Genomic DNA, 273,993 nt, shown 5'->3' with positions numbered 1-273,993 from the left:
ATCTTCGTTTTCTGAATGTTGAGCTTTAAGCCAACTTTTTCACTCTCCTCTTTCACTTTCATCAAGAGGCTTTTTAGTTCCTCTTCATTTTCTACATAAGGGTGGTGTCATCTGCATATCGAAGGTTATTGATATTTCTACCAGCAATCTTGATTCCAGCTTGTGTTTCTTCCAGTCCAGCGTTTCTCATGATGTACTCTGCATAGAAGTTAAATAAGCAGGGTGACAATATACAGCCTCGACGTACTCCTTTTCCTATTTGGAACCAGTCTGTTGTTCCATGTCCAGTTCTAACTGTTGCTTCCTGACCTGCATACAGATTTCTCAAGAGGCAGGTCAGGTGGTCTGGTATTCCCGTCTCTTTCAGAATTTTCCACAGTTTATTGTGATCCACACAGTCAAAGGCTTTGGCATAGTCAATAAAGCAGAAGTAGATGTTTTTCTGGAACTCTCTTGCTTTTTCCATGATCCAGCGGATGTTGGCAATTTGATCTCTGGTTCCTCTGCCTTTTCTAAAACCAGCTTGAACATCAGGAATTTCATGGTTCATGTATTGCTGAAGCCTGGCTTGGAGAATTTTGAGCATGACTTTACTAGCGTGTGAGATGAGTGCAATTGTGTGGTAGTTTGAGCATTCTTTGGCATTGCCTTTCTTTGGGATTGGAATGAAAACTGACCTTTTCCAGTCCTGTGGCCACTGCTGAGTTTTCCAAATGTGCTGGCATATTGAGTGCAGCACTTTCACAGCATCATCGTTCAGGATTTGAAATAGCTCAACTGGAATTCCATCACCTCCACTAGCTTTGTTCGTAGTGATGCTTTCTAAGGCCCACTTGACTTCACATTCCAGGATGTCTGCCTCTAGATGAGTGATCACACCATCGTGATTATCTGGGTCATGAAGATCTTTTTTGTACAGTTCTTCTGTGTATTCTTGCCACCTCTTCTTAATATCTTCTGCTTCTGTTAGGTCCATACTATTTCTGTCCTTTATCGAGCCCATCTTTGCATGAAATGTTCCCTTGCTGCTGCCGCTGCTAAGTCGTTTCAGTCGTGTCCGACTCTGTGCGACCCCATAGATGGCAGCCCACCAGGCTCCCCTGTCCCTGGGATTCTCCAGACAAGAACACTGGAGTGGGTTGCCATTTCCTTCTCCAATGCATGAAAGTGAAAAGTGAAAGTGAAGTTGCTCAGTCGTGTCCGACTCTTAGCGATCCCATGGACTGCAGCCTACCAGGCTCCTCCATCCATGGGATTTTCCAGGCAAGTACTCTTTCCAGGCAAGAGTACTGGAGTGGGGTGCCATTGCCTTCCCTTGGTATCTCTAATTTTCTTGAAGAGATCTCTAGTCTTTCCCATTTTGTTCTTTTCCTCTATTTCTTTGCATTGATCGCTGAAGAAGGCTTTCTTATCTCTTCTTGCTATTCTTTGGAACTCTGCATTCAGATGCTTATATCTTTCCTTTTCTCCTTGGTTTTTCGCCTCTCTTCTTTTCACAGCTATTTGTAAGGCCTCCCCAGACAGCCATTTTGCTTTTTTGCATTTCTTTTCCATGGGGATGGTCTTGATCTCTGTGTTCTGTACAATGTCACGAACCTCATTCCATAGTTCATCAAGCCCAGATCTCTGCACCCCGGACAGACCCCTTTCTCTAGTCACTGGGGCCAGGCCTGGCCTCTGTACAATTTTCCCAGTTTGGTTAAGGAAGAGGGGCTCTCTACCCTCCCTAGCTCTCCTGTGTGTACTGAGGTGGAAGGGAAAGTGAAAGGAAAATCTCCCCCCTCCCACTTCTGGGCTCCTCCTCGCAGAGCACTCTCTGTTCCTCCCCTCTCTCAGCTGACTTGGACCTGGCATGGTTGCTGGGCTGAGTCACCCCAGCTATGGAGGAGAGAGGGCAGCAGCTCCCGAGGGCAGCATTCCTGAGGCCAGCTCTATCTCTCCAGAGCTTGGGACCCAGTAGCACAGAAACTCTTCCCATCAGACTCAAGACTTCTGGGATGCCAGTCCAGGTTCTAGACCAGTGGCACTGAACTGCCAGAGGGTAAAAGCCAGTCACACCCACCCTGCCCTGCCTTGCCCTGTGGAGGGCTGTGGGCAGGACCATAGGGCACTCACCTAAGAGAAGCACGGATCTGGGAGACGTGGTGGCCACCGGCTCTACCTCCCAGGCAGTCAGTTCTAACAACCCTCTGTAAGCCTTAGGGGAGCAGGGATGAACTGGGTGTGGATAGGTTTCCCGTTATTTGGTCACCAGCCTGATGAGTCAAGAGGCTGGGCAGGCCGAGCCGGGGCAGCCTGTCCCATGGATGGGTGGACACTTGATCTGGACACAGCTAAGGCCCAGGGGACTGACGCACCCTTAGCGGTGCACATCTCGCCCGAGGCATGCCATACGTGTCCACTGGTTTGTCAAGTGACCTTGGCCGCAGGTGCAGGCATTGCCTTCCTCTCCCCGGGACTGCCTGGCTCCCTCTCCCCGGGTTACTAGGGAGTCAGACTCTCACCCTGGTCCCCGCCCCTGACGGGGAGGAGTCACGGTCCAGGGAAAGGAACCCTGCATCTCTGACGCCCCCCAGCGTCCAAGGGGCGCAAACACAGAGAAGGCGTCGGAGTCCGACCCCTCTTCCGACGTCAGTCAGCGGCGGGGCGCATGCGCCACAGTCATTGGCCGGAAGCGCCGGGAAGAGGCTTGCTTCCTTTACCGTCTGAGCCAGGGCGCGGGAGCCTATAGGAGCTTTAGGAGGCGGGGCCACAGGCATTTACCCTATGGGAGCTTGGGGGCGAGGCAGAACCTATCCAAGGACCCAATAGAGCTGTGGGAGGCGGGACCTATAGGGCGGTGGGAGCCTATCACAGCGGGGAGTCTCGTGGGACTGCCAGGGTTTAGCCGCCACGTGAGTTCTCCCGTGCTGCTGCAACACGCACCATGGACAGCATGTTGGCGACAGGGGCGGCTCGTAAGAGGGGAAAGCCGGCCTCAGGGGCCGGGGCTGGTGCGGGGGCCGGCAAGCGGCGGCGAAAGGTGAGCATGGCGCTTTGGCAGGCGGGGGTCTATCCCTCCTATTGGGACCACTCTAATCCCATCCGGGGGTCTCGCCCCCGGGACCCGGGTTGGAGTCAGCTTCGTCCCTTTCTCCGTGCGTCAAATCCTGAAAAGCCTTTCACTTGAGCCAGGGGCCACTGCCTTTCCCAGTGGCTCTCGAGGGACCCTAAGCGACTCTTGGTCAGAGCCCGAGTGGTCGGGACCCCTGACCAAAAACGTATTATGTAATTCCCAGGGCGACTCCTCTGGGGACAAGGTCAAGTCCAAGGGTGGCGGCAAGATGAATGAGGAGATCTCGAGCGACTCGGAGAGTGAGAGGTGAGCTCTTTTTTTCCACCTAGTGGAAAGGAACCCTGGAACCCATGGTGTATGGAAGGAATCCTCAGTTCAAGGGGTGCTAGAACTGGGCCAGAACCCAGGATCTCAGGTCTTGACTCTTTCCTCCACTTTCTGACCCTGAGAACTATCATTTCCTTCTCTGCAGGGTCTCTGTGTGGGGAGGACCCCCAGTCCCAATGGGAGACCTGCTGAACCTTCCTGGCTCGTGACAGGGAGCTGAACTCCAGGCAAGGGGAGGATACAAGAAATGCTCGTTAGTTCTTCACAATTTCAGTTACTGAGAGTGCCAGGCACTAGTTTGTTTTGAGAACAGAGATAAGCCGGCAGGTGAAGACAGAGTGTGTTGTGATGGGAGGTGTATCTTAGAGCTGTGTGTTGTGGGAACAGAGAAGGGGAGTTTAAATAGGGCTTGGAGAGATCAGGAGGGCTTCCTTATGGAGGGGTAGGGAAGGCATTCAGGGATCAGAGAAAAGTCTAGGGGTTAAACGGGCCAGATGGAAGACGGAGAGGGTGGAAGGGCAGGTGGTGCGTGCATCCAGAAGTGAAGGGCTTTGTGTACCTCCCTCATTCCTCAGGTGATGGGGGTGGAACATACTGCGGAGTTCAAAGGGGGCTAGCAAGGTGTCAAGCCTGACCTTGCGGAGTGGAAGCTCTCACACCAGGAAATCCTGGTGCCTTCCTTCACAGTTGGCTTTAGAGGACTTTTCTGGTGGTCCAGTGGCTAAGAATCCATCTGCCAATATGGGGTCAATCCCTGGTCTGGGAAGATGACACATGCCACAGGGCAACCATGCACCACAGCTAGAGAATAGTGCCCGCTTGCCACAAGTAGAAAAAGCCCGGGCACAGCAACAAAGACCTAGCGCAGCCAACAAATAAATAAATACAAATGTTAAATTGTTATTTTTTTAAAGTTGGCTTTAGAAATTCTGCCTCTAAATATTGAGTACGTGTTGGTCTTAACCTGCTTGCAGAAGGACTTTATGTACTTTTTGTAGTCCTGAGGGGACTGTGTGCCAGGCCCTGTGTGAAACACTTTTTTAAATATTTTTAAAATGTGTTGTGGAATGTATTAGCTGCAGAAGAGTTAATGAAATGTAATTGTACCGTAGACAGTAATGATGAAATGATGGACCTCTGTGCACCCACCAGAACTAGACATGTGCAGAAACGTGGAAGACCCAGCTGCCATTCCTGAATTAATAATTTCTTTGGTTTCCTTCCTTCCTTTTTATCTTTCTCTTTTTTTTTTTTTCCTTTTCTGATTCAGGTGTAATTTACATACAGTGATATTTGTTTCTTAGTGTACCTTTCTGTGAGTTGTAACAGACTCATAAACTGCCACCACTATGAAGATATAGAAGGGTTTTACCACCCTCCAAAATTCCCCCTGGCTCCTTTGTAGTCAGTTACTCTCTCTCTCTCCCCTGGTAACTGCTATCCCTAGAATTTTGCCTTTTCCAGAATGTTATATGGATGGAATTATGATGGTGTATGCTTCTCTTGATTTTCTTTACAGTTCTGTCCCCTATGTGTGAACACTAAACAGATTTATTCGTTTGGGTAAACTGAGTAGAAGTGTAGTCCTTGGTTATATGAGGGAAGGGCAGCAAGTCTGTCGGCTGAAGATTTGCTTGGTGCTGGGTACTAACTGGTCTCAAGAGCATGAGGCCTTGGCTTCCTTGAGAATTTCCAATGTCCCTTCTGGGGAAGCTGTGGGTAAGGTCATGGATGAGTCTTGGAAACAGTTGGGGTACCTGACAGGGACTAGATATCTGCAGGCACGTGATCAGAGGGAACGGGCGGCCCTGGGCTTTCTGCTTCTGAGTTCCCATGACCTACCTCCAGCTCCCAGGAGCAAGTCAGCATAGGACTCATCTTCAGTGAGGGGTGTGGAGGGGAAATCAAGATCTTCACAAGGTCCAGCCAGACCCAGTTAAGCTTCACCTGGAATCCCATCCTCAGGGTAGAGGATGAGGCTTCGGCAGTGAGGATGGGGCGGTGACAGTCCCAATACGTCTGCCTCTTGATTCCTCACGTCAGATCTGGGTTGGCGGCTCCCTTGTGTCTGGGGGTGGTTGTTGTTTTGAGATCTATCTTTTCCACTTTCCATGTTGGATCTTCTGTTTCCTGTCTCCCATGCCTGGCTCAGGAAGTAAAGAATCAGCCTGTAATGCAGGAGACCCAGGTTCTATCCCTGGGTCAGAAAGCTCCCCTGGAGAAGGGAATGGCAACCCACTCTCAATATTCACGGAGAATGCTGTGAACAGAGGAGCCTGGTGGGCTACAGTCCGTGAGGTTGCAAAGAGTCGAACATGACTGAGCAACTAACACTTCCACACCTTCCCCATTCTTAGGTCAGTCTTCTTGTTCGGGAAGCACACCCTCCATCCTTAAAAGGAGGAGAAGGGGCCAGTTCTGTGGCACCTTGTACCCCTGAAAATATCTTCACTCATCATGGATGGTTCAACTTGGCGCCATCCCAGTGCTTAGCATTTTACTCTGAATTTTGTGTGTGCAGTTCCTTTGTGTCCTGCTCCGAGGGACGTCTGGAGTCATTTTGATTCTTGACCCTTTGGACATGATCTGATTTTTCTTGGGCCTATAGAACCTTCTCTTTCCCTCCAGAGTTGAGAGACCTCACAGTTGTGTCTTTGGGTTTGGGGTCTATTTTCACCCTTATGTTGGTCCCTGGATGGGCCCTTTCAGTTTGGTAAGTCACCTCTTTTTTTTCAGTTTTCTGTGTGTGTGGCTATGAGGGCTGGCAGGGACGGAGGTGGTCAAGTGGCAGGGAACGCAGTGAGGGGCAGAGTCCTAATGGCCAGAGGAGTGGGCCGAACCTCCTCAAACCCAGGCCGCTCCTGCCCACAGTCTAGCGCCCAGGAGGACTGAGGAGGAGGAGGAGGAGGAGGAGCTGGAGGAGACCGCACAGGAGAAGAAGCTGCGCTTGGCCAAGGTCTACCTGGAGCAGCTCAGGCAGCAAGGTGAGCCCGTGGGCTGGGCAGGTGAGGGACACGGCCTGTACCCCCTGGTGGGTGACTGATGCAGGTACCTGGTGGGCAGCTGGGGCTGCAGGTGCTGGCTGCCCTAGGGGAGGGTGGCGTGAGCTCTGATGGACCTCCCTGGGCGGGCCAGGCTTCATGGGGCTTTAGACTGATCTGATAAGGAAAGCTAGAGGGTGGGCAGGAGGAGATCATCCAGCCCTCCCTGCCCGCCCCCCCCCCGCTGCCTTTGCCCAAGGTGGCCTGAACTTCCATGGGACACAGCCCAAGTGTTCAGGGCCTAGGACTGAGGCGGCAGGTTGGGACAGGAAGGGAGAAGTGGGGTCTTGGCCTGGGTTTACTTGGGCTCTTCTGTCCTCCACAGAGGAGGAGAAGGCTGAGGCCCGCGAATTTGAGGAGGACCAGGTGGCAGGGAGGCTGAAGGAGGATGTGGTGAGTGTGGAGGGAGAGGGGTGGCAGGGAAGGGATGGGATTGGTCTGCTTCTGGGATCTCATTCCTTTGCTCTCCACACAGCTCGAGCAGAGGGGCAGGCTGCAGAAGTCAGTGGCAAAGGAGGTGAGTGGGCAAGGCACTTTGGTGTCAGATTGGAGGGAATCACCTGGGGCAGTGGGCAAATGGCCCAACTGGGGACTCAGGCTGTGGGGTCTTCGCTGTGAAACATAGTGGGCACCTGGCCAGACAGGATCAGTCCTTGCAACCTTGGGTTTGTTGGCTTTCCTTCTTGGCAGCGTGGTGGGAAAGGGTGGCGTGTGTGTGTGTGTGTGTGTGTGTGTGTGTGTGTGTGTGTGTGTGTGTGTGTGTGTGTGTGTGTGTGTGTGTGTGTGTGTGTGTGTGTGTGTGTGTGTGTGTGTGTGTGTGTGGAGGGGGGCCTTCCTGCCCCCAGTCGCAGTGACCCAGCCCCTGTTTGTTGGCTTTCCTTCTTGGCAGCGTGGTGGGAAAGGGTGGCGTGTGTGTGTGTGTGTGTGTGTGTGTGTGTGTGTGTGTGTGTGTGGAGGGGGGCCTTCCTGCCCCCAGTCGCAGTGACCCAGCCCCTGCCTGCCTAGATCCAGGCCCCAGTTGGCTTTCCTTCTTGGCAGCGTGGTGGGAAAGGGTGGCGTGTGTGTGTGTGTGTGTGTGTGTGTGTGTGTGTGTGTGTGTGTCTGTGTGTGTGTGTGTGTGTGTGTGTGTGTGTGTCTGTGTGTGTGTGTGTGTGTGTGTCTGTGTGTGTGTCTGTGTGTGTGTGTGTGTGTGTGTGTGTCTGTGTGTGTGTGTGTGTGTGTGTGTGTGTGTGTGTGTGTGTGTGGAGGGGGGCCTTCCTGCCCCCAGTCGCAGTGACCCAGCCCCTGCCTGCCTAGATCCAGGCCCCAGACCCGGCTGACATTCGAATCTTACGGGGCCACCAGCTGTCTATCACGTGTCTGGTTGTCACCCCTGACGACCTGGCCATCTTTTCTGCTGCCAAAGACTGCACCATTATTAAGTGTGAGTGAGTGCCTGGGTGGGGGCGCAGCCCCGAGGGATCGTCTGGGAGGGCTGGTCTGGGGAGGAGGGAATAAGCAGGGAAGACGGAGGCCTGATGGGGAAAGCTTCTGGAGGCAGGTTTGCTCCCTGAGAGGTGTTTTCTGGGTGACGGTGGAAGTGTCTGCCCAGGAGTGGGGCTTTGTGAGCTCCCTGTCACTGTCATCAGAGATGACGGAGGAGAGGCGGGCTGGTGATTTAACAGGACTGATGCTGCAGGTGGGCAGGTGGACCAGAGGATGCTTGAGGCTCTGCACAGCCCTGGGATTGAGTTCCTGGTCCTCCTGGGTTCCCAGCCTTTGACTGCTGAGGGCTGGCCTCCTCCACCCAAGTAGTAGCAGGAAGAGCTTGCACCATCAGCCCCAAGCACTTTACTGTCCCTTCTCTTCCGGGCTTCCTGGCTGCCCTTGGGGATTACTGGGACCACTTGACAGATGGGGAAACTGAGGTGACTTGTCCAGGGGCTCCCAGTGGATGAGCCAGGTCTTCTGACCTGAGGCCAGGACTTTCCACGGTCCCATGGGGCCCTTGAGGGGGCTACCAGATGCCTACCCCAGTCCTAGCAGCATCTGTCTTCCCCTTGGTGCCAGGGAGTGTGGAGAGTGGACGGAAACTTCATGTGATCCGTCGAGCCAAGAAGGGCGCCGAGGGGCAACCCCCCGGCCACAGCACCCATGTCCTCTGCATGGCCATCTCCTCCGATGGCAAGTACTTGGTAAGGCTGCGTTGGCCCCGGGGGGGGGATGAGAGGTGTGGGCACACAGTGGGTGCCTCTGGCCATGGTCCTTGTCCCCATAGGCTTCAGGCGACCGCAGCAAGCTCATTCTCATTTGGGAGGCCCAGAGCTGCCAGCACCTGTACACCTTCACAGGTCACCGGGACGCTGTGTCGGTAAGGAGCTGGGCCTCCTTTAGTGGACATTTCTCAAGCACCTGAGTGGGCCAGGCTTGGTGCTGGGCTCCAGGGAATGGCGTGAATGAGGCAGAAGGTGCTCATCATAGAACCTGCACATTGGTGTATAGGACAGAAACAGGGGAAGCGATGAGGAAGAGCTGGGGGAGATTGAGGCGAGCTTGCCTAGGGAGGAGGAGGCCTCCGAGGAGTCTGTACCTGCTTGACAAGGGCAAGAGAGTGTGCCTCTGGCTCCACGTAGAGCCCCACAGAGCGCTCTTGAGGGGGGCTCCCTGTGCCAATGTGACGTGCTTTTCAGGACGTCCTCCCTGGGCCGACCTCTGTCCTGGCTGCTGCAGCTCAGGTCCCCTTCTTCCCTCTTTCCATGAACCCCCAGGGGCTGGCGTTCCGCAGAGGCACCCACCAGCTCTACAGCACGTCCCACGACCGTTCTGTGAAGGTGTGGAATGTGGCAGAGAACTCCTACGTGGAGACGCTGTGAGTGTGCCCGGGGGGAGGGCATACACACGTGTGTGTCCAGGTTCACGGGTGACCTCGTCCTCCGTCTGTCCCCCGCTCCAGCTTCGGGCACCAGGACGCCGTGGCCGCGCTGGATGCTCTGAGCAGGGAGTGCTGCGTGACCGCCGGGGGCCGGGACGGGACCGTGCGCGTGTGGAAGATCCCCGAGGAAACCCAGCTTGTCTTCTGCGGCCACCAGTAAGGCGGCCTGCTGTGCCCAGCGTGGGGGGCAGCGTGGGCTGGTGGGGAGGCTGGGCCATGCCCCTCACGGCTCCTTTCTCAGGGGCTCCATCGACAGCGTCCAGCTCATCAACGAGGAGCACATGGTGTCGGGCGCAGACGACGGGTAAGAGCTGCCTCCCGCCCCTGCCCCGGCTTGCTGCAGAGAAAATCCCCTTCCGGAGCTGGAGCAGCCGCTTTCCATAGGTGGGGACATTGAGGCAGAGCGCGCAGGTCGCTCTGTCTGCCTCGCGTGGCTGGTGTGCACTTGGTCCCTTCCTGCCATGTGGCCTCTGCCCTGCCCCTGACCTCTCACCCTGCTCCCTGTCCACAGCTCTGTGGCCCTGTGGGGCCTCTCCAAGAAGCGGCCACTTGCCCTGCAGCGTGAGGCCCACGGGCTGCGGGGGGAGCCGGGCTTGGAGCAGCCCTTCTGGGTGTCATCAGTGGCAGCCCTGCTCAACACAGACCTTGTGGCCACAGGTGGGCTCCCTGTGTGGCAGGGAGGGGGCATCCCCTCCTGGGACAGGGTGGGCATCCCCTCCTGGGATGGGGGGTATCCCCTCCTGGGATGGGGGCACATCCCCTCCTGGGACAGGGTGGGCATCCCCTCCTGGGATTAGGGGGGCATCCTCTCCTGGGATAGGGGGGGCATCCCCTCCTGGGATAGGGGGGGCATCCCCTCCTGGGATAGGGGGGGCATCCCCTCCTGGGATAGGGGGGGCATCCCCTCCTGGGATAGGGGGGGCATCCCCTCCTGGGATGGGGGGGCATCCCCTCCTGGGATAGGGGGGCATCCCCTCCTGGGATGGGGGGGCATCCCCTCCTGGGATAGGGGGGTATCCCCTCCTGGGATTAGGGGGACATCCCCTCCTGGGATAGGGGGGGCATCCCCTCCTGGGATAGGGGGGCATCCCCTCCTGGGATAGGGGGGTATCCCCTCCTGGGATGGGGGCACATCCCCTCCTGGGACAGGGTGGGCATCCCCTCCTGGGATAGGGGGGCATCCCCTCCTGGGTAGGGTGGGTATCCCCTCCTGGGATAGGGGGGCATCCCCTCCTGGGTAGGGTGGGCATCCCTTCCTGGGATAGGGGGGGTATCCCCTCCTGGGATTAGGGGGGCATCCTCTCCTGGGATAGGGGGGCATTCCCTCCTGGGATAGGGGGGGTATCCCCTCCTGGGTAGGGTGGGTATCCCCTCCTGGGATAGGGGGGCATCCCCGCCTGGGATGGGGGTGTATCCCCTCCAGGGATGGGGAGGCATCCTCTCCTGGAATAGGGGGGGCATCCCCTCCAGGGATAGGGGGCATCCCCTCCTGGGATAGGGGGCGCATCCCAGGGTAGGGTGCCGAGGGGCTTGCTCACTGTCTCCCTGTCTCCCAGGCTCCCACAACAATTCTGTGCGGCTCTGGCAATGTGGAGAGGGCTTCCGGCATCTTGACCTTCTCTATGACATCCCCCTGGTGAGTGGAGCTTGAATACCAGCCTGTCTTTACCACTCTCCCAAAGCCCCTTACCAGTCTTTTCCTGCCAGAAGGGTGGTTCCTCAGGGCAGGGCCAGCTGTGACTTCCCTTTGTAGCCCCAGCTCCTACAGGGCCTGCAGAAACTCTCCCTTCTTCCTCTCCCTTCTCCGCCTCCACTCCCCTCCCAAAGGAGTCCCAGGCCCTGTCCTGGGTACTGGGGTAGTGTGCGCAGAGCACAGACGGCCTGGCCCTGTGATGGGCTCTGCATGACTGGTGCCGGGCTGAATGCCAGGCTAGCGTGTAGACTTGGGGCAGCCTAGGGCAGAGTGGCAGTTCAGGGCTTGGTCATGGAGTCTCCTGAGCCAGGATCCAGGCCGTGCTTGGTGCACAGTATCTCCCTAATCCCCACGAACTCTCTGCAAGGCCTGCGATCTGCTTTCCCCATCTCACAGATGTGGAGGCTTAGGCCCAGGCGGCAGAGGGCAGAGCAGGGTGGACCTTTAACTGTGATGCTGGGGCTGTGGTGGAGGGTCTCTTCTCATATCTCACTATGTTGTCCTTCCCTCTTCTCAGGTGGGCTTTGTCAATAGCCTCAAGTTCTCCAGTGCTGGGGACTTCCTGGTGGCTGGGGTGGGGCAGGAGCACAGGTATGAGGCATGCCTCGGGGGGTGAGGGAGGGACAGGTGGCACTGTCTGGGTGGGAAGAGAGGTGGACACTGCGGGGGGCTGGGCCTGGCCTCAGTGGCACCTCTCCCTCCCGCAGGCTTGGCCGGTGGTGGCGGATCAAAGAGGCCCGGAACTCTGTCTGCATCATCCCTCTCCGCAGGGCCCCCAGGCCCCCGGCTGCTGGCTCCTGACACTCACATCCCCTTTATTTAAGTTCTCCCCAGGTCATCCCCTGCTTTCTTTGTATTAAAAGTCTCCCCTTTTAGGCCTTGTCTCCTCCAGCTTCTTGGGTGGGGAGGGCAGAGATGGCTTAGTAAAGGCCTAAGGGCTTTAGCCTTTTCAGGGAATTTGGGGATGGGGCCCTCAGCTGGCTTCTGGCTCCTGGACCCTGAGTATCCTCTGTGACCTCATTAGGCCAGCTTCCTACCCTCTGCTCTGGACTGATTGGGGTCGGAAGCTGCTGACCCCTCAGCTAAGAAGCTGTGGCTGTCCAGTGTGTGTAAAGGCCTGGCTGTGGGGTCTGAGGACTGAAAGGAAGATAGTCAGGGGGCTTCCCTGGTGGTTCAGTGGTAAAGAATCCGCCTGCCAATTGCAAGAGACGGGTTCAGTCCCCAGTCCGGGAAGATCCCACGTGCTGCAGAGCAGCTGAGCCTGCGCGTGTGTGCGTGCTTAGTTGTTGCAGTCGTGTCCGACTCTCTGCGATCGTGTGGACCATGGCCTGCCAGGCCCCTCTGTCCATGGGATTCTCCAGGCAAGAATCCTGGAGTGGGTTGCCATTTCCTTCTCCAGCCTGTGCACCTCGGCTGTTGAGCCTGTGGTCTGGAGTCTGGGAACCGCAACTGCTGAAGCCTGCTCACCCGAGAGCCCGTGCTCCACAAGAGAAGCCAGTGCAGGGACGGGCCTGAGCACCGCAGCTCGAGAGCAGCCCCTGCTTGGCGCAGCCAGAGAAAAGCCCACACAGTAACGAAGACCCAGCACGGCCGAAAGTAAATGGAAATTAAAGTGTTGCCCAACAGACCGTCATGGACGTGTTCCTACAACTCAGGCTGATCGGCCCCACCCAGGAAGCTTTAGGAGCCAGACTGCCCTTGGGGTGGAGGTCGGGCTGGAGGTGGGACCCTGCATTGCTCACTGCTTGGGGACAAGGGTCACAGGTGGGAATAGCTCTGTCCTTGGTCCAGGTGACAGCCAGGCTGCGTGAATCCTGTGAGCACTGCCCCTGCCAGGTAAACATGTCAAAGGAATGTTCATTCTCCTGGTTTCTCTGGATAATTCAGCTCCTGCCGTGGGGTGGAGCAAAGAGGCGGAGAGCCCTGACTGGAGAGCTAGCAGGGCGGTGAAGCCGCCTCTCCTCTGGAAACTCAGTGGAAAATAGGAATGTTAAGGATTCTGCCATACCTTTCCTCTAATGCCTTGAGTCCAACAGCTGAGCCTGTGGTTCTCAAGCAGCAGTGGCTTCCCCCTGGTCCCCCCAGGTCTCCCCCTTGGACAGAGCTGCTCCTTTCATTCTCTTGGGGCCTGAAGGGTCAGGTTCAGACCAAATCCCTGAAAATCTTGTTAGGATCAGAGGATGTTACTAGAATTCACTCCCTATGTCCCCGCCTTAAATGGAGCTTAACGATGGGATACACATACCTTCTGAACAATATTGCAAGTAATATGGAGATGCCCCTTAACCCACAAACCCCTTTTCCATTAGCACATTCCCAGGGAGAATGAAAATAAATGCCCTTGGAATTGAAACTGAAAATAATCCCTCCTATGGCTTCTATTCTTGGCCTTGGTCAGCTGAGACTCTGTAGTTGGGCTCTCCGTCTCCTTCTCCCTCACTCCCTTCCTTCCAGGCAATGGGAAGCCATGAGAGGGTTGAAAGCAAAAACATAAAATGAGCTGGTTCACAGTAAACAGAAAATACAACTCGCTGCTGTGTGGGGAATTAATTAGTAGAGCTTTGGGGGAAAGAAGGGTGGCCACTTAGGAAGCTATATTAATGGCAGATAAGAGGTGATGGAGGTGTGAGAGGGCCCAGCGGCAGGAACGGGGAGACAGGGCTGTGTTTGGGATGTGTTCGGAGAAGTCAACAGACCTTGTTGATGTGTTGATTGTGCAATGAGATCAAGGTGGCACCATAGCAGTCAGTGGTGACATTTACAAAGATGAGGAAGACCCAGGGGAAAGCAGGATCGAGGAGGATCGAGACTTCAGTCTGCAGTGTCCGGTAGATGCAGGGAAGCTGAGCAGGCAGTGAGCTCACGGCTCTGTTTTATAACAAATACGAAGCCGTGTGACTCGGGTGCTGCACTATGCCTCCCACCGCCCACTCCAATGGGCTCAAGAGAGGTGAGCCACTGTAGAGACTCTTAGCTCTGTTTGTAGCTCTGAACCAGGCAAAAGACACCAGGTGGGGCCCTTCCTGGCTCTGCCTCTTTCTGTCCTCTGCAGACCCACCAGGTCATCATGAGGCCCTGGGACTTCCTCAGATCACAGCCCCAGGGTCACTGAAGTGTGCGTTTCTCATTCCTAAAACACAGGTAAGCAGCTTGACCGAAGGGTGGGGAGGGGCTGAAAGAACAGCAGGTAGGGGTTGCTGCTGCTGCTAAGTCGCTTTAGTCGTGTCTGACTCTGTGCAACCCCGTGGACTGCAGCCTACCAGACTCCTCCATCCATGGGATTTTCCAGGGAAGAGTACTGGAGTGGGGTGCCATTGCCTTCTCCACAGGTAGGGCTTAAAACTTATCAAACGGATGCAGATCCCACTAACCACTTCACAGGTTCCATCAGGAAGCCTGCCCATGTCACTGAGGATGCCTCACCTCCGGATCCCCCAAATGGCCTACAGGCACCCCCAGTCTACCCAAAAAAATACAGGAATAAGGAAATTGTGCATGTATCTGTGAATATACTAAAAAAAACATCCAATACAGACTTCCCTGGTGATCCAGTGGTTAAGAATCCGCCTTTCAGTCTTTTCTCCATCCTGTCTTATGTTCGGTTGAATTTGCTCCCTGCAGTCTTCTCACAAGACTTGCAGGATCAAGTGATTCCTGGCCAGGAAACAAAAACGGAATCATCCTATTCCCTAGTGGATTCGAATGAAAACTGGTAATAAAATCAGGCAAAGCTCCAAGAGAGGACGCTGGAGAAGATCCAAGCTGGGGATACAAGGAGTCTCACATATGAAGTGGCAAACATTTATGCTGTGTCAAGATCACGTGCATCTTAAGGGAATCACGGCAATGAGAACATCACCACTGTCTGAACATGTCACGAGCATTTTATGGGAGCAATGGAATGTTTGGCTAGGGGTGTTTCCTCACTAGGGATCCGTTTGCTCAGTAATAAGTATGTGAAACATTAAAAAAAAAAAGAAAAGAAAAGAATCTACCTTTCAATGCAGGGGATGTGGGTCTGATCCCTGGTCAGGGAACAAAGATCCCGCATGTGGTGGGGCAATAAGCCCACAACACAGCTACTGAGCTGGTGAGCCACAACTGGAGAGAAGCTCCATGCCACAACTAAGTTCCCGTGTGCCACAAAGACTCGACGCAGACAAACCATTAAAAAGATAAAAACCCACCAAACCAAGTACTTTAAGGGGGTGAACTGTAGAGCATCTGCATTATTATACATTCTAACAAAGCTGTTAACAAATAAAAATTAAAAGCACACCTGAAATGGAAAGATTCAAGGGTTATAGTATACAGAGATCAACTGTGTGAGCAGTTGTGAAATTCCTGATACCGAATTGCAAAGTTGAAGGAGATACATTTATCTAATTTCAAGACTTATTGTCTTGAAAAACTATAACGTTACAGTAATCAGGACAGGTAAGAATGTAAGAAGAGATAGACAGATCAATGATACAGAATAGAGAAGCCAGAAATAGACTCACATTTACACAGTCTATTGATTTTTTTATGTACCAAGCTAAATCTATGCAGAAAGGAAATGTGTTCAATGGAACAGAAAACTTGACCCCTATCTAACACAGCCAAAAATAAATTAATTCAAGATGGATCATAGACCTAAACAAAAACTAAAGCAAAGCTGATCCAAAGCTTCTAGAAGAAAACCCATGAGAAATATTTTGTGACCCTGGAGTTGACAAAGATTTCTCAGGGCAGAGAAATCACTCAGTATAAAATACTGATAGAAGTGGACTTCATCCAGATTAAAACCATCTGTTCAGGAAGAGACAGCACTTAAAAAGTCACACACGGGGAAAAAGAACATCTAAAATACAGGTATCTGACAAAGGGCTCACATCCAGGGTATAAGAACTATGACTCAGTGATGAAGACAAACAGCCCAATACAAGTGGAGTAAATGCTTGAACCAATACTTCATAAAAGAAGATAAACGAATGGCCACTAAACACGTGCTCCTCGTAGCTGGACCCGTGAGCATCTGAGGAGCGAGGGGAGAAATTAAAGTCCCTGCACTCCAGGGGCACAGGCAGGATTGCACAGATGGAGCCCCGGTAACGAGGGGGCTGAGTCCCAGGGTGGAGGGAGACTCGAGCAGGAGAGGCCAGGGCGCGGGCTGTTGGTGAATGGGGTGACCCTAGGGGCAGGGAGGATACTGGTGCTTTGAATGCCACCAGGACTGACTCACTCAATCCAGTGGGCAGGGAGTCGCTGCCCCAGGGGCCAAGGAGTGGAGGGGGACACTGTTCAAGCAAGGGGCCTGGGGTGAGCATGAGGGGGGTGAGCTTCCTTCTCCAGCCCCCATCTTCTCTATCATTCTTCTCCATTAGCTTTGCGCAGTGGCAATATCGTAGCCGATGAGGTTTATCCGAGGCGCGATTATTGCTAATTGAAAACTTTTCATTCTTCTCCACCTCTACCAGAAGTCCTAAGGAGACCTCTTCAGGGGAGAGCGGAAAAAAGAGAAGAAAGGAGGGGGTCTGTGAGGGTGTCAGTGGGATCAACCCCCTGAATATGCTCCCAGCCCCAGAGCCTGAGGGGGAAGGAAAGAAGGTCTGCTGGTCCTGAGGGGCCTCACAGAGTTCTGCTGTATTGTATGAATGGGTCAGCAATTCAACTCTTCTCTCCTAAGGTAATCACTGCTAGCTGTTTGTGTGCATACCTTTCTCTCTCTTTATCTGCCTTCATAGCTGCTGCTGCTAAGTCACTTCAGTCATGTCCGACTCTGTGTGACCCCGTAGACGGCAGCCCACCAGGCTCTGCCGTCCCTGGGATTTTCCAGGCAAGAACACTGGAGTGGGTTGCCATTTCCTTCGCCTTTATAGCATATATGTATAAATATACATCTTGGTTTTCTTACCGTCCCATCCAGTGATAGTTTTATTTCTCATCTAATGGGATCATAATGATATTCAGCTTTTTTCACTTACAAATACATCTTGGATACACTTTCTCATCAGTACATATAGATAAAATTATTTCTCAACAGTTATGTTATAGGCTATAGTATAAACGGACTATCAACCATTAGATCAATGCCCAATTTTACCAGCTGGGGATGTCACCAATGACTGTCTTTATACGCCTTTATATTGGTGGGCCACTCTTTCCAGTGTCTTGCTTTTGGCCATTTCCAGCAGAAGAGAACGGACGCCACTGTTGCCTCTTCCTTGGACGGGGCTCAACTGTTGGGAGCCATGAGGGTCCTTGTGTCATAACTGCCCTTATGACATCACAGGTCTGCCCCCTGACTCTTTTCTCCCATGCCATGACTAGAGGAACACAGACCTGAGGGGATTTGAACCATCTACACCCAATCCATGTGGAACCAATGGTGAGTACGACAGAGGCTGACACACTAGGCATTTTGGGGATGTCCCCATAAATCTCAGGGTGAGAGAACTCCCCCTAACTTCTGAGTACTCTGGGAAGCCCTGTACACTAGGGCTGTGTGGCTTGGTTATTGGAGAGAGAGGGAGAGCAGCCTCACTCTTGCCTTTCCTCTCTCTGCTGATTGCAGGAGACAGACCAGCCTAAGACAGTTGATGAAAACGCTGAAAATAAGCCTCAGGAGAATAAGGGGCTGATGGAGAAAAGTTTACCCTCAGAACCATCGCTGACATTAAAGAAGACAGAGGTAAGAGGAGCCCTGACTTGGATGTCTCCGGGCTTCATGTCCTCATGCTGTGGCTAGTGTCTTTGGTATGTTCCAGAGCCAAGGACAGGAATAAACTCTTTCTTATCTGCCGCCTTTTCCCACTTTTTTAAAAAAAGGCTAAACAAGAGGATGAAGCAGCAACAAAGGGAGTGGATGATGCTGATAAGAGATCAGGAGGCGTGTGATCCCCTCACCCCGATGACAGGGGCTGGAGTGCGGATGTGGGAGTTGCGTTTGTGGAATGGAATGGCCAATATTCTGTTTAGAAGCTGGGTTTAATCAATGGTGTGCATGCGTGTGTGTGTGTGTGTGTGAGTGCATGTGCACGTGTGTGCATGTGTGTGCATGCACACGTGTGCATATGTGCATGTGTGTGCGTACGTGCATGTGTGAGCATGTGTGTATGTACATGCATGTGTGTACGTACGTGCACGTGTGCACGTGCACACATGTGTGCATGTGTGTGTGCATGTGTGTGCGTGTGTGTGTCTGAGCATGTGCGTATCTATGTTTGCTTGCTAATTAAGGTTTAAAGTTTGAAAGTCAAGAGAAGTGAAGATGAGGAAGAGATGAGAGGCAGCATTTTATGGGATGGGGGAAACTTTAAACACTGTGATATTGCAGAGGAAGAGAGCAGGTTGTGAATTGGAGCTGCAACCAAGCATGGAAGGGCAGGGTAGCAGAGGAAGCCATTTCTCCAGTAGGTGTGTGGGGTCTGAAGGGAAGAGTCATGGATCCTGGTTGGGTGGGCAGTCTCAGGTGGACTTTGATAACACGCTGATTATGGAATTCTGGCCTGAGGTTGGCCAACTTGACCCATGTAATACTGGGTAGGCAGAACAAACACATGAAAAGATGCTCAACATCACTCATTTTCAGAGAAATGCAAATCAAAACCACAATGAGGTCCCATTTCACAACGGTCAGAATGGCAGCGATCCAAAAGTCTACAAGCAATAAATGCTGGAGAGGGTGTGGAGAAAAGGGAAACTTCTTACACTGTTGGTGGGAATGCAAACTAACACGGCCACTATGGAGAACAGTGTGGAGACTCCTTAAAAAGCTGGAAATAGAACTGCTATACGACCCAGCAATCCCACTGCTGGCCGTACACACCGAGGAAACCATGATTGAAAGAGACATGGGTACCCCAATGTTCATCGCAGCACTGTTTATAATAGCCAGGACATGGAAGCAACCTAGATGTCCATCAGCAGATGAATGGATAAGAAAGCTGTGGTACATATACATGATGGAATATTACTCAGCCATTAAAAAGAATGCCTTTGAGTCAGTTCTAATGAGGTGGATGAAACTGGAGACTATTATACAGCAAGTCAGAAGCCTATTATGAAGCAAGTCAGAAAGAAAAACAATAATACAGTATACTAATGCATATGTATGGAATTTAGAAAGATGGTAACGATGACCCTATATGCGAGACAGCAAAAGAGACACAGATGTAAAGAACAGTCTTTTGGACTCTGTGAGAGAAGGCAAGGCTGGGATGATCTGAGAGAATAGCACTGAAACATGTATATTACCATATGTGAAACAGATCGCAAGTCCAGGTTTGATGCATGGGACAGGGTGCTCAGGGCTGGTGCGCTGGGATGACCCTGAGGGATGGGATGGGAAGGGAGGTGGGAGGGGGGTTCAGGATGGGGAACACATGCACACCCGTGGCAAAAAACACTGCAAAAATTAGTTAATTAATTTAAAAAATAACAGGTAACCAGGACACATATACTCCCATTTTACAGATGGGTGCTCTGAGATTCAGAGGTCAGTGTGATGTATCCATGCCCAGTAACCAGAGGGGAACAGAGAAAGGACACCTACTTGGCCTGCGGGTCCAGCCAGCATCCTGCACAGTGCTCCTGGGGATTAGAGGAGGAGTGGTTGCTCATAGGGCATCAGGGACCCTTCGTGGCACAGCCTGGGGCTGAAGTGGGTGGGGAATATCCTCTCAATGTATCGTTTCTTTTTCTCATTAGGTCACAAAACCCCAAAAGAAGCCTCCCGTGAGTGATCCAGAAGCAGTAAAGATCCAGGCCTGGTGGCGGGGCACCCTGGTGCGCAGGACGCTGCTGCACGCGGCGCTCCGAGTGTGGATCATTCAGGCCTGGTGGAGGGTCAAGCTGACGCAGCTGCAAGAGAGCAGGCGGCGGGCAGCTCTGGAGACCCTTACACGGAAGGAGTGGGCCGCAGTCAGGCTGCAGGCCTGGGTCCGCATGTGGCGCATCCGTCGGCGCTACTGCCGTCTGCTCAGTGCCGCCCGCATCATCCAGGCCTACTGGAGGTGCCGCCCCTGCACTTCCCGGGGTTTCATCAAGGGCTACTACAGAGTCACAGCCAACCAGCTACATCTCGAACTCGAGATCTTGCTGGGCTCAGGGCCTTGCATTGTGACGGAGTGTATTCCCCTTCCAATAAAGCAGTGAAGTGGTCTTTACCCAGCCTCTCTCTGCTTGATAAATGCCAGGACGTTGGGGCCAAGGGTGGCAAATGGTTAGCATCTCACATGCTAGCTCTGAGGAGTTGGCACGGGTTGTCTGAGGAGCTGAGCTTTTCTGAGGAAGAGGATTCTGAGCCCTAGTTCAGACTGAGCAATTCAGTTCAGTCGCTCAGTCGTGTCCGACTATTTGCGACCCCATGAATTGCAGCATGCCAGGCCTCCCTGTCCAGCACCAACTCCCGGAGTTCACTCAGACTCACGTCCATCGAGTCAGTGATGCCATCCAGCCATCTCATCCTCTGTTGTCCCCTTCTCCTCCTGCCCCCAATCCCTCCCAGCATCACAGTCTTTTCCAATGAGTCAACTCTTCTCATGAGGCGGCCAAAGTACTGGAGTTTCAGCTTTAGCATCATTCCTTCTAAAGAACACCCAGGGCTGATCTCCTTTAGAATGGACTGGTTGCATCTCCTTGCAGTCCAGGGGATTCTAGATTGTGATTGATTAGGAATGTCTGACATAGGCAGGGATGTTGGGAGTACAGATCTGCCATGTCGCCAACTCAGAGAGCACCACTCACGTTTGGTCAATGGAAATGGTGCCTCTCCCCAAGGCTGGGTATAATGGAAGCCTGGGGAAGGGATGGGTGGTCCCACACAGCAGCACATTTGCCAGGAATTCATTCACCCCAGTCTATTTGCTCCGGGCATGACCTCCCATCCTCATGACTGAGGGGAGCCCACCTACCCCAAGGTCTTGATCCTGGTTCCTGTTGTTTCATAAACTGTGCCCCCCACCCGACCCCGTATAAATGGAGGATGAGAAAAGATGGAAGAGGCAGACCACCTCAGATCAGTAGGTGGCAGGTTTAGTAAGCAAGGGAACTTATTTACAAGGCTCGTCTTGGGCAGCTGCAGACTAGATCTCTGTTCTGCACTTGCGTGCCAGCATTTTGAAAGTTTATATACAGGCCTTAATGGGGTTCAGCCACATATACCATCCAGATATTCTCAACAACACATGACTCTCAAGGCTGCATCCTTGAAAATGCCTCTCACTGTGGGAATGGTGGGTAGATCATACACTTCAAGGATAAGGGAGGCAGCATTCAGTTCAGCTCACTCAGTTGTGTCCGACTCTTGGCGACCCCATGGACGCGTGTCAGGCTTCCCTGTCCGTCACCAACTCCCGGAGCTTGCTCAAACGCATGTCCATCGAGTCAGTGATGCCATCCAACCATCTCATTCTCTGTCGTCCGCTTCTTCTCCTGCCTTCAATCTTTCCCAGCATTAGGGTCTTTTCCAATGAGTCAGTTTTTTTTGCATCAGGTGGCCAAAGTACTGGAATTTCAGCTTCAGTATCAGTCCTTTCAATGAATATTCAGGACTGATTTCCTGGAGGATTATTGACTGGTTTAATCTCCTTGCAGTCCAAGGGACTCTCAAGAGTCTTCTCCAGCACCACGGTTCAAAAGCATCAATTCTTCAGCACTCAGCTTTCTTTATAGTCCAACTCTCACATCCATACATGACCACTGGAAAAACCATAGCTTTGACTAGACAAACCTTTGTTGGCAAAGTAACGTCTCTACTTTTTACTGTGCTGTCTGGGTTGGTCACAGCTTTTCTTCCAAGGACAGGGAGGGGGTGACGGGCATCCAATTGCCCAGGTCTCTTTTGTGTGTCAGCGGCAGCATGTCTTTTCAACGACCCCTTCCAATAACTTGCTGCTCACTTTAGGGGCTGTAACTTCACACTTGGCCTCCGAGTTAGAATCTGAACCCCAAAGTGAAAATGGTTAGAGTGCATGGCTCCTGTCCTCATTCCTGCCTCAAACTCTGTCCCTCACTCATTGACCCTGAATGGAGGCTTAGACTCATTCTCTTCCAGACCTTACTGATGTGGGAGGTTCCATAGGCTTGGGGTTGGGGGTGGGGAAAGAAGGCATTCCACTTCTAGCTGAACCTTCTGGTGAGTGTCAGCCTCTAGGTGATCACAGACCCAGAGCTGAGAAGGCAGAAGCTGGGTCTTCCTCACCCTCTCCCCAGTTTCTGCAAGAAGTGGTCCTCTGACAGTCCCTTCTTGTGACAAGGTGCCACCTGGGGTTAGACTGGGGCCTAAGTGATGATAAAGGGCCGATTAAGAGGTCAAGCCTAGGCTGTCCTTCTGCCCATCCAGGCACTGCTGTTTCATGGTTCTCTGCAGAGAGAGGTGGTCTGAGGTCTTGCATTATTCCCCATCCAAGCTGCAAGCCCAGAAGCCCTACCTGACCCGGCTCCATCTCCTCTGCCCTGGCAAGGGGGTCCCTCCGCTCACATTTCCCAGAGGCCTCCTGCTCCAGCTCTCTGTCTTGCACTGGGGCTTGAGCTGCGTCTCTCCTATTTTTTGTCCCTCTGTGTCCTGGCCCTGTGTCTCGCTCAGGTTCTGGCCTTTCTCTCTTGCGCTGAAGGATTTCTGTCCCCTCTCCCCTCATTTCCCTCTCTTGCGTTCAGTGACTCAGAGCTAAGAGCAAGAACTTTGGAACCAAACTGAGCTAAGTCACACCAACGTGGCTTTCCCACTCACTGCTGCGTGGCCATGGATATGTCATTTTTCCTATCTGAGCCCGTTTCCTGAGCTGTGAAGTGGGGCTAATAATCCTCATCGTTCAATGTGACTGTCAAGCAGCATAAAAATTCAGCCTTAGCAAAAGAATGAGGAAAGAAGGTTACATTTACACACCTTAAAAACTGGCAGTCAGAGTGGGAGGGGACTCATGTTTAGTCCAATTAAGAACACCAAAGTCTCCCTACCATCAAAATCAACTGCAAATACTTGGGGGCTTCCCTGGTAGCTCAGTGGTAAAGAAGCTGCTTGCCAGTGCAGAAGACATGGGTTCCATCTGTGGTCTGGGAAGATCCCACACGCCATGGAGCAACTAGGCCCGCGCACCACACCTACTGTGACGGTGCCCTAGAGCCCAGGAGCTGCAACTACAGAGCCCTGACGTCACAGCTACTGAAGCCCGAGTGCCCCAGAGCCCGTGCTCTGCAATGAGAGAAGCCGCCGCAACTAAAGAGAAACCCACACAGCAACGAAGACCCAGCGCAACCGTAAATAAATACATGACATTACAACATTTTTTAAAAAGGAAAAAAGGTATATACATGAAACTACTACCAATAATTACATTAGGAGTGCGAGGGTGCGTGCTGAGTCACTTCAGTCGTGTCTGGCTCTTTGCAGCCCTATGGACTGTAGCCCTCCAGGCTCCCCTGCTCATGGGATTCTGGAGGCAAGAATACTGGGGTGGGTTGCCATGCTCTTCTCCAGGGGATCTTCCTGACCCAGGGATCAAACCCACGTCTCTTACGTCTTCTGTGAGAAGAGTTGAATTGCTGATCCGCTTATATAATACCAGGGACCTCTGTGAGGCCCCTAGGACCAGCAAACCTGCTTTCCTTCCCCTTCAGGCTTGGAGCTGGGAATATATTCAAGGGGCTGATCCCATTGACACTCACTGACTCCTCCTTATTTCTTTCTGCCCCTCCCAGAAGGGATCTACTGAGAACCTCTAGGAGGAAACTCTGGTAGAGGTGGCAGAGAATGGTGGGGATAGGGTAGGAGAATGGGGAGAGACCCCAGAATGCTGGCCTTTCTGTGGGTTGCCCGCAGTGGTCCTGAGGGCTGCCTGTGTTTGGTTTCCTGTGCTGTGCCCCTTACCCCGGCCCCAGGAGATGTGCCCTCATCATGATCAAGCCAGCACACCTGCGAAAGCTCCCCTGGGATGATGTTGGCCCTATGCTCCTCCGCCCCTGAGGAGGCCCCTCCCTGCCCACTGGCTTGAGTCTGAGCAGGTCCTGGTGGCATTCAAAACCCCAACACCCTCCTTGCTTCTAGGCTCACCACATCCACGAACACCCCAGTCCCTGGCCTCTTCCCTAATCAGGTGTAAGGTCTCCGCACCTCAGTTTCTTGTGAAGTGGGGTGAACGTCATCAGCGTCAGCGGTGACTAGGGACTAGACTATGGCGGCAGGCTAATGGGGGCGTTAAACTGATGTGGGTCTCCCAGGGGTCTGGCCAACACCTCTATCTTCAGACGGATGCTTCCTGTACCTTCTCTGTCCCGTGCATTGTACTCCACTATTTCCCCATTCTCCAGTAATCTTGTTCTTTCTACTCTCCCACTCATTAACTTCACACTGACACTCCCTTTCAGCCTTCATCCTCCTCTTCTCTTCAACTGCTCTCCCCCGAGCCCCACACTGACTTTCTCCACACTCCCTCTTCACAACACAGTGCAGTTCTCAGTGACCCCCGGGGCTGTGACCCTGAGGGGACCAGGGCCTCACTGTAGCCAAGTGGGTCTTCAGAGGCCAAGAACAGACAGAGGTGGGGCCCTGCTTGTGCGGTGTCTGACTGACCCCCCGTCTCCTCACTGCGGTCCTCAGGGAAAGAAGAAGAAGATAAAAAACTGTTTGAGGCCACTTGAGCCTGAGATGTGGGTCCTGGCTGGTCCTGAGGTCTTAGGGGTTTTCTGGCCTGTGTGGTTCTTGCTTTTCCAGGGACCTAATAACCAGGAGACTTACAGATAGGTAAGTTTAGCCACAGGAAAGGAGTTTACTTTGTTCCCCTAACTCTGATATCCTCATCAGAGATGATCATTGTTAATTTTTGTGGATATCTTCCTAATTTCTACCACCTTTTAAAATAATACCTTTACAAGATATGTATATAAATCTATGCTTTTATTTAGTTCATTTTGATTTGATGAACTTGCTAATCCTGCTAAATCTTGTACACGCTTCTATATCAGTACATAGAGGGCACACTCATTGCTTCTAACTGTTATTTGGTATACCATTGTTCAAATGAATTGAAATCAGGACTGCCCTGGTGGTCCACTGGCTAAGGCTCCGCACTCCCAACGCAAGGGGCCCGGTTCCACCCCTGGTCGGAGAACCAGCACCCACATGCCACAGTTAAAAGATCCCAAATGCTGCAATGAAGGTCAAAGATCCTAAGGGCGACACCTCACCCGGCGCAGCCAAATGAACAAACAAATAAAAATACCCATGAAAATAAATGAATTGAATTTTATCATACTCAGTGAAGTAAGTCAGAAAGAGAAAGACAAATACCATATGATACTCATATGTAGGATCTAAAATATGACACAGATGAACTTATCTATGGAACAGAAACAGACTCACATAGATAACAAACTTGTGGTTGCCAAAGAGGAGGAAGAGTGGGGGAGAGATGGACTGGGAGTTTGGGATTAGCAGACACAAACTATTATGTATAACATGGATAAACAACAAGGTCCTACTGTGTAGTGCAAGGAACTATATCATATCTGCTATGATAATCCATAATGGAAAAGAATATGAAAAAGAATGTGTATATATTATATATAACTGAACCACTTTGCTGTATAGCAGACATTAACACAGCATTATAAATCAATTACTTCAATAAAATAAATAAAAAAATAAATGAACCGAAACCCTCTTAACGAATACCAGGCAGGCTTTAATGAGCAGCGTTATATACCTTTGCATCAGTGGGTCAGTATTTGTAGGTGTTCTTCTTTGTAACCAGAACTGTGTTCGTTTAGGTAGGAAAGAAAGGACAGGTTCTTAAGTTTTCCTTAGAAGAGGCTCAGCCGTTGGGAGTCATTCTGGTGCCTGAGTCATAGGTGCCCTTATGACATCACGCTCTCTCCTTCCTCCCCTCCATCTCTTCCGGCCAGAGCACTGGCTGGACAGCAGACCTGAAAGCGATGGGAACATCTAGCCCCTAACCATGGGTAATTTCGTAGAGTTAAGACCTAAGGCGGTTTGACTATCCAACCCAAACAATGGGCATTTAATGTCTTATGAGGTAGATCTACCCAGGCTTCCTGGAGCTGGGTACATCTCCCATAGCTACCTCAGGGTGGGACCCCTTCTCATGTCTGAGATCCTAGGAAAGTCCAGGAAGCCTCGTGTGTGGCTGACTTGGCACCTAGTGGTGGGGAGAGCATCCTTACCTTCATGTTTTTCTCTCTAACCTCTGATAAGGACAGCAAACCTTCCAAATTATAATCACAGGTTATGATGAAGTCTCATTGATAGAACAGAGCTTGAAGGAGCAAAGGAGAGGAGAGCAAGGGATTCCACTTCCAACACCCTACACACCAGTGCCACTGCCCTCCCACCCCTCCCTGGGTAGAGGGATCTGGGATATTGTGTTGGGGAGAGCCTTGACTTGTTTAATCTCTGGCCCTTGTGGCCCAGTGGGGTGACTCAAAGGTCTGTGACCATGTAATTTATTTTCCAAAGACAGATGCTTCAGGGAGTGAAAAGGCCACTTATCAACATCACACCAGGACGACAGGCATAGACCCAGAATATGCTAGGCAAACTGGGACGAATGGCCACCACACACAGAGTAGGAAATGGAGAGGGGTTGACTCCTCCTTGGCTGTCTTTTCCCCCTATTTCTTCCTTAGGTGGAGAGTCCAGCCAAGGTGTGTGCTGAGGAGGAGGGCAGAGAGGGTGAATCCAGGCCTCACAGGGTTGAGAGTCTCAGAGTGGGGATTGTGTTTGGGCAAGGCAAAGGGCAAGGTACAGGAAGACTGGGGTGTGTGTGCGTGCACATATGCGCATGCATTTTGTAGTGAGGTATGTGTTGACTGGTGTTAAGAGCCTAAAGTGTGTGAGGTGCAGGAATCTTTTAACGTTTTGGTGAGGCAGAGGGAGGCAGCAGGCAGGTTTAACCTGAAGTCAGAGGTGAGACGGCAGGGAGAGCCAAAATGCCACTCTTCCCGCAGACGAGAGGTGGCTGAAGGCAAGAGTCCTGGTTCTCAGGTAGGTGGTCAGGTCCAGGCGAGATGTCTGTCTCTTTCACTTCTTGATCAGGGTGTTCCTGCTGTAGACGGTCAACCAGGTCTGTGCAAAACTGGGCAAGGTTGCAAGTGTGGGTGCACCTCTATTTTACAGACGGGGACCCCGAGACCCTGAGGACAAGATGAGGTTCCCATGTCCATTAACCGGAAGTGGCAGAAGCAGGACACTTAGTTGATATCGAGGTGCAGCTGCTGCTCACAACAGAGCTCCCGAACGTCAGGGAAACGGGCCCCTTTCTGCCACAACTTAGGGCCAAAATGTATGCATTTCTTAAGTGTCCCTGTTTTCTCTTTTAAGGCCCCAAAGTAAGAATCGTGATAAATGAAGAACACAAGGCGGTTGTTGCCATTCAGGCCTGGTGGCGGGGCACTCTGGTGCGCAGGACGCTGCTGCATGCGGCTCTCAAAGCGTGGATCATTCAATGCTGGTGGAAACAGAAGCTGGTGCAGCTGATGGAGAGCAGGCGACGGGTGGCCCTAGACGCCTTCGCAAGGCAAGAGTGGGCAGTGGTCAAGCTACAATCCTGGGTCCGCATGTGGTGCGTCCGCCTCCGTTATTTACGTTTGCTCCATGCAGTCCGCATCATCCAGGTCTATTGGCGCTGGCATAGTTGTCACACCCGTGGTTTTATTCAGGGCCATTACAACCTCAAAGAAAACCAACTGAATCTTCAACTTGAAATCTCTTTGGGTTCACAAGCTTGTAGAGTACAACAATGCATACCACTTCCAATAAAGGAATGACCAGGTCTGCTATGTCTGTGTCCCCAGCTCTTTTGTCAGACATACCTCAAGAAGGTCATTAGGGTAAGGATGGCAAATACTTGGCATCTCGTAAATCAGCTCTGAGGAAGTGACAGCGGTTGCCTGGTGTTCGGTGTGGAGGATTTTGAGAGTCTGGTGCTGGATGAGTGGGGTCTGTGGTTGATTAGCAATGTCTGCTGCCATGGCTAGGACAGTTGAGGTCGCAGGGCTGCCAAGTCGGCCAATTCCAGGGAGGCTCCTTCAGTGTGTGGTCTGTGTAAACGGTGCGTCAATGTAATCGTGCAACACGGAGGCCTGTGTCATCTTTTGCTCTTTTCCCCAAAGTCTTTAAAAACTACTATTTAAAAATGGTGCTAAATACATACATCATAAAGTTTCCCATTTTAACCATTTTTGAGTAAAGAGCTCAGTAACATTAAGCATATTCACATTGTTGCACAGCTATCACAACTGTCTCCAGAACTTTACCTGCAAAATTGAAACTCTGTACCCACAACCTCCGGCAACCACTGTTATACTTTTTTGTCTCTATGAATTAGATTACTCTAAATGCCTTGTATGAGTGGAATCATACAATATTTGTCCTTTTGTGATTATTTCACTTAGCATAAGGTCTTAAAGGCTCAGTTGTTTAGAGTATTTTTATATTAATGCTACCCTCTTGCCTTTCTCAGGGACTGTTTCTGTTGATTTACTTTTTTCCTTTGAATAGGCCATAATTTTCCCTTTCTCTGTATGCCTTGTAGTTTTTTTTTTTTTTTTTTTTGCTGTTGTTGTTCTTGTTGAAGATTGGACAATTGAGGGAGCTTCCCTGATGGCCTTGTGGCTACGACTCCATGCTCCCAAAGCAGGGAGCCTGGGCTCAGTCCCTGGTTAGGAAACTAGATCCCACATGCCACAGCTAAGAGTTTGCATGCCACAGTTAAGCCCCAGTGCACCCAATAAATACATGAAATGAATGTTAAAAAAAAGGCTGGACATTTAATCTCACAGTGTGGTTCTTCTAGAGGTCAGATTTTCACTCTTCCCCTGATTTTGCTGTTTTTGTTGGTTTGTTGTAGGGAGTCTCTGTGATGAGGATCAAAGGGAAAGTGAAGTCGCTCAGTCGTGTCCAACTCTTTGCGACCCCGTGGACTGTAGCCCACCAGGCTCCCCCGTCCATGGGATTCTCCAGGCAAGAGTACTGGAGTGGGTTGCCATTTCTGTGTAAACTTAAGGTCATCTTTGGGTTTTTCTGGGCCTGCACATTTCCCTGGGCATACATGGTAACTTTTAAAATTCTCCTTTATATGTGGTTGCTTTTAAGTGTCCTAGTCCTTGATTGTCTAGCTTCCAAAAAGGGAAAAAAAGAAAGGAGGAGGAGGAAGAAAAGGTTCTCTTTAAATCCCCTGGAAGTCACTTCAGGTGGAGGGTTACGGCGTTGCAACAATTGTCTGTGGGACTTGAAACCGTGGCCCCTGCCTCTGTTTCTGTACCTCTGTGATAACAAGCAGCCATCAGCAATCTGAGCACAGATCCCCAATATTGAAGCACAGACTCTTTATTGCTCACCTTGGATTCTGCAAGCTTCGTACACATTTCTCTAGAACTCATTTACGGCTGCCTGCCGTAGTCTTGGGGGTCAGGGGGTCCGGGATGGATAGCCTGTACCATGATAAGGGCTGAAATTAACCAAAATTAGCCACACTTTACTGTCTAAGTTTCTGGAATTATGCCTTCAACTAGACCCTAAAGACTCTACTAGTAAACTGAACTAATAAATTCAGTAAAGTTGCAGGATACAAAAATCAATGTACAAAAGTCAGTTGCATTTCTATATACTAAAAATAACCTATCAGAAAAAGAAATTAAGTCTCATTTACAACTGTATCAAAGACAATAAAATACCTAGGAATACATTTAACCAAGGAGGTAAAAGATCTATATATTGAAAACTGACGGAATGGAAGAAGATATAAATAAACAGAAAGATATCCCATCTTCAGGGCTCAGAAGAGTTGATATTGTTAAAATATCCTTACCACACAAAGCAATCCACAGACTCAGAGCAGTCCCCATCATAATTACAACAGCATTTTTCACATAAATAGAAAAAAAGATCCTACAATTTGCATATAACCATAAAAGATCTTGAGCCAAAGTATTGTTGAGAAAAGAGAACAAATCTGGAGGCATCACATTTCCTGATTACAAATTATATTATAAAACCATAATAATCAGAGCAGAATGGTATTGGAGAAAAAAAACCAGACTCATAGACCAATGGGACAGGATTGAGAGTCCAATAATGAACACATACATATATGTACAGTAAAGTAATATTTGACAAGGGTGCCAAGAAAATACTATTGATAAAGAATTGTCTTTTTCAGTAAATGGTGGGAAAACTGGATATCTACATGCAAAAGAATGAAATAGAACCACGCTTTTACATCACATGCAACCAACTCAAAGTGGATCAAAGACTTAAGTGTATGACCTAAAACCACGAAACCTCTAGAAGAAAAGAGGGGAAAAACTGCTTGACATTGGTCTTGGCAATTATTTTTTTTATATGTGACATCAAAAGCACAGGCAATGAAAGCAAAAATAAACCCAAGTGAGACACAGCAAATTAAAAAGCTTCTGCACAGCAAAGGAAACAATCAGTAATATGAAAAAGCACCTTACGGAACAAGAGAAAATATTTGTAAAACATGTGTCTGATAAGGGGTTAATAGCTAATATATACAAGGAACTCAAGTAACCCAATAGTGAAGAAAAGCAAAAAACAAACAACAACAAAAGTAAACCTGATTTAAAAACGGCCAGTGACCTGATTAGACGTTTTCCAAAGAAGACATACAAATGGCTAACAGATGAAAAAATACTCAACACCGCTAATAATGGACATGCAAATCAAAGCCATGCGAAACATAACCTCATACTTCTTAGAATGGCTATTATCAAAAACATAAATGGTACGTGTTGACGAGGGTGTGGAGATGGGGAAATCCTTGTACATTGCTAGTGGGACTTAGAAGTAAAAATCCACAACAAAACGTTAGTGGATCAAACCCAAAAATGTACAAAAGAAATTATGCACCAGGACCAAGTGGAAATTTATATCAGGTGAGCAAAGCTTCTTCACTTTTATTTATTATTTTTGGAGAGTGAAGGAGGGTTTTTAAACAATTAATTAATCAGGCTGCATTAGGTCTCAGCTGTGGCACGTGGGATCTTTCAGTGCAGCACGTTGTGTTCTTTATTGTGGCGCAAGGGCGTCTCTCCAGTTGTGGCCTGTTGGCTTTTCTCTGTAGTTATGATGTGGGCTCCGGAGTGCACGGGCTCAGTAGTTGTGGTTCAGGCTTAGTGGCTGCGGTGTGGCAGGCTTAGATGTCCCCTAGCATGTAGGATCTTGATTCCCTGACCAGGGATAGAATCTGTGTCCCCCGCACTGGAAGGCAGATTATTAACCATTGGACCACCAGGGAAGTCCCAAGACTACTTTAAACATTCAAAAAGTAATTGATCCACCATATCAACGGGCCAGAGAAATCATATGACTATTTAATATAGACAGAAAAACCATTTGACAAAATCCAACGCCTATTCATGATAAAAACGAAATTCTTAGTGAGTTAGGAATACAGGGAACTACCTTAACTTGATAAAAAGAAATCTTTATCTAACATCACACTTTTACTGTTTCTTGGTATGGTGAGTGATTTTCTACTGTATGATGGACATTTTGGATATTAGGAGGCTCTTGATGCTATTTAAATCTTCTGTTCTAGAAGGCAGCATCCTGTTTAGGTTTAGCATGTAGATGCTGGCCTACTTTTGTGGACCCTATTTCCAATGAGAACATTCTTTTCTGGGTTCCTTCAATGCAGTTCTGGTCTGCTTTATTCTTTTGGTTCCACTGGATCCCTTCTGGTGCCCCCTGCAAGGTTGAAGGCATTTTTCTAGGTTCCTTCTTGTCATTAGATGGAGGGTTTAGGATGTTGGACTTCTGAAGTAGAGAGCAATACTCTGGCCTGTTCTCTGACCAGCTGATGCCAAACGGGTTTCCTACCCTGTCTCTCTTGGTGCTGCTGGATGAGAGAAGGGCCTACTTGGACTGCACTTTGCTGTTGGGTAGAGGGCCAGGAGGCTCCTGTTCTGGATCTTCTGTGGCTGGACAGACAGCCAGGGGCTGCTGGCTCTGGATTGCCTTCTGCCACTTAGTGGAAAGTGAGGAGATTCTAGGCCTTTTGGAGCTGGGGTACAGGAGGACCCCACTCCCTCTTCCCATCTAGTTTGTGGTGGGAGATGCATTGGCCTACTCAGGTTCTGCTGTTACTGTTGTGGGCAGATCAAGCCTGCTTCTGTTAGTAGATGAGAAATGCAGTGGGTTAGCCCATGTAGGTTGTGCTGTTACTGCTGCTGAGGACAGACTACGTCATCCCTGCTAGCAGATACAGGGTGTGGTGTGGGTGGATAAGCCTGGGTTCCACTGTGGCTGTGAGCAGATTATGCCTACTGCTACCAGTGAGTGTGGGGCATGGGATGGGCTGGCTTATATGGGTACTGGACTCACTTCCGTAGGCAGTTCATTCTGCTGCTGCCACTGGACATGGATCTCCCTGCTGAGTCTCTGCTGGGCTTCTCTTCTTTTGACCAGAGGGAGCATGCTTCTCACTTTGTTTTGTTTTGCTTTCCCTATGCCTGTTGTTGGTACTAGGTTGCAGACATATCTGACGTCCAGTCTGAGATGTATGGCAGAGAAGACAAAACCCAGGGAATTCATCGAGGTGCACCTTTAAAAATCTTGAGATTCCTAGATAATCTGCCATCTTTCCACATTTCAGAGTCCTTTTATGATTGTCTGTTGAGTTATTTCCAGAGTGTTTAGTTTGTATTCAGAGGAGAGGAAAGGGGGAAAAATGAGTTACACCATCTTGTAGAAATGGAAGCTCTCACTCCTAGGTTTTTAGCCAAATAGAGTGCAAAACTTGTTTACACACACACACAAAACCAAATATGTATAGCAGATTAATTTGTAACCACTCAAACTGGAAGAAACTCCAAATCTTTCAACTGGTAAAAACCTGATAACATTCTTAAAATGGAATACCACTCAGCAATTAAAACAAATGAGTACACACAATAGGAGAGAGAAGTCTCAGACACACTATGCTAAATGAAAGGAAGCCAGACTCAAAAGGCTACAAAATATTCCTTTTATGATGTCCTGGAAAAGGGAAAACAATAGGTACAGATCAGTGGTTACTAGAGTCTGGTGGAGAGTAGTGGGCGAGTACAAAGGGGTACAGAAGAGCCTTACTTTATGTATCTAGAAGCTCAGTTATCGGGTACATATATATTCTATCAAGGAATCGTTGTGACTGTTGAAAGATATAATACTGATGTTATATTTTTTTACAAAGTTCTCCTATTAAGGACATATATTAAAGCACTTATGGATTGAGTGGTATGATTTTTATTGTTTGCCTTTAGAAATTATTTTAACAAGAATGAAGTAGCTAACTCTGTAGCCTGATGTAGAGAGAATGCATAAGGGCAGAGAAATGACCACTGGATTTGGTCAGCTCGAATGCTGGTGATGTCCATCAGTGCAGTCTCAGTGAAGTGAGCTGGGCACAAGCCTGATTGGAATGGGTTGAAGAGAAAATAGTGGGAACAGAAATGGAAACAGTGATGGCATGTTTTGCTGTTAGGAGAAACAGAGAACTGGAAAGAAATTAAGATGGCATTTTTAAAAGATGGAAGAGGTAGACATTGATACTTTGGACAATAGGGTTATGAATGTAGGATAAACACCTCGAGATGGCAGCAGGATAGTGGAGGGGTTAGCCTTTGATGGGATCAAAGACTCTTCATTTATTTCAACTGGAGGGAAGGCAGCATGTGTGGTCCATATGGAGCTGGGCTGGAGAATAAGGTGATAAGAAGATGGGGGTCCAGTCTGTTCCCATTTCATCAGTTAAGTATGCTGCTGCTGCTGCTAAGATGCTTCAGTCGTGTCCGACTCTGTGCGGCCCCATAGATGGCAGCCCACCAGGCTCCCCCGTCCCTGGGATTCTCCAGGCAAGAACACTGGGGTGGGTTGCCATTTCCTTCTCCAATGCATGAAAGTGAAAAGTGAAAGTGAAGTCACTCAGTCGTGTCCGACTCTTAGCAACCCCATGGACTGCAAGCCTACCAGGCTCCTCCGTCCATGGGATTTTCCAGGCAAGAGTACTGGAGTGGGGTGCCATTGCCTTCTATGTCAGTTAAGTATGTGGTAACATATATCATCATTTTGGAGTTCAAGGGGAGAAGTAGAATTGGGCATTCAGAGAGGAGGTACTATGAATTATTCAATTCAGAAAAAACGAAATGCAAACACACCAGAGAAATTTATTGGGAAATCTGTCCAGTGGAGGCCTGCAGTCATGAGTATGAACTGGGACCATGCGTCATGGTTGAGTGTGAGCTGCGTGTCATTCTACTCTTCTGCAGGCACAAAGCAGGTAGATGATTAAGTTCATTCCACACACCTTTGCAGAGATTACAATAATTAAATATAGAATCTGAACTGGATAAAGTAGACACAAGGGCTTGTCAGGGATGATGGCTATAAAAAAATGGTAGAGTAAATGGATTGGAAGATCTTATCACATCTGAAGAAACATTCTATTAGTGATATTTGAAAAGTGAAGAAGAGAATAAAAAAAAAGAATGAAATTAAAAAGCAATTTGGACAACAGTACAATTATTGGTAATGGTAAGGTCTAGAGCCACACTATTCAATGGAATAGCCACTAGCCATGTGTGGTTATTTAAGCTTAAATTAATTTAAATAAAATTTTAAACTCAATTCTTTAATTGCACCAGGCACATTTCAAGTCCTTCATAACCATGTGTGGCTCGTGGCTACTACACTGAACAGTACTGATACAGAACATTTCCATCATCACAGAAATTTCTATTGAGTAGGACTGGATTAGTAGAACAGGAGTGAGAATGGAGACAAGAGTAGGCATGGGGGTAAAATCAGTGGGAACCCTGTTTGTTGTACAGCCCTCAGGGAGAGGAGTTCTGGTAAGGGAATTGTGAAGATGGAGTTGAAGTGTCATGAACTCCTGTTTTCTGCCAGTCCCCAGGGTCATCACCGGCTCATCAGCATGCCCAGCCTCATCGACACTAAGGCTGGCCTCCTGTCCTTCACCTGGGGCTGCACTACACTCCTCCCAGAAGAGTCAGCCACATGTTGGCCTTTCCACTAGGTGATTGCCAAAGACACCTTTGTCTAAGGCATCTGAGGCCACCCCCGCCAACCTCAGGAGGACAGAGAAAAGCCTCAGTGTCCGTTCTCACGTGCAAAGGTACCCAGAGTCTTCAGGAAGATGCAGCTTACCTGAGTCTCAGATTCCCAGTGAGAAGAAAGGAATGGGGTTGGGAATTGGGAGCTGGGACTTCTGACCCCGTTATATATACAGGTAGACTAGGACCTCAGTTTCTGTTTTGACAACTAAGTACGTGGCATATGGAACTGTCAGTCCAGAACAGGGTTTGTGGACACAAAGGGAGAAGCTCACTGAAGTTCTTTCCCAGGGAGAAGAGGAGGCAGCATAGCTTAAGTCCTAAAATTTCCATTAGCAGAGGGGAAACCATGAGACATACTTTATGTCCGGTTAGACCTTTACTCTGGGACGGGGGACACAGTGCCCCCTCTTGCCATCCCTTAGGGGTTAATGATCTCAATGTGAAACTGCAGGTGAGTGGCTGTGACTACACAGTGGCCCCGGAGGAGGGCACAGGTCTGGCAGTTGTGGCACTGCCAGTGGTGCTGGATGACATAGATGGCACTGAGCACCTGGCAGTATCGCCAGTGGATGCGCCACATACGAACCAAAGACTGGAGCTTGACCACCGCCCTCTCTCTGTGTGCATAGGCGATCAGGGCTGCCCTCCGCTTCTTCTGCAGCAGCCTGTCCATCGTCAGCCTCCACCAGCTCTGAATGATCCAAGTGCTCAGGGCTGCATGCAACAGTGTCCGGCGCACCAGGGTGCCACGCCACCAGGCCTGGATCTTCTTGGCTGCTCTTTCTCTTCTTCCATTTTTAGTGTTCTAGGCAGAGATAAGAGCGACCACTCAGAGAACTGCCTGCCACCAACTTGTAGGATATTTCTGGAAAGGGCCTGGTTCTCTTCATTTCCCTACTTTGGAGAGTTCAGGACAGTAGCAGGACACTGATCAAGAGGCCCTAGGTGCTGAGTTCTCCTCTGCCAATAAGGACACATCTCCTTGCCCTCAGAGTCACAGCAGCCTCCTCCTGACTACCTCTTAGGTGCATGGATCAAGGCAAAAACCATTAGTAACTAGAAGCAAGCATTAGGGGTATGAGGGACTTTGTTAGTCATATTCTACCCCATCAGTGCTTATTGGGTTTTGGAGGTTTGGCTTCATAGTGCTTTTGCCTGGTATTCTCTGCTAATTCTAGTCCTACTGATTGATTGCTTTCTGCCACAACAGTGTATTTCAATATGGTTGTTGGCTTTTAACACCCTCATCATGTATTCTACTCCCAGCTTCTACATGTTGAGAACATTCTTTCTAATTCAGGGTCTTCACATTCTCATCTCCCAGCTAGTGTGTTTCTTGATGGCTTTCCTTTTCTCCATTCACTCATCATGTCACAGTCAAACCCAGACCCAGAGTTCTTGCTGAGAACGGAGTGGAGGGAAAAGGAACCAATGTTGAGTTGACTCCTGACTATCTTAAACTCAAAGATAACTGTGGCCTAAGAGGCACAATTCCACATCCTCGTGACACTGACATAAATGTCCTGGATATCTGTACATTATACAGAGATTTTACCTACCTCTCTTTTCTTCTGCTGCTCTTTCTTCGTCATCATAGTTATTTCTTCATAGTCCTCAATGACAATTTGAATTAAATGGCCCTCTTTCTGTTATCAGAAATAAATGGGAAATGAATGGAAGAGTGAAAGCTACTGTTTCTCTCTATGGCTCTGCACAAAAGCTACCTACTGCCTCACATCCCCCCCCTTTTCCCAAACCCATAAAGTCTTGGGTGAGTCCTACCCACCCTCAAGCCTGCTTGAAGTATCTGAACACATCTCTTACACAAAACCGAACCCCCATGGCTTCTCTCTTGATGGTTCCTTCGTTCGTCTACTTCCCAAGGTCTGGCACAAGTCATATGAGGGGGAAAGCCCTGAGTTAACAATGGCTTTATGACATGAGGATTAGGATATCTGCACATAGGCTGAGTCTTCCTCAGAAGCAAGATCCATGGGAACTTGTATTACCTGTCCACTTCCCTTCTGTCAGAAACGTATCAGAGCTCAGAGTAGAAAGATAGGGCATTCGTATACTATTCCTCCAGTGAGGCCCATCCACATCCTCTCTTAAAACTAGTCACACAGGAGGGCAAGACGGACCATGGCAGTATAGCTCCATTCAGCTCTCTTGTGTCTCCTCAGACTTAGCACTTCTTGTCTTCCCTGGATTCAGGTTTTAGTAACTCAGTGCACCATCAGTCAGCTCAGTTCAGTTCAGTTCAGTCGCTCAGTCGTGTCCGACTCTTTGCGACCCCATGAGTCGCAGCACGCCAGGCCTCCCTGTCCATCACCATCTCCCAGAGTTCACTCAGACTCACGCCCATCAAGTCCGTGATGCCATCCAGCCATCTCATCCTCTGTTGTCCCCTTCTCCTCCTGCCCCCAATCCCTCCCAGCATCACAGTCTTTTCCAATGAGTCAACTCTTCACATGAGGTGGCCAAAGTACTGGAGTTTCAGCTTTAGCATCATTCCTTCCAAAGAAATCCCAGGGCTGATCTCCTTCAGAATGGACTGGTTGGATCTCCTTGCAGTCCAAGGGACTCTCAAGAGTCTTCTCCAACACCACAGTTCAAAAGCATCAATTCTTCAGCGCTCAGCTTTCTTCACAGTCCAACTCTCACATCCATACATGACCAATGGAAAAACCATAGCCTTGACTAGACGGACCTTAGTCGGCAAAGTAATGTCTCTGCTTTTGAATATACTATCTAGGTTGGTCATAACTTTTCTTCCAAGGATTAAGTGTCTTTTAATTTGATGGCTGCAATCACAATCTGCAGTGATTTTGGAGCCCCCCAAAATGAAGTCTGACAATGTTTCCACTGTTTCCCCATCTATTTCCCATGAAGTGATGGGACCGGATGCCATGATCTTCGTTTTCTGAATGTTGAGCTTTAAGCCAATTTTTTCACTTTCCTCTTTCACTTTCATCAAGAGGCTTTTTAGTTCCTCTTCACTTTCTGCCATAAGGGTGGTGTCATCTGCATATCGAAGGTTATTGATATTTCTACCGGCAATCTTGATTCCAGCTTGTGTTTCTTCCAGTCCAGCGTTTCTCATGATGTAGTCTGCATATAAGTTAAATAAGCAGGGTGACAATATACAGCCTCGACGTACTCCTTTTCCTATTTGGAACCAGTCTGTTGTTCCATGTCCAGTTCTAACTGTTGCTTCCTGACCTGCATACAGATTTCTCAAGAGGCAGGTCAGGTGATCTGGTATTCCCGTCTCTTTCAGAATTTTCCAGAGTTTATTGTGATCCACACAGTCAAAGGCTTTGGCATAGTCAATAAAGCAGAAATAGATGTTTTTCTGGAACTCTCTTTCTTTTTCCATGATCCAGCGGATGTTGGCAATTTGATCTCTGGTTCCTCTGTCTTTTCTAAAACCAGCTTGAATATCAGGAATTTCACGGTTCACGTATTGCTGAAGCCTGGCTTGAAGAATTTTGAGCATTACTTCACTAGCATTGTGAACCATAGGAAACTAGAAAGAGAGACCAGCTGGATCTAGAAAGCAGTAGAATAAAAGCAACAATATAAAACTAATTAAATAGAAAACAATAATGAGTAGTGCGAGGTAGATTTTGAAGGTGATATCTTTCAAATTGGAGCTTCCCTGGTGACTCAGTGGTAAAGAATCTGCCTGCCAATGCAGGAGACTTAAGAGAGGCAGGTTCGACCCCTGGGTTGGGAAGATCCCCTGGAGGAGGGCACAGCAACCCACTCTAGTTTTCTTGCCTGCAAAATCCCCTGGACAGAGGAGCCTGGTGGACTACAGTCCACGGGGTCGCAAAGAGCCAGACACGACTGAAGGGACTGAGCCCACCCACACAGAGCATATATGTCAGTGCCAAACTCTCACTTTATCCTCCCCCTCATGGCCTCATAACCATAAGTTTGTTTTCTGCATCCATGACTCTACGTCTATTTTGTAAAAAGTTAATTTGTTTAGTTAGGTCCCATTTGTTTATTTTTGCTTTTATTTCCAATATTCTGGGAGGTGGGTCATAGAGGATCCTGCTGTGATGTATGTCGGAGAGTGTTTTGCTTATGTTCTCTTCTAGTTTTATAGTTTCTGATCTTACATTTAGATCTTTAATCCATTTTGAGTTTATTTTTGTGTATGGTGTTAGAAAGTGTTCTAGTTTCATTCTTTTACAAGTAGTTGACCAATTTTCCCAGAACCACTTGTTAAAGAGGTTGTTTTTAATCCAGTGTATATTCTTGCCTCCTTTGTCAAAGATAAGGTGCCCATAGGTGTGTGGATTTATCTCTGGGCTTTCTATTTTGTTCCACTGATCTATATTTCTGTCTTTGTGCCAGTACCATACTGTCTTGATGACTGTGGCTTTGTAGTAGAGCCTGAAGTCAGGCAGATTGATTCCTCCAGTTCCATTCTTCTTTCTCAAGATTGCCTTGGCTATTCAAAGTTTTTTGTATTTCCATACAAATCTTGAAATTATTTGTTCTAGCTCTGTGAAAAATACTGTAGGTAGCTTGATAGGAATTGCATTGAATCTATAAATTGCTTTGGGTAGTATACTCATTTTCACTATACTGATTCTTCCAATCCATGAACATGGTATATTTCTCCATCTATTAGTGTCCTCTTTGATTTCTTTCACCAGTGTTTTATAGTTTTCTATATATAGGTCTTTAGTTTCTTTAGGTAGATATATTCCTAAGTATTTTATTCTTTTCGTTGCAATGGTGAATGGAATTGTTCCCTTAATTTCTCTTCTATTTTCTCATTATTAGTGTATAGGAATGCAGGGGATTTCTGTGTGTTGACTTTATATTCTGCAGCTTTACTATATTCATTGATTAGCTCTAGTAATTAAACTTAAAAGCTTCTGCACAACAAAGGAAACTATAAGCAAGGTGAAAAGACAGCCTTCAGAATGGGAGAAAATAATAGCAAATGAAACAACTGACAAACAACTAATCTCAAAAATATACAAGCAACTCCTGCAGCTCAATTCCAGAAAAATAAACGACTCAATCAAAAAGTGGGCCAAAGAACTAAATAGACATTTCTCCAAAGAAGACATACAGGTGGCTAACAAACACATGAAAAGATGCTCAACATCACTCATTATCAGAGAAATGCAAATCAAAGCCACAATGAGGTACCATTTCACGCCAGTCAGAATGGCTGCAATCCGAAAGTCTACAAGCAATAAATGCTGGAGACGGTGTGGAGAAAACGGAACCCTCTTACACTGTTGGTGGGAATGCAAACTAGTACAGCCACTATGGAGAACAGTGTCGTGATTCCTTTAAAAACTGGAAATAGAACTGCCTTATGACCCAGCAATCCCACTGCTGGGCATACACACTGGGGAAACCAGAATTGAAAGAGACACGTGTACCCCAATGTTCATCGCAGCACTGTTTATAATAGCCAGGACATGGAAACAACCTAGATGTTCATCAGCAGACGAATGGATAAGAAAGCTGTGGTACATATACACAATGGAGTATTACTCAGCCATTAAAAAGAATACATTTGAATCAGTTCTAATGAGATGGATGAAACTGGAGCCAATTATACAGAGTGAAGTAAGCCAGAAAGAAAAACACCAATACAGTATACTAACACATATATATGGAATTTAGAAAGATGGTAACGATAACCCTGTATGTGAGACAGCAAAAGAGACACAGATGTATAGAACAGTCTTTTGGACTCTGTGGGAGAGGGAGAGGGTGGGATGATTTGGGGGAATGGCATTGAAATATGTATAATATCATATATGAAATGAGTCACCAGCCCAGGTTCAATGCATGATGCTGGATGCTTGGGGCTGGTGCACTGGGATGACCCAGAGAGAAGGTACGGGGAGGGAGGAGGGAAGGGGGTTCAGGATGGGGAACACGTGTATACCTGTGGTGGATACATGTTGATGTATGGCAAAACCAATACAATATTGTAAAGTAATTAACCTCCAATTAAAATAAATAAATTTATATTTAAAAATATGAAAAAAAAAAAAAAGGAACTACCAGTCCTTGGCCTGGAGGTTGGGAACCTCTGCTGTAGCAGATCCAAAAAGAAAAAGAAAAAAAGTTAATTTGTACCTTTAAAAAAAAAGATTTCACATGTAACCGCTATCATATGATATTTGTCTTTCTGTGTCTGACTTACTTCACTTAATATGACAATCTGCAGGTCTATCCATATTGCTGCAAATGGCATTATTTTATTCTTTTTATGGCTGAGTAATAGTCCATTGTATAAATGTATGATACCTCCTTTACCCATTCCTCTGTTGATGGACACTTAGGTTGCTCCATCTCCTGGCTACTGTAAACAGTGCTTCAGGGAACATTGCGGTGTATGTATATTTTTGAATTAAAGTTTTCTCCAAGTATATGCCTAGGAGTGGGATTGCTGGGTCATATGGTAGTTCTATTTTCAGTGTTTTAAGGAACCTCCATACTGTTCTCCACAGTGGCTGTATCAAATTACATTCCCAACAACAGTGCAAGAGGGTTCCCTTTTCTTCACACCCTTGCCAGCATTTATTGTTTGTAGATTTCTTGATGAAGGCCATTCTGAAGGTATCAAGTGATACTTCATTGTAGTTTTGATTTGCATTTCTTTAATAATTAGTGATACTGAGCATTTTTTTCATGTGCTTTTTGGCCATCTGTATGTCTTCTTTGGAGAAATGTCTTTTGTAAATTTTCTGCTCAGTTTTTGATAGGGTTGTTTGTTTTTTGACATTAAGCTTCATGAGCTCTTTATATATTTTGGAAAGTAATCCATTGTCAGCTGCTTTGCTTGCAAACATTTTCTCACATTCTTAAGTTTGTCTTTTTGTTTTGTTTATGGTTTCCTTGAACTCCGGGAGTTGGTGATGGACAGGGAGGCTTGGCGTGCTGCGATTCGTGGGGTTGCAAAGAGTCAGACACAACTGAGTGACTGAACTGAACTGAACTTGCTGTACAAAAGATTTTAAGTTTAATTAGACCTCATTTATTTTTGTTTTTATTTTCATCACTATAGGAAATGAATTTAAAAAAATCTTGCTGGAAATCATGTCAAGGAGCATTCTATGTTTTCCTCTAAGAATTTTGTTGTGTCCAGCCTTACATTTAGGTCTTTGATCTATTTTGAGTTTATTTCTGTGTATGGTGTTAGGGAGTGTTGTAGTTTCATTCTTTTACATACAGTTGTCCAGTTTTCCCAGCACCATTTATTGAAGGGACTCTTTTTCTTCATTGAATATTCTTGCCTCCTTTGTCATAGATTATGTGACCACGGGAGTGACAGTTTATCTCCAGACTTTCTGTCTTGTTCCATTGATCTATATTTCTGTTTTTGTGCCAGTACTGTGCTATTTTGATTACTGTAGCTTTGTAGTATGTCTGAAGTCAGGAAGCCTGATTCCTCCAGCTTCACTTTTCTTTCTCAGGATTGCTTTGCTGGGATTTCCCTGGTATCCAGTGGTTAAGAATTCACCTGCCAATGCAGGGGACATGGATTTGATTCCTGGTCCAGGAAGATTCCACATGCCACAGGGCAAGAAAGCCCATGTGCCACAACCACTGAGTCTGCCCTCTAGAGCCTGAAAGCTGCAACTGCTGAGCCTGAGTGCCCTAGAACCCATGCTTGTGCCTGAGAGTGTGTGCTCCACAACAAGAGAAGCCATGGCAATAAGAAGCCCGTGCACCACAACTAGAGTAGCCATTGCTCGCCACAAGTAGAGAAAGCCTGCCAGCAGTGATGAAGACCCAGCACAGCCAAAAATAAATAAACAAATATTTTAAAAATTAGCTGCTCAAAAATAAATGTATTAATTATAATAAATAGAGATGGCATGCTGACTCTAGAGTGGGCAGGCTTCAGTAGTTATAACGTGTGGACTCAGTATTTGCAGTTTGCAGGCTCCATAGTGTGTGAACTTCAGTATGGTTCATAGGCTTTAGAGCATAGGCTCAGTAGTTGTGGTGCATAGGCTTAGCTGCCCCATGGCATGTGGAATCTTCCCAGACCAGGGATCGAACCCACGTCCCGTGCATTGGCAGGCGGGCGGATTCCTAACCACTGAACCACTGGGGAGTTCACCCATGAGCTTCTTACAGACACCAGAAAATGTTTCAACTTTGTGTTCCACATTGTTCTGCTGTGTTTTATCCAAATGAACCTTTATGAGCCAGCTGCCATTCAGTTTCTTGCAGATTCTCTTGCCTGTAATCTCACTTGGGGAAACCAAATCTTCCAGGATCACATCATGCACGGTTGTCGGACTGCAGCTCCTGGGATGCTTTTGCTTATTTTTTTGTATGGCTTTTTTGAGTTGGCTTAGGCAGAATTCTCCTCTGAGCAACAGATGACGTGTTTCCTGCTGGACTTCTCCAAGTCATGCAATAGTCAGACCTGGAATTTTTGGAAATATTTCATTTGAGGAATAAGAAAAAAGATTAAAAGAGCTTTTTGACCAACACTAACTTCAGTGGCCTTGGCAGATGTGATGTTCAACTCCCGCAGCTGGGTTTTCAGGTCTGAGTTCATCTCCAACTCCAGGAGGGTGTAGAAGATTTCAGACTGGAACTTGTCCAGCTTCTCACCATTGGGCTTCATGATCTTTGCCCTGGAAATGAACATGGCTTTGATCTTGCCAATGTGGCTGACACTGTTTTCCCCCAACACTTGGAGGCCTAGGCCTCAAGAGAGATTGTTAAATCCAGGAGGCAGAGGGGAAGAGGCAGGAATAGCGTGAGTGGAGAAACAAGAACCACAGAGAAATGGTAGAAGCCTAGAGTCCTAGGAAGCACTCTCATAATTTCTTAAGTGATAAGAGCACGAAGAGTGTCTTTTGTTCTAATATTTGGTCTTTGAACTGGATTTTGATAGAGTTCCTGAAATTCTTATGATTTCCTGGGTGTTAGAAGTATCCTTTGTTCCAATGTGGTGACTCTGGGAGAGCTCCTGGATGGACTAATGATGAGGCTGGTCATCAAAAAGATCAAAACAGGATTAAAACACGGAATTTTTAGTTTAAACCCTTTTTCTTGAGAAGGGAAAGGCCAGAAATAAGGTTTTCCACAAGTGTCAAATATTAAGTATTTTTTGTGAGCAGTAAAGGAGACACATAGGAGAAGACTCACAGGAGGCAGAAAGTGACCTTTCCCATTCAGAAGGGTAAGAATCATAGATTTTTCTACTGTAGTGGTGTTCCCTAGATAAGTTGCCACAGCATCACTTGGAAATATGTTAGAAATACTCATTCTTGGGAACATGATATACTGAGCCAGAAATGATGGGTGGGGTTCACAGTCTGCTTTAATTAAACCTTCCATGTCATTGGGACCATTGATGAAATTTGAAAAATATTGCCTTGACAATTTCCCTGTAGACCCATGATAGGATCTTTTCATGGTGAGACTACCCACTTTCTTTAGAAGGTAGAGTGCAGAGGTTATTCTTCTTTTTTAAATATAAATTTATTTATTTTAATTGGAGGTTAATTACTTTACACTATTGTATTGGTTTTGCCATACATCAACATGAATCCACCACACGTATACACGTGTTCCCCATCCTGAACCCCCCTCCCTCAGAGGTTATTCTTGAGTGAAGGCTGACAGACACATGCTTTGCCTGAGTAGAGTAGAGGGCAAGAGAAGAACCTGACCAGTTCATCTATTCCTCATGCAGCTGTTTCATAAACAGCTGATGATTGCCCATGGCTTCCTCCTGCTGACTCGTTGAACTAGGCAAGTCATAACACTCCACTTCTGGCTCTCAGGTGACCAATCCATGCTTAGATTCACTCTCAGATCATTCAAATTCTAGATGAGGCAACAAGAGAAACACACTGAGATGGGGGCATACTGGGTTTATTTGGTATTAGCAGAGCCACCAGGAAGGGCACTGAGAGAGTGAGGTAGGAAAGGCCATGCTGTGCAGGCTTATGTAGCCCAAGGCAGGTAGGGGGACTTTTGGAATTCAGTTCAGTTCAGTTCAGCCACTCAGTTGTGTCCAACTCTTTGTGAGCCCATGGACTGCAGCATGCCAGGCCTCCCTGTCCATCACCAACTCCTGGAGTTTACTCAAACTCATGTCTATTGAGTCGGTGATGCCATCCAACCATCTCATCCTCTGTCGTCCCCTTCTCCTTCTGCCTTCAATCTTTCCAAGCATCAGGGTCTTTTCAAATGAGTCAGCTCTTTGCATCAGGTGGCCAAAGTATTGGAGTTTCAGCATCAGTCCTTCCAAGGAATATTCAGGAATGACTTCTTTTAGGACTGACTGGTTGGATCCCTTTGCAGTCCAAGGGACTCTCAAGATTCTTCTCCAATACCACAGTTCAAAAGCATCAATTCTTCAGCGTTCAGCAGGCAGATTCCTAAGCAAATACATAGTTTCGTTAAGATAGCTTAAGAAAAACATTTCCATGAGAAAAACACATTGGTTAACTCAAGGCAGAACCGGGTGTCTCTTTTAATTTTTTTGTAGAGAAGGAAAAAATGTATGCCACTTGCAGTTAATTTCCTCCTACTGCTTAGGGACTTCTTGCCTTCCTACCTATTAACCTCTCATAACCATTGATTTACATGGGGTTGTCCAACTTTCCCAACACCACTTGCTGAATAGATGTCTTTTCCCCATTATATATTCTTGTCTCCTTTGTAGAAGATTTTTTTAAAGATTTATTTTATTTTATTTTTAGCTGTACTGGGTCTTTGTTATGCAAGGGCCTTCTCTAGTTGTAGCAAACTCCCTGGTTGTGGTGTGCAGACTCCTCATTGTGGTGGTCTCTCTTATTGTGGAGCTCGGGTCTAGGCACACAGGCTGCAGTATTGTGGATCCTGGGCTGTAAAGCACACTCAGTAGTTGTGGTACACAGGCTTGGTTGCTCCACAACATGTGGAGACCAGGGCTCAATCCACTGTCCCCTGAATTTCAGGGTGGATTCTTAACCACTGGACTACTGGGGAAGCCCCTGCTGAAGATTAACTGACCATTGGTGTATGGGTTTATTTCTGGGTTCTCTATTCTGTCCCATTGATCTATAGGTCATTTTTGTGCCATGTTGTTTTGACTACTGTAGCTTTGTAGTATTGTCTGAAATCTGGAAGGGTCATGTCTCCTGCTTTGTTCTTTTTCCTCAGGATTGCTTTGCCAATTCTGGGTCTTTCTGGGTTCCATATAAATTTTAGGATTTTTTTGTTTCAGTTTTGTGATAAATGTCATGAATAATTTGATAGGGATTGTGTTAAATCTGCAGATTGCTTTGGATAACATGATCATTTTAACTTAATTCTTCTAACCCAAGAGCATTCCCATTTAATTTAGGCCAATTCCAAAAGCTGGAATCAAGATTGCTGGGAGAAATATCAATAATCTCAGATATGCAGATGACACCACCCTTATGGCAGAAAGTGAAGAACTAAAGACCCTCTTGATGAAAGTGAAAGAGGAGAGTGAAAAAGTTGGCTTCAAACTCAATATCCAGAAAACTAAGATCATGGCATCTGGTCCCATTACTTCACGGCAAATAGATGGGGAAACAGTGGAAACAGTGACAGACTTTATTTTGGGGGTTTCCAAAATCACTGCAGATGGTGACTGCAGCCATGAAATTAAAAGATGCTTGGTCCTGGGAAGGAAAGTTATGATCAACATAGACAGCATATTAAAAAGCAGAGACATTACTTTACCAACAAAGGTCGTCTAGTCAAAGCTATGGTTTTTCCAGTAGTCATGTATGGATGTGAGTTGGACTATAAAGAAAGCTGAGTGCCAAAGAATTGATGCTTTTGAACTGTGGTTTTGGAGAAGACTTTTGAGAGTCCCTTGGACTGCAAGGAGATCCAACCAGTCCATCCTAAAGGAAATCAGTCCTGAATATTCATTGGAAGGATTGATGCTGAAGCTGAAACTCCAATACTTTGGCCACCTGATGTGAAGAGCTGACTCATTTGAAAAGACCCTGATGTTGGGAAAGATTGAGGGCAGGAGAAGGGGATGACAGAGGATGAGATGGTTGGATGGCATCACTGACTCAGTGGACATGAGTTTGAGTAAACTCCAGGAGTTGGAGATGGACAGGGAGGCCTGGTGTGCTGCAGTCCATGGGGTCGCAAAGACTGAGCAACTGAACTGAACGGAACTGAAGCTTGTCTGACAGAGACCTTGTGACAGTGTTGGAGCCGACCAGATCAGTTCTTTATTGGGAAGGGGATGCAGTCCGTAATCCGACAGATGTGTGATTCCAGACAGATCTCAAGCTCAAGTCCCAGCTGGCTTGCTGTGAGTTCATAGCTGCCCCTAAAAATGCCACGGGTATGGCAATTATGCCAGCGCCAGTAGACTTGGATGATGCGGACAGCGTGGAGCAAACGGCAGTAACGAACCCGGATGCACCACATGCGAACCCAGGACTGTAGCTTGATCACTGCCCATTTTTCCCGAGCATAATACTCTAGCACAGACAATCGCTTCTTCTCCAGTAGCCCTTCCAGCCTCTGTCTCCACCAGTACTGAATGATACACGCTCTGAGTGCTGCATGCAGCAGTGTCCTGCGCACCAGGGTGCCCCGCCACCAGGCCTGAATCTTTATAGTTTTCTGTTCTTCACCTTCCTTTTTAGGGAGGGCCTGCAAGGAAAAAGAAGGGACACTCAGCTCTGGCATGAGCCAGGAAGGGGTCCTGATACTTCGTCAACAATGGCCAATTGCTCAGTAGTTCCTGAGCACTGGGCAGGCCACTGGCTGGAGCCAGAAGACCAGACAAGTTCTCCATCTCTGCCACTCTTAATTAACAGACATATCACAGCTGAACTTGGAGTCTCACAGTCCTCATATGTTGCTTGGGGGCACACCTGCCCTAGCTGTCACCTGGTTCCTTGGGCTTGTTTGGCCAGTCTAGAACAAGAACACCACGGTCTATGAGTCAAAGGGTTATTCTGTTGCACCTCGGGCCTGATACCTACCTGGGAAGCATATCACTTCCCTTCAGACCGCACCCACAGGCTGGAGAAGGGGCATCCTTCGCTCTCCTTTCACGCCTGACACCAGCTCCGATGCACAAGCTGCTGGCTTCTCTGTCAAATCACGGGATTAGATGCTTGCCTGTCCTGCACACTTTGAAGCCCTGCTCATTTATTCCTCACTTTCACTTCTTTTGGTTCTCACATCTTGAACTTCAGTTAACACATATATATACACTCATGTAAACACACAGGCACTCCCACACAATTCTAGACTTGGGTTTCCCTATAGTTGACTATGTATCCCCCAAACACAGCCCTCACCAACCCACTCCCCAACTTGGCATAGCCTGGGGTTCCCACTTTGCAGGGTTTCTTCTCCCTGTAATCCATGTCTACATGTCTGTCACCCACCTTTTCAGACCTAGAAGAAACTAGGACAAAAGAACAACTGAGGATGAGTCCATTTTTATTCATTCCAACTCTGGACAGGACAACCACTCATCTTGGTTGGACTGGGACACTCTCAGTTTATGACTGTTGTCCCTGAACAATAATCCCTAGCACTATCTTTCACTCACAAATAGAGTTTGCTTTGGGTGACAAATTCCCTGCTCATCCCATGCTATTGGTCACAGAGAAGACAACTGTCACTCCTGGGTGACTTTAGACACATTGCAGGTTGGGGTCCCCCTCAACTTTGAGGGGCTGTGTTGACTTACTTTTGGTTTAGAGGGTGAAGTTTTTGGTTTGGAGGGTGGAGGTTTTTCTGTCTTTTCCTTTTCTACTTTCATGTTCATCAGTGCATTTTCCTGTAATCAGAGTTAAAAGGGGAAAGATAAGGGTAGGTTGTTCTCTGTAAATTCTATGCTGAGTCCACCACATGCTCCACCTCCTGCCTTGCCCAGAGACCCCAGATATAGGACTTGAATCCTTAACAACTGTGGAAATTCACCTTCCCCTGCCTGCAACTTTGGGTAGGCTTGACTCTCTCTCTTATGCAACATCGAATGCCCATGACTTGGGAGTATTGGTTCAAACCCCTCAGGCCTGCGATCCCTTAGATTTCCCCATAGCTGGAAGGCAGATGGTTCTATCAGTGTCAGGTCCGTACTTTTCCTTGAGGTCCATGCAAGTTGTGTGTAGCAGCTGTTCATTTCTATTGCTGTGTAGTATACCATTCTATGAATGTACTATGATTTATTTAGTCGCTCACTCATTCTGGTTGTTTCTGAGTTTTTAGCTGTTATCTAACTACGAAATTTTGAAGCTTTTGTTTGAACATATGTTTTCAGTTCTCTTGGGTATGTATCTAGGTGCTGGGTTATTCATAATTCCATAATTAACTTTCTGAGAGACTACCAAACTGTTTTCCACAGCAGTTACTCCATTTTATATTTCCATGAGCAATGTGTGATAGATCTAGTTTTTCTAATCTTCATTCATCTCTTATATTGCAGATACTGTTGTTATTGCAGAGATGGAGCCAACAGCATTTCATGATGGACTGATGTGGAGGGAATGAATGGAGGAAACTAAAAGTGAATATTCAGAGAGGATTCCTCTGAATCAAGCAGACTGGGTGAACGGTCAAGGGAGGTATCCTTTTTTTTTGGCAGCACCGTGTGGTATGTGGGTTCTTAGTTCCCTAACCAGGGATTGAACTTGTGCCCCCCTGCGGTGGAAGTGCAGATTCTTAGCAACTGGACCACCAGGGAAGTCCCTAATTTTGGTCATTTTTGCTAACAGTCTCTCTCATTGAGTACTTTTGATGAGTATCATTTCTATGGAGTTGGGGGTAAGGAAAGCCCAATTGGAGTGAGTTTAGGAGAGAATGGGAACAATAGAAGGGGAGGCAGTGACAACATATTTTGCTTTGAGGGATGTAAAACCTGGAATATGAGATAGTCAAGCATGGACTTTTTAATTATGGGGGATAGTTTGTAGGCTGATGGGAATGACTTGGTGAAAAGGTGGAAACTGATTCAGAGAAATGAAATTACAGGATGACATCATTGCAAAGGTAAGAGGTGTCAGTGAACAAAAGATAAAAAAGAGTACAAGAAGAACAAAGTGGAGGGGGTAGCCTCAGATAGGGCGAAGACAGTTCATTTCAACTCAGGGAAGGCAAAAAGTGTGGTGCAAATGACGCTGAGATAGAGGATGAGATGATAGATAGCACGATGGGTTCCCGTCTGCTGCTGTTTCCTCTGTTAAGTGTGGTAATATCATCATTTAAGGTTAAGAAGAAAAGAGGGAGAACCGACCATTTGAAGAGACAGGAAATAATGTAAAATCTTCAGGTCAGGAAGCAAGATTATAACCTATTTACAAAACCAAAATAGTCACAGATGTAGAAAACAAACATGTGGTTACCAAAGGGTAATTGGGGGAAGGGATAAATTAGATCAGGATTGACATATACACATTAGTATATATAAAAAAGACGAACCTTTTGTATAGCACTGAGAACTCTGTTCAATATTCTATAATGACCTATATGTCAAAAGAATCTAAAAAGAGTGGATATATGTATATGTATAACTGATCCACCTCGCTGTACAGCAGAAACTATTACATTGTAAATGTATGATCCATCAGAGGGCAGACAGAATGAAAACCATAATCACAGAAAACCAACCAAACTGATCACATGGATTACAGCTTTTTCTACTCAATGAAACTACGGGCCATGCCATGCAGGGTCAAAGCTAGTGGAGGTGATGGAATTCCAGATGAGCTATTTCAAATCCTCAAAGATAATGCTGTGAAAGTGCTGCACTCAATATGCCAGCAAATTTGGAAAACTCAGCAGTGGCCATAGGACTGGAAAAGGTCCAGTTTTCATTCCAATCCCAAAGAAGGGCAATGCCAAAGAATGTTCAGACTACCTCACAATTGCACTCATTTCACATGCTAGCAAGGTCATGCTCAAAATCCTCCAAGCTACGCTTCAACAGTACATGAACCGTGAACTTCCAGGTGTACAAGCTGGTTTTAGAAAAGGCAGAGAAACCAGAGATCAAATTGCCCACATCCGTTGGATTATCAAAAAAGCAAGAGAATTCTAAAAGAACACCTACTTCTGCTTCACTGACCATGCTAAAGCCTTCAACTGTGTGGATCACAACAAACTGGAAAATTCTGAGAGAGATGGGAATACCAGACCACCTGACCTCCCTCTTGAGAAACCTGTATGCAGGTCAAGAAGCAACAGTTAGAACTGGACATGGAACATCAGACTGGTTTCAAATAGGAAAAGGAGTACGTCAAGGCTGTGTATTGTTACCCTGCTTATTTAACTTATATGCAGAGTACATCATGAGAAACACAGGGCTGGAAGAAGCACAAGCTGGAATCAAGATTGCTGGGAGAAATATCAATAACCTCAGATATGCAGATGACACCACCCTTACAGCAGAAAGTGAAGAACTAAAGAGCCTCTTGATGAAAGAGGAGAGTGAAAAAGTTGGCTTAAAGCTCAACATTCAGAAAACGAAGATCATGGCATCTGGTCCCATCACTTCATGGGAAATAGATGGAGAAATAGTGGAAACAGTGACAGACTTTATATTTTTGGGCTCCAAAATCACTGCAGATGGTGACTGCAGCCATGAAATTAAAAGACGCTTACTTCTTGGAAGAAAAGTTATGACCAACCAAGACAGCATATTGAAAAGCAGAGACATTACTTTGCCAACAAAGGTCCATCTAGTCAAGGCTATGGTTTTTCCAGTAGTCATGTACGGATGTGAGTTGGACTATAAAGAAAACTGAGCACCAAAGAATTGATGCTTTTGAACTGTGGTGTTGGAGAAGACTCTTGAGAGTCCCTTGGACTGCAAGGAGATCCAACCAGTCCATCCTAAAGGAGATCAGTCCTGGGTGTTCATTGGAAGGACTGATGTTGAAGCTGAAACTCCAATATTTTGGCCACCTGATGCGAAGAGCTGACTCATTTGAAAAGACCCTGATGTTGGGAAAGATTGAGGGCAGGAGAAGGGGATGACAGAGGATGAGATGGTTGGATGGCATCACCGACTCAATGGACATGGGTTTGGGTGAACTCCGGGAGTTGGTGATGGACAGGGAGGCGTGGTGTGCTGGGGTTCATGGGGTTGCAAAGAGTTGGACACGACTGAACTGAACTGAACTGAAAGCAATTTGAAATAGTAATTTTATGTATGTTCTAATAATTTAAAACAAGCCTTGTATTCTATATGCTTTTCCATTTATTTTCATCAAAATTTGATTGTTTTACAAAATAATTGGCCTATGATGGATTGAACATTTTAAAAAATGGTCCTTCCCCATAGACAGCCTCAGAAACAATGGTCTTTAGTGCAATCACAGGAGTGAATGACTAAGCTAGGGTGGAAGTCAAAATCACAGGGGGTGAGAGGCAAGAAGCATGGGGGCATCATCCAGTCAATGTGGACGTCACTAAGAATGGTGTCATACTTAGAGTGGAGGTGTCTGATATCAGTGGGAGCCTTATTTGTGTTTAGCACCCTTGAGAAGCTTGCAATGATGGGGGAGGGTAGAGGCAGTACTGAGGTTCCTTAAGATCATGGTATCTGCTATTTCCCGAAGAAAATAGCATCCAGATACAACAAAGACCCCATAATGTGCTGCAACTAAGACCCAACACAGCCAAATAAATTAATTTTAAAAAAGAAAATTGAATCTAAATTAGCATAAAGCTTGCAAAACCTGTGTCAGTCATCACTCAGGCCAGCCTCCTGTGGTTTCTTTGGGCCGCTCTGTTCCCAGGAGAGCCAGCCAAGTGGCTGACTTCTGTCTGGGGCTTGCTAAACACAAAGCCAATGGGTGCAATCCTCGCTGGGTCCTAGTGGCAGGCTGAGCGTGTGTAGCATGTCTTCACTCTCATATGAGCAGGTACCCAGAGTCTTCAGAAATACGAAGCCTAATGCCTCCCACTTGAGAGTTTAGGAGACAAGGCTGATGATGGAGATGTGGAATGGGACAGCTGGCTCTGCATATATGAGGTCACCCTCAGGCAGCAGTTGCTGATTTGGATAGAGCGGCACATGGCTACTGTGGGTCCAAACAGGGGCCACAGGCACTGAGGGGCGGGAGTGGGGGTAGGAGGGAGAGATACCTATATTGAAGTATTCTCTGAGTAGAAGAGGGGCAGGGCCTGAATCTTTGGGGTCCCCATCCTGAGAGAGTCACTGAAACACACAAAACCTGGTCAGACCTTTATTGGGGTGGTGGAGCCAGTTCTCCACCCTATAGTATTCTCTTAGATTGATAGGATTTCAATATGGAACTCTGGCTGGTTGAAAGCACCCCCGTATTGTGCCTGTGAAACATCACTGGTCTGAAAGGTGAAACAGCTCTTTGGAGCTTGTAGTATGCATACAGCGTTGCACACTTGGCAGTAACGTTGATGGCACTGCCACATGCGAACCCAGGACTGGAGCTTGACTGCTGCCTGCTCCTGGATTATATAGATCTTCAGTGAGTTCTGCCGTCGCTTATACAACTTCCTCCACAGGACTGTTCTCCACCAGCACTGAATCATCCAGGCCCTGAGGGCGGCTGCCAGCAGGGTCCTACGTACCAGGGTTCCACGCCACCAGGCCTGTATCTTCCCAGCCGCCTTCATCCTTGCTATCTGACGTTGTTTTGCAAGAAGCAACTAACCAAGCAAAGCAGAAGACTCCCAGTGAATTTTTCACCATCAACCACAGCTGCGGTGTCTGCCACAAAGGACCTCTGATTGTCTCTCTGAACAATCAGCCTTTTTCCTGGTGGTTCTCAGGGCCCAGGAACCTTGGGTGGGGTTCTGGCTCTACATCTGTCTTGTCTATGCCCACAAACACATCTGCTTACCCTCTGAGTCAGTGTCTTTGTCTGTATAAAATGAGGATATACTTGCCCTGTGGTCTTCACAGGTTCATGGAATCAGTGGAAACACTTTCTGATCCAGAAGACCAGACATGGATGTGAGGAACCAAAGGGTCCTCATGAGGATTAAACTCCTGAGTTTGTAGCTTGTATCTTAGCCCAGATTCCAGCCTGTAACGCTACCTCCATCACAGCCCCGCGTAGCTTCCTCCACTTCATTTCTTTTGACTTCCACTACTCTTTCCTGGGGGCTCAGATGGCAACGAATCTGCCTGAAATGCGGGAGACTGGCTTGGATCCCTGTGTCGGGAAGATCCCCTGGAGAATGGAATGGCAACCCACTCCAGTATTCTTACCTGGAGAATCCTGTAGACGGAGGAAACTGGAGGGCTACAGTCCATGGGGTTGCAAAGAGTCGAATATGACTGAGCAACTAACACTTTCACTATCTCTCAATCACTCTCATATCCTTCTAGGCCCAGGATGCCCTTTCTCCAGCTCTCCAGTTTTCACTGTGCTGTGTCTCACCTTCCATATGGCCTGTGAGTATCCTGATTGCTTGCTTCTCTAATGTCTCCCTCCCTCCCTCACCCAGAATATGGAAGGAATATACCAGGACAGGAAGGCACCACTGAGCTGATTCCTGTGAGACTAGAGATGAAGCCTTTACTTCCAGGGACCCTGGGGTCAGAAGGCCAATGGTCTGAGGTTCCCACATGCTCCTGGGCCCCACCTACCTTCCTTTTCCTCTCTTTCTCTAGATCGTCATTATCAGGTTCAGGCTTCTGCAATCAGAACGTAGGGAGAAAACATGAGTGAGGACCAGTCTCTGTGCAAAGTTCCCAAAGCCCCAGCTCCCTGTTCTTTTCCAGGGTCCTTGAAGTCATCTAGTGCTTCTCTCAGCCATGGGGCAACTCCCCACCCTTGGGGAAGGGAGTGTCTAAGTCTTACAGAGCATTTACTGCCCATGGTTTTGGGGCAGTGTTTCAGGTGTTCATATCCCTCTCTGGTCGCTGCTCCATTGGTCTTGGCAGAGGCAGGGAGGATGGTAGATGAGGAGATAGCCATGATGTCACAAGGGCAACTATGACCCAAGGACTATGTTGCCTTCTCCAGGCTCAAACTTGTTGGATAAAGTGGAAACACTTGCATTTCCATCCTACTAGGGATGCACCAGGGTCTTTGGTAGAACCACATCCCCTGAGAGTGTGTCTTGTCCCAAGAATGATCTCTGGTTTGGTCCACCCACAAGATCATCCTGTCCTCAGCTACGAACAGAGCAGCTCCCATAATGCAGAGGGAGGTGCACAGGCTCAGGCTGCTCTCCACACCCTCCCATTTGCTCTGCAATGGTGCCCTTCTTCAGCAGGTGAGAAAGTCCCTCCTCTAATGGGGAAGAGAGTGGGTATGGATGGTGAGCAGAAGGGGCCAAGGAAGGCTTGGGATGGATGCACCTCAGTCAATTTCTGCTCCCCCTCTCCAGCTGCTGTCCTTCTATAGCTGTTGAGCTGCACTTAGCAGGCCAATGTTACATTCCTTATAACAAAAGAAGCCCTTTCATCCTGTCTGAAATATAGTGGGCAGGAGGAATTTCCCAAATGATCATTACCTAGGAGACAGGTAATATCTCAGACTCCTCCTGTAGTGGCAGTGGTCATTTAAGGTTAATTAGGTATTCAGGCTTGCTTCAAAAGCCATCAGTCTTCTGACTGTCTCCACAGTCACTTCCCAGCCATGTTCACACTCTTTCTCCCCAGATCTCAGTTAACAGGCTGACATGGCCTCTTCATTTCAAAGCATTATCTATCAACTTTCCACCAAAGATGATTTAGTTTTTCTGCCCCATTCCAAACAACCCCACATTTTCCTCCCCTCATTTTCCCTATGAGGTTATTTGCAACTTAGGTCTAATCATGACTTAGTGTTTACATTATCATGACAAGAGAGTGCTATTGACAGCCATACCATGAAGTACACTCTTGATTCCCTTTCCCTTCCCACACAGCTTCACAGAAACTCTTATTATGAAAATGTTTATATATATATATATATATGATTTGATAACAGTGTCTCTATATGTACTCATGACCCAGAATAATCTGTTTTTATCCTCTGAATTAATTTCCAAGTGACCTCCAAGGATTCTCTACAACAGACAATGCTCCAAGGAGCATCTTCCTATCGCTCAGCAGCTGCGGGAGGCATTCTCCAGGGTTACACACAGGGTGACTTGCTGAGTCATAGAACAGGTGGCTCCTCCACACCACAAAATCCCGACAAACTGCTCTCCACAGTGGCAGATCCGACCTAACTTCTGTTAATCACTAATTTTTCTTAAACTGAAAGATGCAAAGTGGTGTCGCCTTGCTGTTTCACTTTGCATTTCTCTGACTAGAGACTTGTGTGAGACAGTCTGTGAGACTTCTGTGAGACACAGTGTGACTCAAGGGTAAGTATCTAGGTTCCAGTCTTGATATAGATTCTTTCTGGCTGTGTGAACTTGAGGCAGGAGATAGGTGGGCTCCAGGCTGAGCAGCTGAAGTTTGTCCCCTGTGGACAGATACTCCCAGGATGAAGATAATAGCAGGAATAAGAGAGGAGCTGAGCCCTGCCTAGACAAAAGATAAAGAGACCACATATTTCTCATTCTCGAGGTCAAAGAGATCTTTCTGACTACACATGAGCAGAAAGGCCAGAAAGGGAGGAGGCACCACCCCATAGTAGATGATGTCAACCTATCCTTGGCCTCTTCACTAGACTCCATCTTGGCTAAGAGATGCACGCACACACATAGGAGGACCCTGAGTTAAACCAAATACAGACTCAGAGCCAGGAAAGGGCAAGATGACTGGCTAGAAGAAACCTGTAAGAAATGCCCCATATAAGTGATTCCAACTACCATGAGCATAGGACTCTTTCTGAGCCTGCCTATGTGATTCATTTGTACTTTTTCCTTCTAATAAACATTTCACTTGCTTCAATACTTTCTGTGGAAATTTCTTCACGGAAATTCACCTTCTGCAAAGCTGACAGGCCAGGGCCTTGTCACTGGCCACTAGCTTTTAGTACTTACACAAATCTTATTAGTCAGATCATAGAGCAATCCTCTAATTTTTCAATATTTTCTACATTATCTTCCAACTCTCTCTTTCCTGTGTTACTTTTGAGAAGACTTTTTCCATTTTTTTAAGAGTCAACTTTCAGGTGCTCTTTCCTGTTCTCTGAATATTCTTTAAATGGCATACCATTCTTTTTTTAAAATTAATTAATTTTAATTGGAGGCTAATTACTTTGCAATATTGTGGTGGTTTTTTTCCATACATCGACATGAATCAGCCATGGGTATACATGTGTCCCACCATCCTGAACCCCCTGCCACCTCCCTCTCCACCCCATCCCTCTGGGTTGTCCCAGAGCACCAGCTTTGTGCTCTGCTTCATGCAGCTAACTTGCACTGGTCATCTGTTTTACATACAATAATATACATGTTTCAATGCTTTTCTCTCATATCGTCCCACTCTTACCTTCTCCCATATGGTCCAAAAGTCTATTCTTTACATTTGTGTCTCTTTTGCTGTCTTGCATATAGGGTCGTTGTTCCCATCTTTCTAAATTCCATATATATGCATTAATATACTGTATTGGTGTTTCTCTCTCTGGCTTGCTTCACTCTGTATAACAGGCTCCAGTTTCATCCACCCCATTAGAACTGACTCAAATGCATTCTTTTTTATAGCTGAGTAATATTCCATTGTGTTTATGTACCACAACTTCCTTACCCATTCGTCTGCCAATGGACATCTAGGTTGCTTCCATGTCCTAGCTATTGTAAACAGTGCTGCGATGAACACTGGGGTACATGTCTCTTTCAATTATGGTTTCCTTGGTGTTATGCCCAGCAGTGGAATTGCTGGGTTGTATGGCAGTTCTATTTCCAATTTTTTAAGGAATCTCCACACTGTTCTCCATAGTGGCTGTGCTAGTTTGCATTCCCACCAACAGTGTAAGAAGGTTTCCTTTTCTCCACACCCTCTCCAGCATTTATTGTTTGTAGACTTTTTGATGGAAGCCATTCTGACCGGTGTGAGATGGTACCTCATTGTGGTTTTGATTTGAATTTCTCTGATAATGAGTGATGAGGATCTTTCCATGTGTTTGTTAGTCATCTGTATGTCTTCTTTGGAGAAATGTCTGTTTAGTTCTTTGGCCCATTTTTTGATTGGGTCGTTTATTTTTATGGTATTGAGCTGCATGAGCTGCTTGTATATTTTAGAGATTAATTCTTTGTCAGTTGCTTTATTTGCTATTATTTTCTCGCATTCTGAAGGCTGGCACATCATTCTTATTTCACGGATTTATCATCTCTTATCAGTCTATAAAACTATGGTTGCTAGCTTGAGTTTTTTTTTAACCTTTTTCTTCTGTTCCTAGTACTGGCTCTATTTCTTTTAAGCCCTTTTTCCTGTTTGTGTTTTTGTCTTAGTCTTTCATGTGAGCAGCCTTATGAAAATATCAACGATTTATGTTAAGTTGCCTATTTATGTATCACAAGAGAATGCTACTGAGTGTCCATGGTGGGGCTTAGGATGCCATTCAGTAAGGGCTAATAAGGCAGAGTTGGGTTTCATTTCAAACATCAGTAATCATTTGTTTTATTCTTTGGAGCCTGTGGTAGATTGCATTAGAGGCCTTATATTCACACCTTTTGCTATGGGACTTTGAAATTTCTTTGCATAAGGGAATGGAATCTGTCCTCCTGTGTGTTGGGTCTGGCTATGTGACTTGCTTTGGCCAGTAGAATAAAGGCAGCATGACATGAAAGTTTGACTTTGGCTTTGAAAGGTTTTGTCCATTAATGTTTGCTATTTCACATTTTTGCCATTGCCAAGACAAGGAAATGCCTAGGTAGCTTGCTGGTATGAGGAGAAGGATGAGAAATGTAGAGCAGAGCTTCCCCAGTCAAACCACCCCAGCTGAACGCAGCCTAGCTTTACTGCTGCATGCAACCGAGGCTTGTGGCAGTTTGCTATTCAAGCAACAATAATGGACTGATTCCCCAGAGAAGAATCCCAAACTTTGAGTCAGAGAGTAGGAAATGAAAGTTGACCACAGGCCTTTAGGTAGCTGAGTTGGCACAGACGGCTTGAGGCTTCACTATTCAGCCTACACACTTCCAATCAGTCCCTCCATGTTAGTAATGGCACTTCACCTCTGCCTTCAGCAATGTGTGAAATCCTTGAGTCCGGATGTTCTTTGCTTTAAATTATCCAGAAAATAAAACTCTCTCTTGCTAGGGGAGAAGAGGGGCTATCACCCAATGATACACATGAAGGAGGGGAATGGCATGAAGGGGAAATTCTACAAATCCTTGAATAAATGTTTAATCCTCACCTTAGACTCTTAACAGCTGGTGCCTCAACTTCACAGTATGTTATTATTACAAGTTTATAATGTATTTTATGTGACTGATCATTTTCCCAGTCTCTTTTTCTGTGGATACTTATTTATTCTTCAAAATGATACTTTTTCCTCAGTTTGGTAATTTCCCCAAAACTTCTAATGAGATTTTTACTGGAACTGAGGTTAATTTACAGATTAACTTAGAGATAACTGACAACTTTACAACTTTAAGTCACCTTATCAATGACTGTTACTTTTCCTATTTTAGATCTTCTTTTATATCCTTCTGAGCTGTGCACAACAGCAGCATATGTAAATTCAAGGATATGCCCTTAAAGAGAAGTAGCATGCCTTTCTCCTTCTCTTTCATCTCTATTGGCTAGATTGCAGCTCTAATTATTGATCTTGAAGCTCCCATTTTGGATCATGACGTGACCTGGGGATGAGAGGCCATATATAGCATAGTAACAGATTGTAAGGGGAAAAGATTTCTTACCCTGTGGGTACTGTACCAGGCTTGGAATACCTGTTTGTAAACTTAAACCTCTTTTTGTTTAAACTGTTACTTTAGTTCTGCTTTCATCTACAGCCACAACATAGTTAAACTCTACCCCAGTGATATGGATAATGGAGTTTCCTAAAAGAGTAGTCACAGCATCACCTGAAAACTTGTTAGAAACACTCATTCCTGGGAACATGATATGATGAATCAGAAATGACAGGTTGGGCCCAACAATCTGCTTTAATGAGACCCTCCATGTCATTGGGACCATTGGTAAAGTTTGGAAAACACTGCCCTATTTCCTGTAGATCCAGCATACATAATAGGATCTCTTCATGGTAAGACTGCCCACTTTCTTTAGGAGGCAGAGCTCAGAGGTTATTCTTGAGTGAAGGCTGACATACACATGCTTTGCCTAACTGGAGTAGAGGGCAAGAGAAGGACCTGACCAGTTCATCTATTCCTCATGCAGTTGTTTCAGGAACGGATGATGACCGCCTATGGCTTTGTTCTGCTGACCAGCTGAACTAGGCAAAGGATAAAATTCCACATCTGGCTCTCAGGCGACCAATCCATGATTAGATTCTCACTCAGACCATTCAAATTCTAGATGAGGCAACAAGAGCAAAGCACCGAGATGGGAGGGTGCTGGGTTTATTTGATAGTAACAGAGCCACCAGGGAAGGTACTGAGAGAGTGAGAAGGCCAAGGCCAGGCTGTGTGGGCTTCTGTTGTCCCCAGGTGGGTGGTGGGGGGTAGTTTGGGAATTGGTCTAAATTGAAGGGAAATGCTCTTTGATTGACAGAAATAACACTGTTAAAATGGCCATGCTACCCAAAGAAAACCACAGATTTAATGGATTCTTTATGGAACTGAGCCACCAGGGAAGCCCAGATTTAACTTACCCACGTAATTTTTCACAGAACTGGAATATATAATCCTAAAATTTATATGGAACCATAAAAGACTGAGAATAAATCCTGAGGAAAAAGAACAAAGCAGGAAGCATAACCCTGCCAGACCTCAGATAATACTATGAAACTATAGTAATCCAAACAACATGGTACTGAGACAAAAACAGACTTATGGGAAAAAAAAAACAACAGACTTATGGATCAAGAGAACCAAACAGATAGCCCATGATCAATTAATCACCTATGGTCAATTAATCTTCAACAAAGGAGGTGAGAATACATAATGGGGAAAAGACAGTCTCTTCAGCAAGTGCTGTGGGGAAGTTGTACAGCCCCATGTAAATTAATGAAGTTAGAATACACCCTCTCACCTACACACACACAAAAACCTACAAATGGCTTAAAGACGTAAATACAAGACAAGATACCATAAAACTCCTAGAATGGAATATAGGCAAAATATTCTCCAACATAAATCATATCAATGTTTTCTTCAGTCAGTCTCCTAAGGCAACAGAAGTAAAAGCAAAAATAAACAAAAGGGACCTAATCATCTACAAGCTTTTGCACAGCAAAGGAAACCATTAACAAAATGAAAACAGAAAACTATAGACCACACTATGAAGGAGTTTCCCTGGAGTTGGCTGACTTGGCAGCCCTGCAACCCCATCTCTCCTACTCATGGCAGCCACTGCTAATTAATCACAGACCCCACCCATCCAGTCCTCGGCTCTTAGAATCCTCCTTCATATGGGACCCCAGATAACCTCAGAGCTGACCTGTGAGATACCCAGTACCTGCCATCATTTACTTTGACCCTTCACTGAGACAGGACTTCCGGAAGCTTGTCTGACAGAGACCTTGCAAGTGTTGGAGCCGACCTGATCAGTTCTTTATTGGGAAGGGGATGCAGTCCGTAATCCGACAGATGTGTGATCCCAGAAAGATCTCAAGCTCAAGTCCCAGCTGGCTTGCTGTGAGTTCATAGCTGCCCCTAAAAATGCCACGGGTATGGCAATTATGCCAGCGCCAGTAGACTTGGATGATGCGGACAGCGTGGAGCAAACGGCAGTAACGAACCCGGACGCGCCACATGCGAACCCAGGACTGTAGCCTGACCACTGCCCATTTTTCCCGAGCATAATACTGCAGCATAGCCCGTCGTTTCTTCTCCAGCAGCTCTGCCAGCTTCTGTTTCCACCAGTACTGAATAACACATGCTCTGAGAGCCGCATGCAGTAGCGTCCTGCGTACCAGGGTGCCCCGCCACCAGGCCTGGATTTTTATTGCTTGCAGCTCATTGCTTATAACCACCTTTTCGGGTGGTTTTGGCTTTTTTGTCCGGGGTGGAGGCTACAAGAAAAAAGAAAGGACACTCAGAAAATGTTCCCAACCCACATCAGCCCTGGCATGAGCTAGGAAGGGGTCTTGATATTTTGTCAACAATGGTCAATTCCCCAGCAGTTCCTGAGCACTGAGCAGGCCACTGGCTGGAGCCAGACGACCAGACAGGTACCCTGTCTCCACCACTCTTGATTAACAGACACATCACAGCTGAACATGGAGTCTCACAGTCCTCATTTGTTGCTTGGGGGCACACCTGCCCTAGCTGTCACCTGGTTCCTTGGGCTTGTTTGGCCAGTCTAGAACAAGAACACCACCATCTATGGGTCAATGGGTTATTCTGTTGCACCCCAGGCCTGATACCTACCTGGGAAGCATATCACTTCCCTTCAGACCACACCCACAGGCTGGGGAAGGGGCATCCTTCGCTCTCCTTTCATGCCTGACACCAGCTCCGATGCACAAGCTGCTGGCTTCTCTGTTAAATCACAGGATTAGATGTTTGCCTGTCCCACACACTTTGGAGCCCTGCTCATTTATTCCTCACTTTCACTTCTTTTGGTTCTCACATCTTGAACTTCAGTTAACACATATATATGCACTCATGTAAACATACACGCACTCCCACACAATTCTAGACTTGGGTTTCTAACACCCAGTTGTGGATGTGACTGGTGATGGAAGAAAAGTCTGATGCTGTAAAGAACAATATTGCATAGGAACCTGGTGTTAGGTCCATGAATCAAGGAAAATTGGAAGTGGTCAAACAGGAGATGGCAAGGGTGAACATTGATCGACATTATAGGAATCAGTGAACTAAATGGACTGGAATGTGTGAATTTAATTCAGATGACCATTATATCTACTGTGGGCAAGAATCCCTTAGAAGAAATGGAGCAGACCTCATAGTCAACAAGAGTCCAAAATGCAGTACTTAGGTGCAATCTCAAAAATGATCGAATGATCTCTGTTTGTTTCCAAGGCAAACCATTCAATATCACAGTAATCCAAGTCTATGCCTCAACCACTAATGCCGATGAAGCTGAAGTTCAACGGTTCTATGATGACCTACAAGACCTTCTAGAACTAACACCCAAAAAAGATGTCCTTTTCATCATAGGGGACTGGAATGCATAAGTAGGAAGTCAAGAGATACCTGGAGTAAAAGGCAAGTTTGACTTTGGAGCACAAAATGAAGCAGGGCAAAGGCTAACAGAATTTTGCCAAGAAAAAGCACTGGTCATAGCAAACACCCTCTTCCAACAGCACATGAGAAGACTCTACACATGAATATCACCGGATGGTCAATACAGAAATCAGACTGAGAAGTGAGGCAAAGGAGAAAAAGAAAGAGATATCCGTATGAATTCAGAGTTCCAAAGAACAGCAAGGAGAGATAAGAAAGCCTTCCTCAGGGATCAATGCAAATAAATAGAGGAAAACAATAGAATGTGAAAGACTAGAGAGCTCTTCAAGAAAATTAGAGATACCAAGGGAACATTTCATGCAAAGATGGGCTCAATAAAGGACGGAAATGGTAGGGACCTAACAGAAGCAAAAAATATTAAGAGGTGACAAGAATACACAGAAGACCTATACAAAAAAGATCTTCACGACCCAGATAACCAAGATGGTGTGATCACTCACTTACAGCCAGACATCCTGGAATCCAAAGTCAGGTGGGCCTTAAGAAGCATCACTAGGAACAAAGCTAGTGGAGGTGATGGAATACCAGCTGAGCTATTTTAAGTCCTAAAAGATGATGCTATGAAAGTGCTGCATTCAATATGTCAGCAAATTTGGAAAACTCAGCAGTGGCCATAGGACTGGAAATGGTCAGTTTTCATTCTAATCCCAAAGAAAGGCAATGCCAAAGAATGCTCAACTACCCCACAATTGCACTCATCTCACACGCTAGCAAAGTAATGCTCAAAGTTCTCCAAGCCAGGTTTCAACAGTACATGAACCAAGAACTTTCAGATGTTCAAGCTGGATTTAGGAAAGGCAGAGGAACCAGACATCAAATTGCCAATTTCTGTTTGATCATAGAGAAAGCAAGAGAATCCCAGAAAAAACAATTACTTCTGCTTTATTGACTATGCCAAAGCCTTTGACTGTGTGGATCATAACAAACTGTGGAACATTCTTAAAGAGATGGGAATACCAGACCACGTTGCTTGCCTCCTGAGAAATTTTTATGCAGGTCAAGAAGCAACCGCTAGAACCAGACACAAACAACAGACTGGTTCCAAATTGGGAAATGAGTACATGAAGGCTATATATTGTCACCCTGCTATTTAACTTCCATGCAGAGTATATCATGTGAAATGCTGGGCTGGATAAAGCATAAGCTGGAATCAAGATTGCCAGGAAAATATCAATAACCTCAGATATGCAGATGACACCACCCTTATGACAGAATGCAAAGAGGAACTGAAGAGCCTCTGATGAAAGTGAAAGGGGAAAGTGAAAAAGCTGACTTAAAACTCAACCTTCAGAAAACTAAGATCATGGCATCTAGTCCCATCACTTCATGGGAAATAGATGGGGAAACAGTGGAAACAGAGACAGACTTAATTTTCTTGGGCTCCAAAATCACTGCAGATGGTGACTGCAGCCATAAAATTAGAAGACGCTTGCTCCAAAGAATAGCTATGACCGATCTAGACAGCATATTCAAAAGCAGACATTACTTTGCTGACAAAGGTCCTTCTAGTCAAAGCTATGCTTTTTCCAGTAGTCATGTATGGACGTAAGAATGAAAGTGAAAGTTGCTCAGTCATGTCCGACTCTTTATGACCCCATGGATTATCCATGGAATTCTCCAGGCCAGAATACTGGAATGGGTAGCCTTTCCCTTCTCCAGGGGATCTTCCCAACCCAGGGATCAAATCCAGGTTTCCCACATCACAGGCAGATTCTTTACCAGCTGTGCTACAAGGGTGACAAATTCCCTGATCATCCCATGCTATGGGCCACAGAGAAAGACCCCTGGGTGACTTTAGTTAGATGCAGTGCAGGTTTGGTTCCCCTTCAACTTTGAGAACCTCTATTGGCCTACCTGTTCTGGAGGTGATTCAGGTTTTTCGTTCTCCTCTTCCTGCCTCGCTTCATGTAGTAATACGGTTTCATCAACGTTTTCTATTACAATTTGACAAACGTGGCCATCCTTCTGTAATCAGAGTTTAGAGGGGAAAGATAAGAGTAGGTTGCTCTCTGTAAATTCGGTTCTGAGTCTACCACATGCTCAACCTCTTGCCTTGCCCAGAAACCCTACATGTAGGACTTGTATCCTTAACAACTGTGAAATCCACCTTTCCCTGACTGAAACTTCGGGTAGACTGGCACTCTCTCTTACACAAAATCGAATGCCCATGACTTGGAAATAGATGGTTCAAATCCCTCAAGTCTGCAATCCCTTAAGTTTCCCATAGTTAGGAGTTAGATGGTTCCATTGCTCTCAGGTCTGTACTCTTCCAGCCACATCTCAGGCTGGAAGAAGGGAAGACAGGAATGATGTCATAAGGGCACCTATGACTCAGGCATCAAAATGGTTCCCAACCATTGAGCCCTTTTTGTGAAAACATGTAAGTTCTGTCCATTCTTAATGCTATAAATGGCCAAAATGGCAGAATACTGAAAATATTGGCCCACTGGCGCACAAAGCTGTACGAAGTTCATCATTTCATGCCCGTTGATAAAAACATACATTTGAGACAATTTAAATATTCATCAACAGGGAATTCAACTGCATGGGTTTCAGTTCAATCAAACAATGGAAGCAAATAATATACAGAAAGAATGAGTTTGGAGCAAAATCTCAAGTGTTTTACAAAAGCTGTACTATGACTAAGAAGCACATGAAATGATGCCCAGTATCATTATTGATGATGGAAATAAATTTAGAACCACAATGAGATATTTTTTAGACACTCTAGAGAATGGCTAAAGTAAAAGACTGCTGCTGCTGCTGCTGCTAAGTCGCTTCAGTTGTGTCCGACTCTGTGCAACCCAATAGACGGCAGCCCACCAGGCTCCCCCGGTCCCTGGGACTCTCCAGACAAGAACACTGGAGTGAGTTGCCATTTCCTTCTCCAATGCATGAAAGTGAAAAGTGAAAGTGAAGTCGCTCAGTCGTGTCTGAAAGTGAAAGACAGTGACAATCAAATATTGATGAGAATGTACAGTAGTTGAATCTCTTATATACTGTTGGTGGTTATGTATAAAACAGTATAAATACTATGGAAAATGGTTTGGCAGTTTCTAATATATTTAAACATATCTCCACTCTATAACTCAGCAATTCCACCCCCAGATATTTACACAAGAAAAATGCAAACATGTTTTCTACAAAGGATTTGTGCAAGAATGTTCATAGCAAGTTTATTCAAATAGGTCAAAATTGGAAACTATTGAAATGTTTACCAAAACTGACTAGAGAAAGCAACTTTAGTATATTTATATAATGAAGTACACAGTGTTAAAAGTGAACAAATCACTGAAACACACAATAACATAGGTGAATCTCAAAAACATGCTAAATGAAAGAAGCCAGACAAACTATTTACAGGATGATTCATTTATTCAAAATTTTAAAATAACCAAACTTAAACTATAGGTGAAATGATTCCAGATAAAGATTATACCTAGAGTAGAGTTATAAGATGTATTGCTTGCAAACAACACACACACACACACACACACAAAACAAACAAAGAAAAATGTGCTCTGTCTTATTCTCGGTGGTGCTTACTGGGGAATACAGAACTGTGAAAACTTACCCAAATCATCTATTAAGAAGTGCTTAAGAGGAAAGATCAAGATGGTGGAAGAGTAGAATGTGGAGTTCACCTTCTCCCCACAGATACATCAAAAATATATATACATGTGGAACAACTCTTTCGGAACATCTACTAAACACTGACAGAAGACCTCAGGCCTCCGAAAGGGCAAGATAATCTCAACATAACTGCACTGGACAAAAGAAAAAAGAAGAAAAGAGAAAGGAATCTAGACAGGATCTGTACCCTTGGGAGGGGGTTGTGAAAGCGGAAAGATTTTCAAACACTGGTAAGTCCCCCTCACTAGCAGGGGGATCAGCCATGACAGAGAAGCTTTGGAGCTTCAGGGGAGAGGGTGGCAACAGGTTTGCAGAGAGAAACTCACACAGACCATCAGTGCTGACAGGGGGTGTGCAGGTACATAGCCCACATGCATGCTTCCAGGAAGGAGGGGCAGTGGTTGGCTCCTGGTCTCAGGTCACTTGGCAGAGGTGGCTGACCACTCCTACCACAGGGGATAATGGCCAGCACACACTGAGGACAGACAATAAGCATCCAAACCAAAACTAGCCCTCTGCCAAAAAAAAAAAAATTAAATTCAAACAAGCTATGCAGGGACACTCTTGCATATAAACAGCCCTCCAAGAGTACAGGAGAGGTTTTTGAGGTTTGATATAGTAATATATATATGTACAAGATTGTTTTAAATTGCTGGTCTCTTCCTTGCCTGGAGGAGTTCCTTTAGCATTTGTTGAAAAGCTGCTTTGGTAGTACTGAATTCTCTTAGCTTTTCCTTGTCTATAAAGCTTTTGATTTCTCTGTCAAATCTGAATGGAGCTTTGCTTGGTAGAGTATTCTTGGTAGAGTTCTTCCCTTTCATTACTCTAAATATATTATGCCACTCTCTTCTGGCTTGCAGAGTTTCTGCTGAGAAGTCAGCAGATAACTGTACAGAAGTTCCTTTGCATGCTATTTGTTGTTTTTCCCCATGTTCCTTCAAAAATTTTTTCCATTGTCTTTTAATTCCCACGTTAGGGAAGTTTTCAGCTATTATCTCTTCAAATATTTTCTCAGGTCCTTTCTCTCTCTCTCTTTTCTCCTTCTAGGACCCCTATAATGCAAATGTTGGTGTGTTTAATGTTTTCCCTGAGGTCTCTTAGGCTGACTTCATTGATTTTTAAAAATAATTTATTTATTTGGCTGTGCTGAGTTTTTATTGCTTTGGAGGGATGCTTTTCTCTGGTTGTGGAGAGTGGGGACTACCCTCTAGTTGCAGTGTGAGGGCTTCGCAGTGTGGTGGCTTCTCTTGTTGCAGAGCATGGGCTCGAGGGCACGTGGGCTCGTAGTTGTGGCCTCCTGGTTTTAGAGCACAGGCTCAATAGTTGTAGCACATGGGCTTAGCTGCTCTGTAGCATGTGGGATGTTCCACCAGGGATCAGACCCATGTCTCCTGCAATGGCAAGCAGATTCTTTACCACTGAGCCACCAGGGAAGTCCCTAGAGGTCTCTTAAAGTATCCTCACTTTTAAAAATTCTTTTTCCATATTTGGACAACCTCTAGTGTATTTTGTCATTTAGTCATTTAGTCATCAGCTCCGTTTGGTTCTTCTTTATATTTTCTCTTTGTTGAAATTCTAACTGTGGCTATCTAAATGGTCTGAGGAGGCTGGGTCCCTGGTGTTAACAGGCTAGAGAAAGGATTCCAAAATGGTGCTTACCATTGCAAATTATTATCATAGTTGAAAGAGCTTCCCAAAATGGCTGGTGTCATAACCTCTATCCACAGGAAGATCCCCAGTTGCATTCTGCCTCTCCAGAAGGGTTTCCAAGATGAGCAAGTGGGTCTGACCCAAGCTCTTTTCAAGCTACTGCTTCTGTACCTGGACTTGGAATCTTTTGAGATTTTGCATTCACCCTTTCAGAGTCAAGTTTGTTTCCCATAGCCCTCTGGCTCTTCTCAAAATAAGCCCCTCTGGTTTTAGAAGTCAGATGTTCTGAAGGCTCACCTTCCCAGTGCAGGATCCCTGGGCTGCAGAGTCTCAGACCCCTCAAGCCTTGGGGAGGACTTCTGCGGTTGTGCTCATTCCTTCCATATGTGGGTCACCCTCCCAAAGGTTTGTCCTGACTATATTGCATTTCTGGCCCCCTGCTCATTTTGTTGTGGTTTCCCTTTATGTCTTTAGTTGTGGAAAATACTTTCTACTACTCTTCAGGTCATTATCATAGACGGTTTCTCTGTAACTACTTGTAATTCTGGTGTGCCTGTAGTAGGAGGTGAATTCAAGGTCTTCTGATTCTGCTCTCTTGGCCACTACCCATCTCTCAGGTTGTAATTTTGATAGCTATGCTGTTCCTCTCCAAGATCCATAAGTGGCTCTTTCAAATAATGTGTTATTCCTTTTTTAAGGCTAAGTGGTCTTCTCCTGTCAAAAATATGAACATTGAACTTTCCTGGTGGTCTAATGGTTGACTCTGTGCTTCCACTGCAGCAGGGGGCTCGGGTTCAATCCCTGGCTGGGGAACTTAAGATCCCATATTCCATGTGGTGTGGCAAAAAAAGTGTAATTATATATATTTTTTATACTAATGTATACATTAACTTAATTCCTTTAAACTATCTTAAATCTTCCCTTTAGTTACTGTGTTTCTGCTTGATGGGCTTAGGGAGGTTTTTTCATGCTGTTCGTCTCCCCTAAAGCTTGATGATTCCTGGTTGGGTGTTCATCCTTGAGATTTCCTTTAACTTACTGATGAGTGCTTAGTCCCAGATTCCACAGATTACATGGGAGATGTGGTTTAAATTGTTTAGGTGAGATGTAAGTGGGAAGACCCCCAGGAAGGAGTCTTCTTGTACAAGAATGTTAGATGGTACCAGGCTCTGCCTCTTCTTCCCAGGCCAGTCAGTGCCTCCCTGAAGACAGGTCCTATCTTGCCAACTGCATGTCACAGCAGCAAAGCTGGCTGCTCCTACTACAGATATATTCCAACTATATTCCTATGATAATGCACAGCTTCTGCTGCCCCCTGCACAAGCTGCCTCCTACCTTGCAGAAACTGGATGGCCATTCTCCACTTATATATGAAATCTTTTTTAGATCTTTGGTTCATTTTCTTTAAGTCTTTTCATATTTGCCTCTGTTCTTTAAAGTGTCCATATAATTTCTGTTCAAAGACGCTTACTCCTTGGAAGAAAAGTTATGACCAACCTAGATAGCATATTCAAAAGCAGAGACATTACTTTGCCGACTAAGGTCCATCTAGTCAAGGCTATGGTTTTTCCAGTAGTCATGTATGGATGTGAGAGTTGGACTGTGAAGAAGGCTGAGCGCTGAAGAACTGATGCTTTTGAACTGTGGTGTTGGAGAAGACTCTTGAGAGTCCCTTGGACTGCAAGGAGATCCAACCAGTCCACTCTGAAAGAGATCAACCCTGAGATTTCTTTGGAAGGAATGATGCTAAAGCTGAAACTCCAGTACTTTGGCCACCTCATGCAAAGAGTTGACTCATTGGAAAAGACTCTGATGCTGGGAGGGATTGGGGGCAGGAGGAGAAGGGGATGACCGAGGATGAGGTGGCTGGATGGCATCACTGACTCAATGGACGTGAGTCTGAGTGAGCTCCAGGAGTTGGTGATGGACAGGGAGGCCTGGCGTGCTGCGATTCATGGGGTTGCAAAGAGTCGGACATGACTGAGTGACTGAACTGAACTGAACTGAACTGAAGATCTCTATTTCTTTAAGGTACTATGGTTTAATTGCTAAATTGTGTCCAACGCTTGCCACCCCATGGACTGTAGCCCACCAGGCTCCTCTGGCCATGGGATTTTCCAGGCAAGAATACCAGAGTGGGTTGCCATATTTTTCTCCAGGGGATCTTCCCAAACCAGGGATTGAACCCGGGTCTCCTGAACTGCAGGCAGATTCTTTACCGATTGAGCTACCAGGGAATTTCCAAGGTACTATTAGAGGTTTTTTAAAAAGGTATGCCTTAAAAAAAGGTATAGCTTTTCCGTTATTCCCAGGAATTTGCAGTGGGAGAGGAAGGTCTGAACCTGTGCTCAAATATTTTAATCTATTTTCTCATGGACATTTTCTGAGTTTGCTTTGTGGTCATGTTTCCTTAACGTTTGGGGTAAAAATACTGAAGCAGATTTTAGCCAGTGACTAAGAATTTCCTTATGATTATACAGTGGAAGTGAGAAATAGATTTAAGGGACTAGATCTGATAGACAGAGTGCCTGATGAACTATGGATGGAGGTTTGTGACATTGTACAGGAAACAGGGATCAAGACCATCCTCAAGAAAAGGAAATGCAAACAAGCAAAATGGCTGTCTGAGGAGTCATTACAAATAGCTGTGAAAAGAAGAGAAGTGAAAAGCAAAGGAGAAAAGGAAAGATAATACCCATTTGAATGCAGAGTTCCAAAGAATAGCGAGGAGAGATAAGAAAGACTTCCTCAGTGATCAATGCAAAGAAATAGAGGAAAACAATAGAATAAGAAAGACTAGAGATCTCTTCAGGAAAATTAGAGATACCAAGGGAACATTTCATGCAAAGATGGGCTCAATAAAGCACAGAAATGGTATGGATCTAACAGAAGCAGAAGATATTAAGAAGAGGTGGCAAGAATACACAGAAGAACTATACGAAAAAGATCTTCATGACCCAGATAATCACGATGGTGTGATCACTCACCTAGAGCAAGACATCCTGGAATGCGAAGTCAAGTGGGCCTTAGGAAGCATCATGAACAAAGGTAGTGGAGATGATGGAATTCCAGTTGAACTATTTCAAATCCTAAAAGATGATGCTGTGAAAGTGCTACACTTAATATGTCAGCAAATTTGGAAAACTCAGCAGTAGCCACAGGACTGGAAAAGGTCAGTTTTCATTTCAATCCCTAAGAAAGGCAATGCCAAAGAATGCTCAAACTACCACACAATTGCACTCATCTCACTAGCTAGTAAAGTGATGCTCAAAATCCTCCAAGCCAGGCATTAGCAATATGTGAACTGTGAACTTCCAGGTGTACAAGCTCATTTTAGAAAAGGCAGAGCAACCAGGCATCAAATTGCCAACATCTGCTGGATCATCAAAAAAGCAACAGAGTTACAGAAAAACATCTATTTCTGCTTTATTGACTATGCCAAAGCTTTTGACTGTGCGGATCACAATAAACTGTGGAAAATTCGGAAAGAGATGGGAATACCAGACCACCTGACCTGCCTCTTGAGAAACCTATATGCAGGTCAGAAAGCAACAGTTAGAACTGGACATGGAACAACAGACTGGTTCCAAATAGGAAAAGGAGTATGTCAGGCTATTATCACCCTGCTTATTTAACTTATATGCAGAGTACATCATGAGAAACACAGGGCTGGAAGAAGCATAAGCTGGAATCAAGATTGCCGGGAGAAATATCAATAACCTCAGATATGCAGATGACACCACCCTTATGGCAGAAAGTGAAGAGTAACGAAAGAGCCTCTTGATGAAAGTGAAAGAGTGAAAAAGTTGGCTTAAAGCTCAATATTCAGAAAACGAAGATCATGGCATCTGGTCCCATTACTTCATGGCAAATAGATGAGGAAACAGTGGAAACAGTGTCAGACTTTATTTTGGGGGGCTCCAAAATCACTGCAGATGGTGACTGCAGTCATGAAATTAAAAGACGCTTACTCCTTGGAAGGAAAGTTATGACCAACCTAGACAGCATATTAAAAAGCAGAGACATTACTTTGTTAACAAAGGTCCATCAAGTCAAGGCTATGGTTTTTCCAGTGGTCATGTATGGATGTGAGAGTTGGACTTTATAAGAAAGCTGAGTGGCAAAGAATTGATGCTTTTGAACTGTGGTGTTGGAGAAGACTCTTGAGAGTCCCTTGGACTGCAAGGAGATCCAACCAGACCATCCTAAAGGAGATCAGTCCTGAATATTCATTGAAAGGACTGATGTTGAAGCTGAAACTCCAATACTTTGGCCACCTGATGCGAAGAGCTGACTCATTTGAAAAGATCCTGATGCTGGGAAAGATTGAGAGCAGGAGCAGAAGGGGATGACAGAGGATAAGATGGTTGGATGGCATCACCAACTCAATGGACATGGGTTTGGGTGGATTTCGGGAGTTGGTGATGGACAGGGAGGCCTGGCATGCTGCGGTTCATGGTGTCGCAAAGAGTTGGACATGACTGAGCAACTGAACTGAACTGTGCTTCAATGTATGTATTTTTTCTTGATTTTTCTGTTCATTAATTCTCTCTTCATCTTCGTGTAATCTTGTTAAACTCACCCATTGAATTTTCTAGTTGGTTGTTGTGCTTTTCTGTTCTAAAATTCTCCACTTGACACTTTAAAAGTAAGTCTCAGTTTTCTGCTGAATTCTCCTTTTGTCTTCTGTTTTCATTAACACATTAAGAATATTTATTTAAAAATTTTATATCTGTGCTACTGCTGCTGCTGCTGCTGCTAAGTCACTTCAGTCGTGTCCGACTCTGTGTGACCCCACAGACGGCAGCCCACCAGGCTCCACCGTCCCTGGGATTCTCCAGGCAAGAACACTGGAGTGGGTGGCCATTTCCTTCTCCAATGCATGAAGGTGAAAAGTGAAAGTGAAGTCGCTCAGTCGTGTCCGACCCTCAGCGACCCCATGGACTGCAGTCTTCCAGGCTCCTCTGTCCTTGGGATTTTCCACGCAAGAGTACTGGAGTGGGGTGCCATTGCACCTTCATTATTTGTCTACACTTGTGAGTCTAATTCTCCTGTCAGTTATTTCTCTTATTTTCAAGCTTTTTTTTTTTTTTTTTTTTTGGTCTTGAGTTTGGTTATTTTTTATTGAGTGATGGATGCTGTATAAGAAAAATTTTCAAAAATAAAATCTCTTTCTTCAGAGATGATTAACATTTGCTCTGGTAGGTGACTGGAGCATTAAAAATCCTGGGGTTGCCTTAAACCAGTTTCTGAGATGATGTGAAACTGACTTTTCATCATTGGAAATGTTAGTCTATTTCGAATTCACTTTTCTCCTGGTATGTAAGTCCTCTTGGCTTCCAACACGAAACACTGGGGATTTACCAGGATGCCCGCATTCATGGCAGTCCTGGTCTACAAATTCTGTGCCTCCTCACAAAGAAACTGTCAAAAATTCTGCTCAAAAATTCAACTTGTTGGGACTTCCCTGATGGTCCACTGATTAAGAATCTGTGCTTCCACTTCAGGAGGCACAGCTTTGATTCCTGGTCAGGGAACTAGGATACCACATGCCATGGAATTCAGCAAAAGAAAAAAAAATCATCTTGTTGAGTTTTCAACAAGTCACCATACTTCCCACCATGTCTACCACTAACCAGAAAAGTAAATAAGATGCCAATGTTGAGTTCACCTTTTTATTTTTTGAATTGTGCCCAGAACATTGAACACTTGTGACATCAACAATCTAGATTTCTCTTATTTATATGGAACACCCATCTATTTTCTGCTTCCCTAAAAGTGCTTCAACTTTTTCAGCTTTAATTCTAGTTACCATTTACTTTTTTATTGTCATAGGATACACGTAATACAAAATTTACCATCTTAACCATTTTAAGTGTACAGTTCAGTGGTATTATATATGTTTATCCTTGGAGAGCAAGGAGGTCAAACCTGTCAATCCTAAAGGAAATCAACCCTGAATATTCATTGGAAGGTCTGATGCTGAAGCTGAACCTCCAATACTTTGGCCACCTGATATGACTCACTGGAAAAGACTTTGATGCTGGGGAAGACAGAGGGGAAGAGGAGAAGAGGGTAACAGAGGATGAGATGGTTGGATGGCATCACCGACTCAATGGACATGAGTTTGAGCAGACTCCGGGAGATAGTGAAGTACAGGGAAGCCTGGCGTGCTGCAGTCCATGGGGTGGCAAAGAGTCAGGCACAACTTAGCGACTGAATAACAATGCTGTACACTGTCACCACCATTCCTCCTCATAACTCTTTTCTTCTTGTCAAATTGAAACTCGATACCCATTCAACAATAACCACCCATTCCTCCACCTCCAGCCCCAGGTAACCACAATTCTATTATGTAGAATTTGTATTTCTTTACGACTTTTAACTACTACAAGTATCTCTATGATTTTAACTGCTCCAAACACCTTCTATAAAGTGAAGTCATTCAGTATTTGCTGTTTTGTGACTGACTTACTTCACTTAGCATAATGTCCTCAAGTTTCATCTATATTGTGGCATAAGTCAGAATTACCTTCTGTTTTAAGGCTAAATAATATTCCATTGTATGTATATACCACATTTTGCTTATTCATTTATCCACTGATGGACACATGGGTGCTTTGATATTTTAGCTGTTGGGAAAAATGCTGCTATGAACATATGTAAACAAATATTCTTCAAGACTCTGGGATGGAACTGCCACATCATAATTTCATCTTTAATTTTTTTTTATACAGCAGCTATATCACCTTACATTCCCACCAACAGGGTACAACAGTTCCAGTTTCTCCACATTCTCATCTCCGTTTGTTATTTTACATTAAAAAAAATAGTATCCATCCAAATAGACATAAGGTGGTTATCTCACTGTAATTTTGACTTGCAACTCCTTAATAATCAGAAATGTTGAACATTTTTACCTGTATTTATCGGTCATTTACATATCTCCTTTGGACAAATGTCTATTCAAGTCCTTTGTTCATTTTAAATTGGGTTTTGTTGTTGAGATTTAAAAGCTTCTATGTGTTCTGGATATTAATTTCTTACCAAATATATGATTTCAAATATCTTTTCCCATTCCATGGATTGCCTTTATACTCTGTCAACAGTGTCTTTTGACACATAAAAATTTTAAATTTTCATGCAGTCCAATTTGTTTTTTTCTTTGTTGCCTGTGCCTTCAGTGTCATATCCAAGAAATCATTGTCAAATCCAATGTTGTACAATTTTTTACCTCTTTTCCTCTAAGAGTTTTAGAACTCTGATCCACTTTATTTTTTATATGGTGTTGGATATGGGTACAATTTCACACATATGCATGTAGATATCTGGTTTTCTCCATACCAGTTGTAGAAAGCACTGTCCTTTCCCCCAGTGAGTGGTCTTGGCATTCTAGAAAAAAATAATTTGAATACATATGTAAGGGTTTATTTCTGAGCTCTCTTTTCTATTCCATCGGTCTTAATGCCAGTACCATACTATTTTGATTACTGTAATGTTGTAGTAAGTTCTGAAACTACAAAGTGTAGGCCCTTCGGCTTTATTTTTCTTTTTCAAGATTTTTTTTTGGATATTCAGGGTTTCTGAGATTCCATATGTTTTTAGGTTAGGTATTTCTATTTCTGCAAAAAAAATGTCATCAGGATTTTGATAGGGATTGCACTGAATCTATAGATTATTTTGGATAGTACTGATATCTTGCTAAGTCTTTTGATATATTAACAAAGTATATTTCTACTTGTTTATATTTTCTTTAGTTATTTTCGGCAATGCTCTGTAGTTTTCATTGTATGAGTCTCTCACTTTCTTAGTTAAATTTGTTCCTAAGTATTTTATTCTTTGTGATGCTATTGTAAATGGATTTTCAGGGATAATTTTCTTTTAGGATTGTTCATTGTTAGCAACTGATTTTTGTCTTCAATTTTGTAGCCTGCTACCTTGCTGAATTAATTTAACACTGTTATAACAGTATTTGGGGGACTTCCCACATGGCACTAATGGTAAAGAACTCCTGCCAGTGAAGGAGAATAAGAGACTAGGGTTTGATCCCTGGGTTGGGAAGATCCCCTGGAGGCGGGCATGGCAACCCACTCCAGTATTCTTGCCTGGAGAATTACATGGACAGAGGAGCTTGGTGGGCTACAGTCCATAGGGTCACAAAAAGTCAGATACAACTGAGGCGACTTAGCATGCATACATGCATAACAGTATATTGTTGCTTGTTCAGTCACTCAGTCGTGTCTGACTTTTTGTGACCCCGTGGACTGCAGCATGCCAGGCTTCCCTGTATTTCACCATCTCCCAGAGCTTGCTCAAACTCATATCCCTTGAGTTGGTGATGCCATCCAACCATCTCATCCTCTGGCATCTCCTTTTCCTCCTGGCCTTCAATTTTCCCAGCATCAGGGTCTTTTCTAATGAGTCAGCTCTTCACATCAGGTGGCCAAAGTATTGGAGCTCCAGCTTCAGCATCAGTCCTTCCAATGAATATTCAGGATTGATTTTCTTTAGGATTGACTGGTTGGATCTCCTTGCAGTTCAAGGGACTCTCAAGAGGCTTCTCCAACACCACAGTTCAAAAGCATCAATTCTTCAGCGTTCAGCTTTCTTTATGGTCCAACTCTCACATCCATACATGACCACTGGAAAAACCATAGCCTTGACTAGACGGACCTTTGTTGACTAGTAATGTCTCTGCTTTTTAAGACACTGTCTAGGTTTGTCATGAGTGAGTGAGTGAAGTCGCTCAGTCGTGTCTGATTCTGTGACCCCATGGACTGTAGCCCGCCAGGCTCCTCTGTCCATGGGATTCTCCAGGCAAGAATACTGGAGTGGGCTGTCATTTCCTTATCCAGGGGATGTTTCCGACCCGGGGATCAAACCCAGGTCTCCCGCATTGCAGGCAGATGCTTTACCCTCTGAGCCACCAGGGAATCCCTGCTGCTGCTAAATCGCTTCAGTCGTGTCCGACTCTGTGTGACCCCATAGACAGCAGCCCACCAGGCTCCGCCGCCCCTGGCATTCTCCAGGCAAGAACACTGGAGTGGGTGGCCATTTCCTTCTCCAATGCATGAAAGTGAAACGTGAAAGTGAAGTAGCTCAGTTGTGTCTGACTCTTCACGACCCCATGGACGGCAGCCCACCAGGCTCCTCCGTCCATGGGATTTGCCAGGCAAGAGTATTGGAGTGGGGTGCCTGGTTTGTCATAACAGTGCGTTAATGGAACCAAAAGAAACTCTGGTGCTGATATTTTTCCTGCCTCCAGAGGGAGCTCATCAGCCAAAATAAAATGCTATGGAAAATACTTTTAGAAGGCATGCTTTGAAAGGTTTTTCTTCATGTGATTTGGTTGTGAAAAGGAAAGGGGTTCCCTCATAAAAATTCTTAGAGCTTAACACTTAAAATTTTGGAAATAAAATTTCCTCACCTACTTTTCACTTACTTATCCTCTCCTTCCCCTGCCAAAACTGTATTGGTTTGGGATCTATTTATTAAAACATTAAAATGCAATACCTGATTTGTTTGTAGGATAATTGACTGTCATTAGGAAATATAGTCTTTTTAGGCCAATAAAATCTTTGTATAAGTAGTGGATACAGCCGAAAAGTGTATTGAGTTAGGAGGCAGAAACTACAATGCCAAATTCCCAAGTGAGGGTCTTTTCCAGTTTCAGCACCCATTAAAATCAACATCAGAGGGAACTAAGCTTCCAGACCAGAAGATCACTGCAGGACAAAAGGGTACACCAGAATTTTGCTCAAGTAAGAAAAACCAATAGTTCATAGAAAAAGAAACAGCAGGAGGGAAACGATTCTGAACATATGCAAAGATGCTCAATTCACACATTAAAAAAAAGAAAAAGGTTAACTGGTAATGACAGGTCCTCCAAGTTGGTAAGAGTGAAGAGAAACAGGCAGTATTATATGTTGTTGGTCACAATATAAATTGGCAAAACCTCTTTGAGTAACAATTTGATAAAATCCATCAAAATGAAAAATGCACAAACCCCTTGATCCAGCAACTCTACTCTGGGAATGTTTTCTTCAGAAATATTCCCAGAAATCAGCATCTATTTGACATTAAAATCAGGTTAGGTAAGCATAGGAAGATTATAGGCCAATCTGGCTTGTGAACCTACATGCAAATATTAACAAGTTGAATCCAGTGATCATTTCAAATAATACTTAAATGAGTAAAATTTACCTTATGAATGCAAGTGTATTTCTCATTTTCTTAACTATAGACAATATAAGCTGAGTCATATTTATTTAAGCAGAAAATAAAAGTACTGAAACAATATTTATTTGCTCACCAGATTTTCAAGAAGCATGAAGAGTAGTCTCACAAACAAACAGCAGGTAATTCCCTGGCCGTCCAGTGGTTAGGACTCCATGCTCTCATTGCTGAGAGCTGGGGTTTGATTCTGGTTGGAGAAATAAAATCCCACTGTGTGGCCAAAAAAAAGAAAAAGAGAGAGAGAGAAACAAATAGACCAAAGAAAAGCTACATATCCAGTACCAGAGAAACCCCACAGCCTAGAACTAGCCTGATGAAGATTCCACCATAGGCACAAAGGATGCTCTCTTCGTTCTCCACATCCCAAGCTGCAAGTTGAAAAATCCTAGTGGGTTTGACTGGCCAAACCTGTCGTATGTTTGCCCAGCAGCCAGGGAAGCTGGAAAAGCAAGAAATTGGCATTTACATCTCTATAATTAGAGGCAAGCTGTCTTCCACCAAGACAGATAACACAGGTAGTCTCCAAACACAGGGCTGAGATGCCAGGTAGTCTTAAATATGGCCAAGGCCCACCACTATGAGGAAATTGCTAGAGTGGAAAAAAAAAAATCTATTGATGTAATTCACAATGTTAACAGATATAAGAGGGAAATCATTTAATTCTCTCTATAGTTGTAAAAAGAAAAACATTTAATAAAATTCTTCATTAAAAAAATTAGCAAACAACCTAGCTTAAAAATGGGCCAAAAACCTTACCAGACACCTCACCAAAGAAGATATACAAACAACAAATAAGCACATGAAAACATGCATCACACCATACATCATCAGAAACATGCAAATTAAAAAATAATGAGAAACCACTACATACATACCAGAATCGCCAAAATCCAGAACATTGGTAACACCAAATGTTAGTGGGAATATGGAGCAACAGGAACTCTCATTCATTGCTAGTGACTGGGAATACAAACTGTTACAGCCAACTTGAAAGACAGTTCAGTAGCCTCTTACAAAAATAAGCACACTCTTCCCATATGATCCAGCAAACTCGTTCCTTGATATATACCCAAAGGAGCTGGAAATTTATGTTCCCACAAAAATCTGCACACAGATGATTACAGCATATTTATTCATGATTGCCACAACTTGGAAGCAATCAAGATGTCTTTCAGTAGGTGAATAAATAGATAAACTGTGACTCACCTAGATAATGGAATATTAACCAATGTTAAAAAAAAAAAGACAGCTATCAAGCCATGAAAAGACACAGTGGCTCAATAAATGCACATTACCATGTGAAAGATGCCGATCAGAAAAGGCCACACACTATGATTCCAACTATATGACATTCTAGAAAGGCCAAAACTATGGAAATGGTGAAAAGATCAGTCATTGCCTGGGGTTGGAGGAGAGAGGGATAAATATGTGAAGCACAGAGGACTTTTAGGGCAGTAAAAATACTCTGTATGATACTATAATGGTGGATACATGTCATTCATTACACATTTACCTATATCCCTGGAATGGACAAGAAGAAAAGTGAAAATTGCTCAGTTGTGTCCAGCTCTTTGCGACCCCATGGACTATGCAGTCCATGGAATTCTCTAGGCCAGAATACTGGAGTAAGTAGCCATTCCTTTCTCCAGGGGAATCATCCCAACCCAGGAATCAAACCCAGGTCTCCCACATTGCAGGCAGATTCTTTACCAGCTGAGCCACCAGGGAAGCCCACAAGAAGAAGAGTGAACTCTAATGTAAATTATAACTTTTGGGTGTCAGTGTAGGTTCAACAGGTGTAATAAATGCACCGCTTTGGTGAACAATGTTGACAGTGGAGGAGGTTACACATGTGTAGGTCCAGGAAGTAAATGGGAATTCCCTGTACCTTCTGCTCAATTTTGCTGTGAACCTAAAACTGCTCTAGAAAATAAAATATTTTCAGAGAAAGACAAATCCTGTATGATCTCACTTATAAGTGGAATCCTTACAAAAAAAAAAAACAACAACAACAACCAAAAAACTCATTGAAAAAGAGATCAGACTTGTGGTTACCAGAGGCAGAGAGAGGGGAGGAGGAATTGGAGGAAGGTAATCAGAAGGTACAAACTTCACTTATAAGATGATTAAGTACTAGAGATGTGGTATACAACATGATGACTATAGCTATCACTGTATGATATATAGTAAAGTTGTTAAGAGAATAAATCCTAAGAGTTCTCATCACAAGGAGAAAAATTCTTTTTATTTTATCTATATGAGAGGATGGATGTTAGCTGTGGTAATCATTTCACAATATACATAAATCAAACCATCATGCAGTATGCCTTAAACTTTTACAATGATGTATAAATTCTCAATAAAACTGGAAATAATAAAGTATAATCTTAAAAAATAAAGCCTAAAACCATGAGTATATTAGAATAGGAAGAAACATAATTAATTTGAAAAGTTTAGCTAAGAGAAACCTCCCACCAATACTCTTATTAGTGGTAAAGCACAAAAAGTATTAAAGTCAGAGAGAAAAGTGGTATCGCTCCCCTCAAATCCTTTTCAACACTGTATTGGAGTTCTTGAGTAACAACAACAATAAACTCAAATTATTAAAACCAAGAGCAAGTAGGAACCTTATAAAATAAAAAAGAATCAGAAGGGAATACTATGAATAATTGTATGCCAACAAATAAAATAACCTAAGGCAATGGCAACCCAGTCCAGTACTTGTGCCTGGAAAATCCCATGGACAGAGGAGCCTGGTGGGCTGCAGTCCATGGGGTCATGAAGAATCGGACACAACTGAGAGACTTCACTTTCACTTTTCACTTTCATGCATTGGAGAAGGAAATGGCAACCCACTCCAGTGGTCTTGCCTGGAGAATCCCAGGGACGGCGGAGCCTGGTGGGCTGCCATTTATGGGGTTGCAGAGAGTCGGACACGACTGAAGCGAGTTAGCAGCAGCAGCAGCAGAACACATGCCTAGAAATACAAACTACCCAAAGTGACTGAAGAAGGTCTGAACAGACCTATAACAAGCAAAGAAATGAGTAAGTAATCCAAAACTTCCAATAAAGAAAGTCCAGGGCTGGTTGACTTCATCGGTGAATTTTATAAAACATGAAAGAACTGACACAAATTCTTCTAACATTCTTTCCACAAAAAGAAGAAAAGGAAACTCTTCCTAACTCATTCTTTGAGGTCAGCATTACCATGACACCAAAGCCAGACAAAGACAGTATAATAAAACAAAAGACAAATACCAGTTATGAGTACAGATGTAAAAGTCTTCAGCAAAATACTTGGAAATCAAAGCTAAAAGCATACTGATAGGGTTATACATCATGACCTAACAGGATTAACACCAAGAATTCAAGGCAGGTTCAATATACCAAGACCAATGTAGTAATATACCATATTAATAAAATAAAGGGGGAAAAGTCATAGGATTATCTCAACTGATACAGAAAAAGAATTTTACAAAATCTAACATCTTTTTGTGATTAAAAAGAAAACCATTCAATAAACTAGGAATAGAAGGGAACTTCTCAAACTAATCAAGGGCAGCTATGAAAAAACTACAGTTAATATTATCATATTTAATGGTGAAAGGCTGAAAGTTTTTTCTCTAAGATGAAGAATAAAACCAAGATACCTTCTCTCACCACTGCTACTCAACACTGTACTGAAAGTTTTCAGCTCAGTTCAGTCGCTCAGTCGTGTCCGACTCTTTGCGACCCCATGAACCGCAGCACACCAGGCCTCCCTGTCCATCACCAACTCCTGGAATCTACCCAAACCCATGTCCACTGAGTCAGTGATGCCATCCAACCATCTCATCTTCTGTCATCCCCTTTTCCTCCTGCCCTCAATCTTTCCCAGCATCAGGGTCTTTTCAAATAAGTCAGCTCTTCACATCAGGTGGCCAAAGTATTGGAGTTTCAGTTTCAACATCAGTGCTTCCAATGAACACCTAGGACTGATCTCCTTTAGGATGGACTGGTTGGATCTCCTTGCAGTCCAAGGGACTCTCAAGAGTCTTCTCCAACACCACAGCTCAAAAGCATCAATTCTTCGCCACTCAGCTTTCTTTAGAGTCCAACTCTCACATCCATACATGACCACTGGAAAAACCATAGCCTTGACTAGATGGATCTTTGTTAACAAAGTAATATCTCTGCTTTTTAATATGCTGTCTAGGTTAGTTATAACGTTCCTTCCAAGGAGTAAGCGTCTTTTAATTTCATGGCTGCAGTCACCATCTGCAGTGATTTTGGAGCTCACCAAAATAAAGTCAGCCACTGTTTCCACTGTTTCCCCATCTATTTCCCATGAAGTGATGGGACCGGATGCCATGATCTTCGTTTTCTGAATGTTGAGCTTTAAAGTTTTAGTCACGGCAATTAAGCAAGAAAGGCAACTAAAATTCATCCAGAGTGGAAAGGAACAAGTTAAACTATCTCTGTTTGCAGATTACATGATTTTACATAGAGAAAATCCTAAAAAATCCACCCAATGCTCATAATAGTACTATTCACAATCACCAAAGAGTGAAAACAATCCAAATCCCTGTTAACTTAGGAATATATAAACAAAATGTATCTATACAATGGGATATTATTTACCATAAAAAAGAATGAAGTACTGATACATTCTACATGGAACCCTGAAAACATGCTCAGTGAAAGAACCCCAGACGCAAAAGGCCATATAGTATATGATTTTATTTATATGAAATGTCCACAGTAGGCAAATCCATAGAGAGCATAAGCAGATTACTGGTTGCTAGAGTGTGGGGTGAAGGAAAGATAATGGCAAGTAACTACTTAATGGGTACAGGGTTTCTTTTGGGGATGATGAAATTAGAATTAAAATGATGAAATTAGAAACTGGACTTAGATAGTAGTGATGGTTGCATAGGGGCTTCCCTGGTAGCTCAGTTGGTGAAGAATCCGCCTGTAAGGTAGGAGACCCTGGTTCAATTCCTGGGTTGGGAAGATCCACTGGAGAAGGGATAGGCTACCCAATGCAGTATTCTTGGGTTGTATATAACACTGCGAATGCACTAAAAGCAACTGAATCATAAACTTTAAAATGGTTAAAATGGTCAATTTATGTTATATGATTTTTACCTCAATTACTTTAAAAAGATACACAGAAACACATAAAGCAGTTTTCTATTTCTTAAGGTACATGGATGTTCTGTGTCCATAAATGCATAGCTAATTGTCTAAGATACTCTCCAAACTAGGAGCACTAATAATATAAGGCAGAAATTTATTTTTAAATGTATGAATTAAAAATAAATTACTTAAACTATCATGGAAAAGAATCTGAGAGTCCATATATATGTATGGATAAAACTCAATTTGCTATATACCAAAAACTAACAGAGCACTGTGCATCAACTATACTTCAATAAAAAATTAATTATTCTTAATATCAAATTTTAACTCTGTGCATGGCATAAGGTCTGAAACACTATCGCTGGGAGTAAATTTAAAGGAAATTCACTTTCTGCCTTATATGTCTGCATTTTTCTGTATTTTAGAAACAGACATACTGTGTTTATAATTCAAGGGAGAAGAGAAGGCAGAATCTGGAGAAGGGAGCAGTGAGGAAATAGAGACCAAGGAATGTGGTCTGTGAACACTTTGTAGGATAGGATCCTTTCAGGGGGTGCATCTTCCTGGCTTTGGCCTCATACCCTGCCACTTTGTGAATAACTACAAAAGCGTGAACGCAAAAGGGGCTGACAGGTTTTTCCAGAGACTTCTAAAGAGATAAAGCCAGGACATTCCGGCAATAAACAACCAGGCCAGAGTTGGGTAGGGGAGAGAGCCACAAGGAACAGTGAGATCTAGTGTTCTGACCATGGCAATCTGACCTGCATAGACTGAGCCTGAGTGCTGGCCACAACCACAGCCCCTTTATAAGTGACCCCTTCAGAATCCAGCATATTGGACTGGAAGTAGATGCCTGACACCAGGACCGATGGTTCATTGCAGTGATGCAGGCCTTTGAATGGCCGATACCAGCGTTCCACTCACTCAGATTGACAGACATTAATGGAGGCAACAGGGTCCACTCTTGAGGACTTTTCAGTTCAGTTCAGTTGTCGCTCAGTCGTGTCTGACTCTGCAAGCCCATGAATCGCAGCACGCCAGGCCTACCTGTTCATCACCAATTCCCGGAGTTTACTCAAACTCACGTCCATCGAGTCAGGGATGCCATCCAACCATCTCATCTTCTGTCGTCCCCTTCTCCTCCTGACCCCAATCCCTCCCAGCATCAGAGTCTTTTCCAATGAGTCAACTCTTTGCATGAGGTGGCCAAAGTATTGGAGTTTCAGCTTTAGCATCATTCCTTCCAAAGAACACCCAGGACTGATCTCCTTTAGAATGGACTAGTTGGATCTCCTTGCAGTCCAAGGGCCTCTCAAGAGTCTTCTCTAACACCACAGTTCAAAAGCATCCATTCTTTGGCACTCCGCTATCTTCACAGTCCAACTCTCACATCCATACATGACCACTGGAAAAACCACAGCCTTGACTAGACGGATCTTTGTTGACAAAGTAATGTCTCTGCTTTTGAATATGCTGTCTAGGTTGGTCATAACTTTCCTTCCAAGGACTAAGTGTCTTTTAATTTCATGGCTGCAATCACCATCTGCAGTGATTTTGGAGCCCCCCAAAATAAAGTCAGCCACTGTTTCCACTGTTTCCCCATCTATTTCCCATGAAGTGATGGGACCAGATGCCATGATCTTCATTTTCTGAATATTGAGCTTTAAGCCAACTTTTTCACTCTCCACTTTCACTTTCATCAAGAGGCTTTTTAGTTCCTCTTCACTTTCTGCCATAAGGGTGGTGTCATCTGCATATCTGAGGTTATTGATATTTCTCCCAGCAATCTTGATTTCAACTTGTGCTTCTTCCAGCCCAGAATTTCTCATGATGTACTCTGCATATAAGTTAAATAAGCAGGGTGACAATATACAGCCTTGACGTACTCCTTTTCCTATTTGGAACCAGTCTGTTGCTCCATGTTCAGTTCTAACTGTTGCTTCCTGACCTGCATATAGGTTTCTCAAGAGGCAGGTCAGGTGGTCTGGGATTCCCATCTCTCTCAGAATTTTCCACAGTTTATTGTGATCCACACAGTCAAAGGCTTTGGCATAGTCAATAAAGCAGAAATAGATGTTTTTCTGGAACTCTCTTGCTTTTTCCATGATCCAGCAGATGTTGGCAATTTGATCTCTGGTTCCTCTGCCTTTTCTAAAACCAGCTTGAACATCTGGAATTTCACGGTTCACGTATTGCTGAAGCCTGGCTTGGAGAATTTTGAGCATTACTTTACTAGCTAATATGACCTAAAGAAGTTGGTTGCTTGAAAATAGGACTGGAATCTGTAAGACACCCTGATGGACAGTGCCATGGCAATTAGTACAAGTGATGGTACGAGGCCTCAAATACACATAAACAGAAGCCACAGTATGTGGCTTATGCAGAAAAATGAGGAATATCATGCATGTTAAAACTAGAGCCAGAATGGCCTTTCAAATCCCAAAGGACGCACAGCAGCTCTGCGTCATCTGCTTCTGCAGTTTCAGTCCTAACTCTGAATTCTAGAAACTCATGTGAGCTCCCATGAGCCCTGGCCACACAGTTGTATTCTTAAAGCACAGCAGGGCAGACCCAGGTTTTGTGGGAACTAAAGTTTATATACATTGGAAGGCCTACTTTAAGAAAAAGAATACAAAATTATAGACTTAAAATCAGGCCAGTGAATAGGACAAGTCAAGACAACAAATGACACATATAAAAGAGGTGGCAGAGATCACAAATGTAACAACGTATATATTAGTTACCTGTCCTACCTCTGTGGTATTTCCCCTACATTTTTTGCTACATAATCTTTTATTACTTCTTTATATGATGATTTTTCATATGATTTGCTATAGAAACATTATTGACTTTCCAGATGCATAAAACAGGATTTCTCATGCCCGCATGTACACCATTCATAGAGTTCTGGTTGGTTCCCTGTAATCACTGTTCAGTTCAGTCCCTCAGTCGTGTCTGACTCTTTGAGACCCATGGACTGCAGCACACCAGGCCTCCCTGTCCATCACCAACTCCCAGAATTTACTCAAACCCACGTCCATTGAGACGGTGATGCCACCCAACCATCTCATCCTCTGTCATCCCCTTCTTCTCCTGCCTTCAATCTTTCCCTGCATCAGGGTCTTTTCAAATGAATCAGTTCTTTGTATCAGGTGGCCAAAGTATTGGAGTTTCAGCTTCAGCAACAGTCCTTTCAGTGAATATTCAGGACTGACTTCCTTCAGGATGGACTGGTTGGATCTCTGTGCTGTCCAAGGGACTCTCAAGAGTCTTCTCCAACATCACAGTTCAAAAGCATCGATTCTGGAATTCTGATAAACTCTATTTTACAAAATTTATACCAAAACAGAAAAAAAAAGCTTGGAATATTTATAACCATCTCACTGCATTGTCAAATATTATATTTCAAGACAGAACTTCAATTTTAATCAGGCATCAATGAAAACAGAATCTACTACTTAGGATTTTACATGTCTAGAAACAGTAAGAATTTTCTAGGGACCAGTTTTTGTCTTTGAACTTTTCAAACCTTGCTTTTCCTCCATTGTACCTACACTTCTGGTGCCAGGCACTGCAGGGAGTGTCCCCATCGCCATAGCTGCACTTCTGTCCCCATATCAAAACCATGACACAGGTGAATGGATGTTGTAACTGGTAGGAAAACTCCTGGAAGTCATTGCTAGCAGAATGTCTAACAAGAATATACCTATTCCCAGGGGTGACTGTGAACCACATAAATCTATCACATTAACCCATACTAAGTATATCCCAACTCAGCTTCCCCTTAGTCACATTCCAAAAGAAATTGCAGCCATTCCATGGCACCTGACAAGAAAGGCTGACAAAGGGGGTCAGAGAAGGGGAGACAGAAGCCCTCTCCAACTGCAGATAAAATATCTTGCTTCCACAAATTTAACAAAACACATACTAGCCCATGAACACACTACGCATGTCCCTCCCAAAGACCCTGACACTTAGGCTTCCAGAAACCCACACTGGTGATGCGTGTGTGTGTAATCCCTTACTTGAAGGAAAGCTGAATGAATCTTTCTCTCCACTGACACCAGCAGGACCAGAAATAAGTGGCTGGAAGGTGTAGAAAAAGCAAGGCTTAAGACACCAGCTGAGTCTGAGAAATAAACTGGAAGCAAGAAATGATGACAGCCCCCCCCAAAGTTACGGGTATCAGTAAATAAGGTGGCTAGTCAATCCATTAGAAGATACAAACAAAAGAAGAGGAGAAAGAGATGTGGGTGAAATGTGGGTGAACAGGACCTAATGAGGGGAGACTTGTGTGCAGGTGGGTGGAGTCTAGTGATGGCATGTCTAACAGTTGAGGGCGGGGCTACAGACTAGGGTGGCCTAACTGATAGATGAGTGGACTCTAAAGACCAGGGCCATGGACACACAAAATGTGAGTGAGGCTCATACAGAGGGGATCTGTCCAGAAGATAATGAGCAGTGTCTAAAGGTGAGTAGGGTTTGGAAATAAGATAGATGGGGCCCAGAAATAAGAGGCCAGGGCTACCTGGGCCATGCCCCCTTTCCTCCCAGCACCAGAGGTGGGGTTAGGAATGGGAGGGTACCCCACTGAGCATCTCCATGTTCTTCCTTCCCCCAATCAGTTAGAGAAGGCAGCCATAAAGATTCAGTCATGGTGGCGTGGCAACATGGTACGCCGGACGTTACTGCATGCAGCACTCAGGGCCTGGGTCATCCAGTGCTGGTGGAGGTCGATGCAGGCCAAGATGCTGGAGCAAAGACGGCGCCTGGCACTAAGACTCTACACCTGCCAGGAATGGGCAGTGGTGAAGGTGCAGGCACAGGTCCGCATGTGGCAGGCCCGCAGACGGTTTCTCCAGGCACGCCAAGCGGCCTGCGTCATCCAGTCTCACTGGCGCTGGCATGCCAGCCAGACCCGAGGCCTGATCCGGGGCCGCTATGAGGTCAGGGCCAGCCGGCTAGAGCTCGACATCGAAATCCTCATGACCTAGGGTGCTGGCAGAGCCAAGGAGACTGGATCTCTCTTCCAATAAAGACATTTACTGACCATGGTCTTGCCCTTTGGAAATTAGACCCACAGAAGAGGGATCGGCCCCTTATCTTCCTGCCTTCCACCCTCCAAAAAAATGATTTCCTGGCATAGTCTAAAGCCTGTCCCAGAACAACTCACACTAGGCCCTTGCTCCTAAAGTAAACCTGACCAATCTTGTACCCAAAAGAAAGCTCAGGGCTCAGGGCTGGCTCTGACACTTGAGCCAGCCTGATCCCAGCTCCCACCACAATTTGGGCAGACACTGGGCTTTACTCTTCTGCAGCCCCTGCCAAGCCGTTTCCGTTCAGATTAGGACTGGCTGCAGTCAGAACCAGCTGGGAAGGGCAGGATTCCACAGGCTTCTGATTGGCAGGGCCCTCAGGGCCGGCACAGAGCTTGGCAGTGAGCCAGGAGGACATGGTACCCCCAGCTGAGCAGCAGCAGGACAGGCGCTGTGCCTCAATGGGGGACAGCCAGCTAAAGCCAGCCCCTGGGGAAGACCAGGGCAGAAGCAGAGAGGCTGCAGCTGTGCCTGCTGCCTCCCTCCCCAGAGGCTAAGAGACATGGCTCCCTACACCCCAACCCCACCCTGTGCTGGCCACTTCCTGGGAGAACCAAGCATGGAGTTGGTATGGCGGGGAGAGAGACTGAGGATTGGAGTGGATAAACAAGCAGAGGAAGAATAGGGGTGAGCAGGCAGGAGGGCTATCCCTCTGCCATCAGAGGTCATTAGCTTGGGGATACAGCTTCTAAACCTTATCACATCCTCAGAAGCAGCTGAGCTGGCCTTCGCTCAAGATTCCCTCTTTCCCCAACCCTCTCACAAACTACCACACCCTCTGCTGAGCCTGCCTTGAGTGGGTGCTGATGTGTCTATGCTTTGCTGAGGCTCTTATTCTCTCTTGGAATTTATGTCTCAGTCGTCTCTGAATATGTTCTCTCAGCCTCTGCTTTGTCAAACATGCCCAAGTCCATCACTCTCACCCTATGTCAGGTGTGACACTTGTTTGAACCTGCATCCCAGGAGTCTGAGGTCCATGACCCTCCCCAGGATTTTGCAGAGGGTGGCCTTGCATAAGGGATGGGAGGACCAGCTGGGGAGGTGTACAGAAGCCAGAGGTTTCCTTGGGCCTCGCAGCTGGGTAAGGTTCTCCCTCACCCCAGGGCTCAGTGCGTGTGTGTGTGTGTTTGGGATTCAGGGCAGGGTGTCCCTAGAATAGGTGTGACAGATGTGAGGATTCAGGGTTCAGTTCGACATCCATCACCTCCAGTAGCAGCAAGTGTCAATGATGCAGCTAGGTTCCTCACTCTTCCAAGGGGCCCTTTTTGGGAGCTTCAACACAGCTTTCTCCTCCCTTACTGGCAGTGGTGAGTGGCAGGAAACTGGTTAGGTCTACAGACTGAACACGGCAGGAATTCTGCATGACTTAGCCTGTGAGGCATTCACCCCTGCAGTGAGAGGTGTTTCCAGTCTATGCTAGCAAGAGTTTAACTCTGATTTACAGCCTACAATAGGCACTGGAATCCCCTAAGATACTGGAATGCCCTGATGCCTAGGCTCACCCAGATATTCTGCTTAATCTGGGCTGGGGAGTGGCCTGGGCACTGAAATTCAGTATGCATCCACAAGGTGAAAACTGATGAATTAAGTCCTTCCCAGCCCAGGTTACAGTCCCCTACTCGGCTCGTGTGGTCCCATCTGCAGATGGTCATGTAGAATTCCCAGCTTTACACTCAGTGGGCTCAAGGAAATCAAGGTTTTCTGCTCTCTGATGAGCTAAGCATGCAAAGTAAAACAGGGATCTAGAGGCAGAGCTACCCTGGGTTCAAAACCTGTGGAAGCAGGAAGGTCCAGCACCTCCAGACAGCTGGGGTCTGAGACGGGGAAAGTAAGCTAGGCCTCTAGTCCCAGGTGGACAGTATCCCAGGAAGGTGGCACCACACAGGTGTCAGTAATGGAGACTGTGGGGCAGTCCAAGAAGGCCAAGTGTCATCCAAAGTCTTCACCACCACTGCAAGAGTCCCTTCAAAGATCAGGGGTCTTGAGAAGCCAGGGATGGTCTAACCCTGTAGGTGCTGGGCATCAGAGGGCCCCACGCAGAGGAATGAAGCACAGAACAGGGGTCAGGAGAGAAGCTCTTTTGGCAGCAAGGTCTGTGGCTAGCTGCCTGGATTAGCGGGACCATCCTTCCCTCCTTGGCAAGGATGAGACCACAGTGGGCCTTCTTTCAGGCAGACCTCTCAGAACCTCATAGACCCTCTCTTCTCTTCTCCACCATCACTGAGGACGGAGCTGCATAGGAACTCTTCCTGAGAATACACTGAAACAGCAGAAGCGGGAATGGCAGGAGCGAGACGGCGGCTAAGAGGCAGGTGTGGGCCGAAGAGCATTCTGGGGGACTTGGTGTCCCCACACACGCTCCTTCCTCAGGTGACATGATGGCCCCAAGAGATATGTGACCCAGGCCTGATCAACAAAGAAATCTTCTGACCCTCAGACTGGTCTAGCCTCCTGGGCCTCTAAGAAGGTAGTTCAGTAAGTGAAAGCCCATCCCCTACCAGTCCCCTCCTGCCTGGGAAAAGGACTCCCATGTTACAGCTAGTCTCCTTGCCCCACAATGCCCACTCCATGCTCTCCAGCCCCTCACCTGATGCATCACCAACCTCAGTCCTGATCCCATCACTCCAGGGTCTCCATCCTAAATTTTCGTCTTTCTCTGTCCCACATGCCAAACCCAAAATGAGATGCCACAGCCACTGCCATGCATGCCCAGAAGCTTGAGTGGACCAACCCACATCCCCCTGATCACTCACACACATTCACACACATTACAGGAGGCCTGGTTCTGACCGTATCCCCCCACTCCCATTTTGCCAGGTGAATGCTGCTTAGTCTTTGTTCAGCTTTGTTTCTAAAACTCAAGTTTGATGTAGAAGGGCTGGACTGAGTTGAGAAGAAAATTTGCTTTCTGGGCACTCCCAAGCTGGGCTTTCATATAAACTGTTCAGAACAAAGAACTTAGGATAGAGAATATCCCTAAAGGGGGTGATAGATGTTGACAGTGAAAGGAGGTGGAGCACAGGGCCCACAGAGAAAGTTCCAGCCATACAGGAAGAGACAAAAGTCCATTCAGAGCCCTGAGATAGAGGAGTGTCAAGGGGCTCAGGTACCGCTGCAGCTGCAGCCAGATCCTGCCCTTGGCCCCTCCTCTCAGGCTATCTCAGGAGACACAGGGGAACCTGGGGGAGGCTGTACGACTCAGAGGCAAAAGTAGTACATGCCAGAGAAGGGAGAGTTCCCTGGTGGCCTAGTGGTTAGGATGCTAAGCTTTTACTCCTGTGGTCCGGGTTCAATCCCTGGCCAGGAAACTGAGATCCTGCTAGTAGTGTGGTACAGCCAAAAACAAAAAGCCAAGAAAAGTACTGAAGGAGTGGGTCTGAGGGCTGCCCTCACTGAGCCCTGTATACTCCTTACGGGACTGGGAAGGAGCCAAGAGTCCTGGACCCCAAGATGGGAGAGGCAAGATATCACAAAGGGGCCTAGGACAGAGACAAGAAGCCATAGACTGTGGGGACCTTACCATCCAAGGCCAAGGCAGGGACCATGGGTATCAGAAGGTGAATTTATGTCTGTGGGTGGAGGACACAGTAGTATTATCTATTGGGGGTGGGCTGAAAACATGGTTTCCACAAGAGCAGGCAGAACCACCTGCAAGATCCAACCCTGGAGGGGAAAGTGGGAGGTATCAATGAAAGATATCTGGCTATGAACTGGTAATTGCTGTTGGAATGATGACTACTCTGTCTCATTCTGAGATGTGTTCGAATATTTCTACAATAAAAACATTAAAAAATAACTTTAGTATAAATAATAGAAGGATGAAAATTACTTAAATAACTTCCATAATAGTTAGGAATTGTATTGGGCTCTTAGGAACAGAAACCTGAAAACCAGCAGCTTAAACAAAATAAAAGTTTGTTTTCTTCTCCCATAAATAAAGGCCAGGAATGGGAAGGCCAAGGTGCAGTAGCTGCATAGTATCAAGAGGTTCCATCTTCTCTGTTCCCACGCTGCACTCCTGGGATGGGACTAGTCCTCTTAGTCCAGGATGACTCCTAGAATTCCAGCCATCAGGTCTGCGTTTCAGGAGAGTAGGTGAAGAGCAAAGAGAGAAACACTTACGCCATTCATTTCGTTTAAAGGCCTTTCCCAGAAGGCTCGCTCACCCAGCCTCCTCCGCTTATATTTCACTAGCTAGAACTGTTACCAGACCTTCCCTGCTACAAGGACACACTGTCGCCAAGTGTATCCAGAGAGGCTAGATTCTGCTCTGATGCAAACTTTCAAATCTCAATGGCTTAACTGAAATGTATTTCTCACTCACACAAATCTGCTGATCTCCAGGCAATTCTCCATGGTTGTCTCTCTGTGTGCTTGCTCAGCCTTCCAGGCTGCTCCAGGCTTATGCCACCTCCACGTGGATATGAACTCCTGTGATTACACTCATCCAAGTAGGGGCAGGAAGGGCTGGAGAGACGAGTACTAGCCTTGCAGTCTTCCACTTAGAAGTGTCTTATTTCACTTCTGCTCCGTTTTATTGGCTCAACACCATGCAGCTGTGTCTAACTTCAAGGAGAAGGATAATGCAATCTTCCAACATGCCTGAAAGAAGAGGGAATAAGAAGGTGGCGAAGAAATTAATGTGCCCCTCGTCATGGCGCCATTTATGAGATAAAAGAGAGAGTAGATGGGGTGGTGGTGACAACCAGCCTCAGGCACAGCTCCTAAAACATTATAGAAAAAGTAGAAAACATCTTGACCAATTCAACAGAATGGAAAAAATTAATAAGAAAGCAGGATAGAAAACGCAAAGATGGGAAGAAGTCTGTATTAAATAGAAATGGGTAAAATTTAATCTATTAATATTAACGGAAATCTCACATTAGGTTTTCAAATATAGCCAATCATATGTTGCTTTATAACGGACACATCTAAAATAAAAAGCTGGACACTGAAATTAAAACAACAGAAAAAGATAAAGCAGAAAAGAACATTTAGCTGTTTAAAAACACATTTACCCTTCTCTCTCCTAAGATCTACGAAAAATGAAAAACTAATTAACTTCACACAAAAAACTCACAATTGTGAACAGAGTGAAACAAGGGCCATTAGAGGCTATAGGACCACAACTCTGGAAAAAGGAAAGAGGAAAGAGGTACCAGATGAAGCAGGAAGAAGGAAGCTGAAGAACAAATGCTCAGCGGGCAAAAGGATGAGGGACAAGAACTCAAACGCAGACATCTGACTCCAGGACGTGGGCCCATTCTCCCAAATGCTTCCTCCATGAGACTTGCGGCTCTGGTGTAAGAAAGTCCTAATAGGGACTTCCATGGCGGTCCAGTGGTTAGGGCTTTATGCCTCCACTGCAGGGGGCACAGGCTTAATCCCTGGTCAGGGGACTGAGATCCTGTTAGTGAGGTGGAAAAAAAAAAAAAAAAGGAAATACTGATAGAATGAAAGAATACAGAGCTCATACTCCTACATTTAAAGGATAAAATGAGTATTAAGGGCAATGAGCAGTCTTGCCACCTGAAATTCTGCAAAATATCATAGTTGATCATTCCAAGTAATATAAACCATTCCAAAATAGAGAAAGAACAGAAACTGTCTTTATGACACTGGCATAGCAGTGTTATCAAAACCAGACATGTATTCTGAGGATCTAATGTATTAACATGGTGACCATAGTTGATAACACTGTTTTACACAATTGAAATTTGCTGAGAAAGTAGAACTTAAATGTTCTTACTACATATAAATATAGATATATAATATGTTAGTTAACTAGATGGGAAGAATCCTTTCATAATGTATTTATACATAAAATTATCAAAGTGTATAAATCTATTTGTCAATTACATTTTAATAAAATTGAAAAAACTAAAAAAATAATCTAGACTGGCATATTATAAGAGAGATAAATTAAGATCACCATCTATAATAAATATAAATGTAATATATACCTAATAAATATAAAAATTAAAATAAACATAAACCCTAAATAGAATATTAGCAAATAAATATAGATATATAATATGTTAAATAACTAGATGGGAAGAATCCTTTCATAATGTATTTATATATAAAATTATCAAAGTGTATAAATGTGTTTGTCAATTACATTTTAATAAAGTTGAAAAAACTAAAAAAAAACCCAGACTGGCATATTATGAGATAAATTATGATCACCAGCTATAATAAATACAAATGTAATATATACCTAATAAATATAAAAATTAAAATAAATATAAACCTTAAATAAAATATTAACAAATTACAAACATTAATTTTTGTTTATTTGTGTTTTCGTTTTTTGGCCTTGTGTGGCTTATGGGATCTTATTTCCCCGACCAGGGAGTAAATCCCAGCCCTACCCAGTTAAAGCAGAGTCCTAACCACTGGACCACCAGGGAATTCCCCAAGATTTAAATGTATAAACATGACAAAACAAGGATTTCCCCAGGAAACCAATAATGATTCAACACTGAAAAACTCCATCATGTTAGCTGATTGATTAAAGGAAGAAAAAAATCACATCATCAAAAGCAAGCACTCATTCTCATTTTTTTAACATTACTAGTAAAATGTAAAGAAAATAAATGTAAGGATATAGTAAGGATCCAAATACAAAATATAGTAAGGATCCAAAGAATAAAAACATATAAGGATCTCACACAACTCAACAGCATAAAAACCAAAAGGTCAATTTAAAAATGGACAAAGGACTTGACAGACATTTTTTCAAAGAAAATATACAAATGGCCAACAGATATATGAAAAGGTGCTCAACATCACTAGCCATCAGGGAAATGCAAAGCAAAACCACAGTGAGGTACCAGCTCAAATCTATTAGAGTGCCTATTATCAAAAAGATGAGAAATAACAAGTGTTGGTGAGGATATATGGAAAAAAGTGAACCCTTGTGCAGTCAGTGGGAATGTAACCTTGGTACAGCTACAGGGGAAAAAAGTATGGAATTTCCTGAAAAAAGGAAAAATAGAACTACCACATGATCCAGCAATCCCACTTTCAGATATACTTGAGAAGGAAATGAAATCAATATCTCAGAGAGACATCTGCACTCTCATACTCATCACAGCATTACTCACAACAACCAAGACACGGGAAAAACCAAAGTTTCCACTGATAGATAAATGAATAAAGATAGTATTGTTTTGGCTATTTTGAGTCTTTTGACTCTCCATACCAACCTAAAATCAACTTGTGGTTATCCACAAAACAAATTCCAGGATTTTGTTTGGAATTGCGTTGAATCTGTAGTTCAAGCTGAGAAGAGCTAACACATTGACAACGTTGTGTCTTTCTATTTATATAGTGAATATCTCTCCACTTATTTAGTTCTTATTTTATATTTTACCAGGGTTTTATAATTTTCCTCATATAGATCTTATACATATTTGGTTAGATTTATACCAAGTATCTCACTTTGAAGGACACTGTGTAATAAATTATAAGTTTTTTAATGTCAAATCCCCCCTTTTTATTGTTTTTATGTAGGCAAGCAATTGACTTTCGCACATTAATTTTGTATTCTTCAACCATCCTATAATCACTTAGTTCCAGGAACTTTTGTTACTTATTCTTTCAGATTTTCTATATAGATGATTGTGTCATCTGACAAAAGTGATTTTATTTCTTTCTTCCCAGTTTGTATACTTTTTCTTTCCCTTTCTCATCTTATTGCATTAGCTAATGGTGTTGAAAGCAATGATTTTGGTCCTGATCTCAGCAGAAAAGCTTTAAGTGTGATGTTAGCTGTGTTTTTTTGTAGCTGTTCTTTATCTAGTTGAAGAAGCACCCCTCTATTTTTATTTTGAGAGTTCTTCATTATGGATGTTGGATTTTGTAAAACTATTTTTCTATATCTTGATATGATCATGTGATTTTTTTCCTTAGTCTGTTGAAATTATGAATTACATTAACTGATTTTAAAATTTGAACCAGCCTGACATAGCTGAAATACATTCCATTTAATTGTGGTATAATTCTTTTTATACATAGTGAGTTTCTATTTGCTAATATTTTGTTGAGGATTTTTACATCCATGTTGGGGAGGAATGTGGGTCTACAGTTCTCATTTCTCATAATGTCTTTGGCTTTGGTATTAGGGTAATGGTGGTTTCATAGAATGAGTTAGGAAGTATTCTGTTTCTATCTGAAGAAATTGTAGAGTACTGATATAATTTCTTTTTTAAAAGTTTGGTAGAAAAAAAAAGTTTGGTAGAATTCACAAGTGAACCCATTTGAGCCTGGTACTTTATATTTTAGAAAGTTATTAATTAATTATTGACTCAATTCAATAGATATTGACCTACCAGATTATCAATTTCTTTCTGTGTATTTTGGAAGATTGTGTCTTTTAAGGAATTAGTTTGCTTCATCTAGGTTCAAATTTGGGAGCACAGAGTTGTTCAAAGTATTCCTTTACTGTGCTTTTAATGACTATGGTATCTGTAATGATGACATTAATGTGGCATTTCACATTAGTTTGGGGGCAATTATCAGACATTACTGCTTCACATACGGCTTATGTTCCTTCTTCTGGCATTGCCATTGTGTGTATCTTAAATCTTTTGTGGTTGTTCCACCATTCTTGAATTTTCTGTTGTTTTTTTCCCCTCCCCAGACTTTTTCTCTTTGCCTTTTAGTTTGGGAAGTCTATTGTCATATTCTAAGCTCAGAGACACTTTTCTTAACCATGTCCTGTCTACTAATGAATCCATCAATGGCATTCTTCATTTCTGTTATAATTTTTTTTTATCTATAGAATCTCTTTATTGTTAGAATTTCTATTTCTTTGTTTACATTATCCATCTGTTCTTGAATGTTGTTCACTTTCCCTATTAAAGCCAATAACATATTAATAATATATTTGCTAAAATTCTTGATGTGGTAATTTCAGCATTCTTGCCATATCTTTTTCTGGTTCTGAATCTCATTTAGTCTCTTCAAACTGTTTGCTTCTTTGGTTATTTTATGTTAGTTTTTGCCTTTTAGTATGACTTGTAATTTTTTTGTTCAAAGATAGGTCTGAGGTACTGGGTAAAAGGAACTGTGGTAAATAAACCTTTAGTAATGTAGTGGTAGGTTGTGGAGGGAGGTGAAGCATTCTATCGTTTGGTGGTTATGTCCCAGTCTTTTGATGATGCTGTACCTCTGGACTGTAAAGTTCACCAATGCTTTTCAGTCTTTTTCTTCCTTGCATGGAACAGATTGGCTGGAGGAACTGGGGTTGTGTATTTCTCTTCCCACATGTGGTAGGCAGAGCCAACTATAATTGAGTACTTCTCTTCGATCTTGTAGGTTAGATTGTGATATAACACCAGCAGGTTAAGCCTGGGTAAAAAGTTTCTCCCAAGGGCAGGCCTTGTTAAGGAAACAGAATGCTGTTGCATACTTAAAAATAATTTATTTCCCCTCCCCCTGTCAAAAGCACAAGGGTATATTTCTCTGATATTCACATCGAGGACCTGGTAGAACTTCTGGAGATTAAATTCACAAAATGTGAGGGCCGCACGACGACTAGCCCCGTGTTTTTCTCTCTCTTGCTTGTCCATGTTGAACCCTCGGCAATTCCTCAACTATAGTTTAGGTCTTCCTGTCCTCACACCGGTTCCTATGGAGGTTTCTGCTCTGATAAGTTGTAATTCCCTGTACTCAGCTATCTAGAGCTCCAATTATTTGCCCTGTGACCTCACTTCTCTGACAGAATAAGAAGTCTTTTTGATTTTTTAGTTCATTTAGTTTTTCACTTGCTAGGATGGAGTGAAGACTCCTAAAGTCCTCACATGATGGACTGGAAACCATATATACTATCATTTTTTCTTATTCCAGTTATTGTATTTTTTGTATTTCGGTTAAGTTTTATTTGGTTTGTTTCTAAATTTGCTTACTATGTATATTTGCCTGTTTCCTGATGACTTTTATTTTTGGCTGTGCTGGGTCTTTGTTGCTGCATGGGCTTTCCTCTATTTGTGGCGAACAGGCTTCTCACTGCACTGGTTTCTCTTGTTGCAGGGCACAGGCTCCAGAGTGCACGGACTTCAGTAGCTGCAGCATGTCAGCTCAGTAGCTGTGGCTCCTGGGCTCCAGCGCACAGGCTCAATAGTTGTGGCACATGTGTTACATGCTCCACAGATGTGGAAGCTTCCCTGGTCAGGGACTAAACCCGTGCCTCCTGTATTGGCAGGTGGGTTCTTGACCACTGAGCCACCCGGAAAGCCCCTCTTGATGAATTTTTTATATTTGTCTTTCACTTATTTTAAAATATTGCAACAGTTACTTTATTTCTGAGCTTGACTATATCAATATCTTAGGTCTTTGCAGATCCATTCCTGCTAATTCTTACTCTCATGGTGCCTTCTTTCTTAGTGTATTTATATTTAGTAGGGTTTATTATTATTATTATTATTAATGCAAGCTGCTCACTTTGCCTGTGAGAATTACTTGATTTCTGGGATAAACATAGGTTCCTACAGAGAGGATTTGGTAGCTTCTCTCAGACAATCGGGCAGGCAATTAGTCTAGAAGGACTGCAAACTAAAATCTCAGCTTACATGTTTTTTGGTAATCTAGGTCATATGAATTCTGGCTGAAAATCTGTAAGAGGGATGTCTCTGGTTATAAATCCTCAGGAGCTACTTTTCTTCTTCTATACAGTCCCCAAAAAGAGTCTCTCAAGAAATGTTCTCTGCCATGTTCAAGGGTTGGAGGGGTAATATTTACTTAGTACATACATGGAGAAGATCTTCTGTTTGACTTCTCACTTGCGGCATGTCTTCTTGTCCCCTGAGCCCTATAATGCTGTGATAACCAGGGCTCAAACTCACATGGTTTGGCAAATATGCTCAAGACAAAAAGGCAACTTTACAACTCCAGTTACCTTTATGAATTCCCATTTTGATTTGGTTTTGAGTTTCAGTATTCAGTTCAGTTCATTTGCGTCCAACGCTTTGCAACCCCATGGACTGCAGCACACCAGGCTTCTCTGTCCATCATCAACTCTCGGAACTTGCTCAAACTCATGTCCATCAAGTTAGTGATGCCATCCAACCATCTCATCCTCTGTCATCCCCATCTCCTCACGCCTTCAATCTTTCCCAGAATCAGGGTCTTTTCAAATGAGTCAGTTCTTCACATCAGGTGGTCAAAGCACCGGCCTTTCAGCTTCAGCCTTAGTCCTTCCAATGAATATTCAGGACTGATTTCCTTGAGGATTGACTGGTTTGGTCTCCTTGAAGTCCAAGGGACTCTCAAGAGTCTTCTCCAACACCACAGTTCAAAAGAATCAATTCTTCGGTGCTCAGCTTTCTTTATAGTCCAACTCTCACATCCATGCATGACGACTGGAAAAACCATAGCTTTGACTAGACAGAACTTTGTTGGTAATGTCTCTGCTTTTTAATATGCTGTTTAGGCTGGTCATAGCTTTTCTTCCAAGGAACAAGGGTCTTTTAATTTCATGGCTGCAGTCACCATCCACAGTGATTTTGGAGCCCAGAAAAATAAAGTCTGTCACAGTTTGTTGTGATCCACACAGTCAAAGGCTTTGGTGTAGTCAATAAAGCAGAAGTAGATGTTTTTCTAGAATTCTCTTACTTTTTTAATGATCCAACAGATGTTGGCAATTTTATCTCTGTATTATTTTCAGTATTATTATTTATATTATTATTATCTGCATTATTTTCAGTATTATTAGTTTCAGTATTATTTTCCATCTTATCATACTATCAGTGCTTTTAAAATATAGTTTTAAAATTTTATTCAACATTTTAAATTGTTTTCATGGAAGCATGTGTTAAACATTTTAAATTGTTTAAATTTTAAAAGCATGAAGATTGATCAGGATTCATATGCCAATAGGTTGCTGGAAACCTAATAGCCTAATGGATGCCATTTTCAAACCCAATTTGGTCAGATCCATAATCGGTTTTAATAGATATATCTTGGTCAATAGATCCTGCAGAGAGAAATATCCCACAGCATCTGTATTCTGTGCTATATATTCTTCATGTCAATCAGATCCCATTAAAACCTGATCCATTACAAGATGGCATGGCATGAAAAAAAATCTCTGCTCAACAAGGATGATCTGGATCAGTCAGACTCTCGTGAGCTAGAATCTGAGAGTAAATATGGAGTGAATCATTGAACATGTGCTGAGCTTTCACATGTCTTAGATTCTATCAGATAGAGAGCAGAACATGAACATTCTGAGGAAACTAAAGCTATTAAATAGAGAAGACCCATAGAAAGAAGATGAGGACACTAGTTAGCTGACAGAAGGAGAAGGTAACAGAAGCAGAGAAACTCACAGGAGCCGAAGAGATCAGGTTCACAAAGTTCTGAGTGCTGAAGAAGCATCCCACCCAGTTCTATGATTCTACAGTCTTTCTACAATTCCAATACTTTGATCCCTATGGCCTATCTTCCTAGGGATCCCTAGGATCCTCTCCCCAATCCTTGCAAACATGCTAGCTTTTGTGACATTCCTTGAAACTAACGGAAGCAGTAAAACCCTTCTGTGACTATTTCATCACAGCCATGATGTAATGCCACCTTTATGTTGAGCACATAAATTCCAGGAGAACATGGTCAGCAAGGAAATCTTTGCAGACTTGTCCCTCCACCTGTATGAGCTGAGTTACATATGATCTTGGTATGGTTTCACTTCTGGAAAGCAATGAAGTACCATCCATAAGTGATTAAACAAGCAAGTAGAATCTGGCAGTAGGTCTTAGGTCTTGCTACCATATCAACGGGACTAAACCCAAAGTCTTGGGATATATGCTATATGAACACATTAAGTTTGACATATCCCCTATGTTGCTATCCTGTTTACTCTCAGTTGTGCAGAACAGAGTTAACATAGCAGGCCTGAGAAAGCTTCCTTAGGGAGACATGCGTCAGCTATTCACTAGTGACAGGAATCCGGATTTTGAGAATTCCACAATTCCCTAACTGATAAGGTCATTTACTGCAACTAAACTGTTTGTACAAGCAATGTAGTTTATGCTGCTTTCCTTATGAAGGACTCTGGAATTTTGGTAGAAGCCATCAGAGGGTGTCTGTGTGACTGAAACTGTTAGTTGCTCAGTTCAGTTCAGTTCAGTTGCTCAGTTGTGTCTGACTCTGCAAGCCCATGAATCGCAGCACGCCAGGCCTCCCTGTCCATCACCATCTCCCAGAGTTCACTCAGACTCACGTCCATCGAGTCCGTGATGCCATTCAGCCATCTCATCCTCTGTCGTCCCCTTCTCCGCCTGCCCCCAATCCCTCCCAGCATCAGAGTCTTTTCCAATGAGTCAACTCTTCTCATGAGGTGGCCAAAGTACTGGAGTTTCAGCTTCAGCATTATTCCTTCCAAAGAAATCCCGGGGCTGATCTCCTTCAGAATGGACTGGTTAGATCTTGCAGTCCAAGGGACTCTCAAGAGTCTTCTGCAACACCACAGTTCAAAAGCATCAATTCTTTGGCACTCAGTTTCCTTCACAGTCCAACTCTCACATCCATACATGACCACTGGAAAAACCATAGCCTTGACTAGACAGACCTTTGTTGGCAAAGTAATCTCTCTGCTTTTGAATATGCTATCTAGTTTGGTCATAACTTTTCTTCCAAGGAGTAAGCATCTTTTAATTTCATGGCTGCAATCACCATCTGCAGTGATTTTGGAGCCCCCCAAAATAAAGTCTGACACTGTTTCCACTGTTTCCCCATCTATTTCCCATGAAGTGATGGGACCCCATGATCTTCGTTTTCTGAATGTTGAGCTTTTAGCCAACTTTTTCACTCTCCTCTTTCACTTTCATCAAGAGGCTTTTTAGTTCCTCTTCACTTTCTGCCATAAGCATGGTGTCATCTGCATATCTGAGGTTATTGACATTTCTCCCAGCAATCTTGATTCCAGCTTGTGCTTCTTCCAGCCCTGTGTTTCTCATGATGTACTCTGCATATAAGTTAAATAAGCAGGGTGACAATATACAGCCTTGACGTACTCCTTTTCCTATTTGGAACCAGTCTGTTGTTCCATGTCCAGTTCTAACTGTTGCTTCCTGACCTGCATATAGGTTTCTCAAGAGGCAGGTCAGGTGGTCTGGTATTCCCATCTCTTTCAGAATTTTCCACAGTTTATTGTGATCCACACAGTCAAAAGCTTTGGCATAGTCAATAAAGCAGAAATAGATGTTTTTCTGGAACTCTCTTGCTTTTTCGATGATCCAGTGGATGTTGGCAATTTGATCTCTGGTTAGTTGCTCAGTCGTGTCCAACTCTGAGACCCTGTGGTTTGTAGTCTGCCTGGCTCCTCTGTCCATGGAATTCTCCAGGCAAGAATACTGGAGTGGGTTACCATTTCCTTCTCCAGGGGATCGTCCCAACTTGGGGACTGAACCCAGTTCTCCTGCATTGCAGGCAGATTCTTTACCATCTGAGCCAAAAGGGAAGCCCCTATGTGAATGAACCCCAATAAAAACCCTGTGCTTCTAGACTCGTTATCGTCCCTGGCATCTATGTTGTCATAAGTCATTGTTGGAGGAATAAAGCACTTCCTGTGTGGCTCTAATAGAAACTTAGATCTGGTTTCCTCTAGACTTCACCTGTTCTGTCTTTTCCTTAGGTTATTGTACCTATATCATTTTACTGGAATAAATCTCAGTCACAATTACATCTATATGCGGGATCCTATGAGTCCCAGGGAATCACTAAAGCTGGGTGCCGGGAGCCAGCACGGGAGATCTCACCCATGACAAGGTCATGTGGAAGAGAACTGTTAAACAAGGCTTCAGAACTCAAGGGGCTCCCTAGATCTGCTCGAGCATCTACCCCCAAACCAGAATCTGTCTGTTTTATTATTTCATGACTTTCACCAACTCCTCTGACATTAACAGGGGGCTATCCCCGACCACCTTTCTCTGGAGAAAATCAGCTTAGGGCTCTAGCTAATAAATCTCCTGGACATGAGAGGAATATTTCAAATCAAACCCCCTCTGTTAGCATTCCAGCTTGCTTGGCAGGTTTATCCAGACTCTTGTAGCTACGCATATGATTGTTCACAGCCTCCCAGTTGTGAGAGGCAAGGGAAGCCTAAAACATAGAGCCTTTCAAAGAGTTAAAAACTATTAGAATAGTGCTGGTGTAGGATTTCATTATTGGGCCAATGCTTGTTGCTAAGTTCCCATATCTCTTATCCACTGTGCACCTGGGAGTGCATTAGTTAACATAGTTGGAATGTAAGAAAAACAAGTGTAGCCTTGAAATTAACCACATCAGACCTTTGAGCTAATTGGTTCTTTCTTTGTTGTAACTCACTGCACCTTTGCTCCGTGGGAAATGTAACTTGTTTAATACTTTCTGAGGCTGACATAGATTAGAAATATAATGAAAAAACATTTCAAGGGAAATAAGTTTTCTGGTTGAGCAGCCTTTATCAAAAGAGGGTCATAAAATGTTCACAGTCCTCCAAGGCCAGAAGATAATGTGCACAATATTGTTTATGGGAAAGGTATGCAGAAAAAATCCTGGTTTGATAAAGACAAAACAGATGTAATGTTTGGGCTGACTCTGTATGACTTTGCATCTTTCATTTCCCTCTATGTACAAGTTAAGGTATAAAAGTCCCTTTTGAAAATAAAATAATGGGCCTCACTCACCAAAGAAGCTTGGTAACCCTGTGTTTTTCTTTTTTTCTCTCTTTCTTTCTTTCTCTCTCCCTCTCCCTCCCTCTCTTTTTCAAGCTGATCCCTTGGAACACAGAGGCTCTCTACGTTCACTTTCCTTCCTGGGCTTCTAAGACTTTACTAGCTTTCTGCGTAAACCAAGGAATATCAGCCTCTTTCTCTCCTCTATTTTCTTATCTACAACATTCTCTCCTTATCTCTCTCTAAATCATTTGCCGACGCCATTTCTCCTTCGGTTTCCCCTGGATCCTGCAGGGCTGAACCCCAGCACCTGGGGATGCCAGTGATTAGACAGTTTGAACAACACAGCAGTGTACAAAATTCAGAAAATAAAAGTCGTTAATTTATTGTGCAAATATGAGGACACAGACTTAGAGGGTGCTGGTAGCAACAGAAGGAGGAAGGACTGAAAGTAAGTTAAGAAACCCAGAACAAGAGACAGACGAGGCCCGAGTGAAGATATGTGGTACAATATCCCTGCTCTTCTAAGTATTATAGCTAATAACAGGGAAGGATTATTGATGGGCTACAAAAGAAGACGATCATGGTGTGGATGGGACTGAGACCCTATATTTCCATCATCAGCTCTGCTCTGTCTCTGATAGATGTGGAGTGGATAGAAGCCACAACCTACTCCACGGCACTTGTTACAGAAGACACAACCATGTGGTAGGTATAAAACCCCTTATGTCACAGTTATGACTATGATCGTTTAACTCACCTCTCCCTCTCTCCCTACCAGTGACACGACTCTCAGCAACCATATGAGTGTTGGCTGTCATCCAGAGCCATGGCCAAAACTACTCTGGTGGTTTCCACAAGATCTGGGCTATCATATTTAAATCCTGAGATAGGATAGGAAGCCACAAGGAATAAAACACCACATCTTCTACTCATCTACGTAATAATAACAGAAAAGTGGCCAATATGTTAGATTGAAGACATCGGAGACACAATCCTATGGCAGCTGGAGTAGGTAAGTGTACTTACTAGCACAGAAGCAAAAGATACATGGAAGTTCCATAGGAATAAATAGAATCTTTTCTTTAAATATGAATGCTTATTATCCCAGGGCAGAGAATCTGGCCTTTTTGTTGGATCCAGAGTCTTCCACAGCCAGTGCTCAACACTGTTCTCTCACTCCCTCTCACCCTCCCCTTTCCAGACTTGGGGGAGGGTTGTTTCTGAATGAAAGATGGAGAATGGTGTAAGGAAGAATCAGCAAAGTTTGAACAAGGAGTAGGAGAAAAGGACAAGAATAGGGATTAGGAGGAGTTGTATATGGAAGACCTGGGCTAGAAATATGTGGTAACAGAATAAGAGTAAAGGGGTGAGGATCAAGAAAAGAGAAGTTGGGGAAAGGATAAGAAACACCCAAAGTCTTCTGGCTGAAGAGACGGCAGCATATAGGAAGCCACAAGCCTTGGGTGGGGACTGGTAGTGTTAGCCATAAAAGAGTTGGAGGGTGACTACCTGGGTGGAGTCTAGGGAAAGGAATGTGACCTGAAATTATGAAGGTTGGCACAAGAAAATTTCCGAAACTCATACAGTCTCCTCCAGATCTAACACACAAAAAGTAGAAAGAACAGGAAGCCAAAACTCAAAAAATAAAGTGATATGCCATCAGGAGAAAGGGGTTACTATTCAGGTGTCCTGGCTCCAAGGCAGCGTCCAGCTAACTCCCATGAACTCTGGGCAAGAGCTGATTGTTAAAAGAAGAATCCAGGCTGTCCAGAGAGAGAGCCTGGGACTGAGAAGGGTGACAAGAAATTCTGTCTCTGCCTAGAAAAGAGCACAAAAAGAGCAAGAGTATCCATGAGGCTAATAGGCCCAGGAATGAAGTAGCCTGGTGTGCTGGACATTGTTGCATATGGACCTCAGGGAAATTCAAATCAAAACCATGATGAGACAGCACCTCATATCTATTAGAAAGGCTATTATCAAAAATACAAGATAATAAATTCTGGCAAAGATGTAAAGAAAAGAGAACCTTTGTGCACTGCTGGTGGGATTATAAATTGGTGCAGCCACTATGGAAAAAACTATGACGTTTTCTCAAAGAGTTAAAAACAGAATTACCATTTGATCCAGAAATCCTACTTCTAGGTATAGAATCTAAAGGAACTGAAGCCAGGATCTCAGAGAGATATCAGCACACCCATGTTCACTGCAGCATTACTCACAATCACCAAGATAAAGACACAACCTAAATATCCATCAACAGTTGAATGGATAAAGAAAAGTGATATGTATACACACACACACACATACACATAAAGAAAATGAGTGCACACACATATACATATATTGGAATATTATTCGGTCATAAAAATGAGTGAAATCCTGCCATTTGCAACAACCTGGATGGAGCTGGAGGACACTGATGTTGTTCAGTTGCTAAATTGAGTCCAACTCTTTGTGACCCCATGGGCTGCAGCACGCCAGGCTTCCCTGTTCTTCACTATCTCCTGGAGCTTGCTCAGATTCATGTCCATTGAGTTGGTGATGCCATCCAACCATCACATCCTCTGTACCCTTTTCTCCTTTTGCCTTCAGTCATTCCCAGGATTAGTGTCTTTTCCAGTGAGTTGGTGGTTCTCATCAGATAGCCAAAGTACTGAAGCTTCAGCTTCAGTCCTTCCAATGAATATTCAGGGTTGATTGCCTTTAGGATTGACTGGTTTTATCTCCTTACTGTCCTTGTAAGAGTCCTTACAAGGGACTCTCAAGAATCTTCTCCAGCACCATAATTCAAAAGCATGAATTCTTTGATGCTCAGCCTTCTTCATGGTCCAACTCTCACATCTGTACATGACTACTGGAGAGGACATTATACTACATAGGACAAATACCGCAGGATCCCACCTTTATGAGAATTTAAAATAGTCAAACTCATAGAAAGTAGAATAATGACTACCAGGGCTGGGAGGAGGGGGAAATGAGGAAGTATCTCTGAGCAAATTCTGGAGATCTATGTACAATATAGAGCCTATATTTAACAATATTGCATTATACACTTGAAATTTGTTAAGAAGGTAGATCTTATGTTAAGGGCCCTTACCACAAAAGAAAGAAAATGATTTAACTTAATAAATAAAGCAGTGGAAGGAATCTTTTGGATCTGATGAATGTTTATAGCTTTGATTTTGGTCATTATGTGGGAGTATACTTACCTCCAAATTCATCAAGTTGTATATATTAAATATGTACAACTTATTGTATGTCAATCATGCCTCAATATAGTGGTGTTTAAAAGAATTCTAAGAGAATACTCGGAACAGTTGTACCCTAACGAGAAGAACACAGATGAAATGGACAAAATTCCTAGATATACACAAATTATGAAAACTGACCCAAGAAGAAATAGGAAATCTGAATAGATCTATAACAAAGAGATTGAATCAATAATGAAAAACTTCCCAATAAGAAAATTTAGTATCAGGTTGCTCTGCCACTGAATTCTAAACAAATATTTAAAGAATTAATATCAACCCTTTTCAAACCTTCCAGAAAAGAGAACAGAAGAGAACACTTCCTTAATCATTCTGTGAGGCCATATTACCTTCATAGCAAAGCCACAGAGGGACGCTACAAGAAGACTGCATACCGGCATCCCTTATGAATATATTAATAGATGCAAAAATCTTCAACAAAATATTAATAAAGTAGATCCTACAGCAAGATAAAAGGACTGCACACTGTGATCAAGTGGAAATTTTCCCTGGGACTTAAGGTTCAACATACAAAATCATGTAAAGTAACAAAGCACATTAACAGAACAAAGAAAGGAAATTCACATGATCCTCTCCATGCAGCAAAAACTTTGACAAAATCCAACACCCTTTCAGGATAAAGACATTCAGAAAACAAAAAAATGGAAGATCCTCAACATGGTAGAAAGTACTTATGAAAAAATCCCAGCTAATATCATACTCAAAGGTAAAAGACTGGCAGCATTTTCCTCCCAAGATTAGGAACAAGACAAGAAGGCCCACCTCACAGTTTTTCAACACTGTACTGAAATTCTAACCAACAATTAGATAAGAAAAAGGAAAAGCATCCACATTGGAAAGGAAAGAGTAAAGTTATCTCTGTTCACAAATGACATTATCCTATTTATAAAACATTCCAAATAGGGACTTCCCTGGCGATCCAGTGATTAGGACTCCACACTCTGCTTCAGGGGGCACAGGTTCAATCCCTGGCCAGGGAACTAAGATATGGCATGCCATGCAATGAGGCAAAAAAAAACCCCCCAAACTCCTAAATAATTGTTTTAACTATTAGAACTAATAAATGAAATCAGCAAAGTTGTGGATACAAAACAACACACACACACAGCTGTGTTATTATACATCAGCAATGAACAATCTGAAAGGAAATTAAGAAAACAATTTCACAATTTACAATACTATCAAAAAGAATAATACATCTCAGTTCAGTTCAGTCGCTCAGTCGTGTCCGACTCTTTGCGACCCCATGAATCACAGCACACCAGGCCTCCCTGTCCATCACCAACTCCCGGAGTTCACTCAGACTCACGTCCATCGAGTCGGTGATGCCATTCAGCCATCTCATCCTCTGTCGTCCCCTTCTCTTCCTGACCCCAATCCCTCCCAGCATCAGAGTCTTTTCCAATGAGTCAACTCTTCGCATGAGGTAGCCAAAGTACTGGAGTTTCAGCTTTAGCATCATTCCTTCCAAAGAACACCCAGGACTGATCTCCTTTAGAATGGACTGGTTGGATCTCCTTGCAGTCCAAGGGACTCTCAAGAGTCTTCTCCAACACCACAGTTCAAAAGCATCAATTCTTTGGCACTCAGCTTTCTTCACAGTCCAACTCTCACATCCATACATGACCACTGGAAAAACCATAGCCTTGACTAGACAGACCTTTGTTGGCAAAGTAATGTCTCTGCTTTTGAATATGCTATCTAGGTTGGTCATTACTTTCCTTCCGAGGAGTAAGTGTCTTTTAATTTCATGGCTGCAATCACCATCTGCAGTGATTTTGGAGCCCCCCAAAAATAAAGTCAGCCACTGTTTTCACTGTTTCCCCATCTATTTCCCATGAAGTGATGGGACCGGATGCCATGATCTTCATTTTCTGAATGTTGAGCTTTAAGCCAACTTTTTCACTCTCCTCTTTCACTTTCATCAAGAGGCTTTTTAGTTCCTCTTCACTTTCTGCCATAAGGGTGGTGTCATCTGCATATCTGAGGTTATTGATATTTCTCCCGGCAATCTTGACTCCAGCTTGTGCTTCTTCCAGCCCAGCGTTTCTCGTGATGCACTCTGCATATAAGTTAAATAAGCAGGGTGACAATATACAGCCTTGACGTACTCCTTTTTCTATTTGGAACCAGTCTGTTGTTCTGAATAAATTAACTCAAGAAGGCGAAAGACTTGTACATGGAAACTAAGAAACATTGCTGAAAGAAATTACAGAAGACCTAAGCAAATGAGAAAACATCTTGTGTTCATGGATTTGAGGACTTAATAATTTTTGTTATGATGGCAATACAGTTGGCCCTCCCTATCCACAGATTCCACATCCATGGATATGAAGGCTATATCTGTGAATACACTATACATCCACTACACTTTGCCATCTTATATAGGGGACTTGCGTATCTATAAATTTTGGTATATAAGGAAAGTCCTGGAACCAATCTCCACAGATACTAGGGACAACTGTAGTCCACAGAGTGGTCTACTAATCCAATGCAATTCCTATCAAAATTTCAATGATCTTATTTACAGAAATGAAAAAGCAGATCTTCAAATTACTATGGAATTGCTATGAATCTTGAATAGTCAAAATAGTTTTGAAAAATAAGAACAAATTTGGAGGACTGACATTTTCTAATTTCAAAATTTACTTTAAAAACTACCATAATAAAAACAATGCAGTACTATCACGCACAAAAATAAACTCGCAATGGCTTAAAGGCTTAAACATGAGACATAACACCATACAACTCCTAGAAGAAAGCTTAGGCAAAACATTCTCTGACATAAACCATACCAATGTTTTCTTAGATCAGTCTCCCAAGGCAATAGAAATAAAAACAAAAATAAACAAATGGGATCTAATAAAACTTACAAGCATTTGAACAGCCAAGGAAACCATAAATAACGAAGGAGGGAAGGAAGAAACGACAACCTATGGAATGGGAGAAGATACTTGAAAATGATAAAACAGAAAAGGAATTAATCTCCAAAATATACAAACAGCACAACAACAACAAAACAAACAACCCAACTGAAAAGTGGGCAAAGACCTTAATAGACGTTTCTCCAAAGAAGACATACAGATGGCCAGTAGACACATGAAAAGATGCTCAGCATCGCTAATTATTAGAGAAATGCAATCAAAACTACAACGAAGTACCACCTCACACCAGTCAGAATGGCCATCATTAAAAACTCTACGAAATGCTGGAGAGCATATAGAGAAAAAGGAATACTCCTATACTGTTGGTAGGAATGTAAGCTGGTGCAGCCACTATAGGAAACAACATGGCACTTCCTCCAAAAACTAAAAACAGAATTACCATATGATACAGCAATCCCACTCCTGGTCCCAGACAAAACTAAAATTCAAAGGTACACGTACCCCTATGTTCACAGCAGCACTGTTCACACTAGCCAAGTCATGGAAACAACCTAAATGTCCACTGACAGATGAGTGGATACAGGCGATGTAGTACGTACATACAGCGGAATACTGCTCAGCTATAAAAAAAAGAATGAAACGATGCCATTTGCAGCATCATGGATGCAACCAGAGATGATCATACCGAGTGAAGTAAGCTAGAAAGAAAAAGACAAATACCATATGATATCACTTAGCTGTGGAATCTAAAATATGGCACAAATGAATGTATCTACAGAACAGAAACAGACCCACAGACATAGAGAACAGACCTGCGGTTGCCAAGGTGAAGGGGGTGGGGGAGGGAAAGACTGGGAGTGGTGGATTAGCAGATGTAAACTATTACATATAGGATGGATAAGCAACAAGGTCCTACTGTATACCACTGGGAATCATATTCAATATCCTGTGATAAACCATCATGGAAAAGAACACGAATGTCTATATCTGTCTAACTGAGTCACTTTGCTGTACAGCAGAGATTGGTACAACATTGTAAATCTACTATCCGTCAATTAAAAAAAAAAAGAAAACAGCGCAGTGCTGGCATAAGGACAGACAGTGCTGGGACAGCTACATATCTGTACGGAAAAAAGAAGCTGGACTCCTACCAAGACACAGAAATTAAAAAGGATCAATGACCTAAAGATAAAAGGCAAACCCATAAGATTCTTTTTTTAATATCTTTTTATTGAGGTGAAATTCACATAACATTAGCCATTTCAAAATGTACAATTCAGCGCCATTTAGTACAATACAGTCCCAACGTTTTGCAACCACCATATCTATTGCAGCAAGAGCATTTTTGAGAGGGCTCGTGTAGGGAAAAGAAGTTTTACATGGATGCTGGGCAGTCATTGGGTGAAATGCAATGTGTTTGCCCACCACCTCTTGCTTTGAACAACCCTGCCCCTTCTCCATGGGGTGCTGGTTGGATCTGTCAGTCCCCAAACCACCTCCTACACCCACTTAAAGGGGAGGGCATATGATCCATGGTATCCCACAGGCAGTAGAACCTGTAAAACCATAAAATTCGTATAAGAAGACAACGGGATAAATCTTTATGAGCTTGGATTTGGCAAATGGATTCTTAGATATGACACCAAAAGCATGAGCAACAAAAGAAAAAAGATAAATTCATTCATTAAAATTAAACAAACAAACTTCTGTGCACCAAAGGACATTGTTAGGAAAGATAAAGACTGGAACTTCCCTGGTGGTCCAGTGATTAAGACTTTCACTGCAGGGGGTGGGTTTGATCTGTGGTCAAGCTCAGGGAACTAAGATCCCCCATGCTGCATGCATGGGGTGGGGGTGAAGGGGTTAGGGAGCCATGAGGGGGGAAGAAAGAAAAGAACGAAAAGAGACAACCTACAGAATAGGAGAAAATACTTTCAAATCATATATCTGATAAGGGTCTAGTATTCAAAATATATAAAAGACTCTTATAACTCAACAACAAATATGCAAAGAAGCCAATTTTAACATGGGCAAAGGACTTGAATAGACATTTCTCTAAAGAAGTTATGCAAATGACTAACAAACCCATGGAAAGATGTCTTGTAAGAATTGAGAAGAGGTACTCAATTAAATATTCATACATGACTGTTTATAGCAGCACTATGTGCAATAAATAAAAGGGGGAAACTACTCACAGCAGCACTGTTCATAATAGCCAAGTCATGGAAACAACCTAAATGTCCACTGACAGATGAGTGGATGCAGTGGATGTTCATCAGAGGATGAATGGATAAGCAAAATGTAGTGTATACATACAATGAAATATCATTCAACCAAGAAAATGAAGTTCTAATAAAACACAGATGAACACAAAACACATTATGCTATGTCAAAGAAGCCAGACATACAGAGTCACACATTGCATGATTGCAATTTTATGCAACATCCAGGATAGGTAAATCAACAGAGATAGAAAGTAGACTGACGGATGGTTTTGTGAGGGGCTGGAGAAAGGAGGAATGGGGAGTAACTGTTTAATCACACAAAGTTTTTTTGGAGGTTATAAAAATGTTTTGGAACTAGATAGAGGTGATGGTTGTTCAACACTGTGAGTTTACCAAATGCCACTGGATTGTTCACTTTAAAATTAGTTTATGTTATGTTAATTTTACCTCAGTCAGTTCAGTTGCTCAGTCTTGTCTGACTCTTTGCAACCCCATTAATCGCAGCACATCAAGCTTCCCTGTCCTATCATCAACTCCTGGAGTTTACCCAAACTCATGTCCATTGAGTTGGTGATGCCATCCAACCATCTCATCCTCTGTTGTCCCCTTCTCCTCCTGCTCCCAATCCCTCCCAGCATCAGGGTCTTTTCAACTCACTAAAAAAATTTTTTTACCTCACTGAAAAAAAATAGTACAGATAAAAAACAGGGAAAAATTTCACAAACTTCAAGCAAGCAAAGAATTTCTGACCAGGATATAAAAAGCACTAAGCATTTAAAAAAACTGATAAACTGTACTTCTGCCAAATTTAAGTCTTTGCTCATTAACAGAACAAGATGATTAAAAGCAAAGCTACAGAGTGGGGAAAGGATTCACAATACATTTATCTGATAAAGGACTCATCCTGAGTATATAAAGAATTCAAACATATCAATATTAAAAGATAACCCAATAAAAATGGGCAGAAGGCCTGAAAAAAATACTTCAAAAAAGATCTATGAATAGTCAAAAAGTACATAACATGTTTGTTATAGTTAATAACCAGAGAAATGCAAATTAAAACCACAGTAAGATACACCACACACACACATGCGTGTGAGTTAAAGGACTGACAGGTGACAAAGAGATGGAGTATCTGGAGTCCTCATATATAGCTGTAAAACAATGCAATTACTTGAGAAAAAATTTGGAATTTTTAATAAAGATTTTCAAAAAACAAACAAACACTGACCACCCCCCCGCCATGACTCAACCATTCCACTCTTAGGCATTTACTAGAGAGAAGTGAAAACGTATGTCCACAAAAAGTCTTGCCCAGAAGTGTTCAGTGTGTGTGTATACATACATATACATATATATATATACACATATATCCTTAAAAATTGGACACAATCCAAAATATACATCAACAGGAGAATGGATAACCAAATTATGGTGTATTTGTATAATGGAATACTATTAGGCAGTAAAAAGGAACAGAGACCTGATTCTCACACCATGAATAACATGATGGTAAACAGAATGAGAAAAAAAAAAAATCAGACACAAGAACATATATGGTATGATTCCATCTTAGAAAGCTCCGTTACAGGCAAAAACTCATCTATAATGATCAAAATCAGAACAGTTGTCTCTAGGAGGAAGTGGGAAGGGGCTGGAAAAGGGGCTTCAGGGAACTTTCACGAGTAATGGGAAATCTAGATTTGAGTGATGTTTACATGAGTGTACATATTTGTCAAAATTCACAGACATGTACCCTTAAAAATCTATGCATTTTAAATATGTAAAATACTTCTCAATATTCGTTTTAAATCACACAGGCATCAGACTTTTCAAAGCTAGAAGACAGTAAAGAAATGTCTACCAAGTTCTGAAGGAAGGAATGTGGACCATGAGTAAGGTGGTCAAAAGGTACAAACTTCCAGTTATAAAATAAGTAAGGACTAGGGATATAACCTGGAGGAAGAAATGACAACCCACCCCAGTGTTCTTGTCTGGGAAATCCCATGGACAGAGTAGGCCGGTGGGCTGTGTCCATGGGATCACAAAAGAGTCGGACATAACTTTGTGACTAAACAACAACGGAGAGGGATGTAACATGACTATAGTTGCAGTGGTGCGTGATACACATGGAAGTTGTGAAGAGAGTAGATTCTAAGAGCTCTCATTACAAGGAAAAGTTTTTTTTCCCTTAAATTTTTCTTTTTATTGTATCTACATGAGATGATTCTCCATGCAAGAATACTGGAGTGGGTTGCCATTTCCTTCTCCAGGGGATCTCCCCAACCCAGGAATCACACCTGGGGCTCCTGCATTGGCAGTCAAGTTCTTTACTGCTAGCGGCAGCTAGGAAGCTATGAGATGATGGATGTTAAATAAACTTACTACAATAATTATTTCACAATATACATAAATCAAGCTTTTCTGATGTACACCTTAAACTTACATAGTGATGTGTGTCAATTATATCTCAATAAAACTGGAGAAAAAAGATACAAAACAATTTTCTTTTAATTTAAAAGAGCTTGTTGGTTTACAAATCGGCCCTGTACATGGAAGACAAGGAGAGACAGAAGAAAAGAGGGAGATCACTCCAGATAAGAAGGTGGCATATTTAATAAGCAAGGGCACTTACTTTCAAGGTTCACTTTGGGCAGCTGCAGACAAGTAGATCTCTGCACACACCAACCAGGATCTTAAAAGTTTATGCAGAGGCCTTAATGGGGTTTGGTCATGTACCATCCAGATGTTCTCAACAACACATTACTCTGTCAAGGCTGCATCCTTGAAACAGATCCCACTATGGGAATGGCAGGCAGACATACATTCCAAGGACAGGGAGGAGATAAGGAGCTTCTGATTTCCTGAGTCTATCTCAAGGGTCAACCAGCATTATGCTCTCTGGATGACCTCCTCCAACAGAGCCTAAGGAGATTAAACAACTAAATATAATGTAGTGTCCTGGATGAGGTCCTAGAACAGAAAAAGGACATTAGGTAAAAACTAGGAAATCTGACTCAAAATATTTAAACCAGTCAACCTTTTATTCAAGCAAATAAGCCAAGAGGCAAACATCCTAAGATATGTTCACTTTGTAAAAAGATTTGAGATTTACCTCTATGAATTGTGTACATTTTTCAATAAAAATTTACTTTACATCTGTTAATGGGTATATTAATAAAATCTATTTAATATAGTTATTGGATAAAATGAAATAACCTATGCACAATATGTATAATAACATATATATATAAGAGATTCTTGAACACAATAAATAATAAATGTTGTTTATTGTTTACATTAAAAGGATAAGAACACTCCTAGTTTACATTTTTAAAATTCTGGAACGTGAGGGAAGAAGAGAATGGGAGTAAATATGAAAAAATACTAGGCAGAAGTTGGTAATTCTAAAAGGCAGCTAATGGGTCCACTGAAGTATTCTACTTTTTACATATAATTTTTCATAATAAAAAGGGGGATATAATCACTGGAAGCAAGGGAGTCTTTTTACTAAGAAGAATTTCTATTAAAATTTGGCAAAGTAAACTAATAAAACCTAAGATTTGAGATCTTCCCTGGGTGGTATGGTCAACATGGTGAGCAGGAAGACCCTAAGCTCATGGGTATAATGAAATCACAACTCTATAAAGAAACTATTGATAAGAAAAGTCAGAAGACTAGCAGAAAAGATCTACAACTAAAGATATAAAGAAAGAACCACAAGGAGTAGGAATGGGAGAGATGTGGTAGAGTCAAGACCCATATCCCCAGATGGGAGATCCACAAACAGAAGAACAATTATAATTGCTGAGGTTCTGTCCAAGGAGTGAGTGATCTGAGCCCTGCATTGAGCTTCCCAGCCCAGGAGTCTACTGCATTTATAAACAATTAGAACAAACAATCAGCAAAAGAAATTAATAAAACAATTCCATTTACAATCACATCAAAAGAAATAAAATACCTAAGAATATATCTAAAGAGGTAAAAGATCTGTATTTGGAAAACTTTAAGAGGCTGATGAAAGAAACTGAAGATGATACAAACTGATAGAAAGATATATCATGTTCATGGATTAGAAGAATTAACACTGTTAAAATGACCATACTATCCAAAGCAATCTACAAATTCCATGCAATCTCTATCAATACACCAATGGCATTCTTCATAGATCTAGACCAAATAATTCTATAAATTTTAATAAAATGCAAAAGTCTCCAAATAACCAAAACAATCTTGATAAAGAAGAACAGAACTGAAGGTATCACACTCCCTGATTCCAAACTATATTACGAAGCTACAGTCATCAAAACAATATGCACTGGTGTAAAACAAGACACACAGATCAATGGAACAGAGCGTCCACAAATGAATCCACACATACATGGGCTCATTATATTAATGATCATATGGGCAGTTAAACTATGACAAAGGAGGCAAGAATATACAATGGGAAAAAGACAGCCTCTTCAATAAATAGTGTTGGTAAAACTGGACAGCTGCATGCAAAAGAATCAAACAGGACTACTTTCTTACATCATGTACAAAAATAAATTCAAAATTCATTTAAAAACCAAACAATATTGTATGTCAACTATACTTCAATAAAAATAAAAATAAATAGATTAAAAAATAAAATAAAAGGCTTAAATTTAACACCTAAAACCATAAAACTTCTAGAAGAAAACATAAGCTGTAGGTTTTTTGACACCGGTCTTGATAATTTTTTTGGATGTGTCTACTCAGGCAAGCGAAACAAAACCGAAAATAAATCAATGGGACTATATCAAACTAAAAAGCTTTTGCACAGTAAAGGAAACTATTAACAAAATGAAAAGGCCACTTACTGAACTGCAGAAGATATAACTGCAAATGATCTATCTGATAAGGGGTTAATATCCAAAGTATACAAAAACTCAAACAATTCAAGATAGAAAGAATACACCCAACTCTCACATCCATACATGACTCCTGGAAAAACCATAGCTTTGACAAAACGGACCTTTGTTGGCAAAGTAATGTCTCTGCTCTTTAATATGCTGTCTAAATGGCAACACACTCCAGTACTCTTGCCTGGCAAATCCCATGGATGGAGGAGCCTGGTAGGCTGCAGTCCATGGGGTTGCTAGGAGTCGGACACGACTGAGCAACTTCACTTTCAACTTTTCACTTTCATGCATTGGAGAAGGAAATGGCAACCCACTCCAGTGTTCTTGCCTGGAGAATCCCAGGGATTGGGGAGCCTGGTGGGCTGCCGTCTCTGGGGTCGCACAGAGTTGGACACGACTGAAGCGACTTAGCAGCAGGCTGATCATAGCTTTTCTTTCAAGGAGCAAGCATAAATAAAGTCTGTCACCATTTCCATTGTTTTCCCATCTATTTGCCATGAAGTAATAGGACCGGATGCCATGATCTTAGTTTTCTGAATGTTGAGCTTTTACTCTCCTCTTTCATCAAGAGGCTCTTTAATTCTTCTTCACTTTCTGTCATAAGGGTGCTCTCATGTGCATATCTGAGGTTACTGATATTTCTCCCGACAATCTTGACACCAGCTTGTGCTTCATCCAGACCATCATTTCGCATGATGTACTCTGCATATAAATTAAATAGGCAGGGTGACAATATTCAGCCTTGATGTACTCCTTTCCATTTTCTTCATTACCTCCATCATAGTTTGGTCTCAGGTCAAACAACAGGGAGGGAACACAGCCCCACCCATCAACAGAAAATTGTATTAAAGATTTACTGAGCATGGCCCCGCCCACCAGAACAAGACCCAGTTCAGTTGTCTGACTCTTTGCAACCAGTTCAGTTCAGTCATGTCCGACTATTTGCGAGCCCATGAACAGCAGCACACCAGGCCTCCCTGTCCATCACCAACTCCCGGAGTTCACTCAGACTCACATCCATTGAGTCAGGGATGCCATCCAGCCATCTCATCTTCTGTCGTCCTCTTCTCCTCCTGACCCCAATCCCTCCCAGCATCAGTCTTTCGCAATGAGTCAACTCTTCGCATGAGGTGGCCAAAGTATTGGAGTTTCAGCTTTAGCATCATTCCCTCCAAAGAAATCCCAGGGCTGATCTCCTTCAGAATGGACTGGTTGGATCTCCTTGCAGTCCAAGGGACTCTCAAGAGTCTTCTCCAACACCATAGTTCAAAAGCATCAATTATTCGGTGCTCTGCCTTCTTCACAGTCCAACTCTCACATCCATACATGACCGCTGGAAAAACCATAGCCTTCACTAGATGGATCTTAGTTGGCAAAGTAATGTCTCTGCTTTTGAATATACTATCTAGGTTAGTCATAACTTTTCTTCCAAGGACTAAGTGTCTTTTAATTTGATGGCCGCAATCACAATCTGCAGTGATTTTGGAGCCCCCGAAAATAAAGTCTGACACTGTTTCCACTGTTTCCCCATCTATTTCCCGTGAAGTGATGGGACCAGATGCCATGATCTTCGTTTTCTGAATGTTGAGCTTTAAGTCAACTTTTTCGCTCTCCACTTTCACTTTCATCGAGAGGCTTTTTAGTTCCTCTTCACTTTCTGCCATAAGGGTGGTGTCATCTGCACATCTGAGGTTATTGATATTTCTCCTGGCAATCTTGATTCCAGCTTGTGTTTCTTCCAGCCCAGCATTTCTCATGATGTACTCTGCATATAAGTTAAATAAGCAGGGTGAAAATATACAGCCTCGACGTACTCCTTTTCCTATTTGGAACCAGTCTGTTGTTCCATGTCCAGTTCTAACTGTTGCTTCCTGACCTGCATACAGATTTCTCAAGAGGCAGGTCAGGTGGTCTGGTATTCCCATCTCTCTCAGAATTTTCCACAGTTTATTGTGATCCACACAGTCAAAGGCTTTGGCATAGTCAAAAGCAGAAATAAATGTTTTTCTGGAACTCTCTTGCTTTTTTGATGATCCAGCAGATGTTGGCAATTTGATCTCTAGTTCCTCTGCCTTTTCTAAAACCAGCTTGAACATCTGAAAGTTCACGGTTCACATACTGCTGAAGCCTGGCTTGGAGAATTTTGAGCATTACTTTACTAGCATGTGAGATGAGTGCAATTGTGTGGTAGTTTGAGCATTCTTTGGCATTGCCTTTCTTTGGAATTGGAATGAAAACTGACCTTTTCCAGTCCTGTGGCCACTGCTGAGTTTTCCAAGTTTGCTGGCATATTGAGTGCAGCACTTTCACAGCATCATCTTTCAGGATTTGAAACAGCTCAACTGGAATTCCATCACCTCCACTAGCTTTGTTCATAGTGATGCTTTCTAAGGCCCACTTGACTTCACATTCCAGGACGTCTGGCTCTAGATTAGTGATCACACCATCATGATTATCTTTGTCATGAAGATCTTTTTGTACAGTTCTGTGTATTCTTGCCACCTCTTCTTAGAGGTTCTAAGAGGTTCTCTTCTTAGAACAAGACCCAGTTTCTCCCAAAGTCAGTCTCTCCCATCAGGAAGTTTCCGTAAGCCTCTTATCCTTATCCATCAGAGGGTAGACAGAATGAAAACCACCATCACAGAAAACTAATCTAACTGATCACATGGACCACAGCCTTGTCTAACTCAATGAAACTATGAGCTATGCCATGTAGGGCCACCCAAGACAGATGGGTCATGGTGGAGAGTTCTGACAAAATGTGGTCCACTGGAGAAGGGGATGGCAAACCACTTCAGTATTCTTGCCTTGAGAACCCCACAAACAGTATAAAAATGCAAAAAGATATGACAGTGAAAGATGAACTTCCCAGGTCAGTAGATGCCCAAGATGCTACTGGAGAAGAGTGGAGAAATAACTCCAGAAAGAATGAAGAGATGGACCCAAAGCAAAAACAACTCCCAGTTGTGGATGTGACTGATGGAAGTAAAGTCCAATGCTGTAAAGAACAATATTGCATAGGAATCTGGCATGTTAGGTCCATGAATCAAGGAAAACTGGAAGTGGTCAAACAGGAGATGGCAAGAGTGAATATTGACATTTTAGGAATCAGTGAACTAAAATGGACTGGAATGGGCAAATTTAACTTAGATGACCATTATATCTACTACTGTGGGCAAGAATTCCCTAGAAGAAATGGAGTAGCCCTCATAGTTAACAAAAGAGTCCAAAATGCAGTACTTGGGTGCAATCTCAAAAACAACAGAATGATCTCAGTTTGTTTCCAAGGCAAACCATTCAATATTACAGTAATCCAAGTCTATGCCCCAATCAGTAATGCTGAAGAAGATGAAGTTGAATGGTTCTATGAAGACTTACAAGACCTTCTAGAACTAACACCCAAAAAAGATGTCCTTTTCATCAGAGAGGACTGGAATGCAAAAGCAGGAAGTCAAGAGATACCTGGAGTAACAGGCAAATTTGGCCTTGGACTACAAAATGAACCTGGGCAGAGGCTAGAAGAGTTTTGCCAAGAGAACACACTGGTCATAGCAAACACCCTCTTCCAACAACACAAGAGAAGACTCTACATATGGACTTCACCAGATGGTCAATACAGAAATCAGATTGATTATATTCTTTGCAGCCAAAGATGGAGAAGCTCTATACAGTCAGCAAAAACAAGACAGGGAGCTGACTGGCTCAGATCATGAACTCCTTATTGCCAAATTCAAACTTAAATTGAACAAAATAGGGAAAACCACCAGATTATTCAGTTCAGTTCAGTCGCTCAGTCGTGTCTGACTCTCTGCAACCCCATGAATCGCAGCACGCCAGGCCTCCTTGTTCATCACCATCTCCCGGAGTTCACTCAGACTCACGTCCATTGAGTCAGTGATGCCATCCAGCCATGTCATCCTTGGTTGTCCCCTTCTCCTCCTGACCCCAATCCCTCCCAGCATCAGAGTCTTTTCCAATGAGTCAACTCTTCGCATGAGGTGGCCTAAGTAATGGAGTTTCAGCTTTAGCATCATTCCCTCCAAAGAAATCCCAGGGCTGATCTCCTTCAGAATGGACTGGTTGGATCTCCTTGCAGTCCAAGGGACTCTCAAGAGTCTTCTCCAACACCACAGTTCAAAAGTATCAATTATTTGGTGCTCTGCCTTCTTCACAGTCCAACTCTCACATCCATACATGACCACTGGAAAAACCATAGCCTTCACTAGATGGACCTTAGTCGGCAAAGTAATGTCTCTGCTTTTGAATATACTATCTAGGTTGGTCATAACTTTTCTTCCAAGGAGTAAGCGTCTTTTAATTTCATGGCTGCAATCACCATCTGCAGTGATTTTGGAGCCCCCAAAAATAAAGTCTGACACTGTTTCCACTGTTTCCCCATCTATTTCCCATGAAGTGATGGGACCGGATGCCATGATCTTCATTTTCTGAATGTTGAGCTTTAAGTCAACTTTTTCGGTCTCCACTTTCACTTTCATCGAGAGGCTTTTTAGTTCCTCTTCACTTTCTGCCATAAGGGTGGTGTCATCTGCACATCTGAGGTTATTGATATTTCTCCTGGCAATCTTGATTCCAGCTTGTGTTTCTTCCAGCCCAGCGTTTCTCATGATGTACTCTGCATATAAGTTAAATAAGCAGGGTGACAATATACAGCCTCGACGTACTCCTTTTCCTATTTGGAACCAGTCTGTTGTTCCATGTCCAGTTCTAACTGTTGCTTCCTGACCTGCATACAGATTTCTCAAGTGGCAGGTCAGGTGGTCTGGTATTCCCGTCTCTTTCAGAGTTTTCCACAGTTTATTGTGATCCACACAGTCATAGGCTTTGGCATAGTCAATAAAGCAGAAATAGATGTTTTTCTGGAACTCTCTTGTTTTTCTGATGATCCAGTGGGATGTTGGCAATTTGATCTCTGGATCCTCTGCCTTTTCTAAAACCAGCTTGAACATCAGGGAGTTCCTGGTTCACGTATTGCTGAAGCCTGGCTTGGAGAATTTTGAGCATTACTTTACTAGCATGTGAGATGAGTGCAATTGTGTGGTAGTTTGAGCATTCTTTGGCATTGCCTTTCTTTGGAATTGGAATGAAAACTGACCTTTTCCAGTCCTGTGGCCACTGCTGAGTTTTCCAAATTTGCTGGCATATTGAGTGCAGCACTTTCACAGCATCATCTTTCAGGATTTGAAACAGCTCAACTGGAATTCCATCACCTCCACTAACTTTGTTCATAGTGATGCTTTCTAAGGCCCACTTGACTTCACTTTCCAAGATGTCTGGCTCTAGATTAGTGATCACATCATCATGATTATCTGGGTCATGAAGATCTTTTTTGTACAGTTCTTCTGTGTATTCTTGCCACCTCTTCTTAATATCTTCTGCTTCTGTTAGGTCCATACCATTTCTGTCCTTTATTGAGCCCATCTTTGCATGAAATGTTCCCTTGGTATCTCTAATTTTCTTGAAGAGATCTCTAGTCTTTCCCATTCTGTTGTTTTCCTCTATTTCTTTGCATTGATCACTGAAGAAGGCTTTCTTATCTCTTCTTGCTATTCTTTGGTACTCTGCATTCAGATGCTTAGATCTTATATCTTATACCAGATCATTCAGGTATGACCTAAATCAAATCCCTTACGATTATACAATGGAAGTGACAAATAAACTCCAGGGATTAGATCTGATAGACAAGAATGCCTGAAGAACTATGGACAGAGGTTTGTGACATTGTACAGGAGGCAGTGACTAAGACCATCCCCAAGAAAAAGAAATGCAGAAAGGCAAAATGGTTGTCTGAGGAGGTTTTACAAATAGCTGAGAAAAGAAAAGTGAAAGGCAAAGGAGAAAAGGAAAGATATAAGCATCTGAATGCAGAGTTCCAAAGAACAGCAAGGAGAGATAAGAAAGCCTTCCTCAGGGATTAATGCAAAGAAATAGAGAAAAACAATAGAATAGGAAAGACTAGAGATCTCTTCAAGAAAATTAGAGATACCAAGGGAACATCTCATGCAAAGATGGGCATAATAAAGGACAGAAATAGTATGGACCCAACAGAAGCAGAAGATAGTAAGAAGAGGTGGCAAGAATACACAGAAGAACTGTACAAAAAAGATCTTCATGACCCAGATAACCATGATGGTGTGATCATCTACCTTAAGAGCCAGACATTCTGGAATGCGAAGTCAAGTGGACCAGTTGAGCTATTTCAAATCCTCAACTATGATGCTGTGAAAGTGCTGCACTCAATATGCTAGCAAATTTGGAAAACTCAACAGTGGCCACAGGACTGGAAAAGGTCCAATCATTCCAATTCCAAAGAAGGGCAATTTCAAAGAATGTTCAAACTACTGCATGATTGCAGTCATCTTACACACTAGTAAAGTTCAAAATTCTCCAAGTGAGGCTTCAACAGTATGTGAACTGTGAACTTCCAGATGTTCAAGATGGATTTAGAAAAGGCAGAGAAGGTTTGACAGACAAATTGCCAACATCTGTTGGATCATCGAGAAAGCAAGAGAGTTCCAACAAAATCTTCTGCTTTATCGACTATGCAAAAGACTTTGTGTGGATCACAACAAACTGGAAAATCTTAAAGAGATGGGAATATGAGACCACCTTACCTGCCTCCTGAGAAATTTGTATGCAGGTCAAGAAGCAACAGTTAGAACTGGACATGGAACAACAGACTGGTTCAAAATTTGGAATGAATATTAGATGACTAAGTTTGTTCAGTTGTTGTTTAGTCGCTATACCATGTGCGACTCTTTTACGACCCCATGGACTGTAGCCCTCCAAGATCCTCTGTCCACAGGATTCTCCAGGCAAGTATACTGGAGTGGGTTTCCATTTCCTCTGCAGGGAATCTTCCCAACCCAGGGATCAGACCCTGAATTGTGCCTCCTGAATTGGCAGGCAGATTATTTATCACTGAGCCACCAAACAGAATTTAAACATGATGAAACTGATGAAATCTAACAGGGAAAAACTACTAACCAATGCTGTAATTTCATTTTAATGCAGTGTAAAATGACTAATTAATGAGAAATGTTCTCAATTTATCAACAAGGAATTAATCAATCAATATAGTCTAAAATGAGAATATGATTAATAAAAAAAAATCAGTGCTGCAAGACCACCAGGGTGAGTTTCAGATTTGTGAATCAAACTCACAAGACACAAGAGACTGTCCCAGCACCAAATTTATTTCACTTGGAGAAATGATCCAGGACAGGGAGCTCAGTGTCCCAAGGTTCATGAGACTCAGAGTCTCTCATACCATCATCCCTGAGGGATGAAAACCAATGTGAGTACAGACGCGAGCACAGAAAAGCTACAGTGTCTGGGCTCCCTTCTCTGAAATACCTCAACAGCCCCATAACACCTGTGTCTGTCTGCCTTGCACTCATCCTTGCATTGGCAATGCACCAATGACAGGTTAGACAATCAGCAACCCTCAGACCAGATGCAGCGGGCCTCAGAAAGGGCTAGCATCAACTCATCCTCCTCTTGTTCATGTTGCAAGAAGGTTGACCACAGGTCAAACTCTCCTTCAATTTCCTGAGACTAAAGGAATATTCACCTCTAAATTTCACTGTCTCTTTTCTTAAGCATACAGAGATCTTTCAGGGGAAAAATATCTTTAGAGGTGAAGAAATGTATGTGTAGTTCAGACTTTATTCAGTTTCACTTCACATTCACTTTCTTCAATTAGAATAAAATAAAATAAAATCTTAACTAAAAAAATGATCATAAACATATGGCATGATCCCATTTTTATGAAAGTATTTCTATCTCCATACTATCTGTAAAAATGCATAGAAATATCTTTAGGATGCTGTAAAAGAAATGTCAGTGATGGTTATATTTGAGTGATGAAATGAGGCAATATTTTTATTATTATTTTGTATTTTTCTGCTTAAATTGTTTATGAGAATTGTTTTCACAGAAAGAATAAAGCAATTTTTCTTTAAAACAAAAACCAAAACAAAGAAAAAAACCCTGATATCTTGGCAAGAGTCCTCAGGTTTAAAGCCTCCATATTTACTTTCTTCCTCTTGCTCCTCCCACCTCCCTGAACCCCAAGCTGCCTCTATGTTACTCCTCCCTCTCTTATCATTCCCTTTAACACCCATGCCTCTTTTCTCCTTGCCCTGCTTTGCCCAGTTCTAGCCCCCATTCCCTAGACTGAGAAAATGCCATCGCTGGCCCACAAGGGTGGGAATGGGAGGCTCCTTCCCTTTTTCTGTAGGAGGTTGGGGGTGGGCACATTTTTTTTCCAGACCCTCAGTGTCCCTTTCTTTCCCCCCTACTTCTCACGACCCCTGCCCCCAGGAGCGGAAGTGAGAGCAGCCACAGTGAGGCCGGAGGAATGGACAGAGAGCTCTGACCTGAAAGGAGCTCTGTGGCAAACTTCTGACACAATTTGGCCAGGGGAAGAGCTCGAATCTTCTTCCAGGCTCTGTGTCATCCCCTCAGCTCTACTTTTTGTCCCCAACACCTCTGCTATCAATACATCACTAACTTCTTGAGTTGCCATATTCTCTCAAGGATCTGCCTCTGCGGAGGGTTCACTGCCCCGCTACCTTGGACCAGGAGGAGCAGCGAGCAGAGTGGCTTGAACCACTCGTACCCAAGCTCCCTGTTGATAGAGATCCAGGTCCACCCAGACAGGCTGACAGCTACCTACAGTTGACCCCAAGAAATTTCCCTCCAGGACTTTCCCGGTGGTCCGGTGGTTAAGAATCTCCCTGCCAATACAGGGGACACGGGTTCCATCCCTGGTCCGGGAAGATCCCACATGCCGCGGAGCAACTAAACACGCGAGTCTAGAGCCTGTTGTCCGAAACAAGAAGCCACTGCAGAGAATCCTGCGTGCCTCAACGCTCGCACCTCTGGCGCAACTAGAGAAACCCGTGCAGCAACAGAAACCAACCACAGCCAACAATGATAATAACAAATAATTAAAAAAAGAATCCACCTGCCAATGCAAGAGACAGGTCCGATTCCTGATCCCGGAAGATCCCACATACCGCCGTGCAACGAAGCCCGGGAGCCGCAACTACTGAAGCTCGCGCGCCCTAAAGCCTGTGCTTCCCAACAAGAGAAGCCACCGCCATCAGCCCGGGCACTGCAACGAAGAGTAGCCCCAGCTCCCCGCAATTAGAAAGAGCCAGAGCAACAACCAAGACCCAGTGCGGTTAAAAACAAACAAACAAACAAAAAAACCATAAATAAATTAAATTTTAAAATTCCCTCCATTAAAAAACACACACGCACACCTCCCTCTAGCGGGTGACTGGGTCATGAAGCGGACTAGAGAAAGAATAGGGACATTTCAGGCACACAGTTAAGAGTGTAACACCGCCCCTTCCCCACAGCTTCGCTAACGGACTTAAAGTTGCCCTTATGCTTCAACTAGTCTCCATCCCAAGCTCACTCTGATTTGCGCGCCTCACTCCGCGCAAATGGGGGGGAAGAACTCTGTCAGATACGTTTCAACCTCGCCGCTCGCTCCTGCACTTCTCATAGTTGCAAGGTACGTCAGAAAAAAAGCTGCCAGCCATTCTCACAGGCAGCTACGGACCGCAACCACAGGAGCTTTCCCTCAGGGTTTGCCTTATTCACCATTTAATTAGCCGCCAAGACGTTCAACTGTGCGGAAATACAAAATGCAGCCTTACTTAAACGGACTGTGAGAGACTTCGCGCTCCGGCCTTGCCGCGTCCCTTCAAGAGCCCTCTGGCGCCACAAGCCGTCTGGGTGTCGGGAGCCGGGAGGTTCCGCGCCGCGTCGTCCGGGCCGCTAACGTTCGCTGCGCAGCCTCTCGCACCTTCGCGTCGTCTGGCCCAGTCGCGCACGGTCGCGGAGTTCAGCCCACCCCGGCTCTGCGGTCTTCCACAGCGGCCAGCAGCCGGCCCCGCCCCTACCCAGCCTCGCCCAATGGCGACGCGGCGGAGGCGGGACTCGGTTGCCCTCGGGGGCCACGCCCCCGGGATCCACGCCCCGGCGGTAACCCTCATTTGCTGCGGCGCCGGTCTCTCTCCAGGGTTGCCCGATTGGAAGGGTCCTCGAAGGGACGCCGGGGCCTCGGTCCCCCTAAAAGCAGACACGGTGCCTCCACCTCGCCCCACCATATCCCCTCCCTGAGCGGAGTCCTGCTGTTGGCTGGTCTAAGGGAGGAGGGCTCAGGTGAGATTCTCCGCCTACAACCCCTGCCGTGGAGTGGGGATGCCAAGGGAAGGGACGGAGGAGGGGCCCAGGGAAGGAAAGGGACGTGGCCCACAGATTGAGCACCGACTTTAGGAATTCTTCACTCGCCTCCTGCCCTTCTTTCCCATCCCCAGGCCTCTGGGCCCTTCTCTCTGGATGGGTAGCAGGAATAGAAGGAGATTCTTCACTGACTACCCGTTTGTACCTTTTAAGCTGTGAACCATGTTCGTTGTTGTTGTTTAGTCGCAAAGTCGTGTCCGACTCTTTGCGACCCCATGGACTGTAGCCCACCAGGCTCCTCTGTCCATGGGATTCTCCAGGCAAGTATATTGGAGTGAGTTTCCATTCCCTCCTCCACGGATCTTCCCGACCCAGAGATTGAACTCCAGTCTCCTACGCCTCCCTTATTGCTGACAGATTCTTTACCAATGAGCCACTGGGGAAGCTCGGAAACACAGGACGCCCAGTTAAATTAGAATGTCAGATAAACAATAAAAATGTTTAGTATAAGTATATCCCAAATATGGGATATACTCACACCAAAAAAAAGCTTTCATTGTTTACTTAACATTCAAGTTTGACTGGGCATTCTGTATTTTATTTGGCATCCCTACACCCCAAATATTGGCTCGAGAGGGAAAGCCACTCCTACAATTTTCTTTTTTCAGTTTTCTGTTTTCATTTCTTAAATTGTTAGCCCAAAGTTAAATTGTTAGCCCACAGCCTCACTAGTCTATAGATGCAAATGAATTCACTTAAAAATAACAAATGTCCTTGGCCTGCCCGTCTCCCAGTGCAGGACTTCGTCCCTCTGAGATACTACCCTCTGCGGTTTCCCCCAAAGAGGTTCCTCAGCTCCTGTGGTAGTCGGGTGCCCACAGCCCCCTAGGCCCCATGAGGGCAGCGGTTGCTTGGCTGCGTAGTGCGGCCGAGCCTGTGTCTCAGCGCCCTCTGCTGGTAAATCTCAGACTGCAATCTCGGGGGCTGCCCGAGGACGCTGGGCTCCACCATCCAACAGCTGAGAGAGTTCTTCTAGGAAGAGAGAAAGGCCTCTTCTCCCTCCTTTTATCGGACTAACAGCAGATGGCCTCTCCAACTCCCCTCTCTGCCCCACCTCATCCTTCCTCACGATGCTCAAGCCTCCTCTTGCCTCCTCTTGGCTCCCTCCACCTCAGATGTCCAGCCTGGCTCTGCACTGACCAGAGGCTCCTCAAATGCTACAGGAGCCAAGGGTCACAGTCAGCTGCCGCTCCTGCTACATCGCTCGCACTGCCCAAGTTCTGCCCTAGACGGCCAGATGAGCGTGTATCCATGTAAACCTCCCATCCTCACCCCAGTGGTGCTTTGGCCAGTCTGTGGCAGCTCGTTTCAAGGAAGGATGACTTATTCATTTTCTGTCTCTCCATCAGGCAGGATTCGGTCCTCCTAGCACAGGCACAGAGCAGAGTGAACAAATTCTAGCAAAATGAAGGCTGAGGGGCTGGGGCGGGGATGAAAGGACCTCCCTGAATCAGAGGCAAGGTGTGATTTTCTTTTTTTTTAATAAAGACACTTCGTTTACAGATAATACAAAATAAACCACAGGACAAACTACTGTGCAGGGGGAGGGACAGCCCCTATTTTAACCCCCCTCCCTATCCCAAAATAAGTTATATAAAAAATTTAAAAGGCCCTAGAAGGAAGGAGGGGTAGGGCTGGAAGCACCTTTGCTGATTGGGTATTTGGGGCCTGCAGTCCTCAGCCACTCTATTCCAGGGCAGAGCAGACCCTGGCTCGCTCCCTTCCAAGTCCTGGGCCTGGCAAGGAGGGAACACAGCTACAAGGGCAGTTGGTGGTCATTATTGAGGCTCCCAGGCCAAGGATCCCGGCATCTGACTCTAAAGGGTTGGAGTAAGGGTGGCGAGTGGCGCTGGGGGTGGGCACGGGGTTGGCATTATTGCAGTGCTCCAGCCATCTTCCTCCTGGCCCTGGACACGGGTCTGCACCAGGTTCTGGGGAGCAGCCATGTCAGGGAAGGAGTATGGGGATCCTCAAAGCGATGATGTTGTTGAGTCCACCACCTCGCGGCCGTTGCAAACAGTGGGGACAAACTGGGAGCCAGACCCTAGGAAGAGGAAACTGGAGGTTGGGGCTAGTCCCGAGGCCCCTTCACAGTCGGTGGGCATCAGGGAGGCAGGACTGCGGGGAGCAGCTCACCACCCCCCACCACCCCACTCCTGTTCAGCCTCATCTAGGGGGCACTCCACCCCCAGCTAAGGAATCTCAGCAACCCAGGAAGTGGCCCCCAGGCTGAGAGCTGGGGCGGGGGCTTCTCACAGATGGACGCTGACCTTGGCCGAGGCTGGAGCTGGCTCTGGCAGCAGCGCTGCCGAAGCGGCTGGTGGGCGTGCGGTGGCTGACCACGTTCTTTTGCGGCTGAAACAGGATGATGTGCAGCTTGGGTGCAAACAGACAGCCGAGCACCACAGAGCCACTGAGGCTGACCGACACGCACATGGTGGTGGTCTGCACCTGCAGTGGGAGAAGTCAAGGATGAGTCTGTCCCACGGGCCTGGCCCTGGCCCCGGGAACCCTCCCCGGGTGGTGGGGTAGGGAGCAGGGGGACCAAAGCATCCGGCCCTGGGCCTTGGTCCATTTGCCAAGCCCCAGAGAATTTTCAGGAAGGTTGGGCACAGTCCCAGCATCAGCCTCAGTGCACTGTCTTCCAGGAAGACCAAAATTCTAGCTGTGGGGTTAGGCTAAACACGCAAGGTGCATGTATGCATGGGAGTGTTTGTGCAGGCATGTGTGTGTGTAGGGATGCAGGCGTGGAGTGCTGGCATGTAATCGCGTGTGTATCTGTACACGGGCGTGTGTGCAGGGGTTGGTGAGAGTGTGCAGTTGTGTGTCAAAGTGTAGGATGCATGTGTACAGATGTGTGTAGGTGGGTAGATATGGATGCATGCCAGCTGTGCACTTGTATGTGAATGTGGGGATACGTGTGTGCATGCGTGTTTGGGATCGGTGTGTGTACCTCCCGTCTGAGTCCTTAGCCACTTATGACTGGCATGCAAGTGCAAACGATATGCAAATGCAGGCTGAGTCACAGCAGATTCCCTCCCCAGCTCCGGCCTCCACCGCCCAGGCGGGTGGTCCAGCAGGTGCTCGAGCAGCCAAGCCCAGCTGGCCCTGGCCCTGCCCACCGTACCTCTGTCCTGAGGGAGGGGGCCTTTGCAGGGGCTGTGGCCTCGATTTTCCTGCTCCTTTAATTGTTAAGATTGTCAGCACAGACCCTGTTCTATACTCTCATGCTGAGTGACCTAAGGGAAGGGATTGAACCTCCCTGAGTCTCCATTTCTTCATCTGTAAAATGGGGAGAGCCACGGAATTTACTCCAGAGTCACGAGGACCACCCAAGACTATCCTCTTATTGTTCAGAGCGCCCCTCACCTGTCACCTCCTCAGAAAGCCCTTCCCTGAGCGCCCCATCTGAAGCAGCCATTGTCCCTTGAAGCTGAGCAGACCATGGAGGATTCAGTGCCAGTTGGAATTTTGCTTGGAAGCCACCAACTGGGGTACAGTTTTCACCTGCTTTGACCTTCCCGAACTCTACATCCGAGATCACCTCCCGCTCCTTGCTTCACTTTCCCTGACTTCCCTGGTGTCATCTCTCAACCCCAGAGTCACATATCTCTGGGGGTGCCGCGTCACACTGCCCAGCTCCGAGGGGCCTCAGAGCATCGCACCCCTTGGAGCTGCTGGCTCCACAGCCCTGCCCTGTCGTTCCCATTCCTGCCTCCTTCTCACCTCTGCCTACCTTTCCACCATGTACACCCCCCACTGCAACTCAGGGAGGCAGAGGGGAGGGCAATGCAGACCCTCCGTTCCAATCAGTTTCCGTATTGACTGTCCTCCCCACCTCCAGCCTACCTATTCCAACCTGACTGCCCTGCAAAGTTCAGTTCCAGGACTCCTTCTAGGCCCCACTCAGCCTTCCCACCTTGCCCTCCAGTCCCAACTGGGCCACCATAAGCTGTAAGCTCCTGGGTGAGCATTTAACCTGTTGGAGCCTCAGAGTTATCAGAAGACTCAATGAGGTGCCAGGAAACAGAAGGTCCCATGTCCTGCTCTGCCCCCCTCCCCCACTTCAGCCTGCCCTGGAGCAGGTCGCTCACCCGGTAGTCACTGGAGGTGACATAGAAGATGGGCAGGAAGGCCAGCCAGATAATGCAGGTGGTGTACATGGTAAAGCCGATGAACTTGGCCTCGTTGAAGTTCTCGGGGCACTTGCGGGTCTTAAACGCGTAGAGCGTGCAGAGCGCAATGAGGAGCACGTTGTAGGCCAGCGAGCCCAGCATGCTTGCATCGCGGTGGTTACAGCGCAGCGTCACTACCTCCCGCCGCTCAGGGGCTGTCTCCTTGCCTGTGCCCGGGGCCTCCACCACCAGCCAGGTGGCCACGATGAGCAGCTGGCCCGAGATAAGGGCCAGGCAGATGGCCACCTGCGAGGCAGGGCTGATGCAGCGCGGCCGCTGGGCTCCCTCCCGGGCCCCGCCGAAGATGCGCGCGATGCGGTTGGTCTTGGTGAGCAGAGCTGAGTAGCAGACGGAGAAGGCAGTGCCCAGACCGAGGCGCCGTAAGGTGCACACCGCTGTGGACGGCTTGGCGATGAAGACGAAGGTCATGCAGTAGCAGAGGAAGACGCCGCCCAGCAGGATATAGCAGAGCTCTCGGCCCGAGGCCTTGACCACAGGGCTGGCGTCGTGCCTCACGAAGACACCCAGCACGAAAAGGGTGGCCAGGGCGCCTAGGCAGGCGATGGTGACAGGTCCCACGGCCCAGGCGTCGCCCCAGCGGATGTACTCCTGGGGCAGCTCGAAGCAGCCGGTGAGGCTGGCGTTGGGCCAGTAGCCCAGGCCACAGTCGGCGCAGGTGAACTCGTCCAGCCGGTACTCATAGGGCTGGCAGGGAATGCAGAGCCAGCAGCAGACCTCCCCCGGCTGAACGCTCTTCACCTCGTTCTGGAGGCAGGGCTCACTGCAGCGGGAAGCGGGCAAGGGACCGGCTGAGGGTGAGGCCCAGGGGATGAGGCTGGTGTCCAGGGTCAGGCCTTCTGCCCAGTAGCCCACCTTCTGGTAGCGATAGCGCCCACCGCCTGCCCGCAGGTAGGTGAAGATGTTGTAGCGACCAATACCGTCCCCAAAGCGGTCGAAGCGGACCTCGCTGTGGGTGTCAGCTGGGCGGAAGGGGGCTGGGGTTGGGGAGGGAAGGAAGAGAGGGTTGGATTGGTGGGTCATCCTGATGTGACCTCAGCCCTGACATGGAACCCAAACCCCAGAGCTGAAGTCAGTCCTTGTCCTTCGGATCCTCTCCCCAGCACAAAAACCTGCCTAACCTCAGCCATTTTTCTAAATGAGAGGCCTAAATAAATAACAGACCCCAACCCCAAGCCCCAAACAGAACCCCAGCCTTAAAGTTCAGGCATCTCCACAAACCTAATGCCCACACCAACTCAACCATGACTCCCAAAACCCAGTCTTGGACCTTCCAACCCAAACCCCAACTGTATCCCAAAACACACCACAACCTTCTCTCCAAACTTAACATGGAGACCCCCAAAAGCTAAACTTGACCTTAGGTCTAGTCCTGGTCCTACTTAATCCCATCAGTGATATCTCCAGCTCCAACCCCCGACCAGTCCTAACACTGATTGCAGTATAAGCGAATCCCAACCTCAGTGGTCATCTGGAACCACTAATGTTTACCAGAATGTGCTTGGCAGGCAGCTCACAAATCACTCCACTCCCCACCCCCATCCCCCTGTGATCCTCACATCGCCCAACCAGGCTGAGAAGGCAGGGACCCCATCATTCCAGGTCCCAGTGACAAGTGGCGTTCAAGTTAGCAGATGATATGCTTAAGACCCCATGGTGAATGGTGCAGCCTGGAGTCAAATGCAGGTCCCCCACGGCCTCTACTCTTTCTACCCAGTCCTCGAAGTCCTCAAAATCCAACATGAGCCCTACTATAAATTCCACTTAGCCCAGAGGGCTAAATTTAGCCTTGTTCTAATGTCAACCCAATCAGACCCAAATGCAACACTAACCCCCAGCCTGACTCTCCCATAACTCTGAATGTCAATCTTATAGGAATTGCTACTCTTCTTGATCCTGATCCAGAGATCCAAGCTTTGTCAGCCCTGGCACCCTCTCTCGCTGTTCCTGCAGTCATTCTTTCTGAAGCACAGTGATGACCCTGTGGCATTTATTTTTCTTGAAGCTGGAACTTTTATTAAGGTAACTTTTGGTTTGAAGAGACCATGGCCACCTCGAGTGGAAAAGCAAGATTAGGAATAGAAATTTTCCTGGAAAATAGAGGGTCATCCTGATGCACCTTTATTCTCATGCTCTCTGATATCCTGCTGCCTGACAATGGGCTTGAGGTCTCCCGATCCTACTCCCTGCGTGATAAAGAGGCAGGAGATAGAAGGCAAGGCCCAAGCAGGAAGCAGAGACCCTCACAGTGCAGAGCCAGGCCAGGTGTCTACTCTCTGGAAGAATCTCAGGAAGTGGCACCTCAGGTCTGGCTCCTGTTGGAGTCTTCCCTGCCTGGCTGGCCTTGTCCCAACTCTGACACCAACCCTTTGGGTAAGTCCCTGACTTGCGGTGGGCTGTATTTTCCTAGCCATGTGCTAGAACCTGAGGGCCTGCTCCCTCTCACCCTCCGAGAGCCAGCAGCCTGGTGGACCTGGCCGGCACCATTACCATCGAACTTGACGTTGAGCACGAAGTCTTTGTAGAGGCGGCGCCCGTTGACGGGCCGCATTGCATCACAGAGGCGGGTGGTGTTGGGGCAGAGGGCACGATGCATGTTGTGCAGGGCGTGGGCCATGGCGTACACAGCGTTGACCACAAACATGATCTTGGACTCTTGCTCAAAGGGCACGGCCCGCAGGGAGTGAGCCACACAGTCTTGCTGCCGGAAGCTGCAGCGGAACCTCTGCTCCCAAAATTCACGGAACCAGGGGTTCCGGCTGTTGTTCCATGGGTCCAGGCTCTGGAAGTAGGAGGCAAAGTCACTGATGGGGTAGGAAGCCAGCTCTATGGTGATGGCGCCTTCAGCAGCACCCTCACTGCCTGCCACCACACTCTCCAGGGCCCCCCAGCCATCGCTGGCAACCCAGGTGAAGCTGGCATTGAGGCGCTGGGTGGCAGCGAGGAGCTCGCGGGCATCCTCGGAGCGGGTGAACAGGACAGCCACACGGGCACTGGGCTTCTGCAGCAGGGCTCGCACCACGCCCTCGAAGGCCGCACGGCTCATGGCGCGGCCCACCTTCTCCGAGGTGGCCACGCAGATGTTGCGGGCGCGGGCCTCTAGCTCAAAGGCTTCGATGCCTGTCTCGCCATAGTCACCCTCGGATGCCACGGTGGATACGTAGGTCCAGTTGAAGAAGCGGAGAATCTCAGCCATGGCTTTGGCTTGGAAGAAGTCGGGGGGCACTGTGCGGGCAAAGTAGTCATAGCGGGACTTATCACTCAGCTTGGCACTGGTGGAGGCATAGCTGATCTGAGGGATCTGAAATAGCCGCAGGAGGTTGGCCACCTGCAGTGGGGTGGGCGGGGTGGGGGCAGTGGTCGAGAGGGCAAAGATAGAGACCAAGTCAAACGCTAGAGACGGCTGTGCCCCTCAACCCAGCTATCAAACTTTGGGATCAAGTGCCCATGTGGTCATCTATGTCATGATGTCATGATGTCTCCCTCTCTCCAAAGACCTACATCGTCTTGATGTGTCTTCCCCCTGGGGGCAGCAAGTTTCCTGTCCCTTCCTAAGGGCTCAGAAAGACCTAGGGCCAAGGCACCGCGGTCCTGAGCCACATTTGAACCCCTCCCCTGTCTCCCTTCAGATGCACAGCTGTAGCAAAAGGAGAGAGCTAAGGAAAAACCTAAGTCCTGAGTGGAGATTGGTTATCCGTTGGCTGCACAGGGAGGAGGCACTGGATGGCCTCTGGGATGCTCAGGGGTTTTAAGCTCTCTATCCCAGAGTCAATGCTGATGGGATAATGGAAAGGGAAGGAAAAGGCTCCGCAAAAAGGAAGACTAAGATTTGAGGGCTCCATAGCCCTGAGAGCCCAAGAGTGGGTCTCTATTGGATGCCTGAGTCGGAGATTAACAAGGCTTCCTGCCTACCTGGCAGCCAGTCTCTCACCCTCAGATCCCTGGGATGTGCCCCTAAGAGTGAGGTCCAGCCAAGAACCTGGTGGCATGGTGGGTGAGAGCAGGGCGTGGCCCAGGTTCCACAAGAGGGAGTCAGGTCCTGTGTTTGCAGCTGGGACATAGACATTTACTCGGGCGGTGTCAGCGCCTTCCCTCTACTGTCTGACTCTGCGCCCCCAGGCAAGTTAGGAAATTCCCTGAACCTCAGTTTCTCATTCCTGCCTTCCAAGGTTGCTGAGCTGATTAAGAATATTGATGTACATGAAGCCACAGTGCCTGGAAGATGATAGGGATTTCGGTGAGAGAGAAGGGGCAGGAATGTGGACGAACCATTCCAGAGAGGTGCAGCCGCAGGATAAAGGACTGAGCCTTGTTTTGACCCAGACAAAGAAAAAGCAGATGGACGCTGAGCTGTGGGTCCTGCTGCGGGAGTCAGGTAGCTTGGGGTGAGGCAGAGGTAACTGGGCTCCTGGAGGTAAATACAAGGGGCCCTGAAAAGAATTGTGCACAGGGGGTGCTGGGAAAGCACCCCAGAGGCCCCTGAAGACATCAGCAGTGGGAGGCTGCCTCCCCATCCCTGCCCCTAGGTCAGACTACAGATGGAGGTGCTGGTGCAGCCACGCCTGTCCAAGCTACCACTGGCCACATCCAGCAGCAGGCCCAGCAGAACCGGTAATTCATTCCCTGCAATAGGGGTATGAGCAGGCCTCCCTCCCCACCCCAGGCCAGAAGCTGCCTCCCTGGTTCAGACTCCTGCTTCCTCTCTCCTAAATAAGCATTCTGAGTCAGGGGTCCCGGCCTGGCTTCTGATGGCAATGCCCTCTGCTGGCATCCTCGAGGCAGCTGAGGTCCCTAGACGAGGCCCTCCTTGCGACTCCCAACACCAATCTCAGCTCTGGCCTCATCTTCCAGCAGCCTAGGCTGGCACTAGACAGGTAAGGGTCCAGGCAAGAGGTGGAACCCAGTCAAGGACAAGAAGGATCCCCCTGGGCCGCAGCAGCCAGGTGCGCCAAAGGCCATCAGTTGTGCCTTCTGCTGACCCCTTGTGGGAAGAACAGGAGGGAGGGCCTGGGTCCCTCCCCCTCACCTGGTCATCCTGCACTTACTGCAGATCCTGGGGTACCCTCCTCCTCACCTCCACACACATCCTGCTTCTCTTCCTTCTGGGGCCCCCTCCCCTGTTTCTCTTCTCTGGGTTGCTCTTGGTTTCTGTCTCCCACTTTCCAATATACAGAGAGATGATCTGACAGTCCCCGAGGTCCTTGGCTGAGAGCCCTACGTTCATGTCTCCATTTTATGAGCTCCTGGACTTGTGGCCTGCCTCTCTCTAAGCCTCAGTTTCCTCATCTATAAAGTGGCTTAAGAACAGCAGCAGCTAATATTGATTACACTCTTATGATCTGCCAGCCCCCTTGATTCACGCTTTGCATGTGTTACCTCATTAAATTACCACCACACCCCTAAGAGTGGTAAGCGTTATCCCATTTTATAAGGATGAAACTGAGCTTCAGAAGAGAGAAATAATGTCCAGAGTCACACAGTGAGTGGGAAAACCAAGATTCAAAACTAGAGTTCTGACACAAAAGGCCTGGCTATTAAGCTTCTTAGGGCTGTTAAACATCAGATGTGTGTGTGTGTCTTGGAAGTGGGATGTTTTCCTTGCATAATCTCTAAAACTTGACCCCCACTTTTCCACAGGGGCACTCTCTTAGACTTCTTTGAAAAGCTACTCAAAGGAAGCCTCTAGTCGTCTTCCAGCGCACAGTAACCCAGAGTCCCTGCTCAGCTGGAATTCCAGGTGCCCGCCCCCTCTGGCTTCCCTGCCCAGCCTCCATGTCAACAGCCCCCATGTACCTGGATGGAGACATCGCTGTAGGAGCCGCCAATGACACCAGTGATGGCAGTGGGAGCATCACCATGGGTGGCATAAGAGCCGTCAGGGCAAATGTGGCGTGAGCCGTCGGCACCGCGGCTGAGTGAGGCACGCACAAAGTCAAGTGCCTGCTCCAGAGCATGCGTGTCCTTGGAGCAACTGTCGAGTATGTGCGCACCCAGGCGCACTCCTGGGAGCAGACTCGGGTCACGGTTGATACGATCCAGCGCAAAAAGCATGGCCTCCAGACGCTGGATGCCGCGATGTTCATTGACAGGGCCACACTCCTCTGCTGGGCCACCCTTCTGATGTACCGGAAACAGCCCACCCAGAACCAGGTCCCCCTCCAGGGTCAGCACCTTCTTGGCTGGGCCTTCAGCCACAGCGCCCCACAGCAGTAGCAGAGCCAGGAGCCCAAGCAGTGATCCCATGGCCCCAGAGGGGATGGATGGGTCCGGCAGACCTGGGCCTCCAGGGGAGGAGGGCAGAAGCAGCAAAAGCAAAGAGAGGTGGAAATAGACCAGGAAAGGACAGACAGGAAGAGGATGAGGAGGGACCCAGCTCCTGCAGAGAGAGAGACAGACAGACAAACAGGTAGGGAGAAGTGGAACTTGAGAGTGGCTAGCCCTCCTGACTCTGCTTCCCCTAAACTTCTTTCCCAGGGACTGAGGAGCCAGGGAGAGGTGGTGCCCGTAACTAGGATGAGAAGCTCCTGGGACACCCCTTGGCCTGTCCCCCAGTCCTGCCTGGATCTGGGGTTGGAGATGGGCTCTGCGCTCATCCTAAATTTAGCAGAGGTGGAGGAACTACACAGGGTAGAGGCCCAAACAGAAAACAGAAGACCCAGAAGAATGTCCAGCACCCTGCACAAACCTCCTGGGACCCCAAAGTCAACAGCTTTGCAGCAGAAGGTCACAGTTACAAACTTGGGGGTCCAGTCCCCATCCCTGGGTTTCCAGAGAGGAGCCATTGAGGGCTGAGAACCCACCAGGGAAGCGGGAAGGAAGAAGCTCTAAATGGTAGTCTCGAACTCTAAGGAAGCTCAAATGTGTACCCAAGGTTCCCAGCCTCTCCTCCTGACTGAGGAAGTAAATAGAGACTCTGGGTCTTGAAAGTTAGACAGCGAGGTAGAGAGGCTGGCCCCAGGGAGGGACACTGAAGTGGCCACAGGTCCTAAGGTCAACAGGGAAAGTAGATGTGAGTGTGTGTGTGTGTGTCAGGGGTGGTGGGCAGTCCATCTACTCAAAATCTCAGAACAGGGTTCAGGGTGAGACTTTTGGACACCTTAACACTATGTATATAGACTGCCATTTGAGACTTTTTGCCTTTGTTTTCTCTTCAATTCACAACCAAGCAGAGAAAGTCACCACCTCCAATCTCCCTGTCCTTGGCCTCAGGGCCCTGTTCACCCTGGCCCTCAGAGACTCCTGCCTCCCTCTTCCACTCTGCACCTCATCATTTGTGCCCCAGCTGCCCACCCAGACACCCATGCCACACAGGCTCTCACAATAGCACAGGCTCGGGCAGGCTAGGAGAGGGAAACTGAGCCTGCAGAAGGGCAGAACTAGTCCAAGGACCCCACGTCCTGGCCACAGAGACAAGGGCTCTTCGCTTGGCCCCCTCAGCACCCAGGGTTACTCTCCTGCTGGGGCCAGGCCAGGGGACCTGTGATCCTGTGCATCCCCAGAAAGAAGCAGCTCAAGCAGGCAAACAGGAGAGAGAGGTAAGCATGAAGACCAACACAGACGGGGGCACAGACCCAATGGGAGCTGAGTCCAAACGAGTCAACCACAATCCGCCCACAGGGGTGGCTGAGACCAAAGCTCCAACAGGGACAGAACCTTGAAGGGGAGAGAGAACCTCAGAAGCAGGGCAGCCTGAGAGCCTGGGCCACAAAATTTGGGGAGATGGAGCCTGAGAGGCTGAGACACAGAGGCACAGACAGAAAGACTGACCAAAGGACCGAGGGGTAGGAGGAACGAGGGAGCAAGATGCAGGGCGTGCGATCTTTGGGGAAGAAAGGCGGGACGCCTGGGGCTGCCTTCCCGCTTCCCAGAGCTCCTGACTAGCGCTGTCTGGATGCCCTGGCCAGTCCCTGCCCCGGGCGCCCCGGAACTCGAGAGCCCGAGGGACCCCAGGATCGATACGGTCGGTGGCGGCCGCAGCAGCACCCGGCTTACCCTACCTTGCGCGCTCCGCTCTGGCGTGGAGAAAAACCGAGCGGAGCGAGCCGGGGGCACCGGGTTCCAGCTCCTGCTGGCTCGCTAGCTCGCTCGCTCGCTGGCTCGGCAGCTCTGCGCTCTGCCCGCCCGCTCGGCCGGCCGCTTTCAATCGCTGCCCGCCCCGCCCCCGGCCCCGGCCCGCCCCCAACCCCTCCTCCGTCCCTCCTCACTCCCGATCTCCCGCGCCCAACCCGGCCTCCGCCTCCCTCCATGCGCCTGCAACACTCCCCTGCTCTTCAGGAGCGCCGGCCCGACGCTGTCCACCTCGTGGTGCTGAATCCGCGGGCTCTCCTGCCCTCTGCTAGAGCAGGTGCCTCGGGGCCCCTCCGCCCCAAGTCAGACTGAGTCCCAGAAGACCAGCGAGCATGAGGCACGCGGCTGGGAAGGTCACTGAGCCCAGTGGGGTGCGCACAGTGCTGTGGGTTTCCATCTGTGAGAGTGGGAAGGCTGGCTCTCGGGTTGTGGGGTGCCCCTAGGGGATAGGTAATGGGGCACGTGGGACCAAGGGGGAGCGCTTAGCCTGCTGCCTCCCTGTCCTCACGTCCCTTCTCCCTACCCACTCCCATACTGCGTTCCCATCCACATGCCAGGGCTGGGGTTAGGGCATGTCTTCAGCCCCGACTAAGAGCTGGGGCCTGAGTCACTAGAAGGAAGAGATGGAGCGAGAAGGGGTCGGGGGAGGGGGGAAAGGGTCAGAGGAAGATGGAACCTTCTCTTCCTTCCTGCAGATGACCTTTAAAGCCATTATACCCCCCACACCCCCCAACCCTGACCTCCCCTGACCTCTCCACGAATCTCGACTCTCATGTGTAAAGGGTATTAATGGCAAAGAGATACCAAGCTTGGGTGGGGGGTGGGGTTGCAGGCCCAGGGACTTAGGGTCAACCCTGAGAGACAAGCTGGGGCCAGCAGGGGGATCTGGGAGGGGAGGGGGCTGGGGAAGAGGCTCCTGAAACTGGAGGCTGTGTAGGAGGGAGCGGTAGCAGGAGCTGGAGCCCACACAGCAGGGACAGCTCTGAGAAGACATTCTTGACTCTTGTTGCCTCCTGCAGCGGAGTCAGAAAGGATGCCCCTGGGTAGGGGCCAGGGATAATCGGCATCGCCAGACTATACTGAAGGATTTGGGAAGGTGGGGTGCTGCACCGAGATGTAGCCCCGGAGCCACTCTGCACACACGCTAACTAGCATGTGCAAGCCGCACAGGGTCTCTCAACATGTGTTCCCCAGGCGCTGCCCTTTCCTCCACAGGTGTCAGGAGAGGCAAGGCCAGCTCGGACGCAGGCCTGTGAGCACACAGCACATCCAGGTGCCTCTGGTACACACAGCTACATGTGGGCTTGGGGGATTCTCACCGAGGAAGGACAGGCTTTTTCCCTGGACACAGAAGGCCAATGCCCCACTGCTCTGGAAAGCGCACAGCTGCGCGACAGACCAACACATCAAACCCAAACAAACACAAACTCCATCGCTAATGGGAGGCGAGGTGGCAGCAGGAAAAGGGTGCAGAGCTGTCAGACAAGGCCTCGGAGACAGACATGCTGTCTTCACCTCCTGCTGCTCTCACCCTCTCCGGCTGTCTCAGCGCAGCTGCTCCCTGGGGTCCGTGAGCGATGGGCCGGGTCCCTGGAGCAGAGGGGTTGACAGCAGCAGGGTGCTGAGGTGAGGGGACTGCACAGCAACCCCAGCCCACCCACCAAGGCAGCCACGCCAAAGACATCGGGCCTTAAACACAGCGCAAGCCCGGGTGGCCTGGTGTGTAGCCTGCAGCAAGTGAGCCACGCGGCCCTGCTGCAGCACATGGACATGCAGTTACACACCCAGGTGTGCACATGCACGCACACACCCAGCCTTACATGAAGAGCTACACGTGTGCACATGGCCGCACACACAGCATTACACGCAAACACACAACTGTACGCACAGACACAGCTCTACACGTGGACACAGCTGTCCACAGGGACATGTCCACACATATATGGCTAGTCACGGACACACAGCTGCAGAGACCTACTACAGCTTTATATATGGACAGAGAAACACACAGCTTTCCACTTGAACACACCCCCACACACAGGCAGCTGTACACACAGAGCTTATATGGACAAGCCCTGAGTGATGGTTCCAAACAGCCAGGTTCTCACCCCTGTAGCACAACTGCACTTAAGACACTGCGCACAGGAGCACGTGCAGAGTCACACCACCATCCACACAGCCAGCCACGCCCTGGACCACCGCCACCTGACCCATCCGCGGTTACACATAAAAAACCAAAAGCACGCGCGTGTGCTTGCACACACGCGGGTACACAGGCACTGGCAAGGATGTCCTCACCGGCTGGGCAGATGGCCAGGGTCAGCACCTGAGCCATGGACACGAAGGCGCCCCTCTGTGGCAGGCAAAGGCGGGTGGAGGGCACCCGAGGGTCAGCTTTCACGCCCCTTGTCCCGCCTGGCCTGCTCTCCTGAAGCCTGGGGGAGACCCTGGGGCTGCTGCAATGGAGGAGCAGCTGTCAAGGAGAGCTACACAGCAGGGGCAAAGGGCCTCCAATTCCCCCACCCCACCCCACCCCAGGGCAGCAGGGCACCTTCCTCTTCTCAGGTCGGGGGTGCTCCTGCCCACTCCGGGCCTATCTGCACAGGACTCCCCAAGGGGGAACAAACACAGCACAAATCCAGGTGAAACCAAGAAAATCATTTTTTTTATTCCGGGTCCCGGAAGCTCAACGTGAATCTGAATAAAAAGATGTAACAGGGGTGGCAGCCCCAGGGGCTGGGTGCAGATAACAGTCCTGGGTCCCCTGGCTCTGGGGGCCGAGAGGACAGTGAGGAGCAGGCTTGGCCAGAGGCCTGGGGCGGAAGAAGTCAGGGCTGTGTGAGAGCCCTGGCCCCAGCCTGAGCCCGGGAGGTGGAGGAAGAGGACTGCAGAGATGCTCAGTTCCATAGCAGCGGCGCCACAGGGAGGTGCAGGCCGCGGTTACTCCTCGCCCTTCTCCGGGGTACTGGGCTCCCGGGGCCACTTGGGAGCCCCCAGGGGCTCAGTCTCAGGGCTGAGCCGTGGCTCCCCCAGGGCTCCCTCGCCCTCCAGGTCAAGCTCCTCGAAAGATGAGCCGCTGGCACCTGACTCGCTGTAGCTGTGCTCGCTGCGGGTGTCTCCATCGTCCCAGCCGCGGCTGGGGGACATCCCGGGGGACAGTGTGGCCGCTGAAGTGTCCCGGCTGCCAGGACCCAGCTCCAGGCTCACAGAACTCGTGTCGCTCATTGTGTCAGCACCTGGAGGGGGAAGGCGGGGGCTCAGGTTAGCTGGGACCCCCACCCTCTCCTCCAGGGAGAGGACTGAGGCTCTCTGACCAGCAACAGCGACTCAGCCTGCACAGTGCGCTCATGAATAATGAAGCTGCCCCAGGCTCAGGAGGCTCGTTCCCACGGCCCTCTGCCCTGCCTGGGGGTCCACTGACAGGGCAGAGCCAGACAAGAGGGGCCGGGTGGGGTGGGGGGGAGGGGGAGAAGGTCAGCCTGCTGCCCCCCGATCCCCCCGCAGCCCATTAAGGACCCTTCAGCCCTGACCTGAGGAGCTGAGGGTAGAACAAAGACTCCAGTAGAGTCCCCTCCTCCACTTCCCCTTTCAGGCTTGGAGACGGGTTTGTCCAAGGCCAGAACGCTGCCCAGGAGGCCCGAGGACAGGGGAAGGGACCAGGAGGGCTGCTCTCCTGTGCCGCTGCCCATACGCAGGGCTCCCCAAGGGGCAGCCGTGTCCCTGCCCCTGGCCTGCACTGAGCCCCAACTTGAGGAGGATGCTAAGGGAGGAGTTGGATGAAGAAGTCCTGAGAAATTCTCAACAACCAGTTACAGGGGAGGAGGGTGTGGGGATGAAGCATTTTAAGGACTTTCTTCCTCTATGCCTGGGTCACCCCAGAGGAGCCCTTACCCATCCCCAACTTCTAGTGGCTCCTGAGCCCCAAAGCTGCAGGAGGGGACCACGGAGCACTCTGCTACCTGCTGGGGAGCCCTGAGATCCATCCTAGCCTGCTCCTCCCATCCCCAATACATCCTCCGGGCCAGGTTCATCTGCCCTCTTCTGGAGCAGCCTCTCAATTCATCTCCTCAGACCAGAGGCACCAAAAACGGCTGGGGGCGGCAAGGAGAGGCAGAGAGCTCAGGTCCACTGTGTGTAGGAATTCAGACCGACAGAAGGTGGACATGCCTCCCTTCCAGTGGGAGAGGGAGGGGGCAGCAGTCAAACATCACAGAAGGTGAGGGGTGGGCCAGCTTCCACAGATCCTGTCTCCATGGTGATGGAGCCCCAAGCCCGGCACAGCTGGGGACCGCTTGGCATTTGGACTTGGCCTGGAACTTTCACTGAGCCTCAGCTGGGGCTCAGGGTGGGTATGTGTAGGGGGTCTACTTCCTAAGCCTCCTCGGCCCCCAGATGACTCTGGGCCCTACTGCAGGGGTGAGGTGAGCCCTGCAAGGGCCAGGTTGCTGGCCCAGGGCCCTAGTCTTGCTGGGGCCTCAGTCCTGGCTCCCAGGGTGGAGGTATTCAAGAGTGAGCCAGGACAGGTCCCTGAGTTGTGGGTGGTTCTCTCTGACCCTGGGGCAGGACAGCAGTCCCTCTTTTTCTCCTTAAATGATGACTGGGGCCCCAGAGGCTGCAGGCCTGAATGGAGCAAAAGAGGGGAATAATTTCTCCCTGGCCCCAATAAGTTTAACCTGCCCACATAGCCAATGGCTCTCTAGGAACCCAGGTGTGGGGACCCACCTGCTTGCCAGCTGCCTGCCTCCTCCCTCTTCCAGCCCCTTGGCTACCGGTGATCAAAGGAGGAGCCCAGGGCTGCCCCTTCAGGCCAGCCTGCCAGGGGAGAACAGGTCCCGGGCACATGTGGACACCCCGACTAAGGAGTGCAAGGCAGGGAAGGAACAGCCCTCCAGCTCCATCAGGGTCTGTGCAGGAGCAAGTCCGAGTCCTGGGCCTGTGTCTCCGGGCAGGACAGACCAGACCAGGCATGGCAGCACCCAAACCCCCCAGGCTGCTGAGGCAGAGAATGAAGCTGCCACCTCACCCCAGTCCCTCTCTCCTCCACTGCCCACAGCCAGTGCAAGGAGATCAAATATTCATCGCCTCTCTGGAGCTAAATAATACATCAATGTAATAACAGGCAGAAGGCAGTTAATCACCCCTTTCACCTCTGAGCCCAAGTGGGGGCCACAGCAGGGAGGCAGAAAGGGACAGGCCAAGTCTCGGGCAGCCAAGCGCCCACCACACACCACAGTGCAAGTGGCATGCACCTGGCAGGCGGACACCCGGAGTCCACCCCAGGTGCCAGGGCAGACCCTGTCAGAGGTGGGCAGACCTCTGGCCCCCAACTTCAGGGAGTGGGCGGGCAGGCTGGTAGGGAGGACAGGCCGAGAAGCTGGGGGCGTGGTAGCGAGGCTGCAGCCAGCTGGAGCGGGTGCCAAGTAGTCCTTCAACACCCCTGGCAGGCAGTGTTTGGAAGGGGAGCTGGGTGGGTGGGCCAAGGAGGCGGGCAGCAGAGGGAGGTTGAAGGAAGGTCAGGGTGTTCCCCTTCCTGCCCTGGGGACTGCCAGGGTCTGCTGACCTTGTGCCACGTCCTGGGCCCACAGTAGGGGTGCTGAAGAGTGTCTGCCAGGCGCTACCAGGCGGGTGGGAGCAGTGCCCCATGGAGGTAATTAAGTGGCAGATGAAGTTAACTGTGTTGGACATGGCCCCTAGGGAGTGAAGACAGCCTCCCGATACCCGCCCCTGCTCGCGCCGACACGTGTCTCTCAGGGTGACCTTGGCTGTTGAAGACTGGATGGACAGAGGGAGCCTCCCAGAGCAGGAGGGGAAGAAGGCAGTCACTCCCTGGTCCTGCGCCACTCCCACAGGTCACGGACCGCCAGGTTCCCACAAGGCTCCCAGCAGGGCCGAGGCTGAGACCCTCTAGACCACTTGGGATGTTACCAGCAGGCCCCCTGGCCTCCTGGGGACAGCCCAGGGGTAGGCTGAGAGCACGCAAGCCACTTGGTGCCCGGGCCTGGGGTAGGAGGGCTGGCTCTCGTGGAAGGGGCGGGGGCTTGTCTCCTGTCTCCCTCTGCGTGCTCTCTGGCTCCTCCCTGAAAGGGACAAAGCAGCTGGCTCTGGTCGGGGCCCAGACCAGAGGGACACCGTGTTCCCCTCCTTACCTTCCACATCCAGGGTCAATCTCCCTTCTAATGAGCCTGACCCAAGCAATGCCTTTCCTGGGCAGCCTCAGCAATGCCCCCACCCCGCCGTGAGCATCCAGCTGTCTGTGATCTGAGCTTCCAAGGGTTCTCCTGCTGCACCTGAAGGTGAAGGGAATCCAGGGCAGGATCTCTAACTGCATTGCCAGGGAAACGTGTGAAGCCACGTCTCCATGGATCCGTGTGTCTAGGGACAGGCAAGTCTGCACATGGGGAGCTGGGTCCCTTCTGCCACCTCTGCCAAGCCAAGGTCTGGACACCGACAGGGCCACACAGCCAGGGAGGAGGCTCTTTCACCAGGCCCACACATCCAGGAGGGGGGATCCAGGTGAGACCCCACCCTCACCCCCGACCCTGTACCTGTGCCATCCACCAGGGCGTCATTGGCCTCTGCAGGCCCCCGGCTCTTCCGCTCTGTCTCCTTCACCTCAGGCACATAGAAGTCTCCCTGCCGTGCCAGGGGGCACATGAAATAGATCTGGTCTTGCTGGTAGATCTCCAGCCGTGGGTGGGCACACAACTTCCGCTCCTTGTTGGAGAGCACGAAAGGCAGAATGAGCCCTACGGGGCCTCTGATGTGTCCCCAAGTGGCCCCAGAAACCGTTCAGTTTCCTCCCTCCCGGGGGGCTGGCTCCTCCTGCCCCAATCTCCCCCAAGTTCCAAATCTCTGCTGAGGGAGGCACCCACACAGCATCCTGTGGGCAGGGCCCACACCCCAGGGGGCAGTGCTCTAACGACCTGGGAGTCCTAGACAGGTGCTGAAAGGACTCAGGAGCCTGGCACTGCTAATCCTGGTACCAAAGGCTGTTCCAGAAAGTACTGTCTCACAGAGCCTTGAAGCTGAGCACCCCAACTTCCCTAGGACAGGGACCCCAAAATCTGTGGCCCCAGGCACCCAAGCCAAGGTCTTACCTGCCAGACTTGCCATCCCTGGACCTGACCTCCTCTCTGCCCTGGACAAGGCTGTCTTACCAGCCAATGTTAGGGGAGGCCAGGGCCTGACTCTCAGGCCTCCAGTCCTTGCCCTTGCAGGCATGTTACGGACAAAGCCTGGACAGGGGCTCCAGGCCAGCCAAACCCCTCTCCCACTCCCATCTCCCTGCCTGTTTAGGTCTATCCCAACCTCTGAGACTACTGGACATGGCTGGTTCCCACACCTTCTCAGACCTGGGTCCAGGATTTCGGCGGAGGTGGCAGACCCTAGGCTGGAGGGACAGACAGGACAAGCGATCTAACACTGGACACTGCCCGACACCCCAGTGGGCTGAAACACCAGCTTATAGGCCCTAAGTGGAGTCAGGCAGTCCACTCCTGTCTGGACACAGAACCCAGAGCTCTGCAGCCCCCAACGCATGTGGAAGTGGCATGGACGCATGAGAGAGCTGCCCTGACACGGGCAGACACACCAGGACAGCTGCCCCCCTCCCTGCAACAGAGCACAACTACCCACCAAGACGACTGCGAGGCCCCTGCCCTGCCACTGCTCACCCGCCAACCTCCACAACACGGCTATTTATAGCACCCGCCCGGCTCTCACCATGAGCTCTGAAATGAGCCTTCCACTTAGCAGTAATGAGAGACTTACTGCCTGGTGGGGAGAAGCCTCTCCAGGACTCCACTTGTCAGCCTGCCTGGCCAAGCTTAGGCTTGAGGAACCCCTCTCAATTGAAACAAGGGGAAACAGGTAAAAATGAGCCCCCGGGAGAGAGAAGGAAGGAAGGTTTATCCAGCCAGGGCCCTCAGCAACTGGCTGGAGGCCATGTGGGGGTGGATGTCCTGGCCCAAGGTCTAGCTGCAGCTCAGCCTGTGACTCCATGGAAGACCCGGACAAGGCCTTTCGTCCCAAGTCTCTCTGCACTCAAACAGAGTAAGCCACCCTAGCCCTGACGCGTCCAAGAGCACTGAAAGGAAGTCATTATTTTTAACAGTTTGGATCTGATCTTATTGCTAACCTGGGTCATCTCACAAGCCCACGGTCCCAGCTCTTCCGACCTCCGAACACACCAGTGGCTGCCTCTGGTTTTCCACCCATCCACACAGCCACCCCAGCCCTGGTCTTCAGGAGGAGGGTGAACAAGGACACAGCATCAGGAATGAGGAGCTACCAGGCTCTGGAGCCCCCATAATGCCAGCACTTGGGGGCAAGCATGTGCCAAACCTGAACCCCTCAGTGTATTGGGTCACGTCACCAAGGCCAGGGGCAGGGAGGTTCCCTGGAGAGGTCCAGGTCATGCCCTGGGAGCTAAAGGTAAAAAAGGGCCCCCCCAAACCCAGTCGGGGCATGGCCTTCCCCAGCATGCCAGGCTCTGGGCATCAAAGGGTCCAAAAGGAAGCTGCCGAGCGGCCACCACAGCAGCAGACCACTTGGAGGCCGTCTCTCAGGGCTGGAGACAGCGGGCTTTGGGGGAGGCTTGCAGGAACCGAGGCTGTGGGCACCCAGAAACTCTAGGGACAGCCCTCGCAAACGCTCAAGCCACCTGCCGAGCTTCCCTTCTGCAAGCGACAGGGGTGATAAGAGGGATCAGTGCCCTTTCCGCCCTCTCCTTGAGACTAGGCATCAGGGTGGGTAGCACCAAGCAGCCACCCTTGCCACCTGCTCTGCCAGCCCCCTCATTGGCAGGCGGGAGGCAGCTCTGTGGCTGTTCTGCGCATCTGCCTCCTCCGGAGAGCCCGGCTCTGAAGTTGCCTGGCTGTGGACAGCCCTGTTGCCATGGAAACTGCACCCTCCATCCTTGCTGTCGCCTTCATCTCAAAGCCGTCCGCGAGAACAGAGGAACAGGGGAGACAGAGGAGGGAGAGAAAACTGGCCTGGGGCTGGCCGGGCCTTCCTGCCCTGCCCAGCGTTCCCTCCTCACAGCACTCCACACAGAGCGCCAGCTGCCCAAGTCTGTCCCCAGGCCCCTGGAGGGGCAGCCTCATACCGCACCCAGCCCATTCCTACCCCTGCCACCTGGGGGTGAGGGGACCCTGGCCCTCCCTGTTGGAGAGAGGCATGGAGCTAATTAAAATCTCATTGACAGCTCAGCCTTAAATCATTTTAACACATGCCAGATCCTGTCAAAATTCAGGATCAGAGCAGAGAAGGGGCAGGAAGAAGGCAAAGGCACAAACTTCCAACCCAGGCCCAGAAGCAGGTGGAGGGGCTTAACTGTCCAGTAGCCTCTCCTTGAGACCCCTTTCCACGCTTTGTCCACTGACCAACAATGAGTCAGGGACAGAGAGTGGGGGCAGGAGTGGCCAGATGCTCTGTCCCTAAGTGATCAGGCAGAGAGAACAAGCCCTTTCCCGCCCAGACAGGGACAGCTTCTGCGAGACGAGAGGAGAGCCAGGGGCCAGCTCCCAGGTCCTTGCTGCACCACCCAGCAGCATGGTGATGACCTGGTGAACACTTGAAAATCATCGGAGGAAGGCAAGGCCAGCTGCCTCTCCCTCAGCCAGCCCCAGGGAGCCCTTGGAGAACTGACTGCCAAGGACACCAGGCCAATGCCACACTGGGTTGCAGAGAGGGGCCTGGATGGGCCTGGAGTCTTCCTAGCCCTAGGCTCACCCCCTCCCACAGCCCAGATAGTCAGAGGCTTGAGAAAGCATCGCCAGGACAGGGGAACCTGCTCTGACCACTGAAGCCACTGGTCATGTGATAAGCCACTACCCAGGGCAACTCGCTCCCACACACAGACTCAAGGGGATCCTAACGCCTTGCTCCCAGGTGGGAGAGACTGAGGTGTCTACAGTTCTCCTCACCTAACAGGAAGAAGGCAACTATTCATGCCAAGGTGCCACCGGCAATGGCTAGAGACTGAATCTAGCATTCCAGTCCCTCAGACACATCTCCAAGGCCTCCCTCCCACCTGGGCCTTCCACAAACAGAAACTAGATGGGAGACTTGGGACACCACCCATAACGCAGGGATTTCCAGGAGACCTGTCATCAGCACTGCCCCCGCCATGCCTGCACTGGCATCACAGCCCCATGGGAAGCCGGCTGACAAGGGAAGGAGCAGCGTGCCAAGGTCACCGTGGCGCCACTGTCTCGGCCACCCTGGAACACTCCACATACTCCCTCCTCGCCTCAGGCTGAGCCCACATCCCGGGGGGTGCAGCTCAGGCATCCTGCAAAAGAACTAGACTGGCATGCCAGGCCCAGGCTCCCCCCAGGACCCACACTGCCTCCCTGATGGTTCTTACTGAATGAGGGGAGGGAGGCGGGAGGAAGAGGAGGACCGGAACTGCCCTCATTTGGTGCTCTGCTCTCAGGCCATCAGCCTGTGCCCTGGCCTGGGCTCGGGGTGGGCAGCGTGTGGCGTGCAGAAGAGGTCAGGCCGGGAGCCGGGGAGGCAGGATGGGTCCCAAACCTGGGTGCCCAGAGCCTGGGTCTGCTCAGAGATAAGTGGCCTCAGATCCCCAAAAGGGCATGGCCATGGGTTATGCATCTCCTAGAGGAGCCCTAGGCCCAGAAATGAAGGAGGGCTGCTCTATCCACCTCCACCCCATCACTGCACTCTACTTCCTGTCTCACTGGGGTGAGGGGCCCCGGGTCTTCCTGTTCACTGAGCGGCCCAGGCCGACCTGCCTCTCCACGCCGGTCTGGACAGCTGGGCAGCCACACAGCCAGCACACAGCTGTTGCATCCCACCGAGGTGGCGGCATCTCTTCACTGGGTGAAGTCAGGCATGCTCATTTTTAATTACACAGACACTGACGTGCACCCGCCTGCACACAGCAGTCCCTGCAGGTGGGGGCTCAGACCCTGGAGGCCCCTTAGGCAGCCGGTCTGTGCAAAGCGATGCGGGAGGCGCAGCAGGGGCTGCGGCTGGAACGTGGCACATTGTCATTATTCTGCCCGGGAACTTCTGTCAACTTCCCTCTCCCTGGATCCCTCTCATCCCCAGTGGGCCTTCCGACCACCTCTGGCCCAGAACCTAACTGTCTGGGGCAGAAGGTGACAGCAGGACACACTCCGGAGACCCTGAAGTGCTGACAGGGGGGCCATCAGAAGGGCTGGTGAGCCCCCTCCCGCCTGGAGCAGGAGGGCTCAGAGCTCTGCAAACGAGAGGCAAAGGGGAAAAGCAATGAAATGGGGCTGCTGGGAGCAACAGGACCGAGCAGGCACGAAGTGGCAGAGAGAGCTCCAAGCAGGTGCCTAGGGCCTCGGTCTGGCTATGGACAAATGGGTGGGTTCCCCCTCGGACTCAGTCTTTACTGTTTAGCTTTTGTGACCCCGTGGACTGAAGGCCACCAGGCTCCTCTGTCCATGGGATTCTCCAGGCAAGAATACTGGAGTGGGTTGCCAGTTCCTTCTCCAGGGGATCTTCCCAACCCAGGGATCGAACTCTTGCCTCCTGAATCGCAGGGGGATTCTTTATTGCTGAGCCACCAAAGATGTCTGGGTCTCAATCTGCCCAACTGTAAGATGAGAGTCTAGAAGAGATGATCTCAAAATAAGTGAGGAACTGGAAAAGAGGAGTAAAACCCTGCTACTTAAAGACAGGACAACTGTGCACCTGAAAACCTGAAGAAGAATCAATGGAGAAACTACCAAAAATATTAAGTTCACAGTATTAACAGAAGCACAGCCCGTTTGTCTTTGCACTCGCCAGCTAGTTAGAAGACAAAACAGAAGCAAGAGATGAAGGCCCTCTTGGGGTAGGGTCTCCCTGAGGGCGGAAAGGCCCGCCCTGGCCCCAAAGGCAGGGGAAGGCAGAGGAGCCAGGCCTGGATGGGGCAGGAGTCTGGGGAAGATTGCAGACAGGGAAGGTGTGAGGGAGAGCGGGGCGCGGTGCCTGGCACCCCAGCCTGCTGTGTCTGCTGCCGCCGCTGCCTGAAAACTTTTCATTTTCACCTCAGAGCCGGCAGCTTGCCATGCAATTTACACCTCTGCTCATATCCCTGCACACCCAGGCCCTGGCTTCCTGGGCAGCCCAGGAGGGGGACCTCAGCAGAGTGGAGACTAGGGTGACTGGGGTATGGAGAAGCCGAGGAGGGTGGTTCCCTCTAGGCAGGCATGGGGGCACAGGCCCTTACGCACCTAATACCTGGGTCGATTGGGAAGGCCCTGACCCACAGCCACGCCCAGCCTTTCCTCAGGGTCCACATGGCCAATACTCAATCCCAGCTCAGCCCTGCTCTGGCCTTCTGGGCCCTTGTGGAGCAGGAGCAGACGGCTGAGGAGTTGTGGGGGTGAGGACTCCCAAGGGCAGCTTGTGGGTTCAGACGTGGGATCCTACCACTCTCCTTTCCAATCTAGAAGGGGAGCCACAGCCTCCTAGATGACACTGCTGCCGTGGCAGGCTCCACAGCCCACCCCTCTCCGAGATCCCACCGCTGTTTGCAGCATCTGTGCAGTCAAGGACCTTGAGCCCCGTTCGGCTTATGAGCCAATGAAAATGTTGCTGATTGATTATCTACCAGCGGGAAGGCTGCTTGGTGCAGATGGAGCCGTGAAGTCAGGCGCCTGGGAGCCAAGAGCAACCAGCAAGTGCCAGGGGGAAGGACAGGTGGGCCACTGGGCACAGAGGAGTGGGGGGAAAGGGAGAAGCTAGGGGAGGAGGAGAAGGCCCTGAACTTCTCATCTCCGACTGGCACCTCCACTCACCTCTCAGGGAAGACCCTCTTTCTGGAGCCTTAGGTTTCCTGTCTGCATATACAGACAGGCAGTTTCTCCTGATCTGAGGGTTCCACTAAAAGGCAGAGCTCTTCTGCTGTGGAGGGACCTCCCTCCTTGGAATCTCTCCTCCTTCCTTGTTCCTGGAATCCCAAGTTCTCTGGAGAAGAGTAGAAGAATTCTTCCCTGGGAAAAGCCCATCTGCCTGGGGAAGACTGCTCTCCTGGGACTGCTGACGGCGCAAGCCCACAGCACCATCCAGACAAGCCTCAGCCCCCAGGGTCCTGCAGGGCTGCCAAGCTACCATATCCGAGCTGGTATTTCGAGAGCGGTGGCTCCCACGCCCGCCCCAGCAAAGGCTGGCTTTGTGCTTTCATTCCTGGGGTAGGGCAGTGGGGAGGGGTGAGCCAGAGAGGCTGAGGAACAGGTTCCAGGGCCCGGGCAGAGGGGAGAGCCTCAGCCTCCTGCGTGGGCTTCCCTACTCAGCATCCAGGGATGACAGGGAAGCCGAGCCCCCGTGCGTGTGTAGGGGGAGGTGGGGTGGAGGTCTCCTCCTGGCTCAGGGGAACCTGGGAATGGCATCACTGCTACTCTCTGCTGAACTGCTGGTACTGAGAGTCTGACTGCAGCCTCTGACTCTTCCTCTCTCTCTCCCAGTGCTCTAGCCTTGTTCCAAAGCCAGCCCGGAAGCTGTCACTCATCTGCTCACATACCATTCGTGGCTCCCTAAAACCTGCAGGACCCAGCCTCATCTCTTGGGCCCAAATTCTTGCTCCTCCTCTGCACCCCGGCCACAGCGGATACACAAGCCACGCCCCCTCACTGCCTCTGCTTGGTCTGCCTTCCTACCTAGAGAACGCTACCCATCCTTCAAGGCTCAGCCCAGATTCCACCCTCTACCCTCAAAGGTTGCTTTGCCTTTCCCAGTGAACCCACCTCTCCCCTCCCCACCCCACGCCCCTGAGGCACAGCTAAGCCTTGTGGCCGGGAGAGATGGTGGGAGGAGAGCGTCCTGGGGGCTTACCCCTCAGCCCCTGTCCTGGTGGCACTGAGCTGCGCAGGCCAGCGAGCAGGTGGCAGGAGCATGGGACGCGAGCTGGCCTTGGAGCCCCGGGAGGGAGCCTGGGAACGGAGACGTCGCCACCTCACTGAGGGCGAGGACGTGGCCCCAAGAGGCACGGCAGCAGCTGATTCCTGTGCCCAGAACAGCTGCCAAGGTCTCCCTTAACGAGTCCCTGCTGGGCCAGTGGGCAGCCAGGCTCTTCCCGCCCCTGCTTCTGGCTCCCCCAGCAGGCTCCTACATTGACAGCCTCGGCGGCTTACTCTGCCCACCAGGGCTGGAGACAGAGGATTGGGTGGGTGTGAGGCCACCGGGCTGCTATCCCAGGCCCACTCTGGGGACCACTCCCAGCGCAACCCAAGTTTGTGACGACTCCTCAGCCTCTTGCGCCCAGCCCCAATCACAGACAGGGCAGAGTGACAAAAGTCGCGCAGCCATCCGCGAGTCTGTCCAGGGGAGACGCGGCCACTGCTTCAACCCGAGTAACCTTCAGTCCCCTGTCCTCAGTGTCCTGACTGGTAAAACCAAGGGGACGCTGGCTTGACTAGGATCCTATGCCTGCTTCCCAGCTGGTTCCTCCATGGCCCAAACAACACCACACAAAAGAGGGCTCAGTGAATAACTGTGGAGTAAGTGACTGAGCTGAGATACCAGCAGGGCTTTTCCTACTAAAAATAAGGTTCGGAAACCCTCCCACATTAGCTCAGCAAAGGTGATGGGCAGGGAAAGAGAGGACCCCAAATGCCATATCCTACGGGGACTTCCTCACCTGGATTCCCACCGCCAGTAGCACCCTGCACCCTGTTGGTATTCTGACCTCAGCGGGGACTCAAACTGCTCCCACCACTGACTCCCTCAAAGTCACCCGGACAGGTTGAGGGAAAACAAACACAGGCGATCTGGAGCCACTGGAGGGCCCAAGACTCTGACCACGCTGCTGGGAGGTGCCTCCCTGCCCACAGCCCAACAGGCCGACCACCTCTGCAGGCACCCCACGGAGGCCCCCGCTTCTGTTTTCAGCTGGCCGTCCCTGGACACTGCCGGCCTCTCACCCACCACTTGAGTTCAAGCACAGCCCTTCTGGGGAGATCGCCACCTTGACCCTCCCCTGGGCTTCCTCCAGGTCCAGCTTCCAGCTCCCCCACAAAGTCCTCTTCTGGGAACCCTCTGGCCCCCACCTGCACAAGGGATGAGGCCTGGCGCCTCCCAGCTCCACTCACACGGCAACTGCAGTGGAGTCCTCAGGATCTAGGGCGGACGTGTGGTCGGCTGGGGACGGTGGAGGCAGCTGCCCAGTGATGCAGATGGGGGTTTTCAAACCAGGCAAGTCTCAAACATCCTCCTCCAAAAAAAAGCTCAGGAGGTCATCTGATGTGTCAAACCCCGAGGCAGAGCTAGCCCGGCTGAAGCAGGTAAAGGTCTGAGTGCAGCCCCCACCCCTGGCTGCCAGCCGCGGGGGCACCAGAGCATAGCACCGAGGCTCCTGACCCCAGAACAGTTTGAGAACTGAGGTCTGCGGTCTCTGCTCACAGCTGTCCCTGGCAGGATAACCCCGTCAACCCGGCTATCCCAGGACTCTACCACCAAGCTGCCCCCACTGGGGGAACTCTCCTGCTCTGCCTGTCACCCTTCTCCAGGGCCCGCCTGCATTTCCCAGCCAAGCAGCCTCCACACAGACAATGCTCTGTCTCCCCAGATTCAAGAGATGTACAGACTTCAAAAGGACCCTCTCTTGAAAACTCAGGAAAAGCAGAGACCTGGGGAAGAGGGTTTGTGGAAAAGATCATACATCCTGTTAGAAGGAAGTCAGGCACAGGGGGCTTTGCTGGCCAGTCTAACATTCCCCGTGATCTCCTCGCCAGCCACAGACAGACAGGAGCCAAGTCTCAGTGACCTCACACACCATCCCACACAGGGACCCTGGGCCTCCAGCTCTGCTCTGGTCTGTTTCGCGTGCCCCAAGCATTCCTTGGACGCTCATCGAGACTGGTCCCACCTGGAGGTGAGTCTTGAGACCTCTGTCTGCTGCTCTGGGCTGGCGTCCAGGGCCCACCCCTTCTGTAACCTTAGAATTTCAAGGGAGCTCAGTCCCTGCCTTCAGTTGACCGAGAACACCCCTCCTGGGCTCTGCGCAGGGTCTCCTCCTGCCCTGGAGGCTTACTAATTCTCTGGACTGCAGAGGAGTGGCCTGACAGAGCTGGGGCGTCTTCCACCAAGGGACCCCTCACACACATGCTGCCCCGGAGTGCCTGGCCTGGGGCCCCAGTGGTTCCCGTGGAGGGAGGCAGAGTCTAGCTCCTACAGCCTGCCAGACTGCCAAGCTGGGAAAGACTGGCCAGAGAGCCAGGGGCTTCCCCACAGACCACAGGGCTGGGATCCAGCCGTCCTTCCAGAACTCCCACAGAGGCCTGACAAGTGCTTTTCTCTGGGCTCCTCACAGAGACCCCCAGGACCTTGCTGTTCCATGGGACCAATCCTGTCCCCAGCTCAGAAACATCTCCCGCTGCCAGGACAGCAGCTGCTCTCCACGCCCCATCTGAGGCTCTGGGATCACACACCTTCCGTCCTCGCCCGAGCCTCTGGGGAAGCAGGTGAGGCTGCCTCTTCTGGAGACTGCTTCCCTCACCCTTCCCGAAATAGAAAGCCAACCGGCTGCTGTCACTGTGTTTGAAGCAACTCCGCAGCAGACCCAGCCTCCTCCAGAGAGAAGCCAGCCAGGTGGGGAAAGAAGACGTGTGCACATGTATGTACTGTGTATACACAGACGTGCATGCACGCACGCACACACACACACACACACACACACACATATACACAGTTAAAGGCAGCCAGCTGTCAGGGTTGGGAGAGTTGAAAGGGCCCAGAGTCTTTTCAGCATCCTCTCTTCTCTGGTTCCTGGCGGTCAGCGGGAAGAGGAGAGCTGTGAGAGAGAGCCTTACATTCTCTGTAGCCATCCAGGCTGAGAGCCACAGGGCCAACCCCCGGCCACTGCAGGCGGAGACCAACAAAGAGAACCTGCCCCTTCCTCGTCTTTCACCTGGCTTTGTTTCCCAGGATGAAAGATCAGGCTGAACACGGGGGCAGAGGTGACCCCATCCGCAGAAACCAGCAGAGCAGCTGGGCCGTGCCTCCGCTGTGGGCAGCCTGGCGTCTCTCTCTCTCCCCCAGCTGGTGGCCCAGCCCACACAGCACGCCTCACAGACATCCCTGAGAAGCCCCTTGCACTGCCCTGCACCTGTGGCTTCCGCATCCCAGGCAGGAGAGGGGATGGTACACCCCCTGCTGCCGCCCCAGCCCCAGGAACACTGAGCCGGGAGCACAGCTGACAGGCCCCCAGGAAGGCAGTGGTAGGAGGAAGGGCTTTCATCAAAGAGGTGACGTCAGAACCAGGCAACTTGTGAAGCTGTCAGGGGCCGGGAAACGTGGACAAAGGTGTCTAAAAATAAACCCCCGAAGCCAAGAAAAGGCTCTGGTGGCTGAGTGGCTCGCCACCACACCACATGCCACACGTCCTGTTCTGAGGTCCGGAACCCAGAAAGTCTCTTCCCAGGGGTGCTCCTCCAGACGGGCCCTTGAATCTGAGGACGATGCAGACAGGACCGGAGACACCGCACACCAGCCCCTCCTGGGGACAAACGCTGAGTAGGCCTCGGGCACTGATGCCTGCCTTCCTGCCCTCACCACCCGCCAGCTCCCCCAGGGCCCCTCACCCTGCCCCGGGCCTCCAGCCCACCCCAGGCCCCTGCGCCCTTCTGGCTGGCACCCTCCAGCCCACAAAGGCGACCCTCCTCCGTCCTCCCCATGCCCCTTCCCCGCCACAGCAGCCCTCCTGCCTCTCTCCCCCGCCCCGCCCACCACAGCCACAGCTGGCGACCCCGGGGCCCCAACCTTTCGTTCCCCAGCCCTGACACAGACTCTCATGCCCCCTCCACCAGGGCGTGTCTGAGCTCCCACATCCATCGCCAAGGCCCTGTCTCGTTTCCCGAGATGCTCTGGAGAACAACAAGCCACCAGGCTCTCCCCAGACCGCCAGGCTCACACTCCTGTCGACTCTGTCCTCCTGTTCCCCGACCCTGGCCACGCCGGCCATGCCCCCTGCCCAGCCACTGCTGCCGCGGCCGTCCTCCGGGGCAAATGCTGTCAACAGGCGCAGGTCGCCAAACATATCCACCCTCTGTTCCTAACCCTCTGTGAACCCCAGACTCCACACATCACTGCCGACCCCACACCCCACCTAGGATGTCCCCCAGGCAGACCCCCCGACACAGCCCACAGAGCTGGTTGCCCCTCATCTCCTCCCTCCGCCTTTCTTACGTCAGCGGAGAGCACCCTACACGCTCACCCACCCACCCTGGCCAGAGGGGACCGCGGCGTGACTCTCCCACTCCTCCTCCCTCCAGTCCAACCCACCCACAACGTCAGCAGTTCTACCTCCAAAACAGACTGCACATCTCCACTTTGTCTGCATCTCCGCAGCCACTGCCCCAGCCCAAGCTGCCACCATGCACGACAGGACTCGTAACAGCTTCAAGCATCTCCGCCCGGCCCCCACGAGCCACAACCCGGGTTCCAGCTGAATGCTGTACAGACTTCCCACTGTCTTTAGAGCAAACCCATGCTCTTCACCCTCGCTCTGCCGAGAACGTTCCTACCACCCCTCCAAGGGCTCTTCTAGGATTCTTGCCTGAGACGTCACCTCCTCCGAGAGGCCATCCCTGACCACTCTGTTCACTTGGTTCCCTGCCTTTTCTCACCCTCTCCTTTCCTAGTACACATCCCATTTTTGTCTGACATTATCACCAGCTCCACCGCCTCACTGTAAACACCTATTTCATACACCAGGATCTCACACCATGTCCAGCATAACACCTGGCATAGACATATGAAAAATACGAGGCGAACAGATGAATAAGCCATCGCTTCCAAGCCCAAGTCGGTGTCATCTCCCTAGCACCCAAGTTTCCAAATGTTTTAGAGGAGGAGGAGGAGGAATTTACAGAAGGGAAAGTCTGTCTCGGGGCCCTTGGTCTGCAAGCCTCCAGCAGGATGGGGCACGGTGGGCCTGGAGTGGGAGCTGAACACTAAGGATGTCTCCGGTCCAAGTCAGAGCTTAAAGGACACGGCTGGACTTTTCAACAAATTCCCTGTGCTCTTGGGAGATGCTTGGGACCCACAAGGTCTTGGGTGTGTAGAAGAAATGTCAGTAGCCTCTGCCCATCTTCCTAGCTCCACAGGCACCTGCTCCATGAGGTGCCACCCTCCCCAGACCACCTTTCCCCCCAGGCGAGGCAGGCCTCCCAGTTCCCACTCAAAGGACTGGCTGTCCCTTCTCACACACACACACACACACACACGACTTGTGTCTCACCTTGATGTAGGCATCCAGGGCAGGATGGACCCGGCGGGGAACCAGCCAGATGGACAGGGGGGTGGTGTAGGGGAAGGTGGCTGTCACCACATGGCTGGGCGCCGGGAAGCAGAACACCTTGAAGCCAAATTTCTGATAGAGTCGGATGAGCTCAGGGGAGGGCGACTGCTCACCTTCACTCAGAATGCTGCCCACTGCACAGCGGCACTTTTCAGGGGGCACCTGGGGAGGCAGAGCAGGGGTGTCAGGGCTGGCGAAGGACGGAGGCCCACAAGCCTCTTGCTTCCTGGCTTCTGGGCCAGCTGGGGCCTGGGGGAACTACCAGCTCTAACAAGCCACACAGCCCAGACCCCACAATGGAGCTGACAGTTTTCCTGCTGAAACCCAGGCCTGCGGCATCCTGTCTCATGCATCCTCCACTGCCCAGGGCAGGCCCCTGCTGGCTGCAAAGAGGCCACAGGAGCACTGGTCAGGAAGCAGAGTGAGACCCTTGGCCCCAGGGTCTTGGGCAGGGCTGGCCCCCATCACCAGGGCCTCCGTACCTCTGTTCCAACCCATGCCCTTTCCTAAACCCTGCCCCACTTCCAGAGCCCCTTTATTGGCTGAGAATGCTGGTTCCCTCCAAATCTCTCTGGGCCCCTAGTACCTACACCTCACTGTGCTCTGCTCCCCTCCCTCCCCTGGCTCCCCCAAACTGCAGGCAGATAAGGGCTCCCAGGCTCTGAGACTTCCTAGGGTTGACTCCAGGCATGCAAAGCCCAGTACTTACTTTTCCTCCTGGCATCAAGGGGCCCCGGTGTGTCTCACCTCCTGCCGCCTGAATCTGCACTAGCCCCCAGGAGTATCTGTTCCTAAACCCGAGAGACTTACCACAGACCTGGGGCTCTCTGTCTCAGGTTTCCCTCGATCAGAAGGCCCTCCCTGGGGCCTCCTAACCCCTCAGTTTAAACTCCTTCTACCTGCACGTTCCCTCTCCTCAGCCTGCCATCCCAGTACCGTGGAGTCATGTTTGCCTGTCTCTGCCCTTCCGTGGCCCTTTCCAGGCCTGGTCAACAGTCCCCTAAGGGACCCTCAGCCCTGCCCTGCCTTTCTGTTCTGGCCAAGTCAGCCCTGACCCTGGAGTGTCACTTTGCCTGAAGTGGACACCGAATCCCACCTCTGCAGAGTCCCTGGGGGGCACCCCAACTCTCTGCAGCTCGGTCCCCTTGAATCCTAGGTCGTTAGGCATAGCTCAGGGCTTTGGGGGCAGGCAATATGGGGCAGTGGTCAGGACCACAGCTTCTGGAGAGAGGGAGGCCTGCATGTGAATCTTGAGTCCCGTGTTCTGGATGAGTCCCTTGGTTTCCTGAAGCCCAGTGCCTAGATAACAACTTACAGAACTGTATTAAATGAGACACTTCCCAGGAGGCCTTAGCATGGTCCGGCATTTGCCATGGTCCACATGACAAGCGCTCCATACGTGTCAGTTATAGTAGCTATGACATAGGCCAAACAATAGGTAACCACTGGCCTAGAATGCCCATTTACCCAAACCTCCGAACATGCAGCTCCTCCCTGCGCACCCTTCAGGCCCAAACGCCCTCCGGATGGCCTTATCAGGGTGGCTCGACAGCAGCCCCGTGCTGTGACCTGCTGCCTCCATCAAGCCAACCTTGCATCACTTCTCTCAACCCGATGCTTCCCCCACCCTCCCCAGAGGAGCTGAGACTGCTGCAATACCACCTCTTGTCTCTAGATGGTGCAACTGCCCCACTCACACCCAAGACTTGAGGCTGGACAGAATGCCAGGCGGCTCCAGAGGGCAGGTCTCAGGCTGACAGACCGAAGGACAGTGCCTGCGCCGAAGCCCATCTTCCTGTTCCTAAACTAGTGACCTATGCCATACAAAAGAAACACCTGCTGCTGCTGCTGCTAAGTCGCTTCAGTCGTGTGCTACTCTGTGCGACCCCAGAGATGGCAGCCCACCAGGCTCCCCTGTCCCTGGGATTTTCCAGGCAAGAACACTGGAGCGGGTTGCCATTTCCTTCTCCAATGCATGAAAGTGAAAAGTGAAAGTGAAGTCGCTCAGTCGTGTCCGACTCTTAGCCACCCCATGGACTGCAGCCCACCAGGCTCCCCCATCCATGGGATTTTCCAGGCAAGAGTACCTGGAAACATCTACCACAGGCTAAACAGAGAAATGGATGGAAGGCCAACTGACAGTCCCCTCTCCAGCCCCTGGCCTACCTGGGTTTGGGCCCCACGGTCTTGATCACCTCAGTGGCTGCAGCTCCAATCCTCCTCAGCCCCCCAAAGGCACCAGGACACTGTGATCATCCTGCTTAGCACCTCTCAATGGATCCTCCCAATTCACCTCTATCTAAGATGAAACTCCTGAGGCCCGCATGCGAGGCTGTCTCAGAGCGGTCCACAGTCAGTGTTGTGTACACACTGCCCGGCTCTATCCACACACTCACCGAGCACACCTTCTCTGCATCCCTAGCCCTGAGTAGGGGCCGAAACCCAGGTGGGCAGGCGCCCACTAAGCATCTGAGTGGCAGAGGGAGAAACAAATCCAGGCTCTGGCCAGCCAGCCTTGCCAGCCTCCTCTCCCACCACACCCCCACACATGCCCACATGGAACTATTTGCAGCTCGCCAAACATGCCACATCCTCCCATGCTTCCTCCCTTTGCGTAGGCTACTTCCTCTGCCTGGAATGTCCTCCTAACCCTATTTCTGAGTCCCTTCTGCCTGGGAAACTCCCCCATCCTTCAAGATTCAGCTCAACCCTCCTCCGAAAGCTTCTGCTGCTCCTCGCTGGGCAGGCCCTCCTCTCTGATCCCCAAACGCTCACTGCAGGGAACAGGTCTTGGGCTGCCTGTAACTGGTGGCCTCTCCCTCTCCCCACCACTCCAGACCTCTAGGCAGAAGGGAAGTTCTTCAGCAACAGTACAGGTATGCCTACATGCACACACATGCACATATGGGCTCTGCATCATGAGCAAACCTCTGCTCCCTCCACTTTGATAGAGGAGGAACTCTTGTCATGGGGGAGGGAGGCAGCCAATAAGGAGACAGAGCTCCTGAAATCCTGGGCACAAGTGCTCCTTTCCTGCCTGGGCACCTTTTCAATTCTATGTGAGAACACTTCCTGCCCCTCCCCTGTCCGAAGGGCTAAGGGGCAGCCTAGGAGGTTACCCAGCATGCCCACCACCTGCTGAGCAGCCCCATACCGAGAAGAGTTGGGAGCCAGCCGAACCAGGTACCAGCAAGGAAGAGATGGGACAGGTCCTAAGACCAGCTGGGCAGTGGCAAGATTGGTCTCAGAGCAGGGGAAGGCTTTCCTGGGCTCCCAGGACAGCCCAGGCCTTCCCTCAGGGGAATGGCTCACTGAGGTTGTCAAGGGCCCAAAGAGGAGGAGTGTCCTGATGGCTGGAAATCCCACCCCCTGTGGTTCAGTGCAGTATCCTTATTGGGCCTGACCTTCGGAAGGCAGCCTGGGCCTTCCAGATCTAAAGGCCTTCTCCCTTTCCTCCCCATATCGATCATTTGGGTAGCTAAGCTCAGAACAAGAGCTGGTGCTCACAACTAGCACCAGCAAGGAACCACACCAGGGAGACAGGGTGGTGGCCAGACCTACCACCAACTTGGGTTAAGTGAGGGGCCCATCCAGAATCTGCCCTCAGAACACAAGTGCTAGGAAAGAGATCCCAGAGTACCTCCTTCAGGCTGTGAGGCCTCCTGAGCCCTAGCCCAGTGAGAAGAGGGCTTGGAGCCTACAGCTTTCGAGTACAGTCTGACCCCACTGGCGCTTCTGGAAAGGCCTTGCAGTACCCTGCTGTGTGATGTCAGTGAAGAGATGGTCCCTGCCTGGCCACAATCTCAATGAATCTGGAAACTGGACAAGATCAATAAATTTCAGGATCCAGGAAGGAAAAATGGTTTCAGCTAGCCCAGACCAAACCCAGCCCTCAGGATCAATAGGAATGGCCCGCCTCGGGTCTGTAGCCTGCATAAGCTGACGGGAAGCTGCCCTGTCCACCAGTCCAAGGCCCAGAAGGCTACTAGACTCCTTCCTGGCAGGCCCACCCAGCCCAGAGCTGCCAGGGAGTGGGAACAGTGGGGCAAGGCCCTTCACTTGCACTGGTGTCCCCTGTAGAAGAGATCAGCCAACCCTGTCCATTACTACAGGGTGAATGGTGGGCTCGTACCCTCCTGCACGTTGCAGGTCAACACAGCAAGCCCCCAGATCCAACCTCCCTGAGAAGCTCAGCCCCAAAGGTACAGTGGAACTGGCACTAGGCAGGAAATGGTGACACAGACAAGCGGGTCAGAGCACAGGACCCACACTTCAGGCTTGAGGGGAGGGAAGTCAGCAGGATGCCACCCTCCAGAGGGGGGACCAGGGGCTTCTGGGAGCTCCCATCTAGAAGTCTTTCAGGGCCTTTCTATTTTCACCCCCAAGCATAATCCTAAGGATATCAGCTGGCATCTGACATGGTGCTCACCACTGGCCTCAATTGCTGCCTTCTAGGCATCAGCTCATTATATCCCTGAGACCCAGGAAGTAAAGCTGTTCAGCAAAGGGCATCCAGCAAGGCAATGTTGGCATCAGGGTTCAAACCCAGGCAGACTGACTCCAGAACCACGCCACATACAATCCACAGCCACTGGGGAGCCCAGGAAATAGGCCTTGCCAAGGGATGGCCTGGGGCTTCCCAAGTGGCGGTAGGGGTAAAGAATCTGCCTGCCTCTGCAGGAGATGAAAGAGATGCGGGTTCAATCCCTGGGTCAGGAAGATACCCTGGAGTAGGAAATGGCTGCTGCTGCTGCTGCAAAGTCGCTTCAGTGGTGTCCGACTCTGTGCGACCCCACAGACGGCAGCCCACCAGGCTCTGCCGTCCCTGGGATTCTCCAGGCAAGAACACTGGAGTGGGGTGCCACGTCCTTCTCCAATGCATGAAAGTGAAAAGTGAAAGTGAAGTCGCTCAGTCGTGTCCGACTCTCAGCGACCCCAAGGACTGCAGCCCACCAGGCTCCTCCATCCATGGGATTTTCCAGGCAAGAGTACTGGAGTAGGGTGCCATCGCCTTCTCCGAGGAAATGACACCTCACTCCATCATTCTTGCCGGGGAAATCCGATGGACAGAGGAGTCTGGTGGGCTGCAGTCCACGGGGTCACAGAGGAGTCACAAAGAGACGACTCAGTGACTGGGCACAGGGCGGAGGGGCCTGCACAAGGGCTTCTCCCCACACTGCACCTTCTCACACGGCCCAGGACAGCTGCAGAAGGCCAGGCCACAGGCAGGCAGAGTACCTACAAGCATCACGTGTCCATGGCATAAGGCCCTCAGAGGTGCAGATGTGGCGGGTGGGTGTGTATGCGCACGTGCCAAGACGGCTGAGCACCTAACAGGAGCTGGGTATGTGGCCTTATCTAGTGCCCCCCAAAAACTAAAATTCTGAAGCAGAGATTCTCAGAAAGACCAAGGGACTTGCTCAGTCACATGCTGGTAAGCAACGGAGCCTTGATTCCAACCCCGAAGGCTACGTCCAAAGCCCTTTCCTCCACTCCTCACCCCTTCTCCTTCCCAAGGCCAGCTCTGTTGGGAGCGCGTCTCGCCTTTCTACAGCTGCCTGCAGTTAACCTGCTATGAGCAAAGGCCTGGGCTGCATGTGGCAGGACAATCGCCATGGGATAGCTGGGTGATGATGGTCTGGGCCTTCAGGAAGCACCAGCTCAGTCCACAACACCCTTGCCTGTCCTGAGGGTGCAACCCCTCACCCTGCCCTTCTCAGGCTCCACGTGGCCTCAGTGCCTTCAGGGGGAGCAGGGGACTCCATCCCCATACCCACCGAAGAGAAAACACGGCACAGGCCAACGTCAGGAAACTCTTACTCAGCCCCTGCAGATTTGGTGACCCCCAGGCCGACTCTCACAGAGACTAGGGGAAGAAAGAAACTTCAGTGTGGTCCAGCTTACTAAAGGGGCCTCCCCAGTGGCTTATCCATAACGAATCTGCCTGCCAACGCAAGAGATGCAGGTTCAATTCCTGCGTTGGGAAGATTCCCTGGAGAAGGAAATGGCAACCTGTTCCAGTATTCTTGCCTAGGAAATCCCATGGACAGAGGAGCCTAGCGGGATACAGTCCATGGCCTCACAGAGTCGGACACAACTGAGCATCTACACAACAACAAGCTAACTAAAGGCAGAACCCAAGCACCACCAGTCCCCTCCCCCACCCCCTCCATGCCTGGAGCAAGCACTCCCTCCTAGGCCTTGATCAGGTAAGCTGAACAGGCTGCCACGCCCCACTTGCCTCAACCAAGCTCCCCACAAAGGGCGGGCAAGCAGGTTACTTAAGCCCCAAATAGCAGCAGAGGTGGCAGCAGCAGAGGGTGGGGCAGGAGGAGGGCCAGGCTGTCAGACGGGACAGGCCCACAGGCATGGTGACAGCAGCCCGACCACTAGGGCCTGGTCACAGGTCAGAACTGGTCAGGATCAAATGAGGTGTGCAGGGTCCTCTCCAGCGCCTTGCCAACAACCAAGGCTCCCAGAGGGACCAGGCCTAGGAGGGGAGGCGAAAGTCACTGTCCAAGTAGGAGAGAGAGAGCACGACAGAACTGTGTGTATGTGTGTGTGCGTGTGCGCGTGCCACCAAGGCCCTCAGGGATGGAAAACAGAATGATTCCTCTGGCACAAGAATCACTAGCCCAGATTTATAGGCTCCTCCCATATAGAACTCCAAGATATAGGGCTCGCCAGCTAACTGACATCCACACATAGACATGTCTCTCCAGGATATACACGTTCAAGCAGCATCTCACGTGAAAGGGTCCATCCACAACAATGCCAAAATCTTACCTTGTTGGTGCCCTTTCCTGTGTTACTTCCTGGGCCCTGAGCCAGACCAGGGGAGCCTTGCCAGGCCTTTCTGAGGAACCAAACTCCCTCTGTCCAGGTGAGACCTGGAAGGGGCGTGGCTGGGAGCTGTCAGTCCACACCTCACCGGGGTGGCCACCCCTCACCTGGTCACTCACTGCCCCACTCACAGAGCCTGAAATAGCCTCACTCCCTCCCACACTCAGAGAAGCCAGGTTCTGGCTCCTGTTGTGTTGTGCTGGGCTGTGCTGGGGAGGGCGCAGTGGGGATGGGACACTCCACAGCTCAGCCACATCCTGTCCCTTCCTCCTGTGAATCACAGCACGCAGGGCCCCATGCTGGACACTGCTGTGCTGGGGGAGGCAGCCAGGGAGCACAAAGCTTCACTTCTCGGCCTTCCCCAGGACTGGAAGAGGCCTGTCCTTCAGGCTTCCCTGACACCTCTAATACCCATGGAGAGGGCCTGAAGGCTGCATCCCTTGGTCCCCACTGTGTACCAGTGCCCAAGACAGAGTGGCACAGACCAGACGCTCAAATATTTGTTAGATGCAAATAAGAAAGCATAAGGAAACTTGGTGAGATAGTACTGCACCATTTGCTAATGACTGTTCGTCTCCTCCCCATGCTATCAGCACTATGGACCCAGAGGCCCCAGTTCTCATGGACCCATCAATCTGTGGTAGCCATGAGAACACGAAACCTGGGGGTCCAGGGTCCCCTGAACCTTCTAGGATCTCTGCCCGGGAGGTGAGCCATCCCAGGTGTTAGGGTGTGACTCAGCTCTGAATGGGGACACAGGTTACTTCCCGAGTGACCCAGGACTGGGATAGACAGGATCAGAGGGGCTGCTCTGACTATGTGTTCATTCTCTGTGCCAACCCGATGGTCACAGCCAGGGCTAGGGCCTAGGCCTGGGTTATGAGTGCCCAGCCTAACAATCCTCCTCACACCTAATTAGCATGAGTGTTTTTTCCACCCATTTTTTGTTGTTACCACTTCTGATCCTCAACCACAGCACCTCCGGGCACTGTGCTGTGCTGTGCTTAGTCACCCAGTTGTGTCTGACCCTGCAATCCCAGGGACTATAGCCTGCCAGGCTCCTCTGTCCATGGAATTCTCCAGGCAAGAATACTGGAGTGGGTTGCCATGCCCTCCCCCAGGGGATCTTCCTAAACCAGTCATCGAACCCAGGTCTCCCGCATTGCAGGCAGATTCTTTACCAGCTGAGCTACTAGGGAATGCCTCACCTGTCACTTGATTTAACCCTTGCCAGCCAACCTAAAAACAGGTGTTTTTAACATTACTCTGAAGATGAGGAAATGCAGGTTCAGACAGGTTATGTGCTATGCCCCAAATCACCCAACAGGACAGTGGTGAGACAGAATCAGAACCCAGGACTGCTAACCTCAAGGCTGTGCTCTCAGGCCATGGGCCCTCAGACTGGTACCCAAGTCAGGATGTGCCTAGCCAAGCCTGGAAATCAAGACCCAGCCCAGAGAGTCTATCACATCCCCAGGAGAGCTGTGTGGTTGACTTCTGGGAGGTGGCTGGGTTAGGAGGCCACGGGGAGGGTGCCCCATGCCAGGATTCTTCTACCTCACTCTTCCCTGAGCCAGCCTTTGGCAATGACCCAAAGGTACCACAGCCCTCTCCCATTCTGGAATTAACACCTCCAATCCAAGAGGTAACATACGGCTTCTGGAACAGGACATGCTGATGAGGAAAGACAAGGACCCTTGTCCCTCCTACTGAGCTCCTGCAGAGGGTTCCAACTGGGTCAGATGTGGGAGGAGGGGCAGGGACCAGGGGAAGGTAGTGGAGAGACTTACACAGCAGAACCTGGCCAGGGTCGGGGTCCGGCGTCTAGTCTAGGAGCTTCCCACAGCCCAGAGCTGCCCCATCCCACTCGGGTCTCAGTGCCATCTCCCAGTCATGTGACCTCGAAACTTCCATGTCTGCTCATCCCTCAACCAGGCCAAGCCGCCTCTCACCTGGACTCAGCCCAGTCTCAACGGCCCCCTGCCGCTCTCCTCCCCTCGCCATGTACTTAGCTTCCTAAATCAAAAGTGGCAAACTCTGCTTTACCTGTCCTCCCAACCCGCTGTTCCTCCCACTGCCTGGCCCAGCCAAGCCTTCTACATCGCTCTCCACCCACGTGTTCACTTGCCACACTTCCTGTTAAGTGCTCTGCAGTTCCCTTCGCCAGAAGGCCCTTCCCAGTAAAGTAAAATTATACTCATGGCAGACCTCCTCTCTGAGCCTCCATGGGAGACTTGAGGCAAACCCAAGCTCAAAGTTCCATGAACATTGAACACAGTACAGTGTCTTGGTGGACATTCATTTTTATGGGCTGACTTGCCAACCCCACAGTTTCCTGAGGGTAGGGACAGGTGTGTTCATCTCCAGAGTGCAGGTGTCAAGCAGAACCTGGCAGAGAGAGGGAGTCAGCATATCCTTGTTTCGACTGAGCACCCCAGTGAGGCCCGCTCAGCACGCAGTGTGGAGGCTATAGGCCTTGCCCACTTGCGCTCTCCAGGCAAAGAAACCAGAGCGGGGGATTCCCAACACCTGGTTTGCCAAGACTCAGAGCTGCCAGCCCATGCAGCAGTGGGCAGCACCACCCCCACAGCATGGCAGGAAGCCACATTGGTGAGCCCTGACTCACCACAGGCTGTAAGTACAGCCAGACACCCACAGGGTGCCTGTGATGCCAGGTTAGTCCTGACCCCAGCATCCCAGACAGCTCACCAGGCTCCAGTTGCCCCCAAGGCCCTCTCTGAACTAGGCAGCTTGACATCCAAATACCTTGTCCCTGGGTGAGGGACCATCATAATGACTGTAAGATTTTATTTCCTTTCAGCAGAAGAGCTGAAAGAGGGAAGGCAAAGAAACAAGTGTGTGTGTGTGTGTGTGTGTGTGTGTGTGTGTGTGTGTGTGTGTGTTAGTTGCTCATTGTGTCCAACTCTTTGCTATCCCATGGCCTGTAGTCCACCAGGCTCTTCTATCCATGGACTTCTCCAGGCAAGAATACTGGAGTGAGTAGCCATTCCCTTCTCCAGGGGATTTTCCCAACCCAGGGATTGAACCCAGCTCTCCTGCATTGCAGGCAGATTCTTTACCTTCTGAGCCACCAGGGAAGTCCCCGATGAAACAAGATACAACCCCAAAGAGAGGGCAGCATCTGAATGGCCTGGCTTTAGAATGCTGGCTTCAAATGGGAATGAAAGAAGGCCAGAAGAGGAAGCAACAGGGCAAAGCCCCGGCAGAGCCTAGGGACACACAGTGGCACTCAGAAGTTCGTGGGAGCCGCAAGGCAGGGACACGAGACTGGGACAAGTAGAAAGCCAGCACATGGGTGCATGCAGCAAAGTCCAGACTAGATCTGGAAGGAGCTTCAAGGTCAGAGAGGAGGTGGTCGGCACAGCCAGCTCAATGATTTCCCCACCCATTCCTCAGAAACCAAAACATCCCTAGCCCAACAAGCCCTGCCCCACATCTGTCCAGGGGGAAGAACCCCAGCCAGGGCACAGGAGGCTCCTTACCATGTGGGGGTTGTCATAGTAGACAGCAATGGAGCGGAGCTTGGGGGAGATGCTGCAGCTCTCCGTGAAAAGCGGCCCAGTCTCACCGTAGGGCCCCACGTGGAACTTGTAGGCCACGGTGACGTTGCGGATGGGGGGTGAGCCAGCACTCACTGTCACCCCAGCCAGCAGCCCTGAGTACCCGGCAAAGGCCAGCAGCGTCAGCAGCAGCAGCAGAGTCAGGCCCCCAATCAGGCCCAGGAGGAGCAGGTCCGACATGGCTCTGTGCCCCCCACGCCACACCCCAAGGCAGCTGCAAAGGAGACAGAAGGGAGAGGAGGCTGGTAGCCTGCTCTGACCAATGTGCCTGCCTGCCCGCCAGCCAGCTGTGGCCCAATCTCAGCCCTGCCTTGGGTGCTCTGACCCGGGAGGGGGAGGCGCCGGAGGTGTTTACACACACAGTGACCTAGAAGGGAGCTACAAAGGATGACTGAAGCCACAAGCCTCTTTATTTCTTAATCACAACTATGGAGACTCTCCGAGCAACTCTGTCAGCTGGCAGTCGTGGTCACACCTGGGGAAGCTGAGTCACGGAGAGGCGCAGGAGTGAGTCAGCAGGGGACATATGTCTGGCCCATCAGGGGCAGCTGATCGTACTTCGGTCCTGATCAGCTGCCCCTGATGGGCAGATGTCAGCCTGCCCGCCAGCCTTTTCCCCACACTGCCTCTTCCTTACAACTGAGACACACTGCCTGCCCAGCCTCCCCAAACCTTGTGAGCCACTGCCAGAGGGAGGAGGGGCAAGCACAGGGCCCTCTTATTAAAACTAGGGAAACCATGAGGAATGAAACCTCAGGGGGAAAAAATGTGCCACAGGAAGGGGCTCGCATAGGAAAGTCTCTTTGACTAAACACATCTGTTCCAAGAAATACTGCTATCCAACAAGCTCATCCATCCAGAACCAAAGGAGAGGCCAGGTTAAAGGGGGCCTGAGCAGCCAGAGCAAAGTCCAGCGCTATGCTTCCTGGACTTGCTGAGCTCCCCAGGCTAAGAAGCTTCATCCCACTTCTCCAGTCTACAGAGCAGAGGAAGAGGCAGAGGGAAACAGACTAGAAGTGGACACACAACAGGGAGGGTGCATCCCATGGGGGAGGGGTGCTGGCCAGGCAGGAAGTCAGACGTGGGGTCCAACGGCTGCTCCGCCCCGCCCCCTTCCTTCCCTTCTCCCCAACAGCTCTGGATGTTTGGAATTTCGTTGTGGGGGTTCAGCTCTCCCCCACTGACCTCCTGTACTAGATAGTTCACAGAGAGGCATCATGTAGGTTTGCTAGGGGGTGTCTTTTCCTTTCTGTGTATGTCATTTATCTGATGATTCTCCCTCTTCCTCACTGGACTTTCCCTGCTTCACCTATTTGCTATCTGCATGGTATAAGCAATAAAGATACTCGTTTTAGGGGAGGGAAAAAAAAAAAAAGCAGAGAAGATATCCAAGAGCAGGCTGAGGGACACAACCCATAGGCTGGTGTATGAGCCATTCCAGACAGACTGCCCAGACCTCCATGCAACTTGGGGCCAGAAGACTAACGCTCTTAGAGGGTTTGACCTCCATCACCCAGGGTGGGGGCGGTGGGGGAGGAACACACCACAGAGAAGACTATAGGGTTCAGGAACAGAAAATCAACCCTGCAGCTCTATGGAAAACTTAGGTGTATGGAATAATTTATTCCCTGTGGATTCTGGGTCTCAAAACTTCTTTCAGAAGAACTGTCTTTGCAGTCAACGTGCACAGAGCGTTTGTCTCACAGAAACGGACAGTAAACTTCTAGACCGTTGGCATCATGACCTTGCGTTGTATCGCAATGGTCTTTTCACCCACCCTTCCTCCTACCCTACAGTTGCACTTTCGGATGCATTCTTTGTCTTCCTCAACTCGCCTTCAGTTAGTCTCACACCTGATTTCTTTGATGATGATAAGAAAGTGAAAGAAAGAAAGTGCAGTCGCTCAGTCTTGTCTAACTCTTTGCAACCTCATAGACTGTAGCCCACCAGGCTCCTCCGTCCATGGGATTTTCCAGGCAAGAGTACTGGAGTGGGGTGCTGTTTCCTTCTCCGGGGGATCTTCCCAACCCAGGGATCAAACCTGGGTCTCTCACATTGCAGGCAGACGCTTTACTGTCTGAGCCACCAGGGAAGTGGCACTGTCTGAATATTAAAACACAGCTACTTCATTAATCCTCAAAACCAGATGGGTATGGATCAGAAAACAAGTGGTTAGAGATTAAGAGACTTGCCCAAGGTCACAAAGGTACTAAACAGAACTGCCTGGACAAAATGCAGGCAATAAGAATCCAGGTAGTCTGATTTTCTCATTTCCACGTCTCTCCTCCCTGGGAACAGGACTTCCAGAAAAGCTCAAAAATTTAATCTATATTGGACATCTCTGAATGTCCTGAATTGGACATCTCTGAATAGGAGAAGGAAATGGCAACCCACTCCAGTGTTCTTGCCTGGAGAATCCCAGGGACAGGGGAGCCTGGTGGGCTGCCGTCTATGGGGTCGCACAGAGTCGGACAGGACTAAAGCGACTTAGCAGCAGCAGCAGGACATCTCTGAACCCAAGGCTCTTAGCTGGAAGCTCTCAGCATCTAAGTCTCCCACTTGTCTTGGGAGTCTCTGGCCCTTGCTCTCTCCGCTGCACACTTCCTGTCTCTTCAAAGGAGCTTAGTTCCTGGAACCCTTCTCTTCCTCTCACTTCCTAAACTTCCTAGACACTTCCTAAACTGGTCAAAAGAGGCGGGGAATGTACCTGGGGTCCCCGCTGAGCTCTGGGCAGCACGGAAAGGAGGTGGGGCAAGGGAAAGGGAAGAAGAAGGGCTGGAGAAGCTCACCTCTAAAGCCAGGCTCACTTTAGCAACTCATGGCATCCAGCGCGGCAGGGGCCAAAGCTCCAAGTGCTCCAGGGCTGAGGGCAGAAAGAAAATAACCACTAAGCCGGGCGCCCTGCCCTAACTGATCTCTTATCAGGGAACGCCCACAGGGGCCTCGACAAGAACTCTCCCCTCCACAAGACGTGGTGTACCTCCACCACGCCCTCAGACCCCTTAGGGAAATCAGAAGCCAGATTCCGCCTGAAAAATGTCAGCTCTTCACTAGACTTCTGGGCATACACCTCTGTACTTGGAGCGTCCTCTTCCTGGAGGGGTCCAGCCACCGCGCCTGGCCCTAAGCCAACCCCTGCCGCTGACCCTGGGCAGGCTGTGACCCCTCTCGGTTTCTCCTCGGGTCAGAGAGGCCGGAGCAGACAATCTGGGAGGGCCGCCCCGCGCTGGCTTCCTGAAGCAGCTCACGTGCGCCGCGGCGGCTGGCCCGCCCTTAAAGGGCCAGCCACAGGCAAAACTTTTAGCGCCGAAGATTTGAGAATCAGAGGGGCCTGCGAAGGGAGGAGAGGCTGCCTCCACTCTGCAATCACGGCGTCCAGCCCCGGCTCACCCTCGCCTCGCTCTGTAACCAGCCCTTTCCTTTTCAGCACGACCTCTAGGGGTCCCACGCACCTCTGCAACTTACAAGGAAGTTAAAGTTTTCAGCCACCGCTGTGTGGCGCGGCCTCAGGAGACAGGGGCGGAGTTTACGTGCGGTTCTGGTCCAGTTGTCGGACCCCGCCGCCCACCCCCACCCCTTCGCCCGCCCCGGAGTCCCTAGTCTCCGGTTGTGCCGTGCACCGGTGGCCGAGGCAGAGGGTGGCCCGAGATGGTAGAGTGGTCCAAGGTCGCGTTCGGGCCCTTGGATGAAGCCGGGACGAGCTGTGGGCGTGATGAGATGCAAAAAGCGGTTGGGCCGGGGTCACGGTGGGGACGCGGGTGGCCCTGAGGTCGCGCCCAGGCGCACGGAGGTTCCAAGCCTCTGGCGCGTGTAGAGCCACCCCGGCGAGGACACCTCCCAGACCTGGCCCTCACCTCAGCGGCCACCAGCCGCCGACGCCAATCCGCGCACGCGGCTTGGTCTCGGAGCCTGCGCGCGCCCGCCGCGCACGCTCGCTCCGCCCCCTCTCGCGGCAGGACGTGGCCGTGGCCGTGGGCGCGTGCGCGCGGGGCCCAAGGGCGGGGCCTGCCCCGCCCGCCCCGTGTCCATGGCAACAGACGTATGCCTGTCCTGCTGAGCGGTCGGGGGCCAATGCCCCCCTGTACTTTCATGCCTCCCACAAGCTACTGGGCTGCAGGTCGACGGTGACTTAGAAACGATCTTTTAACTTCTGGACTGTCGAGAGTGCCACGACAGGAGGGGGGAGTAGAGAGGCAGTCTGGGGTCCCAAACGGCTGCACCGGAGGGGATCCTTGGCAGAGGTTGGGAAGCGCAGCACAGCAGTACACCTCTGGCCTTTGTTTCACCCTAGGTACTGTCACTTTGTCTCACTGAGGGCTTCCCGACAGACCTGGGAACCGAGCAAGGCAAGACCACTTGCTCCCATTTTACAGCTGAAGCTCACAGAGGAAGTGGGATCCCATCTCGGACAGCGCAGATAGCAGCTACCTCCAAGACTCGGCGTCTACCTCTCCCCTCTTCTGCCCCCCTTCCCCCCGCCAAACGGAGCACAGAGGTGATCATTCTTCCATCCAACATTTATTGGGCATCGCTTCCTGCTAGTACAGTTCTAGGGGCTGCGGATACTAAATGAACAAAATCAAGGCCCTGACCTCCTGAAGCTCACCGGGGTGGCGGGGGCGGGGGGGGGGGGTGCACTCCACCTTCCAGGTTCCTCCTTCAGTACCCTAGAGGTGGATGGGGGAGGCCCGTCTGCCCTTTTAAGTTACGTACTCTACACATACACACACACAGTGTGCGTGCTCAATCGTGTCCTACTCTTTGCGACCCCATTGCACGGTAGCCCGCCAAGCTCCTTCCTCTCCATGGAATCTTCCTGGCAAGAATACTGGAGCGGGTGGCCATTTCCTAATCTAGGGGATTTTTCCCCACTCAGGGATTGAACTGTATCTCCTGCATTGGCAGGCGGATTCTTTACCACTGCACCAAACCCCAAGTCAACTGTAAGCTCCTTGAGGACACGTTCAATCTTCAGCTAGTGTTTTTGCTGCTGCTAAGTCACTTCAGTCGTGTCCGACTCTGTGTGACCCCATAGACAGCAGCACACCAGGCTCCGCCGTCCCTGGGATTCTCCAGGCAAGAACACTGGAGTGGGTTGCCATTTCCTTCTCCAGTGCATGAAAGTGAAAAGTGAAAGTGAAGTCGCTCAGTCGTGTCCAACCCTCAGCGACCCCATGGGCTGCAGCCTTCCAGGCTCCTCCGCCCATGGGATATTCCACGCAAGAGTACTGGATTGGAGTGGAACTACAAAAACAACAAAGCATTCTTCCAGGGCCCTGAAGATAAAACCTCACCCTCCTGAGAGGCCCAGTCCTGCAGTGGAGGGGATGGGGCAGGGGACAACTCTGCTCATAAGCTTATCTACATGACAGGCCAGATCAAGAGCTACTTAGGTGCTCCTCACACAGAGGACTGGTTGGGAAGTGAATCATTTTTTGGGGGGATCCCACTATACTAGCAAAGGGTAGACCGAGCATATGGAGGCACTTGTAGCTGGTTTCTTTTCCTTCTACTTCACACTGTTCTGTCCACAGGAAGGGAAGACTGAACCTCATCTACAGGGCTCTGGGCCAACCAGAATGGGTAGCTGACTTCTCAGAGGCACTCAGGGCTGGGCTGGCAGATTGTGGCAGTTGTGTTCTACTGGTGGATATTAGGCAGATGATCAAACCCTCTGGGTGCCCCCAGGCAAATGGATATGAAGGCATTTCCTGTGTGACCAGGAAGGGCTGGCTACTGCCTCAGACAAGACAGCCTCTCTCTGCATGGTCAGTTCTGCTTCTCAGAAGCTGATGAACTTCTCCCAGGAAACCGTTGTCTGGAGAGGCCCTTTCATCTTGTCCTCTCTGTTCACTTCCTTGAGCGTGGTAGGGGAACTCCAGAGCCCCATGTCAGAGTTCAGGATGTGTCTTAGGAGCCTCAGCACCTCTGTGGTGAAAGCAGAGTTGGCCTGTGACTGGGGCTGCAGGCTACCAGGCTTCACTGCAGGCCGCTCTCAGCAAAGCCAGCTCTGCCCTTGGTAGGGTTCCTGCAAGGCCTCTCCTAGCCACCAGGGGACAGCAGTCCAGGCACTCTCCACTACCCCTAGTAGCATGTCGGAGCAGAGCTGATCACCTAGCCTCTGGGATCATCTCCCTCCCCCATGCTCCAGTCTGTCCTGTCTCCCAACAGCCTGTATTCTTTCATGAGCCCAGATTTGGCCTTGGTCTCCTCCTTCCTTCCCTGTCCAAACAATTCCCACAGAAGCTCTTTAACCTTCCTGTAGTAAATTCCAGACAGTGTTTCCCCAAACAGGAAACAAAGCGTAGACAACCTCCTCCTCCTCCCTCTTCAGGTTGGTTCTCTCTGAAGCGGTGATTAGATCCTCTAATTCAGATGAAAAATGGAGAATGCACATGCAATGTAAGATGCTCTGCAAGCCCTGCCGCCAGCCATCTCCCACCTTCTGAAGGCCAACCCCTGGCCACTCACAGCCTAGTTAGGGCTACCCCTGCAGGACTCGCCATGACTGAGGGACCAGCCAGCCTCAAGCCACCTGGAGTCAGCTTTGCTATTTCCTCTAGAGCCAGGAAATGCAGTTTTCTTCAGGTGAGTCAAGGCAGAAAAAGTCTAGTGAACACCACAGCATAAAAAGAGCCTGCCAGCCAACTGTCTTCTGTTCCCACCCCCAGAGGTGCCATCTCAGCATCCACACTGCTCTAAGTTATATCACCCAGCCACAGAGCTGTTCAGACAATTCCTTGATTAAACAACACTGCCTTCTTCAGTTTACATTTTATTTTACAAAAAGAGAAATAAAGAAAACTGATAGGCAGTTATACTGACTTACAATTGTTCTGTTTGCTTTTTTAAAAAAGTGACATGAAACACAAGTAAAAATAAATACGTCATAGAAACAGCCAGTTGCCCAGTCTCTAGGGCAGGAGCACCTGCCCTGCTGAGAGAGGAGGGAAGCCCGTGATCACACCAGCAGCTGGAGCACTCAGCTACAGGTGCTCCTCAAAGCCAGGCGCAGGTCCCAGGCCTCAGGGGGCGTCCTGAGGAAAGAAGACGGAAAACCAAAGCCAGGTGCCAGGTCCCTGGGGCCACCTCATCTCCCCCTGACTCCCCCTGGCAGCAATGTGGCCTTAGTGGTTATCCATTGCAACCCCCTCAACCCACCGTGGACCCCCTTCCCCGACCCCTCTGGAGAGGGTACAGGAAAAACACAAGTCGGGCAGGCTGAGGGGATTCTTCTGGTGAGTCCCCAGCCCACCCTGAGTAACACAACCAGACAAGTCAGTTTACACCCGTGTGCACATAAGCACATCTGTGCACACACACACTCTACCACACACACACACACACACACACACACACACACACACACACAAACCTGGACTGAGCTCTCTTCCAGGGGAGGGCCCTAGGTCAGGTCACAGTATGAGGTCCCCTCTTCTGAATATTATCCCAATAGTGGTAACGGAGTACTCAGATCTCCCCCGGCCCCATCACTACCGCCTGTCTAGTTACCTCTCCCCCACACACTAGATGATGATAGCAAACAGACCTCTGAGAGAGGAAAGGAGACCAAGTCCCCAAACCACAGAGAAGGTGGACTCTGCCTGCTCAGCAAGTTCATCGTTAAGACTCGGGTATTCATAAAAGGACTAGAGCCAAGCCGGTGGCACAGCACACACGCAAAGGGGTCACAGTGGAATATACAGGGCAGAAGAGTCAGTCAGGAGAGTCTGCAGGTGAGTGAGTGGAGAGCATAACCTTCTCAGACAGACCATGAGGTGCAGACATCTTTCTTGGGAACAGTCTGCCAAGGGCCAGAAAAGTCTGCTAGGGACCTAAAGGTGGCAGGAGTTCCTCTCTCGGGAGTTTTGGTGCAAGGAGAGTCACTGAGCTGGGTGCACAGGAGGCCACTGCTCAGAGAGGAGAGGCTGGTCTCCTGTAGAATCACAGGGGACTGGGAAGCACGAGGGGGTTATGAACAGAAACAGAGAAACAGGAATGTAAAGCCCCAGAAAACCTTCCCCCAAGGGATGAGGACTCAATTCAGAGCGATGCCAGGCACGCACAGACAAGAGTGCCTTGCTCCGACTGCTGTGGGAGTGACAGTCCCACTCAGACTGCTAAAAGCTTGGTTGAGTGTTTCAACCTATCAGCAAAATGTTACCCCAGCTACTTGCTTCATGTCCTGGAGTGGGAAATGTTCATATTTAGCTGTGAATCACAAGTATATATAGATTCTACACACTAGTTCCTAGGCAGTAAGAGTTCTAAGGACCAGAGATATCCTGAAGTCAGAAGATGCTTAAGACAGATGCTTGAGAAGCATAACTCGAGGCCGTGAGAACTCTGCAGATATCTAATTTGAAAATGATATGGATCCAACATGGTTCACTTACTTTCTCACTTCAATGGCTAATCTGTCTCTGTTGAATTTTTATCTACAAAGAAACTGAGACAGCAAATCAAGCATTACTACAAGTGATGTAATCCTGAATCATTACATAGTACTATATCCCCAAGATTGAGGACTTAGGCTAAACCAGACAGACGGGGCATGAGAGGCCCTTGAAAACACACTATGGAAGACAGCAGTGAGGGAAGATGGCTAAACCTGATCTGCCCTCCCTCTTACCATCCTTCCCTTACTCAAGCCAGAATGGTGGGTGGGCATCACTGCCAAGTTGTTTCTCATCAGAGGAACAGTAAAACATCATTCTTAGGTCCTGAGACAGCTCCTGCTTCCCTCACACATGCATGCACGCTTGCCTACCTGCACACAGAGATAGCAGAAATGTCAGAGAAGTGTTTTCAGGTTCATTTTTTTTTTTTTTTGTAAAGGAAAACCACGAAACCAGCAGCACTCTAATTTCCCATGATCCTAGCCCTACTCCCTTATGCAGCTTACTCCCTATAAGCTGCATAAATCAAAGAAAACCTTGTCTACCCAGGACAGCCTCCCAAAACTACGGCCTCTCCTGAGGTGAAGCACGACTCAGCCCCTAGAACCACTGGGAAGAGGGCAGGCTTGTAATGGCACTGAGAACACCCATTTGCTTCCCGGTACCTTTAAAAGCCCATCCCTCCAGTGACTGATTTTAGTTCCTTGCTGGGATAGTTTCTGGAGTCTCACAGTCTGCTGCTGTGATTTCCTAGAGGCAAACTCAGAAATAACCCTCCTTCCCCAAACACACACACGTTCTCTGGGATCCCAGTGCTCCGGGGCCTTAGAGACATCATTTGTAGCCCGGGTGGTGAGTGTTCCCTGCAAATCAGAGATCCAGGCTAGCTTACTCCCTCTGCACCAGCCTCAGCCAGAGAGCCCACTCCAACTCAGCCCCTTCACCATTCATTCTTGGGATGCATCCAAGAAAGCACTGTTGGAACTGCTGTTTTTAAATTATTAAAAATAATTTGCATAGCTAAATTGTAGATCTAAGGCTTCTATGAAGAGGAGAGTTAAGTATCTGACAGGGTGCTTATGAAAACAGAAAGCAAGCTCCTGAAGTTCCACTTCTGGTGTAACTGAACAGTGCACGCATACGCACACGCACACGCACACGCACACACACGCACACGCAACAGCCATCTCCTTGTCTCTTCTTGGGGATAATAACCCAGAGTGTGCTAAGACCCCCCCAACAATGGAAATGGGCTGTTCAGAAGAGCTGCAGAAGCAGCTACTATGAGGGGCGACCCGGCTAAGCTGCCCCCAGGGCTCAGAAGAGGCAGGCGCGGCAGCTGCCCAGCCAGTGAGGAGGGACCAGTGGGAAGGCGGTACAGCTCTGAAGCCAGTCAAGGCTTGTTTTCCCTAAAGAACTGCCCAGCAAGGTCTCAGCAGTAGGGACAGAAAAGCCAAAAGGAAGACAGTGCTTAAGCTTAAAGACTAGATACCCCTCAGCCTCCAGCACTGGTGATAAGGGGAGACTCAGAATGACCGATGTGTTATGATGATTTAAGGCTTCTACAGAGGAAGGGCTCCTCCACGTTCCTTCAAAGAGGATGGAGGTAGCAGACACCAGGGCCCACACTGATCACCCGATATGCTGAGGAAGCCAAACATTTCCCGATATGAACTCAACTGTCTGTTCTGTCAACCCAGCAGCCACCTACACCCAGCTTCACTTTTCAGCATAGAGCCTGCCTCTAGGGTCATCCCAAGAGGACACACCTCCGAATCTGGGGTCACTTACTTTCCAATTGCAAACTCCATGATCCTAAGTTTCAATCACTGTGTAATGAGTCGCATCATCACTAATACCCAGTTGCAGGATTCCCCGAACTTCCTGAGAGGCCATTTGCTGAAAACATAGTTGCTTAGTGTAGACCTTGATCAAGGCTGACTCTCTTTCCTTGGTCAATTCGCCATCCACTGGGATTTACTAACCAGCAGCTGTGGGGTCTGAAACATCTTAAACTTTCCCTTCCCAACATCTACCCTCCTTACCCTAACCTCCCCTCCCACCCACCCCCCAAAAAAAGAACCAAGACACATGAAAAGTCCAAATAATAAATAATTGCCCATAAGAAATAAATTAACATGGAGCTCTCTAATGGGGAAGGAAAGGAAAGGCCAAGAAAGGCCGCCAGGACGGGCAGCTGGGGGCACGGCTCCATCTTCGTGAAGAACGTCTTTTCTGGCCACAACTCCACGACCTCCCGCTCACACTCTGCAGTGCTTCTCCCTCCCAGCTTCAGCACACTGACACTCTCTCACACGCCCAAAAGGCAGATCTTGCTCAGAGAAAGCCACTGGGGAAAGAGAGATTGGTAATGCCCGTTTTCTCTGATCATCTCCCCCCAGTCTTGAATCAAGTGTGGCTCTGATAACCGGGGACTTGGGTTAGCTGGGCCTGGTCTTCACCCAACTAGAAGGAAACTTGTGGTTCCCATGGCTCTTCTCCTGGGCTCACCCTGATGTTCATAGTAATAGTTGCCATGAACCACCATGCTCTGATTTCCATTTTATAAAAGATAAATTCATTTCTTAGTTTCCCCCTTAGTCCCTCCCTCCCTCCCTCCCTTCCCACCCACCTGCACCCCTGCTCTGTTACATACATGTAAGTACATATACACACACATACACACACACGTACACACGCACACACACCTGGTCTGCTTCTTTCCCATCCCCTAAAAAGACCCCACTCTGCATGGAATCTCAGTCTGCCCACCCTTCTTCTCTTCCCCTCCCTCCCTCCCCTCCCCTTCTCCAGACCAAGCTAAGTCACCCAGTAAGGCAGCTCTCTCGGGAGAGAATGTTCCCAAAGACAGAAATGGGACGTGAGCTTCCACCCTCAGACGGGCAAGCAAGCAAGCAGACAGCATGAGCAAGGCAGGCAGGAAGAGAGGCAGGCTGCCCTGCCCCTCCATTCCTGTTTTAGGTCCCTGATTTCCCACTATTGCTGCTCTGTTGGAATTTTTTTTTTTTTTTTTTGCCTCTTTTGTTAAAACAGCAACAGAGCCCTGCCACCTATGGTCAACCACCCTTCTTTGAACTCTTCCTTTCCCCTCTTGCCAAGGGCCCTATTCTCAGAAACCCCAGATTGCTGCCTTCCGTCTGGGTGGGCGACCTGCTGGGGGCCCCGAGTGAGGTGGAGAGGGGATCCCCAGCTATTTCCCAGTGACCTCTATTACATCATCGTCCTTATCCTCATCATCATTGGAGCTGAACCCCACCTCAGCAACCTCATGAGAGTCAAATGGAGGCACCTGGGACCGGAGGAGGCCACCAGCTGGGTAGCCTGTGTGTGGGGATATGTAGCCGGGGTAGACAGACATGCCCCGAGAAAGGTTGCTGGGCAAGACAGGGGAAGGAAAAGGCGCGAACATCCTTGGCTCGGACAGGAGTGGCTGTGAGAATGGGAGTGAGTAGCTGGGGAGTATCCCTGTTACAGAGGGGTTGAGCATGAAGGAGGGGTTGCTGGCAGTGACTGAGGTAGCCGTGGAAGAGGAACTGACGGGGCCTGCTGGCACCAGAGGGTCAGTAGTCACTGGAAACACCAGGCGGGCATCTGCCAGCAAATTGGACAGCTGGTAGTAGGAGGGGGTACTGCCCATGAACAGGGAGTTCTCCCCAGCCTGGGAGGTGAAGGGGGGGGTGAGGTTATGATTTAAGGAGACGGGTGGCATGGCAAACCCGCCAGAAACTGGATACCCGTGTTCATACGGCTGCACGGGAGCTGGCAGATGGCCCTTCCTGGACCGCCGGCGGGCTGACTCCTGGGCAGCAGGTGGGGTGGCCAACTTGCGCTTGTGGCCCCGTAAGTCCAACACTGGGTGCCTGTCGCCACAGGGCTGGCCGGTCACCAGGAGGGAACTATTGAGGCAATGAGCCCCATGTCGAGGCTCAGTCCCGAGGGTCCCAGGAACAGCACTGCTGTCCACAAGTGGAGCCGGGGGGCCAGGCAGGGCGGCACTGGAGCTCGGGGAGCTCTGGCGGGACTCTCGGGCAGCAGCCACATCCGCATACTGCTGGAGCTCGCTGATGATCTCCGGGCTGTCTGGAGAGACGGGCCGGGCCAGCCCCTCGGGCTCAGGGGCTTTAGGTGATGAGGCACTGTGTCTGCCGTTGCTTGTAGATTCGAGAGAAGGCCCCTGGGAACCTGGGGACAAAATGTAGGTAACTGAGAACCAGAATGGCCAGGGAGGGAAGGAGAGGATAAGACAAAAGTCCATTAGGGAAAAAACCCTGTCCTGTGGTTCTCAAAATTCAAATAGTTTCCTGTACAAACAATATAATCTAGTCAACTTTTCCCAGTCACAAAGAAAGAAGTCTTTTGATCTAGGAAATAAGTCCATCCAAGGAAAGACTTGTAATCTCGCTGTAGCTCAGTTCCCTGTAAAACTCCACCAAGGTGAATCCTATGAAATAATGGATATGAAATGCCAGATCATCCTTTCAGTCAAACACTTTCTGGGGACAAAGATGGTCAGTGCCCATGATGGGAAAAAAAGAGGAAAAGGAAGTTTAAAAAGCAGTCTATCCTGGTTAAAAACAAAACAAAATCCATGGCCATGAAAGATGACTGGTACAACTAAGAAATCTAAAACGGCAAGGCTAGTAGGTAATTATTACAGAATTGTTATACTTTTTTTTTTACTGTGATAATGGTGCTGTGATTAGGAGGAGTACACATTAATCTCAGCAAATGTGTACTGAAATATTTAGGGGTAAAATGACATGATGTCTTCAACTTACAAATAGTTCAAATAATAGGAAAGGAGAGAAAGGAAAAAGTTTCTGAAAAAGGTATCAGCCACCGGCTAGAGCTGCAGGGTACGTGGGTGCTCACAGTGCTTTTCTTCAACTTGTCTGGTGTCTTGACAATTTCCATGACAAAAGCTGAGAGCAAGAACAGTTTAGTTTCACACCTCATGGTGGGAGGACAAGTGAGACCACTCCCCTAGCTAGAGGGGACTTTTGCAAGAGTTCTTAATGTTGTTTCTGCGCCACACGTATGTTCTTTGACCTGGCAATCTGACTTCTAGGAATTTTTCCTATAGATACACCACGTGACTGTGAACCAGAAGCATAACGGAGGAGCAGAACAGGTCCAGGCACAGGGAACTCGGCAACGCGCTGCGTTATACCCATCTACCTGCATCTTGTGCAAACCTTCACCGAGGAACATCTCAAGGAAGGATAAGAAACAAGCACTGAGACGCACCAGTGAACGAAGAAAAGAACAAACAGTACATTACAGGAAGTTCAGCATTTGTTTTCGGAATACAAAGTTACATACATATATAGTATGTGCATAACATATATTGTTTTAATATATACACACGTGCACATACATATCCCTGTACCATGTACATGTATAGAATATAGAATATCTCTTGAGAAAAAGACAAAAAACAAGAATAAGCACTTCCAGGAAGGAGCAACAGATGGCTGGGAGTGCAAGGGAAGAAAAACTTCTCACTTTACTCCTGGTGAACCATGTATATACATTGTCTATTCAAAAAATAGTAACAAACCAAACCTGTCAAAAATGCCACGTAGGTCAATGGAAAGTAGAAGCCACTATACCTGAGGCAGCCATCCGACCATCTTCAGGGGCCTTTGGTTTGCCAGTCGCCCGGACAGCAAAGATTCGCCCATCGCTGGTACGGATGTATGTCCCTAAGGAGAAGCATGAGGCAGACTATGAGGAGCAGACATGCAATACAGCCAGCCCTGGGAACTCCAGGCTTAGCCACTGTGGGCTCAGAAAGAGCTATAAAAGTGGTCTCACACTTTCTCTCAAAATCCCTGCAGTGAGGAGTGGGATGACTGAGCTGCGGACCCAATATTACTCCTTTACTCCACAAACACTGTGTGACTAACATATACCAGACACTGTTCCAGACACTCAAGTATATACAAGACAGAAAAGGGCCCTGTGTCTCATGGAGCTCAACTCTGGAGGGGGAGACACACAGTCATACTAGGAAGTATCGGGAAAGGGTAAATGCAGTGAAGGGAATTAACAGGGTGCTGTGAAAGACAGTAAGTTGGCTCCCTCTGTTCTGGCCCAGGGCCTCCGGTCTGGGTCCTCCTCTTGATTGGGGAAGAAACAGCCTCACTGCCTCAATAACTGCCCTCCCTTGGTAGGAATAAATCAAGATGGGCATTCTATTCCCATGTGGCACTAGTCAACCTTCCCTTGGTCTTGGGCATGTCTTCTGATCTAGTTTTTGGTGCCAGGGCTGCCTCTTGGCCAGAGGTCACCATATTTTTTTCTTAAAGCATCAGTTGGTAAATATTTTTGGCTTTGTGAGCCGAAAGGGCTCTGTTGCGACTACTCAACTTGGCTGCTACAGCATGGCAGCTGGGCATGGCAGTGCTCCAAAGACCTTTATGGACACTGATATGTGAATTTCATATACTTTTCATGTCACAGAATAAATGCTCTTTTGATTTTTTTCCAACCAACTGAAAATGACTGAAGATATAAAACCCATTCTTACTTCACAAGTATAGTAACAGCAAGCAGGCAAGATCTGGCCCGTGGGCCACAGTCTGCATACCACCACCGCCTCCCAGCTCTAGGCTAGGAAGAACCTAGTAAGGGGGCTGTGGACGACCTTCTCTGGGTATCATGTATTTCACAGCATCTTTTCCCTGAAACTAAGGGTGCTTTAACCCAACAGAGACTAGGGCAAAATCTCCTTACTAAACAAAGACCCTCAGGGAGCATCACAGAGCACAAGCTGACATGAAATAAAGGCTTTAACTGTATTCTGACACCAGCCGGGATTTCTCCAGAAATCCCATCTGGAGAACTTCATGAGGCCAGAGGCAGCAGACTTTTCAAATGACCACACTCGAAAATTCTGTCATGTAACCCAGGTATACTAATTCATCCACCCACTGCATTTCCTAGTTGGAGATGTCTACTTCACCCTAGTCAAGCAGCTAAGACAGCACAGCGATACAGGTGTTTGCTTCTAACCTACTCCATTCTACCTTGGGCCTCTCCGTGTGCCATGCAGCTGTCAGACATTAAGCTTTTGATCGCCAGGACATCCATCTTGGATAACAAACTGACAGCTGTCAGGCACAGCTGCTAGCTCAACTACGAGATAAGCCACCTGGCTGCTCTCACCCTTGAAAAGTTCCTTATTAGAAAGCCTGGGGTAACCTGGATAAATAATCCTTGAGTGATTCTCGCCTTTCCTTTCCCACACACCAATTCCCACTCTTATGTTTTAAATTCACCAATAAAGAATAAACCTGTGAAACCCCAGCCACTTTTGGACCCTAATAAGACAGAGACCCAAGCCCACACACTGACTTTCTACCTACCACCTTCCTGTGTGGCCCTGGAGTATGCTGTGTGCCCTAGAGGACCTGTGAGTAATAAGCCTTGTGTTTTCAAAGTTGCCTGATGGTGGTTGCTGAGGTGCATCCTGCCATCGTGATAAGAAAAACAAGGGCTGGTCCAGTCACAACACTGGCTCTCAGGAAAGGTATGCGGGGCTGGCCACAAGCAGTGCAGGACCGGACGAGCCTCTCAGGCGTTCCTGGCTGGTGCTATCGACAGCTGAGACCAACGCAGAGCAATGAGTTTCTTCAAACCCACTGTGAGAGTCTCCACAAAGAAGATGGCAAAATACAGAAAGGCAGGGACCACAACCCCTTTCTTTTAAGCCACTGACAGCTATCCTTTAAGCCCACCCCAAACTGGCTAAGCTCCTAGAAATGTTATTTTCTCAGGCTTCCCCTACGTTCCCCCACTCTTATAGGATGATTCCTATCCCTGCTCCAGCTCAAGCCATATGTCCTGATTCTGCTGGCCAGCTCACCACTCTCAACCAAAGAGAGGGGAGGGGGCTCCTCAGGCAGGTGCTCACCTTTCGTCCCACGGATGATGTGGATGCTCTCGCCAGCATTAATTCTTGCCTGTACGTCTGTGGAGCTGTTGAGCCCGGGAATAACAATATCTAGTGAAGACACAGACCTCAGATTTAGATTACATGGGGCCTGACTGAAGAAGGGGGAGAAAAGGCCAAGTTCACATCCACCCTTCGATCCTCAAGGGTTTTCCTAAAGCACCCCAGTGGAGCAGAGGTCAGAACCAAGGAAGGGGAAGCAAGCAGTGCTGCTCCCAACTGCCTCAACAAAGAATACCGTGAAAACAAAACACTTTTCAGAAACCTGATCATCCTTCTCATCAATTTTCCTTGGTTTAATTTAAAAATTTCAGTTAAAAAAAAAGTTTCCGTTCAAATGGTTATTTCTATTTCCTTTCTCCTCCCTAAGCAATTTGCATGTATCTGCTCCTATCACTTTAGGTTCCAAGAGGCCACATGTCTTCCTTGCTGGTATTACTCCTCACCTAACTAAAGAATGAAGAGAAGAGTATTTTCAAGAATCAGGAGAGAAGTAGGATTATGAGAGGCTGTCTCTCTTTTTTTTTTTGGCTGTGCCACATGGGATGTACCTTAGTACCCCAACCAGGGATAAAACCGGTACCCACTACAGTGCAAGCACAGAGTCTTAACCACTGGACCACCCACCAAGTCCCGAGAGGCTCTTTGTTTTTAATTTGTTTCAAAAGAAGTCTTTTTTACCATGAATATCTGTTAATTTTCATACTCAAGAAAACCAATTAAGATATTTTCACTAAAATGAATTATCATCAATATTTCTAGATAACAAGATGAAAAACAACATCATGAGGTGCTTTCCTTTCCAACCACTCTGAACCACAGAATCAACTGCGGGGATGAATGCGCTGCCCACCTCTGACTGCTGGCCCCTCATGCTCGATCCACATTAAACTTACAAAGAACAAAGTAAGGTCTTTAACTAAGGACGCTGAGAGCTGTCCTTCATGCCCAGCTGACCCGACAAGCCAGGCAGGACTCAATACACTGACCCCTCACTCTGAAGACAAACCCTATGTCCAGTGACATTCCCACAATCTCTAGAAGATTCCGTGTCCATCCCACCCACCACATTCAATAAAACCCAGTACTGTGTTGTTACTCTTAAGATATTTCATTAGACTACATATTCTTCATGATTAGGGACTGCTGCCTTCTCTATTTCTACTTAGAGTGCCAATGTAGTATTGCCTAGAAGGCAGACATTATTTAATCAATATTCCCTGAATGAACAGAGGGATCCCCTGGTGGCTCAGATGGTAAAGAGTCTGCTTGCAATGTGGGCGACCTGGGTTCCATCCCTGGGTTGGGATGATCCACTGGAGAAGGAAATGGCAACCCACTCCACTATTCTTGCCTGGAAAACCCCATGGATGAAGGAGCCTGGCAGGCTACAGTCCATGGGGTTGCAAAGAGTTGGAAACGACTGAGTGACTTCACCTTCTTGGGCTTTCCTCATAGCTCAGTAGGTAAAGAATCTCAACAGAGGAATTTTAAAAGGGACAGCACCCCTGAAAGAGAACTCAGAAGCTCCCAACCTGTTGTGGTGACCACCTTCTGCACAAGGACTCCCGCACGCTGCAAGTAGTTGATCGGGAAGTTCATAGCTGGGTTTGTGCTGGAGGCAGAGCTTACACTGCCTCCCAGCGGGACATGCCGTGGCATCATGGGGATCGGGGTGGACTGTACGGGACGAACACTGGCCACGGGCTTCTCATCACTCTTCAGGGTTGGCTGCCTAGGAGAGAAAGACAAGCACACCAACAGTTTGGCAAAACAGCCCTTACTTACCTTTCTGCAAGACTGCTAAGCCTCTCCAGACTTCCTCTTTCTATAGCCAGAGAGCTGCTGACAGAAGGATCAAAAGAAGCCACAGGGTATGGCCAATTAAAAAGGAGACTGGAGACAGAGCAGAGACAGACACAGCGAGGGATAAAACCTCTCGGTGTCTGAGAAGAATCAGATGTCAGTGGAATAATGTCTTCTTGGAAATGTGAGGTGACATCTGCTCCTCTAGAATTGGGACTGCCTGTCTACATGCATCAGGAGTTTGTCCTTAGAAGTCAGAAGAGGCAAAGAGTCATGGTGAGGGGTGAGGGGCGCACGGGTGCATGGTGCGTGCTAACTTCAAGACAAATGGGGACAAATGGGTGGAATTTTCCCACTCACCAAGAAAAAAAAGGCCACAGGACATCACATGTGCTGGTGACCTTGAGCACATCTGTCCAACATTAACTGTCATCACCCTCTGAATCCTCAAGTTTCGTAAGTAAGGCAGACACCTCTCTCCTCTGCATTACTTTTCAGTGGACTTCTCCTGGGGCCAGTCCCCAAAATGGCTCTACAGTCATAGCCACCACAAAAGCAGGAGCAGGCGAAACACTGCGCACAGAGGTCGCGCTTCTAAGTGGCACACGGCTGTGGCCAGCCTGAGCCCTGCTTGTGCATCTCTTACTACCAACACGCCAAAATGCTGTCCTGTGGTCAACGAGGCATTCCTCATTCCTTTCAGCTGGATGCTGGTGCCTTGAGGAAGCTACTCATTTAAGGGTTCTGAAACTAAGTCCCTGTCTCTAAGCTTTCTAAAGTCTGTGGGCTTTAGTTCTGGGAAAGAGACCCTCTGGGACTGGTGTGTTCTTCCTCATCTGACGGAAAACCGGCGCATAACAGAACACACTTTTGTGTCACGCTGCTGGAGCAGGCCTGCACGAGTGCCCAGTCACTGCTCTCAGGCCGCCTCTAGGCAAGCCCTGGGGCCCTGCAGTTGGCCAGGATAGGCCAGAGAGCACAGCACGCTCACTGGGGTCTGGGGCCCTACTCAGACATCAGTGGGGCTCAGGAATCTAGCCCAAGGCCCATATTCTGCAGAGGCTAAGGCTAGGAATTTGGGTGGGAAGGCCTCCTCACATGTACCCAGACAGAATAAGGAATCAGCAGGATCAAATGCTGTGAGAGGCCGATGCCCTCCACAGGGCTGCGGTTGGGCTAGAAAAGGAGCTGGCATCTCCTTACAGCCCAGCCCATTTGTCACACCTTGTCTCCATATGGTTTTTCTCCCACTGGGTTCAGACTTAGTCCATCCCTGTTGTTACAAGGAAAGGCCCAGGAAAGAGAAAGAAAAGGGGTAGAGGACAAGAGAGGGGAATGTGAGCGGGCAACCGTGTCTTGGAAAATGACACAGAAATAAAGTCTGAAGTCTTTGAAAAGATAGTAATTTTCTACTCGGAAGCATCTTACACATAAAAATTGGCAAATTTAATCACAAAAGTTTAGTCGTATAAAATCTTACATGGCTTCATTCAGTTCCTTTAGAAGCTCATTTGGCAAGCTTTTTGAACATGGAACATTCAAAAGAAAAAGTTCTAAAATCTATCCTTCTTAAAATAATTACTAGTATCTTTAACTCAAGGTAATCAAACAATGTAAAAATGCAAACCAAGCAAGCAGGAAGCTGATGTGATAAAGGCTATGAGGCACTCTGTCTTCTACTGAGAAGATAAAAAAAAGTACTGATAACTATTCTATAATTTCCTACAAAAAGCCTCTGTCCCTGCTTATCAACTGGCTTCCATGCTGTTCCTATCCTTAATAGTTTTGGAAACTATACTCAAGAAAAAGATCTTTTCGCTCAGGAATAAGGCACAGACACGGAATGAGATCCCATTAAGAGCACTGGAATTCCTTGAGTACGATTCAAGGCCCAGAGAAGACCTGGCCTTCACTCTTGAATTTCACTGCGAAATGAGGGCTAGGGCCAGGATGCTGCAGATAGGAGGCGGCTGTGGGGGAGGCCTGGGAGTCTGTGTTAGGGGAAGCTGTGCCTCCTGGGGGGCCAGAAGGACTCTCCTGAATCACAGGACCAGCAGCTCACTCTTCCAGCCAGAACCACTTAAAACACCAGGGCTGCAGTACTGCTTCAGCACCTCATCCAAGAGCAGAAACTGTCCATTCAAGGCAGCCTAAGAGCAAGTTGTAGGCCTCCTTTTATTTACAAAAGGAACAGTTGAGAGGTCTGGGCCTGGCCCAGCAGCACGCCTTCCTCCCTTTGCAGTGACTCACCAGTTTCTCTGACTGAAGGCAGGGATGCTGGTCAGGCTCTGGTCGCTGGCCGGGTAATACTGCGCATATGATGGGCGGGTGTAGGGGACTGACGTACGCTTGTCCTCCTCGTAGCTCTTCTTTGCTGCCTTTTTCTCAGCCTTGGTCAGCTTGTGATCCTTTCGGTTAAGGAGCAATGACTCATGCTCAAAAGGCTCCTGGGGACACAGGAGGATGTTGATTTAATTACCAGTCTTTGTACCAACATGAACGATATACAAAAAGCCTTACTTTGAAACCATGAAAAAGCTGGCTGTCTACAGTACTTAGCAAAGAGCCTGCTCTCAGACTCATAGGCACATTTACTCTTTCTGTCAAGAGCATAAATTCTCAACTCTAACCTGGCACCAGCTTTAGACAACCTATGTCTGCCTTCCATATCAAAAGAACAGGAGGGTTCAGAGAATCACCAGACTACATTTTCAGAACTTCTTTCGGCTAGGAAAACTCACCATGGCCAAATTATCCTCATGGCTGAGCTCACACTGCTAGGATGAGACAAGGATAGGATAGGCGATGGGGAGAGGGGAGGGGGACTGTCTGGGGCAAGAAAAAGAACCAGCTGAGTTAATCTGCATGAAATAAAACTCTGGATGAAGCAACCAGGCTTGCCTCCCTCAGTGGAGAGTGCAGTACTGGGGCACATGCACACTGGGGTCCCACCTTGGTGATGAGGTGAGGGTATTTCAGACAGGCAAGTTGGAGGACTGGCTCCTTGATCCCCTTTACATTCAAGGATGTTTGGGGAGCTGGCTCCTTCTCCACGAAGTGCAGTAGGTTCTCCACCTCCTTTCGAGTAAAGTTCAGCATCGGATTGAGATCATCCACCACCCGATCTAGAAGGGAAAAGCCATGAGGAAGTCAGGTCTCGGCAAAGGAGACCACAAAAGCACCGCTCCAAGGATTGGCAGAGAGAAGGCACGTGGTGGGTGGCGTAACTGTCACTAATATCTAAAACACCTCAGGCCACTCCATACCTAAAGGTCAAACAGCAGGTCTGAGACCCTCATGAAACAGAAATATCTTAAGAGATACCTGCATAACCAGGCTCAGCTCTTATCATTAAACCCATCTTCAACAATTTGAGCTAAACGTCCTCATAAGCAATTATTTGCATCAGAAATCAAAAGCCTGCCTGTGTTTCCTCATCCTGCCCCTCTCCTCCCCTCCTTTGATATAATTAGAATGGCAGTCTGTATAAATGTCCTCTTCTGAGCCTGAGAGATGGCCTACCTGACATGCCCTGCTTCGAAATCTGACGGTCATAGATCTTCTTTTCGAGGGTGAAATCAGCCACAAGACGATAGATGTGACAGGGCTTTTTCTGGCCGTAACGGTATACCCGACATACAGCCTGAGCATCATGGCAAGGGTTCCAGGAAGCGTCAAACACCACCACTCGGTTGGCACCAATCAGATTCACGCCCAAACACCCAGCCCTTTAAAATACAAGCCAATAATCACAGAAAGTGACTAATTTTACAGACAGTTTTCAGATAGGTTTTAACCCCTGTCACTCCTACCTGAATATCATCCTCTTTATCCTAAGCAGAACATATTGGAGGATTCTGCTGAAGAACAGTACCTTCCTCAGGCACTGAAAGGGTGCCCTGAAGTTCCAACACAGAAGTACCTACCAGCTCAGAAAGAAAATCCACTCTCCCATCCCTCTGTGATGAGTGAGGAGTGATGTCACTGAGTGAGGGGAAGTGTCTGTGTATCAATGTTTCTGATGTGTTTGGTCTAACAGCTTGGGAGAATGACTGGTTTATACCCTATCAAGGGCATTCTGATGCAGCAGGCAGCACAGCCTTCAAGCTGCCTGGCATGAGACAAATAATGCCATCAGTCTTTTACAGTTATATTGCACTTTGTACTTATTAAAGCATTTTCACACTCATCACATCGTCTAAGCCTCAGAACAGTCCTGAGAGAAAAGCTAATTATGACCACTGTGAATGAAAGTCTCAGAGAAATTCATGACACTATCATTATTACCCTCCAAACAAAATTTCCTTTGGGGGCCCCCTCTCTCACCTCAAAAACAAGTCACAAATCTGAGATCTCTATCTCTCCTGACAGAACTTGGACAAGCCTTTGGGGTTCAGGCCCGTGTGGCCAAATGCCCTGAAGGCAGCCCTCTGACTTCCCCATTTCAGGATCCACTCACCTTGTGGAGAGAAGGAACAGCCAGGTGGTGAGGTTGCTGGGATCATTGAACTGATTAATGAGCCGCTCCCTCTCAAAGGCAGGGGTGCTACCATCTAGCCCTAGAAGAGAAGGAAACAAACAAATGGACAGATGAGGACAGGGATACACAGAGAAATCAATGGGCAAACGGATTTTTAAAGCAAAACAAGACAAACACCACAGTGCTCAGATTCCATGCCCTGGACATTCTGTAGGCACCTACCATGAGACCCAGGCACCTATCAGCTGTGTTTCTCCCGTTAGTACCTTGGGTCAAATCTAAGGCCAAGGTTCCTAGACTTCAGAGTGCATAAGAATCACCCTAGTTAAGGAAGCCTGGTAAGAACTGGTTTAAGGTAACTGCTCTGCCTCAGTCCTGTGAGTGAGTACAAAAGGACCAAGGGTTTTATGTTTTGATAAGGAAGGATGATGTTCCTTCACCAGGCAGGAATCCACAGTTAACAAACTCCTAAGGCTAAGGAGTTGCTTGAAGGAGACATCAAAAAAAAAAAAAAAAAAAAGATTTGGAGCAATGGGATGGGACACTGGAATGAAAGGAGGGACGCTCACAAGAAAGACAAAAAGTAGGCTTCAGTTAAGAAAAAGGAGTAAGGGAGGAGGGGTTACATTTGTCACCTGGAGGAAAGCAGAGAAGAAGGCAAAACTAAGGGCATTAAATACTACATGGAGAACTGAATTACTACTGATGTAGGAAGCCTGGTATTAACTGCCTGGTATTAGAGGCTCCCTCAGTCAACACCCCAACCTGGCTTTCAACCTGAGTTGAAACACAGGTCAGCACTGATTCATCATGGGACAAGCCTACAGTCAACACACAGATCTTGGCTGGCTGGAGTCTCCTCACCATCCCCTGACTCTCCATTTCTCTCAATCTTTCCTTTAGGCCAGGGCTTCTCAACAAAAGGGATTTCCCCACCTTGCTCCCCCATAGGGAACATCTGGCAATGTCTAGAGACGAGTGGGTCGTTATAACTGCATGGATGCTACTGCCATCTAGTGAGTGGAGATAGGAGATGCTGCTAACACTCTACAATGCCAAAGGCAGGCCTCTGTAACAATTAACTGGCCAAAATGTCAATATCTGGTCAGTAAGTGCCTGAAGTCAGTAATTTTCAACTTTTTCCTTTACCACCCCATTAAGGAGCCTTTAAACATTATTTTTTTCCCCCAATCACCATGCCCTCCATTAAATTTTCATACCACAGATATACTGTATACTATATAATTAATTCATTATATGCATATTTGTGCTTTATAACTCTAAAAAGTTCCCATTTTTTGGTCCCCTGGTGACCCGATTTTCACCTCCTTAGGGACACCTTCTCCCCCAGTGAGAACACATGATCTGGGCTTGTGCTCACTGTTCTTGTGTGGCCTAGGATGATCTTTAGGCCACACCAGCTCTGTATATTCAATTTCTCTCCATCTTTGCAAGTCGAGTCCAAGTTCCCCCTTCTCCAAGCACCCTCACCGTGTCGATTCTGTCCGTTGTAGAACTCCCATGAGGGCAGTCAGCCAGTGCTACCTTAAATCTGTTCTTGCATGCCAGGGTGATGGCAGGGCGTCCGCCTTCAACATTTCTGCCCTCCTCGTACCTGGCCTAAGCTCCCCAGCCTTCTGTAGTAACTCACACACGGCAGCTTGCTTTTAGTATCTCTCTGCTCCCTAGCTAAAGCACAGATCTTCCTGCGCATGTGATGGAGAATGGAGGACGGAGGAGGAGAGAGGAGAGAAGGAGAGGAAACCCTTAGGCAGACCTTGCCAAGGCTCTGCAAACAAAGCAGCAATGAACTCACGGAAGTAGCTGACGTTTCGAATCCACTTCTGTACTCCTTGCCCCTCAGCACCAGGTAGACAGGGCACTTCTCGCTTCCCTAGGAACTCCTCGATTAGAGCCAACGTGGAAAGGCTCTGGCTGAAAGGGACACGTTTGGTTCAGAAGGTTCCCGGACCCGAGGGAATCTCGCTCCCCAGTAGGCTCCCCTCTGAGAATGAGAGCTCACGCATCCAACTACCCACAAAGAACCACCCTAGCTCATGAGGGAAAACAATCATCCACACACTTATCACCAGCACCCCACCAAAAAATTCTCTAACCTAGTACTTCCTTGATGGAAAAAACCCTGAGATTTAGCTCGGTACAGAGTAACACATGGCATCAGCATTAAAAACCAACACTGTATGAATATACATGAGGTCGAATTATAGGCCACACGCAATATTAGGATTTTACTAAGGAGACAGATCATTTAGCTGTTTCCAAGTTAAGCAGAAAGCTAAACCATAAAAGCAGCAGGACACTAGGCTCTGGCAAAGTCAGAATCCCTGCTTTTTCATCAGAGTATGTCACAGATGGGAACCCCCACTCTGAGACTCCCAAGCCAGGCTCCTGCCACTTAGCTCTCACCAGAGCATAATCTAGTTGGAACAAAAGAGAAGCAATCTGCTTTACGCCTGTTTCTCTGAGAGGTGAGGCCTTGATGGGACTCAGAGCTCTCTCAAAACTGGGAATAAATAACATCATTTATTTGGCCTTATATACAAAGCTTTAAAAAAAGGTAGGGGGAGGCTGGGGATATAGAAGCAGATTTGACCAGAGGTCAGCAAATGTTTTCTGTAAAGGCCCAAATAGTAAATATTTTTAGGCTTCATAGACCATACATAGTCTGTGCTACATATGTTTCTCTCTTTTTTTTTTATTTTTAAATTTTTAAATTTTTTATTTTTTCTGGCTACACTGTGCAGCTCCTGTGATCTTAGTTCCTCAACCGGGATTGAATCCGTGAGCCCTGCAGTGGAAGAACAAAGTCCTAACACTGGACCGCCAGGGAAGTCCCTGCATATGCTTCTTTGAAAAAACAAAAACAAAAAAATTCTTTTAAAATGTAAAAACTAGCTCTCAAGCTATACAAAAACAGGCCAGATCTGGCCTGGGTCACAATCTGAAGGATTAGACCATGATTTCCAACATAGGAACCTAAGGCCTCAAGTTCTCTGCAGAGAGACTGCACTGGATAAAAGAAGAAGCTCTGAGAAACGAAGTGCGAGACGCACTGGTTGCAGAGGCACGGACGCAAAACGAGGCCAGCACAACCCGGACAGTCTCAGGCTGCAGGCGCTGTGTCAGCCTTTACCAAAGACACACACTAGGGAATTGCTGTTCCTACCTGAACACAAGGATCTTGTCTCCAAGCTTCACACTTTCCTCAATCAGGTGGAAAAGCAGTACCATCTTGGGAGAATTCTCCAAGACACCAGTTTGGTAATTAGTCAAAAGGTCCTTGGCCTGTAGGGGAGGAAATGAGGCAGCTTGGAGCAGGCCGTAGCCAGACTACCAGAAATACAATTCTCACCCTCAAAGGCAGTAGCTCACGGGCAACCTGAATAGGTCCCTGCAGAGATCTCAGTGGACAGTGCACTGTGCACGCCCTACCCTCTCCCCACGAAGGCTCTCCACCATCCCCTTTCAGCAGTGGTGTATGGATCTGCCTGACTCACCCATTCATATGTGACAATGCTGTTGCCTCGCTCCTGGAAAGGGTTGAAGCCGACCCCTTGGAGGAACTTGCTGTTGGTCGCCTCTCCCACTGAGGAGGCCAGGGCGCTGTCCTCCACCTTGCCTCTTGTTCCCTGTGACGGGCAGCGGGCACTAGTTCCCGCTGAACCAAGCTCTTCCACGTCCAGGTCTTGCTCATTGGCCAGGTTCTCCTTCTGAAGGGCTTCATACAGCACGTCGGGATGATTCCAGATCTGAGGTTCAAGTTAAAGGGGAGGGCAGAGAACAATCTAAGGGTGTCCCACGGAGTCTGGCAACAGGCACTTGCCCACACACACCTCCCACAGCACCCACTGTCACACCCCAAATTAAAGTCTCCCCAACCCCATCACAGCCAAAGAGCCTGTACATTTTCACTAACCGACTCTGATTTCCATGATACATGAATGGGAGAATTCACACCAGGAGGCATGGCAGTATGTTTGGTACATGACCAAAAAGGCTGTCACAAGTCTTGCCTTCTTACTTAAACAACAACATTCCTGTTTCACCATGTGGTTACAGTCAACTACTGTATGAAACTATGAAATCTCTCCTATGAAAAAATGTTTCTAACTTAAGATGATGATCAACTATAAATCATTTCAGGGACATTCTTGGCAGGAATTGAGAATTCCTGAGGAAAGGGGGTCGTGTTGGGGGGTGTGTGAGAAGGGTACACCAGCACCAAAGCATCCTCACAGACCATGTCGGCTTTAGCTTCCTGGCCCTGATCCAGGAAACAGTTTGAAAGTCATCTGTCCCCAGACACACACCTTCAGCTGATTTATTAGAGCAGTGGGAATAATACCCAACAAGGTTAGTTGAGAGCTGTCAAACAGATCCCTTGTGAGGCAACTGAGAGCACCTGGCCAGGTCAAAGACAAGCCGGGGTTCGCCAGCCTGTTCACAAGGCCAGTGCTAAAGATACTAGACTTTGCTGTCCCCAAACCATCTCAAGCATTATCAGAATGAAACAGATCTCAACCTGATTAAACACAGAATTAAATGGAAGGTACTCCTAATAACGTGCATGTCTAAGCTATGTATTTCTTGAATCCTGATTACGCTAGCAGTCAAAAACTCTGTCCCATGATGTTTCTCCAATCACTCCATGTCTCAGTTGAAAAACAATCAGTGAGAAAGGAAGTGGTTTCTCAAGTTCGGCGTAAGAAGCTGTGCAGCTGCACAACTGCAAGGGGCACCATTTACATTACAGTCTACGAGCGGCACTCCAGGTAACTGCTTTGCCTCGGAGCCCCCAGTGCAGTGAACTTCTTCCTTCATCAAGGATTCCCAGCAGGCATGACTCCCTTGGGACCACGAGCATCCTTAGTCTGTATCTAAGTATTCCCCCAAGGCCTCAACACACCTTGCAGCATACACAGAAAGCCTTGAGAGGGTTCAGCCCCAGCCAGCCACTGCTACCACAGTCCCGGAAGCGGTCCATAAAGTGTGTGTACAAATCTCGCTGGATCTGAGAGAGCCGCACCAGGATCACATTTTCTTCCTTGGCAGGCAGATGAATCTTCAGCACAGTGTGGCCTCTCCTACAAAGGTACAGATCAGAACTGACAAGGCAGTGTGGCCAGGAGGTGTCAGTGCAGGATAACAAGAGAACCCTGCATTGGTGCCACACATCCTTCTTTAGGACCTCAACATTCACAACAGCCTTGTAATAATGAGGACTGGCTCAGCAACCAGCAGCAAGAAACTTATTTTGAGGGTAAAAACTAAAGCAAAGAGGCAGAGTGACCTGTCCCAGATGACTGAACGAGAGACAGAGACCAGGGAACTCCAGGTCCGTAACCTGGTCTAGGGCTGCTTCTCTAAGCTTTCTCCACACATGCCGTCTTCACAAGGAAAAACAAGGGAATGCTTCAGGCTGGCCAAACCTACATCTTCCAAGACGCTGAAACTGGTGAGGCCATTCCCCTGACAACCATTTTATTCTTTCACTCAAGTCCTTGGCATGGTAGCTGTCTCTTGCTTCTCTGAGCAAGTAAGGCAGATATCCCTAGTAACTTCACAGATTACTTCTGAGACATGCATTTCTGGGCCAGACTTCCAGAGAATGAACCACTGGATATCCACCATCTCTTACTTGCTCAGGAAAAGCTATTCCGTGAAAGCAGAGGTTTACTACTGCCCTACGAGAAAGGGGTCCTCCCACCATAACCACCTTCCCCCCTTTCAGGAAAGCCCTGAGGGGTCTGTTCCACCAGGACTCTCCACGGATTTGGAAAATCTGAGGATGGCTCACCTCTGCACGAAGCCCTCCAGGAGGCTGTGTAGGACGTGGCTCCGGTACCGCATGAGGCGGACGTCCTGAGGCGTGCTGTCAATACACTGTCCATTCAGGATGGGGCGCTCAAACATGTTGCTGAACTCCTGCCGGGTGCCGAGGAAGTCTGGGCGCACGAAGTCCACCATGCACCAGTACTCGATGAGGTTGTTCTGCAGGGGGTACCCGGTCAGCACCACCCGGCGGCGGGAGCGAATGTTCTTCAGGGCCTGGGAGGTGCTGGCCTGGCAGTTTTTGATGCGGTGTCCCTCGTCACAGATCACCACATCAGGGCCAGGGCGGCATAAGGCCTTCTCAAACTCTAGGGAGGGAAGAGGATCCGGAGTAAGAGGGTGAGAGGGCTTGCTCTTAGTCAACAATATGAGAAGTAGGGGTGCACCCTGGAGGAGACAGAAGAAATGAAGGAAGCAGGAAAGCAAGAGTCAGCCCCCAGTGGAGAAAGGGAGCCGGCCATTCCAGTTCCTGCGCATCTGCTGTGACACGTGACCCTGGCCGACTGACTCTTGCAGTGAATCCTCTTTCCCTCTTTCCTTTTCTTATTTTCTTTTCCCTTTAGGCTAAGAATAAAACTGAGTCGCATTCCTAGGGCTTACACCAACTAGGTAGCAGACGGCATGACTTTCAGAGTACTAGTCCAAAGGATTAAAAATGCATCTGGGATGATTCTGATGGGAATAACCCAGACACTTCCACAGGCTCTCATCACTGTCTTGGCGTCACCTGAGAGCTGGCTGGTGGGAGCTAATTAAAGGACAAGGTCTTCCTGGAGTTACTTGCTGCTCATTGCTAAATGTCAAAGTCAGCCACAGAAGCAGGGAAAACAGAATCTCATAGATGAAGAGATCTATGAAATGAAACAGCCTCTAAACCTTAAAAGTACTTTTTTTCCCCAAATAGGCCAAACGAGAGAAGAGAGCTAGAGCTATGAGAAGAATGGCTTTCACCAAAAAGAAAACTGTGATAAAATTCCTTATAAAGTCACACAAACAGTACTGCCACTACTCCGTGTATTAGTTATTTAAATCCTTTATATTGTCTTAATGCTGTCTCAGAACATTCTGGGAAGCAGTAAAGGGAGCAGCTGCCCTTCTAATTGCTCTGTGAAGACATAGGGGAGTCTTGCCCAAGCCAGTCTGTGGCCTGGCCGACCCAGAATTTTACTGTCTGCAGAGAAAGCAGGACCTTCCAAGAGCCGCTGGCCAGAGCCAGTCTTACCTCAGGGTCCAGGATTTCTGGTTCATTAATGTTCCCCATGTGATTAGGTACTAGAGCAGACACGACTTCTTTCCCCCAAGTAATCCCCTAGATATCCCCAGAGAGGCCACCCACCTCTTCGAAACTCCTGCTGTCGGTCTTCCTCATCCAGATCAATGATGACCGGGTGAGAACGTTTCTTGGCTTTCTTCGGTCTACCTGTGGCAAAGGATTTCTTCAGGGTGAGGAGCCTGTACATTTCGTACCCCATCAGCAGCACCCCTCCCTCTGACACCCAATCAGCCATCACTTTAGCACGAGCTGCCATTGTCCTGCAAGAGTGAACAGAAAGAACACATTATTGCTTCGTCGGCTCTGCAGGAAGAACTCCTCGCAGTCAAAGCTGTGCTGATGCACAGTCAGAAGTCCTTGCCACAGACTTCATGTGGCAGCATCACAGGGCTGGCCAGCTGCCCAAGGACTTTCCCACTATAGACATACTAACTGCACTGAGGACAGACGAGGTCTCTGGTGATGGTTAAATAGCAAAAACCAGAAATTCAATGTTACAAATAAAAGTGACAATCCCCTTAGATGTACACATTGTTGTTCAGACACTAAATCGTGCCTGACGCTGAGACTCCATCAACTGCAGCACACCACGCTTCTCTGTCCTCCACTTTCTCCCAAAGTTTGTTCAAAGTCATGCCCACTGAGTCAGTGGTGCCATCCAATCATCTCATCCTCTGCCACCCACTTCTCCTTTTGTCTTCCATTCTTCCCAGCATCAGGGTCTCTTCCAGGGAGTCGGTTCTTCGCATCAGGTGGCCAAAGTGTACATGCATGACTATAACACTACATTTGAGGGAGAGCTGCAAGTTATTATCATTATATACAAAGTAGTAAAAGCAAGGGCAACATTCTGCATTTCACCTGCCCAGGCCCTGGTGAATGAAGAGCCAAGGACACACAGTAAAGGAAAAAGAATAGCTGAGACCGGATGCCACTCAGCACATCCCTCTCCTCCTGAACAACTGCACTCTGGCTCTATTTCATTAACCGCAAGTGGACTAACAGTCCTGAAATCTAGAAAGGAGCAGGTGATCGGCGACCTATGGAGCCACCCACAGGCTCTTCATTATCATGTGTGTGACCAAACATCCCAAAAGGTGACCTCCGCAGAGAAGAAAGTCTACTTTCTCAGTTATCCGTATCAACAAGGGGAAAGCGTGGCATGCATAGCTGGCTTGGATCAGCATCAGGATATAGGTTTAAATTTCTGGAAAGCAGGTTGAATTTATAGAATGGAAATATAAATCATTATATTTAGATCCAAAACAAACCAAAAAAATGGTTTGCATCTTTTAAAGCTTGGAAGTTGTACCGTTAAGGGTCAAATATAGATTAGTGCTTGTAAGAGGAGACTGATGGTTAGGTTTCTAATCAAAGATGAATGTAAAAAGTGAAAAGATAGAAGACAGGAAGTTTCATACTACATGTTGAACTACATGGGAAAATGTGACCACGCACACAGATTTTCCAGGATATAAAAACATCTTTGAGCAGAATACAACAATTTCTGTGCTACATAGTAACTCTGACTATTGAAAAACCAGGGAGAGAAAAAATGAGTAGCAAGAAGAAGAGAGAGGGGGATACATCAAGAAACCAAAAGGAATCTGGGAGGACAAGGCACATACCCAGAGAGACTGACGGCCTTGACTCCAGACCCTGGGAAGAACTCTAAAAGGAAAAGGGCGAACGGAGGGCAGGCCACCTACTTGTGCTCATCATTCAAGATGTGAACTTTAAAGAACCGAGGCTGGACTTCTTCAGGCTTATTGTCAGCTGGAAGGGCTTCAGGAGCTGGGAGCCACATGTTGAACTCTGCCAGCCAGTTCTGAAGAGTATTAACCTGTCAGAAAGTTAAGTCCAAAAAGGGTGTTTTAGGGAAGAAGCTCAGAGCTGAGCCTACCAGGCTTTTTAGTGCCCATAAGGTACTACCCCAGAGCTCTGCAGAAGGGTGAGCAAGTGGTGCCCGCCCCAACACTTACCGGCACAATGGCAAGGACAGTTTTGGCTGGCGTGTGGCGGAAGAGAACGTCGATGAAGGAGATCACTTGCAAAGTTTTCCCCAAACCCATGCTGTGGGCCAGGATACAGCCAAAGCCACTACTGGTCTTAAATCTCTCCAGGGACTCAACCAGGTTATCGTAGAGGAATCGGATCCCACCAATCTGACAGGGAACAAACACAAATATCTTTGGCTGGCAAAGACCAAGGGTCTAGTTTACTTTGGAACTAGTCAAAATTAAGTAAATGAGCAGACGTTAGACCAGACAGCTGGTGTGAGTGGCTACAGAAGTTTCCCAGAACCCTGGCTAGTTTATTGGCCGGTGACATTCTTCTTGGAGAAAACAGAGAAAAGCACTGACCTAGGACAGAAGCCCGTCTGAGGCAAGGATCCTGGCCACCAGATCCCTGCTTGGGCTTTCACTCACTCTTGGTCTGGCTGCCCCTGGTTGCTTACTTCAAGGCAGCCCATTCCATGAGGAGCAGTTCTTACTGTTAAGAGTTCTTCTGTTGAGTCAACCTCTGCCTTCCTGGAGCTACTTCTGGTCCTGGGTCAACACAAAGTGCTCTGAGCCTTCCTATCAGAAAGTCTCTCAGACTTCTGAGTCTCACGCCTCTCCTGGAGCCACAAGTTCCCACCAAGGCACTGCTCTTCAGAGAGTATCTTGATCAGTCATCTCATAGGAGGTGGCTCAAGATTATTAACCCAAGAGATCAGCACCTGTTACATGACAAGGCATGTCTCAGGCTTGTCCCTTCCCACCCACCAGAAACCCTGAAGCATCAACTGCTAGGAGGAAGAATCGATCAGTAGCTGCCCATAGTACCAAAAGTACTCCACAGGCTGCGATGCTAAGGACCGCCAGCAGGTGATGCCCACAGCACGGAAGCTGAGAGGAGACAGGGAGGAGAACGCAGATCTACTGCACCTGATGAGGTTTCACCGCCCGTGCCAACTGAGGGGCCAGGAAGACATTCTCCTCCTCCGGAGGGTGGTTCAGGTTGACAAGGACCCGCCCCAGAGCATCGCGCTGATTTAAGACGTCATTCACATGGGTGCCACCCTTCTCCTCTTCCTCATCTTCCTCACTGACAGACTCACTGCTGTCCACAATGTGCAGAGTATCCTCCTCTCCAGAGCTCAGTTCAATCACCTCTGAGACAGCCAACAAAGTAAAATGAAAACAAGGACTCAGCGAGCAGGTATAACTCGCTGCAACTTAAGGTAAGGGAGCATGGAAACAATGTTAGAACTTGTTACCATTCATAAAAATTTTGATTTTTAATTGTTCTCTCTTCCAGCTTCAAGTTAAGACAAGGGAAAAACATATTTACCAAGGAGACTGAGGGAAATTTGTCACAGTCAGACCCTAGGCGGAATGAGGAAGGACGGAACTCTTTTCTAATCGGGGGGAAAGCCACTCTCTCGGGGTGAATACTGGGTCGAGAGGAAGGAGGGGCGCCTCTGGCTCCACCTTACCATCTCGACTGCTTTCTTCATCCTCGCTGCCACTGCTACTGTCCAAACAAATGACTTCCTGGGTCAAGACGCGAGGAGGCAGTTGGGGACCATCGCCTGCTCTTAAGACAATTTCCTCTGGGTGGGGGGAGGTGGAGATGGGAGAGAATGTCAAGAACCACATTTAGCTGAAACCTATTTTCCAAAATGATTTGCCCTCCTCCTCCTGTGTTGTTCTTGGGGGGACTATCCCCCGAGGAGACAAGTAGAGGACATCTTAAAAACCTCAACCCTCTTCCCAAATTCCCTTTTCTCTACCAGCTTTTACTTCTAGCACTCACCTGACCACTAGAAAATGTCCTAATCCTTTGGTACATTAAGATCCAGAGTTCTGGGGGAAAATCTAAATAAGACCAATTTGAGGAAGTACCAAGTTAAGTATCCATCTTAACTTTTCAAACGAGAGCCTTCTGCTTGTGTGCTTCTTGGACAATGAATGGACTGAGAGGATTCCTGAGAGGCCACCATCTGATTCCAGATCTGTCCTTGGCACTGTGGGCACCGAGGGTCTCTCCTCACCTGGGTGCAGGGCCCCTCCTGCCCCCTCCACAGCTTACCGGGAAATAACTCGAGGGGGACTGTGGGAATGGGGGCTGCGTAATCCTTTCTCTGCTGCTCCAGGCGCTTCCTTCTTTCCAATTCTTCCTGTTGTGCTGCTTTGGTAACTGGCTCCAACTGATCCTCCCGGAGAAGCTTTCTAAACATTAAAACAAGAGCGAGCACTTCAGTTCACTTGTGGTTGGGTAAGGCAATGTCAAGATAAAGAGGGAAATTGTCACTGCTGGGAGAAGAAGCCACGTCAGTGCCATTACACCCATGCAGCGAGTAAGGTGAAAGAGAAAACAAACAAAACACACATAAATAGGACTTCAAGGCTCAGGAGCTTTGGGCTAATATGTTTTTCATACTATTTAACTTTCTGACAGATCACCCTGCTGACTCATCTCGGTACCTCACAGATCAAGAGTGAAATAGAGTAATATGTGATCCACAAAGCTGGAAAGCAGTACAGAAGACAGAGTTGCTATATGGGAAAATAAGACTGTGGATGATTTTGCATCTTTATTTCCCAAACTTAAGAGTACATTTTCAAGTCATCATTCTGTTTAGAAAAAAATGAGGGTAGGAGGAGAAGGAAATGGCGATCCACTCCAGTGTTCTTGCCTGGAGAATCCCAGGGATGGGGGAGCCTGGCGGGAGCACAGAGTCGGACACGACTGAAGCAACTTAGCAGCAGCAGTAGCAGGAGGAGAAAAATATCCTTTGTCTCCTTTCAAGAGGAAAACTCACGGGCAGAAGAAAGGCGTGCTGGAGATTTGAACAGGTAAGGAAGTTCACATCTGCTGATTTCTTAGGTTAAAGAAGCCTTGGTTTGGACTAGACAGTGCTTGTCCAACTGATGTTGAGTTCTGAGAAGATGAGAACTCAAACTCTTTCATCTCCTCGTATTTGGAAACATAAGACAAAAATAAAGGAAATAACAGACTCCAACCAGAGCATCCTATGGATGCTTCCCGGGCCTCCAGACGGTGGGACATCCCCAGAGGTGCTTGAGTGCCAATCGCATCCGCTCTGCATCCTCAGATAGTCCAGACCCAGTGGTCCTGAGTTGCAGCTTCACTATTAATTGGGGCACATAGCCTACATTTTTCTCCTTGGGAAACAGAACTCTCCTGATCAAACCAGTATTTCAACTCCCTCCCTTCTCCTCTCCCCCAGAGCATAGCTCACCGTATGTTTCTTCTCATGTGGGAGGGTTTCTGAGCTCTCTTCTTTTTGGGGTCCTCGGAGGCAAGGCTCTTGCCTTGGTGGCGCCTAAGCTGCTCTGAAGGCTCAGACTGAGATGAGGTAGTTGAAGTGCACCGTGGTGGCTGCTGCCCATCTTCTCCCAGCTGGGCACACTCAGTACCACACATGTCTTCCAGGGATGGGTCTGAGGAGACAAATGGAGAGAGGTGCCAGGGATCAAGTTTACTGGAGGAAAAGTAGGTTCTGATGCCAGACACGCCAGGGTCAGATCTCAACTCAGCAACTTATCAGCGGGTGAGCTAAGAAGGAAAGTTACATCTCTCTGAACCTCAATGGACTTGTCTATAAAACGAGGATAGTAATTTCCACACTTCAGAGCTGTTGTGAGGGCTAAATAGAGGGCATGCTTAAAACCAAGCATGGCCCAGAGTAGGCTCACAACAAATGTGAGCCATCACTCTTGGTGTAATTTAGCACTATGTTCACAGTGAGGAAGTGTCAGGGCCTCAGACCACTCAGAAAGGGACATCGAGTTTCAAATACAGCTCACACTCACTTGTACGACTCTAAGCAAGTCTCATCCGGCCAACAGGGAGACCATTCCTCCCATCAGTGCCTTAAAGTGTTCATTCAATTTGCCACCCAATTAATGAGAGCTCACAACACGGCAGGTACTGTCCTAGATGCTTCAGGAATATTTGTAAGATTCTTTCCCTCCCAGGAGTTTGTCTTCTAGACATAATAAGGCAAGGTGTGCTAAATACCATCACCACAGGAGGAGCAGGGCAACTCAAAGCTGAAGGCACCATATTTGAGCCAGAAGGAATTAACTAAGCCAAGGATAACTGTGTTAGGGTCATAGGAACATGAAAGGTACTGTTTCATAGGATAATCACACAAGGAATTACATGGAAGGTAAAATGTAAGTGAGAACTTAAAAGATGAACAGAATGACTAATGGTATATTCCTGCCTTCAGGATGGGGGCCAAGTGGGAAGAAATTCCTGGCAGAGGCAATGTCATTTGTGGTATCAACCACCAGCAAGAACTGGGGTTGGTGTGGGAGGGTCCCTGTGCACACCCCTCTCCTCATCAGCTGAGCTGCATTCTGTTCGCGGGATGGGCAAGTCCTGCAGTCACTCAAACCTGTTCCCACATCTGCCAGAGCCTCTCAGATACAAGCTCTACACAACCAAAAGGTCTCTCCCAAAGGTAAGAGAGGTTCAAAACAAGAGCAGAAGTGCTGAAACCTGGGTGATCTAGTCCATGCCACTTCCATGCCACTTGGCTCCCAGGCAGCAAGGGCTCAGGAAGTCTGCCTTTTGGTGGGATTGCGTTATTTTGGATTTACCAGTTTTCTACTAATATCCTTTTTCTGTTACAACAGGATGCTATCTAGGATAGATATCACATTGCATTGAGCTTTCAATGTCTTTTCAGTCTTCCCTAACTGTGGCAGCCTATTCTGGTCTTTCAAGAACTTGATTTTCGTTTTTTGCCCACACCATATGGCTTGTGGGATCTTAGTTCCCCAACCAGGGATCAAACCCAGGCCCCAGCAATGAGAGCGCTGAGTCCTAACAACTGGACTACCAGGGAGCTCCTGACCTTGATACATTTTTGACGAATACTGGTCAGGTGGCTTTGTAGACTGTCCCCAAATTTCAGTTTTTCTGATGATTAGTTTGGAGGTTATGACTTTTAGGAAAGAATATCACACAGGTGAAGTGTTCTTCTCATCATGTCTGATCAGGGTAATGATATCAACATGAGTTATTCCTGGTGACATTAACCTTGAAGTGGTATTTACTGGACTTCTCCACTGTAAAATTATTATTTTTCCCCTCCCATACTTTATTCATAAGAGGCCAATCACTAAGCCCAGCCTACATTCAGGGGGAAGAGAATTACACTCCATTTCCTGGACGGAAGGGCATCAAAGAATTTCTGGACATATGTTAAAACCACATACAAAAAAAAAAAAAAAAAAAAAGAACAGAGTTAAAACAAAAACCATAAACACACACAGACAAATGTTTTTTTGGGGGGGATACTTTGAGGCTTTGAGAACACAAATATCCTCAAAGGTTTCATCCACTAATTTTAACATTCATCAGTGGATTCTACCTAGAGCAATTATTACGGTGGTGTTCTAACAGTGGTTTTCTATTTCCGTCTTTCCTTACACACTTATTATCTGGAATTTTTCTGTAAGGGAGATTTGTCCCTTCTCCCTCATTTATATATTCAACATTAAAAATATATATATCAGTACAGACTCAAGAAGAAACATTTAACTCTGTAGACTTCAGTAAAGAGAGGTCAGGGATTTCATACATCTCATTAAGTGAACCAGTAAGTGGAGGCCCTCAAGCTGAAAAAAGACATACCAAGATGGGTCATCATCCTATGAACTTAACCACCAAGAAATACCAAAGGGCCATCTCACCAGTCAGTGACTGAGTAAGAGAATCATGAGTGTCCCAGATACTGCTACTGCTCACCATACCCAGCGTGATGTAGCCCCTCGCCACCCTGATACCATTCTGGGTTCCTTACGGTCTCTTTCATGTTGATGCCAGATTCCAGAACAGCATGGAGTTGGGAACTAACGTTTCCTAAGAGATAACAGAGCAAATGGGCTCAGTATGGACACTGAAGCCAGACTGCTGGGCTGTAAACACCAGCTCTGTGCCTTATTACAACCTTTCTGTTCCTCAGTTATAAGAAGGGAATAGTAACTGTAGTGTCATTCCTCAACCTCAGAGGATTGTGGCGATGATTATGTCAGGTGGCCTAAATAAAGCGCTAAGACAATACCTGCCACACCGTAAACACCATATAAAACCACGGCTGCTTTTACTATGACTACCATTAGTCCAGGTACAAAGAATGGGTTTGGTTTCTTCTCTTCTCCGTTTCCTACAATAATTCTACAAGGTGAATTTTGCTCCCCTCATTCTAGTCCCCCCCCATTCTAAATATGATACACTGAAGCACTAAAAAGTTAAAAAGATTTGCCTATGGGTATACAGGAAATAAGCAGAAAAACAGGAGCCGACAGTTAAGAGGATGAACTTTGTAGTCAGGCAACCCTGGTGGTAAATCCTGGCTCCGTCACTTATTAGGTCTATGTTCATGAGGTCAACTTCTCTGAGTCATAGTTCTCATCTGTAAAATGAGGATGTAAATAGTTCTCTCGTAGAAAATATTATTCATTAGTCTGCTGAACTCCATGGAACTCCATACTCCCACAACTACATCAACAGTCTGGGAGCACACAGAGCTCTGGGGCTTGGTCAGTCATGCTGGGTGGCAGTATTTCTTTGTGTGGAGATCTCAAACTTCAATTATACATCCTAATCAAAGATCAGAAATAAGACAGGAAAAGGAAAAGCAGAACTGACATATGCAAAGTGTATTTTGTTGTTAGAAAATGAGTATTTCTTACAAAACACACACCCCACATTCTAAATCTTTCCTCTTAACACTGCCACAAACCAGACAGCCTCTCCTGTCCCCTTGCTTTTAATTTAGCCTAACATGAATTTGAGCATCTGCTATGTACCAGGCCCTGGGCCAAGGCACAATGGAACAGTCCTCACGAGGACACATGTACACACCTATACGGTGGAGTGCTTTTCAGCAATAACATCTGAGGAAAGGACAACTAATTCACCTTGCCTATCAGCGGTTAATGGGGGCACTTCCTTGGGAAACGTGAGGCCTAGGTTTAATCTAACAGAATGGATAAGCACCAGCTAGTAAAGGAAGAAAAGAACATTCTAGACAGACAGAGGAGCCTAAGCAAGAGGAATTGAGACGCTAAACAAGGTGGAATGGCTAGGGAAGTACACGCAGCTCAACACTGGCTAAAGTGAGTTAAGCAAAAGCGCAGCAAGAGTGGCGCTCCCCCTGCACGGCAGCTTGACCCACACACCAATTCCCACCCAGGGCTGGGCTGGCACACTTCAAGTTAGTGTTTTGCTGGGTCCTCTGACCTGGTTAGATAACGACCTTTGATGCTCTCCTGGTCTTAAGGCCTTTTGTTTTTGTTTCTATTTCACAAGCAAATTTATTGAGTAACCATTTGGAGGAACAGCTGGAGGCAAGATTAGAATCTAGGCAGGATACAGTCAGAGTACAGTGGGCAGGCAAAGGGTTTGAACTTCATATACTGGGTAGTGCAAACTTGGTGCCAACTATTGTATTTATTTCTTCTGGTTTCTGCCTTGCAGAGTGGGCTGTCCCTTGGAGGGGGAAGAACAAACCTGATAGCCTTTGAATGTCACACATTTACTACCTAACACTCCAACTTGTGAGGCCTGGCTGTGAATTTCTGTCTGGCAAGGGTTGAATGTAGCCAAGCACAGTAGCAATTTGCACATGACCAAACACAGTAAATACAATTTTCATGCACAAAGAGTTCAGACACAGGTTTCCCCCTTCCTTTATACACAGCACACAGGTCTAAATCAGTTTCTCACCACCTACCATTCTTTGAAAGAATCCTCAGCTTCTGTGTTCAGGACAGGACAGGACAGAGTCGCTCAGTCGTGTCCGACTCTTTGCGACCCCATGGACTGTAGCCTATCAGGCTCCTCCATCCATGGAATTTTCCGGGCAAGAGTGCTGGAGTAGATTGCCATTTCCTTCTCCAGGGGATCTTCCTGACCCAGGAATCGAACCCGGGTCTCCCGCATTACAGGCAGACGCTTTACCGTCTGAGCCACCAGGGAAGCCCCTGAGCTTCTGTGTTCAACAACCACTGTTTGCTTGTTAAAGTGGCTTTAGTTTACAGCTGTGCCCAGATGTGCTAGTATTTAAAGTCTGTTGTCATGGAAGTCAGTGTTTTACAACTGTTTCATTACTGCTTCACAACACTTACTGTGAAGCTTCTGGTCTCTACACAGCATTATAACATATACCAATGGTCCCCAACATTTTTGGCACCAGAGACCAGTTTCGTGGAAGACAATTTTGCCACGGACCAAGGTCGGGGGGAGATAGCTTCTGGATGATTCAAGCATATTACATTTATTGTGCATTTAATTTCTATTATTACATCAGCTCTACCTCAGATTATCAGGCATCAGATCCTGGAGGTTGGGGACCCCTGATATACACTACATCTTAAACTAATTTTAATAATAATAAAACTGTTATTTCAAAATTAATATAATCGATTTTCCCTGAGTCAAAACATAACTTTTCACTGTGCTCTTTTGTACCTTCTAAATATTGAACCGCGTGAATTTACAACCTACCCAAAATCATTAATTTGACTTTCAAATAATAAGTCACCCCCAAATTCTAAAATATAATCCACCAAAAGTCACCAAGGAAAAAAGATTAGAGTCCACAAAGAAGTAGAGGCATGTGCTTCGACAAAAGAAAATTAGTGTCTCCAGTGGTTTGAAAGTCAGTGACTATTACCACCCAACCTCAGGATCATGGAATCAGATCTAGTGGCAAATGCCTCTGAACTTTCTCCCTCATGCAAGCCAGCTGTGAGCAGCAATCACCGAAGCTATATAAACACCAACAAACACATAAGCTTCTCAGGAATGAGTTATAAATCCCACCATAACAAATATGATAGGCAACTGAGTAGCTTTGGGAAAAAAGAAAAAAAAAAACCACCTACATTTCACTCATAAGGGGTAAGGCACAAACACTTCCAGGGCCTTTTCTCCAGCTATTCCATTTCTTCTTTTGCCTCAATCTTATCTGTATAAACAAAGATCAGTGGATTCCAAGTCTTACCACGTACCTCCTGACATGATGTGGAAGGATATATACACCACAACCTATGATGTACGTGTGTCCAAACACCGAACCTGAATCTGAAAACACCTAGATATGGCACTCCCAGTTTGCAAAAATGCAGGGAACAAAGGACTATGTTAAACTTGATAAACAAGACCATATGGATGCACTCAGCAAAGTCTAGAGACTACAGAATGAGTGAGTCCTTTTCTTCTATCAATAAATTGCAAGAGGAAAAAAAACACCAAAAGAGGTAGATCATATCTTAGGGACTTCATATGTTAGAGAACAGATTAAATACACTCTGAAGTTTTTATAGATAAAATCTTTAATAAATTTATTTAATAAGTAAATAAAATTTTAGTTTATTTTATAGATAAATTTTATTTTTTTATTTCTTTATTTAATAGATAAAATCTTCTATAGATTTTACAGTGTTAAGGAACTTCAGTTCAGTCCAGTCGCTCCAACTCTTTGTAACCCCATGGACTGCAGCACGCCAGGCTTCCCTGTCCATCACCAACTCCCAGAGTTTACCCAAACTCATGTCCATTGAGTTGGTGATGCCATCCAACCATCTCATCCTCTGTCGACCCCCTCTTCTTATGCCTTCAATCTTTCCCACCATCAGGGTCTTTTCAAATGAGTCAGCTCTTCGCATCAGGTGGCCAAAGTATTGGAGTTTCAGCTTCAACATCAGTCCTTTCAATGAATACTGAGGACTGATTTCCTTTAGGATGGACTGGTTTAATCTCCTTGCAGTCCAAGGGACTCTCAAGAGTCTCCTCCAACACCACAGTTCAAAAACATCATTCTTTGGCACTCAGCTTTCTTTATAGTCCAACTCTCCTATCCATACATGACTACTGGAAAAATCATAGCTCTGACTAGACGGACCTTTGTTGGCAAAGTAATGTCTCTGCTTTTTAATATGCTATCTAGGTTGGTCATAACTTTTCTTCCAGGAGCAAGTGTCTTTTAATTTCATGGCTGCAGTCACCTTCTGCAGTGATTCTGGAGCCCCCAAAATAAAGTCTGTCACTGTTTTCATTGCTTTCCCATTTATTTGCCATGAAGTGATGAGACCAGATGCCATGATCTTAGTTTTCTGAATACTGCGTTTTAAGCCAACTTTTTCACTCACTTTTTTGACTTTCATCAAGAGGCTCTTTAGTTCTTCTTCACTTTCTGCCGTAAGGGTGGTGTCATCTGCATATCTGAGGTCACTGATATTTCTCCTGGCAATCTTGATTCTAGCTTGTGCTTCATCCAGACCAGCGTTTCTCATGATGTACTCTGCTATAAGTTAAATAAGCAGGGTGACAATATACAGCCTTGACTTACTCCTTTCCTGATTTGGAACCAGTCTGTTGTTCCATGTCCAGTTCTAACTGTTGCTTCCTGACCTGCATACAGATTTCTCAAGAGGCAGGTCAGGTGGTCTGGTATTCCCATCTCTTTCAGAATTTTCCACAGTTTATTGTGATCCACACAGTCAAAGGCTTTGGCATAGTCAGTAAAGCAGAAGTAGATGTTCTTCTGGAACTCTCTTGCTTCTTCAATGATCCAGCAGATGTGGCAATTTGATCTCTGGTTCCTCTGCTTTTTCTAAAACCAGCTTGAACACGTGGAAGTTCACGGTTCACGTACTGTTGAAGCCTGGCTTGGAGAATTTTGAGCATTAGTTTGCTAGCATGTGAGATGCGTATAACTGTGTGGTAGTTTGAGCATTCTTTGGCATTGCCTTAGTTTGGAATTGGAATGAAAACTGCCCTTTTCCAGTCCTGTGGCCACTGCTGAGTTTTCCAAATTTGCTGGCATATTGAGTGCAGCACTTTCACTTTCACAGCATCATCTTTTAGGACTTGAAACAGCTCAGCTGGAATTCCATCACCTCCACTAGCTTTGTTCATAGTGATGCTTCCTAAGACCCACTTGACTTCGCATTCCAAGATGTCTGGTTCTAGGTGAGTGATCACACTATCGTGATTATCTGGGTCATGAAGATCTTTTTTGTACAGTTCTTCTGTGTATTCTTGCCACCTCTTCTTAGTATCTTCTGCTTCTGTTAGGTCCATACCATTTCTGTCCTTTATTGTGTCCATCTTTGCATGAAATGTTCCTTTGGTATCTCTAATTTTCTTGAAGAGATCTCTAGTCTTTCCTATTATTTTCCTCTATTTCTTTGCATTGATCACTGAGGAACTAATACTTCCAAATAACCCACGATGGGGGGAAACAGATGGAAGAAGACTAGACCTGCATTCATAATGACTGAAAGAACGTCACAGGAAGAAAATTACAAAGAACAGCGGAAAACATACTTTAAGAGAAAAAGCAAAAGCGAAAGTTGATTCTTTGAAGCATAAATGCTACATCATCAGAGAGCCACCATCGGCACAACCACAACACAGGCCTAAACAGACCCTTCCTGCCTACCCCTGGGGCTTATTCCCTTTTTTTATTGTTTACAAGGTTCTTACCCAGATCTGAAGTTAGTAACCATTCAACAATTAACCTGTCTCTCCTTTTAGACTATTGCTCCTGGAAGGCAGGAATTCTGTCCATATCATTCTCTAACGTATCCTTCAAGCCTAATAAAAATGCCAGCTGCCCAACAGATGCTCAATAAATGTATGCTGAATTTTTTTTTAATGAGCCTGTTTTTACTTAAAAAAAAAACTACTAGAGAAAAATACACATGACTAAAAAAATCCACTGAAGTACATTAGTTCCTATTCAGTATGTTTATGTCCCATATCTTCAAACATCATCATTTACGAGCACATATTGAAGTTCTCTATAGACTGAGCTTTCCCTGACTCAATAAATGTCAATAAAAGCCAATACGTTTGCCAATAAACGTTAAAAAGTTAAAAACTTACACAAAGCAATATGTGATTCACTTTTAAAATAATCATGGAAGCCAGTTTAAGGGGGAAAAAATTCTCAACCTAGTTGCTCCTTGGGAAGAAGTAAATCTTCATAGCATTGATGCTGAAAGGAACTAGAGAATTCTAAATTAAACATCTTTTAAAGTGACATCTGAGATCAAGGAGACCGATATCACGCTCACTCACTCATGAGAGACAACCTAAGGCATGAAGAAAAGAAATGGCCAGCCTTTCCACTGGGCTCTCACAGGGGAAGAAGACAACTGCTCCTCATTGCAAAAGATACCAAGACCGCACAGCAGTTCTCAGTCTCAGCACTGTGGACATCTGGGGATAGATAACCCTTTGTTGTTGGAGACTCTCTTGTGCACTGTTAAGAATGTTCAGCAGCATTCCCACCACCTCCATCCACTAGATTCTAGTGGCACCTTCCCAGTTGTGACAACCACAAAACATTGCCAACCGTCTCCTAGAAGACTAAATCACTCCCTGTAGAGAACCACTGCTTTTAGCACAAAGTCAAATCACTAAAGAAACAGTTATTTGTAAGCACAACGACACCTCTTTTCAACCCATCTGAAATTCTAGCCCTGTGCTGCTGACAGATTTGATTTTGACCCTACTCAGCATGATGGAGAAGGCGACGGCACCCCACTCCAGTACTCTTGCCTGGAAAATCCCATGGATCGCGGAGCCTGGTAGGCTGCAGTCCATGGGGTCGCGAAGAGTCGGACACGACTGAGCAACTTCACTTTCACGCATTGGAGAAGGAAATGGCAACCCACTCCAGTGTTCTTGCCTGGAGAATCCCAGGGACGGGGGAGCCTGGTGGGCTGCCGTCTATGGGGTCGCACGGAGTCGGACACGACTGAAGCGACTCAGCAGCAGCAGCAGCAGCATGATGATGAAAATTTTGGGCCATCTCTGCAACCACAGGCAAGAATTACCAAATTCTCAGCACATCAGTCACAAAGGTACTTCTGGGCAAAGGCAGAGAGAAGACTAAGGCGAAAACCATGAAGAATTCTAGTTTAGTTTCTGAATAAGATATAGAGAGTTAATGAGAAAATATAAAGTGAATACTTGGCTTTACTAAAATCTTACAGACAAGGTAATGTCTAGAATAATTTCACAAAATCAAAATTTTTAAAATCTAAATTAAATCCAAGGACACTGATGGAAACCACATTCCAATATTTAAAATTTGCCTCTCCTATGTCTTCTAACTTTTACACTCATGAAATAAAAGACTATCAAACAATATGAAAGACTGCTTAAACAGACTACAATAAAATACACAATTTTTTTTTAAACAACAAAGAGCACTGTGAGCAATGTTGAGGTAAGTCACAGACCAGATGCTATTAATGGCATAAGTAGTAAGGGATCAGTGTATCCAGAATACTTACACAAACACTTAAACATGAAAAGCATCATTACCCCAGTCAAAACTGGCATCATTACTTCAGAAATCTGAGCTGACTCCTGAACTATTCCCCTGCTTTCTGCAATCACTCAACTTCATTATTCCATATTCCAAGAAAACATCAACTAACATTCTATGGCCTTATGCCAAACATGAATGCTGAATCACGTACTCAGCTTGACTTCCCCCATTCCTTCCACCCCCCAGAATTCCAATAGCAACCCCACACCCGGCCACCACCACACATTAAGAAGAGAAACCCTGCTGCTGCCCGAGGAGCAGAAGGTGGAGAGAGAGCCAACTCCCGTCTGGAAATGGCTGCCATTCTTGAGGAGCCACACACCAGCCGAGGCAGCAGGTGACTGGCAAGCGGCAGCCTGCAGCCGGCTTCCTGAGGAGACAGCCGTCCCTTCCAGACTCTGCCAAAGGCCTCAAGAGACAACAGGCTAGTCACTCGTTCCTCAAGAGTTCTCGAAGAGTCTCTCAACTCTCTAGTAACAATTTAAAAAAGAAATGGGATAAACATTAAAAAGAGAATGAAATTTTGCCATTTGCAACAGCATGCATGGACCTGGAGGGTATCATGCTTAGTGAAATAAGTCAGAGAAAGACTCATACTGTATGTTATCACTAATATGTGGAATCTAAAAAATAAAACAAACTAGTAATTTAACAAGAAAGAAACAAACTCACAGATACAGAAAACAAACCAGTGGTTACTAGTGGGGAGAGAGAAGGAGCTGTGGGCAAGATAGGGGTAGGGAATTAGGAGGTACCAGTCACTATGTATAAAATACATAAGATACAAAGATATATGGTATAGTACAGGGAATATAGGCAATATTTTATAACTATAAATGGAGTATAATCTATAAAATTTTTGAGTCACTATGTTATATACCTGAAAGTAACATAATATTGTAAATCAACTACATCCCTGTCTGAAAAAAAATAATAAATTGGCTAGGGCTATGAATGGGAAAACAGAGGCAATAAATTTTTTTTTTTTGCTTGTTTCCCAAAGTATGAGTGATCCAAACATAGGAAAAATAAAAGGAGAATTAAAGACTCAAGCAAATTATTCCTGGAAACTTAAGAATCACTAAACGGCCAGTGCTTTCTCCACCTGCATTCAGCACTATGGGGGAGTAAAGCGGGTCCGTATGCTGCAACTGCTTGATGGGTGTCAGCGCTGGAGCTGGTTGAAGAGCCATGTCAATCCATGCCAGGCTCCCTGCTCTTCTGGAGGGCTCCAACTGGCAGCCTCTCTCAGGGAGGCTAGCAGACAGTCTCCTGGCATCTCCAGTAAACCTGAGGGCCGAGAGTTAACAAAACCTGGGCACCCACAAAGTGAGGATTTAGGGAGAGGAATGAAGAGAACAAGCCTGCCTGCAACTTCGGGGGACTGCAGCCCTTCCCTCTGGAGTTCAGGCAGGTAAAGCCCTACATTCTCCTCCCGGAAATCCATTTTGAATGGTGACGGAAGCACAAAACAACGCGCAAATCTTCCGGTATGTGCAAACTCCACTAGGGCCCCTGTAAGAGTACCCACAACAAACAAGAGGGAAATAGGGCATGCCCGCTGTTCCAGAGGGAATGGGCAAAGAGTAACACCAACAGCTCTAATTCTGCTACTTTCATTTGAGAGAGGACTTAGGTATGCACACTAAGGTGACCATCTTCCGAAATTTGCTACTGTCTTATCTGTTAAGCCTAAGAGAGTAGAAGACAGTAAAACTGGTCCTATGAACAAACAAAAGCTTCCCCTGTAAGCGTACAGTGGAAAGGTGGGGCGCGAAATCCATATAACTCCGTTTATTTTTTCACTCTGCTGATGAATGCTTTGAAGTACTGAGGCATGACCACAAAACACGGACACACACACTTCCCAGAAGGATTCAGTAGCTGAGAAAGGGCCAGTCTTCCACAAGCAGAGCATCAGACATCATGCTGGGAAAGCACAGCAGGCAAGAGAGAAGTAAGGTACCTTTACAAACTCCCAAAATTAGAGAGTACTGCTCCAGCACAGAATTTCCCCCACAAAACGCATTCACATATAATTGAAACAGTTAAACGATTCCCATCAGACTCTTAACAATAAGAATTTCTGATTTGAGGGCAGAATACAAGGTAGGTTGAGAAGTGGATGCTGTGGAGGGCAGGGCTCAACCATCAGCTCCCATACCCCAGAGAGCAGCATTTAAACCGATGCCTTGGCAAAATAATAAACTATTGCATGTCACTGACCTCCTGGACTGTCTCCTTAACTTAAGCCTTAAATGTTAACTCTATGAATGCAAAGGCTGGAGAGAAAACTCAGACAGATAAAGCACTTTCTGACCACATTAGAAATAAGATAAATCTTAAAAAAAAAAAAAAAATTTCCTTAGGGTCACAGAAACTGCAAAGACAATATGCATCTATCCAGGAGCACACTGAGTCTGCTTCCTGATTAAAAGACCAGCTGGAACATAAGTACAACGTCTCTAAGCTGGAGGAGCACTCGCCAGTGGCTCTCCCAGGACCTTTCACTCCACAGGGGAAGCACCCCATAGATCTCTACCATATATGATCACTGACGACGATAAAACCTTTCCTCTCCTCATCTTCAAACACAAATTCTGTGCCTAAAGAAGTTACCTAAATACCCCACTTGGCTTCCCTCCATACCGTTGTACTCCCTGGTCTGGATTCTGACACCAGACTCCAAAGGGTCTCCCTGCCTCTGATTACTCCTCCTTCGATCCACACTGTAAAAAGAGAGCTTTCTGAATCTGACCATGTCAGAGTCTCCACCCACCCAGGATCTCCTAAAATACCTTAAAGCTGTCCCTTCTACCCACAGGATATGGTCTAGAACGCTAAGGCCTCCCGATTCCTGGCACCCAGCCTTCCTTCTGGCCACCAACACCTGCACCCACACCCCCTCCGCTGCCTACTCTCCAGCCTCTAAAGCACAGAGCTTTTGGGGTCTCAGGCCCTGGCTGCGGCTGTGTCCCTCTTTCCCCACCTTTTCATCTAACAGCTATGTGTTAGAGCCTAACGACTTACTTCTTTCTAACCCATAGCCTCTTTTGGGTCCTCACTCAAAGGTTAGCCTCCAGAACACCCTCTCTAGGTTTCTTCCCTTTTTGTTTCAGCATGTGCCCAACTGCTAAGCTGTAGTGTCTGTCAACATAGCTGCAGAGAGAAAGTTAATAGCTGCTGCTGTCTCTTGGTAAGCTGCTCAGGGAACTTCATTTAAGCCTGGCACGTTCTGCTTCTGTATTCTAAACTGGACCAAAGATTATTTGAAGACTTCATGAGATGATTCAAAAAATACTGAAAAGCCTTCTCCTCCAGAGGGTTGCTGGGTAACTCTGAAGTCAGGGCAGGCACGGTAACTGGGGGATAACTGTAGTCCCAGTACAGGTCTGTGGTGAGTCTGCTAGACATGTACCCCACCCCATGCCCCGTCATGCCCAAGTCCATCTAAAACAGCGCTGGTCACTAGCTCTGCTCCCAGAAGCACTGGGGCCCAGCCTACCTGCAACGCTTGTTATCTTTTGGCTAGATTTATTCATGTTACCAATATAACTCATTCAGTCCTCAAAATGGTAAATACAAAATACTACAAATATTCCCACTGTACAGATGAAAAAAAACGTCCTTCACAAAGCTATATTAGTTTGAACTTAGGTGTCTGATCTGGCTCCAGAGTCCCTGCTCTTAGCCACCACCCTGCACAATTTTTCCTGTACTACCATTCCCCTTAAAGTTACAAAGGAAGAAAACAGAGTTCAGAAAGAGTCATACATGTACTGTGCCTTGATTTACAACAAAGAATAAAACAAAACTCTAATGCAGAGTAGAGCAATTAACCATATTGGTGGGGGATGGGGGGAATGAAGCTTGACTCTAACTCACACCACACAGAAATCAATTCCAGATGTATCCAAGACCCAAATGTGACGGTAAAACATGAAACATCTAGAAGACAACAGGAGAATATCTTCACGACCTTGGGGTAGACAACTATTTCTTATACAAAGCACAAAACAAAAAGAGGAAAAAATGATAAATTTGACTTCATTAAAACTAAAGCATCTATAGATCAAAAATACAATTTAAAAAAGATTATAAAACTGTAAAAAATACACAACTAAGAGAGTGAAAAATCAAGCAATATAAATGGGAAAGGTGTGTCATGTGTATACATCAAAAAGACATCCAGATATAAAAAATTTCTATAAACCAACTAAGAAATTTATGAAAGAAAGAAAAATGGTAGAAAACATGGGTTCGGGCACTTTACAAAAGTGAAAATGATCGTGAGCGGGTGGAAAAGAGCTCAACACCTGAAGTAATTCAGTTCAGTTCAGTCGCTCAGTCGTGTCTGACTCTTTGCAACCCCATGAATCGCAGCATGCCATTACTCCTGTCCATCACCAACTCCCAGAGTTCACCCAAACTCATGTGCATTGAGTCCGTGATGCCATCCAGCCATCTCATCCTCTGTTGTCCCCTTCTCCTCCTGCCCCAATCCCTCTCAGCATCAGGGTCTTTTCCAGTGAGTCAACTCTTCGCATGAGGTGGCCAAAGTATTGGAGTCTCAGCTTCAGCATCAGTCCTTCCAATGAACACCCAGGACTGATCTCCTTTAGGATGGAGGAAAATGGAAATTAAAACCACAATCAGATACCAACCCGCCCCTCCAACCCCTTGGATTGCGGGGAAGGAATGTTAAAGGCCCTACAAAATCACTCTGAACAAGAGGGTCAGGGTCTGACATGTTTTCCTGATGCAGGGTTACAGAACAGGCCTGCCCCCGGCACACTCAAACTCTGCCCCTTTGCGTCCCTAAGCCTAACACACAGAAAGGAGGGACAAGAACAAGCACCCAAATCGGCACTGCTTCATTTCCAACAGGGAGGCCATCTAAATACTGACACAGGCTATGCTGAAAAAGCAGTCCAACAACAGATATGCAGGTTTTCTCCAAAAAAAGTGACACGTTTCTAGGGAAGAAAAGGAAGACAGAAATACAGAATACAAAGATCTGGCTTGAGGGACTTCCCTGGCGGTCCAGTGGTTGGGACTTGGTGGTTCCACTGCAGGGGGTGCAGGTTTGATCCTGGATCTGGGAACTAAAATCCCACAGGCCGTGTACCACAGCCAAAAAACAAAAAAAAAAGATCTGGCTTGAATCTGTAATTTAAGGAATGCTGCTCGTCATCCATGTTGAGAGCAAAATGCTGAAGTGCAATAGAGTGTTCTCTTAACACTGTCTTGTCTGTCTTGGTGCATTCAGTTGCATAGTCTAACTGCTCCCACAGGCGGATTCACAGCCCTTTTCTCTGTTTCAGTGATTCCTCTTTGTTCCTAAAAACATGACTTCCCTTCCCTGTCTTCGACCAGAACAAGAGAACAACAAATCTAGAATTCAGGTTGCAAACTTTTCATTTTGTGGAAGAGAACTTAAAGGCTCAGCAAGGACTTTCCCAGGATCACAGAAGTGTAGATGAAGACTGCTTTGCCTGGTGGGGTGCTCCTCTCTATCACACACTAGAGTGCTGGGGCAAAGGCTTTCCCGGGCCACAGTGACAGCTTTAGCCAGTATGGACTGCCACCTCTCTCTCCTACACCATCAGTTTCTCCCTCCCACCCTGATCAGTCCCACTGGCAAAAGAAAGTTTAAAAGATAAAACCTGTTCTCCCCCTATTCTGGTTTGAGCCCCCACCACTGCACTGAAATTGATCATTCTGGGCACAAGGACCCCACACTGCTAAATCCAATGTCAATTCTTAGCCTTATCTAACACAATTGATCACTTCCTCCTTGAAATGACTTTTGTTTTCCTATCTGGATCCCATAACATCTTCTCCTGGGTGATCTACTACCTCAGTGGCCATTTCCTTTCAGTCTTCTTTCCTCAATCATCCTCATTCCCTCCCCACTTCTGCTGTCACGTGCTTAGTCGTTCAGACCATTTCTCTTATTTTTGGAATAATCTTACCCTGTCCTGTGATTTAGGTACCATTCATATACAGACATGCCCCACTTTTTTTTTTTTTAACTTAGAGTTCTCTGAATTTCAACTCAGCAGTCTAACTGCCCTGTGGACATTTCAACTTCGAGGCATAAGACATGTCAAACTTGTTTCTCCAAAATCAAACTCCCGTCTGTCTCCAATCCATGCCTCGCCCCTGATTTTCCTAACCTTAGAAAATGGCACCTTAAAGTTGTTCAATAAAAACTCAGAATCCATCCTTATCTTCCCTGTTACTCTGACACAATCTGTATCTATTTCATTAACCAATTCTCTTGGCTCTATCTTCAAAACATACGGAGAATCCAACTACTTCCACCAACTCCACCAAGCCATCATCTTTCCTGCCTTGAATTCTGATATATCTTCCTAACTGGTCCCCCTGATTTTGCCCTCATCTCCCCAACAGTCTAGTCCCCTACATATCAACCAGAGGGATCTTTCCTCTGTTCAAACCCTGCAATGGCTCCCATCTCACAGAATAAGGCCCCACACATAAGCCTCCCTCATTATTAATCCTCCCCAACACAGTGGTACCTCTGTTACTATGAAAGGACCTATACTGACACATCAGTATCACCCAGAGTCCAGAGTTTACATTAGGGTTCACTCCTGATGTTGGACAAATATATAATGACAGGTATCCACCATGGTAGACCATCCAGAGCAGTTTTACTGCCCTAAAGTCTTCTGTGCTCCACAGATTCATCCCTCCTCTCCCTCAAACCTCTGGTAACAACTGATCTTTTTGCTTTTATTTTTTAAAATAAAAACTTAGAAAAGTAAAAATGAAATACCATGGAATTATGAAACAATCCTGGTTTTGAAAATTTTTAAATGGCACATGCAAAAAAAAAATGCAATGGGATTCCAGCTTTGTAGAAATATACATCTGAAGAGAAAAATAACTGAAAAATAAGATATCAATATTCTTGCTATCTCTGGCTGATAGAATTCTATCTGATTTTTATATTCTTTATAGTGTTCTATATTTCCAAAATTTAATTATAGGTGCATATTACTAATAATCAGAAATTTATTGTTAAATAGTAAACTCAACAAGCAGTTGGGCATCACAGATTTTGAAATATTATCCAAACTCCAGACACATTCTTTGAAGAAGGATCTAGGATATGAGGCAATCACAGGGTTCATAACATTTACTTAAAACTATTCTTAGAAGAGAAAGAAATCTAGGCTCAAAATAGGGATGTCTAGTGTGACAGAAAGGCCATTATAAACAGTGAAAACTACAACCTCCATAACCTATGCTCCTTGTGAAGGGCCCTGGGGGCTTCCACGGGAGGGAGGAAACATTGGCTAGGATTCCCATTATATTGCTGCAACTATCCCTCCCAAGTGCCATTCTTCATGACGCAAAAGCCGCCCACTCTGATCTTAGTTTAAAACTCTGGAAGTTCCCGACACTTCTTCCACTTCCAGCTGCAACTGCTCCTGCAGACTGCTGGTGCTTACTGATACACTCGGGAGTCACAGTGTAAGTCTGAAACAGCAGCTGTCAGAACTCAAGCAAATAAACCCAGGGTTCCAGGTATATCTTGAGCCACCACCACGGCCTTACACGCTCAAGCCCCTACCTAGCTCACCCCAGAGCACCCTGTCCTTTGCTCTCTGTCCTCTAGCCAGCAAGGCCTCCATCTTCCTGAGTCTAAACAAGCAGAGCTGTTCCCACCCCAGGGCCTTTGCCCTGGCCCTGTGCCTAGGATACTTTACCCTGATTCTTTACACTGCAAGCAAAGAGGACAAATAGAAGGGCGTGAGAGAAGCAGCACAAGTCAGACTCCCTGCAGGAGACTACGAGACGCAGGGGTTGAGAAGGAGATCAGCTTTCCTTACCCAGGGGTCCAAGGTGAAGGGGGTCACAGTTGGCATCTAGGAGGCTAGCTTTCTGTCAATATGATGGCCATGAAGCAGGTTCCGGAAGCACTAAGCATGTCACACCCCTAGCTGCTGTGCAAGGAAACTAGTGTCCTGATGTGCCATGGAAAACAGACAAGAATAGAATGAAATGGGGGAGCGGGGGGAAGGCCTATGTTCTAAAGAGATGTGCCCATCAAATCAGTCTGTGTCCAGATCCTGACTCACTTAAATAAACCAGGACTTCTCCAAGTTTTCTGCTGAGGAGTCCTGAATTCCTACAGAAAATGTTCTTATCCCTTAGGGCACCATCTAAAGCATTCAAACTCCACTCTCAAATTTATTTGAAGAAAATCTAATTTAATCTTAAAACTTCATGTGAATACTGATTTCTATGCCCAAATTTCCATTACATAAAAAAAATTTTGTTTCGGTCCATACCAAAGTACTGAAGCCCCAAGCCCTGACACTCCTCCGCAACTTCCCAATAAAACTGACACTCCAGCAAGGCCTGTCATGTTTACAGTGAAGCTCCATAAACTCCTAGTGTCCCTTCCACAACCTAAGGAACCAAGTTTGGAAATAAAACTCCTTGGTAAGCAATCATTCCTAGAAGAGCCAGTAAATGGTTTAAGCCTGTAGTTTTTGACTGGGGCTTGGGTTTTACAATGAAATTCCTATTAAAAAAAAAAATCCTACTCTTTCTTAGCTGAACAAGGCTGTTCACAACATGGGCCAAACAGCTTGGATGAGCAGAGGGCTCTCAGAAGAAAAGGGTGGTGGAGGACCCAGTTCTCCTACCAAAAAACCAAGAAAATAGCACAGAAACCAGTACAACTAATGAAGTAAAAAAAAATACCAGAGGAAAAGAAATGGGGCATCTGGTTTTTCCTTGTAATAAATACTCCGTAAGAATAAGGGTAACCTAAATGGACTGGTGGGGGAGGGGAATCTCATCATTAATTACGATTGTTATACACCTGGAGATCAACTGAAATTTTGGAGGGAAACCAAGAATTGAATCCAGATGAATATTAATGGGAAATACATGAAGTTCTTATTAAACGAACATATTAAATTTTAAGAATCTCCCCCACCCCCCAACCTTTACTGTACATTTAGGCCCAGGTTTCCTGCTATTTTTCTCTCCTGTCTCCCCGCTGCAAGGAGATAAGAAACTACCTTGGGGAAATGATATTAGGATTTTTACCAGTCGCACAGACAGACCCTTGGAACTATTCCTTGGTCCAGATACTCTATTACCTACAGTTGCCAACTACACGAAAGGAAGAATGTACTGCAGGCCTAAAGGGTAGAGTGACATTGAGAAAGACAAATGAACCGCAAATCAACAAGCAAAACACAGGTAAATGAAAACATATCATCACCCGTGCCACACTCTCACATCCAATGCAACACACATTAAGTAGTAACTGAAGGCAAACTTTTTTTATAAAGGCCAGATAATTCCAGGAGTTTCCTTCATCTAAATATTTCTAAGCACCTTACCTGGATCAAGATATTAGAGCTCATGCTCAGCTGGAATACCGAGCCAAACAACCACTGCACAAGGAAAGCCAATTTCCAGACAGAGCAGGTTTGGAAACTCTGCCTCTAATAATGACAGACCCCCGAAAGAGCTGACCTCTAACTTTCCCCATCATTCCAAAAGAATACACAAAAGAAAAACAGGAATGACATGCCAATCCAAAACGTCTCACAACATGCCACAGGTCCCCTCAGCTGTGATGAACAGAAAGCACTATCCTCTTCCCCACTTTTTTGAAGACAAAATCATGAAGCTGTTCCCCAATAGCCAAAGCCACCACGTTCTATCATAGCCAGTTCTCAGACTAATGCCTCACAAGTCAGCTTTGGAAGGTCAGTATCAAGGGGCAGACAATGCTCCAACTTAATGTAGCAAAGCTAAAAATATCTCAACTTCCTCCATTCACTCACTAGTCTGCTCCTTCCATCTTTGCAAAGGTTTCATAATCCTCCCAGGCTTTACTTAGTCCATCTTCAATCTGCCCCACATAGCCAATAAATAAATCCCACTGCAACAAATCTGACTTTGTATTCCTCATGTGCAGATCAACTGACTCAAAAGTTCAAACCCTCACTGACCCTTCCCATAAAGCTCCGTCAGAGACCTAACTGGTTTTCTTGATCTGCAGGCCATCTCTGTTGTGTACTGCTAGAATAACATTCCTAAAATAAAAGGTCTAATGGATGCTCCCGCAGTAAAACCCTCCATCAGTTCCATGTTGCCTCTAAAATAAATTCCAGATCCCTTCATGCTCTGACCACAGGTCATCACTGCAGGCTCACTCTGGTCATCCTCCTAAAGTGCTCAGCTCTACACCAAGTAGACAGCTCACCATTCTCTACCACATGCCATGCCTTCCCTTTATTCAGGCCAGTACTTCTAACTGTCCTCTCATCTCTGATCAACAATACCACCAACTTCTTCCTGCAAAGCACTCATTAAGAAGGAATGCAAACACATCACAGGCAGGGAATTATATGAATCTATGGAGTCAGAAGCAGCATGGGTTTGAAATAGGAGCACCACCTTGGAAACCAAAGGCCCAGCTTTACCATTTTCTTACTACGTTACACTGAGGAAGGCACTTCCCTTTCTAAGCCTCAGTTTTCTCATCTGTAAAATGCACCCACCCTACTTAACACACAGGATTACTAAAATAATCAAGTAAGACAAAACATTTCAAAATGCTTCTGAAGGGATGGAACTAAAGTAGTACTTAGAAATTTAGTTTTAAGTGCTACTAGGAAAAAAGATGCTTAAATGAGCTAAGCATAATCTTAAGAAGCTTGAAAGTAATACAAAATAAACCCCAAAGATGTGGGAGAATATTCTAAAGTAGAAATTACAAAGAAAACAAACATAATATAGAGGCTCACCAAAGCCAGAGGCAGTTCTTTGAAAAGGTTAGTAGGATAGTTCAGATGTTTCTGTCAACTATAAGAAAGTGCCGTCAAAGTGAAACACTTCAAACAGAAAGGGCTGTAGTAACAGTTTCCTTTTTGAAAGGGTATCTCAGCTGCAGCACTATTGACATTTGGGGCCAGATAACAGTGTGGCAGGGAGCTGTTCTATGCAGTGCAGGACGGTCAACAGGATGGCTTATTTCTACCCACAAGACGCCAGTAGCATTCCTCCTCCACTCCCAGGAGTCGTGACAACCAGAAATGCCTTCAGACTTTGTAACCTGTCCCCCGGGAGGTAAAATCAACCCAGGTTGAGAAAAACTGTTCTAAGAAAACAAAAGGGCCACATCACACCACACCAGCTAAAACTAGACTATTCATAGCTATTCCTAATTTTAGAATGGCTGGCTGCTCTGCCCGTTAGAACTGCAGGATAACCAGCAACCCGAGATAGCAGAGGCAAGACTGAAGAAAATAGGCAGGTCTTGGATGTTTCGGCACAACTGCACAGAGTGTTCAAGATGAGAGGACCAGGAAACCTGTAAGAACGAACACAGTGGCAGAAATACCACAAGTAGCAGAAGTCTCATTTTTATTTCAGGGGAGCAGGTGTTGGGGGTGGGAGGGGAGGGCTGTAGTGTTCAAACACTATAGTGAAACATAAAAACCGTGCTTGCAAGGAACTCTGCTCAATTTTATGTGGCAGCCTGGATGGGAGAGGGGTTTGGGGGAAAATGGATACAGGTATATGTATGGCTGGGTCCCTTCCATGTTCACTTGAAACTATCACAACATTGTTAATCGGCTATACCCCAATACAAAACAAAAATTTAAAAAAAAAAAGCGCTTGAATCAAATTCCAAGAAGTAAGATACCCTAACGGGGCCAAAGGAGACAGCACCTATGGAAACTTTTTCTTACTCGCTCTGAAATTCATAAGCAATAAAAAGAAATCATTTCAAAATTTTAAAAAGTTATCTCATCAAATACATTTTCTTTTTTAAAAACTCCAATACAATAAGTACATTATTCAGAGACAAATCACAAATTCTTGCCACTTTCAAATAAATAATAGTAAAGTTCTCAAATTTATACCATACAATTTTTGAATAATTAAGAATCTGACCAGGAGAAAAGGAATCCAAGAAGCCAAGTGGGAAAACAGTGTGTATATATCCATTATACTCACCGGCAGCACCTAAAATCCAGTCTAAACCTGATGAGAGTTCTAGAGGTGCCTGAAAACATAAATTTTGAGAAACCAAATGATATAAGAGCAAAAAGTGATGCAGATACCTAGGGATTCTAATGCCATCTTAAGAACCATGAGAGGCAAGCAAAACAGTCTAATGGTATACCTATACATCACTATCTTCTGTAATTTCTCCTCAATCTACTTTATGGACAGGAACTATAAAACCAGTGGTGGCGAGACTCCAATAGAACAGGCTAGCAGTGGATCGCAAAAGATGCGGTCCGGGTGAGGGCAGGGAGTGAAATGGTAATTTGCCTGCCAGAAGTAAACTGAAAATGGGGCAGAGACTTCTCGATAGTTTACGTGAAAGAAAATTGATCCCTGAACTGTATGGCAGCTGTTAGGATGATTGAGAATTAAAGACATTAACATCAACAAAGAAAAAGGAGAGATGTTTATTCTCCTGGAATCTGGAGGATGACAGGAGTGCATCTTCACCAGGCTCCAGCAGGTCCAAGGAATGACAATCTACTGCAATTTCAGGTATAAAACTGAATACTGGTGTCTTATAAAAAGGCACATTTTACTCCTCGGATAACAGGAAGCTTACAAACGACTAAATCCTGTGCCATGAAAGGCTAGCATTAACCGAGAAGCTGGTCAGATGACCTAACGCTAGACTAATGATGAAAGAAAAAGTCTAATGCCACTTCAACAAGTTGGGAATAGGCGCTCCCGGTGACGTGACTCGGGTGGTGGAGGAGTGCCGGGCTGCTACCGGAAAGGAGCGGAGCTCCTGGGAAGCTATCCCACCACCGGGAAGTCATGTCGGTCGCTGCGGTGGCCGTGATGCGCTCCACCCCCGAGTCCCCACTCCCGGGAGCCCCGGCCTCCGAGTCGGAAGTAGCTGAGCAGAATAGGAGGGCTCTAACGCCAGGAGGACTGCGGTGATGGTGTGCAAGGACTGATTCCCAGAGCCTTGCCTGACCTCTGACCCATAAGCATGGGGAGGATTGGCATCTCCTGTCTTTTTCCTGCTTCCTGGCATTTCAGCACCTCTCCAGTGGGGTGTCCCCGAATTCCAAACACCTACTTATGTCAAATTATCGTCATCAGCCTTCTGGCTGCTGCTGTCTCACTTTTATACTTTTCTGTTGTCATAATCCGAAATAAGTATGGATGGCTCTCCAAAGACAAGAAGTTTCAAAGGTACTTGGCACGAGTTACTGACATTGAAGCTACAGACACCAATAACCCCAACGTGAACTATGGCATCGTGATGGACTGTGGGAGCAGCGGGTCTCGGATATTTGTCTATTGCTGGCCACGGCACAGTGGCAATCCTCACGATCGTTGGATATCAGGCAAATGAGGGATAAAAACCAAAAGCCTGTGGTCATGAAAATAAAACCCGGTATGTAAACAATAAATATCTGCTTGGTAACCAAAAAAAAAAAACCAAGTTGGGAATAAAGAAAGGGTGACCCAAGCAAACCAAACAGGAGTCCAGCAGGGGTCTAGCAGCTACACAGGGGCAGTTCTCTCCCCACTGGAACAATTTATGGTTGCCTGAAGTGGCTGAGAGGCAGACCAGCACTGCAGGAGACGGGGTAAGCTTTCTGAACCCATCAAGAATCTCTCCCCAAATAACGTCCTCAGGTTCACAGAAGGAGAATCGTGAATGTAACTGAGGAAACTCAGAGGCCACCCACAGTTACCCCTGATGGGTCTGTGGTCACCAGACCACAAAGTTTCACCACAGGAACTCTGCCACTGACTCGCTCCACGACTTCAACAAGTATGCTCCACTCTCAAATGTGCACATGGCCAAAGATGAGGTGAGGGCTAAAGGCCCCTCCAGCACCACAGTGAAGCTCACACAGAGGAACAATTCATTTCCTGGGGAAGCGCATATGGATTCACTGTCGCTGTGTTTCAGACTTTGCCTTCTCATGATGGATGACCTGAGAAATCCAACCGCAAACACCCAGCTGTCTCAGCAAAAAATTTAATAGAGGAAAGGGAAGCAACCGCGGTCACACACGAGAGTCACTCACCATCCAGCAGGTCTTCCCCATCATCCCTGCCATGCTCCTCCACTGCCACCTCCTCCTCCTCCTCCTCCTCCTCTTCCGCATCCTCCAGCTCCACGTCTGGGTCCAGGTCTGGATCGCTCCCTGAGGCGGATTCGTCTGACATGGCTCCCAGAGGTCCTCAGTGGACATTACCGTCTCATGGTCCACTGCAGGGGTCCTGGGAGGAGGACAAGAGGCAACAGAATCACTAAAGGATTCACTTAGGAACACACATTTTTCAAAGAGAAAATGTCAAGGATGAATACCCTGGTTAGGTATGGAGCTAAGCATACCTAAAATCTCAACCTTTCCCACAAGGACACTGGCCCTAAGACATACTGTGGTGACTCTCTGCCCAGCTCAAGACTCTCTTACCTGCTTGTTTGGTCCCTTTAAAGTATTTTCTTGTCCAAACACCCTATATACTTCAGAATCTCCATTGGTTCATTCCTTCATGCATTAACTGCTTCCTGAGCACCAACTCAAGTCAAGGCTATGGTTTTTCCAGTAGTCATGTATGGATGTGAGAGTTGGACTATAAGGAAAGCTGAGCACCAAAGAATTGATACTTTTGAACTGTGGTGTTGCAGAAGACTCTTGAGAGTCCCTTGGACTGCAAGGAGATTAAACCAGTCCATCCTAAAGGAAATCAGTCCTGAATGTTCACTGGAAGGACTGATGCTGAAGCTGAAACTCCAATACTTTGGCCACCTCATGCGAAGAGCTGATTCATTTGAAAAGACCCTGATGCTGGGAAAGATTGAGGGCAGGAGGAGGAGGGGACGACAGAGGATAAGATGGTTGGATGGCATCACCAACTCAATGGACTTGAGTTTGGGTAAACTCTGGGAGTTGGTGATGGACAGGGAGGCTTCGCGTACTGCAGTTCATGGGGTTGCAAAGAGTCAGACACAACTGAGTGACTGAACTGAACTGAACTGAGCACCAACTCTTTACATCTCTGTAGATATATATACATGTATATATATTGTAGCAGGCACTCAGGCTTTGGGGACACAGTACAAAGTAGAGAAAAGTATGTCAGAAGGTGGTGTGTGCCAGAAGCTATTATCTTATATAGTATGGCGGAGGTGGGGGTGGGGAATGGGGACAGGAAAGTTCTCACTGAGCAGAGGCCGGAAGGAACAGAGAGCCACATAGACATCTGCAGGGACTGTGTCCAGGCAGAGCAAGCAGCAAAGGCGAGGTCCTGGAGGAGCTGGGAGTGCTCAGGGAGTAAGGAGAAGGCCCTATCTTGGAGCACAACAAGGAAGATGGTCCATTCTCCCATCACCTGAATAAAATGCTCACGGGCAACTGACTACTCATCACACTGTCACTCCTCCTGAGTAGGTAGAGAGCCTCAGAACACCCGCGCCCACAGCTCAGCTCTCAGGCTCTGCCCTAGCTCGTGGCCCAGTTCCAGCTCCATTTCTTCCAAGAAGCCTTTGTCCACTGTGCCAGTCTTCTGGGATCACGTTCCCTCTTCTGAACTCCAGCAGCCATGCTGACCAGGCTGACCTTCACTGAAGGCTTCATATGAGTTACTTGGCAAAGTGTTTGCCTTCTTTGGTTTCTCACCTCCTGACCCAGTAGTAAGCCCCTAGTGGCAGGGATTTAGCTGGGAACTGTTTCTTTGTATCCTAGAGCTAGAAGCATGTCCTGTTCAAATCATTCCTATTCACATTCCCTCTCTCCTGCCAATCTGCTTGCTCTATTATATTTAGTACGTGTCAGGCACTGCGCATGTTTGTCCACCTCTCTCTCTCCATTTTACTATTAGCAAAAGTCCTTTCTTCTTGAGTGAAGAGAAAAAAACAGGATAAAGAGAAAGCTAGCTGTTTTGTGATACAGCAAATACAACAAAATATTAAGGTGAAGATTCACCAGTTCTTTCCATTTTTTGGTATATTTCAAATTTTTTATTACAAAATGTGGGGAAGAGGGGTACAAGATAAATAATCTTTCGTAAGACAAACAGATGTAGACAACCACATCCAGAATCAGGTCATCCTAAAATTACCTCCCAAAATTAGAAAAAAAAGAAAGAAACACAAGTATCTCAATTATTCAACACAAATACCATTCTAGACCTGGAATCTCTTAAAGTTCAGACACAATTTGAAACAGAACTTCTACGTTCTCCGGAATAGAAACAGAAACAAAACAAAGCAAACTGGATCCTTTAGAATTTTGGAAAACCAGAATTTAAGACTGCTCAGTGAAAAAGCACAGCAATTATGAGCGTGTGCATCCTGACAGGTCACATACTTAGCCTCTGAAGACAACAAAAGCAAAGAGCAGCTGTGGATGGTTCAGTAATAGAATTCAAACTTTTGCATTAATAACATACTTGCAAAAACATTTACAAAGGGCATTAAAGTACAGGGAAGAAAAGTGACACACAAATACACGTTAATGTAACTAATGGTGAGCTACCATTCACTGACAAAGCAAATTTCAAGTCTCTGAGGGAAATCTATGTCTTTAGTTCATTAAGTTTGAAAAAGGAAGTAGTAAACCAATCAAATATCAGCAGGTTTAGAAGTGAAATTTATTTCTGAATATTAGTATAATGATAATTCATTAGCAACTACTCTGTTTGGAAGTCAATGTTCATAATCAGCATAAACCCCCTGTTTCATTCTACACTGCTTGAGGTAAGTTATTTTGCGGTGTGCCTGGCTAATTATGGAGTGGCTTTTAGAGAACAATTTTTAATTAGCAAGTACCTTTAGGTAATCTGAATTCCTGGCATTATACAGAAGAAATTGTGTGGTGATGGAAAAATGACAATCACTTAGAGGTTAGCAATAACAAGGAAAAGCCTCCTGCAAACCCAGTTAACAAACATCTTTAAAACCATCTCAGCCCCAAGCTCCTGACAGACAGAAGCAAACATCAATTAAACATTCAACCACCACATATGTTGTTAAGACTATGAAAGACATTGGTCCAGCCCCCCTCTTAAAACTATTTTAAAAAAGAGGACACTTTTAAAATAGTACCCAGGCCATCAGATGCCCATATCAGAGAAAAAACTGGCAAGTAATGGCTCTCTTGCTGCTGCTGCTGCTGCTGCTAAGTCACTTCAGTCGTGTCCGACTCTGTGCGACCCCACAGACGGCAGCCCACCAGGCTCCCCCGCCCCTGGGATTTTCCAGGCAAGAACACTGGAGTGGGTTGCCATTTCCTTCTCCAATGCATGAAAGTGAAAAGTGAAAGTGAAGTCGCTCTGTCGTGTCCAACTCCCAGGGACCCCATGGACTACAGCTCACCAGGCTCCGCCGTCCATGGGATTTTCCAGGCAAGAGTACTGGAGTGGGGTGCCATCGCCTTCTCCAAATGGCTTTCTTAAGTCCCACCAAATTTGGTTTTTCTCTTTCCCTCCCTTCTACAGGCCACTAGATTTCTTTACAAAGACAACACAATGAATTCTTTTCTCAGCTCTTCAGAGCCACACTAACTACTTAAGGGGAAGGTTTGGCTGTTACTGATCACCTTCAAAAAAGCAACAAAGGGAAAATGGCAGAGGAAAAGCTGATCCTGTAGGCAGCAGCACAGTCAACTGCACTTTGTCTCTAAGGGGCTCCGCCCCGACACACACACTTCCATGTGGGCATAGCCTTTCAGAACACGGGGAAAGCAGCCCTGATTTTAAAAATTAGCTCTTGGGGACTTTCCTGGCGGGCCTGGGCCTATGGTTAAGAATCCGCCTTCCAAACAATTCCAAACTCATTCTACGAGGCCACAATCACCCTGATACCAAAACCAGGCAAAGACAACACACAAAAAAGAAAATTACAGGCCAGCATTACTGATGAATATAGATGCAAAAATCCTCAACAAAATTCTAGCAAACAGAATTCAACAACACATTAAAAAGCTCATATACCATGATCAAGTCAGGTTTACTCCAGGGATGCAAGGATTCTTCAATACACACAAATCAATCAATGTGGTACACCATATTAACAAACCGAAAAATAACCATATGACCTCAACAGATGTAGAAACAGCCTTTGACAAAATTCAACACCCATTTATGATAAAAAAAATGCTTCAAAAAATGGGCATAGAAAGAACCTACCTTAACATAGTAAAGGCCATATATGATCAGCCCACAGAAAACATTATTCTCCCTTTTTTTGCTTCACCCAAAACTCTTCCCCTGGGATTTGATTCTGCACCGTACAGAGAGGCTGAGCTTTCAGTAACAACCTCACTTCTCTGATAGATCTAAGAAGAATTGTTGATTTTTCAGTTTGTTCTGCTGTTTTACTTGTTGGGATGCAGTGGTGACTTCTAAGACCCGTACATGCTGGATTGGAAGCTTGAAGTATAGCCCCATTCTCTCTGGTCAAGAACTAATTCTTTTACCTGGAGATGAAGAGAGAATGGAGCTGGCTGCTGCTCTGATGGACCCCAGAGATACAGCTCATCTGAGGTCTTAGTTGCAGCATATGAGATCTTCATTGTGTCAAGCAGGATCTTTTGTTGTGGTGCACAGACTCTCTAGTTGCGGCACACAGCCTTCAGAACTTGCAAGCCCACCGGACCAGTCTTTGCCTCCAGTTCCTCCCATCTCCTCCAGCCCTGCACTCAGTGCCTGCCATCCTACTTTCTTCCCTAATCCTAGGGTTCTCCCAGGTCTCTTGCTGACTGCTCTTCTCCAAAGGCCCGCTCCAGGGAACATCTAGAGAACATCCAGGGACACGGCAGCAGTCACATAACACAGGAGTGCCAGCAATAATGTTGTTTTGGAACTTTGTCTACAAAATCTTCTCCAAACTGTTGCTGGGAAAGAAGACGATGGTAAGAGTTGCTCACCCTGATGTGAACTGTGGCAACCAGTATAGAGGGGTCTGTTGGCTGGAGGAGGAGCCCCCCAAGCCTCATCAGTGTTGGGAGTGTCCTGAGTCTTGGCCCAGGTGGGACTGAGCTTCAGATCAAGTCTTTGGGAGGCACCGTTAGAAGATACGAAGCTGCCTGGAGCTGGGGTGGAGCTACCAGTAGAAGAACCAGGGAAGGAAGCAAGCAGAGGATGGCAGTGTGGTGAGGGCTGCAGAAGTAGAACCAGAGATGCTCATGCTGGAGTAAGTCTGGGAGAGCACCAGCATTACTGTTTGCAATAATTCTTTTAAATTATTTTGAGAGATACTTTTTTAACCTTTAAGAATCAGTGTAGTTACATTTATAATATTTTCCGTATCAGTTTTTAGGTGTTAGAAACTGGCAAGAAGCCTGAGAGGAGGCTTAATTCGGGAAAATCTATCTTTTTCAACAGTGTCAATGTGAAAAACATTTTTACAAATGAATTTTGGCTCTCAGGCACTGATAAACTGAGGTATTCTAGTGTATGATATGGCCACCATCTTCAAATGAAAAAGCAAGCACTTGCTGTCTTTTGAAATATCTGCTGTATCTATGCTGCTATGTGTGCATGAGTTAACCTGCTTTTATGGTTGTATTTTTTGTGTTGAATATCTATTTTGAGTCTGCATCATTATACTTTGATTATTCATAATTTTTCACTTTATGTAACTAATGCATGTTGACAATAAACTGTAAATAAAATAAATGTAAAAAAAAAAAAAAGAAAAAAAGAAAACATTATTCTCAATGGTGAGAAACTAAGAGCAGTCCCTCTAAGTTCAGGGACAAGACAAGGGTGTCCATTCTCACCATTATTCAACATAGTTTTGGAAGTCCTAGCTACGGCAATTAGAGAAGAAAAAGAAATAAAAGGAATTCCAGATTGGAAAAGAAAAACTAAAACTCTCATTATTTGCAGATGACATGATACTATACATAAAAAACCCAAAAGAAACTATCAGGAAATTACCAGAGCTAATCAGTGAATTTAGCAAAGTCATGGGATACAAGGTCAATACACAGAAATCACTGCACTCCTATATACTAACAATAAAAAACCAGAAAGAGAAATTAAGGAATCAATCCCATTCACCAATGCAATGAAAAGAATAAAATATCTAGGAATAAACCTACCTAAGGAGACAAAAGACCTGTATATGAAAAATTATAAGGCACTGATGAAAGAAATCAAAGACGACATAAACAGATAGAGAGACAGTCCATGTTCCTGGGCAGGAAAATCAATATTGTGAAAATGACTATACTACCAAATGCAATCTACAGATTCAACGCAAAAGTGAAAAGTGAAAGTGAAGTCGCTTAGTCATGTCCAACTCTTTGCAACCCTGTGGACTATAGCCTACCAGGCTCCTCCGTCCATGGGATTCTCCAGGCAAGAATACTGGAGTGAGTTGCCATTTCCTTCTCCAGGGGATCTTCCCGACCCAGGTATCAAACTGAGATCTCCCGCATTGCAGGCAGATGCTTTACCCTCTGAGCCACCAGGAAAGACTCACTTTTACTTTTTCAGAATAAAAAATTTCACAAGTCATATGGAAACACAAAAGACCCAGATAGCCAAAGAAGTCTTGAGAAAGAAGAATGGAGCCGGAGGAATCAACCTTCCTGACTTCAGACTATACTAAAAAAGCTACAGTCATCAACACAGCATGGTACTGGCACAAAAACAGAAATACAGACCAATGGAACAAGATAGGCAAGATAAACCCACACACCCACGGGTATTTTAGTTTTGACAAAGGAGGCAAGAGTATACAATGGGACAAAGACAGTCTCTTCAATAAGTGGTGCTAGGAAAACTGGACAGCTATGTGCAAAAGAATGAAATTAGAACACTTCCTGATGTCATACACAAAGATAAACTCAAAATGGATTAAAGACCTAAATGTAAGACCAGAAACTCTAAGACTCTTAGAGGAAAACATAGGCAGAACACTCAACATAAATCAAAGTAAGATATTCTATGACCCACCTCTTAGAGTAATGGAAATAAAAACAAAAGTAAATAAGTGAGATCTAGTTAAACTTAAAAGCTTTTGTACAGCAAAGGAAACTACAAACAAGGTGAAAAGACAACCCTCAGAATGGGAGAAAATAATAGCAAGTGAATAACAGCAAGTGAAACAACTGAGAAAGAATTAATTTCCAAAATATACAAGCAGCTCATACAACTCAATACCAGAAAAACAAACAATCCAAGCAAAAGTGGGAAAAAGACCTAAAAAGACACTTCTCCAAAGAAGACATACAGACGGCTTAAAAAAACACATGAAAAAATGCTCAACAGTGCTTATTATTAGAGAAATGCAAATCAAAACCACCATGAGATACCACCTCACACCAGTTAGAAAGGGGATCATTAAAAAGTCTACAAACAATAAATGCTGGAGAGGGTGTGGAGAAAAGGGAGCCCTCTTGCATTGCCGGTAGGGAATGTAAATTGATACAGCCACTATGAAAGATGGTATGGATATTCCTTAAAACACTAGGAATAAAACCACCATATGACCGAGCAATCCCACTCCTAGGCATGTACCCCGAGGAAACCAGAACTGAAAGAGACACATGTGCCCCAGTGTTCACTGCAGCACTATTACAGCAGCTAGACCATGGAAGCAACCTAGATGTGCACTGGCAGATGAATGGGTGAAGAAGCTGTGGTCCATACACACAGCGGAAACCAGACAGGAGAAAAAAGTTGATACGAAAAAAAATGCATTTCCTCATTTCCTCCTCATCCCATGAGAGACACTGCTTCAATCTTCAGTGAAGAGGAGTGCTGCTTCTAAGACACAGACATACCAGGAGAGTGACTTGGGCCTTGCTGCACCTTAAAAATGACCTGTATTCCTACAGAGCAAATTCTGGGAATCAAATTCTATTTTAATGAAACTGGAGAACTAGCTATTTAAAGGAACTCCAAACAGAACCACTTTGATAGGTAAATATTCAATCCCTAAATAATATGTTAACCTTTACAGTTTAATATATTGGGTTTACTTTTGAACTGTTGTGTTGGAGAACACTCTTGAAAGTCCCTTGGACATTAAGGAGATCAAACCAGTCAAACCTAAAAGATATCAACCCTGAATATTCATTGGAAGGAATGATGTTGACGCTGAAGCTCCAATACTTTGGCCACCTGATGCAAAGAGCTGACTCACTGGAAAAGACCCTGATGCTGGGAAAGATTGAAGGCAAAAGAAGAAGGCAGCAGAGGATGAGATGGTTGGATGACATCACTGACTCAATGGACATGAGTCTGAGCAAACTCCAGGAGATAGTGAAGGACAGGGAAGCCTGGCGTGCTGCAGTCTATGGGGTCACAAAGAGTTGGACATGACTGAGTGACTGAACATCATCATCATATTGGGTTTGCTAAAAGGAAGCTATAATTATGAAGAAACACACAGCCAAACCCAGTGAGCCTCTCACATCAACCTTGAGAATGAGGGAAGAGAGTTTTCTGCCCTGCTAAATTAAAAGACAAGGACACCTGTCTGTAAAGTGCTGCCTGACCAAGAACCAGTGGAATTAATCATGTGTGCACAGCCCTCAGACACACCCTTGGCGGGGAGATACACAGAAGGAAACAAACACACACACACACACACACACACACACACAGAAGCTTTTTTCATAAAGCTGACCATCACACACACACACACACACACACACGGGGAGATACACAGAAGGAAACAAACACACACACACATACACACACACAGAAGCTTTTGTTCATAAAGCTGACCATCACTCACACACACACACACACACACACACACACACACACACACACACACAGCCTTTGTTCACAAAGCTGACCATCCCTGAAGAGTCCAATCTGAAAACTGCAAACACACACGGCTTCACCGGACAGGCAGCCGGTGAAATTCCAGAGACGTCTTAGTGGTCCTCAGTAGCATCCTGATTTTGCCTTTGATATAAAATAATCCATTCCCAACTGCCATATCCTCATTAATTTTGGTGACCCTGAGTAATATTACATTTCCTCAAGTGCTCTCAAAGCAATTTAACAGCAAGTACCACTCACATCTTTTCTCCATTAAAAATATAAACAAAACCATGCATTTACGCTAACATACAAGGGGAGGGAAGTTTTCAGAGCAAGCCAACATTCAGCCCAAAACTTGAAACAACAGCCCTTCAAAGAAACCTATTAGTCAAAGAATCAAAGAGGGGGAGAAGAGAGTTCAGTTCATATATAGAAATTCCTGGATATCTATTACAAGATTCTTCAATCTGCTGTGAGAGATCAACTGTGGATCTTTAAAGTTATTTCTAAACACCTTTCCTGTGCAAGATGAAAATCTAAAGTGTTACTTCAAAATTCCAAGCTGCCCAAATGCCTTTTGTTGATCTTTCAGTTACTTTAAAACATTTAATACACATAAGCAGTCACAGAAGCTAAGCTGACAGAGATCGAAATATGTTTTTCGGAACTCAAATGAGACTTTCAGCAATTAAGACAAAAGAAAGAAAGAAAGATGAACAAACATACCCAGGCCTCCAAGGAGCTGGGCCACAGGAGACAACTCTTCCAAAAGGCAATGCAAGTGAGCCCAGCACCAAGCACAACAGAGGCGCTGAAGCTGCGTGTAGAGAGGCCTAAAGGCTAGCCACAGCTCGTGGGCAACTAGCTGCATTACCAAATGTTCTCCCAGAGCTTCTTCCATAACCCCTCTTACTCCAGGGAGACGAGAGATGGGCCTGAGTTCATCTTTAAGACCTCTTCCAGATTCTATGACAGTAGTTCTTAAAGGGTGGTCCTGGAACCCCTGAGGGTCCTTGAGATCCTTTTAAAAAGCCAAATTCCTGTATGGGTTAAACAGCCATTCAAAGTGCAAGACAGACCAATGGATTTCAATGAAACAGAATACAAAAAGTTCCTTGATAACGGTTTCAAGCTCTCTGTAACCATTAACCTTGTATACCAGAGTTTTGGTATAATACCAACGAATACCCACAATTATATGAAAAGGATGTTAAAACACTCCTGTCTTTTCCAACTACATTCTCCATGTACTTCAACAATATAAAAAGTCAACAACAAAACAGTCAGTCACAACAGAACAAATGCAGAACCAGATCTGAGAACCCAGCTGTCTCGATTCAACCAGAGATTTTCAAATTTTTGAACATGTAAAACAATCCCACTCTTTTAATTTCTTTGTTTTGGAAAATAGCTATTTTTCATTTAAAAGGTTACTTATGTTAATATATAATTATTTTATTATTTTAGAATGAATTAATATATTTTATTTCTCAGCTTTCGTTTCTAATACAACAAATACTGACCAGAAAGCACTCTGGGGTCTTTAATAATTTTTAAGAGTATAAAAGGATCCTAAGAGCAAACAGTTTGAGACCTGCCATTCTAATACAACAAAACTCTAAGATCTGTGGTCTTCCCCCCCCTCATTTTCAGGTATCACAAAGAGAAAAATTGGCTTTAAGGAAAAGCATAACATGCAGAGAACCACATTACATGAACATTATAAAATCTTCCATAATATTTAAATAAAAACCAAAAATTAATCCGATATATAAAAATGATACAGGTTATTTTATAAATGTAATTAATCATCAAGGGCAAATTTCCTTAGTAACTGAAGTTAATACTACATTGTTGCTTAGTCGTTTCATTGTGTCTGACTGTTTTGCTGCCTCATGGACTGCAGCGCACCAGGCTGCTCTGTCCATAGCATATCCCAGGTAAGAACACAGGAGTGAGTTGCCATTTCATACTCATGAGGATGTTCCTGACCCAGGGATCAAACCGTGTCTCCTACAAGTCTCCTGCACAGCAGGCAGATTCCTTACTGCTGAGCCACCAGGGAAGACCAATGCTATATTTGCAAAGTCAAATTTTCACTTTTACCACTGAATCTCTGCTATCCACTCTCCCTTTAAAATAGCCAAGGGCTGAGGTACACTTGCCCTCCTCGTAAATCCCCCTTGGCTTATGCCCTTCATTCAAGAAGTTACTGAGAAGCACATCCCTGCAAGAGTCAGTCCCAGGAGTTTTGAGTAAGTGGGAGTTAAGCCCTAGAAGGCCACTGCTGAGGGGAGCAAATGAAAGATTCATTTCATTCTCCATGGAGTCAGCTGAAAAAAAAAAAAAGCGGGGGTGGGGGGAGGGTGAACGGAGGGAAGGGGGAAGGGAGGAGGGGAGAGAGAGAGAAAGAGAATAAACAATTGAGCTGGGAAGACAGGAGCTAAAACAGGGATGACAGATTTGGCTATGAGAAGCCTGTGTGACATAGACACTGCTCCCGAGAGAAATGTGGGTTCTGGAAAAAAGTCCCTCGCTCACACACACGCACTCCACATATGTTAAAACATCAGATCTGTGTAATCTGAGGGTGGAAAAAAAAGTTAAGATCCCTGGATCTCTAAATGCAGGGCATGAGGCAAGAATAAATGCAATTCTGGCTAAATATGTCACCATTCAACTCGTGAGCCCTGTATCTCTTTCCACACAGCTCTAACTTCTTAAAACAGGGATTTCAGAGATAAGGACCAACTTGGCAGGGGCATGGATGGCCCACTTACCCGAGGCTCCCTGGAGCCTAAGCCAGCCCAGTTCAGATGAACCTGAAAGCAAGTCAGGTTTATCTACTGGCTGGTGAGACTGAAGAGGCTTGGAGAGAAGCCAAATCATGCTTGATGTCCCACCACAACTGCCTCCACTCCTCTCACCAGCCTCTTCCCTGAGCCCTCTGAGACCACCCCCTCTCCTAAGACCCCTCCCTTTCTAAGAAATCTATCATGAAGCCACAGAGCTCAGTCTGTGTGCTTCAAAGCCAGACAAGCATAAGCTGTGCAGAGTGAGGGATGGCTCATTCACCCCTCACAGGCCTGCAAACATTCAGCATAAATTCTGGTAAAGACATCTCTGTATCTAGTCAATCTACCCACCAGACACAATCCTGAAAAGCTCTATCCAAGTAGCATTTCAACAAATCAGAGCTTTTACAAATAAGACTACAGCAGGGACCCTTACCTGAATCCTTCCATAATATAGCCACTAATTTTCTGAATTGATGTTGGTCACTTTAGATTTTCAATAATCATTTATTTTAAAAAAAAGTTATACCTACCTCATATACAGGCTATATACTGTGGTTTTTCCAAAATTGCTGCCTACTATAAATAAAATTTCTAATGTATAACTTATTTTGCGTTATGTACTCACAAATTGTATTTCTATAGCTACTCAAGTTTTTCCACTTTGGCTTTGTCAGTGACACGGGCACCCTGTGCGCTTAGCTCCATAATGACATAGGTAAACTCTTCTGCTTCCACTTCTCACAGTTCTAAAATGAATGGTAATGCTAGTCAGGGGTAGACACCTTACAGTGCCTATGCAGCAATACAAAAATACATTTGGTTTTTGCCCCTGGTTCCCAGCACAGAGCTCCCAAAACCTTCGGAATTTTCTGAGTGACAGGAGTGTCTTTTGTTATTCTTACCGAGCCCCTTTAGACCAGACCTGAATTTAGGTTAGTGAATTTCTAGAGTGGGATCCCTAGAAAGCCTCAAGATGGGACTGGCCAGCAGTAAGACCAAATGACCAGAAAGAACTTTCAGCCTCACCCACCAAGCTCCAAGATGGGGGCAGGGAGCTGGAGACGAAATTCTATGAAACCCCCTGAACACTGAGATCCAGAGGGCTTCTGGGTCAGTGAACACACTGAGGTGCTGGGAGGGTGGCACCTAGAAAGGGCACTGGCGTATGGCAACACCTCCTCCCATACCTTGTCCTACGCTTCACTTCCATTCGGCTGTGCTTGAGTTGTATCCTTTACAATACGCCAGTAAACACACGTATAGTCTTGAGTTCTATGAATCGTTCTCGCAAATGTTTGAACCTAAAGAGGGGCTCACAGGAACCTCTGATTTATAGTCTGTCAGTCAAGGACACTCGTGACTGGGATGTGACGCAGGGGCAGTTCTGTGGGACTGTCCTCACCCTGTAGAGTCCGCACTAACTCTGAGTAGTTAGCATGAAAACTGAACTGCTGAACACCAAGCTGGGATCCAGAGAATCAGAGAACTGGTCATCGGTGCTGGGAAACATCTCAGGGTCACGAAGACTTATAAGTGACAAAATCACAAGAACTTCTATCTGCAAAGAGCAACAGAAAATTTAAAAATGCATTATTTCTTGACTTCCCACGTGCAAAAATAAAGTGTGGCATTTACTGCAATGGCAACAGGTAACCTGTGCCTTTAAACAACTAAATGTCACTTTTCAGTTGACTTAGATTAGTAATTACATGATACATGAATTTGTAAACAGGAATCCATAGTGAGTTAACCCCTCAAAGAACAAAGGAAAAAAAGAACCATAGATAAAACCAAATCTGTTATCAACACCATTTTCCACATTTTCACTGAATAATAAAAACTGATTCTGAGAATCAGGAAAAAAATGAGTGGAACCAAGGAGGATCATTTAGTGACCTAAGCAATTTAAAATACGCATAGAAAAACAAGGGCTTCCCTGGTAGCTTAGACGGTGAAGAATCCACCTGCAATGTGGGAGACCCGGGTTTGATCCCTAGGTTGGGAAGATCCCCTGGAGGAGGGCATGGCAATCCACTCCAGTATTCTTGCTGGGAGACTCCCCATGGATAGAGGAGCCTGGTGGACTATAGTCCATGGGGTCGCAAAAAGCTGGACACGACTGACTGACTAAGCACACAGAAAAAGAAACAAAAATACATACAGAGTCTAACCATCACCTGTCTATTAGATATGTCTCCCTCCCTTGGCCCACATACCCACTTAAGACAACCAAGCCTATTAACAGCTATGAAAATGTGGAAGAATTGAATTACACTAATGAGTTCCACTCAAACACAATCCCTGTACTCTGAAGGTGGCACCACCTTTCTCTAGAGTGCACGGGGAAGTCAGATCAGAAGTCAAGAACCGAGAGCCTCCTAGGACTAGCTGTGTACATCTCACCACATATGTAAAGTAATTCTCTAAGGACTTTCAGATTGAAGGAGACTACATGCAACACTGGGTCTTGGACCTGGAGAAGAAAATAGCTATAAGAGCCAGCACTGAGAACAGCAGTTGATGGACTAGGGATTAGATGGACTATGGATTAGATAACAGCAGTGTACCAGTATTTGATTTCCTGACTGTGAGGACTGTTCTGTGGTTACAGAAGAAAATGTCTTTAGGAAACATACAATCAAGCATTTAGGGGTAGAAGTAAACAGATAATCTAAAAGACAGTTAACAAGGAAGGGAACAGAATCATCTATTCCTGGTTCTCCAGATTTAAACATTTAACAAATACAAAATATCTTATTTCAAAGTACAGATTCCACAAGATCACCTAGCTAACTATTCTCCTTAGAAAATTAGTAACAAACTTCCTTTCCTTTAAGACACAATAACTTAGGGTTAAACAGGCTAATTAGCCTCCTAGGATCATCATGAACAGACAGTATGTCCTCTCGCTGGGGGGCAGGCGTCCCTCCCTCTTCCCCTGAGCCCAGCCAACAACTGGAACTATCTCTGAGGCAAATCTCACTTGGGTTCCCCCTGGAAGGCTCTAGCGCTGAGCAATGGCAGAAACAAACAGTACCCCACAGGCAGGTAGAAATTGGATGCGCTAGCTTGCCCTCCCTCTGTGTAGAGGTGGCCCAGTTCAGAACTATTTCTAAGGAGACTTACGTAATCAATCTGCATTCCGTGTCTCACTGGTCCTTTATGGCCAAGGTTATGTGCCCAGTCCTTAGGCTCTCACACACACAGACACAGACACACACACCTGCTCTCTCGCTACAACACTGTAAAAATGCGTAGTTTAAGATTCACCACTGAATCAGAGTTATAACCTAAGCAAACCTGCACTCTAAGTCTCTCCCCTAGTCTAACACTGGGCATGAGCACTGAAGAAACCAGTGACAGCCAAATCTTAGCAAAGGTAAGTGGGAAAAAGTGTGCATCTGACCTAAAGCCAACACAGTGAAGTAGGAAAAAAGGCTTCTTCTTTCAAATTAATACTCCTATAATGTCTCTGGGGAAAAGCACATGGAGTCTGGACAAACTCAGGCTATCGATTTTGCAAGTAAGAAGAGAACCCACAGGAAACCCTCACTTCTGTAAGCCGAAAACAATGGATACTAACCATTGGGAAGAAGGGCCATGTGTCAGAGACTATAGACCTGTGTGCCTCCCATCACTCTTCAGATAAAGATGCCATTCCATGGAGACAAGACCAAACTTCAATCTCCCAAACGAGAGGTGATACAATGGAGAGAACAAAATAATTCACATGGTGACATTATGGCAAGGAGATACTGTCATGATAGAGGCGATGAAGGGATGAAATAAAAGCTTAAGGAAATATTTTAAAGGAAAAAGTGACCGACAGTTATTTGCTGAAAGAATGGTCAAAGGGCCAGCAATTCATTCAGGCCAAAGCTTAGGCATCTCCTATGATAAAGACACTGTGCCAGGCACTGAGGGGGTGATATAAATACATGCCTCGAAAAGGAAAATTTAGATGTAGAGCAAGAAGCCGTAGGAATCCAAAACAGAAACAACAAAAATGTCATTTCTGGACATCAAAGATGTCTGTAGCATTTGAACAAATAACAAATACCTAATCAAACCTAATCCTAATTTAAAATTACATCCCTAATACAAAAATGAAAAATGACATTACTGTCCCATCAGGAGATTTACAATACATTTTTCTCCCCTAATTACGTTAACCATCTGCCCTAAACACATCGAGTACCCAAGGACACTCATTACCCTCGTCCAGTTAACAGTACAGTCTGGGCGGCATGGTTTCTCTCAAACCAGGGTGAGGCTGTGCCCTGGGATTAGACCTCAAACTTCCGCCTCATCAGCACTCACTGTGCCAACTGCCAACTTACAGCAGTTGGCCACCACCACCCAAGAACAACCTAGGCGACTGAGAGCCAGGAATAAAGGTGGAACACCTAGAGCCAACTGCCAGATCTCAAGGACAGGGTTTTCAGGCCTGCATTTGGGAAAGAAGGTGAGTAAAGTTCCAATCTTCTGGTCATTCAGCCAACAAGCAGTCATTAAGTATTCTTGTGGCCTATTCTCAAGTGGACACTGCCCCCACGCTGCAGCCAAAATGAAAATGCCCCCGAAAGAGAAGGGGAGTGATTAATAGAAAAATGACAGGATAGGGAGCTCATTTTCTCTCCTGCTCACCACAAAACACAAGAAAAAGGAGTGCAACTCATTGTTACATAACAGTGAGGCTGAACAAAAGGCCCAGCTAAGTCAATGGCTCATCTGCAGAGCATTCTGAACCCAGGGTTAGAGGCTGCCACTCGGCCATGCTAACAGAGAAAAGAACTGAACACCCTACATCACAGCCATTTCCACACTCTCCTCGTCATCTCTCCATTAACTACAAATAAAACCACTGACTTCCATAACAAACAATTCTGACAGGTGGGCCTCTTCATATTCCAAAGTCCCTGTTTAAGACAGTTCTGCTCTTGGTGAAGCCCATGTCATTATTTCTGTACCAGTGTGGATAAGGCAAAGTAGGCAGGCCTCTACTTAGGTTTTTGACCTGATACTAGTGTTATATTAATACAAGCTGTATTTTACTCTTTAGGGTAAATAAAATGTTGACATTTTAAAAATAATTATACATTTTGAACTTGGCTTCTAAAAGACGCCACTCACACAGAAGGATGGAAAGAACCTATGCAGTTTTAAATACCATTAGTGCTGCTGTTATCTTGATCAAGAACTGCGAAATGTGCTCCATTTCAAATTTCAGAAAGAACACAAACCAACACTAAGTGTGCCACTTTATAGCTTCCCTGCTGATTCCACTTTTGCAGCAAAAGCCCATAAAATTATCTGAGAAAGAAATGATTAACTGAGAGTGAGAGCTTGACTATTGGGTATACCACAGTCTGGAGTGCAGGACTGCACCAGAGGAAGATTTCAGGTCAACAGCCCTAGAAACCATCTGGTGGAAACCAGTAAGAGTGCAACACAATGAGCAAAGTACATCTACCAAGTTGGACGAGGACGTCCTGCTTGGCCCCTTGGCAGTGGAAGAGAGCCTGCAATTTTCTCACTGCGAAACATCTGGAAATATGGAGGAAATTATAATCAGCATCCATTCTGAATGCACAACTATTCCCACACAGCAAGTAAGAGAAACCCCCAAGAACCAACAACGAAAGGCAAACTGAGACCACAAAAGCCATGAGCTCTCTCACTACAGCAGTCCTAGGTGAAGAGGAGGGTATCAGTCTTGGGGACGGGGTGGAGCAGGGAGACACAGAAATAATACCCTGGGTTCAAAGAAGCTGAAAAGAAGGGACTGAGACCTCTATATATACTCTCATGAAAGAGTGGTCTAGGGGGAAAAAAAAATCTAACCACCAACACAGAAGACAACATAAAATCTTGTGTCAATTTAGGTTGGAGGGAGAAAAAAAGATGTCCAATGGGAGTCTGTAACTAGGACTGTCCTCAAACCAGTCTGAGGTTGAAATACATACTTACATACTTACTTACTTACATGGTCTAAGAAATTAACCAAAACTAAAGTGGTCCCAAGCAAGGGATGCTTCTGCATTGCCTAGAAGTAAATTTATAACATCTCTTGGATATACCTCAACCAGGACCACTAAGATAAAGCCTTATTGAAGATGAGCTCATAATTCAAAAGTACAGAGGAGGGACTACTCACAAAAGCAAGAGTCGAGAGGGCCAGATTCCTAAAGCTCTACCTGCACCGTGACGAGAGAACACCCATGCAGGGATGTATCAGAAGGACAAAGGCTCCCTTCTGCTCCATAGCCTGACAGACAAGGGGACCATTCCTGGGGTAGGCCAGTTACCTGCCCAGAAAACTGATAGTACTGTTGCCTCAAAGCCTCTTCTCCTCAAAAACAAAAGAAGTGGGGCCAATGGGCACTGGGTGTTAAGCAACTCTATAGACAAAAGGTCTGAATCTCAACAGAAGAGAACCTGAGCCTGAGGAAGCACAACCTTTATACATGTTCATGAAGCTCAATCCTGGCAAGTTATATAGACTTCCCAAAGCATCTGAGACTGCGCTGGACAGGAGGGAAAAGTCCCCTTTGTTCTCCTCTCTGGACACTGCCTTCAGGCGTCCTACACCCTCCATTATCATCAACAAAATGGGAAGAAATAAAGCTTCCTTCATTCGGATTTGTAACAAGGAATCAAACACACGATCCTCGTGTTTCCTAACAACATCCTATTATAAACACGCACTACATGCTCCACAAAGCTGTGGCTGCTCCCTTTTAACTCTTTTTTACCCCCTCTTTATAACATCATATCTGGGCTAGTTTCTTCAACAGGTTATATCTGGTTTACCCAAGAAGCCACATATATCTAGATTTACTGAATCTTAATATTATTAAATTGCCTCTTCTGTAGAGGGTTAAAGGGTGGACTCCAAGAACATCTCTTACACTTCGGCTCTACGCCATCTATTTCTAACGCCTCACTCTGTATTTGATTAGGCATCCTAGGCAACAAATCTCACACTCTCAGTTACATCGAAAGGAGAATCCCAAATCTACCACATTCTGCTAACTGTGGCCCACAGTGGGCATTTGTCGGTTCCCTGTGTAAGGGAGACAGACAGATTGCTTCACTGCTTTGGGGAAGCTACTCCTGATTTGTGGATTTCCTGAGCTCTTACCAGGTTCTGGCAGCAGTTTCAAACACTTCAGAAGGCTTGTATATATACAACACATTAACATTGGGATAAAGATGCTATAACCAGCTCACAAACCCTGAAAAGCCCATCAGAAGGTGAACTGATTATTCAATTTTGCTTTCCAAAAGTTGTCTCCTCTGGGCTGCCTCGAAACAACAGGAAGTAACTGACTTTTAAGGAAGATTTGAAAATAACAACAGCATATTTAGAGAATTACATGAGAGGAACCTCAGTGAAGAAAAAGGGATCATCATCTGTAGAGGACAAGCTGATATTCTACTGAGCAAGTAACTAAAGGCCCTCCCATACCTGGGCCTTTTCCAGTATCAGGGAAAAGTCAGTACTTTCTTTATCAGCAGACTTAACAATCAGTTAAAATTCACTAAAGATACTACTGAATGCTTATGCACAGAAAAGAGTTTGAAAGCAATAACATCTTAGCAAAACGATGAAGGAAAAACTATGGTATTTTACATTCGAACTGCTGACTGTTGATTTTTGATAATCACAAGGGGGCAGGGGGTGGGGATATGCAAAAACCATGACTTAGAAACCAAGAAGTTCTTTTACTAAGATGCACATTCTCTGTACCCTGACATAAACAGGCTCTGAAATCTAGAATCAGGCTGTTCTATAAAGCTTCAGAGAAAGAGAAGCGATGATGACTGAGAGCCAATACTTGCAAAGTGCACACACCATATGAAACCAAATCCATTATCTAAAGATTCAGCCTTCTAGTCAGGGTACTAGTTAACAAAGAAGAGTGAATAGCAATGGAGGTCTAATTTGAAAAGGGAGGGAAAAGATGGTTCCACAAAGATAGTTCTAACACATCCAAATGCCAAAACTCAGAAAAACCTTGGGCTGTTTTTAATAATAAGTTACATTCCTCATGTCAGAAATTGACCCTTAACTAAGTTATTAAAATTGACAAAACAGCTCAACAAGAAGCTTTGGTGGTCTCTGAACATCTTTTTCCAGACAGCGATACTTTCCAAAATTCTACTCAGCTCAACCAAAACATACTAAACAACTATCATCACCGGGGACACAAAGAAGGAAACACAGGTCAGGACAGATCAAGCATTAAGAGGAATGAGGCCCAAAGTGAGTTCTGAAGAAAGATTTGGACAGTTAGGTAATGTGGGGCAGGTAGGGCTTTCCAGGTGGCACTAGTGGTAAAGAACCACCTGCCAACAATGTGGGTTCCATCCCTGGGTCAGAAAGATGCCCTGGAGGAGGGCATGGCAAGCCACTCTGGTGTTCTTGCCTGGAGAATCCCAGAGGAGCCTGGCAGGCTGCAGTCCACGGGGTCACAAAGAGGCAGACATGGCTGAAGAGGCCGAGCACACACAGAGCGGGGCGGGGTGGGGCAGGGAGGAGATGCTGAAGACAGAGACGAGGAGGCTCAAAGATGCGACTGTGTGAACAATCAGTGATAGACAAAAGCAGACGTGAAATCAAACAAATCCAAGAAGACTGCATTACCGCAGCATAAAGCAGGAAGTACGGGGGAAGAGTCAAAACCAAACTCGGAAACGCAACAGGATCTAGATCACCAAGCACCCTGTTGAGACTGGATATTATCCTACAAGAAGACCAAAATAAGATGACCAGCTCTGGGTACTATAAACATCCCTCTGCACCACAGAATATAGAATATAAAAGCACAGGAATATGCAGTTTCAAGTTGGAATCCCATGCATTTTTCAGTGCGGCCCCAGGCAAGTCACCCCTCAGGGCCATAGATGCCACACTCCAAAAACGGAGGCACTCCTTACCTTCAAGGATTATTAAAGAAGAAGGTGGTGAATGAATATAAATGTAAAGCGTACTGTCAAGTTACACAGTTCGGTTTTTAGCACAGTGTAAGCACTCAAAACATGACCTGGAAGAAATATTTGCTAGATGAAATGGAATATGAAGAGACGGGAAATAGCCAGTAAAAATGCAAAAAAAAACCAGAGAAAAGATCAGATTTGAGAACTATTAGGAGGTAAAGGGCTAGCAGGGTACTGTTCTTCAAGCCCCAGTGAAAGAGTAAAAGACCCGTGAGGCCTCTTCCAGGTTTCCCTAATGGGGCCTAAGGAGCTGCTGTCACCTCCCCCTCGGACACCAGCCTAGACTGGAGACCAGATGCTCCAGCACAGCCTCGCTGTTACTATCAGCACTGCTATCATGGAGAGGGAACTCTTGGACGTCAGAGAGACTCCAGCTAACTGGAGCGAATTATTTACTTTTCCCTCATTTGGGGTAATGACACCCACACTTCAGGTGCTGGAAGTGTTCGTGCAGTATGCGACCCAGCAACATGATAAGGACTCAATAACTTAACACAAACGAATCCTATGCAGACATGCAGCTTCTTTTACAGTGTCTCTCGTGAAAACACTACAGCCTTATCTCAGCTCCAGCCCACCTGAAGCCTTGGTAGCTGAGACTGTACAAAACCCATCAGTGTGTTGGTTCTCATATACGCAACCAATGGCCCATTTAGGGAGAGCCTATTTTTATTTCCAAAATGTATGCAACATCTTCCACCATAAAATGTGCTATCTGGTCTCCAAACAAATATAACTGGTTTCAGAGAGTTCAACTCTGGAAACAACAGCTGGGATGCCATAGTTTTACCCGAAAGTTAAGTTAGAAAAACTTGGCCCCAAGCCCAGAAAACAGGCATTCCTCCTAGACAAAACTGGATAAACCAAGTCTACAAACAATGAGTGGATACAATAGTAGGGAAGGAAAGACACGGAGACAGCCAGAAAAAACCACAGCAAAAGGCCAACCCTTAGCTCAAAAAGGGAACCAAGGAAGACTCGAGAATGTACCAGTTCTGAAGCAGGCAGGGGAAGCAAAACATACCAAGACACCGAAGTTACTAAATGAACAGTTATCTAAAACACAGATTGTCTCCCTGCTATGCCAAAGATAAGCTTTACGTTAGCAGGACAAACTAAATGATCTGTTCACACTTAAGATTCAAGATCCCTTAGAAGAGGTTAGGCAGCTGGAGAGAGACAAACTGGGGAAGGAAGACTATCACTGGAAACAAAATTCAAACACATTAAATATGAAAGAGTAGCAGTTTCTACTTCAACAGGCTAATTTATTGATGCTGCAACTGATTCATAGATTTGGCTTCTTATAAGGACTGTATTGACTGTACATGTCACAAGGTATTAGTTGCTACTTTCACTTATGGAATATGAAGAGAAATGAATCTTCAAAGGAGAAAAACTTGCCAAAATGCCCTTGACATGGAATTGTTCATTAAGATGCTGCCACAGCACATGGTTTTGATAACAATAACAAAAAACGCCACAAGCCTTCCTCTAAACATCTAAAAAACACTGTTTATAAACACTTAATCTGAAATCTCTACTGCAGAGTCATTAGAAGGGCAGGTCTAACAGGGGCAGCTGACAGATGAGATCCGGTCACAAGTCTCCGACAGAGGAATCTGCAGTGAGCACGCCGATCGGGTCAATCGGCGAATTCCAGCTTGCCCTAACCAGAACGTGCAAGACAGTTCTGGAGAAGCTCATGAGCAAATCCATCAAGACATGAACACATGGCTCTGCCGAAGATCTTCCGACCTATCAGGAAAAGTCTTTTTGAGAACATAAAATAGATACAGTAGAGCAAATTTCAGAGGTAGATTTTCAAGACCATCTTAACAGTATAATGTTGTACAACAAGTGGAAAAAAAAACGTAATAAGCATTTAGATCCCAGTTTTAAAAACAGAATTACAGATTTGCAAGTATATATATGCATAGCTAAAAAAAAAAAAAGACAAGGAGGAAAAGCACCAAAAGGTTATCAAACATTTTTATCTCTGGGTGACAGTTTTACCAAAAAAGGTATTATTTTCTTCTTTATTCTTTTGTTTTACAATAAATGGATATATGACTTTATAACTCTAAGACCAATATCTTCATACGTGTATTCTCTCTCTACGAAGTCATCAGTGAACAAATCCTGTTTGGCCTCACCCCCATCCTGAGCAGCATCGTATTTTCAGGCTGTGACTACTCCTATCGGTAGCCACATCCAGTGACCAACAGGCAAGCCCTCACACTGCCAACCACAGCTCACCGACTATCTGCCACAGAGATCCCGTCTTAGCTAGGGTTCACATGAGGGCCTAAAGCAGCATGTAAAAAAGATCATCTATAGTCAGAATCATCCTTCAAAGGCCTTTCCGATTGTCCACAAAAACACTGTATGAATAGTTTTCTGTATGTATTCCCAGAGAAAGTGAAAGTGTTAGTTGCTTAGTCGTGTCTCTTTGCGACCCCACGGACTGTAGCTCACCAGGCTCCTCTGTCCATGGAATTCTCCAGGCAAGAATACTGGAGAGGGCAGCCATTCCCTTCTCCAGGGGATCTTCCTCACTCAGGGATCGAACCCGGGTCTCCTCCACTGCAGGCAGATTCTTTACCATATGAGCCACCAGGGAAGTCTATTTTCTATAAATGTATACACCAGAAATATTTCCAAAAGAGTATAATATTCAGAAATTAACCCTTCATGTATTTTGCTGCCTGAACCAGTTCAGCAATTCTTCATGGGCGTTCAATTCTTCCTCCCTGCCGTCCTACTACTGAATACGTCCAACTCAGCATCACACCACCTAAACAGTGATCAAGAATTCTTGACATTTATAGGTTGTGTCAATCATTTTAACTGTAACAACACCGACTGCATCCACTGCCTTTGGGTACTCACTCACTGAGTAAAATGGTGAGTATAAACTATCCCATTATTTAAACCACTATTCGTTACTTTCTGTCTTCATTTGTAAAGTGCATGATTGAATTTAAGCAAGGTAAAAGGTTAGATATAATTCCATTACATTAATTACAGCACCTCTGTACTGGGAGTGCAAAAAGGGAATCTTAAGTGTTGTTGGGCTTAGTGTCAACCTACTTAAGGTAAGACAGGTAAGAATATAAGTGCCTAATGAATGATAGAGATCCCAAATATACCAGAGTTCCGAGAAGAAAGCAACAGAGATTGAGGTTTAAATGCTGTTAGAAGGCTTCCTGGAGGAAGCAGACCTTGAGACAACCCCAGAAGCAAGGCTCACTTAGATAAGTGCAGAGGGGAGAAGACATTCCACACACGAACCATGACTTGGATCTGAGAAGTGCTGAAAAGGCAGAAAATATTTCTAAGTTTTCTGGAAAAGGAGATAAAATGACTCATCATTAAGCATCTACTACTGGCCAGTACTGGCAGGTACTGGAGATCCAGAGATGAGAGAACCTGTTCATAGAGTGACAACTGGAGCCCTCCAGGAATCATCCAGTCAACTGACACAGACATGTAAACACACACCATGAGCATGAAAGAAAGTGAAAGTGTTACTCAGTCGTGTCTGACTCTTTGCAACCCCATGGACTGTAGCCACCAGGCTCCTCTGTCCATGGGATTCTCCAGGCAAGAATACTGGAGTGGCTTGCCATTGCCTTCTCCAGGGCATCTTCCTGACCCAGGGATTGAACCCAGGTCTCCTGCAATGCAGGTGGATTCTTTACTGCCTGAGCCACTAGGGAAGCCAAAGTACAATGTATGGCCAAAGTTTTTCTTCCAACAACTGATGACTAGATAGATAAAATGTATATGGCATATCCGTAGAGGGGAATATTATCAAGCAATAAAAGGAAATGAAGTACTAACATGGGCAAGTTTTGAAAACATTATGCTAAGTGAAACAAGCCAGTCACAGACAGCCACATATTGTATGAGCCCATGTATCTGAAACGCCTAGAATAGGCAAAACCATTGAAACAGACAGTAGATTAGCCGTTACCAGGGGATAGGGAGAAGGGAGAAGAGGGAGTGACTGCTTAATGAGTACAAGTTTCTTTTTGTAGAAAAGAAATGTTCTGGAATTATACAGTAGTGATAGGTGCATAATCTTGTGATGTAACAAAAATCACTGAATTAAATACTTAAAAATGGTGGAAATTTATAGTATGTGAATTATATTAAGGAAGAAGGAAGGAAAGGAGGGAGCGAGGTGGGAAGGAGGAAGGGAAGAGGTAAGGAGGGAGGAAAACGCTCTATAGGGCAGAGAAGGAAATGATTTTGCTGAGAAAGGGTGGTGACGACTTCCCAGAGGAGGCAACAGATCTGAACGTCAAAGGGCAAACGGAGCTTTCCTTAAGAAGAGACTGATGAAGTCATTCAGAGAGAGGGAGATACGCAGGAGTACAGTTCTGCAGGACTAGCAGCTGGGGAGCTCATGAGGAAATTGCGAGAGATGAGAAGTAGGCCGGATCCCAATCCAGCAGTGTCCTGAGGACCGTGTTTAGAGTCTGAACTTTGTCCTATATACGGACTGGCAAATATGTGGCACTTGGCACCACTTTCTGTCTGCACCCCTGGCAGACATAACCGTTATGCCATTGAGCGCTTCTCTGCTGAGCTCAGAAGCAGACTCAGTGTCTATCTCCATGCAATCCTCCCTACAGTCCATGTGCCCCCAGTGGGAACCCCACTGAAGGATCTCAAGCAGGGAGGTGTCACTTGAATTCCCAATTTTTTTTTTTTTTTTGATGGTTTAGTATGGTTTATTAAGCTGTGCCTTAGTACAGACGCTGGGGCTTGCCCATGGTGCTCTTAATGTACAAGGCCCTGACGTTCTGCCAATTTTTCTTGAGCAATGATACCAGGAAGTTGACAGCTAAGTGGATGTTGTACACAAGCTCATCATCTGTCATCTTCACGTGGCCAACAGCCACTGCCAGACACAGCACCTTCTTCATCTGGAACTTGATTGTGGACTTCACTTCATCAACTTTGGCCACCATGTTCTCATTGTGGGTCAGCAAGGAAGGGAACTTGCCAGCCTTGTTCAGGCCTGGGCCCAGGATTCGGGGGATCTGCTTGATCAGAGACTCTGAAGCCAAAAAGGCATCATATTTCTTGGCCAGCGTCTTGACCAGTTTCTTATTCTTGTTGAGTTTTTTCAGTGCCTCGATGTCCATGTGGGGGATATCCACAGCCTTGGCCTCATCACAATGCTGCTGGTCCCACAAGACACACATGGAGAACTTAGGGCGGGGAGTGGACTTAAGCCTGACAGTGCCCGAGAAACGTTTGTCCTTCTGAGAGTCATAGTTCACAGGCTGATCTGAAGCTCCACCGTCTCCAAAAACTTTCTGCGCTTGCGCTGGTTCCCGTGCAGGACTTCCCGCACCGCCTCGTAGAGGGTGTCGCGGGAGACTTTGCTGCTCATAGTTCCCTACGCCGCGATAACCGGAAAAGAGCTGAACTCCCAATTTAAAACGAACACTGGTAGCTTTGTGGAGGCGTGGAGGCAAGGAGGCTAAGCAGGAAGCGGTTTTAAGAGTCTGGACAAACAGTGAGGAGACCCTGAACTAACACAGTGGCAAAGTGAAAGGAGACAAAAGGGAATCTTAGAGACCAAGGAGGCAAAACCAGTAAGACTACAGCAGCCAAGCGGGCCGTGAGGGCGGCCTTGCTCACCACTATCTCCTAGCATCCATCACAGAACTTGATATACATGGGAGGACTCCACAGATCGCGATCAAACGATTGTTTTTTTCTACATTCTTTCACTGAATCTTCACAATAATACCGTGAAGAAAGCAATGTTATTCCCACTTTCCAAATAAGGAATCTAAGTTTGAGAGAGGTTAAGTGACCTGCCAAATACACCCAGCTAGAGAGTTGCTGTTGCTGCCGAGTCGCTAAGTCAGGTCAGCTCTTTGACCTCATGGACTGCAGCACGACAGGTTCCTCTGTCAGCCACCATCTCCCGGAGTTTGCTCAAATTCATGTCCACAGAGTCGGTGATACTATCGAGAGAGTGGGAGCATGCAGGTCCAACCTAGACTTCTAACTCCAAGCTCTGGTCCTTGATCCAGGGCTCCAGCTTAAATGATGGAGCAGCTAACAGTGTTAATGGTGAAATGTCAGAAACAGCCGGGAAACGGGCTGGGGGTCAGAGATACAGATTCGGGTGTTCCTGTCACATTCAGGTAGCTGAGGCCTCAAGTAGGGATGATACTCAGGGAGTGTAGGAAGCGGGGGAACCAAGTCAAGGATAGGTCAAACCTTGAGGGAATGTTGAAAAGGAGTCTGGACAGGGAGTCAGAGAGCCAGGGAAGAACCAGCCCAGGAGGATGCTATCGGGAAAGACATCAGCAAGGTGGGCATGGCCTAGATTAAAATCTACAGAATGTCAGATCCATTAGATGGAGGGGGAACCACAGAGAATCAGAAGACGCAGGGGAAGCATTCTAAACGGGGTTGAAGGCTGCCTGGTGTTTTCGAAAACCACAAGGGCAACAGAATCTGGAGAGTTTGTTAAAAATACACAGACCACCAATAGCAGGGATCTTGTGAGAGTGACAGTCTCACTGAGCCTCTATTTTCTCATCTGTAAACTGGAAACAACAGTACTGGCTTCATAGTATTATAGGGAGGACTTTATATGCTTGAAAAGAGGCCCCACAGTTGACTGTGACACAGCTTGAAAACTGGCTTTTAGGAACCCCCTGCTACAGGAAAAACAGATTTTTACCTGGAGAGAGATGGGTGACAGGCAACCCTTTCAGAAGGACTATATAAAAATGAGAGAAGGAAGGAAGGAAAGTCAGCCATTATAATCCTGGACTGGACATGGAGGGCCTGGGTGAAGAACAAAGAAACCAGAAAGGCTGAAACAGGGATAAGGCATTACTAGGGACAACTCACAGGAAGGGAAAAATTACGTGTGAGTCTTAGGCTTGAAGTCTGGCATACCCTTCACCAGAATCAGAAAGAACAATAGAGGGACAGCTGGTTTGGGTGGCTGGGGAGAAATGAAAAAAAAATCCATGCGAGATATTTGGTAAGTGCTAGAAAATAAACATAAAACATATAAGGGCCAACTGGCAGTAAACATGTTTCGGACAAAAGAACAGCACACCAGTTCAGAATGAGGCTCATCTCCAGGATGAGATGGCTTGGGTCAGAGTCCCAGCACTGCCACTTTCTAGCTAAGGGATGCTAAAGAAGCTACTTAATTTCTCTAGATCTAGGTGTCTTTATTTGTAAAACAAGAATAACAGTACATGTAGAAGATTTTAAGTGAAAAAATACACTAACAAGCACACACAGCACGTGGTGCATCAGCTTCCAATCAACGCTGACGACTCCCTTCAGCTGCTCCACGATACCACGCAGTGCGAGGGCCTCCCCACCGGCTCCAGTGGGAAAGAGCCCATCTGCCAAGGCAGGGGGTGCGGGTCTGCTCCCTGGGTCAGGAAGATCCCTGAGAAGGAAATGGCAACCCACTCCCACATGGGAAATCCCATGGACAGAGGACCCCAGTGGCCACAGGGTTGCAAAGTCGGACACGATTTAGCGACTAAAGACAGCGACGACAACAATGTAGTGTGGCCAGCTGTGCTTTGGAGAAGCTGAACTATTACCCAAGAGATCTCTCCAACTCTGAGACAGGACAGGAAAACAGAGGATTTTTTGAATTTCAAGACTGGAATTAATTGCAAAACTATTAGTACAAAGAATTGTGCCAAGACACTGTAGGATGAAAAATTACCCAGTGTGTAAATGTGGTGCCTATACTCAAGGAGAATACACGGGAAAGCAAGAAAAATGTATATACACAAACACCTGAAGTACCAAGCATACTGTGAAATGTCACTGATGCGCTGCCAGTCATGGGAGTCGAGAGAGGGAGAACCACCTCCAACGTGGATTCACCTGAACTTAGTCTAGAAAGATGGTCAGAAGTTTAACTGGCCACAACACAGGCTCAGAGGAAATGACTTCAACAGGACAGCCAAAGGAAACAACGTGAATCCAGATGCAAAGCTGAAAAGGGCTAAAGGGACATTCCAGAAAGAGCCAGAAGTCAGGACTAACTGAAGAACTAGCCACAGAATAACTGGCCCCATGGTGAGGACAAATGCGAGGGAAAGGCCACAGGAGAAAGCATGGGCTTCCTGAGAGAGGCCAGGCGGGAAAAGCCAGAAGCTTGTTTGGGGAGCAGAATGATGCATGTGGTCCCACATACGCTGAGCAAGACATTTCTGAAAGCACCTTCTCACAGCTGCTGATACAGCTGCACAGGACTTCAGACTCTAATCCAGCCCTACCATCCATCTGACTGAGGACGCCAAGATCAAGAGAGGTGAGTCAACTGCCCGAGCCATAGAGCGAGTGGCGACACTGGGCGCAGCTCTGGGGGGCAGACTCGGTTCACGGCACGTTACGCTCACCCACACGACCAGAAAGACACGGCCAAAAGCCAGGGTGAAATGAAACCAGGGTTATGGAATCGAGTCACCTTGACAGCCTCAAGTGGTGGGAGTGAAAGAGCTAGATTTCTGAGGGTCAGACCACAGAGGGAGCAGAAGAGGAAAACCAACAAACCTGGGTTACAATGAAAATAAAAACAAACATAAACAAATGGGACCTAATTAAATTTAAAAGCTTTTGCACAGCAAAGAAAACATAAACAAGACAAAAAGACAGCCCTGAGAATGGCAGAAAATATTTGCAAATGAAGCAACTGACAAGGGATTAATCTCCAAAATACATAAACAGCTCATGCAGCTTAACTTCCAAAAAACAAACCATCCAATCAAAAAATGGGCAGAAGACCCAAATAGACATTTCTCCAAAGACAGAGAGACGGCCAATAAACACAAAGAAACAAGCTCAATACCACTAATTATTAGAGAAATGCAAATTGAAACTACAATGAGGTATCACCTCATGGCAATCAAAATGGCCATCATCAAAAAATCTACAAACAATAAACGCTGGAGAGGAGGTAGAGAAAAGAGAACCCTTCTGCACTGTTGGTGGGAAGGTAAACTCAAACAGCCACTGTGGAGAACAGTATAGAGGTTCCTTAAAAAGCTGAAAACAGAACTACCATATGACCTAGCAATCCCACTACTGGGCATATATGCAGAGAAAACTATAATTCAAAAAAGATACATGCACCCCAATGTCCCCTACAGCACTATTTACAGTAGCCCAGTCACAGAAGCAACCTAAATGTCCATCAACAGACAAACAGATGAAGATGTGGTGTATATATATATACACACACACGGGATTATTACTCAGCCATAAAAAGGAACAAAATCATGCCATCTGCAGAGATGCGGGCAGATGGACCTAGAGATTGTCATACAGAATGAACTACAGAGAGAGAAAAATATCATATAATATTGACTATATGTGGAATCTTGGAAAGTGGTGCATGTGAAACTTATTTCCAAAGCCAAAACAGAGACACAAATGTAGAGAGCGCATATACGGCTACAGGCAGGCAGGGGTGACGGGATGAGCTGGGAGACTGGGATAGGCAAATGTACACTGCTGTGTATAAAGCAGCTAACGAATGAGAGCCTACTGCACTGCACAGGGGACTCTACTCAGTGCTCTTTGGTGACCTAAATGGGAAGGAAATTCAAAAACAGGAGATACACGTTAATGGATGTCTGATTCATTCTGCTGTACAGCAGAAACTAATACAATATTGTAAAGCAACTATACTCCAATAAAACCTTAAAAAAAAAAACAAATTGTCCAAGTTAAATAGCCAGTATCAGAACTAGGATTAAATATCAAGTCCTCATTATTAAGGATAGAAAATGGCAAGGTGGACTTCCCTGATCGTCCTGTGGCTAAGAATCTGCCCGCCAGTGCAGAGATACAGGTTTGATTCCTGGTCTGGAAAGCTCCCACAAGTCTCAGAGCAACTAAGCCCACGCACCACAACTAACAAGCCTGCGCTCTAGAGCCTGGGAGCTGCAACTACTGAAGCCCGGGAAAACCGGAGCCCGGGTTCTGCAACAAGAGAAGCCGCCACAGTAAGTCTGTGCACTGCAGAGAAGAGTGGCCCCCACCTTGCCACAACTAGAGAAAGTCCCCATGCAGCAGCGCAGACCCAGCACAGCTGAAAAGAAAAATAAGAATTTTTTTTAAAAAGAGAAAATGGCAAGGTGATGATGTTTAAGAAATAAAATGCTCTCAACAGAGATATGCACTCATGTCATGACAAAGTCTGAGATTAGCTTTGAAATATGCCAGCAACAGAAAAAAAAAAAGTGGGAAAGATAATTGAAAGAAAAAACTGGGGAAATATTAATCATGACCAAAATTGAGTGATGGCTACATGGGATTCCTTATACTAGACTCCCTGCTGCTGTGTATGTTTGAAATTTTCCATAATAAAAAGTTCACTTACACACAGCTTCCCTCTCTGCAAAGGGAAATCAGTCGAAATGAAGAGCAACAAACATCAAGAAAAAACATCTTTGTCTGGGCAACAAGGAATTCACTCAGAGTTGGTATTCAGGAGAAAAACAGGACCAGAAGCCAGATCACAAAGGATGAAGAGGTATAGCTAAAGAAAGAAGTGAGGAAATGGCTATGAAACTGAATCTTAGATAGAATGCCCAGGCATAAGAAGGAGAGGCTAGGATAGCATGAAAGGCCAAACTACTTTGGTTCTACCTTGTTCTGCTGCTGCTGCTGCTAAGTCACTTCAGTCGTGTCCGACCTGTGTGACCCCATAGACGGCAGCCCACCAGGCTCCCCCATCCCTGGGATTCTCCAGGCAAGAGTACTGGAGTGGGGTGCCATCACCTTCTCCGGTTCTACCTTGTATGTAGGTAAAAACAAAAAGGGGAAAGAGGGAGGACAGGAAGATACTAGAAAGAAGACGAGTGAGCAATTAATTAATTAACCAATCAACCTATATATGAAACAAAAACATTAAACTATGCTCATCCCCCTTCAATAAGGAAATATAAATAAAAGTGAGTTGTCTAGGATTCAACTGTCAAAGATTAAAATTATTTATAATGCTCCCTGTTAGAGGAGAAATATAAACTGATATAATCTTTCAAAAGTTATGTGATAATATCTAGTAAAATTATAAACAAACACAAGTCTTGACTTGTTAGGAATTTTTCCAGTTGCAGGAATCTATCCCAGGAAGTACACAGGGCACAGAAAGATATATACAATGCACACAAAGAGGTATAGGAAGATATATCTCAAGGATGTTACTTCAAAGGTAAGAAACAAATGGCTATCACCAGGGGACTAGGAAAACTGATAAAAACATATAATACTATAAACTATTAAAAGATACAACAGAGATGTGTCAGACACATAGGAAAATGCACAAGAAAAAATGCATTAAATGAATACGCAAACTATTAAAAAAGTAGGTATACTGTGATTCCAATTCTGTGAAAAAGGAATTATTTTATCTCACACATATACAGAAACACAAATACGTCCATATCAGCATATGGTGGTGGTTTAGTTGCTAAGCCGTGTCCAGCTCTTGCAACCCCATGGACTGTAGCCTGCCAGGCTCCTCTGTCCATGGGATTCTCCAGGCAAGAATACTGGAGTGGGCTGCCATTTCCTTCTCAAAGGGATCCTCCCGGAGATATCAGCATATACCCAGTGGAAAAAAGTGTGGATAAACATAAACCAAATTCATGAGAGTAGTTAACACTGAGATATGGGATTATGGGCTCCTTTGCTTATTTAAAAATATCTAAATTTTAACTGTACCCATATATTACCTGAATAATCAGGAAAAAAGTTAAGGACTTGAAAGGAGAGGGAGAAAAAAAAAATCAGTGAGCCCTCAGGTGAGGTCACAGGTCAAGAAGGAGGGAGACAGAGAGCAGGTCTAGGGCCTGAGGGAATAAGGAGCCTGGGGACCTGTGCAGCCGCCGCTGTGGGAACCGCGGTCTGCGAATGCAGCAGGACAGCACCTGCCGGGCAGAGACAGCTCAATCAGTGAGGCAGTGGGAGCTGCTGACAAGCACAGCAGCCCAGGAACACTGGGCAGCCGAGGGGCCGCCAGGGAAGCCGGGGAGAGAATTCAGGGTTGGCAACTGGCAGAGCAGGCAGTGCGCAAAGGTTCAGGCACGTTCTCAGATCCGGGCAGGGCAGCACAGAAATTGTGGACCACGGCAAACCACAGCGAAGAGAAGCTGGAGAGACGGTGCGATGGGAAGGCACTAAGCTCAACCCAGAATGACCCCTGAAGGACTCTTCCAGACGTTCATTCTTGTTCCAGTTTCTACACATAATCCCGTTAGGAGGAAGATCCCAATTTGAGTCACTGGGTCTCAAGTGCAAAACCATCTCCGCCTGCTTCTGGGTGTTTCTCATAACCCCTAAAGGATCAGTGAGGAAGGCAGGAGCTCCTTCTGGGCTCCCCACCTTCCCCTGGCACCCAGCTCTTCCAGAGTCACTAGGCTGCTGTTAACAGAGCAGAGGCTCCACTCCCTGGGTGGACTGTGTATCCTCTACTGGCCAGAAACCTGGAATAAGGGGGGACTGGAGAATCCCAGCGATGGCGGAGCCTAGTGGGCTGCTGTCTACGGGGTCGCACAAAGTCAGACAGGACTGAAGCGACGCAGCAGCAGCCGCAGCAGCAGTCACCTCTAACTAAAGCCCTAACAGTATCCCCTGAGCACGGTAAGAAGGGCCCCAAACTTAGAAAACCTGGCATGAAGCTCCAGCTCCTTCTTACTGGCTCTGTGCACTCGAGAGCAAGCCATTTCACCTCTCTCTGTTCTAAATTACAATATCGTACATATACAAACTATATTATACTTATAATAGTAAAGGAAACATTCTTCAATTCTACCTGCTTACCACTTTCATCAATGGTGCTGTAAAACCATAAAAGGATGCAAGTACCTTCAATGTGCCTATTTGGATGAAATTGTTCATAGTTTTATTGCTTTTCATCTATAACAATTTTCTTCTCAAGATTTCAACACTGCTCACGAATTTCTTCAATTTAACAGTTGCTTGCCACATTTAAAGTGCCTTATGCTTTGTCTCAGCTTTCCTTTTTCTCTCATGTCAATTTTATCTTTAACTACAGTTACTTGCCACGCTCTCCTTTCCTGTGGTCTGTTACGTCACTTACAGGAAAGAATAACTGCATTATGCAGGCTTCAATAAAGTTCCTTACACCTGGCCAGTGCGATTCCTAGGTGGTCTGATCAACCATGGAAATTAATTTAAAGTGATTTAGATAGTATATTCTCAAGTTATTTTACAACTAAAAAGAGCCAAGAGGGTGACTAAATGAATTGGCACAATTCCATTACTTCCAGGTTAGTAATTCAGAACAATAGAGCTTTCTAACAAAGAACTAATATATCAGTTTCAGTGTTAGTACAGTGGTAAGCTGAACAAAAAACTCAAACAGCTAATTTCACAATCACGGAGTTGAAATTCTTCAATAAAATTTGGGCAAACGATATATCCTGAATTATGACGATACTGAGCTCAGCTGGATCTTCAAAAAGTCTGTCAGCTGACAAAAGTCACAACATCCTGGTGTTAAATCCATTACTCACTCCCAGGCTGGAAGTAGGTGAATGGAGACTTTGTAGCCCAAACTAACGAGTCACTGCTCTTCCCACATGAGGACAAAGTGCTCAGAGCAGTAAATGGCCAATGGAAGATCTGGATAAACTAAAGAAGTGTCACGTTCTCTTCAAGGGAAACTTCTGGCAAGACCCAAAGAGAGAAGGTAATAGCTCCCCAGCATCAAAATCATTAACATTCAGAATAAGCAACACGTTTTGAAAGCAAACTAGAGCACTGCTTTCAGCAACCTGGAAACATAAAGACGGGAGCACTGCTTCAGCCAGGATCAGGTTTGCCCATGAAGCTGGAACTCTCATCACATCACCAGAGTCACAAGGAATAATTTCATGACACTTCACATGCAGAGGTCATTCATTTGTTCACTGAACATTTACTGAGTAGCTACTTCTGTAACAGAAATGGTTAGGTACTGGGATGTAAAGTTAAACAAGACCAGGTCCTGCCCTCCAGTAATTCACAATGTAGGCACAGAAAATACACAAAAATACCCAAAGTTAAGGGTACACCGGTTATGAAAGAAGCTTTCACAGATTGCAATGGCCATACAAAAGAAAGGCACTCACCTTAATCCGGAAAGAATCAAGGAAGGGCTTTAAGTGATGGTGGGGCCTGCATTCCTAGTAAATTTAAGCCTAAGGGTCAAACAAGCACTAGAATGGGAGGGAAAATTAGTGAGAGGAATAGCTTGAGAATCCTGGGACCTTCAAGGAGCTCACATGACTGGAACCTAAAGTGACAGAGGATTTGTGGCAGAAGAGGGACCGGAGAGTAAGACATCACAGAGGCCAGGTCACAAAGGTCCTTGTGAGATGTTGAAGTAGAGACATACCAGGATCTAAATATTCGCGTATTTCGAGGCCAGAGGTATATTATTTACTTTTAACTAGAGTTAAATACTACTCTGAATGGAGGGGAATTTGATGAAGAAAGACTGGAAGAGATTCAGGGCCAGTTATTTTGAATCATTTCTGTCTGGCTCATTCTTATTTTTCTCTCAACTTTTTTTTTTTTCCCCTCTCACGAGGAAAAAATAAAACTGAACAATTCTATAACAAAGCCTGTGAACCTTCTGTTCATCAAAAACATTTCTGAACAGAGTGCTAGATTCTATCAAACTAGCCCAAATTAGACAAATTTCTCCAGCATCTAGAGCCTTTCAGGCAAAAAGACCAAAGTCAAGTATCTGATGCCAACAGAAGAAAGCTAGAGAAATACCCTGATTAGGGGCCACACAGAACATGTTGCTGCTTAGCAAATCCCAGCACTTTGTCACTGGGAATGCCCACTGTTCCCAAAACAAGGACATGCCAAACAGTTACCTCTGGGCATCTCCATAGAAACTGCCAGGAAAAAATCTACCAGTGCCAGGAATGACCTTGGACTTTATAGTGTGGACTCAACAATTCTCTCACCTGACCAGGGTGCCAACAGCAGTAGACAGAAGGTTGCCTTCCTCACTACACAAGGAAACTGAACCTCTCAGCCATGTACAGCACTCAGCCACACTCCTGGCACTAATACTACTGAGAAGAGTATCCGGACATAATGATAGACACTAACCACTACTAGCAGCAAGCACTGACCACCCATGAAGCATTAGGCCCTCATCTCCAGTCCTCGTTACAACCTGCAGAGGTTATTTTATTAAGCCCCATTTCACAGACTGAAAAAAATTTAAAAACAAGGCACAAAGAAGTTAAAGCTTACCTAGGTCAAAAAGCTAGCAACAGGTACAGATGGGATGACTTCAAAAACCATGCTTTCCATCATCCTAGACACCTCAGAATTTTTCCAAAGAAATCAAACACTCTAAGCCTTCTTTCCAAGAGTCTCTGAGGTCATCCATCTGACTAAGAGGTAGTCAAAAACATTTTTCAGCAATCAGTTTGCCTCCAAAGCAACAAATAAGTTTTAATTTAATTTAATCAACTGGCTATTCCTGATGGAAAGTGAGACATATTTCAAAGGATTTATTATTGACATGCCTTGATTTTAAATCTCTTATTTTTGGCCAAAATACACATGCAGCAAGACAGAGAAGAGAGCAAAGGACAGACTTTCATTTAACTAGATCAGAATGGAGATTAACAATTACAGCAAAAAAGCTTTCAAACATAATTTATGAAGTAAAAATTAACAGGCAAGGAATATCAAGTAGGCTGAGCCTTACCTCAATTTTATTCCTCCTGTTCTAGAGACAGCACTCCCACCATCAGCAGACACTCCCAGTCTATATACAGTGAACCAGACAAAGGCAATAAGCAACACCTTCATGCTCTCAAAACCACAGTGGGAAGGAAAGTGTGATGGCTTCCTAAGGAACCTAGGCACACATACAGTATTTGTAAATCACAGCCCATCAAGATACAGCCACAAAATGTTTACCTTGTGGTTTGTCTACAGGCATACTTCAGGTTAACAGGTGTATGCAAATTAAATAATCCAAAACAATCCCATATCATTGTGAACTTCTCCCATGGAAATATATAATCGTCAGTAGTCAGAATCAAAACTTTATGAACTACTATTATTAAAACAAGAATAACATCACCATGGCGGAGGTGCCCAACACAGGGCCTGGCATAATTCATAGATACTTGTTTATGGAAGAATGAATTACTTACAGGAGAAAAAGACAGGGAAAGAATAATTCAAGGAAAATACATGATTTTTTAAACATTAAGGGAAAAAAAAATCCCCAGAACCATCAGCAAAACTACAAATAGAATTACCTCACATCTCATCTGAAAATTTATACTCTAATATGCTCCAAAGAGGCAATAGAACTCCTAACACTAAACAAACTCTGAAAGTACAATGACTCTGACACTTATTTTTCCCCACACGAGGTTTGATACCTCATCTACAGACAACACACCAACTTTTGAGAATATTCCATAGAGAACTCTGGTGCGTAAAATAGATGCAGGCCTTAGCTACTTGGAATTTGCATATTGCCTTTCAATGATACAGATGAGACACAGTGTCCAGACCAGACAGACAACACTTCTAGTGAAGATAATGTCCTGGGAGAGTTGAAATGACGGTCACTAAGATTTAGCAGATTTAATGTAATGACTTCGTGGCAGTAGGAGAATATGAAGTTTCATGGATTTAGGGATAAAATGAACTTTTGACAAACTGTAAAAGAGTTTGCACATCCCTTTCTCGAGCTGCACACGTTAAACAATGACACACAAGTCAGTGAAAAGAGGCCCTGAAATTAATTTAGATTTAGAAAAAGTGAGGTGAAAAACCCTAAAATTTACATATATTATGCTAACTTTGTCTATCATTATAAACAACAGCCATAGTGTTGAAAAGAAAGCATGAGTCACAATTCAAAAACAAGGGAAAAAAAAAAATGAACAGAGGAATGCTTTGGGTCCAAATACCACAAAGAAATTTTTTACTTAAAACACAGTTAATGACAGCTACCAGTCTGACTCGCAGTAAAAAGGAATGGTCCACACTTCTATTCAGGAACAAACTCGATTTAGCCCCCAGACGCCGCCTTCTAGCCCCATCTACCTCAGTGCCCAGCCTCCAACATAACTCAGCCACAACCACTAGCAAGTGGCAGGAATTCTAATAGATCTGAGTCACCCCTCCCCCGCAGAAAGAGGTCATTCTCTATCAGGAAGCCCACTCTGCAAAGGTCCCTTGTTTATCTCACAGGCTGCCACCACCAACGGCCCACAAAAAGCCAATTCTCCAACCTCAGCAGCCTACCAACCCTCCTCTATACTCTCCAGTTCACAACTCCGGCTTCACCCTAACGCCAAGGAAGCCAACATGACTTACTGTGACACTCTTGTGACAAGTTCCCTTTCCGAGAATCACTCAACTTTGGGATGCTGGGCCCTGGAGAATCCATCTCTTCGCTCAACTCCCCTGTGCCCAGCTGAGCTCCTTGCCTTTCCAGGAACTAATCACCGGTTACCTCAGGGAAGCTAAATACTCAACACCCTTTTCCCCTCAGCCAGATCCCGTTCTGCCAAGTTCACAGACCTGAGCGGGTGGGGAGGAGGGCAAGGAGAGACGCATCTCGATTCGCCTTACGGACCAGGCAGGCACACTGAGGCCCCCTAGAATTCCAAACGCACCCTCCCCGCTACCCACCCGCTATGGCCAGACTCCAGGCCTTCTGCATCAGGCGCTAAGAGCGCACGCCACTACAGTTAAGTCTCCGTGTCCCTACGACTCCCTTTCCCGGGTACAAAGGTCCTAAATACCAAGCCAGTAAGGCCCCAGGTGGAGGCCAAGACCCCCGCCAAGCCTCCAGCCACCGGAGTTTCCCAGGTGGGATCCAGGGCCCAAAGGCCTGGGCCACTAGGACCGGCTTGCTGCCTCAGGCCGCTGAGCGCCAGGGGCCCGGGCCGCCTCTCCACTCGGCCCCCATTGTTGCGGGTCCCGGCGGCCCGAGTAGGGAGCCCGGGGGCCGGCAACCGCACTCACCTCCCGCGCCGCGGCTCGTGGCCGCGCCGGGCCGGGTAGGGCCGAGGGGCCGAGCGCTCCGCTGCGCCCGCCTTGGCAGTGCCTGCGGCAGTGGCAGCGGGGATGGAGGGAGGCAACCGGCCAGGCCCGGGCGCCACGGGCTGGCTCCGGCTAAGCGTCGGTCCTCTCCGGCGGCGGCGCTCTCAGCCTCCGCTGGCGGTCCGCGCCAGAAAGCTTCCCCCTCCCGGCCCGCGCGCCCGGCCGCCCGGACGGGAACACGCGCCGCGGACAGGAAAGTTCCGCTGAGGGCCTGTCGGAAGCCGCTGTTCCCCCACGCCGGATGGATTGCGACTCCTTCCTCTACAGAGCCATTTATGCTAACTTTTTCAGGAGTGAATGAAGCACAGAAATCCCAGGCCGGAAACCTGAGAATGATTTTAGTGGTGTGTCCAACAGAATGAGTTTGCACCCCGCTAGCCATCAGAGAGACAAGTTGGAAAGTCAGTGATTCAAGTGCGTCTCGGTTCCTCCTCATTCCTCACTTGGGGATAACCTTGGAGGCTTGTTAGGACTATATGAAATGTTGCAAGTGCCTGGCGCGGAGATGTGCGACTCAACATTGGGTCTCGGTCATTGCTGACGCTGCCAATGATGATTGTTACTACTGCTATCGCCTCCTACAGAGCTTGGGCGCAGATTTCAAGGACTCTTGAAATTGATGTGCACCATATAACTAGGTTTTTTCCCCTCCCGACCGGTTTCCTGTTGACTGAAGCTGGAAAAAAGGCAGGGACAAAAAGGGCTTTCCTGATCACTGATACTGAGAGGGAAGTGAAAGACTCAGGTTCTCTTCCCTCAGGTTGGGAATTATTGCCATCTGGGCTCCAGTTAAGGGGAAGAGTGAACTGTGTCAGCTACACAACAGGCCCAGGTTCCCTTCCTTCTCCCTCTTTCAAGAAATGAATATTGACGAAATGATGAAAAAGTTCAGAAAGTGGGCTTTGTTTTCCGCATAAAATCAAGACAATAAAACAATCCTCCTTCCCTCTTCCTTTTTCGTCTAGGCCTTCACACCTCTGTTGTTTAGTCGCTAAATCCTGTCTGACTCTTTGCGACCCCATGGACTGCAACATGCCAGGCCTCCCTGTCAATCAACAACTCCTGGAGTTTACTCAAACTCATGTCCATTGAGTTAGTGATGCCATCCAACCATCTCATCCTCTGTCTTCCCCTTCTCCTCCTGCCCTCAATCTTTCCCAGCATCAGGGTCTTTTCCAATGAGTCAGCTCTTCACATCAGGTGGACAAAGTATTGGAGTTTCAGCCTCAACATCAGTCCTTCCAGTGAATATTCAGGACTGATTTTCTTTAGGATTGACTGGTTGGATCTCCTTGCAGTCCAAGGGACTCTCTAGAGTCTTCTCCAACACCATAGTTCAAAAAGCATCAATTCTTTGGTGCTCACCTTTCTTTATAGTCCAACTCTCACATCCATACATGACTACTAGAAAAAACAAATCCTTGACTAGACGGACCTTTGATGGCAAAGTAACATCTCTGCTTTTCAATATGCTATCTAGGTTGGTCATAACTTTCCTTCCAAGGAGTAAGCATCTTAATTTAATTTCATGGCTGCAGTCACCATCTGCAGTGATTTTGGAGCCCCAAAAATAAAGTCTGCCACCATTTCCACTGTTTCCCCATCTATTTGCCATGAAGTGATGGGACCAGATGCCATGATCTTCGTTTTCTGAATGTTGAGCTTTAAACCAACTCTTTCACTCTCCTCTTTCACTTTCATCAAGAGGCTCTTCAGTTCTTTCACTTTTTGTGATAAGTGTGGTGCTATCTGCATATCTAAGGTTATTGATATTTCTCCCAGCAATCTTGATTCCAGTTTGTGCTTCATCCAGCCCAGCATTTCTCATGATGTACCCTGCATATAAGTTAAATAAGCAGGGTGACAATGTACAGCCTTGACATACTCCTTTTCCTATTTGGAACCAGTCTGTTGTTCCATGTCCAGTTCTAAATGTTGCTTCCTGACCTGCATACAGATTCCTCAAGAGGCAGGTCAGGTGGTCTGGTATTCCCATCTCTTTCAGAATTTTCCACAGTTTATTGTGATCCACACAGTCATAGGCTTTGGCATAGTCAACAAAGTAGAAATAGATGTTTTTCTGGAACTCCCTTGCTTTTTCAGTGATCCAGTGGATGTTAGCAATTTGATCTCTGGTTCCTCTGCCTTTTCTAAATCCAGCTTGAACATCTGGAATTTCACAGTTCATGTATTTTTGAAGCCTGGCTTGGAGAATTTTGAGCGTTACTTTACTAGCGTGTGAGATGAGTGCAATTGTGTGGTACTCTGAGCATTCTTTGGCATTGCCTTTCTTAGGGATTGGAATGAAAACTGACCTTTTCCAGTCCTATGGCCACTGCTGAAGTTTCCAAATTTACTGGCATATTGAGTGCAGCACTTTCACAGCATCATCTTCCAGGATTTGAAATAGCTCAACTGGAATTCCATCACCTCCACTACCTTTGTTCATAGTGATGCTTCCTAAGGCCCACTTGACTTCACATTCCAGGATGTCTGGCTCTAGGTGAGTGATCACACCATTGTGATTATCTGGGTCGTGCAGATGTTTTTTGTACGGTTCTTCTGTGTATTCTTGCCACCTCTTCTTAATATCTTCTGCTTCTGTTAGGTCCATACCATTTCTGTCCTTTATTGAGCCCATCTTTGCATGAAATGTTCCCTTGGTATCTCTAATCTTCTTGAAGAGATCTCTAGTCTTTTCTGTTCTATTGCTTTCCTTTTATTTCTTTGCACTGATCACTGAGGAAGGCTGTCTTATCCCTCCTTGCTATTCTTTGGAACTCTGCATTCAAATGGATATATCTTTCCTTTTCTCCTTTGCTTTTTGTATCTCTTCTTTTCACAGCTATTTGTAAGCCCTCCTCAGACAACCATTTTGCTTTTTTGCATTTCTTTTTCTTGGGGATGGTCTTGCTCCCTGTCTCCTGTACAATGTCATGAATCTCTGTCCATAGTTCTTCAGGCACTCTATCAGATCTAGTCCCTTAAATCTATTTCTCACTTCCACTGTATAATTGTTAGGGATTTAATTTAGGTCATACCTGAATGATCCCTATGTTCTTCAATTTAAGTCTGAATTTGGCAATAAGGAGTTCATGATCTGAGCCACAGTCAGCTCCTGGTTTTGTTTTTGCTGACTGTATAGAGCTTCTCCATCTTTGGTTGCAAAGAATATAATCAATCTGATTTCGGTGTTGACCGTCTGGTGATGTCCATGTGCAGAGTCTTCTCTTGTGTTGTTGGAAGAGGGTGTTTGCTATGACCAGTGCCTTCTCTTGGCAAATCTCTATTAGCCTTTGTCCTGCTTCATTCTGTTCTCCAAGGCCAAATTTGCTTGTTACTCCAGGTGTTTCTTGACTTCCTACTTTTGCATTCCCGTCCCCTATAATGAAAAGGACATCTTTTGGGGGTTTTAGTTCTAGAAGGTCTTGTAGGTCTTCATAGACCCATTCAACTTCAGTTTCTTCAGCATTACTGGTCGGGACATAGACTGGGATTACCGTGATATTGAATGGTTTGCCTTGAAAATGAACAGAGGTCATTCTGTTGTTTTTGAGATTGCATCCAAGTACTGCATTTCAGACTCTCATTGATTATGATGGCTACTCCATTTCTTCTAAGGGATGCTTGCCCACAGTAGTAGATATAATGGTCATCTGAGTTAAATTCACCCATTCCAGTCCATTTTAATTCGCTGATTCCTAAAATGTCAACATTCATTCTTGCCATCTCCTGTTTGACCACTCCCAATATGCCTTGATTCGTGGACATAACATTCCATGTTCCTGTGCAATATTGCTCTTTACAGCATCGGCCCTTGCTTCCATCACCAGTCACATCCACAACTGGGTGTGGTTTTTGCTTTGGCTCTGTCTCTTTATTCTTTCTGCAGTTATTTCCCCCCTGATCTCTAGTAGCATATTGGGCACCTACCAACCTGGGAGTTCATGTTCCCAAACTACTGATGGGAATTTAGATCTGCAGAAGGTGCTCCAAAAGTATCATACTTGTCACATGGCCTCAAATTTTCCATTCTTGCCTCACCCCTTGGTTTCTGAGACTCAGGAAATTTTACCTTGATACCCTTCTCCCTTGTCTGAAGAGACTTTCCAGAAAGGATCTGATATCAGTTACCTGAACCTAAATTAAATTTTGTCACTGTGTCATACATATATACACGTGGATTTCCATCTAGATTATCCTCTGGAAGGAAAGGGCTCATCTGCCTAAAGACATTTTCGTAACCACCTGAAAATAGCAGGCTTCTAAGCAGAGAGCAGCATTCGCAAAACCTCTGGAAGTTCTCCGCCTATTCAAGTAAGGAGACTTCATACTATGATCCTAAAGGATGTCTCAAAAGCTGGTTCACTCTTCTCTGAATCCCAAGGTCACATCACCACTCCAACCCCTCCCTGATCCATGCCTCACATTTTCCCCAGTTGGCCTCTTAGCTTGGACTCCCTGTGTGATAAATAAAGCAGATTTGGTCTCAAGTGTTGAAGTAGGTTTGAGTGAGAGCCCTAAAAATGACCAAACAGAGGAAAAAGGGACCAGGGAAGTGGGGCAGAAACTTGAGAAAGAAGTCTTATTATCTCCCTCCCTTCTCCCAAAAGACCTAATATACAAGCATCAAACACCCCCAAACTGGGACTTCCCTGGTGGGGCAGTGCCTGGGACTCTATGCTCCCAATGCAGGGGACCTGGCTTGGATCCTTGATTGGGGAACTGGATCCCACATGCCACAGCTAGGAGTTTGCATCAAACTAAAGATCCTGGATGCCACAACTGAGACCCAGCACAGCCAAAAAAAAAAAGACACCCATACTTACTTGCCTCCTCTGTCACTGAGGTTGAGCAACAAGGGTCAGGGCTGGCTCCCCTGGTGATAGAACCCCCTCTTGTTCTCTCCCCAAAGATTCCCATTGCCCTTCTGTGACATCACTGCTTCCTTGCCCTCTGGGAGCTTCCCTGACAAGTTGGATGATGTTATACCCTTACAGCCACCTTTGGTGAGCATGCTGTGTGCCTGCCCCCCAGTTCACCTATAAGAAAATGGGCTATATTAGGGAGGAAGGAGGAATCTCTAGAGTGGGATTCACACAGCTGCCTATTGATTGCTCTGCCTACAAGTTAGGTTGAAAAATCTGGGATCTTCCTGCTGGGATTAACAGTGACTTATAATAAAAAGCTAGAACTAGGCCTTCATCACTGTGAATTCACACCTGGAGAAACACCCTCTTCCTTTTACCTGCTTCACCTCTTCTTTCCATGAAAGCCAGCTCAGTCCTTTTCCCACCAGCCACATTTCCAACCCACTCCCACTTCTGGATGCCAAACACATGATCATTCTGAACCAGGTTCCAAGGTGATGGTTGTTTCTCTTTCTTCAACAGCCAGCCTACCGAGATTTTTAGAAAACCTTTCCCTTATACCTGGCTTCTCTTATACTACGTTATAATCTCTAGGATGCTTGAAAAAAAAATCCACTCCAATGTTTATTGAAGACTTGGTAAAACTGCTGCACCATAATTTCCCCCTTTCAGCAATTATTTACTGGGTTCCTACCTTGTACCAGCACCGTGCTGGATGCTGGGGAATACCAATTAGATGTGCAAACCCTAAGTGTAAGCATTTTACAGCTATTAATGCATTTGATCCTCAGATCGACATTGTGAGGTGTGTACAAGTATCACCCCACTTCAAAGATGGAAAGACTGAAGCTGGGACTTAAGAAAGGGGTGGATTTGAGTACAGGCACTGAAGTGAATGAAGAACTATACTCAAAGCTGAGCATGGCGTATTCTGATATGTAAAGTGAAACTAATAAAAACCTGTCCCATGTGGCTGTGC

At 46.8% G+C, this 273,993-nt stretch overlaps 10 protein-coding genes and 3 pseudogenes across 14 annotated transcripts; 4 read left to right on the top strand and 9 right to left on the bottom strand.

Moving 5' to 3' along the window:
* The first annotated feature begins 2,900 nt into the window (after positions 1-2,900).
* On the top strand, positions 2,901-11,895 carry RRP9 (ribosomal RNA processing 9, U3 small nucleolar RNA binding protein). The gene is made up of 15 exons (XM_052637460.1): positions 2,901-3,022; positions 3,279-3,361; positions 6,254-6,366; positions 6,749-6,816; positions 6,899-6,940; positions 7,720-7,846; positions 8,473-8,597; positions 8,681-8,773; positions 9,171-9,271; positions 9,356-9,490; positions 9,576-9,638; positions 9,846-9,991; positions 10,891-10,970; positions 11,545-11,618; positions 11,735-11,895. The coding sequence occupies exons 1-15, from the start codon at positions 2,927-2,929 to the stop codon at positions 11,826-11,828; spliced, it is 1,440 nt and encodes a 479-aa protein (XP_052493420.1). The 5' UTR covers positions 2,901-2,926; the 3' UTR covers positions 11,829-11,895.
* A 4,496-nt stretch (positions 11,896-16,391) lies between these two features.
* Positions 16,392-16,512, top strand: LOC128058602 (uncharacterized; annotated as a pseudogene).
* A 762-nt stretch (positions 16,513-17,274) lies between these two features.
* On the top strand, positions 17,275-20,165 carry LOC128054413 (IQ domain-containing protein F1). Its single transcript, XM_052647045.1, has 4 exons — positions 17,275-17,397; positions 17,584-17,700; positions 17,838-17,900; positions 19,719-20,165. The coding sequence occupies exons 1-4, from the start codon at positions 17,395-17,397 to the stop codon at positions 20,163-20,165; spliced, it is 630 nt and encodes a 209-aa protein (XP_052503005.1). The 5' UTR covers positions 17,275-17,394.
* Positions 20,166-35,523: 15,358 nt separating this feature from the next.
* IQCF2 (IQ motif containing F2) lies at positions 35,524-36,947 on the bottom strand. The gene is made up of 3 exons (XM_052648678.1): positions 36,930-36,947; positions 36,665-36,751; positions 35,524-35,910 (listed from the first exon to the last, which is right to left on the bottom strand). Exons 1-3 carry the CDS (start codon positions 36,945-36,947, stop codon positions 35,524-35,526), a joined length of 492 nt encoding a protein of 163 aa, XP_052504638.1.
* Positions 36,948-41,152: 4,205 nt separating this feature from the next.
* Positions 41,153-43,764, bottom strand: LOC128045188 (40S ribosomal protein S7-like; annotated as a pseudogene).
* Positions 43,765-47,324: 3,560 nt separating this feature from the next.
* On the bottom strand, positions 47,325-48,894 carry LOC128054580 (IQ domain-containing protein F5-like). The gene is made up of 2 exons (XM_052647220.1): positions 48,817-48,894; positions 47,325-47,762 (listed from the first exon to the last, which is right to left on the bottom strand). The coding sequence occupies exons 1-2, from the start codon at positions 48,892-48,894 to the stop codon at positions 47,325-47,327; spliced, it is 516 nt and encodes a 171-aa protein (XP_052503180.1).
* A 4,466-nt stretch (positions 48,895-53,360) lies between these two features.
* On the bottom strand, positions 53,361-54,937 carry IQCF3 (IQ motif containing F3). The gene is made up of 3 exons (XM_052648464.1): positions 54,920-54,937; positions 54,706-54,753; positions 53,361-53,759 (listed from the first exon to the last, which is right to left on the bottom strand). Exons 1-3 carry the CDS (start codon positions 54,935-54,937, stop codon positions 53,361-53,363), a joined length of 465 nt encoding a protein of 154 aa, XP_052504424.1.
* A 6,732-nt stretch (positions 54,938-61,669) lies between these two features.
* On the bottom strand, positions 61,670-65,260 carry LOC128045166 (IQ domain-containing protein F5-like). Its single transcript, XM_052637649.1, is given in 3 exon segments — positions 61,670-62,137; positions 65,190-65,216; positions 65,219-65,260. Coding segments are annotated over 3 exon segments (537 nt in total).
* A 23,114-nt stretch (positions 65,261-88,374) lies between these two features.
* Positions 88,375-88,969, top strand: IQCF6 (IQ motif containing F6). Its single transcript, XM_052649855.1, has 2 exons — positions 88,375-88,389; positions 88,601-88,969. The coding sequence occupies exons 1-2, from the start codon at positions 88,375-88,377 to the stop codon at positions 88,967-88,969; spliced, it is 384 nt and encodes a 127-aa protein (XP_052505815.1).
* Positions 88,970-130,249: 41,280 nt separating this feature from the next.
* GRM2 (glutamate metabotropic receptor 2) lies at positions 130,250-138,715 on the bottom strand. Its single transcript, XM_052644073.1, has 5 exons — positions 138,266-138,715; positions 134,963-135,800; positions 132,374-133,449; positions 130,550-130,730; positions 130,250-130,323 (listed from the first exon to the last, which is right to left on the bottom strand). Exons 1-5 carry the CDS (start codon positions 138,713-138,715, stop codon positions 130,250-130,252), a joined length of 2,619 nt encoding a protein of 872 aa, XP_052500033.1.
* Positions 138,716-143,182: 4,467 nt separating this feature from the next.
* TEX264 (testis expressed 264, ER-phagy receptor) lies at positions 143,183-174,165 on the bottom strand. 5 transcript variants are annotated; one of them, XM_052641765.1, is made up of 6 exons: positions 174,091-174,165; positions 173,026-173,099; positions 170,159-170,450; positions 159,753-159,974; positions 147,085-147,253; positions 143,183-143,775 (listed from the first exon to the last, which is right to left on the bottom strand). In XM_052641765.1, the coding sequence occupies exons 3-6, from the start codon at positions 170,414-170,416 to the stop codon at positions 143,480-143,482; spliced, it is 945 nt and encodes a 314-aa protein (XP_052497725.1). In that variant the 5' UTR covers positions 170,417-170,450; positions 173,026-173,099; positions 174,091-174,165; the 3' UTR covers positions 143,183-143,479. The 5 variants fall into 5 exon arrangements, with proteins under 5 accessions (XP_052497725.1, XP_052497728.1, XP_052497733.1 ...); XM_052641768.1 differs by lacking the exon at positions 174,091-174,165 and adding an exon at positions 173,702-173,806; XM_052641773.1 differs by lacking the exon at positions 174,091-174,165 and adding an exon at positions 173,689-173,750.
* Positions 174,166-181,470: 7,305 nt separating this feature from the next.
* Positions 181,471-268,142, bottom strand: RAD54L2 (RAD54 like 2). Its single transcript, XM_052635531.1, has 22 exons — positions 268,066-268,142; positions 229,495-229,690; positions 205,277-205,478; positions 204,103-204,242; positions 203,507-203,623; positions 202,956-203,182; positions 202,008-202,190; positions 201,735-201,868; positions 200,089-200,285; positions 198,718-199,060; positions 197,827-198,004; positions 196,418-196,669; positions 196,087-196,205; positions 194,716-194,834; positions 192,879-192,978; positions 191,942-192,147; positions 191,372-191,544; positions 190,670-190,866; positions 188,149-188,348; positions 186,575-186,664; positions 184,269-184,361; positions 181,471-182,838 (listed from the first exon to the last, which is right to left on the bottom strand). The coding sequence occupies exons 2-22, from the start codon at positions 229,634-229,636 to the stop codon at positions 181,847-181,849; spliced, it is 4,404 nt and encodes a 1,467-aa protein (XP_052491491.1). The 5' UTR covers positions 229,637-229,690; positions 268,066-268,142; the 3' UTR covers positions 181,471-181,846.
* Positions 254,725-255,433, bottom strand: LOC128046561 (60S ribosomal protein L10a-like; annotated as a pseudogene).
* Positions 268,143-273,993: the final 5,851 nt, after the last annotated feature.

The sequence above is a fragment of the Budorcas taxicolor genome, chromosome 1, assembly GCF_023091745.1.
Source record: "Budorcas taxicolor isolate Tak-1 chromosome 1, Takin1.1, whole genome shotgun sequence".
Taxonomy (NCBI): domain Eukaryota; kingdom Metazoa; phylum Chordata; class Mammalia; order Artiodactyla; family Bovidae; genus Budorcas; species Budorcas taxicolor.
This window is presented reverse-complemented; position numbering and strand designations above follow the sequence as displayed.

What these genes read in the sequence shown, in the direction of transcription:
- RRP9 (XM_052637460.1), top strand. Translation starts at nt 2,927, where the DNA reads ATGGACAGCATGTTGGCGACAGGGGCGGCTCGTAAGAGGGGAAAGCCG. An exon ending in GGAGGCTGAAGGAGGATGTG is followed by an intron (nt 6,817 to 6,898) that starts GTGAGTGTGGAG and finishes CTCTCCACACAG; the next exon opens with CTCGAGCAGAGGGGCAGGCT. An exon ending in AGACTGCACCATTATTAAGT is followed by an intron (nt 7,847 to 8,472) that starts GTGAGTGAGTGC and finishes CCTTGGTGCCAG; the next exon opens with GGAGTGTGGAGAGTGGACGG.
- LOC128054413 (XM_052647045.1), top strand. An exon ending in TGACATTAAAGAAGACAGAG is followed by an intron (nt 17,701 to 17,837) that starts GTAAGAGGAGCC and finishes TTTTAAAAAAAG; the next exon opens with GCTAAACAAGAGGATGAAGC. An exon ending in CTGATAAGAGATCAGGAGGC is followed by an intron (nt 17,901 to 19,718) that starts GTGTGATCCCCT and finishes TTTTCTCATTAG; the next exon opens with GTCACAAAACCCCAAAAGAA.
- IQCF2 (XM_052648678.1), bottom strand. An exon ending in AGCAGCAGAAGAAAAGAGAG is followed by an intron (nt 35,911 to 36,664) that starts GTAGGTAAAATC and finishes ATCTCTGCCTAG; the next exon opens with AACACTAAAAATGGAAGAAG.
- LOC128054580 (XM_052647220.1), bottom strand. Translation starts at nt 48,894, where the DNA reads ATGAACATGAAAGTAGAAAAGGAAAAGACAGAAAAACCTCCACCCTCC. An exon ending in CTTCACCCTCTAAACCAAAA is followed by an intron (nt 47,763 to 48,816) that starts GTAAGTCAACAC and finishes TTTTCCTTGCAG; the next exon opens with GCCCTCCCTAAAAAGGAAGG.
- IQCF3 (XM_052648464.1), bottom strand. An exon ending in AGAAAGAGAGGAAAAGGAAG is followed by an intron (nt 53,760 to 54,705) that starts GTAGGTGGGGCC and finishes TTGCTTGGTTAG; the next exon opens with TTGCTTCTTGCAAAACAACG.
- GRM2 (XM_052644073.1), bottom strand. Translation starts at nt 138,715, where the DNA reads ATGGGATCACTGCTTGGGCTCCTGGCTCTGCTACTGCTGTGGGGCGCT. An exon ending in ACAGCGATGTCTCCATCCAG is followed by an intron (nt 135,801 to 138,265) that starts GTACATGGGGGC and finishes ACCCCACTGCAG; the next exon opens with GTGGCCAACCTCCTGCGGCT. An exon ending in TCACCTCCAGTGACTACCGG is followed by an intron (nt 130,731 to 132,373) that starts GTGAGCGACCTG and finishes CTCCCACTGCAG; the next exon opens with GTGCAGACCACCACCATGTG.
- TEX264 (XM_052641765.1), bottom strand. Translation starts at nt 170,416, where the DNA reads ATGTCGGACCTGCTCCTCCTGGGCCTGATTGGGGGCCTGACTCTGCTG. An exon ending in ACTATGACAACCCCCACATG is followed by an intron (nt 159,975 to 170,158) that starts GTAAGGAGCCTC and finishes CTGCCTCCCCAG; the next exon opens with GTGCCCCCTGAAAAGTGCCG. An exon ending in CGCCCTGGTGGATGGCACAG is followed by an intron (nt 143,776 to 147,084) that starts GTACAGGGTCGG and finishes TTCCCCCTCCAG; the next exon opens with GTGCTGACACAATGAGCGAC.
- RAD54L2 (XM_052635531.1), bottom strand. Translation starts at nt 229,636, where the DNA reads ATGTCAGACGAATCCGCCTCAGGGAGCGATCCAGACCTGGACCCAGAC. An exon ending in ATCTTGAATGATGAGCACAA is followed by an intron (nt 200,286 to 201,734) that starts GTAGGTGGCCTG and finishes TCACTCTTGCAG; the next exon opens with GACAATGGCAGCTCGTGCTA. An exon ending in CATCATCCGTGGGACGAAAG is followed by an intron (nt 184,362 to 186,574) that starts GTGAGCACCTGC and finishes GCTTCTCCTTAG; the next exon opens with GGACATACATCCGTACCAGC.